The following is a 288,358-nucleotide window of genomic DNA, read 5'->3' as shown; positions in this document are numbered from 1 at the left end:
AAAAGTAGCTGAGAGTCATTTCAAAGACTTGCTTCATAAAAAGGAGTGAGTGCAATAGAAGTTGTAAACTAGTCTGGCACATATGTCTTAAATATACTTGATTAGCTGTTTGATTTGCAGCTCTTCTGTGACGGGGTGGGGACATCCAACAAGTGTACAAAACCAGATCTAGGGTAGCCTGTAGAAGGACTTCAGAGTAGACTCTGGGACCTGTGACAATCCACGAGAGTAACAAAAGGCAATAACTGTAGGAATTCAAAGAGACTTGTTTCAAGAGTGAGCAGATGGCTAGAGGAACAAAAGAAGCTTTCTGAAGTTTCCTCACCCTGCTATCGGGTTCCATTAATTTAAGCCAAAAAAAAGGTTTTTACGGTTGCTAATAGGCAACTCCTGAGTGCTGGTGAGGTAGTTCGATGTTCAGTTGAGCACTAGCAGATCACTTATGTCCTGCATTACTGCCACTTAATTTCTAAGCAGGGATACAATGAAGGAACCATTGTCACCTGTTCCATGTGTGATAAATGGGTTGTTGCGCACATTTTCTAACAGTCTGTGCTGTTGCGGTTATGTTGGGGTCAGGTAACCTGTTTTACCGCATCTCTACTGGCTGGTGTTGGCAACAAGAGCTCTAGATAAGGCTATGCTGACTGTTGGTAGTGGTTGCCCAGCGTGGTGGATGTGAAGCCGCAGTGACTCAATGCCTCTGGCTGAAGCCTGTGGCAAGGCTGAGGGGGTTCCCCACTGATGCATATGCACACGTGTGAATGGCCAGTCGCACTGATCAACATCAGCGAAAAACTGTGCCCTAATTGGCACGGTGTAAACACACACCCCACTCAAAAACAGCATGAATGTCTAATCCTTTTTGATCCTTTTTCTCCCCTCTGACTGGTCAGCATTGAAGTCCACTTGCAGGAGATATGTGTATGCATAGACAACTTGTGCCACTCCAGTAGCTGGCTCCAGTTGCCCAGCTGACCCATCAGCTCCCCAGTATGTGAGCACATGAGCTTGCAGTGTTTGTTGTCACACTCTGGTTGCACTCAGACCTCCTCTACTTCTCTCTGGCTGTTCCAGCTTGCTGTTAACTAGTACTTACCCATGCCCATTGAGAATAGAGAGCACCCACACAGAAAGCAGAAACAGAAATTTCTTGGCTATTTTCCCATGCTTGTTGTCCCCTGCCCATCCATCCCCTAGTACATCTTGATTTCCATTTCCTTGCATTCTCTTCTTCTGGATGTCCCATAACATATTCTACACACTCACAGAACTCCTGATATATCCTACAGCAAATTTTGTACAATCCTCAAAAAGCTCTTCACCCACATCCTGTACTGAACCCGGTTGGCAGTAACCCTTAACACATTTGAGGTGTTTCTTTGGCTGGCTTATCTGGCTGTGTTTGCCAGCAGTGACAAGAGACCAGTCCTTCTCCCCAGGTAGCCCCAGAAGAGTGGATAAAAGCAGTAATCCTAGGGTTCCCCTGCTTGTCCCTGTTCCTCTGATCCTTATTTTATTAATGGAGAATTGTGTAGTTTAAAACAAATGGGGGAACAACGTGGGGAAGGTAGAAGACAAAGAAAGCAACAGGATTAGAGCTGGTGGAATGTTTTTCGTTAGAACCCTACATTTTTTTTTAAGCTTATTTTGCCAAAGTTAGGGAAATAAAAATGAAATTGCTGAGTTGTCTGCTTCTTTCTTGTTTTTCTTTTGAATCTCCAATGTGCTTAAAATGTAGATGAATGTGAGAAACATTTACTCTGTTCACTGCTCAGTAAATTGGTGATAAGTTCTCACTGTTATTAAAACTTCCTGGGAAAAAGGGCTGAAACAGGCAGTCCTTTTTCACCCCTCCCAACCACAGATGCACACCCTCTGGAAGATGGTGTGGATTAAATTTAATAAATAAATAAATAAATAAAAGCTGATAGAACCAAAGAGAGATAATGGTGGTCTTAAAAATATCTAATTTCCCATTTTGCATGTGTTTGGTGGCTGGGGAGGGTTACTGGAATTATATGGCTGGGGGCAGTATTTTATGCAGACGTACTGATATTTCCCTAGTGCAGGAAAACTGTGGTAATGACTCACCATTCTGTGACGGCCTGTTGTCATATGCAGCTTATTTAAAGTTTTTGTGCCTCTGTCATTCATTCTAGTGACCTGATGTCATGGTAGAAGCTTCCATTAGGTCAAAAACATAACTGTGGCATTCTGGGAGGGAGGTGAGACTAGGTCTTTCTGAGCAGTTACTACCACGTCAGCACTTTTAACACTAGAGTATCATGCTATGTTTCACCAATTTCATTTTTCTGATATTCTGCTAGCCCAAAGGCACTTTCACCAGTTTGGCATCTCTAGCTTCCTGGATTAATGTCAAAAAGATCTCTCTCATTGTCAATGCCTATGCATCTCCAGCTCATTGAAGTATGCCCAAGCAGAGGTTCTTAGGATTCCGTTGGCTGGGAAGCAAAATGGTGGAGGAAGCCAGTAGTGGAAAAATCTCAAGTTCTTTTGTCAGTTTTTGAAGGAACATGATACTATGGAATAATTCTATCTGCAAGTGGTCTAGATCAATAGGCATTTGTCCCAAAAGAAAAACAAAACAAAACTTTGTCATATGAAAATCCTTTCATTTTGAAGAAAATATCGAGCTGACTTACACAAGTAAGAGTGGGGCACAAAGCCATTTGGGAAAGGGTAGTTTTAAGAAGAAAGCATTTCAGAAAAAAAAAAAAATATATTTTTCTCAGTTACAGATTTTTGTCAACTTTGATGAATATGGAGTTATAACAGCCACATAGTTTCATGTTCAAACATTGTGATTACAAGAACAAATCATGAGATAGGTCATGGTTCGTAGCCACTGTTTGAGGAATTCATTCACTATTTCTAGAATTCATTCATTCTGGAGAGCTCATAAATATTCAGCATACTACAAACAGTGCCTTTCCCTCATGACTACAGCATATTGATCTTTATATTTATGTTACAGATCATTCTCAGCTTAAAGAGAATTTTTTCCCTATTAGTCTGTAAATAATTGATATGTCTATTGATTTTTTTTTAATGTTTTAGAAGTTTTTTTTCTGAACTTGTATATTTTATTGTTGACTTCAAGTAACAATAGGAACAACACATTGTGACTAGCATAAAAGGTTACTCAAGGGAGAATACTCTTTTCCCAACACCGTTCAGATGTTTCATGACATGCATGCTTATGTAGGCAAGGACGGCTCCCTTTTTGTCATTCTGCTTACAAAGGCAAACGTTGCTTTTATCTCTTCCTTGCCCTTTAACAAAGCTCATACGTGTGAAGAACTCATACTGAAAGCCGACTAACTTTTGTGGTGATCAGTGACATGAAGTCTAGTTGGAAGCCAGTAACTAGCGCTGTACTCCAGGGATCAATACTGGGACTGATCTTGTACAGCACGTGCTGTACCCTCAGCAGGTTTGCAGATGACATAAAACTGGGAGGAGTGGCTGATATGCCAGAAGCTTGTGCTGCCATCCAGAGGGAGCTCAACAGGCTGGAGAAATGGGCTGATAGTTACTTCCTAAGGTTCGACAAGGAGAAATGCAAAGTCCTGAACCTGGGGAGGAACAACCTCAGGCACCAGGACATGCTAGGGGCCACTCCGATGGAATGCAGCTTGGTAGAAAAGGACCTGGGGGTACTGGTGGACACCAGGTTGAGTATAAGCCAGCAATGTGCCTTTGCAGGAAAGACGGTTGATGCCATCCTTGGCTGTGCTAGGAGTGGCATTGCCAGCAGGTCAAGGCAGGGGTTCCTTCTGCTCTACTCAGCACATGTGAGGCCACACCTGGAGTACAGTGCCCAGTTCTGGGCTCCCCAGTACAAGAGAGACATGATCATATGGTGGAGAGTCCAACCAAGGGCCACAACTCTTGACGTATACTCTCTCTGTGTGTAATAGACTTCTTGGTTACTTAGCAGGCTGGATTTGTTCTCCTACTAAGACCAGAAATGCACATCATTTCTGAAGTACTTTTTCCTATTTCTTCATTTCCTTTTCTTATCGAGGTGGCCCCACTGGAAAACTTGAGACACTAGACTTGATTGTTCAGTCTGAACAAGATCCAAAGTATATTTAGACACTTACGCTCAGATTGCCAAGAACAAAAGGGAACAAACATTTGTGAAGTAGCTATTTTCAGATTCTGAAAGTAACAGATGTCAGCAGATGATGACCAAAAATGTATTTTATGTAACAGGCTAAAACTGGAAGATGAAACTGCAAAGATAAAACTTGCAGAAAATAATTACTTGGACTTCTCTATCATCCTTTTTGAAAAAGCAGACATGATCATCTTTTCAGAAACTAACATGGTAGACTACAGGAGGCTTGTTATGCCTGTGCTTGATGTCTACGATCTTACAGCTCTGTAGAAGGCAGAAAGGGTTCTCAAGCATTGGAACAGGCTGCTCAGGGAAGCGTTTGAGTCACCATCCCTGAAGGTATTTAAAAGCCACGTAGATGTGCTGAGGGACATGGTTTAGTGGTGTTAGGTTAGACTTGGTTATCTTAATCTAAATGGTTCTATGATTCTATTCTGTGCTTCTGTAACTATTTAGGTGACATCAGTGAAGTTATGTGATTAAAAACTAATACTCCAGAAGGTATTTCTAAGAGCATATCTACAATTAACTTGGTTTCATCAATACACTAACTGGGAAGGTAATAAACATTTTATTTCTGAGGATACACTCTGAAATGCCTGTTGCACTGATACAGTACTTAAAGTTAGTCTGTCTTTGTCGTGCATGACACAGTAACATTCGAATACAAGAAATTCCCTTTAATTATTTTACTGGTAGGGGTATCCGCTGCTGAATGACATAATTGTCAATCCTCTGTTGCAGAAGTTCGGAATCAGATGGCAACATAAGTGCATCTTTTGTTGTCTGAGTATTTAAAAAAAAAAAAAAAAAAGCTGTTTCTCTGCAGGGGAACCTTATTCAAACAGGATCAATATGATCCTCTTTGATTTCAGAGCTGCTTAAAAAATCCCTACTGTGCTTTAATTAAAATGTGTTTTAAACTCCCAGTTTTTTCATTCTCAACTTACCTGTAACAACAGATCAACAGATCTGACTCTGTATCAGCACAGGACAGGGTGGTTCACATAACGTACTCCAAATAGCCTTCCCCAAACTAAATGTTCCAAGAATAATGACTAATGACACAGCGTCAGATTCATGATTCCATCTCTGTTCAGAGAGCACGTTTTGCAGACAGTGTTCGTTTTGTGCAGCAGAGAGGATCCTAACTCCTCTGCCCGGGTCTGCACCAACTCAGTTCTCAAATTTTAGTAGTGCTGCTAGTTCATAAATAGGTTGGTGTTAACCTCCAAAGACAGATTCTCTCACCTTTTCTACTTTTCCTTTCTACTTCAGGAAGACCAGTGAGTGAGTGCTATGGACTTTTTGTCAGTAGTCTTCATCCAAGGACACGTTTGTCTTAGTAGACTCATTAACAGCAAATTCCATGTGTTAGACGAGTGCCTTGCTATCCAGATATATTAGCTGAAGACTGAACAATTTACATGACACTGGATATATTCCCACATCTTTTTGTGATCAAATTTCTCCTGTTTGTGAAACTTGGCGTTTTTATGCATGCTTCCTACATTTGAGTTTAGATCAGTGAACTCATCTGTTTTCTCAGTTGCTGCTAAAAGTAGGAGTGAAGACTTGTGGAAGTTACTTTTGTCTATACTTTTTAGGACAATAGCTTTGTGATTAGCTGAGATGTCAATGGATTCTACAGATGTTTTGAACAAGTTGCTGTTACCAGCTGTATGACAATAACAGACCAATACGTAAGAGGCAGTAATGAAGGAAGAAGAATCCAACATATCAATCTGGCTTCCATTCCCACAGAATGAAAGAACAAAACAACTTAGAGGCCTTGTAAGAGTTACCTCAAAACACTTAGGGTGAAAACATTGGCAGCATCAAATAATATGAAATTTACTCTTCAATAAAAGTAATTAACTTCAAAAAGTATTGATGATGTTAAAATATCTCTATAATCAACAGACTGCATTATCAGATTTGCTATGTTTATTGACTTTTTTCTTCATTTGAACAAAAAAGTTTCTGAGAACAAGGCAAGGAAATGTTTGCTCTCCATTTTGTTCTGAGCTCTCATTTCCTTTTTGTATTGTTCTGAAATATTGTTTTGTTGTAGACTGACTTTTATCGCTTATTCATTGTTTTATTCTTCTCTGAACTTTCACTGCTCTTGTATTAGTTTCAAATGTAAGGGCATCTGCCTAAAAACTCCTGCTGTATATTGGTTTATCCCTCTGCTTGTAAGAAAGTTTCACAGGTAGCTCATAGCTCTTGGATTTGGAAGTATGGAAGTGTTAATGCTTATATTCCAGGTACCCATTAGCTTGTGGGAAAGAAGTTATAGAAAGAAAAAGGAAAAATTGGGCAATGAAAGTGATCATAGGCAGAAAGGTGCATTTGTTAGTGAAGTAGTATGATGAGTTCAATTAAAGAAAAAATAGAGAAAAAAACTTTTAAAAAGAGTTGAGGAAATAATAAGGCAAAGTTATAGAGAATTAGTTCACAGGTGTTGCTTAGAAGAAAAAAATGTCACCTTGTTATATAGGTTAAGTATAAATTTATGTAACTGAACTTGAATATATGCACCAAAAAAATCCTATAGCAAATGAGGTTATTTTTATAGAAAACAAGTATAAATGTGTTTACAATAAGGTCTACTTTTTTACTTTAAAAAAATTATTCCTCTTCTAACTCAAAATTTTAACCAAAAAAAAAATTTGTGTAGATCTCTATTTCCTGTTATAATATTACAGTTCATTTCTACAGTTCAGATAAAATAAACCATTCAAGTGACTCATGGTATTTTTTAGAACATGGTCACAATGTACTCTAAAATGTGTACTCTAAAATAATGAGAATTGGTTTACAGCCAAGAAAAAGGAAAGTGGAGAATCATTTTAAACACAATTCAGAATGACTATCATGATTGCAGGACAGAGAAAAAAAAATACCCTCTTTGGGCTGTGTCAGCATCAATTTAAATTGACACTGTAACGCTAAGAATCCATCTGCAAAGATGGAAAAATAAGTGTCAGCAGTCCCTTTTGAACTGGACAGAAGTATGAAGTGCATTTCAGAGAAATGGCTGATCGTGATACATCCTTTGTAACACTGTTTTATGAGAGGATGAAAAATCCAGCTTTCATGATGAACTGATTAATCTGGATATCTTCTCTGGGTGGAGGCATAGGTATTCTACTATATCCTTGTACTAAGATGGGAAAGGAAAGTAAAAATACATTTCCCCCCAGCAATGAATAGACCTGGCCACATCTGATTTATAGAGAAAAGCATTAAATAAGAATAATCTCCACCGCAAGAATATTTTGCTGTATGTATATTGGGTGTATAAGTAAGCTCTATTTATAATCAGCGGGTCAGTGATGAATAGAGGTATTTCATTCTACTTACAACTTATAATTAACGTTTTATCATTTCCTATCAGCTTCTTAAGCTCAAAGGTACTGTAATGGTATTTAACTGGTTAGTTTGTCATGGTCCCTGCAGCCATGAACCATTTTAATTGTTGAACTATGTGAAGAGATGATTGATGCGAAAAGGAATTCATAGTGGTAAACTATTGCACCTTAAACAGTTCCTTCTCATATATCACTCTACACACAAAAGCCCTCCAGATTAGCCTTGTTTAAATATTATTTGCATTTAAATTGCAGGATAGGTCATATACTGTGTGTTTTATGAAGGAGGCTAAATGCTAAAACCAGCAGATACATATTCTTTTAAAGAGTGAAATTCACTGGTGCGCTTTGAAGGCAGTGCTCTAAGCAGACTGTAGAGTCAAGGGCATAAGAGGAAAATATCTTCTGATGTTTGTAAGGTTAGGGGCTAAGAGGCAGTGCGGAAACACAATAAATCTGGGTCCTGAATTGTGAATAAAGGAAAGTATTTCCACGTTCTGAATAGTGCCTTTGTAAACACATCTTCATTCAAGTATTGCACAGCCTTAATGTCTTTTCTGTACAGTGAATTGTTTTGTTATTTTGCAGTTAAACTTCAAAATGTTCTGCAAAACGGTAGTATGGTAATAGAGTGCTACAATGTCACTTCTATCCACAGCTTAAGTAATGAAGACTCTAACTGTACACTATTGTTTGGAAGCCAAATTACTTTTTTTTTCCATGCTCAGTTTGAATAAGTGCAGCAGGTCAGTCATTCTGAATAACAAATCAGCTTCTTAGGCTTTCCCAGAAATAATTCATTATTCAAAAAAAAATCCATTGTTGATTTTCATTTTCCAAAAGGTGGTTGAAAGTTTTATAAAAGGACACTTTTCTTCTCCAAGGCCTTTCAAAATCTGACCTATCTATTTAATAGAGTGCCAAAAACCCAAGATGTGCATTTCCCTTACAAAAAAAAAAATTCTCATGCAAAACGTTATAAAATAGAAAATATAATTAAAATTTCACTTTATGGGTTAAAATCTGCAGAGTTTCATTTCATTGTGCAAAAAGCTAACAAAATGCCTATTGAAATTTGTTAGAGAAGGGTATGGCAATGTTCTTGGGACAGTAATAGTATCAAAGACCTCATTCAGTATGAAAGAGGTGTGCCATTCAAAGCGTTATAGATTAGATCCTGGAAAACAGTGGCTGACAAAGAATCTGGTCCTAATCTAGGAAACAATGACAGAATGGAGTATCTGGGCGGGGGGGGGGGGGGGAATTTAGTGACAAAGGTGATTATTGAAAGACTTCATCAAAAGTATGAAGCTGTGTCACCGGTGTGCTTGCTGTGGCTTCCAGAGCACTGGTAATCAGGAACAGAGCTTGGTAAATCATTCACAACAAATGAAGAGCTCTTTCGAGAAATATGAGATCTTTTGTCCGTGAAGTTTGAGAATCACTTATTTGAAATGTTCAGCTACAAAATCTTAATAACTCACTAGCAGCTTAATAGAAGTACTTCTACCATATCAGACACTTTAAAGGCAGAGATGACACGTTGTGATGTGTTTGCATAGGTCATTGGGATGCTGCTCTCGATTACAGCCTGCAAGGCAAACTGCTCAACAAAGAAATGAAGAACAGCATAAATTACATCTCTCTATGCAATATGCACAGCAGCTCCAGTGGACTGTGGCGTGACAAATAGTGAAATATTTTCACGTTCTCATATTTTCCCTTGTCATTTCCCTGTCTGTTAGCATTCAGCTTATTTAGGGCCTGAACCTTTTACTCTTCCCCGATTTGATCTTGGTCAGTTTGCAGTCACTGCCGTAATTAAATCTAATTCATTCTGAACACTTTGAAAACGTGAGGATCAAGCACTGGACATCAAAGAACACGCGGAGAGACCAGAGCTGGATTGGAGACCTGGTGGGAGGCTGAGGGAGCCAGGATTTAATGCACTTAAAGCTCTTCTCCCCAGCTTTTCCCTACAGCAGCTGCCTTCACCCCATATCCCATGCCATTCACAGTGTCTTTTCAGAAGCACAGTCAGAGTATCTGGAACAAGATCTGCTCCCCCAGGCAAGCTGCACATGCCCAAAGCTGGTATTGACCTAGCAAATGCAATTATTTGTGATTTCATGTGCATGTTTACCGTAGGTGGGGGAAATGTTTTGACCAATACATGTGAAATATTTTGATAACTGTTGAGACTCATTTAGCGATTATTAATTGTGGTGGTAATTCCAAAAAGTATCTGCTCTTATTTGTGTCTCAGAATAGCATCCCAAAGTAATAGGTTATACATAAAGTGAAGGGCATTGGGTTCACTGATGCACCAGCTGCTCTCCCAAGTGGAATTCTTTACAAACAGACAATAATCTGGTCTGCAGTAAAAAGTTCCCAGTATTTTTTTCTTAAACTAGAAGTGCCAGAATTGTGTATAAAACATATCTTCTGGTATTTCATTAAGGTTACTGACCTTGATGTCCAGGGAAATAGTAAGATGCCAGCAGGCTGCAAGAAATGCAAATAAATACGATACATTGTTCTGAGACCGTTGTTTGTAATGCTACATTTTTAATTCTATAATGCTGCCGTTGGCTTAAGAATAGTAGGCTGAAGCTGAGAGCTACTGATATGTATCCTCAGTCACAGAGAGTTTTTTTAAGGTACTTACAACAATTTATCTAATGGCACGGAGTAGACATTCATATTGCCAAGACTCCTAAGCATAGATGCCTCGATTAAGAAGATAACATGTTAAAATGCACAAGTTACCTTCCTGCTCTGGTTTACGCTATGGGAAAGCTTGCCTTTCTACTGTTACTACAAAAACAACACAGAGTTTTTGAATATTTAAAATTGGAAATAATTTTCTTCTCTCCTTAATTATTTCAAATCTGCAGAACCTTAGACTTCATCTTTTGTGCTGTGTATTTAAATGGGAACTTGTGTGTACCTTAAGGAGAAGACTATAATGGCTATTTTAAGTTCATTCCAGAACAGCACGTATTTAGGAACTGGCTCATTCTACAGCACTGGTAAGGGAAAACTGATCATTTTAATCCATAGTAATTGTCAAGACCTTTAGTGGACTGTGCTAGTGGGTAAGAACTAGTGAGATTCCAAAGGTACTTACCCTGGTGCTGTCTCTTGCCAAATTGTAATCTTCAAAGGAATCTCTCTTCTATGAATCTTCCAGTGATCACTCAAGACATCTGCAGGACAGCTGTCTGCTGCACAGAGCACCGTGTAGTCCCTGTGCCAGGCTGCAGAACTCGTCTACGAATGTAAGTCAGTCTTCACACTTGGTATTCCTCAAAAAATATTGTCTACCTGATTTTGAGATAGTAAGATGAAGCAACAAAAATGTTTCTAGTATCTTCTGGGGAGACCGTATAAGCTACAGCCTATGCAAGACAAATTTTCCCTTCTTCAGCTGTATTATCATCTTAAGGGAAATGTCATGCTGTTAAAGTGGTCTTAAGAGTTGTGTTTGTTACAGCAGAGTATATGAAAACTGTGTATGTCATCACTTACAAGGAACCACACTGATTATTAGATAATTCCTTTTAAGCTTTTTCAGGTTTTTCAGGTGGGATATTCTACCAAAACTACTTTCACTTTCAAACAGTATTATTATTTGTGACTGGATAAAGGGTCTAGATAACCAGCACAAAGGAAACTTCAAAGGAAACTCCAGAAATCCTCTTCTGTATTTTCACAGCATCCACCACAAATGATTCCTGCCCTAGTATGAGGCCTTTGGACTTCACCATGGTTGAAATATTTAATGATAATAATGACAATAATAAGGCTTGTAGCAATTGATGTAGGCTAGATCAAGAGGCAACATCAAATAATTATGATAACATTTTAGTGAAAAAGATAATTTCATAAACTATTGAGATGTAGTGCAATTAGCAGAAATGAACTGAAATTTTGGTTTTACTTGTGAGCGCTTGAGAATGACAAAGCCTTTGAAGATGAAAAAGGCCATTAGGCTGAGAATGAAGGGCAAACCTGTCAGGGAGGGATGTTTTGTTCTGATGACTACCCTATTCAGAGATTTTTTTTTCTCTTTTCTCCAATTAATGGAAGAAATAGACTGCTGCATCGAAAGGCCGCTTTCAGGGACCTAAGAGCACTAAGAGACCTCAAGAGTCAGATCAGCCCCACTTGTGCCCCTCAAAACCCATCCCTGGGCTCAAGGCCCTATGTCAGCCTCTCTGGGCTGTCCAGTGATGTCCTGCTGAGCCAGGTCCCAAGAGCATGTTGATGTCCTGCCACAGCCCTGGCCAGCTGTCCTGGGGCTATGTCGGACCCTGGTGCTCCTCACCGGCTTGGATCCTGGCCCCCACCCACAGGCTGACATCCCAGCCTGCCCTCAGCTCATCCCCATTCATAAGCACCAATGGGATCCGGACGTAAAGACCCATTTATTTTGAAAGTTGTCAGGCATATTCCCTATTTGAAAATGGTAACCAAATGCTTAATTGGCAGCTATTCCCACGGCCTAGCTGGAAGACAAGTCTGTAGGTCCATCTGTGCACTTCTCTGTGCAACTGTGAGCATGCCACACACAAATCCTTTGAAGGTTACAGATTTCAGTCTCGGCACCTAATTAAAGTGTGTTCAGGAGGTTTGATATCAAAGGCCATCACTATTTGACATAGGCAGCTTTTCCTCCGTCTTGCTCTGATCATTCTCTTTCCAAATGTCTTAGTTGTCTGTTGCATATTTTTTAAACAGAGTTACGACCTTGCAAGTACTTACGGGAATTCTCTCGCTAACGAGACTATAGCACACTTTCTTTGATTATTGCACATTAACTGCAATATGCAGCTCGGTGGCATTTAACTCAGAAATATCTTAGCTTATCTCCTGCTAGGTGTCAGTGAACGCCGTTAAAATTTGTACATCCCTAAATCATTCACTGGAACAGTGTTTTGCACACGTATTCACAGGAAGCACCTGTTCAGAACACAAAAATAGATTCCTTAGGTCTGTATTTACAGAAGTGGTGGCAGGAAGAACTGTCCCATAAATTGTTATGTAAAATGCTATCTTCAGCACGTGTCAGCTAGTTAAAAAAAAAAAGAGATTAATTGAGAATTCTATTAAATATTTATATCAATCATAAACCTTCTAGTTTAGGATAATCCTTTGCATTTCTAATTTACACTGAATTAAATAAGAAAAATTTATGTAGGTATTTCTAATTTACATTTGCAAGAATAGGCATGCCAAAAATTAGCATTACTATATAATATAATGTATTGTATTATATATTATTAAATACTATAAAGGACAAAAATTAAGATAAAAATGTATTTAATAATCCTGTTCCACAGTAAAGAAAAGTTCTGAAGGATTCCCTGTAGAGGAATTCCTCTAGGTTTCATTCTTCCACACATTCCCATGAAACTGATGTGAGTCAAAATGGGGTAAAAAGGATCAAAATTCATTTTAAGAGCCTAAAGAGATAATCAGCTGGAAATTTTGTTCTAGTTCTTCATTCTAGTGTTAGAATTCACAGTTCACAGAGAGACATGGGAGCATGATAGCTTCAGTGATCTTAATGTGTTATTTTTTACATTTCCAGGTTCCTAGTTTGTTGGTCTATCTATGCAGAAGCATCAGATAGGACTCATTTCCCTAGGAAAGAGCTCATCCCTTCCAAATTCAGTCTGTCACTTGCATTTTCAGATGTAGTATGTTTGCTTTTTTTTTTATTTAAAACACATAACATAACATCAAAACCCAATGTCCTAGTGTGCATCACATTCAGAAGTGATAGACATTAGCAGCCCATTAAAACAAGTTGTATAGAATCATAGAACAGTTTGGGTGGAAAGGGCCCTTTAAATGTCGTCCAGTCCAACCCCCCTGCCAGGAGCAGGGACATCTCCAACCAGATCAGGTTGCTCAAAGCCCCGGCCAACCTGGCCTTGAACATTTCCAGAGATGGGGCATCCACCACCTCTCTGGGCAACCTGGGCCAGTGCCACCACCCTCACTGTGCAAAAATTCTTCCTGATGTCTAATCTAAATCTGCCTCCTTCTATTTTAAAACCGTTACCCCTTGTCCTGTCACAACAGGCCCTGCTGAAGTGTTTCTCCCCATCATTCCTGTAGGCCCCCTTAAGTACTGGAAGACCCCTCTAAGGTCCCCCTGGAGCCTCCTCTTCTCCAGGCTGAACAGCCCCAACTCTCTCAGCCTGTCCTTACAGGAGATATATAGACATAAGTGTTTTTAATCTAAGATATGCTTAAAAGTAGTGCCAAGTCACACAAAAATTAATTCTTGTTTTTATGAGGTCTGTGCTTTCTGCTTTATCCTTTCTTTTTAAAGAATCATGTCAAGAAATATCAGAGGACTTTTTTAACGGTCCTTGCCCTGCTTTTTATTATACTTTTCACTGACTGCTCTAATGAGTTCATAATGAACTTTCTTAGACAAGAGGGGACAACAAGGTAAAATAGTAACATTTATTATCATTATGAGCTATTATTTCTGAGATAAGAAAAAAAAAAGAATTATTAGAATAACACTAAAAACTTCTAATTTGTAAGGAGAAAAAAAAAAAAACACAAAACCAAAAAGAAACCAAACTTACAAGCCAAGGAAGAATTAAAATATCAAGAGCTCCCAATACTTCACTTTTCCTTCAGAAACTAAAAAGAGCAAGAGAATGATTGCTAGCACCTCCTCGTTCTGTCTGTATTATAATCATAGAAGCAAGTGCAGGAGCAAAGGCATTGGTAATGGCAATGCTCATTTGAGCAGCGAACATATGGCAGGGGCAGTATGTGCCACATATCAGTTTTTCTTTGCCTCCTTTTGTATTTAAAACAAGAGAATGAAGTAACGAGTTTTTCTCAGTTGCGTTACACCAACATATTGCTATCCTCCCACTCCCCCAAATTTTCAGCAGTCTGTGGTTTTTCAGCTGCTGCTGTACACAAGTATACTGTGAAAATGAGAGGATAAAATGATCAAACCTGCTAAGGTGTTCCAATTTCTGTAGTCTTTTGCATAGTTCATGAGACTGACGCTTCATGAGAAAAGGGATTGTATTGATGACGGGCAGAAAGGCAGCAGCAAAGAAGGAAAAGCCTAAGATCTCCTGTTACTCTTTTCTACTTTTTTTTCATGCATGATGACTTTGCAGGATTCCTCAGCTTCTCTGTGGGCTTGAGGAATTGGTATGATTGCAGCTTAGAAGCCCAACCGCATCCTGGGCTGCATCAAAAGAAGCGTGGCCAGCAGGTTGAGGGAGGTGATTCTCCCCCTCTACTCTGCTCTGGTGAGACCCTACCTGCAGTACTGCGTCCGGTTCTGGAGCCCCCAACACAAGAAGGACATGGACCAGTTGGAGAAGGTCCAGAGGAGGGCCACAAAGATGATCAGAGACCTGGAGCACCTTTCCTATGAGAACAGGCTGAGAGGGTTGGGGCTGTTCAGCCTGGGGAAGAGGAAGCTCCAGGGAGACCTCATTGCAGCCTTTCAGTACCTAAAGGGGGCCTACAGGAAAGGTAAGGAGAGACTCTTTAGCAGGGCATGTTGTGATTGGACAAGGGGTAGTGGTTTTAAAATAGAGGGAGGTAGATTGAGGCTGGATATAAAGAATTTTTTTTTTTTTTTTACAATGAGGGTGGTGAAACACTGTCCCAGGTTGCCCAGAGAGGTGGTGGATGCCCCATCCCTGGAAACATTCAAGGCCAGGTGGGATGAGGCTCTGAGCAACCTCATCTGGTTGGAGATGTCCTTGCTCCTTGCAGGGAGGCTGGACTGGGTGGCATTTAAAGTTCCCTTCCAACCCAAACCATTCTATGATTCTATACAGTTCCCTTGACATAGAATTTATCACCTTGTAGTATCTTTGGTCAGCATAACTGAGTTTTGAGTCACCCTTAAGTGCTTATATGACTCAAACCTATAGGCTGTTCCATCCTCTTGCACAGAACGCGTGATTTAGCAAGATCAAAAAGGACATGCTGCCATTAGTGGTGTTAGAAGTACTGCTTAAAGTCAGGCAGGTTTGTTTGTCTTCCCGAGTCGAGCCTGAAGATGCAGCATTAGCAAGAGAAATCCTAGTCAGGCTTTCTTACAGAAACAACTCCTAGGATCCTTCGATGAATATCACATATCAAAATATTCTGTTCAAATCAATTTTGTGGAATTATTCTAGTTCACAGAAATAACTTTATCAGTGGATTTTGAGTAATAACATATATAAAAAATATATATAAGATTCTTTTAAATCAAATAAGGCTTTTCTACTAAAGTTGGAAAACGGCTAGTAAATTCAGTTTCTCCTCTGTGTATGTCAGTAGAATTGAAATATAAGGAAACAAACTCACTAGAGTAGCACTTGCAGGAGCCCTTACTGTACTGCAAATGAGGATGCTTGGAAGTGTTGGTTGTGAGATTGTTTCTCAAGTTTTAATCTTTTTCTCTCTAGTTTATGTCATGTTTCAATGAACTGAGGATTTCTCTTTTGGAAAAGTTGATATGAGTGAATTCAATTATGCTGACAGTCATCTTCAAGTCAAGTGAGATGTCACAAACATCCTCAGGGGCAGCTTGAGCTCTGACAGAGAAAGAAAGAACAAAATTAATTTAATTGATTTAAGAGAATTTTTCATATATGATATACATTTTAAAATACCTGGAACTGTTTGGATATATGGGTAAATATTTGAAAACCCTATGCTAGCAGAATAGACAGATACAGGACAAATTTCTGTCTTTGTTTGCATGCTTGGTAGTAGAGCTCTATGCTGTAAATTAAGTTGAATTTGTCCTGAGTAGTGATCCTTTTCTATGCTAACTCACAGTCAATGGTCAGGATGTCTTTGGGCTACTGCTGTGAGGTCCATACTACATTGGTAACAAGTAGGTCTAGCAGGTTAACAGCATCAAGGATTGAGTTGTTATGCCGAGAAAGGTCTTCTGGAACTGTTCAATTTTTTTTATACAAATGTAGCTTATATGGGATTAGTATGTACCTATGTCAAAAGTATTTATCTTAAGAACTAAAGCAGAATGTCAATGTTTTGGAAAGCATCTATGAACATAGCGTCACAGAATCATGGAATAATTTAGGTTGGAAAAGACCTTTAAGATCATTGAGTGCAACCATAAAACTAACACTGCCAAATCCACCACTAAACCATGTCCCTAAGCACCACTTCTACGTATTTCTTAAATACTTCCAGCGATGGTGACTGAAATGCTTCCCTGGGCAGCCTGTTCCCATGTTTGATAACCCTTTCGGTGGAGACATTTTTCCTTTCATTTTCCTGACTGAAACAAATCACCAGCAAGGTTTAAGCTATGTATGTTATTTTTTTCCTTACTTTTGCGAGAGGGATAGAATTGAATTTGTCCAAGCTTTAAAAACATTAAAAAAAAATAAATCTTTGTGAGAGGCCTTAGCAGTTCACAAGAGGAAATAGTTTGTTTTATTATCGTTACCATTTATGTAGCTTTTTTGATCTTATGATAATGTTTTTTTTCATGGGTAGAAGAAATACCACCATCCACATAGATGTCTGTTCCTTGTAGAACCTAACAACTTGAAAAATTCCAATATTTTAATATATGGAAAAACTAAAATTAGTTCTTTCTATCTCGCTAGGAAAAATGTATGATTTTTATTCCATAATTTCATTATAAGCTGGTCTCACCTAGAATCTGTGTGGAAGAGGTAATGGCTCATTGGAAATAAGACAGCATAAGATGTTAACTTAAGCAGAATGTAGTTAGCCAACAGTAGAGATTGAATACTTCCACCCTTCCCAACTAATTGAACCTATAAATAAGTACAACAACTAATTAAAATTACACTACATAGATATCCATTCCACAAAACACTTTGAGTCCTGAATCATCATTTGAGTTAGCTGCTAACTAGCTGTATTTCTGTATGGCTGATTAGTTGATTGACTCCTTGCTTTTGCAGTTTATTCCTGTCCCTTGCCTACAATACAGTTGTGGTTTTTTTTTCTCAATGAACTTAACTATTCTCTCTCTTACACTCTTTTTACTGGTTTGTTGTTGTTTTCTTTTTTCATGCTTTGATCAGTACAACTCATTGTCAGGTCTTTAACCCTCGTGAACAGTAGACATGTCTTTCACAGAAAAGGACTGGCGCTGATATTGAAAAAAAGTGTCCTCATCTTAAATGATCAAGATTGTTCTACCTTTTTTAATATGGCCCTGAATTTTTTTCTTTCTCTCATTAGTGCCATCCTGGGTAATGGATTCTATATGAATGACTGTCACAAAACAGCTCCATGAAATGGATATTTTGAATGTGTTTCTTTGATTTTTAAAATTACTGTTCAGTGAGCTGTTGCTTTTGATCTAGAAGCACACACACATGAAGAGAAGGTTATGGACAGATTTGTTTCAAATCAAAGGAAATCATTACCGAAGAAGCCCTTCTAAAGATAATCAATCACTTTATGAACCAAGAGCAAATGAGTAGCATGAACTGGACTACCAACATATAGAAAGAACTGGTTTGAACATCTTTGGCAAGTTTGGAAAATACTGTAAGACTTAAGTAGTTCAGTTACCACTAATACACAAGGCATGAAGCAAAAGGTGGCCCATCTCAAGTTTCCAGCAAAAGCCCTACCCCCTTCCAGCAGCTTCAGGGGCCGATTACTCCGGAAGTCACTCCTCTGTTCCAGTCATGTTGTCAGTTGTGATTGACTAGCAGGACCCGCCACCCCTATCAATTTATCCAGAAGTACATCAGACCTTTCTCCGACACGCACAGGGGACACCATTTTGTTTAGTTCCTAATTTTATGGCAGGGAGCTGCCATTTAGTTGAACATGATGCTGTTCTGTGATTGGCTCATGGCCATTTCTTGACATCATCAAAAATACATGCATTCTCAGGAAGCCCTGTAATTGGCTGCCCACCTCCTTTGGACATCCTTTTTGTTTTTGTTATTTTTTTTTTTCCCTTTTCCTGTCATAGGAAAATCCTATTCTATTTTCATTTGTATCCCCTTCCTTCTTATTATTTTATCTTTATAGTGTAAAGATCTTAGGATATGGACAATTTAAAATTTCAACACTGCATTGCACAGCATGGCTCTGGTCTAGCAGCATCTTCTAGAAGCATGTTTCTAGATAGTATAGAATAAATCACAAATAATTAAAATGCAACAAAAATTCAATAGAGAGCCTAAGTAAAGTAATAAATTGCTGTCCAACAAGCTTCTGTAAAGCTGTAAACATTCTCATTGGGACAAATCTTCAGGATCTTAAAAAAAAATGTTATTGCTTACAGTTGGGGAATCCTTCTGCTGACAATGTGCATTCAGCATTCATTTAAAAAGTAAGCCAACCTACATCGTAATTTTTTTCAAGGAGATGACGGAAACATGGAATTTATGATCACTGGCTCTTACTGAAGGCTGCTCCTCTAGATCCATATTTGTCATTTCTATTGCACAAAGTCATTTTTCAAGTTTTCATGGCTAGCTGAAGGGTTAGAGTGCCAATGGAAACATTGCGTTGAAATAGCATATGTCAGAAATATTGCATAAGGAACTGATAGCTGCTTTAACAGGCCTTGTAAAATATTACCTCTTCTTATTCTGAAGATAGGGGTGAGAGTATTTCTTATTTGCCTTTTAAGTCATTTGGCACTTTGCTGAACTGGAACCATAGGGTTAGGCTGTGAGGGAATTTCCATTTCTGTCAGCGTCTGTGAAGATTTTCTTTAAAGGTAGTAAGCTACTTGTACTAGCTTTTACTGAACAACAAATAAATCCACTATTTTACAGCTCCTTGAATAGTATAAAAGCATTGAATCACTCCTTTATCTGTTCCACTGGAAAATATTTAATTCTTGTTCTTTATTGAGTTTATCTAAAGAAGACGTGTTGGTTATTAATTTTCTTTTCAGTTATGATTAGCTCAGGAAATATTCTCCAGTGCTTTTGTCTCGAGATATGCTTGAAGGTTTTGCCAGCGTAAGTATGTCAAACAAGAGTGTGAAAAATCATTTCCCTGTCAAGTGTATTTTTGCTAGAAAATAACAGCGTGAGTGAAGCACGTGACTGAAAAAAAGAGTAAATTTTTAATTGTTAATCAATTTTATATAGGGAGCCTATTTCACATATGAGCTATACTAACAAATACATCCCTTTGATGTATTCATCAGGTTTGTTGGTATGGTAATTAACAATCACTCTCTAATAAAAGTAAGGTATTTTTTCTACACTTCTTAGGTCTCCTAACCAGTCGCTTGCATGTTATTTTGGATTTTTTCTTGCTTTGTTTGTTGTACTAAGTTCAACTTGGTCTTTGTTTTTCCCTTCAGTTTGAAGTGAGAGGATTGTGTTTATGAGATAAAGTAGGCATTTGTGAAGGATGCTTTTGGATTTCACAGCCATTTTCCTACACTTTTCCTGGTACTAGCTGTAGATTTGTTTTTTTTTTCCCTCCAGCTCCCTGGAAAAATGAGGCATGGATTTCCATCAGTCTCCCCTGGGCCTGAAGCACCTTGCCAAAAACCTGTCGAACGATGCAAATGATGCTCAGACAAAAGTAAGCAGGATGACATGGGAGGCTTTGTTAAATTTCAAATATAAGCACTGGAACTAATGGGAAGCGTGTACATACTCCACAAGACCAGGGTGACTTTCTGACTCGGGGACTGAGATACCTGAAATAGAAAAAAAAATAAGTTCCTTCACAGAAAGTGGTATGAAGCCAAAGTACAAGTGTGTTGGTGTTGAGGTATGGTTGACATGTGGTAAGATGTTGAGGTACTGTGGTAGAGTCCAGACATATTTCCAAAGTCCTGAATGAAGGAGAGACTAAATTAAAGCAGCAGGGTGAGAAAGCAATGATGCTGATGATGAAAGCACAAATATGTGGCATCCAAAAGGAGAAAAGTTCTCTGGTGAAACTTGGAAATGGCTTCTATTGCAGCCATCACTCCTTTTTTCTTAAAAGGAGTCTAATAAGTTCAGAGACTTTCTACAGTTCTAGTATCTTAGTTTATATGTGTTCTGTTCGATTAAAATACCATTTGATTTTGTTTATGGTGAGAGATCAATATTTGCCTGGTACTGCATTAGAAAATGCAGTTGTCCATACGTATTAAGTAAAGTGTTATCACTGTTGAAGAGTGCTCCAGGCAAGCAAATATTCCGTATTTTTTTTTTCCTGTCAGAGAAATGTGACTTCCAGTTTTTTTCAGTGTAGATTTGGTAAAGATCCTCATTTTGAGAAAAAGCAGACTGGTCTACAATGAGAGAAACAGAGAAACAGAAATTAAAGTACTGTAAAGCCAGGTAACTTCAAGTTCTTCCTTTTGCAGAGGCGTGAAATCAGGAATGGAACTAGAATACTTAACTTCAAAAACTTCCTGGCATTTTAAACATCTTTGTGGACTGTTTTGAATAAAGCCTGTATAATCTTTTTATACGAACATTAATTATTGTAAGAGCAACCAAAATCATTATTCCTTAAAAAAAAAAAAACCCACCACCTTTACTCAGCTAAAAAGGGCATTAGCTAGAAGCTGTATGTTAAGTAGAAAATTAGGAGAGTCTAAATCAAGCAAAAATCTCAGTTCCCTAACAGAAGTAGAGCACTCTGCAGAATCTGTAAGTGTCTGGACCCTCAAGATGAATCTAGAACCTCTTATAACTTTTCTAGTGTTTGGATAGTGTTAGAACAAGTGATGTCCACTGATTTTTAACATACACAACGAAAATCAATTGGTAACCTTGAGGACAGGAACAGCTTGTTTCTGAATTCTAACTTGTCTTAACATCAACTGTTTCCTCCTTGCCAGCAAGCTGGAGAGTTTGGGCTGTAGGTCTTCCCACTTTCCTTGCTGTAACCTGGTCACACAGCGACTCGAGTTAAAATGACAGGGCACCTACTCAGTCCACAAGGCAATTAATCCTAACGAATGCCATGGTGGTTCTACGCTCTTCTAGTACAAACCTCTTCCAGGAGGCACAGCTGAATGAGAAAAACAGAAGAATTTGCGCAGTTATAATTTATTAAATACTGCATCTATTGTTCCTCTCATTACCTAAGATCAACTAACGAATATATGAAATTAAAAGGCAGTACACGTCTGCATTATGCCTTTAACCTCTGAGTGCTAGGAAGCCTCAGTTTGTTCATACATATTTTTGCAAAGACCCGGTAGATTCCTAGAGGTCACTGTAATGCTATGGTATAATAATTAGTGAAGGAATTTTTTTTTTTTTTGCTTTTTAACTTAGAATTTTATTTAAACACTTTAATAGTGATTCTGCCAAGTAAAGCTGAAGAAAAAAAAAAGAAAAACAAAGTAAACCCTGCTTCTACTGTGTTTCTTCTCTCAGGAAATGTACCTGTTTCACTACGCTGTCCCTTTGCATGTAGGTGTTTATGGCTTCCCTTGTCCATAGAATATTGTAATCTGTTGGCCAATCTTAAGCAGTTTTTGGCAGAAAGAGTATTAAATTCTTGCTAAAATAGACGGCAAGACAGAAGACAGAAAATGAAGTACTGTCTTACTGAAGAAGACCACTGTGTTAGACACTGAAGAATTAATATAAAATAATTATATCAGGAATTTTTGTCCTAATGAATAAGTTTCGCTCAGAGGTTACGCCTACTCCGGATACTGAGAAATCTAATCGTAAAATACAAAGCCAGAGGAAACAAAAAGTTTCTGCATTGTAATATGAAAGTACCAATGTATTATAGCTGAAATGAGAATATTTGTTTTACTTTTGAAAAAAAAAATCTTTGTAATAAAAAATCTGAAATAAAAACCTATTTTTACGTAGGTTAAAAAGAAATCCTAGTAAACAAATATATGCTAAAGTTAGAACTTCATAATTATAAATTAATAAGAACCTTAACCAAATCACACACGTTTCTTAATTTTACTTTTCTAGACTAATTATTTTCTTTATTTAGTTTGAATAATATTTTTTTCAATAACCTGTGTTCTATATTCTCTGGATTGATTTCTTAAAGAAATCGTGTGCTAAGGAATATAAATAGTCAAAATTACTGAAAAATAACTCTACAAAGATCAGTGGGACTAACCTTAAGAATAGAGAGTAGGACTGTTTCATAGAGGTTTCCACACTGGTTGAAATGAAGACTAAACATCTCAGTAGCTACAACTTTGAGTTTTGATCCTGAGTTGTGCTCCTGAAGTCCTACACGCGTTAAACTCCAGAAATAATTGTTTTCACTCTTTATTCATGTTGCTTTGTTCTCATTTCTCTACCTTATAGAAGTTTATATACCATACTAAAATGTCATTAAGTGGATTTGATATACTTTGAAAAAACATTGAAGTATTCATGAACTTAGCCTGCATTCACATTAAGGGTATTTCACCCTGCAAATCTGATGCTCAAGGAAAAACTTGAGTATATGTTATGTATCTGATCATTTGCATCTTTAAATTCTGAGCCTTTACAGTGAGCTGTGGTTATTACATGTAGATTTCATATTACTTTGAAAAATCACTACCCCAAGTGAGCCATTTATACCAGTGAATGGAATTCTAATTTCTTTGTTTTTCTGAAGAGACTATTTTGGTTTCTTTAGAAAGAGAAAAATGAGACAAAATACTTGAGGCATTAATTAACTGAGGCAGAAAAGTTAACTGGGAGGCAGGAGACTGTCTCAGGTGAAAGCGGAGTATTTAAGATTATTTTTTACTTGTTTCTAAGGAGAGGTTTTTAAGATACAATCAGGAGAAAACATTCCATCTGCTTTTCTTTACTGTTAATTTCAGTTTCTAAATGTAATGAGTCTTCTGCGTACGTGGTTGGGGCTTTTTTATTGTAGCCCTTCAGGAAAATTAAACACACGTTTGTGTTTAAGCATAAAAAAAAAATCTCAAAAAAACAGAAAACAAAACCCTCTGAAAAGAACAACGCATTGAACAGAGTACTACTATCAGAAGTGGTTCGACAAGGAGACTGCACAGATGCATCATGAGGCAGTAGCTTAAATGCACTTGCACCGGCACCAGTACTGTGGGTGTGAGGCACCTCAGCTGGGTCCATCCAGCTCTGCTGCCCAAAGGTGGCCTCTGAGCACACATATTCCAGGATGGCTACAAGACAATACTGAAGCTGTCTCTTATATCATCACTGGGGAGTCCTTCTGTCTCTGGCACTCCTTCTTCCAGCCAGTTTAACCCCTTCTGCAATGGAGCCTTATTGCCTTTCATGCCAGATTGTTCCTGGGTCACAAATTACCACTGTTGAGCGGTTACAATTTGCTGTCCCCTTCAACATGAAGGTCCAAAGACAAATAAAAAGGAAAAAAAAAGTTGAAAACCCTCACATTTTTACTAAAGTAACACAACATTTTCTTCTGCAATTAAACATTTTTTGTTTCCTTTCTCAACAATATAACTTTACATTGAGTCAGTTAATAAATAACTATATATTATAGATAGACTAACTCTGTGATATTAATTTTGTAAACATGTGCACATTTTTCAATTCACAACAAACTTCTGTTGCCTATTATGCAGCAGCTATCATTATTTCTATCCCCTTATCAATGTTCTAAAACAGGAAAGCCAGATTGCGAAGTTTCCATAAAATGCTCTCTTCTTTATAGACTTTCCCTTGAGCTACTCATAAATCATAGGACATTAATTAAAAAGGGAAAGAAAACTTTTTCAAACTATTCACAACCTTTCCATCATAAAATCCTATGACTGAAAAAAAACAAAACAAAAGCAAATAAAAAAAAACGCCAAACCATGCCAGTCATGCATCAGTACAAATCCCAATGAAACCTTGAAGAATGGAAGCCCAACAGAAGAGGCAGGATACAATCATGGAACACAGGAAAAATAATACAAAAATACTGTGACTTTGTGTTATCAGGGCACAGCACTTGAAATATAGTAAGTGAAAAGGTCTAAAACAAAACCACAAGAAAGAATTACAATGTTGAACTCAAGTCCATTGATTATGCCCAGCGTGTGATCCAATCTTGTTAATACCAAAGTACGTATGTTCATAATATTGAAAGGTTCTCTCTTTATCAAGAAATCTAAAAGTTATGAATGCATTTTATATACTTCAGGATAGGTCTAAACAAAAACATATAGCAGCAGCTCTGCAAGGCAATGCCCTAAGGTGTATTGAAAACTACCATACAAAATTCACTAGCTGCTGTTTATCACTTCTGCACGGGAATGACAGACACTTCTCAGAACAGCATTTCACTCAAATTCTCACTGGAAACTAAATTATTTTGGATTCAGTGAAAGATCTTGCTAAAATAGCCTTTTCCAAGATGAAAATACCATGGTTAGGTAGCTATGAATAAGTTGTTGTTTAAAGTACAGTGGTTTTTTTTTTACTATTCTGTAATTTAATGATATTTTACATTATGTGATAAAATAGTAATGGTGCATACTAAGACTTAATGGCATAGTGTGATGTAATGGGTCAAAATATATATTTTTTTAAAAAGTAGCAAAAAGCTGCTGCTGCACTGACAGGAACATCTTTTTCTATCAAGGTTTGTCTGAAATACATAATATATTCAATATACCACAGTCTAACTCATTCGTTCTAATACTGCTATTATATTATTCTGATATGTCTGTTTTAGTATCTTGTTACTTGCTGAACAATCATGCAAGTTCACAGTATTTTTCTAAACATTTTTCTAAAGCCGTTGCTTAAACCAGTTGAAAAACATTTTCCTGCAATGACAACTTTTGGAAATTCAATAACGCATAAAAAACTACATCTTCCTTTCAGCTCTGTGGAAAAGTATTTTAATAGCTCTCATGTATTTTTTTCATCATATTCTTCTTTGAAGAGGAGAGAGAATTTTAGAAAATACACATTCTCTTTCAAGGGTATGGCATTTTTAATATGAATTTTAGGGTGTTTTTTTTTTAACACAGGCATGCTTGAACAGAAATATTTTGCTCAACAATCAGCCTCCTCCCTCAAAAGACAATTATTTCTGATTTCTGTATTAAACGGAGAGTTTCTGTTCACCAGCAACCAGCGAAGATCCTGAATAGAACTGGTAACCAGCGACTTTTAGGGAAGTCACAATCTATTTTAATTTGACATTTATTTCAGCCAAATCTGACAATGTGTTTTAGACGGAAATAATTCAAGAAGGATTTGAACTATCAAACAGAGGTTTATATACTCATAGTTCTGTTTCTAGCCCTGCTACAATAGCTGAATTATTTTTAGTAGTGTAGTATTGGAGACAGAGAACTTGTACTCTGTTTTTTCATCTGAACTATTATTAAACACATTTCACATGCATATTTACACAGAGAATTTGCAGAAAAAAACCCCCATGATTACTGATGCTGTTTTGTTAAATGCTAATGATACTTTCGGATCAAAAAATTTGTGTGAAGAAAATAAATGTTTTCTTTGTGGAGGAGAGAATCTGCTAAGTGGGATAGCAGGAAGAGCTTACCTTTGTGCTGATAACGTTCTGACAAACCCATGTTGATGCACAAAGATTTTCTCCAGTTGATAGGAGTAATAAGCCTAAATTGTGATTTATTTAGTCAGGCTAATGCTTGTGACTATCTAAATTGTAGCTGTACCTCACATCTTTAGAAGACTTGGCAAACACGTTCTTAAGCTACAGCTTCTCCCCAAGGGAGGGTAGAGGGTTTATAATATAAAAGATGGGATTTCTGATGTGAATAGTTTCTCTTGAAGATATGAATAATAAACCAAAAGAATGATTTATACAATATATAGAAGCTATTGCTGCCTGAGGTTTCCATTCATTGTGTATAGAGAGAGACTAGAGTACCACCATGGAAGGATTGCTGCTGATACAGTGCTAGCTGTGCTGCTCAGGAATAAAATCTCTGCAGACTTTTAGAGCCCTCCTTCAGGAGAAAATTACATTTTGAGATCATATCAGTGAAATTCAACATAGAAAATAGACATTAATATTCTAGTGCTTACTAATTTTTTTTTATTTCTGGTTACTTTACTGCCTTCTTACATCCAATGCCGTGTATCCCATCACTAGTATTAGTCTGAAAGGTATCAGTCTCAGACATCCAGCAAAATTATAATTTTCTTGAATATGAAAAAGAAATACAGTTCTTTAACCTAATGGCTTTTTTTTCTCTCTTCTTAGGCACATTTTTGTAGTGTATTAGAATAAAAATTGTGTAGCTAAAATGACAAAAACAGTTTTTTCAATTAGTTGTCAGTGATACAGCATTTACAAACTAAGTAGCCAAACTGATGGTGAACACAGGATAACTAAAAGTGTTCTGCATGTAATTCGTTCCTAAAGAAAATTTTTACATATTCAGGGTATTAAAAAGACGATGTGCTCCTTCAGCCTGAATAAATGTGTCTTTTGTGGCTACTACAAGGCAACTACCAGCCTCCATTCTGTTTAATCTTTATCTGTGTTTTTAATCTTTTCTCCAATGAGTATAAAGTGACAGCAGTCAAATGTGCACATCAGTCCTCCCTAGATAAGAATTGTTAACCACCTTTCTACTCTTTAAATATACAGGTAGTGGCATTCTTTGCAACATTTCATAGCATTTCTTGCCGTTTATATCCAATCACAGCCTTTGAGCTCAAGCTGCCTTCTCTTCATTTCCCAGTGTCAATGTACTACAGCATTAGTCTAGTTGAAGAAAAAAAAAAGAAAAAGAAGTGTCTAAATCTCGGTATTCCCTATGAATTCCTCTGTTGCTGAGGATAGGAACACTACATTGAGTTATTCTCTGTGTTGCTTAATAGTAAAATCAGTTCTCAAAAATTTACAACTCCAAAATTTCTTACTTCTCCAAATCTGTGGAACCAGTATGGTTCTGGCTATACTTGTACCAGTAACAACAAAAAAAAATTACATTTTACTGCTTGCACCATGGTAGCACCTAAGGCAATTGTTGGTTCTGTTTCCAGTGCCACACCACTCTGGCCTTGTTTAAGGCTGAACAATAATTTTGAAAGTGGATTCCTGTTTTTGCTGGGAGCTGAGCCTTCACGTTGCCCATAATTTTGAGAATTCAGCAGCCTGGATAGTAGTTACAAATCCGAAGGGTTGTGCCACACCACCTCTTCTGCAACTTGAAGAAAAGAAAAAAGATCAAGGATTCCTAGAGAAACTGTGCTAGGAACAGCAAAATAGGAAATCGGGCTGAGAGAAAGCAGAGGTGTTAGCTTACAGTAGGTGAAAATCATGTACGGGCCTAGCAGTGGGGAGAAAGAGCACCTTTGTACCGCTAGGCAAGGAAATCTGCCTTGGTATAAATAAATATAAGAAAGCACTGTATTAACTCCACAGAGAAACTTCGTTTTGGCTTTTGTGAGGCCTTTTAAGTGTCCATCTAGCTTCACTTTGGTAATCAAACACCGAAAGTGCAAGCACAGTTTTTCACCAGGCGTGTCAAGCTTCCCCTGTGTTGTTAAGAAGCATTTCTTATGAACCATTTTTAATTAGAGCAAGTTCAATAATTAATTTAGTGAGAGCTACCTAGGTTATTTCAAAGTCCTTAGAGGGACTATGAGATCATTAATTCTCTGTAACTTTCTTCTGCATACTTACTCTGGAAAGAAAACAATGGGCTTTGTAAAAAACTTCAAAGGGGAAGGAAATGATCCACTTTCTCTGTCCATTGTGAAGAAAGTAGAAACATATGGCTTAAACCATAATCTTTTCTTGCTACAATTTGATATTAAAAACATGTTCTGTTAGCTCATGTGAGAGGTGTGAAGTGCCAGAATACATGGGATGGGAGGGTTGTGGAGGTTCAGTTGCTGAAGTTCTGTGAGAGCAGAAGTAGACCACCATCCCCCGGGAGCTGCGTTCGGATGGTCGGTGCTGCCTTGCTGTAGGAAAATGGACTGAACGGTGTGCCAGCCAGCCCCCTTTTCTGTGATTTGTATGTGCTAGTCATTCCTTATGATATAACAAAATGCACCAAAATGTACAAGCAAGAAGATAAATCTTTACAGACAAGATACAAGGAGCCAAAAAATAATTATTTATCCCTTGGTGCATTTCATTAGAATAGCAATATGCCCTGTTTGCAATTGCAGACTCAATGGAAGAGTTAACGCATATTCTCTTGCTGATTTTGGATAAGTCTTACCCATCACAAAAGAAGTCTCAATATTTTTGGGCGAGGCACGTTACACTGGTTTGGGTTTAAGCTAGTATGAGGAACTATGTATATTTAGAACTTTTGAATGACCAGATTGATTTGAAGCTTTTGAACCACCAAATCTTTCTTTCTGACAACGTGATTTTGTGTACTTGGTACTTAACTGTCAATATTTTTGTTCTGTCATGCATTTGCGTATCTATGATGAGATCTGATGGGAGTTTCTGTTCCCATAAAGTGGAGGAAATTTGGAAGCTTATTGGTTCTTGGAGGATTGAAGTAGCCCAAGTTTTTAAGTATGGCATTGTATTTATGCTTTTTAATGTTTCTTTGGTTTTCATCTAGCTCTGTTGAAACAGTTCACTCACTTGGATTTTAGGGCATTATTTTTGCTTTGGTTCTTCTTAAAATTTATTAGACTTCCCTTGTTGAATGGTGATAATGTTGTTATTTGTGAGAGTCAGAATATATAAGCTGTTCTGGAGAAGACATTTATCGACTTAGAGGCTGCAAACTATAGTGGAACGATATCATATCTGAATTTTTTTTTTGAGTGCTTATGGCTAGATCCTGTTTTCAATGGCAGCATCATAAATGTGAAGAAATGCTACTGGTCTTATGCTAATTCTGAGTGTGAAACCGTTTAAGGACTGAGCTGAATTCCAGCCTATGTTGTACGTACAGTTGTCAGTGGGTGTGGAACACCCAGACCACTTTCTCCCTCATCATTGGATGCTGAAACTTAATAATATGAGTTTCAGATGTCAATGGATTGATTTGATTTCCAAATCTTCCATGTGCTACTGGTGCTTTTCAATGAATTATTCATCAGATGCTTCTATCGGTTGCATATACAGAAAGAGATAGAAAGTCTGTGTCCTGTGAAGACACAGAGATCATTACCGAGTGACTATTTACATACTGCTAAGTTCTAAATATGTTTTGAACACACTGTAATAAAGCTGATGCCTGCTTTCTGTTATATTTTTTTTTCTACTGATCTTTTATAGGCTTAGGCTTGCATCCCACGCTGATTAATGAGACTAGCAAAAGGAAACGATCTTCCAGATGTTGTAATGTTGCCACTCCCAAAATTATTTTTCTATTTATAAATAATTTGCCAAATTTTGTTAAGATAAATTAAGAAAAATGTACAAGACAATCTTAGAATTACACATAATGCTCAATCTGGGCCATAACTAATGAATGGCTTTTAAAATGTATTTTAAATACTGTTCTTTATCAATAAACAAACATCTGAGCCTATTCCTAACCCTGCTCAGATTTCTGTTAGAGCTAGAGCACTTAATTTACAGTGTTCCTAAATGTCAGTGCCTTAAACAGAAGTTGTTAGTAATTGCACAGAGCCTTAGAAAAACATCCACTAAAGTTCCACAGATATTTAAAAAAAAAAACAAACCCAACAACAAAAAAAAACCAAAACAAACCATCAAAAACCAGCTTTCATAAACTGTTATTTCTACAAGGCGTTCTCTACTTTACAAGCATGTCACCACTTAGAATACAATTACTTCTGACAGAGACCCTGAAATTGTCAGGTAGAAAACATGATGGCCCAGAGTTGTTCCTCTAGAAGTACCTGGTCTTGAAGGGAAACCTTGGTATAGATTTGGTCCTTAATAAAGGTGTCAGTGTCTATGGAAATGCTGCATGCAAAATGGAGGAGGGAGCTGGGCATCAGGATCCATGGTGAGCTCTTGTACTGTAAGTTATGTGCTTAAGTATTTTCTGTTGTTAGTTTTGTTTGCTTGTTTCCCATCTCTGTTTCCTCTCTTGTTGTCTTAGAGTGTTTTTATCTCAACCCATGAGGTGTGCTTTCTTTTCTTTACCAGTTCTCCTCCCTGCCCCACTGTGGGGGACAGTGGGTGACTCTCTGGTATTTTAGCTGCTGAGCAGGGCTAAACCACAGCAGTTCTCTTGGCACCCAACATGGGGCAACAAAGGGTTGAGATAACCACAGATCTGACTGCAGTGGCTTGAAACAAAATTTGTCGTATACACTTATTGTATTGGTTATTAGTTGCTGGTCATGATGTTGCAGTGGTTGGTCATGTTGTTGCATTATCTACACTCTTATAAGTACTGTGTGTTCCCGGTGGTGCTGTTTATCACCTCAGGGAAAATGATGAGGACTATCATTTTGTTGTACTATGCAATATCAGTTTATGATATAATAACATCCATGGCCTTAAAGATAAGTTGGTATCTGTACGTGGATGATTTCCCCCACTCTTTCACCTCCAGGATAGTTACAGCAGTTTTTGAGAACTTTGAATGTCCTGGGGATAGTCAAGCCAGCGTGATGTTATTGCTATGTTTCTTGATTGCGTCCCAGGTCTTGCTTAGGGTTGCAAAAACACTTTTTAGGAATATCAAAATATCAAATTAATTTTTAGGGAATCATTTTGCACTGTTTGTACTGGTTTTAGGCCCCAAGTAATGAGATGCTGAGAGACTCTAAGGGCTGTCTGTACCACTTAAATTCTTTGTGACTTCTCCAGAAGTACACAGGACCTCAAAGAGCAAAGCTCTATGTATTTTAAGAAATCCACACTTATGTTAATGGATAGTTTTCGTTATGAATCAATAAGAAATTGCAGAGAAATTCTTACATTTCAGACCAGTTTGCCTCTCCTTTGTGGCAACTTTACAATGAGTTGTATTGAATTACTGGGCGCCAGCAGAACTAAATTACACAGTGGTAATCTTAAGATGCTGCTTACAGGCAGCATACCTGTATGTTTTGCTGTGACAAGGTGCAAGAGGTGCAGTGCTGGAACAACATGTCAGTGTTTTGCCTCTCAGCCATTTGTTTGAACTCCAACAGCTGTTTTGTTACTAAACAATGAAAGAAGTAATGACAAACCCTCCTGCTATTTGGCCTAGCAGGAGAGCAGAGAGACTCAAATATGTTTCACAGTACAGAAAAACAGAGTTAATCAGATACTTTCTTGGTTGTTGGCAGTGAGAGCTCCTTATTGACAAAACCACAATCAAGCATCAGGCAAACAATCGTTGCATTCCCCTGTTCACAATGGAAGAAATTACCAAGTAATAACAGCATTATCAGCAGTGCTGTTAGAAAGCTTCGTCACCGTTGTATACAGCCAGATTATAATAGCTTGACTTTATGAAAAAGACTGTAGGAGAGGAAGGCAGCAGGTGCCCTGTGTTTGGAGAAGACAACACAAGTTGCTGTTTCTCCCTGAAGTGAATACAGAGCTCATGGGAACCAGGCTCTTGCAATCGTTGTCGGGAACGTGCACGTCTCCAGCAGTTCTAAGCAACATTCCCTCTCTCCAGTTGAGTTTGGTGCTAGATGGGCACTTCAAATATTCTGGGATCTCAAGAGGAGCTCAGTCAGAGAGGTCTCTCTGCAATGTCACAAATCCACCAGTCACCAAGGCCAGTGGTTATTTTAGGCTGAATTGGCAGCAAATTTGTATGCTGCTCGTGGTAGTACAGTGCTTTTCTCCGTGGTTGCAAAGTAGAATAAAAAGGGACTGTGCTGTTCTCTCTCTCTTTTTTTTTTTTTTTCTTTCTTTTTTTTTTTTCCTGGAATCAAACTGGTTCATGATGGTGTTCCTACTGCCTACTTCCCCCTGCAGATCTGCAATCCAAATTAGAGAAGCAGCATTTTTCTCACAGTATTTTAATAGTGCGAAACGGGTCCATTACGTATCCCTCTGGACTTCCTGGAAATGAAGCAGGCATTAATTCAGAAAGATTAATTGAAACATTACCTCTGGCACCATTACAGGTATTTCAGCTCTGTATTGATCTGAGTTTGGCGTTGACACCTAGCTTTTCTTGTAGCTGATGATGTAGAGCCTGGTGAGAGGATAAGAAAGATCTTGTTACTACAAGAACAAGGAGTTGCTGAGGTGAATATACATATGACACATACACTGTCTTAAATCTTCCCACCTAAGAGAGATCTGTCAGAGTTGTTATCATTCACCTAGGCTGGTCAGAAAGTTTTTCAGTAGAAAATTCCATTTCATTGAAAGCTAAATATCTCACGGAGTTGTCTGTTTTGACAGTCTTTCTCACTGAAAGTTTTATGAAGTCCTGGTTGAGGAGAAGATGAAATGAAAACCAAACCTGTCTGAGAAAAAAAAAACCCTAGATATTTGCAAAATTAAGATTTTTTTTTTTAATTAAAAAAAAAACCTTTAGAGTTTAACATTTTTTTCCAAAGTAGAACGAAAAAAGATTTTCAAACATCACAAAATTGTATTTCTGGTCTATGTTAACCACCTCTGTTATTCACATAGCTGTTGAATAGAATCTTCCCGCAGTCCTTTGTAACTGTTAGAATCATCTGTACTAGTCCTTACTTTCATATCTGAAAACTGTCTCAAACATTCTAGAAAGAAATAAATGTCAGGGAGAAGAAAGGGGGAGAAATAGGGCATTTATCTAAAGGAAGAGAAGTAGAACAGCCGCATAAGACTGAGGCAGATACTGCACTTCAACTGCTAATGCAGTCGAATTCAAGATTGAACAATAAAGGCAGGGAAAGGGAAAAGCTCTAGAGGTGTTTGGAAGTTAATGATGCAGCATTGTAGTAAAGCCCAAATTAAATTCTCAGTTCTCATTGCAAAAACACATTAAAACTAAAGTGCTACAGGATAAGGCTGTCTCATGCTGCTTGGTGCATTACTGCTTCTGAGTTGGTGATGCAGTTTCGTTTTTGGTTTTTTTTGCTGCCTAGATCTGACAAGATATTGAGTTTTTTCCTCCTCATACTGCTACATGAAAATTTTCATAGGACAAAGACAAAGGATAGAGTTCTGAGTGAGTGAAAATACAGAGAGGATGTAGAAACTTTGATGGAAGCAGTGAGGAAACTTGAATATAGAAGAATGTGTCAAATTATTTGCTATAACTCCCTGAAATATGTAGAAACAACCCCACCAAAACAAAACCATGCTACCAAAAACCCAATCAACAGTTTCTCAAGCTCCTATTTTTTTGCAGTATTTTAGCTTTCAAGATTATAATTTCTATAGAGTTCATTTAATTGCTATAGTTCTGCAGAAATACTTTCATTTGACCCATCTAGTTTAAGAGTTCCACTTAAGTAGCTAGAAAAACCAAAGATTCATTTGATTATTCTTTTCTGAAAGCAGCTAGTTTTATAATTTACCCCACAAAATCCAGATCAGAAAGTCTCTTAAGGATAGGATTTGTGGTCTCATCATGAGAAGGCATGCTTACAGCCAAGAACATTAATACTTTTCTATCAAATGTTGCAAATGTTTAAATATTTGAAGGTTTTTCCCTTCATGCAAGAAATACTCATGGAAAAATAGAAATTTCCAAGAAGTATTAAAATAAAGCCATATTACACTTCAACTGACTTCAGTAACTATATATTTATAGCACCAGTCTCTCAAGATATCCTAAAACACAGCAAGTTTACTGTTCTATCTCAGCTATTTCATCACATGTTCTTTAGTAACATAGTGTCTCGAGAGAATAGTACCAACTCAAACAAATCAAGAAGACAGAACAATTACCCTGTCTTGTACCTTCTAAGGAACAAAAAAAAAATGTGAAAAATAGAAATAAGTGTTCTAAGTACAAAATATACTTGTGAAAACTTGAGAAAAAGTCTCTTACAAAGATTAACAAGATTCTTTTCATAAATACAGTATATGATTCTTTATAATAAGCGACTTGTTAAAAGTTATCACATAGTTACCTTGGATATAATAACCTCTTGCTCATTCTATAGATATCTCATACTTTATTTTTGTGTAGAATATGAACATATCACAGATAGGGATGATGCAATTTGTTTAGTACCATACTCATTGCTGCTGTGAAAAATATCCACTGAAACAACTGTGCTCGTACGATCATTGAGCTTGTGCTATACATTAACATTGACAGAAGAATTATTTAAGTGAGTGAGCTGCAGCCACACGGATATATACCCTCAGTATTTCTCCTTCCTCCTCCTGTTCAACAGGAAGTTAATTATGGCTAAACTACCACCACCAAAGATTTCCTATATCATGTTTACGGGGATCCAAATCTCGCTGAGTGCCCCTGTGCCCAGGTTATTCGCTGCTCACTGCAACAGCTTAATAGAATTTGCTGTCTACAACCTCACCTTATACTTCTTGCCACTGAAAGAAAAGCTTTTAAAAATCTTACAACAGCCGTAATATCATATAGAACACATTCTTTCCATGTCCATTAGGACAAAAAAAAATATTAGTTGTCAACCACCAGCTACTTAGTAATTTCAGTACTTGGAAGTCCTATTGACTAACACCTTGTATCGAGTATTAAAAAGAGATAGGAGTGATTACCTTACTTTACATCTTCATTATTTATGTTATGAAGCCTTTGTTTAATATATAATACAAGTTTTGTCTTCAACAGTGTGGCCAGCATTGCCCTGCACTCAGCACTGGTGAGGTTACACCTTGAATGCTGTGTGCAGTGTTGGGCCCCTCAGTACAAAAAGGACATTGAGGTGCTGGAGCATGTCCAAAGAAGAGCAACGAAGCTGGTGAAGGGTCGTAGCACAAGTCCTGTGAGGAGTGGCTGAGGGAAATGGGGTTGTTTAGTCTGGAGAAAAGGAGGCTGAGGGGAGACCTCGTTGCTCTCTACAACTGCCTGAAATGAGGGTGCAGTGAGCTGGGTGTTGGTCTCTTTTCTCAAGAAACAGGGGATAGGACAAGAGGAAGTGACCTGAAGTTGCATCAGAGGAGGTTTAGATTCACTATTAGAGGAAATTTCTTCACCAAAAGGTTTGTCAAACATTGGATCAGGCTGCTTAGGGAGGTGGTTGAGTCACCATCTGCGTGAAGGATCTCAGTGATGGTCTGTGTAGGGCCACTGTGGGGAATGACAAGCTGCACACAGCTGTGAGAATGTGACCTTGGAGAGGGGGAGCTGGGAGGGGGGTTGGCTGGGAGAGGGGGAGCCGGGAGGGGTGTTGAGGAGCAGGATGGTGCTGCTGTCTGGGAACCACTGTTAGCCAGCACGGCACGTACTGGGCAGCCTTGCTGCATGCGCTGGCCACGCGTGCACCAATGCCTGCTCAGTGCTCTGCCCCTGAATCTGCTGAGGGGATAACCAGAGGCGGCTCGGAGCAGAGGGAGGAAGGACACGGAGCCCTCTGCGCACAACAGGGGACGCCCTGAAGGTGCTGCGCCTCCCTCCCTTCTCTGCTCTGACCCCGCTGACCATCACCCTCCTGCTCGGCGGTGTCTCTGGCATAGTCTGGGTGGTGGGACTCTCACAGAGGGAGAACAATGGGCTAGGAGCTGCTTCTGCTGGGAGCTGGAACTGCTTAGGCTGGTAACTGCTTAGGCAAGGCTACAACAGAGCAATAACTCCTGTTGTGCTTTTAAATATCATGTGCTGGGTGAACTTTGTGTGCAGGAATCCTATAAACCGGTTATACCATCCGTGGAGGTATTTACAAGATGTGTGGATGTGGTGCTTATGGGTGTGGTTTAGTGGTGGACTTGGCAGTGCTAAGTTAGCTGTTGGACTCGATGATCTTAAAGGTCTTTTCCAACCTAAACAATTCTGTGGTTGTATGAATCTATGTTCTTGAGGGCCCTTTCACTTACAGTTGGAATACATTTTAATTGGTGGGTTTTCTTTTTAGATGTACTGATATGAGAACTTAATTGGTCTCTTACAAGTATTCTTTGTACAGATTGCTTCTGATGGTATGATTGGCCTATAATTCTGATACTCTGCATCATTACTTAATGACCAATGCAGTTTGAGTCAATGGACGTTCTACCAGCTTCGCCTTAATTGTGCAGCGTGGTCAGGACAGCAGCTTAAGGTTGCAAAATGGAAAAAATAATCATGTTGTTTTGAACCATCTGCCACTGTACCCTGCAAATGAGTGTAGAAATAGAGAATTCATATGCTACTGGTTTACTCTTAAATATCTTTCTCTGTTTGTTTTTTTTTTTTTTCATTCCTTCCTTCCTGCTTCCCTCCCACCCTGCATCCCTCCCTTCCCTCTCTCTCTTGTTTCCTTCTCTCCTCTGGAGCTGGCCAAGAGCTTAAACTGTATACCCTAAGTCTTCTCTCATTTTGTGAATCGTATGGTATCATGTAAGTGAAAAGACTTCTATGAAATTGTGTTTATAGTTGCAGGTTCTGCTGTTTAATCTCTGAAGACTTTTAATTCCCTAATAATCTTTTGTTCTTCTCTTTCAGAGATGTTTCATTCAGGAAGTAGGTTTTTTTCCTAGACAATAATTATCCTATATTATATTTTAGGATGAAGCCTTTTGATGGGTCTCTCACCAGGAAAAAACAGCTACACTAGAAGGAGCAGGTGTCCCAGTGAATCAAGTTGACTCTTTCTTCCTGGGTGAAGTTTGACCAGTTGAAAGCATTACAAGGTGCTGTCATCTGTAATCATATTTTAAGTGCTTAGAGTGGTTCTGTGCAAAGAATAATGCTAAGACATTTCTCATACAAAGACTTGTATATCTTACAGAAATCTAGAAATTTAATTCTACCTTAGGTAATATTTGTAATGTTATTCATAGTTCTTCAGCCGATAGTTTTTTTGGATGTTAATCTTTAAAAATTGGGAGAGTTACATTTTTTTTTTCATGAGGAATATGCAGAAAAGGGTGGGTTTTGTTGTTTGTTTTGTTTTGTTTTGTTTTTTTTAAAAAAGGTTTGTTTTATAGCTTTTTTTTTCTCCATACTTAATTTACTCCACTTTCAGGCACTCTTTTTCCAGACTTAGTTTACCTACAGATCAGGATATTGAGAAAGTAAATTGATCCTAGGAAGACATAATGCAAGAGATCAAAGCAATGGAGAATCAAGCTCTTTTCATTAAGGAGAGCTTAAGACATAGAGGTATTTTTAAAAGACGGTTGAAATCTTTCTGTTCTAGCAAGCACTGAATATATTGGACAGGAATAATTGTAAATCAAAACTGCTATTGATCAGGAAGGCCCAGCTGAGTTTAGCTTCTGTCTGATGTGTCATCAAGCAGTTTTGATTTCAGCAGAAATACTCTTGGTTTTATATTAGCTGAGAAGGGGTACATAGCTCCTCTCCTTTGAGCAGCCTAAAATGATATACATCATTCCAGACTGGCCCCGATCTATAAGGACAGAATTTCGTTGGCAAGGAAACAAGGATGGCGGATTCAGAACTGGAAAGGAGAGGGATAGGAGATTTGTCCTCACAGAGAAAGGTTGTTTTCCTGGGAACCTGAAAAAAAAATCTCACTTTGACAGCAGAGCTGTAAAGGCAGTCACAAAACAAACAGTACTGCTAACAGGAACTGTCACCATATTTAAGGCTGATGAGTGGTAATTAATGTGGGTTCTTTCAAGCAACGCTTGCAGTCTCAAATGGTGCTTAGTGAGTCATAGAGGAGGAGGGATGAGAGAGAGAGAGAGAAAACTCTCACTTTGAATTTACTCCCTGTGAAAGTGATGATGTACAGATGTCAGTCTTCAGCGGCAAGGAAAAAGCAACTCTGTCTATTTGCTCAAATTGCAGGAGCCTTTGTACATGAGCATTCACAATCAGAGGTGAAGCAAATACATTCTTACTCTCTCACACGCCTTCAGATCTGGGGGTAGTTTAGAACCTGATGGAAACTCTGTTCTCTTTCTTGTTCCTCAGTATTCATAGTTCTCATATTAAGATCACTGCAGGGTTTTAGGAGCTAAAAATGTGTTCATCTAAGAGTAAATGTTGACATGGGTGGCAGTGATTGAAAATGCCTTCCATTTATCTCAAGTGACAAATTCCTAGAGAAATCTATCTTAATAAGATATAAGTTGTAAGGTCTAAGATACAGAATATGATAGATATAGATATTTTACCTATAAGAACCATATATCTTAGAATCATAGAATGGTTACAGTTGAAAGGGACCTTCAAAGGTCATCTAGTCCAACCCCCCTGCAAGGAGCAGGGACATCTTCAACCAGATCAGGTTGCTCAGAGCCCCATCCAGCCTGGCCTTGAACGTTTCCAGGGATGGGGCTTCCACCACCTCTCTGGGCAACCTGGGCCAGTGTTCTACAACCCTCAGTGTAAAGCATTTTTTCCTAATATCTAATCTAAATCTACCTCCCTCTATCTTAAAACCATTACCCCTCGTCCTGTCACAACAGGCCCTACTGAACAGCCTCTCCTCATCTTTCCTGTAGCCCCCTTGAGGTATTGGAAGACCGCTATCAGGTCTCCCCGGAGCCTCCTCTTCTCCAGGCTGAACAGCTCCAACTCTCTCAGCCTGTCCTCATAGGAAAGGTGCTCCAGCCCTCTGATTATCTTTGTGGCCCTCCTCTGGACCTTCTCCAACCAGTCCTGGTTACCTTCTGTCTTAGGTAATTTGTGAATTGTATAATTCTCAAATTTTAGATGGAGGAACACTGTGTAAGTCTGTGAATTGTTGTGTTCAAACAATCTGCCATGCTGTAGCAATGTTTATGAGCTTTGTAAGCACAATACAAAAGACAACAAATGTCTTTATGACTAGCTGTAGCATTAATCCTTTCACCATATGGATACTGTGATGTATAACAATCTAGAAACCAAAAGAGAAATGCATTTTGCATTACAGATGGGCTTTACAATCTTGATACAGTAATGTATGTATCAGATAAGCGGTTAAAACATAGTCTTACTGATGTCAGGGGAGGTAACAGCTGAGTTCTGCCCAGATTCTTCTTTAGTTCATGTTGAGCTACAGCTCTTCCAAGTATAACTTCCTACCCCTCCTCATAACAGGTAAAAGAAATGCAAATGCACTGCTTTGCCACACAGTTCAACTAGGCAAAAAAAAGCTCGGGCATGTCGTGCCTCTTAGGTTCTTTGAACTTTTATCAGTCTAGAAGACGAAGAGCGTGTCTTGTGAGGAAGTTCTGAGTGGGCTATGGAGTTATTTTGTGTGATTTGCCTTTCATGTTGCTCAGAGATGCATCTCCCGTCACAAAATGCTTTCACACTGAACTGCAGTACGTGACAGTAACTGGTAGCCGTGTCTGTGCTATCTGGAGGCTGTGTGTGATTCGACAGTAAGATTTAAGGAATGGTGACTGGGGTTAAATTTTCTGGCAAAGTGACCTCCTGGTGAATTATACCTTGATTTAGTAAACACAGATAATCCCAAGTCTTTGTTCTCTGTATTGAAGTCAGATCGTATATTTCCTGATTTTAAAACTCTTCAGGAAAAACTAATTATTTACTGTCAATTGAAAACAGGGTTGGATAGTACAAAACAATGACAAATTAAAACAACACCTTCCACCTCTCCTTGGCTTCCTGCTTCTTCCCAGGCTCGACTTCACTCCTTCACTGCCAGCTTCTGTACCTCCTCCATACCAAGCAGTGAGGAGGGGATGGGGAATGAGGGGTTGCAGTCAGTCCATAACACTTCCCTTCGCAGCTCTTTCCTCCTCCCGCTTTTCCCCTGCCATCAGCATGGGTCCTCTCCAGGGGCTGCGGTCCTTCAGGATGAACCTGTCCTGGTGTGTGGTCCTCTGCCCAGGCTGCAGGGTGGACACCGGCCTCGCTGTGGTCTTCCCATGGGTGACAAGGCGATCTCCGCTCCAGAGCCTTCAGCACCACTGCCCCCTCCTTCTTCTCTCACCTGGGTGTCACAGGGCCGTCTCTCACGCTTGCTTCCTCGCTCTGAGTTTATTTTCAAAATAATAATATGGTGGGGTTTCATCAACAAATGAAATAGTTGTTCTGCATGGCGCAGATTAGCTGATAATATAATTAATATAATTAATAATTATATATAATTAATTAATTCCATTTACAGTCCTGTCCTAGTTAATGCAATATAATATAATATTGCATTATAGTATAATATATATTATTGCAATATATAATATATTGCAATATATAATAATATTGCTATATAATATAATATATAATTATATATTATATTTATAATATATATTATATATATTATATAATAATTAATTCCATTTACAGTCCTGTCCTAGTTAGTGCAAAGTATACATGGGCCAAGACAAAAATGTAGGATGTGTTGAATGAAGAGTTTACTCTTCTCCAAAAACAGTATTATCTTCTCAAGGAGCCAAGAACATTATAGCTTGTAAAAGAACTTGAATATAAAAATTAAAGTTTTATATTTATGGTAATATAAAAAGACATAAATAGTTTTTGATTAGTTGTGAGCTTCCAAGTGAAAAAAAAAAAAAAACCAAAAAAAAAACCCAACCAGTAATCAGAGAGATATATTAGCATAAATTAAATATACTTCACATAATAAGAAAAACAACAAGCATTTGAACTTCAGAATTAGGCTCAAAAAGCATGAGAATACATTGTGAATTTGAGGACTTGGACTTTTTTAGTGTTTTGGTTTTGATTTTTCACACCAGGGAGTCTCAGCCGCAGTTGTACTTAGAGCAGGAAGGACGGTTGTTGCAGAATCGGGAGATGTTACATGTCAGAAACCTTGATGTCTTTGGCAGCTCGGAACACTTCAGATTTTTCTTTTAGCTTGAGCCTAGTACGCAATATGCTGTTTGGAAGGCTATTTGCCAGTATGTTCCCATTATATTATCAATTATTTCTAGTCAGGCTTGAGGACCTCAAACTCCTTGTGTGTGCGTAGTGAAGACTCATTTAATGACAGCTTTCCAAGACCTGGACTGTAAAACATAAATCAGGTATCATCTGACTTACAGTAAAATCCCTGAGTTGGCAAAACAGCAGTACTTCCTAAATAAGTCAGTTCAGCCTCCCTGGAGAATATATATTTGCTACAGGGAAATTTGGGAGGGGAAAAAAAAAAAGAATAAAAGAAAATAGCTAATCAAAAGGGTGATTTATTTTATTTGTATGATCTATTTGGCAAAATGTTAATTCATTCCTTTAAATAAACAGCAAGTAAAAATCACCCTCCCTCAAGCCACAGATTAGCCAAAGCATTCATAGATCACTCCTGATCACTCTTGGTAATGGGCTTTTTCTGCGGAGTCCGTTTCACACAGCGTGCAAAGTGCAGCTCCTTACTCTCAGCTTAATGCGTTTAATGAAACTTAATGAAACATTTGTGAACTTAATGAAGCACTCTGGAAATGAAAACAAAGGCAAGCCAATCTCCCTCTCAATGGAAACTAGGCGATCGTACTAGTACTGCTGGAACATCTGAAAATGTCCTAGGCTTTTAATGTGCCCTTCTGGGTTGATAGGGTAGACCAGAGTATCATAGAAAATCCTATTACAGTAAATAATTTTTTTTTATTAGCATCTCTGAAAGCTTCAGTCAGATATAAGTATTTACATTGCACTGCCTATTCCTGGTGATTTTCTAGCTAAGTAGGAACCGTAACTCTGCAATAAGGTACTGCCAATGGTAGTAACGGGTCACAAACCTTGTATTGAATTTGCAAAGCTTTAGCGCTGAGCTTTATCAGGCTGTCTCTGAACTTTTTTTGACTTCTTCTCATTAACTTTGATTTTACTAAGTTTAGCTGTAACCATTTTTTTCTTTCCTAGCAGCTAGGTAGCTATGGCTAATTTGTTTTTCTTTCACTCATTTTTTTTCCTATGGTAGAAGCAGAGATTTTTATATAAATAGTATTAAGAGGTAGTTATTTTTGTGTAGCAGAACACAAGTTGAACATAGGGTAGGGTGGAGGACTACAGACTCTGTATGACAGCAGAAGAAGCCTGGAGATATGGGGACACAACCTGCAGTGCAGAGAAGGCCAGCACGGGATAATAAGAAATGGGGCACGGGCTTGACACTGGACAACTCATGTACAGTCAATTAAAAAAAAAAATGATGACCTGGAGTTGGGCAAAATTATTTCAGAGGTAACAAAGAGAGCAAACTCCAAATATTTAACCTATGCAAAATGCACCATAGGCAGTGAATTCACATATAGTGTGAAGAGTAAGGTGCAGAAGCTTGGTAGAAAACATGTCAAAACAGTAAGCATGACCCAGGGTGGGGTGAATGTTGAAAATCTCATCCCATTCCTCCCAGTAAAGGAGCTGAAATGCTGATAACTTGCTGTACCTCCTCTGCATAAGTTTGCCTGAAGGCAATAATAAGTTTAGCTATTATTGTTGTTGGTTTGGTTGGGTTTTTGGTTTGTTTTTGTTTTTTTTTGTGTAGTAGTATTCTACTCTTTACTTTGTTTGTGTTCTTGTAATTTTATCTGAACTAATGCTACTTCTTTGTTTATTCTGTTAAGGTTTTAAATATGCTGATAACAAATTCTTGCTTTGCTTTACTTATAATATGTGTTTTATTGTTGTCTATTACAAGATTTTGAATGTTGACAGAAGAAACCAGTAATTGTTACAGGCTGTTTTGCTGTTTTTTCCTTGCCCTTTCCTCTGGAGTTGTCTGAGCAATGAAATATTTCCTTGTCTGGAGAAGTCATGTTTTTTAGCAAGATTTCTTTGCTGGTGGGAGGAGAAAGAGTATACATTTCTGTCTTTGTGCATGCGTTTGTGTCTTGACAACATCAAGGCCTTCCAGATACATGATAAAGACGGAGTGCTGGTGCTTCAGAAGACTGATTCAGATGGATGTAGTTTAGAGCACAAAATAGTAAGGTTTTCTGCCATGTTAGGTTCCTTGGGAAGGCTCCACTGATGCAAATGAGCCTGTATAAAAATTCTCTGATGCAATTTACTGCGCCAGGGAACAGTTTTTATGGAGTTACAGGCTTTGTATCATAAGGTTTTGAAAGTCAATGCAACAGGATGTCTGTTTCTTTTGATTTTCAGCCTGAATATCTGCCCTCTTTCTAGGGACAGGTGGGAGGGAGATCACCCATCAGTGTCATAAAGAGATTTTACCTCCGTGTCCTCATCCAAGCTGTAGATTGGACAGATCTTAAAATATCAGATACTGTCAAATGCATTTGTAGCTTTTTTTAATCCTCTTTTACACATACTTCTGTACACTAGGAAAATGTACTGCAGACCTCTACTTTTTCTTCACATGTATCCTTCATGTTGGCAGTACCTTATACACAGCAGGGCTTTTTTTGTCCTTTCTAGAAAACCTTCCAGATTTTTTTTTTCCACAGAACTTCTGCACGTTCTCACTGTGTTTTACAATTGACTGTGACATGTGTCTTGTAACTGAAGCTGGTCAGTCACAGAATTTGAAGGAGAAGCTCTTGTTCTGGGTTTCTTGCCTTCACAAATGAATGCACTACAGTGATAATTCATAGTGATACACACAGGAGAACTCAATAGTGACAGTACAAGCCAGATAAATTCTTAAGCTCTATTTCCAGTTGAAAATTAATTTTAAACAATGTTTTTGAGCATTTCTAATATGGGACCAATTCATCTTGTAATGTGTTCAGAAATGCAGTAACAGAAGAGGCACGTACAGCTGAGGCCATAGATTGAACTCCTTTAGCCTCACAGAAACACAGAAAAATCCCAGGTTGGGATCTCTGGCAGGGATGTGTAGAAATAATCTAGTACCACCTTCTTTTGGGACCAAGGCCAGCTTATCCAGGACCCTGCCAAGGCAAGGCTTGATTCCATCACGTCTCTGCGCAGTCCACTGCAATGTTTTTTGCTGTCACAATGAATTTTTTTTTTTGGATTGTTACGTGGAGCAAATTGTGCCCATCATCTCTTTTCCATTTACCCTGCATCCTGGTAGATAGAGTTCCTTTATCTTCTCTTATGCAACATTGAAATACTGGGATTAGGTCTTCTCAATCCTTCTCCTCTCTAGGCTGAACTCCAATTCTTCCATCTTCTTATCAAGTTTTCTAACCCTCTAGTCATCTTGGTGACCCTCCACTGGACCATCTTCAATTTGTCAGTTTCTCTTTTGAACTGGGAGGAATTGGACACAGTATTCCAGTCCTAACATGTTAGTAGTCCCTGTTTTTTCTCCCTACTGGCTTTGATCTGTTGATCAGGAGCTGTTGCCCCCATAAGGAACTAATTAATTTCTCTCCACCTTCCATTGCTAGGACCCCATGTCTCTTCTCCTTTTGTTTGGTTGGTTTTTTTTTTCCAAATGAGGGGAAAGCAGCTATCTTGGTACTGTGGATGCCAAGCTCTGAAGGTGCCTTGTCTTAAGAATCACTGTTCTCCCCCTGCCAAAGCCTTGCTTTTGTCTGTCCTATTCTGTAACCTGAGGCCTCAGCTCTTGTCCTTCCAGCATCACTGCTAGCATCCTATCGACTTCCTGCTCAACTTCCCCTATGGAGCATAATCTGCTGATATCTTCCTGCATCCTTTCACCTGACAGCTCAGTGACTGAAGGCACTACTCCCACAGACAAGGTTCCCCTCCATCTCAGCTCCTGGAGGAGCACCAGGCACTTGCTGCAGCCCGTCACCTGAATGACCAACCACATCTCCCCTCAGCAGCTCTGTCTGGGTCGATGCCTCTGCTATACTGGGAACAGGCTGGGGGTGTGCTACAGGAGTAGCATCCTGTGTTGTGTCACCACCCTCTGAAGTGATGACCAGCTGTCCTACCTACCAGAACACCAGCACAGATCTCATTATCTCAAAGCAGCTCAAGCAGCATCCTGGGACATTCTGCCCCAAACTGGCACGGAAACTGCTAAATGTCTGTTGGCAACCACCTCCTACGTGAGGTTCAGCTACCTGGTGAGTGTGGTTGCTGCTCTCCTCACAAGGGGAAGCTGGGCACAGATACCTTGCGCTGTATCTAACTGGTTGTATATCAAGTCCTGCATAGTCATATAGTGTAGTTTTATATTGTGATAATTTTTTGAGAAACACGATCTCATTCTCACCCCAGAGACAAAACTTATTAAGCTGAAGGGGCTTCATTCATAGCATTTTACTTGTTCTCTAGTTGCCTCCTGCCTGCTAGCACAGAGAAGCAGATATCCAGGACCTGATACTTATTGGAGCATTTCCTTATTCAAATTTTGGAGTAACTTCCAAAATTTTTTGAGCAGAGAAGTTTTTCATTGCTGTGAATGTGCAGGAAGAACTTGAATAAAATCAAATGGGGCTGTAGCAACGTAGTTTGCGCATTACGACACCTCATCCCGTATTTCACAAAAACAGGCCTCATTTGTAGTTGTCTAGGCAAGGTATGAAAAGTGCCTGTTCACAGTTTTATCAAGATCTAACAGGCTCATTTCATGTCATCAAATTTATCCTCATGCTTCCTGACTTGGACACGCGTCACTTGAAGCATGCCTAGTTCAGAGTAGTGATTTATGAGGCAGGCTGGGCTCCCTGAGTTTAATTTGATTTAGGGAAATTTCCCAGAACTTACCAGGGCAGGCTCAGTTATAAATCCAAACATCATATTTCATAAGAACGTTTTACATTTTCTCCTAATGTTTTAAAAAATATTTCCTTAAGGCCCAGTTTTGCAGTTGTCTTCATGTTAAAGCTACATCACACCTTGCTGAAACTCAGTGCAATGACTAAGGAAATTTCCTGCATGATTGTGCAGTGGCTAAATGTGGCCCTTAATGCCTTCTTACTGTCTTTTTTTTTTTTAAATGACTGCTTTTTAAATAATTATTGCTTTTTTTTTTTTCTTCCCTCTTTTTTCTTTTTCCCCCTATTTCCTCAAGTCTCTTATTTATATTGCAGATTTTCCTAGGGAATGGCCTAGGACCAAGCCTTAGGACTTCTGCCCATTTTTGTGGGCTTGATTATTCACACTGTCCAACATTATACATCTCATCTAGGTTAGGAGCCTGGGCTCTTTGGATAGGAGACAGACAGGTGTAGGCTATTGAGATGTCTAAATTTCCCTTCAGATCTTTATTGCGAATAGAAGCAGCCTATGCTTCTATCTTAAAAACCTAATTTTAGATGCCTTAGGTTTTACCAGATGGATGCCTCCATGTAAGTATGGATGACTTCAGCAATCCGAAGCATGTGTTACCTGATACCAGTGTGACAAAGAGCTTCCTTACAAAGCAACTTGGTCTTCTCGTTGAATTGCTCATTCCTAGAGTGCTTAGGTGGAAATGACATCGATTAACCATAAAGCCAAATATATGGACTTAAACTGAGCAGTAATCCCCCTGCATCTGAGCTTTTTGTGTAATAGCTTTTCCCAACTTTAGCGAAAACACTAAAAGTTACCTCTTAAAAAAAAAAGTATCTAGGCAAGTTCAATGAATGTGTGTGTGTGTGTGTGTGTAGAATCCAGCTACTTTAATAAATAATCACATAAAAAATTTCAAATGTATCTGGGATGAACTAAAGTGATAGAATTATTCCAATTTATTGTAATAAGAGAATATGACAGGGATTGCATTGCTTTTTCTGGTGAAGGAAAAGGATTTGTCATCAATGTATTCCATTTGGCCTAAGACTTATTAGAAATAACACTGATATTTTTTTTCGTCTAATTCACTTGCATTTGTTAATTTTTCTCTCTTAAACTGTTACAGCTGAGAAATAATAAGTGAAAACAAATGTCTGGTAGTTTTCCACGTTTATAACTAAATTCTGATTGACTAGAGACTTTAATGTTTTCAGAGATGTAGCTAAAACTTTTAACTAAGAATTTACATTTTCTATTTTATGCTGACAAGTTCACATTTTAAAATGCTTAGCAACTCCATCCTCTTCTTAACTTTACAGATCCAAATATATAAAAAAAAAGCTGCGATGCATCTACCCTGCTGTTAAAGAAGAACTTTCATGTCGAATGCTGTCAAATTAGTCCCCTCAAGAAATATGCATTTTGGTAATGAGATCTTAGGCATTGGACAACCATAGAGGAATTGAATGCATTGAATGTGAGTGGAACAAAACCAATTTAAAAATAAAGAATTTTCAGGTAAGTGATCTACTGTAGAAATTCTGTCCAACCTATGGCATGTCTTTTTAAAACACACCTGTATGCACCAAAACAATTTATGTTGTTAGTAAATTATGTGAAAAAAAATTGATTATACTGCTAGAACGGAATATGAACTGCTTTCAACTTCTCCAAACAGAACTGCTTGAATTAATTTTATTCACTGAACAAGACATATATATCATATATCACCTGTTATCTCCTTCTGGAAATTGTCTTAACTAGTTTTTATTAGTTCTGGGTGGTGGGTGTTTTTGTTAGTTTAGTGGTGAGGAAGGACTTACTTGGAAAATTTATAATCATATGCAAGATCAATAGTTCCTTTAAATTACTTGGAAATTTAATTGACATAATAATTTTCTCTCATGTTATGTTGCTTGAATTTTGTAGGCAAAGCAGTTCTGTCCTGATACATAACTGTTACACTGACAACTGGAGTTGGGAGGGCAGTCAACACATAGAAGCAGATCTACAAATTTATGGTATTAATTATCTTTTGTTTGTTCTCTTATGCACATTTAATGCTTAAAGCTTCTTCTCTGCTGAGAGAGAGAGAAAGAGGTAAGACAAAATTTTGCGTCTTCAAAACTGATTATGCTCACTTTTCTTATGTCACATTCATGCTAAGCAGCTGTACCTCATCTTTGTATTTCTGGCCTTCTGTTGTATTTATCCCTTTTGTATCTAAACGCTCTTAGAGCGAGTGATGCACCTGTGATGAGATCCCAAAGGGATTTCAAAGATTCTTTGTTCCTCTCTCTTTTCCTGCAGAAGAGTCACAGTTTGATATGCACACACCTAGCTTTGTTTTAATCCTCCTCTTCTCTTTCCCCTTTCATGCCAGTTGAGAAACGACAAAAAGCATTTTATAAAAAAAGAGAAAGCTCTTGTGATGTGTTCGAAAGGTGGTCACGCTCCAGATTAGGCCCTCTCAGAGGAGTGTTTGCTGTATGTCAAAGAGGAGATCATAGGCAGACATACAATAACTCGTGTCCAGAGAGCAGACAATCCTCCACCAGCTATTGCTACTAGCATTGTCATTTAGCTGTATTTTGCTTTCATATACAGATATATTAGGGTAAAAGGTACCATAAAATAAAGAGGAATATGTAAGTGTTTTGACAAAAGACACTGATAGTTTTAGATGCACATTGCTAACCAAGAAATAATCTGTAGGGCAGGAAAAATTTGTACTATTTCTGGGAGGTAAAACTCTTTCCTTAATTGTACTTCATACTATAATGTTGTTGATTTGCCACATCGCATGTCCCTGCTTGCTGTTGCAGCTCTGTTGCCATGCAGGACTCACAGTCGGGATGTAGCTCAGCGGAGTAGCGATGGAGCTGGTGATCACTTTGCTTCCTTGGTGCTTTGCTATCTTTTGCTTTGTACCCAAAATATGTGCTGTATTTTCAAGCAAATGACCTTTTGACAGTTGTAGTACCCTCCTTCTCTGTCCTCTCTCCTACTCAAGCTGCCTGGTTGCTTCCTCAGCCTGGGAAAAACTGACTTCTCTTGGATTTTGCCTCCTTACAGACTTGCAGTGTCACAGCCAAGGCAGTCAGCATATCTGGACTTTTGGAAACAAAGACTCTTCCTCCAAATATTTGTACGGGTGTAGCTGTTCTGAGGTAAAGAAATAGCCTGAAATGCGACTAAACCTCTCCCTACCTTCAGCCAATAGAATTTAAACATGCTTTCATTCTGCCTGTATCTTTTCAGTAAGAAATAAGAGAAAGAGAAGTTTACTCAGCTTTATGGTATTTTTAATATGATCCAATTCAGCCTCTGAATTCTGGATTGTGTCAGCCAGAGGTGTAGATGACCTTGCCAAACCTAATTCTGGTTTCTGGGCGGTCCTGTCCTTATTACAGTTTGTACCTGCAATAGACCTTCTAGATGTCAGTTGGGCTCCCGGCCCTCAGACATGATTTTAATAATTTTTGCTTGGAAAACAGTGTTATAAGAGTTTTGTATCAGATAACAGTTGCCTTCACTTAAGCAGGAAAGTTGCTGTTTTACAATTAATATCTACCTGGTTGTTAGAGCTCTAGTCACCACCATTCCTTCTGAAGACTGTTTCAGGTTGTTGTGGTACAGTTCGATACAGTACAATTGTTTCCTTGGAGTTTTCGCAGGTAACAACAGTATTGGTGAGTGGTAAAAGAAATGGACAGAAAAAAAACAAAACAAAAAAAAAAAAAAAAACCACAAAACAAACAAACAAAAACAAAAACAAAACAGTTGGGATGTGATAAATAAACTAAGTAAGAGAAATATGGTCTGCAGTGTCCAGCTGGAAATGAGTGCACACAGATGATGTAGTCACAGTTCTTTGTTAATTAATTTGTCTAGTTGAATTAAAATTGTATATTTAAAATTGTATATGAATTGAATATGAAGTTGTTTTCTTCCTTTCTGCGCTTGCACAACAAATGGTAGTTTTATATGTAATTCTTTCCTGTTTTAAAAACCAACTTGGCTTCTCCATCAATGACACAGATTCATATGCAACAGAAGGAGGTGCTGCTAAAAGACTGTGTATAGCTATTTGTATTATTCTCTTGCAAGGGGTAGCAAAACCTTCTCCAGTCCCAAGTTCTGTCACCTTAGATGTATTTTTTTCTGTTGGAACATATACAATACCAAAGAACCTAATTGTGATCCACGTTCAGGAACATTTAATTAATTTCACTAATTGACAAATTACTTTCAGCTTTATAAATTAGAGTTCAATAGCTGTCATGTATCTGTAAAAGAATATATTTTCTAAAATTGAAAATTTTGACACTGAAAGGTTGTTATCTATCTGTACTAATGAAAAAATATCCACATACTTAATGAAGAGTTGCACTGTCAGGGAATTTTTTTTTTTTTTAATTAAGGGGTGGTATTTAGGCAAATAGTTAAAAACAGATAATTCTGGATAAGTCAATATTATAGTGTGTGTGCATGTGTATTTGGGAGGATGTAATGTATACATGTGCTTAATTCTGTCTGTAATTAATGGGTGGTATTTAGAGAAAATAGTTTAAACCATATAATTCTAGATAAATAAATACTACAGGGTATTTATATACATATAAATGTATATATAAATATATATACATATATTTATAAATGTATATATAATTATATATACATATATTTATATATGTATTTGGGAGGCTGTAATGTATACATGTGCTTAGTTCTGTCTAAAATTAATTAATGGCCGGTATTTATGTAAATAGATAAAAACAGTTCTAGATAAATAAATATTACAGGGTGTGTGTATTTGGGAGGCTGTAATGTATACATGTGCTTAATTCTGACTATAAATATGCAAAGCAAAGGATTATGGAGACTTTCAAAAAGTGTTTTGGCTGGAAAAGGATGTTTCTTTTGCAACGTGAATAATATCAGTTGCAAAGACAGCCTCTCACCTGGCTCCTATTGAGCTAATGCACCCTTTCTTTGTCGTGCAGCTCTCCATCCCAAGCCCCTGTCCATCCTAGAGCACTCAGTATTACCCCTCTGGGAGCCCGGATGTCACTTGAGCACCTTGAAAAGGGCATGCCTTAGGAAAGTCTCAAGCGTAGCAAGTAAACCATCATCACAGTTGTCACTTCAGCTCAGCATGAACTTTTAGATCTACATTTTAAGAATAAAATAGTCTATGGCTTCACCTTCTCTCCAGGCTCTGTAAAAATCTTGAGTCATTCTCTTGACCTACTCTTCCTGTGCTCAACACACACAAAAGCGTAGCGAGGTTACTACTTTTGTGTAAGAAAGAAGAATCCCACAGCATTTCTTTTTTAATAACTGTTCAGCTACAAAATTTTATTGGTATCCTTCTATGTTCCCTCTAGAGGATGTAATGCACAAAAGCATTGCCACGGAACATATAAAATTACAAATGAAATTTATTGTAAAAAGTAGAATGTCTTCTAGACTGGTGTCAGTATTTATTTCATTCATAAACCAAAACTGCAGATGTAATATATTCATTGTCAGCAAGTTCATGTGTGTAAATTGCCATCCCACTGTATTGACTGATATAAGACAGATATTGAAAAGACAATTTAAATTTACTTTTCCAAACATAAACTGTTCCACAAAAGCACTGTAAAAACTCCTTCAAGGTTTTGTGTTGTGCTTCACATTTACGGTTAACTACATAATTTGGTTGTGTCATAATCCACTGTGTTTGGCAATTTGGCATTGAAGGCCTGCAAAGCAGATTGAATCCTCACCACTTCACTGGTAGACAGTTTGAGTCTATGACGGAGCAAGCAAGAGAAGAGGTCTAGACGACGTTGACCAGGCGGAGAGAGTTTATTTACACGATCCCGTATCTCCAACAACTGCAAAAGTGCTGAGTCCTGTGATCCCTGAGTGTAGGGGTAGTCCAGCTGCAAAATCAAGTCTCTAATTGCTTCTGGGTCGAAGTGCATGCTGTAGCCAAACACTTGGATGTTATTGATTTTCATGTAACCCAGATTTCTTGAGGGATCAATAAATTCCAGGGGTTCATAGTAGATGCTCTCATTGCCATTTGGGCCGTTTGACTTTATTCGACTCCTCAAATAGATGTGTACAGTTTCAAAAAATGTCTTCCACTTGTTGCCCAGAGTCAGCGTCCAGTTATAACACTGAAGGGGTAAGTCCAGTTTAGTCCGCTCCCAGTCTGGGAAATTATTTTCATTCACAGGCATAAACCAGCTCTCAGAGTGGCTGCCCCCAAAAGGGTTGACGTAAACAGCAAGAACGGGCTCTAAGGTGCTGTTTTTAGTTAGGCAAATTTGTAGAGAGAGGCCCAGTATCATATGGACCAGGCTAGACTTGTACTTGTTACTCTTAAGAGTAAGGAGCATCCGCTTGCGCCAAGAAGGATCAAACCAGCTGTTGAGGCGCATGTCATTGCTGATGAAAATGGCATGGACCTCAATTCTCCGGTCTGTCTTCTGCAATAAATACTTCATCTCCAGGTCCTGAAGGTCAGTCTCAAACCCAATGTAGTGCTCTGTTGAGTCTGCCACTTCAGGCTTGCAGAGCCCTTGGCTGAGCATGTAGCCGGCATTGCAGCTCCCGCAGCGGGTGCGATTGTCAGGAGCGCAGCTCAAGCACGCAGAGCCGTCCCCAACCGTGCAGGGAAGGAACCCATGGCAGGCAACCTGATCATTAGGGCAGGTGCAGGTGTGAGTCTCTTCAGAAAAGCTTCCCAGGAGGCCGTTTTCATTGCAGTAAAGGAAGGACTGGATGCGGTTGAGCCAATAGTTGGAAGATCTGCAATGTTAAAATAAGTTACTTTAACACAGAGAGAGACCTACAACACAATAAATACAACCTTGTTATTTTTTATCGAAAAGAGAAAAATAAAGCTGGTTTTAGTAGCAGATTAAGGCACTAAAGTCAGATGCCAGCATCTGCTGTCAGATAGATAAATATGTGGATAAACTGCTTTTTAACAATGCAAAAAAATCACAACAGAAAAAGTTTCCTTATAAACTCACAGGCACAATAGTTGGTTCATGTACTTGCTCTTTCTGTATCTGTCAAAGAGCCGTTTTTCTGTAGTTGTCTTCAGATTAACGTCTTGAAATCCTACGTGTTTGAGATATTGTTTTTCCTAATACTATTTGATCACGGAGGGTCTTTGTACTCATTTAAGTGTGTATAACTCACTCTGTACCATCTCTCTATTTCATGATGAAGATTACTTTTTTTGTAAGCTTACAAGCTATGTTATTCCTGGCTGGAACTGCTTTGATTTGTAGACAGTGAGCCAAATTCTTCCCTGGAATAGCACATAGGACCCTGCACCCCACTAAAACAGATTCAGTCCTAATTCTTCAGATGACTTCCAACCCAATGCTATCCCTACAGGAAGCCTCACATGAGCACGCTGTGTTTACAGTTCATCTTTGGAGATGAAATTACAAGATCACTTTAATGTTGTTCTCGTCATATGATTTTGGTTTCAGTAGAAGGAACAGTTGATGTCCTACATCACACTGAGAAAACAGATACTGGAACCAACAGCTTAGGTTGATGAGTCACAAGTGCTAGAATACACAAAATGGGAAGAATGGAGTTACAGCAACAGTCAAGAGAAAAAAAAAATATCTTCTGTGTCTGTATTTTTCAGTTCTTATTAATCCTAGTGATGCACAAAGCTTGTTTTGGTTGCTGCAGCGTCAGATCTATTGTTGCCACATGAATGGTGATGGTTGTACAGCTTCTTCCCTTTTCATTGCATTGTTTTAAAGAGAAAATGCAAGAGCCTCATTTACTGCTGATTTACTTGTTGTCACATCTGGATTTGTCTCAAGCATTAAATAGTTCAGAAATCTTTTTTTTTTGTTTATTTTTTTCCTGACTATAAAACAAATGCTAAACCTAAAAAGATCTATGATATCTCCAAGTGTAATTGTTAAGAAACATCAAAATAAAGATCAGTAAAATTACATCACTGTATACTCTGCTGACTTTGTTTAATTTTTTTTTTCTTTCTCTTCTTTTTTTTTTTTTGTTGGGGGCCAGAATTTTTGTTGTTTCAGGTTGTTGGTTTTTTTTAATATACATATAGTCTACTGCTATTTTCTATAAATCATAGAATTGTTAAGGTTGGGGTTAACTAGTCCAACCCTCTTGCCAGGAGCAGGGACATCTCCAACCAGATCAGGTTGCTCAGAGCCTCATCCGACCTGGCCTTGAACATTTCCAGGGATGGGGCTTCCACCACCTCTCTGCGCAACCTGGGCCAGTGCTCTACTACCCTCAGCATAAAATATATCTTCCTTATATCTAGTCTAAATCTATCTCCCTCTATTTTGAAACTAATTTTGAATGCTCATAAAAATATGAGTAAATATAACAACATCCATGCCATAAATGCCTTAACACCATTCTTTTTTGTGCTTATTTAAAAGTCAGTATTAGGCAAAAATATTTTGTCAAGTTTATTCCATAATTTCCTGATTAAAAATTATAATGTCCTTTCCACAAGCAAGATCAATGTCACAGTTGTGACAGTGTGCTCCAGCCCCCGCCCCCAACCTGACCACTTCTCCCATAACCCTGGTCAAGTGATAACCATCAGTGACAGATGTGTCTGGTCCTGATGGTAATAGGTGGCATCTGACTCAGAGTGGATTTGGGGAAACAGATAAAAACAGTAGCCAAGGGATGGTGATGCATTCTCCCCCCGCCCCGTGCTGGTCAACGTCCAACTCAAGCCAAATTTGGCAGAAACTAACATCTACAGGCAATGTGCAAATATGGCTATGAGTCAATGATCTTTTAGTCCATGAATAGTGAGCAGCCCAAGAGCCCTTTGAGCTCTCCTGCATGGCGACAGGCTGCATATCAGGATCTCCCCTTGGGTAGGGAAGTCTCTCAACGTTACTCCTTGAGGCTGAGAGATTCCTTGCCGCAAGAGATTGTTGCTAAGTGACTAATAGTACACTAAACTTACTTAGAAATCTTAGTTAAGTGATAGAAAGCATGTCCCTGCTCCTTGCAGGGGGTTTGGACTAGATGACCTTTGAAGGTCCCTTCCAACTCAAACCATTCCATGATTCTATGATTGTGCACATATAATCCTTTAGACATAAGCCAGTGGTCAAGCTGAGGACTAGGACTGGATCCAGCTGCACCTAGGCTCCTCTGAGCAGGAGTTTAGAATGCAAGGGGGGGCGTCCTTTCCAAATCTCATGACTCAACAAGAGGGTCCCTCTGACAGTTTTGTCTGACCCTGTCCTCTATGCAGTAAGTAATCCAGTATACCTAACCACAGTTACCATTTACTGTCCAACTTTTTGATAAATCACTGTTTATATCAATAAAATACATTGTTGCTTTTCTCTCACCAGTGAACTGCATCACTCTCATCCACAACAATTAAAAAAAAAAAAAAAGTTACTCCAAAACTCAGGAGAACATTAAAACTACTGCTCTCCCAGGTGGAATGGGAAGTTCCTGTGTACTTTGCCTGGGTTGTTTTGACAGTAATTCAATACCTACCTAGCTTGCCCTGGCAGCTCTCAGAAACAGCAGTTCAGGTGTGCGATGACTTTGTTCCCCATTATTAGATGAACTTTGCAGCCAGGCCCTGTCTCACATGGGCCATCTTATTGCTATTAGCCACACGATGCATCACAGCAATCAAAACAGAGAAGATCCTTGTCCAAAGGAATGAAACTAACCTTTCAAAGGCCTCTCATTACAGCTTTTTCCTCACTCCTAACAGCTCTCTGTGCTTATTTAAGAGCTGATACTGAGTTCCCAAAGCTGCTGGATGTAAGACATAAAAGCCGGGGGGGGGGGGGGGGGGAGTACTTTCCTTCAGATCTTCGGGTTATGCCATTTGCTTCACAACAGCCTTCATAAAAAAAAAGTCAGTACCTTATTTTGATTTGTTACCGTGGACAGGTAACCGGGCAGATTTCAAGAATATGCAGTTTGCTTTTAAGTAAGTCTCCAGTTTTTCTGCTTGTACTGTTACTACCAGCTGGTACCACACTACTGTATCAAGGTTAAGCACGTTGTTTGAAAGCTGATGTTGATTTGGTTTGTGAATGTGAATCTTAACATCCTCTTCCACTTCTGCAAACAGAAGGTCATGCCTTTGAAAAGTTTTGTTATATTCTAGGAGTACATTTCCAGAAAAACCTTATTCTGCATAGATCCACTCTGAGCTCACAGCTGCCGTTTTCAATTCATCTCAGTACAGGATAAACATTTGAAGACTTCTTACTGTAAAGATGTTCTGTGTCTCACAGAGCGTCAATCGTAGAGACCAAATCTCCTTGGCTCTACAACCATGCTACAGAGTTCCTAACATCTAAGAGTCTGTGTGCATGATATAGTCTAGTCAGAAGAAAGCTAACTGTGCTTGAGCTCCAAAGTTAAACAAAGCCACAAAGCTAAGTTAGTTAGTATTTCAGCAGCGACGAGTAGCTGGGATTTGGCATTGTGCTAGTATGGACAAGAAATTTCTGTATGCCTTGGAGACCAAGCAGTTTTCCTGGCTGGGAGCTCAGGCACAGTTAGCTTTAAGCTACACACAGCTATGAACTTGACATTATTTCTGACAGGTTTCAATGAGTCAATTTTTCAATGTTGCTTTATTGAGGTGTGCTGGCTATCACTGGCAAGGTTTTGAGCAGGGGAGCGGGTACGGGAGTGCCCTCTGTGAGAAGAGGCCAGGGGCTGCCTCATGTCGGACACAGCTTGTTCCAGACAGTTCCCGCTGGTTCCAGTCACCTGCTCTGATCTTCACCCACAAGTTCTTTTATATTATTTCTTTCTCCCTTCCTGGTGGAGAGGGCAAGCATGAGAACAGCTGGATGGGTGGGCATCTGGTAGCCAGCCTAGGGTAACCCACCACATAAGAAAAAGGAGAGAATTTGCAGCTTTAAGCTGATCCCTGTGATGTTTCACTGACCCTTTCCTCCCCTTAGATCTGATGGATAGGAGTTTTTTATACATAATATATTACTACTTATTATTCTGCTTACTATTTGTCATTGAAATAAGTCAAAAATGTTCTGCACAATGATTTTACCATATAGAGGAGTTTCTGGGAAAAGAAGGTGGTGACTGCTGTGGATACACCTGAGCACAGATCAGACAAGTGTTCGGTACGCAGGGTGCACCGGGCAAAGAAAGAACGGGAGGCGGGGGCATTACTGCTGACTGAGGATGAGAAGGGAGCTGGGAAAGCAGGGAGGGAATTCTCTTGGTCCACTGAGGTGATGGAAAGAGGGAGACTTGGTGAGGAAGATGGCACTGTTGGAAGAGGAGAATTCTCTGTTGTTGGAATAAGCCTATACAAACCAGCAAAATTAATTTACTGACAAGGGTTCATTTGGTTTTGGTTGCTCACTTTTCCAGCCACATGGTCTTTAATTTTTTTTTCCCTTATTCATGATCTAATCTACTGTTTCCATTATTATGAGAAGTCATTTTCTCATTCCTTTTTTATTTTTTAATGAGCCTACCTTCTTTCTTTTTTATGTTAAGGGATAGAAGAAGCAGTCTAGAAGTCTGCATGAAATTACATAGCTGCACAAATGAGTACGTTTCCTTTCTAGAACTTACTTATCAGTTTATAACAGTCTAGCTTATTAAAACAACTATATCTTTGATCATTAGTGGTTGAAAAGAGACCAAAAACTTTAGACAGAAGGAAGTTTTCTCCTATTCCAAATCAAGTTCAAAACAAGAATCTCCTAATACTTTTTACCTCATTTTGATTTTTTTTTAACAGGATTTTAACCAGAGAAACTGGTTCTACTTATACAGTTTATCTTTGATCAGTTAACAAACATATTTAAAATAAAATCAACTGCCTTACTCTACTGGGTTGGTTTTTTTGGTTTGGATTTTTTTCCCCCTGAAGTTATCATTAAGGAATGCTGTTACTCTTTGGTAATTTATGGCTTTAACTCAAGCTAATTAAATAAATTAAGTGAAAGTACATAAAATGTCAGCAATACCTACTTTATTTAAGCCACTTCTCCTTAATTAGTTAAATTCACACTGGAGCGTCATTTTGAAAGCTTTCTTTTTCTCCTAGAAATGAAAGATCATTTACAATTCTGGACTCTGCAGTCAAGGGGAAAGGCTTGGTTCGAAGCAGATGCCTCCCGCAGGTCAGCACCTGGCTGCACAGCTGCTGCAGCCAGACAGAGCTTGGGCTTTTACAGCCACTGTATCCTCTTGGAGGATGGATGGCAGCTGGGGAGAGATAGGGTCTAACAGAAAATAATGGGTGACATCTTAGGCAATAGAACTGCTGACCCAGCGAGAAGGGCTTCAAGCAACGTTAGCCTGGGGCTGGAATCAAAATGAGGAGTAGGGAAAAACACATCTGGGATACACACTCCCACCAGAACGTGGTACAACTAGGGACCTATCTCAAGTGCCTGGACACAGATGCAAACAGTGAGAGGAACAGGCAGAAAATACAGACACAGTATACTATGACATCCCTGGGATCAGAGATGCAGCAAGATTCGCCTGGGGTGCTTGTGATGGATGAGTAGAGACCCTTTAGTAAGAACAGGTGGGCAGGGGGAACAGCTGCACTCCATGCAAAGCAGTACTTAGAACTAAAACTTTGCAATGAACTGGTCAGGATCAGAGGAGAGTCCAGCAAGAGAGAGACTGTGGCCAGAATCTGCCACAGACCTAAAGATCAAGACAAGGAAGTAGATGAAGCCTTCCTTAACCAACCAGAGGAAGCAACATGAGCACAAGTCCTAACCATCCCAGCAGTGATGGTGGTGGTGGACTAACATAACAGGACACAAACAATCTAGGAGAGTAATGAAATGCATTGGGGATAAATCCCAATGGAAGTGAGGGAGGCAAGCAACAGAGTAGTTATCTTGTTCTTCAGGAGAGCAGCCTTTATCTTCTTCAGGGAATGAGTAGCCTGGGTACCAGGTAAGGCTGCTGTAAAAGGTCAAACAGCTTAGGTGATGCAGTTGGTCCTTACAGCGCAGTGGTCCCTTTGGGTGTGCAGGAAGTTGAGCAGCCACAGGAAGAAGCTGACTTAAATGCACAGGGAACTCGTGGCTGGGCTCAAATACCAAGAAATCTACCTAAGCTGAAAGCTGGGAGAGGCTGCTTAGGAGGAGCACAGAAATGTGGCCTGGATATACAGTGATTAAATTACGTGACATTGCAAAACTCAGCCTGCTTGAAATGAGTAAGCAATGCGAGTGATAACAAGAAGGACTTCTAAATGTACATTTTCAGCAAGAGTCAAACCACGGAAAATTAAATACAGTTTAGAATTAAGATTTAAAGTATTTTACTTTTTTTTTTTTGCTACAAAATAACTTAACTCTCAAAAAAAAAAATTAATGTCTTTGAACAACAGCAGTTACAAGTTTCATCCAAAGCATGTGCTTACTCTTATTCAATACACTGTACATTAACTGCAAGAACAATGCAGTATGGTCACCCTATATAATAGCAGGAGCAAGTATTTAATCATGATATGACACTTTTACCTCCTTCTCTGCCTCACTAAGTGCTTAACATCTGTTGTACATCAGATGGCTCAGTAGCAGATGATGAGTACTCAGTGAGGCAGATGCTAAGTAAAAAAATGAAGACAATTTAACAAGAAATGTACAGGCAGTAAAACATCCATTACCTATTTTTCCCCTCCTTTGGAGACTGAGACCAGTATAAATCTGTAAGATAGCAGCATCAACACCAAAGGCACTTACAGGCTTCTCTAAAATGTCCTGCTCTCGATCTTGTGGGATCACCCCTTGGGAAGGGCAAATAAGACTCCAAGTACTTTATTTCTGCGCTGTGATTCATAACAAGAACATTCATTACTACTAAATTTAATAATGGGGTTTATGTGAACACACTTTTCTTCTGGGAATCGGGGTAAAACCATCGACTGTACGGTCACTAGAAGGCCTGTGAGTGGTTAGAAGAATTAATGGCTTTAGTTTATTCAGCAAAATTAAAGCGGTGCTATAACCATCGCTCAAATAAACATGTCTGAAATTACCGTACTGTGGCTCATGTTACAGGTATGTGGTGAGGCTCTCAATGACAGCTCTAAATCCTACTCAGAAAGGTGATAAACAGGAGCAGCGTAGCTCTTCTGAGTTCACACCTCACGATTTCACAGCTGGCCCCACCCAAGCCAGGTACTTCAAAGCCAATCTAAAGGTTTGAGCTACGTGGCCCATGGTGAAAGCAAGGTGAGCACACTGAGGAGTAGGGAAGGAATGTGATCCTTTCTGTACGTTTAGAGAAGTAAGAATAAAAGTCTATGCCTAGAGGGATGCCTTTGCTAAAAATCACCTGTTAGCAGAGACCTATAGGATATTAATTAGCTATGAAATTTTTGTGGAAATGTTGTTTCCATATGCTAAAATTCCTTCCAGCATAGAAGTGGATGAGGGAGCTAAAGAAACCCAGCTTGGTATGAGACTCCTCCATGGTGGCTACACTACAGGAAAGGCACTGGATGAACCAGGAGGCTGGTTCTGGGATTAATAACACTCTAAACTGAATCTACATTGATTTATGGAAGTGAAGTACCTTGTTCTCCTCTTTTAATCACATTTAAGGAGAATCTTTGCAGATCCTCCAGCCCTTGTGCTGCCATTCTGCAGCTGTTTCCCACCCCTACTACCCATCTTAAGGTTGGTACTCTGTGTTTTCAAACTGATAATGCACATCACTTTAAAATTCCATATAGTCTTTGTATTATAAGTAGAGGATTTAAGCTCCTATATTAAATGATACAAACCTATGACACCTCATAGAACAGAACTGCCTTGAGTCACATGATATTGTGGACTACACAATATTTTGAAATTAAAATATTTAATATTTCAGAGTAGTTAGCTTGTTATGAATTTATTTACAAAGATTTGTAGCTTTAATTACACTAATGTTGCACCCTTTTGATTCTTATAGCAAAGTTTTTCTAGCATGAAACATTTCCACCACACGCACCAAAGAATGGTTATAGAAAAAGTATTTTAGGAAAATATACCCACAGTTTTTTTGACACAGCTATAATCGTAATATATAATCATTGTGGTATGCTGAAATAGGAATCAAACTGCTTTGTAGCACTACCTATTTAAATAAGTTCAAGTCAGAGGCAAGCTTGTACTAAAACATGATCCACAGCACAGCAGGGACAAAAGAAATATCAGTCAAATTAATGAATGTTGTCAAAACCAGAATAAAAGGAATCAGAGGTATTAGAAAAAATAAGAATTTTCATGTACAGGAGGCAGAAGGATGCCACAAACACAAAAAACACCCAACCAAAACCAAACCAAACACCCCCCAACAAGACACAACCAAGCAAAAAACCCCAAATAAACAAACTTAGGCGTATTTCTTGAAGCCACTCATGTATTCTGTATCTATGTGTTCATGTACTTGTCTTTAGTATTAGACATGTGCAAAACTCATCTTGGGCCACATGTTATCCATTAACTCAGTAGAATTTTAGGTGAACTTTTCCAGATGTATATTAAAGTGTGATTATAAAAGTTACAAAAAGATTATGTAGATGCTTCAGTGATAGTCAGCTTAATATGCCCATTTAAGACACGAGAAAAATAACAAAGCTTACTGTAATACAATCAGCTTTTTTGTGTGAAGATAAACTGAGGAAATATCACAAAAAATCACACAAACTGGAAGTGGACCCCTCCCTTAACTTTTGAAGAGATAGGTAAAAGAAGGGCCTGATAATGCCACATACACAATCATAGAGCGATTCAGGTTGGAAGGGACCTAGAAAGATCATCCAGTCCAAGGTTCTGTGATGGACACGGATATCTTCCAATAGATCAGGTCGCTCAAAGCCTGTCCAACCTGATCTTGAACACTTCTAATGATGGGGCATCCATAACTTCTCTGGGAAACCTGTTCCAGCATCTCACCACCCTCAGTCTAAAAAAGATTCTTTCTTATGTCCAGCCTAAATCTACCCTCTTCCAATGTAAAACTGTTGCCCTTTGTTCCATCACTACAGGCCTTAGTAAAAAGTCTCTCTCATTCTTGCTTATAAGTCCTATTTATACATTGAAAGGGCACAATAAGGTGTTCCCGGAGCCTCCTCTTCTCCAGGCTGAACAGCCCCAACTCTCTCAGCCTGTCCTCACTGGAGAGATGCTCCAGCCCTCTTATCGTCTTTGTGGCCCTCCTCTGGACCTTCTCCAACTGGTCCATGTCCTTCTTGTGTTGGGGGCTCCAGAACTGGACACAGTACTCCAGGTGGGGTCTCACGAGGGCAGAGTAGAGTGGAGAATCCCCTCCCTTGACCTGCTGGCCACGTTCCTCTTGATGCAGCCCAGGATGTGGTTGGCCTTCTGGGCTGCAGATGCACACTGCCAGCTCAGGTTCAGTTTTTCATCCGCCAGTACCTGTAAGTCCCTCTCCTCAGGGCTGCTCCCAATCCATCATTCTCCCAGTCTGTACTGATATTCAGTATTGCCCTACACTATTCAGTTTCCCTAAACTATTGCTAGCCAAGCTGGATTTCTTAGCTTTGAAAGAGATTCACATTTGAAAGAGATTCACAGACCAAGTGCAAGTTCCTGCACGTGGGTTGCGGCAATCCCAGGCACAAAAACAGGCTAGGCGGAGAATGGGTGCTCAGCTCTGGGGTTGCCAGGACAAGAAAGACATGGACCTGTTGGAGAGGGTCCAGAGGAGGGCCACGAAGATGATCAGAGGGCTGGAGCACCTCTCTTATGAGGACAGGCTGAGAGAGCTGGGGCTGTTCAGCCTGGAGAAGAGGAGGCTCCAGGGAGACCTGATAGCGGTCTTCCAGTACCTCAAGGGGGCCTGCAAGAAAGGTGGGGAGAGACTGCTCAGTAGGGCCTGTTGTGATAGGATGAGGGGTACCAGTTTTAAAATAGAGGGAGGTGGATTCAGACTAGATATTATGAAAAAATTTTTTACACCGAGGGTTGTAGAACACTGGCCCAGGTCGCCCAGAGAGATGGTGGATACCCCATCCCTGGAAACATTCCAGGCCAGGTTGGATGAGGCTCTAAGCAACCTGATCTGCTCGGAGATGTCCCTGCTCCTTGCCAGGGGGTTGGACTAGATGACCTTTGAGGGTCCCTTCCAACTCTAACCATTCTATGATTCTATGATTAACATAGCTTGAGCAATGGTCGCTTGAAGCTCTTTGCTCTGTGTTCAACTGCCCATAAGGTAGATGTAACAGTGAATGAACTGAAGGGAAGGAACAGTCTGGCTTAGAAAGATGAGGAAAAATTAGATGAAGTTTTGAAATGAAAATATCTGCCACTGAATAATGTAAAAGGGAAGTGTAAAAGTAGCTAATTTAGGTGTCTCTTTGGATCTTAAAATACATATATTTATGAGGCAATCGTAGTATAATTATGAGGACAGGGTTTCATCAGATTGCTTCTATATGCTGGCATAAACCTAATTTGAATATTAAATCTGCAGAAGGAAGCGAGCCAGTAGGGCCTACCAAGACCAACTGGATTGCCTTGTCAACAGACATCCTGAGGCCAAATGCACACGTTCGGAGATAGGCCCAGATATAGATAGGAGCTGCATTCGCAACAATAACAAAATGTTCTAGAAGTTCTAGTTTGCAGTGGAAATTTCAGAATTAATATAAACAGTAGGCTTGACTGGAAGGTCTTCATATATAATGCAGCAGATCACAACAACCACTGAAAAATGCACACAGATTACTGTATGTTTTAACGTTGTACTTAGGAGGAAGGAGCATTCCTGTTCTTGGAGCCTTTTATTCAAAACATTTTATTCAAGGCCAGGTTGGATGAAGCTCTGAGCAACCTGATCTAGTCAGGGATGTCCCTGCTCCTTGCAGGGGGGTTGGACTGGATGACCTTTGAAGGTCCCTTCCAACTCTAACCATTCTATGATTCTAGGAGTAAAATAGGAAGTTCAGAGACTGGAGGTAATTTCTGAGCTGGAAGCTTTCAAATATTTTGTAGGATAATTAAAAGTCACATGAAAGGCTAATTGGTAGGGTGATAAAAGAAAAAAAAAAAAAAACACCAAAAAACCCACAAACCATCCTATCCAGACAAAAGCATCTGAAGTTTTAATCATGGTGAGGGGTAAATCCAGACACAGAAATAGATTTAGTGCCAGAAAAATCAGCCATCAGCTGTATAATTTTATGGAATTAAACCTCGTTACTACAAGTAAAATCACAGCCTCAGTAACCTACTACAAAAATCCGCTGAAAAAACCCAGTCTCAGGGGCTGCAATTGAACCAAGGGAATAGGGGGTTTTAGAGGAATGATGATGGTTCTAATTAATGGAGATGAATGGTAAAGTGAGGTAAATTCGAATTTTTTACTGAGAAATGATGATAGATTTCCCACGTACAAGAAGCATGGCAAAAAAAAACCAAAACAAAACAAACCCCACCAAACAGAGCTACACTGTATCATTGTAGTGTAACTTCCTGGTCACAACCCAAAACATGGGAGAAACCATGTGTACTGTACGCTTATGTCAAGCTGTTAGAATGTAATTCTCTTAAATGAGGATTCTGATACGAAATCTGTATTGAAAGACAAGCAGCTTGCTTATTTCTGGAGAGTTACCTGGAGGGAGACTGATGCACAAGCTGCAGAAATGTGCGCTGCTGTCCTCAGTGACTACAGAATGAAATGCCAGGGACAGCAACTTGCTGCCTTTTGCTTGATGTATGTGGATGTCACATATATATTCATCTTGGAACCTACCTACAGAGTAAATAGCCCATTTCTTTACCTCGTACAAAATTGTACAACTCCTGTACTTCAGTATCTTTGCCCTTTTAACTAGTTAAGCTCAGAAAGGTTAAACTTTAAAATTGTCAATCAAGTCACAAAACATGAAGAATTTCATAGTGATAGTTTTAAAATAGTTAATTACCAGGGTAACAGGAGTACCAAGACATCCCAAAAAGGATTCCATCCATTCTTCTCAACTCTCTACAAATGCTATTGTACTTCCAGTTGTATTTATAATAAAAGCAATAGCACAAAAAGCCTGAAGACATCATCCATATGGAAAATGCCTCCAGAGTCTTTGCCTTGAAGAGTTTCCAATCTAAGTGCTAAACAAAGGTAAGGACTAGGAATAGAATGTAGGATGTGCTCACAAAGGTTTTAGAGATGTAGCGAGGAGATGAAGAGGATTGGAGGAGGAGAACTGCAGAGCCACTAGCTAAAGCACACGTCTGGATCCTTAATATTCCCTCTGTCCTGCAGAGGATTTCCTGCTGCACACAGCGAATACCACTGAATAACAAGGAACAGCCACAAAAATAGCCCTCATGTCCTCAGGCAAACATACCATCCATTATTTTACCCGTTTATCCAATACACAATCCCTCTACGTGCATTTTGGAGGTATCTTTTACATGGATTTTGGTGGATGCGGTGACTTAGCATTTCTATTCAAAGAGCATTTCCAGAGGCAGAGAGATTTTTGGCGGGATCTTTTTCAGCCCGCTCGCTGTGGCACTTTGGTTCGACGCATTAATGCCTTTTCCCTCGTCTGTCGCTGCTACCGTTTCGTGGTGCTTTTGACTGACAGCAAAGGTAAGCGGGCTTGTCACGGGGAAAGCAAGCAGGGCTCCCACACAAACTCTCTCACCTTGATGAGTAATTACATCGCCTCTGCAACACAATCGGTCTCCGCTGGCAAACGGACTGAGAAGCCCAAATCCACACATAATCCAGTGTTTTTCACGAGGCTGCTTACAGCTAGAATTGACATCACCAAAAAGTTAAAGAAAAATTGACCCTGCTCAGACCTTGCTTGTTTGTTTGATTTTGAAGTTAACTCTTAACAGCCAAACGCTTGTTCACAGCAAGCCAAACTGGATGTGATATAATGTTAGCTTTAGATCTGGCAGGAGTTACACAATCCGTGCTGCTTATTGCAGTGTATTTCTGTCAAACATTACTGTTACTTTAATGCTTATTTCTCTCTTAATCTATTTAATTTACCTTATTATGGACTTCCTCTGAAAAAAATACGGCTTGGGTTAAAAAGACCCCTTTAACTTCAGAGCATCCATGATCAATTACATAGTCCTAGTATTTTTAATATCAACCTGTAGCCCTGTGAGAAACTACATGCCCAATTAGAAGCTGCAGCTCAATCACGTAATTTTAAAAACATTTAAGAATACCATCCGTCCTTGCAAGCAGTAGCACGTTGCAAATGATTCCTATTTACTCAGATGTAACATGACTGAATTATTTTAATACTATCTAGCAGTTTCCACTGGCTGTTTTTAGTTTCTATGGAAACCATTTCAATTATTATTTTTCACATGGGACTGAACTGCTGCATAGGCTACCTGTCCACATATGGATGCTTCAACTCTTAAAGGAAATATCTATACCCTTATCTCCAGAAATAAAGGATTTGTTGAGTACTATAAGACCATTTAATTTCCCAGGATCAAATGACTGAGATGGGTGAGAAAACTTCAAGTGCCACGGCAAAATCTCTAATGCATCCTACTACATCCTGCAGGTCGAGGATCGCAACAATTTCCCAACTTCTACATGAAGACGGCAGGTAAAGTCATTCTAAAGAGAGGAGGAAAGGGTTATTCATCTCAGCTGCTGTGGGAGAAAGCCTTGTTTGTTTGCCAAGGGGGTTATTGCTTTTGGTACATACTGCTCTGCAATTTGATTGATTCTTTCTACTGACGTTACTTAAAATTTCCTACTGCAGCTGAGCATGGTTGTCAAGGAGGTTGTTTTATAGACCCTTTAAATTTTGACCTGTTTAACAGAGTTTATATTTTGGTCTTTCACAATGTGCACCATGAAAAAAAAAAAAGAAAAAAAAAAAAAGAAAAAACTTGTATTCAGCTAATGCTGTTAAGCATGTAAATCATAAACCCATTAGAATGAGTTTAAAAACAAAGTCTATAACGCCAAGACATAATCTCCCACCCCCAAATCAAGGTAATCCTAAGTCAAGTACAGTTCTCAAGTACGTGAACAGAAGGCAGAAAGCAGTAAGACTCACTAAATTCTGACAGGATGCCTTGGGTAGCTAATTCCCATGCCCTTTGCTAAAGCACGAATCACGACTTAGAGTCAGTTTAGGAGCAGAGCCACTGGGCCACAGATAAAATGAAATCAAGGTGAAGAACAGATAAACAAAAAAAGTAAAAGCCGCCTGCAGAAGCCTAGCTTTAGCAGGGTTGTATCAGAAAGCAAAATCATCCTTTCTCAACTCTCATCCTGTTCTGCAGAAAATGATGATCTTTGTAATGTCAGAAAGCACTTTTTTATATTTTCTTCTTGACCACTTTTAAATTTCTGTTTGTTTTTCATTTATGTATGATTGCTTTGGAGTACAGAGTTACAATATCTTATATAAACAGTGCTAAAGATGAACACCTTACACATAACAGTGATCAGGTTTGCCTCTAAATGTCACTGGGACATTCATTACTAATAAAATAAGACGGTCCACAAACATTTTTTCTAGGGAAACTTGGTGAATATCAAGGAAAATATATCACACTGTCCTGAGAAATACCTTATTCTAGTGCTAGACCCAGAGCAAATATAGAATAGCTTCTTTATTTGTAGGGAGAGCAAAAGTAGCTTGTTGTCCTCACATAGGATAGAAGCAGGTAGATAAAAGATTACTTTTTCTTCTTTTGCCAGTGACTAGTTCAGATGTTGGATGTAGCTGCAATTCTTTTTCTCCTTGAGCAGAGATCTTTCTCAGAAATAATTGATGGATAAGACTTCCTGCCCCCAAAGTATACTCTACCAAGGACAAAAAGACCCAAAGCTACTTCGAAGGGTCATATGAGGTCACACCACAGTGAACTCAGATCTGTCACTGCATTATGTCTTTCATGCTCTTTCCTTTTCTTGTCACATATGAGCTTTAAACCAAACCAAAACAAAAACAACAAACAAACACAGAAATAAAGCATCCAAAGGTTAGAAGAGCAAACATTTGTGGTTGTCCCTAAGCCTAAGGTTTCTCTGTATTGTACGTATCCACTGGGAGTCATCTTTTATTTATTTTTCTTCTCCTGCGACCAGCTCTTCATTCACTGTCACTGAACATGGCTCAGGATTTTCCCATGCCCCGCTCTGTTTTAGAGAGAATTTCCGACTGCTCTAGCCTGCGTCGAGCCATACTGAATGTATTAGACATCTGCACAACAAGTTTTCACATCCTACGATACAACAGTGATTGAGCTCATCTGCAGAAACGCACAGCTTCTCTACTCAGAATCCACTCCAGCGTGAGTGATTTGTGAAGACGGTGTTTCAGACACTACTCACGATTCTCCTGTTCTGCTAGAGTCACGTAGGCTCTGAGCAGTGAATCTAATTCAGAGCATGAGCAGCACCTGGTGTGTTCAGCACCACAAGAACTTGCGAAGGCTTTTTAGGATGAGCACGCATACCTCATTTACAGGCTCAGGAAGTCCGTTCCAATTAAAAACAGATTGCCCTTAATAGAATCCATAAATGTGAACTACAGTATCTGTTCTATTTTCTTTTGTAAGTGTTTTTTTTCCCTTTGTAACAAGTTTACCCCAACTGTTTTCTGCTTTATTGTCCTGATAAGACAGCAAATTCTGTTTCCTGCCATCTGTTGCTAAATTTGCGATTTTCCACAAGCTCACTGTGTATATATAGGGTTTTTTTCTGTTTGTTACTTTAGACAACTTACTACAGATAGGCAAAATGATTGTTCCAATTTTAGCCAACCTTACCCTGATGATTTGATTAAAAAAACCCCAAAACAAAACAAAAAGGCTAAGAATATGCTCTTACATTACCTACATTGAGAGGAGATCTGTTGGTTAGAAAAAAAAAATAATATTCCTCATTTCTTCTGTCTCTTCAAACTCCCAGTCTACTTCTTTTCAGATGTTAAAATTTCTAAAGCTTGTTTTTTTATTCAACTTAAAAGTGATCTACTGCATTCCCTATTAACTGCTTATGTGTCTGGTTTTGATTGGCCGTTCTTTTAAATATCCAAGAATCTGCAGAGCCAAAAGTCATTTTGCTGCAGCATTGTTACAGTTACTATGTACCCAACATGCTTGCTGTTTGTGTTTTCTTTTTTCCCCCAATCTCCACATAAATGCTTGTCAAACTTAAACCTCCTTTGTGCTCTTTGGATGCTGAAAAACATCGTATGAAAATAGGTCCATGAGGATGGTACTGATAATTAACGGAGATCTCAAAGGAAGAGGAAGTGGTGCATAGATCTTCTGCTTCATAAATAACTTAAAATGGAGTTTTAGGGAAAAAATTACGGTCATATATGAATATAGAGAAGTTCTCAAATACATATGCACAAATCTAATTAGGAGATTATATACTCATTAAGGATAAATCCTCATAATTTTGTTTCTAGTGCTGGGACTTCCGACAACCTCATTGCCATTTAAGTGTTCTCATTTGGGACTGTAAAGGAACCACTCTTGTTTTGTTTTCATGTTGCATGTTTTCCCGTTCGGATTCTGAAGAAAACAAAGCTTATTTAGCAACAATGTCTATCAGTCCTGCCTACCACTCCTTCATGATTTCTGCTAACAAGCTTTGGAAGTGTTCAGCTAATAACTACAAAATTTGGCAGAGGGTCAGAAATATCAAAAACATTGAGTTCCTCCATGTTTTACAAAAACAAGAAGATAGTCCATAGGATGGAGATGCTATTAAGTTTCAGTGTGAGCCCAAATGTTCCATAAATTCACACAGGAAATAAAAAATGGGATGCTAATTTACAGGGAAATGGGACTTAGTAGTTTCAGCACTCACAGAACTATTTTCTTTTTGAATTTTTTTTTTTTTTTTAGGCAACAACTGCTTAAAAAATACAAAGATTCGGGGAGGGGGGAGAAAAAAAGAAAACAGTCTGGTAGATGCCTGATGTATTTTAAATTGCTTTTTTTTTAATAAAAGTCACATTTTTAACAGATCTTTTATGAACACTGAAGTCAGTCAAAAGCCAAAACTAGTTTCTCTGAAGTAATTAAGGTATATCACCTTTCTCCCTCGTTAATGTGCTTATGACAAACGATAAATGACCACAGGAAAACACCGCTCATTGCCCGTGTTAATAGCTTGCTTGTTCTTCAATATCGCGTAACCACCATCTGGTATATCCAGAAACCCACCAGCACTGTGCAAACCCATTTATCCCAGAGTGCCAAAGAAGAGTGACGGTCCAGCTCCCAACAGCCAATATGCAAAGCTGAACCATTTCAAGGGGTCGTGCTCTTTAAGGATACCCTTGTTTTCCCAGTCAAAGGTGGTTCTCTAAAGCAGTGTGTCAGGGTTTAAGCAACTGGAGTGAAAACTATTATTCACCTTTTTTAAAACATAAAGAATAAGAGTAGTTTTTTAACCACAGAACACAATTGGTTGATATGTGTTTCCATTATTTGTCAGGAAGATGGTTTTGCTAAGGTCATTATATTTCCATTACTCCTACTTGTCGGGAGAAGCGATACGTCACCTGTCATCATTCATTTCTTTCTGACCTGCTAAAGTATTGCTTACTAAACTTAAGTTTCTCCTAGCAGGATCTATCCTTGTAAGAACTTAAGGAACACAGAAGTGGCACTGCAGTAATATATAAACCAACAGTCTTCAGTGTTTAGCTTTAAAGTATACAGTTATTGCCTCACAAAGACACACAATATCATGTGCTGACAAATAAATAGCTGAATAGAGTTAATTTTCCTTGGAAAATCACAGGTTTTAAAACGCATTTAACATTTTCTCTTATTTGTTCACTGAAAGCTTAACATATCCATGATAAATTAAAAATAATTACAGGAAAGTAGTATCTGAGCTCATGTCAATGGCTTGTTTGGTCCTTAATGTACATACCCAAGAACATAGCATTCAGAAATGCGTATTTGATTAGTATTATTCTTCTATTAAAAAGGGGGAAAAAAAAAGACCTAAAATTCTACTCAGGAAATCCTATTTGTGTGAAGGAGCTCCATAACATGTTTGTGTCTTTATTGTTAATTTTATTTGCACCTGTATCTTTTTGATACCTGCCAGACTGAGAGCAAGTTGTTCCGTGGATCAATACAATTGCTGCTGCAGAAATCTAAGCGAATCCTTTTCACTATGGGTAGTTAAAATTAATGAAAATAAAGTGTTAATAATGGTAAATTTACACTGCCTTACAAAGAACACAAGAAAGGAATGGGAAAGAACCTAAGCAATAAGAAATTTATTTTCTTATGACTCAACTGGTCATAAATAATAACATCTTTGAAAAAAAAGCCCATTAATCAAGGAAAATTTCACTTGTTATAAAAAGTATCTTCATTTGGATAGTTATTATAAAGAAGAACTCTTATTCTTATGTTGTGAGATCAGTGGGTATCTTCCAGCTGATGTCAGCAGCCCATTAAATGAACTTCCCTTGTGAGTGAGATTTCACTCGACACATAGCAGCAACTCTAATTTCAGCTGAGTTTCAGCAGAATTTAGATGGTTTCAAATTTTTGTCTTGTAATTAGTGGGCAGTAAGAACTGTACGTAAAATATCCTTTTTATTCAGAGTTGTTAATACACTATCACCTCTCTGTTGCTCTTCAGGTGCTTGTGTACCAGTCCCACTATGGATGCTGCTGCTGGTACCACAGACACCCTGGGGCATCTCTTCAAGGCTCAGACATGGCACCAAAAAAATACTTTTAAGGATCAACCTTAAAAGTACATAGACACTTTCTTCACATTATAGTCACGGCTTTGTGCCTAACCCCTTCACCACGAAGTACAGTAACAACCATGATGCTGGGACCCGGAGCAGCAGCACCCAGCAGTCAGCTGCTCCCAGCCCCAAGCACGCCCTTAACACCTCCTCAGTCCACCTGGCCCACGGAAGTTAAGCAAATGTTCTGTCCATGTACTGCCATGCTCAACCAAATTTTTACATCTCTTCCATTATCTGCATAATGACCCCAATGTCCCCTAAACACCCTTATGGTGTTTTATATTCCTCATCCTCCTTGAAGAGTGAATTCCACAGAGGAAAACCAAATTTCTATGCAGTATATTTTCTTTCGTAAGAACACGGGAGCTGTTAAGACTCCAATCATCGTGTAACTATTCAGAAGTGCTATGCTACAATAATCTACTTTTATGGGAGTTTGGAAGGTGAATATAAAATAACATAATCCCCAGCTGTGCTGTTATGTGTAAAGCCATCCCATTAATCATACTCAGTTTTACTTTACAGGCTAAAAGTATGCAAAGTGTTACTGCCATTCAGGTGCCTTAATATTGGCAGTTGCACACCTTAACTGCATTTTAAAAGCTATCTTCTCAAGAAATTAAGCACTCAATCTTTTCCTTTCCTCCACTGGAAATGTCAATTCAGCACCTCCTGATGTCAACAACATATGCAGAACAGCCTAGAAATCTAGGCAAGCAAATAAAACCTCAGAAGTATACCAGCTTCCATACCTGAATATAAAGTGTCGACCATATTAAAAAAAAAAAAAAAAAAGTTCAATGATTCTGTTTCTTTACAGATTACCTGAACTGATTTAGCACCAGTGTTTTTCCCTTGGGCACAAATAACCATGGCTAACCTACAGTATTGAGGGGAGACAGGCTTAGATTATTTGGGATTCAAAAGAATTAACCTATGTTAAACTGATGCTGCTAGCAAAGAAATGAAAATCTTATTGAGGTTTAGGGGAGCTCACAGACATAAGAGTGCAAACAAGTAAATATGCGGAGCTGCTCACTTCTTTCCTGGAGCTGGTAGCATGGATGCGAGGTTGCATTTGAATTGTGATCAAGCAACTGAGTTCAGATCTAAAAAGGGATCTGTAATAAGGTCAGGAAGAGATGAAACTACCGTAACTAGTTACTGCTTTCTATCTGATAGCTGGAAACTCCACTCTTCTACTTAATCACCAAAGCAACACCTTGGATCAGAACAGAGGAAATGTTGTAATAGAGCCTTTTCCTCCAAAGCATGGAGAGTGCTGTGACTCAGAGGGATTAATCTGTGATGTACCCTCCTTAAAACAAACCTTCTCAGACTGTGAAAGCAGAATCCAGAAGTCAGGACAGTTTTATAAAATTCCTGGGGTGGATTTGAGAAACCAATTTTTTTTTTTTTTTTTAAGAGTAGTGGGAATTTTAACTTACTTGCGCAAGAAATTTCTATTTGATAATTTTGAAATAAAGTTGTACAGTTTTGTTGAAAAGCAAGTTTTGCAAATCTTCTCCTTTAATTTTATTCATTAAATTTCTATAAATGTGTGAATATGATTTGATGTGTGCAGAGCTGTATATTTTACGTCAACTATTAGGGATTATGATCTGCAAACATTGCAAGGTATTTCTACTTACATTTACTATCAAGGCTAGACATTTAAACTAGGAATTACATAAAAATTACATTAATTTCACACACACAGAACATTGGTTCCATTTCACTATTGCCTTCACAAAAAGGGTGGAAAGGCTATAGCGAATGCTCTTGCAAACTTCAAAGATGAAATAGATCAAAAGGGGTTTTTTTTGTAAAATATATTTGCAAGTTTGGGTGAGAGGTGTGATCCCACAGACTGTGAGACTTGCAATGTCATCGATTTCACAACTGCATGGCACCATTCATCTGAGTTTCTCTATAGAGCTCTATAACCAGATGACTGACTGCTATTCAGCAAAAAGAAGAAACAGGCTTTGGAATCATTATTTGCCAAGATTCACAGGTGCCTCCTGTAGAAAACCTCTTTATAAAGCTTCGCTCCCCTCTGTCAGGACACTAATCTCTATTCAGTACACAGAAATGTTGCCTTTCGTAGACAAAGGGTCTATTTTTATCTTTGAACTGAATCCAACCCCCAGTTCCAGCAACACTCAGAAACACAAATGCAGACATTCTGTATAGACTTCCTTTTACACATTCATGGATGGAAACCTGTTTCTCTGCTTCTATCAAAGCGGAGGATTCTGGCTTTTATGAACTTTTGCTCATCTCCTAATCCACAAGTGAAATGTTTCCTCTCCAACACAGCTGACATCATATCCAAATGCGGAGATACGTGGAGAAGGAGTCTACAGATGCAGCAGATGGTCAGCAGAAGAAATAAAAAATCACTTAATGTTTAACAACCTCATACCAGTGGCAAGATTCATTAAACTGAGGACTGGACCCAGCAAGACAGAAAATGCTACTCAAGTGTTTTGCAATGTATTGAGGGCTAAATTGATGAAACAGAAAGTCTGCAGCCTGTCTTGGGATTTGCTACCTTGGTCTCTACTCAGAGCTTATTTAACTGAAGTTTTGTAGAGAAACATGAGGGACAACACAGTCAGCAGCCTAGCTATCCATTCCACAGTGCCTTGCTCACATCTTGGACATATTTGCCAACTATCTCATTTATATTTGCACTGTACCTTAGCCATCACTCCAGGAATTATCTGAACCAGTAGTGCCTTCTGCAGATAATACACTGAAGAAGCAATCTACACAGATGGTAAGCTTTCAACTTACATTAAAAAAATCATCAGTTATTGTTTTCTTTTTTTTTTTCCAAAATTAAGGCAACTTTGTCCAAAGAATGTGTGGAATAATATATGCACAGTTTCAAGGGCATGATGCCTTTGGGTTCTTCTAAGGTCAATTAAAGAAATTTTTTTAAGCTTTCTTTTTAACTATCAACCAGAATTTTCTTAAATTTGTAAGATTAAAGAAAAAATAAAAACTAAGAGAATTTTAAGATAATGATGCTAATTTCAGATTCTATTTGAAATGTCACTGTTTAAAATAAGGAAGGAGAGCCTTAGTAAATATAATGAACATAGTCTAAGTGATGTAGAGAGATTTCTGCTGTTTTTTATGATGGTATGCATTTTGAAAAGTTAATTTCTTTCAAAATTTTTTTAATGAGAAGACTTATACATTAATTTTACTTGAGGCAGCAAATCCTGACATTTGCTGCACATTTACGTCATGAGGAGAGGCCTGAATACATACTGAAGATATGACAGCAACTTCACGACGGGGAAAAACTTGACTCTATAAAGATTACATTTAGTTTTATAATTTCTTGAGTTTTGAATGAATACATTCATTTATTATTGAAAAGTAAGCAAAGAAAAGGTGATTCTGGTAGAATTCAGAGAAGATTTTTATTTGGTTTGGGTCTTCTTTAATATCTTGACAATTGAGCAAAGTCAGTCATTAAAGGTAATAAAATAAAACTATTTAGGAAATCAGCAAGTGTCACTTTCTGTCTGGAGTGCAAACCATTTTAATTACTTCTGCTCCTCGCAATACACAAGTCCTTTATTTGGTATGTATCATCTGTGGTTCCATATATGCATTTCTAGACCACTGATAATACTATGACTGGGATAATTTCCTGACAAATTAATTGGAATTAATGACTTCTGCAGCTGTGCTGTATCATCTGCTACTTGAGGGATTTTTTTTTTAATGATCTGTGGCCATCAATTTTAAACCATACTACTGATTGTATCTGTTTAATATGCCTCAGAGTCCAAAAAAGCATGCACTAGATGGGTAAAGAGATGACATGTTCTGAATCAGCACTTGCCTTCCAGCCACATGGGATAGATCACTTGGGATGCTAGGATGTGATTTCTGTGTTATTTCTGCTTATGAATTCTGACACCTTCCTGTGGGGAAAAAAAAATATCTTTTCTGCCATGTCCTTCAGTGAGGTGTGGGCCGAAGCCATGAGCCACAGACGTCTTAGACATTTCACTTCCTCTTTCTCGTTGGTTGTTACACAGTTGTAGGACATGGAGACAACTCCAAAATAGTGGCTGAACTGTGAACATGGAGGAAGGAGACTTGATTGAAAGGCAATCCTGTTTTCATTTCAGATGTTGCTTTAAGGCCCTGATCTCCTTCACTTGTTGATGAAAAAAACCTTCATTTGCATTCTCTCAGCCTGAAGCTTTTCTGTTTCCTGCCTAAAAAACAGGACTTTAAAATTGATTTTTTTAAAGAATGTTACTGATAACACAGTGTTTTGTATTCATTCTCTGTGGTATATTTATGTCACTTTTCAATAAGAATATAGATTTCCAGAAGTATCTGTAGAAAAAATTGCACAAAGATAGTTCTGTTCCTTTTGTAGACTAACATCTTACAGAAAGTTTCAATAATAAAGAATTTTTTTTTCTTTTCAGAAGTGTACAAAACATATGACCTAAGTTTACATGTCAATGAATAATGAGTTCTTTGCAGATTACAAATACCCATAGCAGTTAAAAATTGAATTGAAAATCAACATTTCTAATGGGCAACTTCTGTCACTTATATTTTCCACTCTCTTGTTTGGTAAGTAGTCTGAAAGCAAATGATCCCATTCCAGGTACAAGCAACTGGATCAATCAGACTGGGGATAGCAGAATCCACTCTTGAAATTTGCCTAACTCTGCTGTTATCCAGAGTAAGAGATTATAATCTCTTACAAATACTTGGAATATCTTTCAAGAGACAAAAAATATCCAAGTTGTATATAGTCATACCTCACTATATATATATATATATATATATATATATATATATATATATATATACACCTCACTATATATATCTCAAGGTTATACCTCACTAGACACTGCCACATACCAGACATAGGCTGAACTGAAAACTCTGCAGTTAGTTTGTGTTAGCTAGGGTCTCCAAATGCAGCCCCTGAGCTACATTAAGTTCAGAAGAAATCTGTCAGGAATGTAAATGTTCTGCCAACACAAAATATGAGATGAATACCTCAACAATAAAGCTTTTCCCTGGGTGACATCTGCTCACACTGCACACGTCACCACCACAAGTGGTGCCCTTGCCGATGCTCTCAGCCGAGAAGCCAAGGAATAAAAAACTATGGAGTTTATTATTTATCACAAACTTGCTTTTGCACCCTCAAGCTACGATCCCTCCTGCTGGAAGCTAAGACATGCTGGCAAGATGGTGCAAGCCTGGGCCCGCCACCGATCCTGTCGCTCTGGGAGCACATCAGAGGGCTGGGTGCTTCCGAGCTGTCGCCTGGCATCTTTCCGGAGTGCTAAATTCATTCCAAAACTGGGGAAGGCAGAAGGGAGAAAGACAAAGGCAGGGGACAAAGACAGTTTCTAGCTTGTGTCACAGCATTGCTGTCAGCAGAGATGTTGAGTTTGCTACCTGGCATTCTGTGGGGTAAATGAACTGTACCGTGTCTTTACCAATCCGTATCCAGCTGCATGTTTGAGATATCAGTATTGAATTAATAGTTTGAAATTTTTAATACTTTGGAGGTTTTTTATGTTTCCACAAATTACCTACTGTTGTATACATTTTTTTCCTACTGTGTCTGTCCATAAATTATTCTACCCTTGACAGTATCCATAGCAATTACACACAAACTGAATTCTTATCTAGCAGTTCAAGTTCAGAAAAATTAAATGTCTCCCTACCCTTTACCCTTCAATATGCACCTTATTCTTTCTCTTCATTTATTTTGCTCTCATCAAGAGCACATAGGGAAAATATTACACAAAAAACAAATGCATTTTTTGTTTGTTTATAAAAGACATCCCAGACTGTAAATAAGAAAGAATTACTAACTTTGAATGACCTGGGAGCTGATACATTAGAGTTATTTCTTTGTGTTGCAAATGGAACAACACAGTATGAAATAGCCATAGCAGACTTTGAATATGTCTTTTAATGATCATATCTGTATATACTGGCCAAATAGGAAACTTGTTCCCGGAGCTATGTCATCTGGAAGCACTTAAGACACAATGAGATTGGTGCATTCTGCATGTTGGAAGCAAAGGATTTATCTTTTTTTTTTTAGAAAGGAAGAGAAGAGTAGATATGAGACAATATGAACAATGCAGACGCAGGCTTACAGTACTTTTCAAAGCATTTTTAAAAATCAAAAGCTTGAAAACTCACCATCTGAAACTATCCAATCTTCATACTTATCTAAAGACAAAGCTATTGTATGTCTTTAGCTAAGATGACCTGAGACACAGCCCTGAAGGTTAAAGTTTGGTGTTTGATGTCCCCTTGGAGAGCCAGTACCTCGCCTTCTGAGTGAGCTAACAGAGCAAATTGCACGACTTAACACAGGTGAGAAGTCTAAGACGCTTGCTTGTATGTGTCCATTTCTATGTCAATGCATATCTAATGGCTCTTTGACTTGTTTAATTGAGAAGGTTTTTTGATTCAGAGCCTGAAAAGCTTGTTTTCAGAGTGCTGACAGACGTGACCTGACAAGCAGAGACCTCTTTGTCAGTGAGGCACTAGAGAGATGAAAGATTTTGCCTGAAATATGGATATGCATGGCAATATGCCCCCACCCCCTACAAGTCCAACCTTCATCTTCCCTTTTATTCTGCACTCACGCCAAAGCTTTCTTGTTCTTTGCATTAATACCACCTTCCCACAGAGGAGACACATTTTCACTTTAAACAGCACAGAGCAGAAAAGCATTCATGTTACAGCCCTTCATCCCAGCCCAAGCCGAGACTGGGGCCCCACTGCGACACGTGCTGTACAAACACATACCAAGAGACAGTCTGTGTATCACTCCAAAGAAACACAAGAGACAAAAGAGGGCCAGGGAGATGTGATATCGTCAGCCTATTGTCAGCCCTGTTGTACTCCAGTGGGCACAGACACAGGGACTTTGATGACTGGACGGAGGAAGCCTGATGCTGGTGACTATCAAAGATCATTTGTTCTTATTTTTCTCCTGCCTTACTTAATAACTCATAGATGATAGAAAATGTGTCCTTATGGTACATTTTATACTTTTCTGGATTAGATAAAGCAATGTTCACATATGCTTTTATTATACAGGTGAAATCTGGAAGATGCTGCAACTTTCTGGACTTGGGGATAGCCTGAAGCCCAGGGTGCTCCAAGATCCAGTGTCTCATGCTGGTGTCCTTGCCTGACCTTTGGCTGCATTTGTGGAGCACATAATCGTGATGCTTGAAGGTCGGGTGTGGGGGGGTGCTATCTAGAGAGGATCGTGGCCATCAAGTCACATGTTATGACTACAAAGACAGATGGTCATCAGGCTAGGAGCAAACAGAAGCTGCCAAGCCCAGAAATGTGTGCCAGGATCTATCCACATGTCAAGTAATTATTTTAAAGTGTAGGCATGCAAGCCTTGTGAGTCACCACAGTGTTGGCTCTGATGTTGTTCCTACAAGAGATTCATGTGGATAGGTGATTAAGATATCTTTAAATTTGGCCTGAGGGAAGGTCCTTTACAGCAGTTTGGTCACAATAAAAACCAAAAGACTAAAAGCAAGCCCCTCACTATTGCAGATCTACACTGGGGATTAAACTTGCTGAATACTGTACCTTTAAAGCCAAAATTTGCAGCAGCTTTTTCTTAACCTGCGGCTTTTTTTTTTAATGTCTATAACACATGTCTATAAAATAAAATGCTATCTTAAGCTCCTTGTGTTTTACTGTGTTCAGATTTTCAGGCTACAGTGCTGACAGCACCAATTGCATTACAAAATTTGCTTGGGAAAAAAAAAAGGAAGCTGGGACATTTGGGTTGGGAACAACAAGGAGTTTTGGTAAGTGGAAGGGATAGAGGCAACCTGTAGTGGAATGAGTGTTCATAGATCTGAAAGAAAATGGATACTCTAGATACTGTTTCATAAGGGAGAAGGGGAAATTGAGCCCAACTCTCCACTTCTCAGAACAGGACTGTATAGACGAAATTGGTCTTCCAAAGGAATAGGGATCTCCATTCCTATCACCTTGTTACTCTTAGATGAGAGCCCACAGGAAAGAGATGGACACCAAAGCAGTCATTCTTCTTGAGCGGAATAATTTCCTGAGTCATCTTCTGCTGTTGCACTTATGAATCCTGTCTCCTTGGGCAACACACGGAACGAAGTCACATCTCTCATACCAGTGTTGTATCCTTTTACAGTACAGACTGTTTGCCAGTGCAGCAGTACTCTAGCAGTGGTTAGTGATTCTGTAATTGTATTGTGGCACTGCAAGTCTCAGAACAAGGTGTTGCAAGTCTCAGAACAACATCCTGCATTACTAAATTAATATCACATCATATCACACTATATTGGTATGACTCCTTTAATGTCAGATGATTCCTGTTACATTATTTTCTTTTTTTTTTAACGGTTTGCCTTGTGTGACAAAATGTAAAATATGAGTGCTAAAGCACTGCTATTAGGGTACAGTGGCACCAGTAAGTAGTTCGTACTTTAAAAGGACAAAACGTTGGCATGAGAGATGTGACTTCATTCCACATATTGCACATCTGGTTACTTCCAGAGTGCTGAAGAAAGCCTTCTCCTGCTCTGTGACATTAACAGAACCTGTCTACCAGTTTCACAGCACTTTATGATACAGTGAAATTATTTCATTCTAATGTTGCTATTCATCAAAAAATCAAAAGTGGAGCTGTGGGAGGCTGGAAAAATGTTCATGCAGAGTATGTGATCGAGAACAACCGCTATGAGTATGTAATAAACTGCTGCAACGTTAGAAAACCAAATCTCCTTGAGAGAAAACATATTACAAGGACAGATGCTAAGAGCAGTCTGCCTCTATGCATACACAGCTACTAAAATATGTGTGAAAACATATACACACAAGAGTTTATGTTAGCTTGTCGTTGTAATCAGACCTCTTATTTGCAGGCCTGTATATCATATTTTTAGGTCTGTCAAGTTAGTTTTAAATAGCTCTAATCCCCAGTCCAATTAAAGGTATCACCTCAAAGCAGATCATTTTATTTCCTTTGAGAAAAGACGCAGACTTATTATTTGGTTTAGTAAAGCAATCACTGCCAAACTGACCTTCATTTTATCTCACATACTTTCATCTTATCGCCTTCCATTTTTATGGCACGCACCTGGTGTGTTAGATCAAATCCAAGTTTCCACCGGAGAGGCACTGCTTTACATCGAAACGTGCAAATCAATTTTTCACTCCCATCTGAAATATCTTAATTGAAGCAGATAAAAAAAACTTTTCTGGTATTTTTAATAATCCAAACTGATGTGCAACCTAAATATATTTTTTTGTTCTTTCTTGGAATAACTTTTGTTTGGAAACATCTCAATAACACATTGTACTCTATTAAAAGATGTTGCTTGTTTAGCACCTCTTGTTCAGAATTATCATATCCATGAGAACCAGTCCATTCAGCTGAGCTTTTGCTGTCTCACACTGTCTTTCCATTACACAATTTTCATCTAGACACACTCTCCACCTTTATTCTAGCAGTCTGCTAAGTAATACATAATTAGATTTTTTTTCCTTACACCCAATGCCACAAACGTGCTTTGAAAATAAAGATCTGTGTGTGATGTACTGTGAAACTTCCACATATGAACTTTGTGGCTTCCTTGGTAGAAGACTTTATTCCTTAGCAATTTTGTGCCCATGAATCAATTATACTTATAGCAAAGCAATCTAAAGTAGCTGATAACCAACTCTGGGATGTAAGGAACTAATCCTGTGTAACATCCCGAGGGCATGGGATTAATCTATCTTTTTTTTTGAGTATTTCATTACGAAGCAGTCTGAAGAAAAAAAAGTTTCAAGGCCCCAGTATTCTGGTGGACTGTGTTGCAGACACAGATATTTTAATTTTTTTTTTTCTGCATATGGACTGAAGAGAAGACTAAGACACAAGTCCCTTCTCCGAAGTGTTTTTACAGTGTTCACGCCCTGTTGTGCTCCTAGGGCATGTGAATTTTTCGCTCTGTGAAACTCAAAAAGAAGATAAAAATGAGAAAACCTAAATGTAGGGCCCTTCTTCCTTTTATATTGCCTGTGGGGCATTCTGTAGGAAATTTCAGAATAAATAGAATTTTGCAGAATTATTTCTGCAACTCTTCTGTTTGATGCTGCCATTCACTGCCTCTGATTATGAACTCCTCCTAAGTCGACATTAGCTTCAGAGTACGTTTCTTAAAAAAAAGTCCTTTATGAAGACAAGGACATGCTTCAAACATAAGGCTGCTGAGAATGGCTTTCCTTTCAGAAATAAGGATTTTTATATGTTAATTAAAATATTATTTAAAAGGAATTAAGTAGTTTTGTCTGTATTTGCCTTCAGATTGCATTACTAGAATAAGATACTAAAAAAAAAAACTGGCTAGACTATTGGTATAACCAACATCTTCACTGTAAATTATCTGGCAATATTAAGTAGCTAGTCTTTCAAAAATTAAAATATTGACAATTTATGCAAGATTACATGCTTTTGTGTGCAAGTTTTGTACCTTGGTCTTTTAAAATTCTTATTTACTTGAAATGCTCATAATCTGCAGTTGCAGTTTGGTGCAGCAGATTTCCATTTTGTTATAATGCCAAGGAAGATGTAATTTTTTTCTGCTGGCTTACTGTTGCATTTACATTTAGTTTCTCCTCTTAATATTTTTGTTTATATCTTTATTAAATCACAAATTGTGCTGGTTAAATGTGGCCTCAAGTTTTGCTTTTTCTTTACGAAGTGATTTAAACTGCATATAAACAAGGTTTGTATATATAGCAATATACTGTACCGAGTGCATTCGCTCAAATGGATAACATTAGCCAAGGAACCCATTTGAATGACACAGAAAAGAACAAAATCAAGTGCTAAACTGGCACTTCTGAAGGAAGAAATGAAAGCTTTCCCCTGTCTTTAATGTCTTTCAGTAGTGTTTAGTTATTCAATCCTATCACAGGAAATCATTGCCAGTCTTACTGAAAAATATTTGGGAAAGTGAAGATTATCTTTCTCCGCCAACACAGTTTATATTTCTTTCATGCTCTTAAGCATAGATATTCCAGGTTTCTCATTTTGGTTCCATAATTTGGGTGGATGTATGCACCTGCTTACCCTCAGCTCTGGTTCACATCAGATGTTTCACTGACAGCAATTCACGGGTAGCAGCAGCTCTTCTGTTCCTGTGGATTTTCAGCTTCTCAGCATATAGTCATTACATTTGGAAAGAAATCTTACTTTTGTGTTAGCCAAAACAGAAACAAAATCAATTTTCCTTCCCTTTAACACAATGACAAATGTATAACCACAACTTTGCTTGCTGCTTTACCTCTTCCCATTGCCGCGTTTGAGCTACAGTGTCCTATACGGACACCCCTTATTGAGTAAAACTGATATTTCTTTATTCCCTCCACTTATTTTGTCTTTGAACAAAGTGAAGATTCGGTCCACAGGAGATGTTAACATGAGATTACGCCTGCACAGATCTCACCTTTCAGTGCAGCTGTGAGCCAGACAGCTCAGTCTAAGCTGTGAAGGAGTCTGCCCTTTGCTGCCTGTAACAGGGCACCACTTTCTCACCTCATTTGAGAAATATGTGGCAGAAATAGAGAGCTTGGACTAATTTAATGACTATGCCAGGCCTTTTTTTCAGAGTAGATATACTAGACCATAGATATCATATGCAAACTACTTCCAAAGATTAACAATTGTTCCTTACACCTCATGCTCCTAATACAGAAATTTCCATGACGAGCTTAGGGCAAACTTAAGGGGTTTACATCTTGACTCTGACAAAGCAAAATGCATTGTGCCACTAGCAGTGCTTCAGCAACCTTCCTGTGGAAAAGCTGCAGCAAGAGCTGGCCATCTAGTGGAATAACAATTGCTGCGTGCGGTGGACTCTGGCCGAGCAAACACAAGGAATAAGCATATGATACTGCAAGTTTTTACGGCTGACGTGCCAATGCAATGAGAACGTATTAGTAATAATCACTTTGAGCCTCAAATGCATAGCGGCAGTAGTTCGTCTCGTAGCATTACTCCACAGAACATCAAGTTTCTTTTTCAGAGTGCATTTTTTTAAATTTTGATTTTCTCTTGAAAATGATTGTTTTATCATTCCATCCCTATATACAACATGGGAACAGATTAGCTGCATAGCAATTTCTGTGCTCCTTGTTGGCTCTGAATTTTCAGTTGGTATTTTCCTTTAAACTCAGACGACCAGTAAATACTTCACTGATTACAGAAAGTATATTGATTAATTCAGGTGAATTTTAAAAGCTACATTCAGCAGTACCATAACAGTTTATAATGGAAATCTACAGACTTTTGATGTATCTTAGCATGATTTGACTTTCAGGAAAAGAAACAATGGTCTCGTTCATGTAAATGAAAGAAAGCTTAAAGTCTGGGAAGAACACGTGGAACTTGAAAAGATTTGCAATGAAAAGAATAAAATAAAAATAGTAATCCTGTTCCCATCCCCTGTGTATCCAAAAGTGCTACAGTAAATAAGACATTGTTCTGATTGCTACTGTAGACTGAAAGAAAACTATTTATACGTTATTCTAGCTAAAGAATATAAACTGTGCTTAAAAAGGAGACCTGGGAATGTAGTTTCTTTAGCTTACAAGTTAATTGAGTCTTTTCTACTATGAAGAAAGACGTTAGAAGAGGATTGAATAGTATTCTGCTTCAAAGATCAGAAAATTAAAATATAAACGTAAATGAGTCTTATGATTATTAAAGCAACTTGGTTCTTCAGGAAATATGGGAAAAGTTCAAGCAATTCTGTCTAACTGATTAATTGAATGCCATTCAGAAACAATCAAGCAACAATTTGTTTCACGTTCAGTAACAAAATTTTGAGGCCAGAGAAAAGAGACAGGTATTTTCAGTAATTAATTATAACCTTGACCGTATGTAGGAGCTCCTTCGAGTGTGACGGAACGATTTCTGGCAGATGACATAGATAAATCCCTATAAAACTCAGTCTCACAGAAAGTTTTCATTAATTATATTAAACTTCCAGGACATACCTCCCTGCTTCATGAAAGAGAAAACTAGTTCTCACTTTCAACATATTCCTTTAAAAATCCTTTGTGTGTACCTTCTATTGACTTGTGAAATAAAGTGTAAAATTAAACATGAGCACAGTTACTTTGTTTTCACTCACTGCCAGCATCATGACCTTTATTAAAAATTGAAACATCGGCTCTTTAACCTGTAACTGAAAAGACAAGTGCCTATAAAATACAACTTAAAACATTATTTATATCTCCATTAAGTCTGTCTAATTTCTCTTTCCCTAATAAAATCCACCCTTAGCTATCAATAGCAGAGCCAAAACACTAATCTGAAGGAGTTGTTTGGAAAGGATTACATTTTGTTCCAATTCCCCCTTCTTGTTTCTTTGGAGCCTAGAATATCATTGGCACGTGAAGCTGTGATTTTTGCTTTTATTTCTTTCTTCTCTTAAATATAAGAAATTTTAGGACTTGGGTTTGTTTCTGTTATTCCACTCACTTTCTGCTGAAATGTCTGTTTTTACAGCCTGAGCAATAATTCATGTTTCTCCACTGCATTACTCAGGTATTCATTCTCCGTTGCCTTACCCACTATTCATTTGCATGCTTAGCTGTTAGCAGTTCTGTATTGAAATAATCAGAACCTTGTTTGGGTTAGGTATAGTCTCATCACAAGAAGAGCCTGAATACTATTCTGTCAATACCTGTGTTTTCTTTCTCCTCACTATCCATGCTTTCATCATCGATATTCCTTTATCCATTCCTGTATCTTGTTCTATCAGATTTTTTTAACTAGGTTTGGAAATTAAACCAGTTTCTTTTGACCTTTTCCCCTCACTTCTCAGTTTAAAGCTCTTCTTATCAGCCATAAAAGCCTTGATGTCAGAAGGCAATTTTCCCAGATAGGTGGAATCCAGCCTTTGAAAACGTTCTCTTTTAGCAAGTGCTTCCTGCGGGCTAAGTATTCCCAAACCTGCCTTCAGCACTGATCTTTGAGCCATCTATTGACCGTTATTATGTCATCATATAGAATCATAGAATCATAGAATGGTTAAGGTTGGAAGGGTCCAATCTCCCTCTGTACTGACTAGAAAAAAAAATATAGGGCAGTCACTAAAATAGGACATAATTATCTTAAAAGTCGGTTAGAATATTCCTTAGTTAGAGGTGCATTACGAAATCAAACTGTTATGAAAGTAAAGTACAACTCCCTGTAAAACAGGAAAATTCATTGCTAGTAAAATGTATTATCATAGAATACAAGTTGGGAGGGACCTCAAGGATCATCTGGTCCCACCTTTGTTGGCAAAAGCATGGTCTGAACAAGATGGCCCAGCACCCTGTCCAGTCAGTTCTTAGAAGTGTCCAGCCTTGGGGAATCTACCACTTACCTGGGGAGATTATTCCAATGGCTAATTGTTCTCATTGTGAAAAATTATCTTCTTGTGTCCAATCAGAATGTCCTCAGGAGTAACTTGTACCCATTACTCCTCATCTTTTATGTGTTATTCCCTGTAAAAAGGGAGTCTCCATCTTCTTTGTAGCCACCCTTTAAGTACTGGAACATGGTGAAAAAGTCTCCCCTAAGCTTTCTTTTCTCAAGGCTGAACAAACCCAACTCTCTCAGCCTTTCCTCATAAGGCAGGCTTCCCAGTCCTTTGATCACCTTTGTGGCCCTTCTCTGGACCTTCTCCAGCCTGTCCACATCTTTCTTGTATAGCACCACACCTTTGTATTAACAAAGAAACTGTAAACTCACAAGTTCTGAATTTGAAAAACAAATATCCTTCAGGTAACAAGACAGGTTAGTTTTGATCAACCATTTCAACTAATGCTTTGCTTTTTGTATCTCCATTCATCTGTACTCTACCATTGCCATTTCTGATGGCAACCAAAGATTTGCCACAAAACACTATAGAGGTTATTTCAGAAGACTTAATTATTTAAAATTTTGGTAGGAGGGGAAAAAAAAAGTGTGATTGGATTCTGCTTCTTGCATTTTAAAAAGCTCTGAGTTCCTCTTGAAGTTTTTCATGTTGAATCATCTCTTTGGCAGAATGCTCATTCAGGTCATGCCCAAGAAACACAGGAGATGATGTCAAAGCACTGCAGTCACTATATAAACTTTCTTAATGGAATGTTTTCTAATTGTGAAATGACACCACAAGTGAAAAATACGTTTTTGTTTCAACTAGCAGATCACAAAGCAAAGCACAGTATGTAGAAAAAGAAGAGCATCAGTGCCATAACAGCTGTCTCCTTCTGAAAGAAAACGGGGAAGGGTTAGCTAAGCAGCACCAAAAGGCAAAGAGGAATTGATGAAGCCTTAGCTTGCAATAGGCGAGTCGAAAGTAGGGGAGAGTAAAGTACTCCTGGCAGTTCTGGAACACTGAACCTAAACTAGATTTCTTTAAAATAAATGGAGATACATGCTAACTGCAGGAGTCAGTGGACTAGGACCACGATGCTTGCACGCAGAAGAATAACACCCTTAAAAGCTCATTCATTTCCAATTTACTTTAGTGTCATTCCATTAATTTCAATAAAGCAATTCTTGATCAGTGATCAACTATAATCACTTTATGTTAATACAGATTTGACTAGCTAGCTTTCAGGATCTCTCTGTTTCTAGGAAGGACTAAAGCACTTCTATTTTCTTTCCTCAGGCATCCTTTCAAATCTAATTCCTATCTGACAAACGAGACAAGAAATCAATAGTATGTAGTATATACTGTATAATGACCTGGAAAGTTCTTAAAATAGCTGTGCTTGCTTCAGAATAGGTATTCATTATTCGGTATACAATTATTTGGCACTGTTACACTTGGCCACGTTCCACTGAAAATGCGGTTCTGTAAAACAAAGGCAGCCCAAACGGGATCAATCCGTACGCTCACGTTGTTTGTAAGCTGCCTCACATAACACAGTCATAGACAAATCAGGTTTGACGTTGACCTTTCCCATCATATTTAGGAAACCATGAACGGGGAAGGGAAAGCTGGGACTGCTCAACTCCTACAACGATAAAGATTGCATCCTGTGCACGTACCATACGCTGCACACATTCCCACGTCTACGCCCTTAAGGAGACTGTAGTGTCAAGACAGCAGTTGGAGTTTCTCAGGTTTTCATAGGCTTTCTTACCTCTGCCTTGGCATGCGGATGAGTGGCTGTTTATGGCATCTCTTACTAAGGCCAAAGAGCTTGTGAACAGTTTTCTGTGCCTTAAGGAAGAGTTGCTTCATGCTGTTTTCTAGTTGCTCGTAGCGACGTTGAAAATTAGAATCCATTGTCCACAAATGCATTACAGTAGATGTGTTCAGGAAATAATTCATGGGCAGTCTTTTCATAAATAATTTGAATTCATCTGAAAAAAAAAAAATTAATAGTCTCTAATTATGCAGTTATGGCTACTGTTGTAGCAAAATTAACTTTTAATTGGGTTTTTCTTGAACTTCTGATTTTTTTATAATTGAGCTTTTGCAATTTTAAAATTGAACATTTTAACTCTTTCAAAGTAGAAAAGTAACTACATTTTTAGTGGTAATATTACAATAAAACCAGCAACAGTCAATGTTTATATAATTTTCAAACTGATGGTGAAACAAACACAAGCACTGTCATTATTTCTCAGCCTGGATAATATGAAGATTAAATAAGAATCAGTTTCTTACCTTCAAATATAGGATCTGAAAATAAATATACATTTAAAGATCAATGTCCAAATTCTCATTTGGAGAAGATAGAAAACTGTCTTAAAAGCAGTATATTTCAGTACTTAGGAAATGCAAGGAAATGTGATTTTACAGGCCAGCTCCCTTTCAGATATGTTATTTCACCTCAGACAAGCTATTAAGGATCAGACTTTCAACAGTATTTGGAATTGCAAAGGAGCCTTTCAAAGCATTTTCTGGTTCTTTGACACTTCAAAAAAATGTCCCTCATAACTTGTTTTTTTTTTTCACTCATGTCCCCATCTGTAAACTGGTAAAAAGGAGTTGTTCAATCACAGGATCACTGTTACTGTGAACATCCTGTGCTTTGTGATCTGTTCTGCTAGCTCAGTCCACATAAGGTACATAGACTGTATCTTATTAACAGAATTTTATTAATCAGTGAGTTTATTTGCATAAGTAGGATAATTTACAAGTTGATTTACGAGTTTTGAACCTACACAGGCTTCCATTTAAAAGGGCTCTAATTACTGGGGAAAAAAATGAGAAAATGAGTAGCACCCTTGAATGCACATGTTTATCCTTTTTCTTTCTTGTTTCCATATATCAGTACATTCTCCTGTCTGCCCTCCTGCCTGCTGCTATCCTCCCACCCTTCACGATCCATTTTTTTCTTTCAGCTTGTTCCTGCAGTGAAGTCACTTAGCCCACAGTTTGGCTTTCACCCCGCCAGATGCTCCTTTTGGGTAGTCTACAGTTCAGCAGACTACGTGAACGCAATGATCCAACTGACTGAAGTATCCTCCCTCTTAAAACTGAAGTTAATCATAACATTTAACACTGCTATAATTTTAGGTTGCTCGTGGGAGAGGGTTGACTGGGGAAAATGTCTGCTCACATGAAAAAATACTCCATTACCATCACTGTTTCTAAGTCTTCTGGTTTTGATACTAGCTTTAGCTTAGTTTTTTAACAACATTTTTAGACAAAGAAGGCAAAAATATTTCTTTTGGATGGGCAGAGAAGAAAGATCTTTTCTAAATGAGCTAGAGTGACCCTCGTCCACATCCTGAGGGACACGGGGCCATGATGAAATAGAACAGCCCTATTTTGGCACGGTATTTTCTGCAATCAATGAAGATTCATCAGGAGACAAAAGGCACTGAAAGGTCTTCTGGAAAGTAAAAAATGAAAGGCAAGGGACAAAGGTTATGATTTTATATTTAATAAAGTGGTTTTAATAATTCACCTAGGAGCTCCTTGGCAATGTTATTCGTTTTTTTCCTCATGCCTTCCTCTTTGAATATTAGTTTTCCACTACTCTACCCTTGAGGACGGCACCACTGCCCCTCTGCTGTCCCTACATACAAATTAAGGGTCTGAGACAAGGAATTGTTTATTTTTTTTTAATCACGTATTCCAAGCCTCTTGCTATTTCCCTTCCCTAATTTTATCTAAGAACCTGATTCTTATCCTCTCTCCAAAAAAAAGTAAGCATCTGTTCCTGGATTTGTAGCTTAATAATTTGAATTATCAGGAGTATATAATAAATTCTACATTACCGGATGAAATCTCTGTGAGTCTTAGAACTGGTTTTGGGAAAACCAGTTCCAAGTGACAGTTACACCTTTGTCTCCTCACATTGCACTTCCCAGCCCTCACTTCCCTTCAAGGCTTGCACAAATGCTGAGAGAGGGTTATGTCTGGCTTGTCTAAAGGAGGCACAGTCCTACTGGCTTGGGAAAGCCTTCCAAGCCTAAAGAGTGTGTATTTTCAAATTTTTAGCAAACTGCTAGAAAAAAAAAAAAACAAACAAACAAAACAAAAAAAAAATAAACAAAAACCTGATCTAGTTGGGGATGTCCCTGCTCCTGGCAGGGGGGTTGGACTAGATGACCTTTGAAGGTCCCTTCCAACCCAAACCATTCTATGATTCTATGAAAAACAATAGAAAAGAAATGAATAGGAAATAAGCTTAACTGAAGCGCTACAAAGCATATTCTTTGGCAAAGCACAGATCTGCAGTTTGTATAAATTGGCCAAGCTCTGCTGACTTTCAAGGTGATCAGGTCCAAAAGCTACATTCCTGACTCCCTGTTTTAGGCGCTAGCTTCTCATTTCCCTTCTGTTCTTCTGAGACACTGGTATATCTACTTAAACTCAGTTTCGTGAAGCCAAAACCAAACCCCGATCCCTGAGGAGAGAATATACTCAGAAAACGCCTTTTCCGTTTCCATATTGCTGTAATAACTTATTTAAGGAGCATTGTCAATTTGCTGTCCTTTGCACAATGGCAATAAGCTCCACAGCTAACTACTAATCGGATGCGGTGTTACGAGGTGATAAGGAGGGTTTACACTCCTCAGCTTGCAATGCAAAAGCATTTCCAATAAGAAAATGCTTCTTTTTCTCCCTGTAATAAACATCATATTTGATTAGCCCTGTGCCCTGGATGATCTCTCTAATGAGCATCATAATGCAGGTAAAAGAGAGATAGAGATAAAATGAGCGTGGTAACACAGTGCCTTCTGAAAAAAAAAAAAAAAAAAAGGAGAAAGATAATGCGCTCATATCTTAAACAGACACATTTCATGATCTGTGAAACTCCAACAGGAACTCCTAGCACTGAGAGATGATTAAACTATTACCCTCTAATCAACACATTGCGCCAGCCATCCCTGAGGATTAACAGCCAGCATTACAGAGCTGGGGGCCCTAGAAATCAACACTTTTACAACATTATACTTGATACCACAGGTGATATGATTTCAGCATCTCCTCATTTATTTTCACATGGGTAGTACATGCAGGGCCATTTTTTCATATTCCTAACTAATTGCAAGTAACGGGGAAAAATGTGAAACATCACATGCAGTGCCTGAACAAATCAGTTTGTTTAACTTTCATTTTATGGCTGGCCATATCTGTTTTTCACTTCCTCCTTTTCGCAAGGCAAATCCTCCTCGTATTAACAGCGCCTAGAGACAGAAATGGCATACTGCATTTCAGTGGCAAAGAATAAATGAAAAATATCACAATGGCAGCAAACACTATTGCTGAAATCAGATGAATATCAGACATATTTAGTCTGCCAGAAATATCTAGAGCTACCTAGCTTGTGACTTGGATTCTCAGTGTTATTCGGTATCAGAGCAGGGCTCAGCGCTGAATGTGATGATTAACATTCCGCACACAGAGCTAGCAAAGACCAGAAAAATGCAATAAGCCTCATCAAAGGATTGGACAACGCTCTACTACAAGGAAAAAAGGTGCCTGCTCTGTGTTGGAAGAGAACAGGACCCCTGATTTCTCTGCTATGAATGTTTTGCACATCCCTGGTATTTTGGATTACAAGAACAGTATAAGACCATCACACCTATGAGGCCACAGCACACTTCTGGTTTGGTTTCAGCTGAGGCTGAATGGTTTCGGAACTTTTCCAGGCTACCAAAATGTCTTGTGTTAGCTTGTTTCCTAAGATCCCTTTTGGAGGATCTTTGGAAGTGTCTTGGATGTCAACAGATTTATACCAGCTCGGGAATTCAGAACACCAGATTAATAACAGCACCACAGGCCCACACCTGGCTGTGCAATGTAACGCTGGCAATATTGACGTGCCACAAAATATCACTGCACTTTCTTCTCCTATTTTCTTCAGACTAAACTAGAGTAAGTCCATGGCTCAGCTTTCATACTGTCGTTCCTAAAATTTTCTTTTAAATTGCATAGTCGCTGTATCCTCGATCAATGTAACGAGATTTTTTCCTAGGTACGCGCATTAGAGTCAGAGCGATTTCCCTCTCACAGCCCAACACACACCGCTCAAAGGCAGAGAACGAGCTCAACTGCTGCAGTCAGGATGAGCAGGAGGATAAAACAACAGCTCCTTAAAGCCATAACGTGGGTCTAGGGAGGTCTCAGCAACGTACTTTGTGGATGATCAAAATTGCTGAGTCTCCTGGTAAATACAAAAATTCAAATTTGACATGGATTTCTAACAAAGAAAAAAATACACAGTTTGTTTGGTTTTTTTTTCTGTTGGCTCTGTATTATGGCTGAAACTAATGACAGCATATGTGTACACACAAAGAAATTAAATGAGGGAGCAATCTACATGCATTTAGGAGAATGCAAAGCAAAAAAAAAAACAGTTTGAAAATAACCTGTATTTGGTGAAATGTTAAGAAATAAATTGTTTCACAATAAAGCAAACAAAAAGAAATTTCAGCCATCTTCTCTCAGTCTCTAAAAATGACTGTTTCCAGGGAGCTGACATTCCATCAAGTTTTATCCTGTCATTTGATGTCACATTCTGATGAGCCCTTTTACCCAAAGTGAAAGAATTTTATCTTATGGCATCAAAACTTTTAGTACTGGAAATTACAACATAACATTTCAGTAAATGTTATCACCCTGTCTAATTGTGGATTACATAGTCAAACCTAAACTTAATTATACATTTTTTACCAATATTCAAATATGGGAAAAGCAATTATATTTTCTGAGCAAAAGCAACCTGACAATAACTGAAAAAATATTTTGCCTGGCCAGTTTAAGAATCCTTTACTGACTGAAGCATACTATTGACAACAGGTTTATAGATATAGTCTATGTATTTTCTAAAACAAATGAGAATTTGGACTGTAGCAGGTTTTTCATTTAACAAAGCTCAGTAAAAGTATGCCTGCAGGAGAAAAGTCCCTTTTTACATCATATTATCATGTCAAAATCTACCATTAGACAGCAATTGAAGGAGGCTGTTTTGTCATTTCTCTAAACAATTCTTTAATGAAACATTTTTCTGCCTTATTTATCTAAGAATAACAATAAAATACCTTTGACAACCTTTGCAGTGAATAAAATGGTGTATATTTATTAGTTTGATTGACAGCCCTTGTGACACTTCAGCAGTGTCTGTAAAATCTACACATCTGTCATTTGTATGTAGGGTCTCTTTTTTTTTTTTTAATCAAACTCCTTAACTTGCTCTAAAGGTAATAAAATTCTGCCATCACGGTCTACAAGTGTATAACACCTCATGTGAAAACTGTTCTGCTTTGGTTCAAACAAAACGTTGCAGTAGGTCTAAGGCAAATTGACAAAAATCAGCTAGTTTTTAACAAGGGTGTGATACTAGGACCTGGGATATTTGCTGGTGGAGACTGAGGGCAAAGCAGGCATTGAGTACCTCTGCGTTATTTGTTTATGCTGAAACAAATAAAGCACTAAATCACTCCACCTATTCAGCAGTAGCAGGCCCACTTTTCCACGTTCAGTCTTTTACCACTAAGGCAGCTATAGAAGCTTTTCTTGTTGCTCTTGGCATCCCTTCCATGCACGTATTGGTTCTAGGTTTTCCTACCACCATCTCTAAATGCCGGGGCAACGTTTCTGAATTCTTCCTTGGTAGCCTGTCCCTGTTTGCACCTCCTGTATGCTGCCTTTTTGATTTGGAGCTCTGACATGAGTTCCCCATTTAGCAAAGCTTGTTCCTCAATATATCTAGGTATTTTTCTGAGTGTCAGGACAGACAGTTCTTACTCTTGGAGGATGCTGTTCTTAAAACCTGGCCAGCTTTCCAGAGCTCTTTTGTCTTGAAAGTTGCCTCAAAAAGAACAGCACCTACTAGCTCCCAAAATTAGGTGAAGATTGCTTTTGTGAAGCCCCGGTCTACATTCTGCTGCTCTCCTTACCCACTCTTTTCCAGATCCTGAACATCATTTTTTCATGTCCTCTGCAGGCAAGGCTGCCGTTGATTATCCCATCCCCAAACAGCACTTCCTCATTAGGGAATAGCCAGTCCAGCTCTGTGTCACTCCTGTTGATCCATCCAGTATCTTTATCAAGAAGTTATCCCTGATACCCTCCAAAAACCTCCTTGACTGCTTATGTCTCAGCTTTGGCTTTTCAGTAGATGTTAGGGAGGTTAACATTCCCTGCAAGAAGCAGTTTGCAATCCAGACATACCCTTAAGTTGCCTAAGGAAAGCTTCATCCACTTCCTCATATTGACTGGGTGGTCTGTAGCACGCGCCCACCACGATGTCACCCTTGCTGGCCTCTCCTCTGACTCTGATCTGCAAGGTCTCATTCCTGTTGTCCATCCCATAGCGCTGTTCCATACATCCAAGCTACTCCTTAACACAGAGGGCAACTATCCTCCTCATCGTCCCTGCCTGGCTTTCCGATGAACTTGTGTCCATACTTCAGTATTGCAGTTAGGCAAGCTGTTCCACTCTGTCTCTGCTGTCCTAAGAATGCTGTACCTCCATGACCTCGTGCAGAGTTCTGGTTCATTTTACTAATTTCACAGGTTGAGTGCATTTGAGCAAGCACACTTGAGGTGGATTTCCATTTGCCCTGTTTTATCATTACTCTTGTTACTGTCATCATGCACTATGTATTCCTAAGAAAGATTTTCCCTTTACTTAGTAGGACCAAGAAGACACCACACGGGCCTGAGCCATGCAGTCACTCCCGATACACTCCAGCACTCCTCTGGTAGTATTGTTATTGCTCACATGGATGAGCAACAAGGGATAATAGACTAAGACAAGCCAAACGATCCTCAGCAGTTTCTCTTTAACTTCCCAGGTCAAAGTCCTCAGAAAACCTCCCCAGAGAGGAGATCAGATTGGCAGAGGGGGACCTCCATCTTCAAATGCTGTTATCCGCTGCTTTTTAGTGCCTGCATGTGGGCCAGGCGTGGCTAGCTCCGACAGCTCACCAGGACACTGAACCCATTCTGCAGTCACAGATCTACACGTGGAAAAGGAGCCACCTTCCTGCTGCCAGAAGTCACAAGCGTCTCGTTCCCCTGTCTTCATCAAGTGGCAAATGCAAACTATCGAGTACAGACTCTAGCTGTCCATCCTGTGCAGCTGAAGGTTCAGATACTTGGCTCTGTAGCATCTTCACGAAGACCCTATCTCTTTTTTTAATCTTCCTTAGTGCTTTGCAGAGGGAATACTATTCCCTCTCTGAGGAATGATCCATGAGATGATACTCCAAAGGCAGGTGCCTGTAATAATGCCTTTCCCAATTCCTGCTTGTCTGAGGAAAAAACTACTTCAGAAACTTGAAACTTTATATTAAATGAGAAATTTCAGTTGCAATTTTAGTCCCGTTGGGGTGTTGGTTTTTTCAAAATAACCTGTCTCCTTGTCTATGCTACTAATTTGTCTAAACCTCGTTTTAATATGACTCCAGCCTTCCTATGACACAATTTGTTCTAATAGTAAGCTCAAAAAAAGAGATAGTGTTGTGTAAGGAAAATGAGCAACAGTCAGAGCCAATAAATATTCAGATCAAAATCTTTCATTGAAAAACACTAAGAAAATATCTCTAGTAACTCCAGCAACCCATTTACCTACAGAACAGATGACATACCACAGCAAAGCAAGCCATCCAACTCTGCTCTGCCAATCTGCTTAACCCCTGTGCCCATTTCATCTGCTGATGTTGTAAATAAGCCATTTGATAGAAATATTGCTTTATTTTTGTTATAGATTAAAGCCAGAAAGATGACTACCAATTAACATCACACAAAAGCTAAGGGAAGCTGTTAAAGCTATTCATTTCACAACAGAGGTGGCTCTTAAGTAGAACTGTGTAGAGTATAGAAAATCCATTTTGTCACAGGACTTTTAGTATTCTAAAATCAGAATGTAACCTAAATCTTTTGAAATTCTCTAAAACTCTCCAAATGCTTCCAATTTCTCCGAAATCCTCTAAAAGGAACCTTGCAAGGTTTCTTGTTTTACTTTGCTTTGAATCAGTCAAAATACTTGACTTTGACAGAGCATTTTACATTTTTGTATCAACCTTTAATTTTGTATTATAACATAAAAGTTACAAAGTAATAAATGACAAAATGACAAACATTTCAAAATGGGGGTCAAATCACTTTGCTGTATTCTGTCAAAAAAAGCATTGTTTTGCAATTATTTAAAGATTACTCCTGTTTTGTTTTTTTTTTCAAAACAATTACCTCAATATTTTGTAATATTGCGTAGACAAATATTTATCTCTGCTACACTTCAGCTATCTTTTCTGTTTAGACTGCAAGTTCTTCAGAAAGGAGCATGTCTCATTATATCTTTATAGGGTAGTTAGCACAACAGACTCCAAATTCAATTGTTGCAATGTATTACAAATAATAATAATAAATTTGCTTATTTAAAAATTTGCTCCAGGCAACGGCATCCTCCTTGGAGCCCTCCATGGTAGCTGCAGTTACTGTGAGGAGCAAGAGTTCTGGTAGGCAAGATCTTGTAATCCCCAACAGTTTGCCACACTTTTCACATAATTGTACTGTATGTGAAAAACCTACTACTCTAACAACGTCACCATGGTATTATCATTCCTTTCCCATAACAATGTTTTTAATTGTAATTGGGGCAATAAATAGCAAGTCAAATGTCAGTGTCAGCTGCAAATTGAAACCTCAAACCACAAAGCTGGTCGTGAGAGAATAAAAAGCAGATTTCAAAGGGTTGCACATGGCTGCTGTTCCACGAAGCGCTGCCTCAATATTGTGGAGATATTATTAAAGAGATTTATAAAAGATAGATGTTTTTTAAAATGTCCCACTATGATTCAAAAGCCTGGAGAAAACAAAGTACTAAAATGAGCATATATTTGTTTTTATGTTGTGGTGGATTTTAGTTGTTCATGATGTATTACTTAATTTGTCAAAGAAGTAGCAGCGGTGTTCCAAGAAATACATGTTTGAAAAGAATCCAATTCAAGGAAGTATTAGACTGCAGCTTGAAACAACCTTATTTCTTCACAGAAAAGATAGTAAAGCGGAATTTTCCTTCCCCTCCTCCCCCATCTAGGCTAAATCATTCATCTCTCCCTATAATTAAAACATTTTCTTCTCTAAAGTAAACGAAATCTCCTTTAAACTTTCTGAAGGACAAAGAGAAGAAACGTGTTCTGGAAGATATGGACGGCATACGAAGGAGCAGAGAAGCTCAACACTTCATACTGGACAGGCTGTTGGAACTGCTACAATCTAGCTGCCTCGTAAACCCCAGGGGAAGCAAATTTTAATGATTCTTGAAGTAGGTTTTTTTCTGTGGACTTTTTTTTTTTTTCCCAAAGAGAGGAACCTTGCAGCGATAGCTCCTCTAAACCCCAGGCTTTGCAAGGAGGAGAGAACAGGGGTAAGTATCAGCATGGGTGAAGGTGGAATTGATGGGGAACAGAGATCCTCTGATCGTTCATTAATACATAGTTTCTGAGGAACTTTATCAAATGTTACAATACAACTGACTTTACATATGTTTATATATATATGTATGTATATACACGTATGCTTTTTTATATATATACTGCAAGTAATGTCAACCTGTCACAGGAACAGGAAACCACAGATACTCCCTTCACAAGCCTTGGGACTCTCTCAGTGCCCAGATAAAGAGGAAAAAAAATTGCGGAGTAAACATTGGTAGTAAAGACAGAATTTTATCCTGCAAATCATGGATTAATTCTCAAGTTTTACTAGGCAGGAGATAATAACCTTCCCTAGACTGCTGCGAGCTGAAAGGGCTCACATTTCCTATAATCAAGAAGCGACCTGTTTCTTATTCTCAATCTAAATACGCCCTTGAAACCAAGTCCACTTTTTAGCAACCAAAAAGCCAGATTCCAACAGCTCTGTGTGTCCCCCTTCTTCATCCTCTCGGTTTTTTTTCAGGTGATTTTGGTTCATTATTCTTTTAAAAATGTTCACGTCACACTCTTCAAACAGATGTCCCTTGGAATTCATTGTAAGCTTTCAAGAAAAATTTCTCAAAAATTTATCTATGGGTGTTTCGGATTTTTTTTTTTTTTTTTGTAAAGGTTTTGATCATTTCAGCATGGTTTAAAAGTATTTCTGCAGCATGGGTGTTCCAATTGCTATCTAGTGCTAGTTATTATTGCCTGTCTATAGCACTACAAATGCACATAATGCATAGATTTAGACATAACCTCTGTCACTCCAAAAGTTACCCTACTTGTATCTGACTGACTGGGTCATGCTGGTAGCTCCTGTAGCTTAAAAACTGGCTAAGGTAAATAAACTTGTAATGTATCACGGAAGGATGGCTCAGGGAAGAGAATGAATGAAACTGAAAAGTGTTCTTGGAAAACACATTGAAGTAAATAACCAGTGTTAAGCCATTGCAAGAGAAGATTTAAGAAGCTATGAATCAGAACAGACAACACTGCCCTAGAAGAAAAAAAGAGGCCACAGTAACATCCCTCTTAATAAAGAAAGTCCAAAGCTGCCAAGGCAGATTGGAATTCCACCAAGAATAAGGTTGGTTTTTTTTTGTCACTAGCTTTGAAAGGAATTACATTATGTCCTGTACACGGTGGACATAAGTAGAATTATATTAGATCAAGCCTTCTGCTCCTCCTCTTATTACAATGTCATCACAACGTTTAAAGTGTCTGAGACTGCAATGCCGGCTAAAACTTTATTAAGTTGATTTGCCAGGTGCTGCTTTAGCAGGAGTCACGTAACGCTTTTAGTTTTGGAACAGGGGCAATTATATTCATGGGACCTGATTGGCTGTGCCTTCATTTTGGAGTAGGAGACGAACAGTTTAGACATTGCTTCTCTGAAGAAGTTACGCGCATCCCACCTGTTCATTTTATTACAACACTGACACCTCCGCAGGGGTGGGAGAGGCAGGGAGGGGAGCACCGGTCGCAGAAGGAACGACAGCATAGTGTATCTGTTCATGCTATTGATTAAACTTCCTGACAACCACACAGGGAAGTTAATTACGGGGAGGCAAATTAACACCCTTGCAAGATAATACAGAAAACAATAATTATGTTAAGAACTCAGGGGGCTAAGTTTTCTTGGCCTTGAGCCTGAAGCTGTAAGTAGTGTTTTAAAGAAAACCACCGCTCACTGCTCAGGGGCAAATAGTTTGAACCATATTGATTGAAGTCTTTATTCTCAGTGATTAAAAAGCACCTTCAACTGCCAGTGAGTCCAGTCAGACTTTTCACAAGAAGTCTTTCAATTAAGATTTCAAATGAGACTCACTTTGCATCGCAATCCACCTATTCTGGTCAACAGAGAGACAGACTGTGCCACCTGAACGACCTGCACAATCGCGCCTTGTGTGTGTACTGTGCACAGCTTGCAGGGGCCCTCTGACAGGTACGTTCTCTCATCCTTCTGCATCAATGAAATCAAAGCTTATTAGGCAGCAAGGTTGAATTTGTTGATTTGATAAATTGAACAAATTCCAATATTCAGTTTCAGTTCCAGATTTCATTTTTAAGCTTACGCTACACGCGTTTCAACTGAAACACGGTAACCGGAAAAGCGGCAAGAGGTTCACTGGACTGCATCATGAGAGAACTTCAAGTGGAAACTGTCTTCACTGCAAATGACAACTGTGCGACTCTAAATTTACAGTTTGTCCATGATGCCAAACCAAACCTAGCCATCTGCAATGTTATTTAACACCACGAATCTCAACATGGAGTCTGGAAGTCAATCTGGGCACTTTCCTTCCATTATGATTGGAAGAAGTTTCTTCTGATGACAGCGTACATACAGCAATGTCTGTGTTTAAACTGACATTTCCAAATTAAGCCTACAATTACCTTCTGCCCTTTAGTAACTTGGAAAAGGTGTAAATGAGACATTTGGTATATTGACTATGTTTTAAAATGCCTATCTTAGAACGCAGTGTCTCCTTTTTTTATTTCTATTTTTTCTTATTTTTCCCTGGTACTAGAAGGCTCATAAGGAACCCTACAACCACCAAGATAATTTTTCCCTAGTGATTAAAAGGCAGTCTGAAAATTTTTAAAACAACATCACTCTAGCTTACATAAGAGGCGTTGTTTCGATCTTAGGGTTGTCTTTACTGCTGGTAATAAGGGAGAAGGCTAGAACCCAGGCTGATGTTTACACAATGTAAACAGGCTTGGCAGCTGGGAAAAAATACCTTTTTACTTGTCAGCTAGGTAACTTTGACTTGAAGATAGTGAGAGGCAATAAAAAGGAATCTCATGGTGCTCACTTTTGATGAAACAGCTTTTAGAAAGAATTCATGCTAAAGGAATAGCAAAAATCTGTGATTTATTTGGATGGCAAAGCAAGTTATATTAGATTTTTCTGACTAAACAGAGGGATTGTTAAGGTTAAACATCACAGACTGAATGCAGGCTTGCTGTAGTTTTGGAGTCATCCATCAGAAACAATCTAACATACTATAATCACAGCAATATTTTCAAATGCTTGTCTGATGGAGAGGAGGGGAAAGAACGAACCACATGAGGGACACTAGTTGCATTCTTTAATGCACTACTGGGAAATAATTAAGATTATTCATAATTAAGACAATTCCAGCACTTCAGCTGACAACAGTGTATGAAATTATGAAAAAGCTAGTACTTATCTGATGACGCAACCTTCTTTCCCCCAGGGTTCCTTAGTCTTTATGCTGTGATTCACAATTGATCTTGAAGATTTGGATTGGTCACTGGCTCTCATCATAATGCATTCTGTCAACCAGACGTTTAAGATTTCTGTCTTCAGCACGGGACAATCTATTTTGAATTTATTTACTTTTTTTTTTTAATTTTAACTTCAAATGTAAACTATTTAAATCTAAGTTAAACAAAATATAAAGTTAAATCTTTAACTGAATGATTTTGTGTCTGCTTTACTAAACATTTTTTTCTTTTATCAAATTAAATAAGTCTGATTACTCCAGCTATATCTGCTAATTTTTAATTGTTACTCAAACTGACTGAAAGAAAAACTCAACATATGTATTACTATGTGGTCAGCATAGACCAGAGTCTCTACATAGAATCATAGAATCTTAAGGTGGGAAGAGACATCCAAGATCATTAAGTCCAACCATCAACCCAACACCACAACGACCACTAAATCATGTCTTGGAGTGCCACATCTACATGTTCTTTGAACATCTCCAGGGATAGTGACTCCACCACTTCCTTGGGCAGCCTGTTCCAGTGCCTGACCACTCTTTCAGTAAAGTAGTGTTTCCTAATAGCCAACCTAAACCTCCCCTGCTGCAACTTGAGGTCATTTCCTCTTGTCCTGTCACAAGTTGTTTGGGAGAAAAGACCAACACCCACCATGCAAGTATGTATGTCTTGCAACATACATGCAGGAATAATGACTGTAAAATTATCTTTCCTGAGAAATACTAGAAGATTTGTGTACATTCTCAGATCAAATATGATCACTTGCTATGGATGTATGTATTGACAGACTGTGTGACTGTCATAACCCAGTGTCTGACTTTGGAACAATCTTAGAGTTCCTCCTTTACAGCCTCAATAATCATAAAGGCAATACTGTCCATCTGTAGCAAATTCATATGGCTAGCAGTGAATGTAAGGAATTTTGCCCTGAGCATCTGCACTTCCACATCAGCGCTAACTGTAATTTCCAGTCTTGATTTTACTGCATTTTACCATAATTTGCAGCCTGGTTAATGGAAACCACCTTCACTGTGAGAACAGGGATCTAGATCCTTCACAAAAGACAGCAAGATAGTTTCGAAGCCTGGGGTCAGCACACAAAGCTATTTTAAAGACATGTAGTGTGACCACAAATAGTTGGTCAATCTTTTGAGAAGTCATGCCTCAGACATATTAGATGTCTATACAGCAAGACCACCACCAATTCCAAGATGCACAGTGTGAACTGAAACATTTTTCTGTCTTTTAGTAGCATTCATTAGTAAAAATATTGGCCAAGTTTGCATATGAGTTTCAATTTATTAATGTCTAGATTAACTTCAAGAGCAAGAGAACATTAATTCTTCATATTTTCCAAAACCAGCTTTGGGCTTCCATTGTACTTGGTTTTAATAAAACAGATTTACAGATCTGGGAAGTAGATGTGCTTAGTGGAAAGTGTCTGTCTTGTTTCAGAGTTGGCATTTTACAGTATGCTTATGTGTCATACAGGAAAATATGAGCTGAAGGAGAAGGGAGACTGTTCTGAAAGTGTATCATCAAAATACGGTGGCTTTCCATATTTTTCCATTTTGAAGATCGAGATACAAATTCAGGATACTTAAATAGATAATTCTCTAAATATCACTGAAGATGATGGAATGATGGAGATAATACCTCCCATTACTTTCTGTAGATTTTACATAAAATAAATAGAAGACGCAAATGCTACACCCCAAAAAAAAGAATGGGATGCCTGAACTTTCTCATCTTCAGTATTACTGATATTTAATTCAGTAATAAGCTTATCTGCTCTACAAGAATCTGTTTTCTTCAGTCCTTTAAATCCAATTCTTTTGTACAATGGATTTGGAGAACATCATGAATTCAATCATTATAAAGAAATGGAATAATAATAACTGAACTGAGGAAGCAGGACTCTGAAGTCTTAAAAATAATCTATGCTGATGCAAGCAAGAAAAAAATTGGTACCTTTCTATGTAGTGCTATACAGTAACTGGAGATTCAGATCTCATTTTTAGATGAACCTTTCAAAACTGGATTTTTTTTTCAGATTATTTTAAGCCAGTAACTAATGCTTAATAGTAGAATACCCTGGATTTATTAGGGAATTATGAATTGCACCAGACATGAAGTCAAAATACAGTGAATCCAAGGATTTAAGAAGAAATAGCTTGCAACAGCAATTCACTTCAGCTAGTACTTTGCAAACAAAGCAATGAAGGAGGATGGATGCACAATGAAAAATAGTTCCAGCAAATATTAATGTGAAAATACTTTGGCTGTACTTTTAGCACTTATTCTTTCTGTGATACTGACATTTCCCTTTGTAAATATGTCTATAAAGCAGATATAGGAGTGATTAAAAACTCAAACTCCACATCTGCAGAAGAGAAGTTTATCTTTTAAAGCTGTAGAAGGACACATTGCAAAATATTTACAGGATGACTTTTGATGTTTAATTATGCCTGTGAAGCCACACAGCTGGTGGCATAAACTGTGTTCAGTGGGCCAAGTTCTTCAAGGTCCTAGATGGCTCTGATCTATTTAAGCTGATGCTTAACACTTAAGCACATAAGTCAAATCATGAAGTTAATAGACTACAAATGATTAAAATAATCACATATTCCAGCACATCACTGAATCACCTTTAAGCCCAGCTGTGACAGTAAAATTTCTGTCCAATTTGTTTGAAGGGTGATATTTCCTTCCATAGTATTTTGTATTTAAACTGTTTGAAATATTAAGTTTTGAACTTCAAAGCTACTTTGAAAATACACCTCAATATTTGTTGTACATCTCCTCATCCAATGCTTTTCAAGAAAATATTCCAAAAGAGCTTCCGTTGCCTTCACGGGGAAAGAAAAAAAAAAAAAAAATCAGCTGCTCAGCACTTGGGAGATGTGCAGAGACAAGGCAGCAAGATACCGTTGTCTGTAAGCTGTATGAAAATAAATGCTTGGATGAAAAAATTTACTTTCATGTTTCCAGGAGGTCTCATAAATGCTATGATAAAGAAATTATGAAAATGCACTTTTGCCATCTTCTGTTGTTTGAGCAACCCTATCATCCACGTCCTTATTTATTTTAACAGCCTTTTTAATTTAGAAAAATAAAACTAAGTTGCAACATGCACTGCTACAAATTTATTTTAGATGTCACTAAGTAGAACACCTTAAAAGAAAACTCCTGTCATTCAAATTGTTTAAGTGAAGCAGATTTCCAAAGGGACTCAGTAGTCAACCACAACAGGATTATGGTACAGACAATGCACAATTATATTCTTATCCTTGCTGTCAGATTCCAGAGCCTGTGGTTGTTTTTATGGGTCTTCACGCCTTTCATGTGTTTTAGAGCAATGGGTCATAATCTCCGTAAAATGCTAAATTACCAGTCAGTTATTGAGAGAGTTGCATGTTAGATTTTGCTTCTTTATCCCAAAAACTTCCAAAATTGGTGATGTGTAACAAGATAACATATTCACTAACACCACCTTCAACACTGCTGTAACCATAAGCTGTCAAAGTCCTACATACTTCAAAAATTTGATATTTTTTTCTAAGGAATCTTTTGATGCTCTTCACTGTGTGAAACAAATTAGCACTTGCGCGTTTAGGTTAAAGCTTTTCCCTTAAATAGAAAAGAGAAAGTTTCCTGAGAAGATGAGGTAGGACAAGCTCAGGGACGAAGAGCTGGACAAGTGTATGCTCCTAGTATTAGGGGCAGAAGTGGTAGAGGAAAACTGTCAATATTTAAAGAATAACACACTGCCAAGGTGGAGTGCACTGCAGCCATACTAGTGAAGATTGCAGTGTTTTAGTCTAATGCTTTTATCTAACCTAAGCGGACTCAATTTTCTAGAATCTCAGTGAAACTTAGTGACTTGTGACGACAGCAATTCAACTAGATTATCTAGTTGTCCTTTTAGGCTACAAATTCCTGTGAAAGGCTAGTTTCACACTGCTTGATTCCATCAGAGGTGTTATTTTTAGGCCACATGTTAGGCGATAAGAACAGAGCTTCTTGGAACGATGTTCTCAGAGAACTTTGCTTACCCATTCATCCTGCCAAAGGCCTCAATAAACTAATGAAATTTGTTAATAAACATTGAAAAGCTTCAGGATGGATTTTTTATAACAAAATATCTGCTCATTTGCAATGGTAGCAGCGGAGTCTGGAGGCCACAAGATATGATGAAGAATAAGCAGATGATTCAGAATAAACAATTTCAAGTAGCTATTGTAGTTTATTTGAGAACTTACAACATACCCTGATACTAAGATGTTATATGAAGCTCATTGAGCTGATAGTGATCAAGTATGTATTGCTGGAGGGTAGCTAGAGAGACAAAAAAAGCAGGCAAATTGACTGAGAAATAATCAACATACTGTTCCATGTCCTCCAAAATGAGATTTGAGTAGTTAAAAGGTGCCAGAAGACCCTGAGTGAAATTTAATCTGCACATAATAACAGATGACAAATCCTGAACTGATATCTGTTTAGTCATCTCATCTATAATAATCATAGTTGCTCAAAAGAGAATTGTTATTACCAGCAAACCCAAATTTTAGCTACCCATTGATTTCAAATGGGATTTAGGCACTGAAAAACTGCCATATTTTTTTTCTTTAAAGAGATCTATTCTTCAGTTGTTTTCTCTTTAACAGGCAAAAAGAGAGATAACACTGAGAGTAAATAAATTATCTTAAATAGAATATTTATTTCTTCCTCTTCAGGCTAAATTCTGTCCACAGATAACATGCATGTGCTCAAGTGAACCCATTAAGTTTAATAAGTTTGTATTAGGGGACAAAATGTGCTTCTGGATACAGAGGACTACTTTGTTACATGTAAGGTAAGGAAGGGCAGAAGGGCAGACAAGTTAGAAAACAAATACACTTGTATTTAACTTTATTTGAATCTGGAGTTCATATTGTCAAAGAACGGAATTCATTTACTCATTCCGCTGCAGTCCATAGCAGACTATATCAGCCAGTACTTAGTGCTCTGGCTTACCTTGATCTTCGTCTCCTTAAGACTCAAAATAACTAAACAATTTGGCCTTCCTTCACTCTGCTAATTTATTTTTCTAGCTAATTTATTTTTGTTACACATTGATTAGAATAAAACAACATAGTCCTATCTCAAAAGCTGACTTCCACCTATTTAGACCAAGACTGAAGGGTATATATCCCACAAAGTTATGAAATATCTATTTAAAACATTCATTTTGTTTAATAAAGGACACTTTTGTTCTCTGAACACGCTATTAACTTTAATCAGATCATGCTGATATTGGTTAATAATGTTTTTCATTGTTTAAATGCTGCACAAGCTCTAAATTTTGCAGAAAATGTCTCAGTAATCACTGTGGCTAGAAATGCTTACAGATGGCGTGTGGCAGTACTGGAATAGCTGTTCAAATAGGAATGTATGATTTACACAGGGAGGTTGAATGGGCAATGACTAACCTATCTATCAGAAGCTCACATGCTAACTTTTTTTTTCCAATTATGTACAGACCCATACACATACAAGGTTACCTATCCCATCCTCCCATAAACATCTTTATGCAAAACAGTTTATAAGTTAAAAGCACAGATTTTCTAAGCTACCTATGAGATGTGGAAGTCATGCTTTGTATATTTATTAGATTAGAAATAATTCAAGGGTTAAAGAGTGGGTGTGGCATATGTTTTAATGATGTTAATAATATACGTTTCACACTTTTCAGGAATCATATCTACTAGCAGTTACCCAACAGATATATATGAAATTGCCATTTTAGTGATTCACACAGCGTAGCTAAAGAGCCTTTTTTAAAAGCACAGAGTTTAACTTCTACCCATTCTTCCCCTGACATTCATGTCTCGGTCCTGAACGTCAGACTATGCGCAGCTTACAATTATTCAGGCTCATAAGTAATTTGATGCCCCTATACAGCTTGCTACAAGAATCCTCCACAGATTCAGACACGTGTTCTTTCAGTTTAACTAAAATTGCTGTTAAGTAGGTGACATTCTTCAGGCACTGAACAGTACCACATCCCATCCAAATAGGATGAAATACAGTAAACAAAACTGTGCCCTTCTGTAGAGTCAATACGTTTGCCCTAGTTTGCTAAGTAGTAATCGATAGCTTGACTCCATAAATGCTTAAAGGTGCCAAAATAGTAATTGGGGAAAATGCATTTTTACATACACAAAACAAAAAAAAAACCAAACAATTAATGCTTTTATAATCAGAAAAGTCTGTGATCCTCTGGTGTACTCACGCTGAAAGTGAGACTGGGGCTGGGAAAAGGGCCTGTGATTTTCCAAATGGACTCAGATTTAGGTATCAGGTCTCACTAAACATTGCAACAATTGAAATTTTAACTGATACAGAGTCTTATGAAATTCTCAACCTTGAATTGAGAAATCAGTCTTTAACAATAAACCAATAAATATAAGAAATGAGTGTATACAATATACTGTTCACAGTTAAGTATGTTACTGATATTTCTTCCTCTCCTATGTTCTTCCCACGACCACAGAATAGTCTTGTTCACTCTCTCATCTACTAACTCATTCTCTTTCTCGAACACAACCCATTAAAAATTGTGATTTTTGCTTTTTTTCTGCTTTTTCCTAATATCTCATTTCTGTTTGCTTTTCCTCCTCAGTGATTTTTCCTAGGTCTGCTGAGCTCTCCTTACTTTTCCCACCATCTGGCTAGACAGCTGTTCCTGACATCACTGAGTGAGTGAGTTGTGAAAACAGTTGTTCAGAAGCCGATTTTACCTGTGGTTCCCATTCTCTATGGGACCAGAAGTTCTGATGATCAGGACAGGTGAAATGATGTATGAAACAAACCTCTATGCTTTCAAGAAGACTAATGTGGCACAAACATCTTGTAAAGACAACATGGATAGATCTAGTTTAAAAAGAAATCATAGGAAGAAACAAGTTGCCAGCTATGATGGAATGAACTATTAACTACTTGGTCAATCAAGGGCCAGCTATGCTCTGTGTCATCTTCATGGTACTGCTGGAGGGATCGGACAAAGGGGAAGTACAGGAGGAACTTTGGCCCAACACTGAAAAAAGGAAATGAGCTGTTTCAGCCACATTACAGAATGGAAGCGCAGAATACCAACATAAAGTGTATAACCTGACTTTGTTCTTCATTTGTTCTTCCTTCTGCCTCTTCCACTATACTTCCTGCTCCTACAGGTCACAGCCCTGGACCCACAGAGCATAGCAGGTGATACTGAAACAGAGCTGCCTAAATCTTAGTGTAATTACACAGACTGCTAATCATCATGAGGTAAGGACAACACTTCCTATCAGACAGTTATAACAATTAAGCCTCAGATCCAGGATGCGTTTTAAGTGCTTTAGATGTATGAACCATTCTGGAGATTTGAGATAGAGCCTGTTGTATAAAAACTTTTTGTGAGATTCAGCCAAACAGACAAAAATTTTACAAAATGGCTCACCAGATTCTTCAAATTCACTGTTGTATGCGTTCCAAGTCTCACTTATGCGGACCAGATTTTCTTCCATAGCTTGAATGTCCATGTAGGGACAGTTGCACTCTGGGAATTTAGGACCACACTGACACCAGCAATCATTGTCCTTGCAGATGAACTCCCCTTCTGAATTGCAGGCTATGTAACTTAAAGCTGCCTGGACAAAATGTTCTTGCAGATACTCAGGCAGGATGACCTGAAGACCTGAAGGAAATAGAGTATTACATTATTAAGAGCCAAGCAGCTTCTACAACCTATGTAACAAACTAACAAAAAAAAATGTAAAAGGAAACTATATGGCCTTTTTAGGACACTTTACACATCTGTACTATGTCTTATTTTCCTTATATAATAATTAAAGTTCTATTCTTCACATTTCCCTCTCTGTGTGCAACATCCATCCCACTAAGTAGTAATTTATGTTACTGGTGTGATTTCTTTCTGTCAAAAACAGAAAGAAAGGATTACATCAACTTCTTATTGTAAAGAATTGCTGAATGAACAGAGTCAGCACTAAGAACTTTGCAGTAGGGAAGCATGAAGCTGAATTCCAATCTTGGTACTAGCACCTAATGCAAATTTTGAGAGTGCTCATTAAGGCAAAGCAGCCCTGAACAACAGAGTAAAGAGATCAGAAAAAGAATTGTGAAGGTAAACATTTCATTCTGCATTGGACTTACTTTCTGTGCTGCCTTTGACACAACAAGATATAGCTTGTCTGAATAACTCTAGTTATCTCTTTGTGATTCTGTAGAGATAAACCAGGAAAAATGGGGAAAATTGGGTTGGAGGAAGTATTAGAAAAAAAAATTGACTGGTATTTCATTTCTTGTAACATTGGTATTCAATTGCTAAGGGACAGTAAATTGTATATGAGTAGGGCTATAAAAACTTGAGAAAGAAAATACATTCTTTAATCTAGTTAAAGCTTAGCATGGAGAGGGCATGTTTCAAAACACTCCTGCTATGTCACACAGCCCTTCCCAAAATGTTTTGACACTTTGCCATGACATGCAGAGGCCTTGCAAAAGCATGTCACATTGATGTATCAGAACCACAGTGCAGGTAAAAAAAAAAAATCAGGATACTTGTGACCAGACTTCCTCATGTAAAAATTCTGATAATTTTTTACATGGTCTCAATGATGGGAATCAGTGTTAACAGCATTTTAACTAACTAGCTATCAGTCACTCTAGCTACAGTAGCAATCAACAAGCCACTACAACATACCTTAGACATTTTTATTTATTATTTGTTGTTATTTTCTGGGGTAAAAATAAACTCTCTGGAACCACTGAAACTTATTTGTGAGCCAAGTAGTTTCTCATCATACGGACTGGTTATTTCTTCTACATAGGCACATGGACAGTTTCATAGCAATTTATCCCTTATTTTTAGGTACATAAAAATGATCACTAATTTCATAACCCTTTCGAAAGCCATATCACAATTACTAAAACCAGCTCTAACTGTGCTTTCTTCTACCTCATGTCAAAATTTGTAACTCTGTTGTTACCTAAGTCAACTTTGAGAAGTACTTGTGAAAAGCCTTGAAGTTTCAAAAGGAAAAGAAAGCCCAGATAAGCAAAGTTGAGTCTTGTTCAGTTCTTCCATGATAAGTATAAAATAGTTTACACAGTTCTGATAATGTATTTCTCATAATAACAATGCAATACCATGTGTCAAAACACTGTCTGAGTCACACAAAGATTATTTTCCAAATTTTAACTGACAAACACCGCAAATATACTGGAGACCATTAAAAATGGCAAATGAGTTCTGGAAACATTTCATTGCATCCCAGTGGAAATGATAAGTTCTTTTTTAAAAAGATATACTGTCTCTGAAATCACTGTATGATTTTTATGGCTTTTTGTCTATTCTATAAAAAGGGAAAGGGAAAAAAGCACACAGATGTTTTAAACACAAAGATAATCTTTCCCTGACAGCCATTCTTAATAGTCAGCAACAAAATCACAATATATGTATAACTGATCTATGAACCAATAGGAAAATTTTTTTGAAATGGGAAATAATTATACAGCTACCTGTAGCTGCAAATTAAGAACTGTATTCTTTCTCTTATTGTGTGTACACAGAGGTATAGAGAAGTACATAAATTAAAGAGCATTTAGTTTATTTTCATAATAATCATAAGAAGTTGTTCATGCTACACTTACGTAACTGAAAAAAAAAAAACAATTATTAATGGTCTAATGCCCTAGAGGGTGACTTTTCAAAAACATTTATATACCTAATATGCAGGTTGGGAAATGCATCTACTGGAAGTAACAGAAAACTAATTAGAAATTATGCCTCTTTTCTTCCTTTTCCTCTCTTAATTAAAAAAATATATTATTACTATTATTTTTTCTAGTAAGTGAGATGCCTAACCCTCCAAGCTTTCTTAAAAGTCTCAAGAGGAGCCTTTGGACTCTTCATTCTTTAGAGCCCTTGAAAATACATATCCTGCTCCTCTGGGGACTCCATTCATTTCACTGGGACAACTGGATGAGGTATAAGCTGCTACTCAGTATGTGGAAAGCAGGCTGAGCACACTAAGTGTCACTCCCTGTTTGGTGGACTCCATGGGAATTCAGGCTGTTTAAAAGGTCTGCAAGTGGTTGCTAAATAGGGCTGTAAAATGTTAACAGCATTATTCATAAAATTTTCTGATATATACAGAAATTGTTTCCATTTCAAAGGCAACATGAGTTACTGACATTTCCTTCACTGTCTAGAATGTACTTACTGCACACAGAAAAAAAAATTAGGAAAATGACCTTTTATGACATGGAAGAAAGAAAAACAAATAGTGTGATAAATGTCATCCTGTTCCAAAACAAATTAATGAAATTGCACCTACATACCTTGCAACTGAATCTTATTTTCAGGACTCTGAACCAGAACAGAGCTGACAGAATCTAGGTTGTCATAGTTACTGCAGCCAAGAGGACCAGTCCGTGTTTCTGTTACCTGATGGTAAGGGAATGGAAAAGCATTTGTTGTATTATTCAAAACAGATTGAAGAGTTCAGAAGCTCGTTTCATAAAGTTTTCCTTTAATTCACTCGACAGTACATTTCAGACTTAATTAAGGTGAAATAGCTCAATTTAACTATAAAAAGTAGGACTGAAAATGTTTTACCAGTACCACAAACTTCAGGGAGTGTTATTTCTATTGCAAAGCATCCTTATAAATACTTCAGCTGACCAACAGTCTAAAGACTATTTATTTCTTCATAGCTATGGAAATTAGAACGCGTTTAATAAATGTGTTTCATGAAAATTAGGACTGATTTTCAGTGATGAAACTCGTGTACATGCTAACTCCTTGTTGAAATAATAGAAAAAAAAACTTTCACTTTCGCTGTGTAGCACAGCAGCATTCAGAAGTAAAGATCTTTTATGAACAGTATTTATAAGGGTGATAACAGCAGAATTTTTTTTCACTAGGGAAAGGCCTAAGATAAGCTTCGACAGAAAACTCTAGACCACTTGCCTATTGTAATCACTGAACCCACGACCACAGAACCAAAACACAGCTGAATTTATCAAAAGAGAATCACCACAAGTGCAGCTCTGGCTTAACAGCTGAGGATTGTGCTTGGCAAAGAGCAGTTAAATAAATGAGTAAATGCATTTAAAAAAAAAAAAAATGAGTCATTTATAACCTTCATGGAATATTATAAATAATTCTTAATTGTCAACAAAATAATTATAAACGCTAATTTATTTTTTAAATGTTATCTAATAAAAAAAAAGTCTAATGCAGTTTCTTAGCAATGAAAAACTGCAGGTTTTGAAGCAATGCTGTGATGCCCAGAGGACAGCCCCACAGCAGAGGCAGTGCCTCAATTTTTTTTTTTTTTTTGTCTGTACAGGGAGTCAAGGAAAAAACCCAAACCCTCAGGACAGACAGGCATACTGTGATCTCACATTTTTTAAACTGGATTGGGTGCTGTAGAAAATTCATGAGTTTGTAGTTCCTTCTCCTTTACACCAAGATGAGGCAGAAAGAAGAAAGCAAGAGTGGAATAAAAGTAATACAAAGAGAGCTATAGCAGGAAACGCTGGTATGACCAGTATAACCAACTCTTCTACCATACCCCTTCCTAACTGCTCCTAGCCACTATCTTGGAACTTTGTAACTCGCTTTCTTTTACTGTCTCAGAGATGGTGGTCAGAGGTACCCATGTTTGGTGATCTGCCTCAGTTTTGAATATGATCACTTCTATTTTCTGTTACTTCAGGTATTGTATTCCACTCTGGATCTCCTGGAGAATAAGCTTAACTTACAGAGTCAAGAAGGTCAATTCCAAAATACACACCTCCACAGAGCAGCTGACTGACATGCAAACAGATAACAAACACAAATTCTTACAAACAGAGGGAAGCTTGCTATTTTAACAATGTGTTTAGAAAAGAAGATGAAGGTTTGCTAAAATAATCCATGAATGTTGCTTCAGGTTACCCGGCTCTTTTACAGTCTGTGCTACCACCAGCACGCATGGGTGGCTGCAGCTGGATCACACCATTCTCCAGACTGCCAGGATTTCACATTTTCCAGGATCTCTCATACTTTTGCATAGTAAATGTAAAAGCTTAGGTTATTCCAAGCTCTTGGCACCTTTCCGTCACTTCGAACTAATGTTCCTGAGAGTGGAGAAGGAGACCCTTTGCAATGCCAGCAGCCCGTGGGGAGGAGAGACAGACCTGGCTTCAGCCAAACCTATTAGCAGACTGCCAGCTGCGCAAGGAAATGAGACGGAGTCAGGATGTCTCCTCTCTGCACATATCTGGTAGTCTTCAATATTTATACCAGGGCCAGATTTATTGTGGGGTTTTTTTTTTGCTTCATCATCCTGAGTCAGCGTACTCTTGCATGGGCATCAAATTTGGCTTGGACATGGCTGGAATAACAATTTTGATTTACCTGTGATCCTCCAGTCCTCTCCCTCTCCCAACTAGTGGTCTAAAATTCCATTCTAAAATCTCAGTTTGGGGTAGTACCCCCAGCCCATATACAGCATCCTAACCTCTTTATGCAAAGAGAGCCACCTACATTAAATAAGATACATAGCCAGAAGACAATACAAGACAAGTGAATCTTAGGAGTTTTATCCCAGATCCAAAACATTATGCTCATTATTTATCTATGTAATTCTTTATTTAAAGATCCATTTCTTTTAGTGTTGGTTTGGTTTGTCTATTATTATTTTCAACCATTTCTCTATGAGGCAATGCAGCTTCATCAAGCTACATGAAATGTATAAAGCCAATTTTACAATTCCTATCCATTCTTACTATTCTCATGCCTCCTGAAATCACAAAATAAGGAAGATTAGTAAGTAGATTCACAATTACTGTGTGCCTTTCTGTTCATGCATCTTCATTTGGATTCTGCAAGACATAGGTAGATACTACTACTGTTTTGATTATGGGAGTGACAGCACTTGATGTATTCAGGTGTGCCAAGAGGTAGAATGGGGAAAAATAATTATTAAATGGATTTTTTTTACTTTTAGAGACTAGTTCAGCGATTAAAAAACCCTACATATATATATAGATATATATATGAAAAAACTTAGTGCAGCTAGATTTTAAGATGACAGATATTCATGATTGTTATAGGTAAGCAATAAAATATTTTCTTACTACTATTAATAAATAATGCTCTATAAATAGAGCAATAAATAAGGGCCTTTTCCAAACATTATCACTCAAATCTATATATTTGCATTATCCATTCTTTTACATTTCCAAGTACCCTCACCTTCCTCTGTGAGCTCCCTTCCTCTCTTAGCTTCTGCACAAAAACCACACTGCCAGAACACTAAAATATATAGTCCCAATATACAACAACAGAAGATAAAAATAATCCAAACTCCACCTTTACATTGATGACACTTCTAGTCAGAGGTCAAAGTGATGTAGTTACACATGGTTTTTTATACTCTGTACAAATCCTAGTCAACAAATGTAAATCAGAAGAAAAAAAAAGTAAATGAAAGCCTCAGATTGCTGTTAAATTTTCAGATCAAACGCAAGAATTTAATTTTGGGGTAACTCATTTTGATAACAAAGCAGTCTACAGAAGGACTACAGAAGGTCCTACAGAAGGATTAAAAGAGATCTAAATGTATTAATTCTGGTTTGATTCAAGTGTTACTGAAATCATTGATTATTCTACATTTTGTTGTTTCAGGAACAATAGAAACAGAATTGAAAGAGCAATGGCACTTCTTTAATTATCTTACAAGCAGAGCTGTGTGACTGTGCGCAGTTTCAAGATCACAGCTGAGAAGTGTTTTGTCCAAAAGTGTACGATAAAAGATAAACAAAAAAGAGAAGAAGGAAAGGTAAAATGTGAATACAGAGTATGTTAAGATGCTAGCACAGTCCAGAAGTGACGGCGTGTGAGCAAAGAGCATCATAACCACAATACTTGTTTTATAAGAGCTAGACCTGCAGTTCATAAAGAATGCTCACTCACAAAGAAAAATACCACAGAACAAAGTTATTTAATAACCAAAACCCCCTAAGAACCAGTAACAAAATGTGTGAAGCCATCCGACATGAACCAGGCAGGCTATTCTTGAGTGCCTTGTTTTCAAAGATTATCACAGAACAGGTTTCCCTGGGCAGCAGGGTTTTCAGTTCCCAGAAATAAACTATAACATTTGGTATTAATGAGACAAATGCCTACAGTTTTCAGTCAGTTAAATCTCATAACCATGGTGATAACGACCTGATTATAAGTGCACTGAGAACATACCTCCCAGCACTTAAGCAGGGCTGAATTCTTGTGATATCAGTGGGTAGTATTTCCCTGGGAAACCGCGTGCTTTTTTTGTCCATGATAATTAAGCCTATAGAAGGCTCTCCCAAGAAAAGGGAAATATATTTCTGCAGAGATTTTGTTCCTGGTGCATCCTTTTAAATGCACATAGCTAATATTCCTAAGTATGTGCCCGTGCAGAGGTGGTGTGCTATCTTGCATAAAGGACTATCCCCGTCAGTAAGACTCTTTAAAAATGTATTTGGCTTCTAAGGAATATAACTAAGCCAACACAACGGAGAACAAGACAATGCTGTCACTTCAAAATAGACAGCTCCATTTATATTCATATAAGCCTCTTTAATATTTTAAACATTAAAATAATGATTTAGCACAAACTCATCATATATACATGACTATTCCTGGAAGAAGGTCTCTTCTGAATGACTGGTGAAGGGAGGAGAAAGTGCAAAAGTATGGCGTGGGGATAAACCTGAGTCTAGGATTCTCCTGTACGACCCTGGAAGCGTTCAAGGCCAGGCTGGATGAGGCTCTGAGCAACCTGATCTGGTTGGAGATGTCCCTGCTCCTTTCAGGGGGGTTGGACTAGAAGACCCTTGAAGGTCCCTTCCCACCCTACCCATTCTATGATTCTATGACTCTCCTATCAACCTCACCTTCAGGACTTGTCTTCCAGCCCATGTTCCCACACACTGTCATCCCTGCACATTCTTCAGTCAGTGCTCATTTCACCTAAAAAAAGTTGATCAAATGAATAGGAACTAAATGTACTTGCTATTTAGAAGCCGTTCTCCTGCCAACTTACTTTTTTTTTTCCCCCAGGCTCGACAGCTTTTCACAAAAGCACCTTTCTCTCAGCACTTTCCTTTACCACACAATAGTTGCTGTTCTGCTGTCCTATTTGTGTCATTGAGCATATTAAAAGACTCCTACTAATTAGTGTGTAATTAAAATAAATCAAATCTTCTGACTGTTCCAAGCACTCACACTTGTCATGCTACCAGCTACACAAACATTTCTGAAGGAGGTATAGACAAACCAACAGCACCCACAATGTCAGGGGTTGGATTAATGGGATTTTTTTGTTGGTTTTTTTTTTTTTTTTTAACTGCCAGCATTCTACAGCAATACCCTGTAGCCATGTAACATTTTCAACACATTTTCTAGCAGCAGCATTGATAACATAGGACTGACTTTTTAATTTGAAGAGCGCACTGACTCAGAAAACTTGGAATCGCTCCCATGCTATTTTTCTATCATCTGCTGTTGTAAGATGGAACTGAAACATCAAATTTGATCTTTCTACAAATGAAATAATTTGCAAAATTTCCACTAACTTCATTAGAAGTGGAATAAATAATTCTTTCACGTTTTTTGGGCAAGGAGATGACTTTCAATTTCACTGAATGCACTAATAAAGCTTCCCAAGAGATCAGTGTAACTCCTCCATTTCCTCTCCCTTTTTCCTACACTCTCAGAAATTTACTGTGAACTAAACTACTACATTACAACAACAACGAACTTGAAATGTATTACCCCCACCCAAAGCATAAAATGTCAGATATCAGAATAGTCTAGGAATGGGAAATTAACTCAGATTATCTGAGTTCTGCTCAGTTGTTACATTCTTTAAAAATATTTTCTTTTTTTGGAGTTTGTTTACATTCATCCGATAGGGAGCAATCACCTGCCCGTTCAAGTCTATTCCACACCATCTCAGAGAGCGATTTATTACCTGTAGATTCCAGGAGAACCCACAAGAATATCTGCATTGATTTTGTGCAGTGGGGGGGCTACAGCAGTAGCTTCTGCAAGAAGCCACTAGAAGTTTCCCTACGTCTGGTGGACTAGACAAAAACAGTTTAAGAGAATAACAGAGAAAAAGAAAACAGAAATGAAAAAGAAAACATAAAAAAAAAAAACTTCAGCACATAATTTCCAGTACAATACCTCACAGTGGATCCTGATGCCCAGCTCCCTCCTGAGTAGCAAACACCTGCCCCTCAGCCCCATCCCCACTTTGTACACTGAGCAGGGGTCCCATTGGGTGGAAGGGCCCTGGGGCCAATTTGGGTAACCTGTCCCAGCTGCTGGCTAATGAGTGACCTATCCCAGCTGCGTCCCCAGCCACAGGTGCCATTCAGATTACATGGTCAAAAAGCACCATTTCCTCCAACAGGCTGTTTTCAGGTCGTTTTTGTGTAATCCCAGTGTAAAGCGAATGTCCTGGTTTTGCATAGTGGAGGGGGGGGCTACAATGGCAGCTTCCATGAGAAGCTGCTGGAAGTTTCCCCTTTGGTGGACTCAGCCAGGCCTAGGGCAGACCTGCCACTGCCCAAGGCCAAGCCAATGAGTTACAGTGATAACGCCTCTGTGATAAGGTATTTAAGAAGGGGAAAATAATAATTAAAAAAAAAAAAAAAGAAGTGCAGAAGCAGGGGCAGAGAGGGGGAGGCGTGAGCCTTGTGGGCCCTGAGGCCCTCACCCTCTGGCCGCCCCCTGGACAGCCGACTGGGCCCGACTCCACTTGGGCAGAGATCCCCCTGCAGCCCGTGGAGGCCCACGGAGGAGCAGAGATCCCCCTGCAGCCCGTGGAGGACCCCACGCCGGGGCAGGTGGGTGCCTGAAGGAGGCTGTGGCCCGTGGAGGCCCCGCTGGGGCAGCCGTTCTGGGGAGACTGCACCCCGTGGAAGAGATGGCCCACGCCGGAGCAGTTTCACGAAGGACTGTGGCCCGTGGGAGGGACCCCACGATGGAGCAGGGGAGGAACGTGAGGAGTTCTTCCCCCGAGGAGGAAGGAGTGGCAGAAAACAACGTGTGATGAACTGACTGTAACCCCCATTTCCTATTTCCCCCTCTGTGCTGTGTGGGGGGAAGGAGGGGGAGATCATTTAAATGAAGTTAAGCCTGAGAAGAGGGAGAGTTGGGGGGGATTTGTTTTGTTCTCTCTCATTATCCCATTTTGCTTTTATTAATAATAAATTGAAGTAGTTTTCCCCCAGTCAAGTCTGTTTTGCCTGTGACAGTAACTTCAATGATCTCTCCCTGTCCTTATCTCACACTTCGAGCTTTTTGTTATGTTATCTCTCCTCCACGTCCCACTGGAGGGTGGGGGGAGTAAGTGAGAGACTGCGTAGCTCGGTCCCGAGCGCGGCTGAACTATGACAACATCAAAATAGGACTTCGAATCTGTGCTGTGCCAGAGGAAAATTAGACAAGAAACCAAGATTGTCATGAATGTCTCAGTTCTCAGCAGGAAGCATATATAGGTTGAACTGACTTCTAAAGATACTTGAGTGAGGGGTCAGGATGGGAGGAGAAAATAATTAGTCCTTACGCTGTCCTGTAACGCCGACTCTGCAGACTATGCAGCACTCCTGAGGCTATTGAAATTAAAAGTGAGGATTTACTTCAGCTGAAATCACTGGTAGCATTGACAGTTCTGGCATCGGAGCCACAATTTTCCCTTTTCAAGGGCATTTTAAATCCACTGCATGTCAGATGCCATGTTCCCATGCATCCTTATGTAAAGCAACAGGGAAGTTTGCAGGAAATGAGGCTCTTGGCAAACCAGTCAGGGCAGTGGTACCAGAGCCTTTATTTCCTGCACATTGAGAAACCAAGGGTGCATCAGCCTTATATAGAGAATAAGGACAGGCATTCTCTCAGAAAGAACAACTTATCTCTGTTAATTAATCTTGAACAATATATGAGAGTGAAGTTTTCTTATGGAGAAGGAATAGACTTAGCAAAAACATAATAAAAACTGATTATTTTGTTTCAGTTCACATTTAGGTACTTCTGCTTGCCCATATCTTACTTAAATGAATGCTAGTATTATTTTTAACAACTTTTATTGCCTAAAGAAACATCTGAGCAACAAACAATAAATGAAATCTATATATTTTGTTTAAAAGATAAAATTAGAAACAAAGAGGACAGTACAGATACAAATTAAAATAATATTTCATGTTCATAATTCCATCAAGGTATCTGCGGAAAGGAAAAGCAGAGAAGCTTACTGAAGTAAAGTGCAATTCCTAGCCCTCCATCCTTTTCCAAAGGTAACTATTACTATAGAAAGGAACAAAAAGCTCCGAAGAAATCTTGGGGCACATACTGGGAGACAATCTACCTACATTTAACCCAACTGCAAAATCCCATGCAAGGACTTCCTAAAAGTGTTAGGAATAGGATTTATAGCTTCATGGCTCAGTTTCAATATGCAATACTGAGGCTACCGGGATTTTCACCATGTCCCTGGTAGGTTCAAGAAGACAGCATGATTTGGCTATAGATATTATTAGTTGTAATAATACTGTAGTTGAATAGAAAAAATATTTCTTAGGTTGAGAAAGTGTGAATAAGAAAACATAGTCCTTCCTGAATCTGAATAAAAAATTAAAATGTTATTTTTCTTTGTGAAGCAACAGGAAAAATAAAGTCTAGATCAATCTAAAAATTATCTTTGGATAATTTGGAAACCTTTTACCTTTAATGCAGTCAGTTAAAAAAAATTATATTTATATTATACTTTAAGAGAAAAAATAAGAATAACTTGTGCTAAAGAAAAAAATAAGGGTTAGAAATTAACATTAGAACCTAAAAATAACATAAAAAGGATTTAAAGTATTTAAGCTCAAAAATCAAAGTGATAAGGGCCGACTAATTAAGAATGAGATTTTCCATGCAGAAATATATTTCTGTGCAATTCTAAAACTTATCTGCAATATTCTCTTTGCTAATATCTCTAAAAATTTAATAATTTAAGCTGTTTCCAGGTCTTATATTTCCTCACCTGGAACACACATAAACTCATCATTTATTTTTACTGTCCATAGCACTACAATTCCTAACAGTCTGCGCCTCGCTTACTGTGACATCTGCAGCAGGACCTTTTGCGTGTCCACTTTATTCTACCACACTCCAGTCAAACTACCCCTTATGGGGCTGTCATTCTAGCCTCTCAAAAGAAATCACATTACTGTCCATAACGTTCATGTCTGCTGGCTTGCTCTCTGCCTGGGTCACATATATGTTTTTAGGGGTTTATTTTTAGGTTGTCTCCTCATTACTTCCTGCCCGTTTATTCCCTCTGGTAAGTGGTTGTAACACATTTGCCCTTTCTGTCTCATTGGTACTGTCAACTCTCAACTCACAGTTTTGCAAAACTCTTTTTTTTTTAATTTGTTTTCTCATGTTTTCTTGAATATTTGAAGGCCTGCTTACAGAGTTAACAGTTACAATTGATGTATAATTATTCATTAAATCCCTATCAGATGTTCAAACTAAAGGGAAACACTTGGCTAAAGGAAAGCAACTCTATGCTGAAGCTCTAAACTTCATTTCATACGAATGCCTCTTCAGTGTTAGATGACTCGTTTAGGTCTGTTGCTCTATAACTTTGGCTGATTGTGCTGTTCCATTACTATTGTGTAGTTTCACCTCTGGTGAAAGCAAATCTCCAGCCTTTAAATCCCACGAACTTATGAAAAGAACATCTGAGACTGGAATCTGATTCCAAATTTTGCTGCGGTAAATATGTATATCATGCATAGCGCATGGCTACAGATTATAGGATTCTTACTTAAAGTAGGCTAATGGGATTGGCAAACTTGTTCACTGTATAAATTATAGCAGACTTAGGATCCAGAAGTCAAATCTCTGGCACTTACCTTTTAAACAAAATGTATGTGTTGCTTGTTAAATATTATGTGGTAGGAAATAGCATCTTCAAATATTTATCTGCAATTGCACTTGAAACTCCAGTCAAGGACCAGTACCAAATTAGCTAAAGAATAGTAAATAGTAAACCACAAAGTATTTGAATCTATTCTGAAGCATTTGCTGATATTTCTAAATCTAAGTGAGCTAAAGGAGCAATGCTTATAATCAAAGCTAATGTAGGCACTCAGGAACTCATTGCAAGACTCAAGAGTGCTGGGTGCTTACTTTGATAAATGAACCATGGCATTTATGTCATCCAACCAATTTTGAGGACTTGAGTTGTCAGATTCTCGCAAGATGTGGGAAATCTTAGTAGAGTTTTGGCTCACTGTCACCCAGACTACGTCTGAATTCATTCTAGAGCTGAACATTAAGGAAACATTTCAGGGCTTGTCTACAACAGTTTAAACGCCAGTGATTAGAAAAGAATAAAACTGATCCTCATTTACCATGCTTCATCATCATATGGAAATTATGCATAGCGAAAAAAAAAAAAAGTCTCCCAGAGTCTCTCTATTTCTATTCCAGCTGCTAGTTTGGAATACGGAACCACCAACGTTTAGAGGCTGGTTTTAGACAGAAGTAGTTGCAGAAACAGTTTATTTGGGTTATTAGCTTTCTGTTAGGTCAACTTGCTGCAAGCCCAAGGAGTGGATAAGTACACCAAACCTAAAAGTATATTTGATTAAGATGCAAATATTCACACAGTTCTCCTAGAACTCTCTGCTATGAACCAAGCAATTGACTTTTCAGGTAGCGATTTTTATAGAAAATTTGCTGCTGTGATAATGAGCACTATTCTAGATTTAAAAAAAAATTACTGGGAAAGGCAAAGCAAGAAAAAAGTGAAGAACCATGTAAAAGAAAAATGCTTGGTTAAAAATAAACCGTAAACGCCTAAGACTTTATCAAAACAGAATAAATTCCCCTTTTTTTTTTTCCCCTCTGAGACAGTTGTATTCCTCTCAGTTCCTCTCAGTTGTATTCCAGATGATTCTACTGCCTTTCTGCTATAGATCAGAAAGGAGGACTGATCCTGGATTCTCATTTCAGTCAAAATTTATTGGAAATGAGAGTTGCTAGTTGTGTTCTGTATACAGTCTGATCTTTCACATTTGGTCTGTCAAAATAAATGGAAAAAAAAAGACCATTTCTTTTACACTTAAGTCCTGTCAAATATGCACAAGTCAAGTGAAGAAGCTTCTAGTATAAGGACTGAGATGGTTTTGGTTATATCCACCCTTAAATATAGAAACTTTTAATGCTGAACACTGAAAAGTCTGAATATTGTAGAGACTGCCTTTAGTGAATGAGAACTGGGAAGGTGTAGATACCAAACTATATTTTCTTTATATTCCTTAAAGTTTGATTGAACACACAAAAAATGATAGAGAAGAAAAAAATTACTCTGTCCAAAATTACACATCATATCAGGATGTGTAATTTCCAGGAGCTGGTAACTTCAAATGAGAGTTCAATATTTTACTTAGAAGAACAAAAGTAAAATTGGTTTCATAACTTTGCTGAGTTTGATTAAATAATAAAAATACTCATAACTGCAAACATATCAAATGGTACTCAGTATTTCTCTAAATTTACAGTAATAAAGACCATTGCAAAGTTGAAACACAAAGGATTCAAACAAAAAATGCCATCTTGAGAGGTAAGAATTAGAGCTGGATGGAAAATTCCTATAAATATGCCAAGATCCTCTGTTTTCATCAAGAAAGACCAGATCCTTCCCAGTGTAAATCAACACTGAATTTAGTGGAGCATTGTGGTTTTGCACCATGAGAGTTTCCACGCTTTTGACAGGTGAAAATACCTCTGGCACATGGCATTGAGCACGTTTCATCAAACCCTACTCTTAGACCTTAACTCATTCACCATCTATAAAGATTCATGAATGAACTGACTGCTCTTTGGAAACTTTTGGTTAATGGCTGAGTGATTCTTGATATTCTTGTTTCGTGAACAGAGGAAAGAGAATTTCTAACATGCAGAAGACTGCTCTTACAATTAGGGTCCAGGGGCAATGTTATCCAGACAAACTGCTGTGCCTGGCTGGAAAATCATTCAAATCATCCTGATTCATGGGAATAAAAAGACCTACCAAATATCAATGCCTGTTCATTAGGCTGTACATCAATGTGTCCTGTTGTGGGTCTTGCATTGATATAATTTTTGAAGAAAAGAAAAAAAAAAAGTTTAGAATACAGAATCTTGTTACAAGGGCTTGTTTTATTAATTTCTTTCTGGATCTGACACAGATGAAACAACACCTAGGGCAAAGAATGATGTATCATAAAGGCAAGTGCATTTCTTCAACCAAAAAATAGGAAAAGAGAGAGCTAGAGTTCCTATGAGCATGAGAATCTAGGGAAAGAGGGAAGTTCAGAGGAAAAAGGAGGAAACAAACGGAAAGAGAGTAGCGCTTATTATCCGTCCTATGGGGTCCCGTGGAAGTAGAAGGGCTTTGTTCTGCTCAGGATTGAAAGGAACTCCACTGCCTGCAGGTTTTGATTTGTTTCCATGTAGACTGCCATGTAATTTTGAAAATTTCTAGAAATATCTAAGTATCCAGCTCCTTTCATGGCATGGTAGGTGAAAAACCCTTTGACACGAGTTGTTTTTTGAGTTTCAGGTCTTACACAGCTAAACATTTGCAAGAAATTAATATACGTCACTGTATGGTTTTTTCATGCTATTTTACTGTTAAATTGTTCAGCTTGTACGTAGAGTACAATTCTTTCTAAGCTATTACACTGTGATAGTAGTATATAACTCTTTATATCACACACTATAGACTTGCCAGCTTTCTATATTTTCACCAAGGAAAGGACAGACCCTGCCCAGTGTAAACCAGCACCAAAGTTGTTGATAAACTTGATTTAATTATCTTAAGTAACTTTCCTTATTGTCTTTTTAGCATTGTAACCTCCTGATGCTGTGGAGTTTAACAAGTGAAATGCCTTTGTCTTTTACCTCAAGAAAAAAATAGTACGATACTTTACCCTTCCATTAGTACAATACACCAACTCCTCTCTACAGGATTATTTTAAATAGATTGATCTTTATGACCAAACTAAAATTTTCAGACATAGATTAAAATAATAACGCTTCGTTATTTTTGCATATCCTGAAAAAAAAAAAAAAAAGAAAAGCAGACCCACACATTTTATCATTATACTTTAACTAAGTAGATAAATTGCTATGCTTGAAGGAACACAGGGTATTTATTTCTTAGAATGATATGCATGGCTCAGTATTGCTGTGAATGTCGTATTTCAAACAGAGAACCAGAGTAACAATAAAGTCTACTTAAATAGACTAAAATGTGACAGAAAAAATATTGTAATGTTCCTCTTCAAACCATTTTCTCTATTATCTGCAACACTTTATATCACTTATTTTTACACATTAAGAATTTCATGAAAAGTTTAAGGAAAAAACATGGAATGTTTTTTTCATTTTCAAGGCTCTACGTACTCCTGGGGAAGATACAGTTATATTTCCTTACAAATCTACATACTAAGTAGAAGAATGTACACCGGTATCCTCTATTTAGTGGAATTATTACAATTGTTGGAACACTATGAACTAGTATAACTGCAACACGCTAATTCTTTGTTGGATTTTTTTAACTTTTTTTTTTTTTAAAAAATATTTACTTTTAACAAAAATCACAGGAAGAATACTGCAGATGCCCTAAAGACTGTGAAATGTATTAACTACTCCTTGGGAATGAGAGGATTAATTTGGATAATCTAGAGAGAGATAATGAATACTAGTTTGATAAATTAGGAAGATTATGGTTGAGGTTGAATGGAGAAAACCCTGATCTCAACGATATCAATAGGCATGCAAAGAAACTTCTTTGACTTCAGTGGAGCTTATTCATTGTATAAGGTCAGAATCTCACCACGAAAAATTAGAAACACTTTTTATTTTTGATACTTGATTCAGCAATAAAGTCTGTAGAACAGTGATGAAACTACCAACCTTTCAGACGTTAAAGATCTGAAAACACTATAGTAATCACTCAGTGTCATCGAAAGTCTCAGGGATGAATAATGAAACCTTTCTAAAGCCCAGCTTCTGCCACAGCATATATAGGCGTTATAAGCATTATCGTGTTTGATGTTACATTATAGGTTTGGTGCCAGATCTGCAAGTCCTGCTGAAGCACTGTGTGAAGCCCTGCAGGTAGAAGTAATGGCGAGCTGCAGAAGACAGCAATGACATAACTCTCAGAATCAGTTGCCTCTAAAGGATTCTCACACAAAGGGTATTTTCTACCACTAAATCGACAGATTGAAGAAGATGATTGCACTTCAAATTATAACAGTAAAATATGTGCAAATGTATTATGGGTATGAATTCTATAAGAAAAATAATATGAACACTGAAACCTCTTGACAGCCTTTTATTATTCTCTAGGCTTATTTCTTCTGACTCTTAGTCTGTATTACCCTGAGATATTCTTCCTAATCTGGCCTTTGTGTTTACACGTGTTGTCGATACATGCTATCTCCTATTTCTTCGGGTTCAGAGGTAGGGAAATGTTCTGTGAGATTTATAGTCCTTGCTTGGCATTTTCTGACCTGCTGACAGGCAATAGCTGTCAATTACAGAGTGGAGGACATTGAGAGTGCAGAAATAAGTTTCTCAACCCATACCCAAACGACTGCACAGCCAGAATAAAGACCAAATTAAAATCTACACAAATCTGAGTGCCTCCAAATTAGTGCTGGAATGCTTTGCTCTAAGTGCATTGTTCAATATGTTCATTGTGGATCTGTCAATATTAAAAACTTTCTCCATTTTCTGGGTTTATTTACTTTAGTTTCACTTTTTAATGAAAAAAAAAAAAGAAAAGAAACTGTAGCATGAATTGTTTATAGGTTTTGGACAACTGTGATGGCAAGCGTCCCGTGAGTGCTGAGAAGGTCTCTTGTTTACGTATGTATATCTATAACCTGCTTAGGGTTTGGCAGGCTTTATTTTCTTGGGAGTTTGTTTTACCCTTCTCTGTCGACTAAACTACGTAACTGATATAACAAAGTCCTTCAATGGTCTATCATGTCCTCTGGTCTATCCTTTTTCGTTGTTGCTCTGTGCTGTTTTGGTTTTGCGCTGGTTTTTTTTTTTTTTTTTTAAGGGAAGAATTGTTATCTAAAGTCTTTCCAAAATGCATATCCTAGCATCTCTATTATGTGCTATTTTGTTGCTTTGAAAGCGTTTCATGCTGTGTTACGAACTAGTTGGCGATGTTATAACTTCTTGCACTCATTACTCCTCTGTTCACATCCCTGAAAATATAATGAGACAGCGTAGTCTGCTAAAGCACATCCTTCTATGAGTGTGATGCTGCTGCTCTGTGATATATTACATCAATTATGTTGCTGAGTATGCATTCTGAGAGTGTTTAGTAAAACATGTTGCTGCATTAACTTGCTGGTCCTTTTTTTCCCCTTTTCTCTCACTTTCTGAACTAGTGAGGGCCATATTCTCAAAGGAATTGTGCTGCTTTACACCAGAGCTGACCTCTACATTGCCTTTTAGGGAGAGCAGCCCAATTTAATTAAACCTTGACAGTCTGAATGAATTAAGGTTATTTTAAATATTATCACCTGAAATTCTTGAATAAGATAGGGTAATAAATCGTTAACCTTTACACTTGGTGTATTCTTAGAATTAGTTAATGGTCCACACGTAGCAGTCACAAGATTTCTTTATACCTATGATGAATTTGATCCAAAGATCTCCAACAGCTCCCAGACATAAATGGATAAATCCTCATGTATTTCAATTTTATAAAAAGACAAAAACACAAAACGGTATAGCTGGGCTCAAAGATTAGAACATCAGCATTTTGATTCCGGCTGTTTAAACATGCCTATCCAAATCCACAGTTAAATTCAGCTTACTGAAAGACCCTTAGGAGCTAAGCGATGCCCAAAACGCAATGGAAACTAGATGGCTAACTGCAGGGCCCAGTTCCTCTGGTAAATTTAGATAATGACATAAATTTAATTTTTTAAAAAAAAAAAAAACATACCTAGACATACAAATAGCAAGGTGATTTTGTGAAGCTTTTAACAATGAGTGAGATTTTCAAAGCAACCTCCAAAAGTATTTAATTCTCACAAAAGTTTTACAGGAGCTTACCACATCAAGACAAAGATTTGGGAGCACAATTTCTATGTATTTCCTGAAAATCTTAATTTTTACCTCCTCCTTTGAAAACCTTCAAGTTTTGGTCTCCTATGAAGGCATCTGATCTCCCAAGGTAGTGGAGAAATGGGAATTTCATAATGGACATGATCAATATCTGTCATTGAAAATACGTACTCCAGCTTTTCCTTGACATGCTGAAGTAATGTCACCATACCTACACAATGGAGAAGCCACACATTTTTGAAAGGGGACAACAATTTCTGCCTTTTGGTTCCCTAGATTTGTCCAATTAAAATTACATTTACTATTTAACTCCTTCAATGGAGTCAACAAACAAACACCTGATATGACAGGTCTTTCCGGCCCAATGTTTCTAACTGTGATTTTACAACGTAAAGCTCTTGCTGAGCACAATCTTTGGAGTTTCTTTTTACAAGGCTTCTCAGCTTTACAGTCTTAAATCCCGTCCACAAACTAAATGTGGAAACTGAAGCCAGAAAGGTGCAAGATCTGGATTTCAAAAGCATCAAAAATTTGTCTGTTTACACAAACCTGTAAAAACTGTCTACATTTAGAATTTGCCAGAAGTCTGGCAGAAGCACAGGGTTTTATGGTATTTCAGCATTTCTACGTTTGATTACAGCAATTACTTGAATCCACAGAAAAACACATTCAAGTATGAGGTATGAAAAAAAAAAATGAAGCAGGGAAGCTTTTTCAGACAAAACAAAGAAAAAAAAAACCTTGTCTGGATTTCAGTCTGAGTTTTGAGTGAGAAGCTAATTTCATTATGCTTCGGTTTCCTCTCTAACAGCCTCCCATGAGCCATTCATGGGTTAATTGTAGATAACCAGATATATTTACCATCACAATAGAGCCCTGTTCTTTTAAACTACTTGTAATCTAAAGTTTTCAGAGACAACAAAAGTGCTTAAATCTCGCATAGCAAAAAAAAAAAAAAAAAGTGTTTTGGGGGAAGAGAAGAGCAAACTGCACAATAAAATTTAATTGAAATTAGAGGGCACATTCTCAAGGATGTTTATTCTTTCTCACTCAGATGGAAATGGGCTGTAATCTGGCCGTAAATAGCTGGTAGAAAATCCAATTTATGCATCTGTTCTGTTGCCTCCTGTTCTTCTGTCGCACTGTGGCTGTGCCACAGCTGTCTGGACCCTACACTGTATTCACCTGCCCCGGCTCCCCTGAAAGGAAATGCATTCTGGAATGGAAGAAGGTATCCTCAAAAGCAGCCTGATCTTATTAACCGGCAGCGTCACACTTGCTGAACACAGCTATGTTTATCCTCTTGCAGAATGCAGTGAGAGTATTCAATAATAGTTAATTTACTGTGTGACCAATGCATTTCTTATGTGTTCTGCACAATCGTTTGGACTTCTTGTAGAAGTTCGTCAGCAACAGTAGTGGAATTATGGCTTCTAGTGAACAGGAATCGGGGTCATTTGAGCAGGAGTATAGTGCTGTCTCCCAGCTGCATTAGGCTCAGAAAGCAGAATGACATCTAGAAGTGCTATGCACAGCTCTCTGCCACCCACCCACCATTGAAAAAGTCTCCTAATTAGTTGTCGGGAGTTCAGATGCATGATCTCAGCGCCCTACACCGAGATCATTCTGCCAGCGGGCAACGGCAGGACATGTTGCCAGGATCACAGTAGATGCCACAGGAACTCCTGACTTTCATGGCTTGTTTACGCCATCCATCAATCAGCAAAGGAAAGAGGTCAGTTATACGGGTTAGGGTCATTGCAGAGTCCTAGGTCTCAGGTCGTTTCACCTTCCCCTGGGCCTCCAGCTGTGGTTAGATCTTCAGTAGGTGCAAATTAGCATGGCTGCACAGAATCAAAAGCAACGTCGAATTGGAAGAGCTGAGAGTACTGCTCATTAAAGATACCACACGGGAAAAGAAATACATTTACTGACTTTCTTTGTATTCTACTCCCACGGCTGTACAGGATTTTATTAAACAAGAGGAGAGCGTACCCCATCATCCTAATAGGGATGTTAATAGGGAGAGCTAGCAGCCATCAGTGCATCTGAAGAGAAACTTTCATCGGAAAAAGCTTCTAAATTGAGCATGCAAAGGAAGTAATGGTGGATCTGTAATATTTCAAACCCAACAGGATGTACAGCCGTGTAAATGGCTATGCAGAGTAGATGCAGCCCTCAGGCACTTGGTGAGTTTCCAGGGAGGCCCTTGAGGCTGCAAACTGTTGATTTAGCGTATGAGCCTGACTACTGACACTGGAGTGCACGCGTTAGAACAATATTGAAAGAATGTATGGATCAGGGACTTATTTAAATAAGTTAAATATTGATACAGGCTCTGGGTAGCTCCCATTTGGTTTTCAGTCGGAAAATGCTGTGACCTGGTTACCTTTTTTAATATGGAATAAACAATTTAATGTCTATGTGATTAATGTGACGCCTCAATCAGTTGTGCTCACGTTATTTTTAAGGATAATTATGTCGCAGCTAACAAACTTGATTACCAACAAATTTGGTTAACAAACTTGATTCGTCAAATACGTCTCTTCCACTCCCTTCAGCACGCTGCACGTTAAGAGATTTTGCTCTGAATGGTATTGTTTTTCACTAGACAAACAGGAATTAAACATGAAGACTTTAATGTTAATTCTCACTTCCCTCTTCTCAATGCTTTCCTTTCTCTGTGACACAACTTAGTTTCTGGATAGAAAAGCTTAATTATAAAACTTATCAAAATATTTTCTTCTTGCATCAGTCCCACACAATAATGTATCAAGACCTGTAAGAGAAAAAAATCTGCTATCCCATATCTCAATGAATTTGAATGAAGAACATAAGAATTACTCAAGTATTCATTGTTTTCATTACATAAGGGGGGAAAAATGTTCCATTAGGTCTCACTTTCTAAAGATAAATTGTTAGAACTGGGGAAAACAGATATTTATTACAAGGTTCAGGGGTTTTGTTTTCTGTTTTTGTTTTTTTGTTGTTTTTTTTTTTTTTTCCAGAAGAGTAATTGAGCTTGCTCATTCTCCCCTAATATTTGTCTGTTGTCGATTTGGCTTTGTCGATTTGGCTTTGTCGATTTTGGCTTTTGTCGATTCAGTCAAGACACTGAATGAACCCTCTCCGTCTCCCATCTGTAAAGACCTCAGACCTTAGTCTGTGAGGGAAGCGCTAGAGGAAGAAGCTGGAAACATTAGGAACTGAATGGCTAAAGCTAGACACAGCCCTAGTTTGTGAATGGGTGAGTTACTCATTGCTATCCTTGCATATGACTGAGCACTGCTCCAGCTCTGTTAAATGCTCATCCTCTTCCTTGTCCTGGATGAATCCATTCTCAGTGGTGCTTTTAAGGCAGCTTCAAGACCCCCTCTACAACTGCATATTTAGATTTTTTTTCTTACAGTTTCATGCTCCTGTAGATGAGATAATATTTCTTCCCATAACATTATTATTACATTTCTGTTGCTAAACGATCAGTAAGCCTTATTGATGTGTTACCAGTTTACAATGCATCCAAAAAGAAAAATTCTCCCTCCCCAAACTAGATAGCCTCAAAGACAGATAAGTCATGAGAAAAGAAAAATCATGAGAAGGGGCATAGAGTTAATATAGTAAACTGTTTAGCAGACACATCTTGTGTTTATAAGTATTATCCTTTTGCTTTTTAAGATCAAATACACATTTTTTCTTTTTGCAGGTACAACTATAGAAAAATAGAGGTGTGAAGAGTGATCTGGTCTAACGTGAAAACTGAGGCTTGTACTGATTTTGGAACCAAAAGGAATGAAAACTGTTGGCTTTGTTTGTGTTTCTGAAGGAAGAAAAGTATATTTTAAATCTCTCTTCTAAAAAAAAAAGAGTTATACGAAATATTCTTAATACTCTAAGTTTTCCTTTCTAGAACATTAACGACTCGTCTAGTATAGTTGAGTCTAGTATACTGCATATTAAAAATCCACCCCAAATGTAAATAAAATTGACTGACAAAAAAGGAAGGAAAAACAAACTATTCAAAAGATAACTATCCTTTTTGGTTTTTTCTTTTCAAATAAGTTAATTTATATGTACATGCAAATTGTGTTTTAAGACAGAATTGCTATCTAAGAGCAAATAAAAAAATGATAGTATCAAATACTAAACAGCTTCTGAACACAATTTTTTGTTGTTAAGTATTCACCAATCAAAAAAGTGATTGTGTATCACTTGGAAAACTTCTAACACAAATTCAGAATTTTAGGGATTTCTAAACCTGTTCCAATACTTCTGTATTGGATTTCTTTTACGCTGGTCAGAAAGGAGTTACGGTAAGCTGAGAGAGATTTTCTTGGACTCCCTTTGCTAATTCCCAGTTCGATCTCTCGTGCAGAGGAAGGTTTTGGCAGAGCTGTGGTGAGCAAGCCAGCGCAGAAGGGGCTGTGACTTCAAAAGCCGCCCAGGAGTTTGCTGGTCTAAAAGGCACTGGGTTCACCCTCCTCCTTGGAGCAGCCCAGGAGAGGAAGGCACAGAGCTGGCTGGTGGCCACCCTCGTCCTCAGGTTCCCCATGGTGTCACTTCTCCTGAATCAGCCCTCAGGTTGGTCTGCTGGAACACAGAGGTCTGGCTCTGCAGCTTTGCGGAAAGCCTGTACTCTAACGCAGATGTCAGTATAGATGTTTTAATAAATAATCCTGAAATATGCTATTCACATCATGAATCTGGAACTTTATTTGATTGTTTTCCAGTTTAAAAATAGCAATGTTTCAAAAATCTGTATGGAGAGAGAACAAAAAAAAATGCCCTCCTTGGCTGCTTTTGTGTTCCTAGTTTTCAACAGAAACATGTTTTTTTGTCCAGTTAAGTGTCCTGACACTAGAAATTTGTGATGCAAATGCCCCCAGTCTCTCAATGAAAGCAAGCTAAAAAGTAAGGGTATCAGTACTGTTGCATCTGATGTGAGAACCATGTTCTAGAGACAGTCAATTAACCAGACCAGATTTGTTGATGCACTACAGCTTGCATTTGTATCCATCTCAGTGAGGTGACAGAGAGAAAACTTAGTCTTTTTGTAGTGCTTGTAAAAAAAACTTCGGACGTACAGAAGATTCGTTATGTAAATTGTTAGCAAGCAGGGTTGAATTTTGCATTATGACATGAATTTGCTTTAAAAAAATTTCAGTGACTAGAAAGGAGAAATTTTTTTCAGAGACCATTTTGTCTCTACATTTCTATGTTCTGTCACTTCGATTACTGCTAGTTTCAGCCTTATCTTAACATAGAAGGAAAGTTTTGCATGTGATTTGACGGAAGGAGCCCAGTTTTAAAGGCTGCTTTACATCTACATAATAAACATTGAGATTATGAAGGTCAGAGGGATGGGTAGTATGATGGTCTGCAGCAAGACTGTGCGATGTGATGGATAATCCTCAGATGAGATCAGATTCTGGGTTGGTTCTGCTGCATTTTCAGCTGTGCTGCCTCAACAGCCAAAGGCCATCCTGCACCTGCAGGTGACCACCTCTGAGCTGGGGTTAGCTGCCATGCCACCAGCCCACGATGGATGGGACAGGAGGAATATCCTCCATGTACCAGCAGCCAAGCTGAACAGGTGCCGAGTATTTATATTTACTTGAGTAACAGCGAAGGTACTTGGCTTCAGATGGTCTTTAATGAAGACCTTAGTTAGCACTGGAAAGATCCAGCGAGTAGAATGGATTCTAAATCACATTTTGCATTAAAAGCTTCATAATTAATGCATATTCAACTGCAAGTTAAAATGTTATTTGCTTTTCAATGCTTTAAATGGACTGAGAGACATTATTTCCAATAAGCAACACTGGGCTAGAGAGCTGCTCAAAAAAACAGTTGTTGGTTTATAGAATACCTACTGAGGCACTGATGTCAGCCAAGCATCCTCCCGTGCGATGAGAGACCTACCACAGTCAATAGGCAGGAAGCTTTGACTGACAAACTGTACTAAAATAAATTCCTAACAGAAAATAAGATATGCCTCCACAAAACTGCAGAACCAAGAGCTCCAAATTGTCCCAAACGTCAGTTAAAAAAATTTAAAAAGTGTCAGTCACAGAAATACAATAACTACGTCTGAAAAAGAAGAAGAAAAAGAAAGAAGAAAAGGAGTACGAGGGACCTGTACGCACTCGTACACAGTTATAAGTCTGCCTGTAAATGCAGTTGCTGAGCATACACGTCTCAACAACCAAAGACTTCTGTAAGGGCCACTTGTATCATCCAAATTATGTATCATTCATCAAGAGTAACATCTTTAGTGAGTTAGACCTTCTTCTACACTAGAATCTTATTATCAATTGAATGCTTGGATTCAGGTAAAAAGTTTAGAACAGTAATTATTGTTTTGCTAACAAATCTTTCTTTTCTAATCAAAACACATTTCTCCTGAGAAGCTGCTAGCGAATCTGGAAACACATCTGCAGGTCACTCCTTGAGGACCTCCCCTACCTTTATGGCCGTGGAGGCAATCTGGATGTGGTGCAGTCTGCGCAGCGTGCTGTCCCTGTCAATGAAGTAGGAGGCTGCGAGCTGGTGCAGGGTCTCCAGAGTCACCGCAGAGCTGTTTGTGCTGGAATCACTTCCTTCTGACCTCTTGCTCAGCTTCCGTTTGTCCACAAAAATTGTGAGTGACTCCTCTCCTGAGCACGGAAACAGAAACCACAGCTTTCATCAGTGACATCTTCTGCAAGTCTCATTCTGCCAGAAATAAGGTGGCAGGTCGAAGTTTTCCCTAGCTGTTGTCTAATGTTTGATATCCCTCCCTGGCAGCAGATGCAGATACGTCAGTGCCTAAGCACACAGACAACAGACACCACTCTAGGTTTGTTTTGTTTTTTTTTTTTTGGGTCCCTTGTATGAAGAACAGCTATACAATAGGACACATTTATGCCTACAATGCAATGACACTGGGGATACATCTGCTATACTAACTCTTGTTTACCAACAATATATTCTGTAGGCATTTAATTTAATTTGTCCATAAAATGTGTATATTTCCAAGGTTGCTTAATACTTTCATTTTTTTTAGTATGTAATATTAGCATAAAAGAAAATTAAACCAGCATAATGCATGAGACTTTTTCGTTGTTGTTGATTCCTTCTTTTAAAACATGTATCATACTGTTTTCAGGAGAAAGATACCTCGTTATAACTTGTTATAAGCGTTCTTGTTATAAACAATCCTGTGCTTTCTGATAAATCCAGCAAGGCTGAGATGCCTGAAACCTGAGATAACAGTTGTCTTAAACCAAATTTATAAAACTGAAAAGTTTAAAAAATGTTAATCAGTTTCATTAAAAAAGGGAAGCACAAGTAACACTTTCCTAACTCCCAAAGCAGAGAAGCTCCACCATCTTACATTGTGGATTTCTCACTTCCTTCGTCTTTAAAGAGACACAGAGAAATACTACTGAATTCAGAAATTTTAATTCCTGTAGGGTTATGGAAAACAAAACCAAAGCCAAATCTCACTTGTTAAACTGAGTGAGCTATTAAGAACCATTCCAGATCAGACCTACTGATACTGCTAAATTTGTAAGGAATTTTCCATGTTTATTGTTTATTTAATGGAAATTTTTTTTTCCCTGCATTTTTGGCTAAGCACAAATTCATCCATTTAGTAATGTACTTAGGCAAAACTCTTTACTTCAGAAAATTAATTAGAAAAGTAACTTATTGACTCAGTACTTCGGTGCAACCTATGTCCGAAATACTTTTCTCACTTGCTCAGCCTGTGTTTGATAACTTACATTCTTCAACATGAATCTCAAGAATCAATAAATAATATAATTATACCTGTATTTTAGGTGCTGAACAACTCAACTGAATGCCATTTCCTTGTTCCTGGAAAGAAAGCTACCCTGATAGGGTCGGACTTGCCATTTGTGCTAGTTTCATTGCTCGCCCATCTGCTGCAGTCACGTTTTGCCCATACAGAGGATGAGATGCCAGCTTTGGATGGGTTTACGTGCCAAAAAATATAGCAGGAGAGGTATAATATGTAGGATGAAAACATGACATCATCTTTAAAGGGAGATAATCCTGATGGTGAGCAAGGCTGAATAAAGAATACACGCCTCCATGCAGGAGACCACATCGGTTGACAACTTTCACACACAGCTACCTAGGCTTGCTAAATTCATTTGTGTCTGGAGAAAGATGAGTGCGTTCATGTTAATCAATGTACCTTACGGTGTTTCCTATTCTCTCATAAATTCAGAGAACAGTCAAGCCTTTTAGATCCTATATAGGCAAAACTGCCATTATCCAGGAGCCTCTTACCTAATCAGACCTTCCAGGCTTGTCCAGTATGGTCATTTTGTCCTGGAAAGGACAGCTGCTGCCTAGGACAGCTGGCTATTCCAGATGGACACTACCTCCCTTTTCACCACTATATTTACGCTTCTCATCTTACAGCTTCGTAAAGGAATTTTTTTTTTTTTGTGCGTGCAGTCATCAAAGCAGGGATTAATTACCTGAACCCCAGAGAACCAGGAATTAAAACAGCCTCCGTAAGTAACAGGAGTTATGGTACCTAACCTTTCTGCCGGAATACGTAGCCGTAGGTTTGCACTTTATTTCACTACTGCCAAAACCTCCTGCAAAGCAGACTAGGGTTGCTTGGCACGGCGGGCGCGAGCACATCGCATTAGCGCAGACTTGTGCACGGCGTTTCGCTACGCTACGCCGACCCGAGGTGGTGCCGGTCCCGTGGCCAGGTGGGCCGTTATTCACCACTGTGCTGCATCCACACCAACTGCCACCAGTAGAGAACGGGAAGAGCACCACAAAGTGTAATGACTTGTACTTTGAGAGAAATTTGCCGTGAAAACCTGGGGTAGGTTCCAGCATTGTTCAGCTATGCCTGTGCAGTAAAACTCGCCTTTCAAATCCAGCCCAGTGTGAAAGATGTTTGGGAAGAGAAAAGCAATGGAGTGGGCTGAGATTTGAGCCAGAGGACGTGGGCTTTGTGCAGCTGGTTGCGGAGCTATAAAGACACAGTCAGCATCAGAACTCACAGGGGTAAACACTGCAGCAGCGACCAGCTCAGGCTGCCCAAACAAGGTGCAACACTTCACTAGGAGACTTCTCTCCCCTTTTTCCCCTTTTCCAGAAGTCTATCTAGTGTATTTAGATTAAAGTGACTTTTGCAAGCTCGGCCGGCTTTCCACTGAAAATATCATAATGAATTGTAAGGTAAAAGAAAATAGGCCCTTAATGTTGCAGAAAACCTCTGGAAAGTAGAAAAAAAAATATATTTCAGGATCTTTGTGTTTCATGAGCCAGTATGCCACCCCATCTTGCTCTCATGTAAACTCTTTTGATTGATCTGTTTTAGTAGAGATGGTGGGACTGCTTCTATTTCGACAGAATTCTGGTAAGTTTTATTATTAAAATAGAGTTTGTTTATTTTTCTCCCATCAAAAACGTTTGTTCTCCAGGGAATGGAGAGCAGAACTGTAATAAAAACTCCCATTTAAAAAAAAAATAACTTGAAAAAAAGACGGTGTTATCCGTTGTTTTGTTTTGAGTAGAAAATGTCAGGAAAATAACCTCTGAAGTCACTCACAGTTATTCCTATTATTCTTGTCTTGCTTGGTCCCGTGCTTGCTGGGGCAGTTGCTGGTGGGTGCGTTTTGGCAGGCGGGATCCCCGAGCATCCCCAGCCCTGCAGGCTCTGTCCCCACTCCCTGACAGATACGTTTTGCTTTTCGTGCTCTGTAACCGGCTTGAAATGATTTGGAATGTTTACTTTGACTCAGATCACATCAGATTACATCTCCCAAGGTTGAGTGAAGGCACGCAGCCGAAGTGAATTTGGTGTAAATGTGAAGGAAGCTCTTTCTTCTCAACAATCTCTGCATTGCATTTGTATGGCATCTCAAACAAGCAGGTCCTAGTTCATCACTGGCATTCTCAGGGACTATGCTAATACTAGATGCAATCAGGTAGGTTTCAAAAACATTTGCTGTTCAAAAGGCATCTTACAGATTCTGAACGTTTTTCATCTGTCAGGGCTGATCTAGCAATTGCTGGGAAAAAAAAAACAGATTAAAAACCAGAGAATTCCCTCACACATTGGTAGTCAGGCATCCATGTCACTGCAGACTTGAAACAGGGCTCCCTTTCGCACCCCGAACTTGGGGGTTTGCAAGGTCACATCACTGACTCATGTTTAATTTGTGGAAGGCAATTTGAGTTTTGAGTTAATTTAGAGAAAATTAAACCCATGCCAAAACAAACTCTTCTGTCACATGTGAAACATGGATGAATCTTGGTTTTCACTGGTTACAGTCTGCCACCGTGAAACAAGCTAAGAAGACATCCAAGCGTTAACTAAAAAACAGATGTCATTTAGAAAACTATTCAGGGTTATGAATTTTAAGAACTGAAAAGGATTAATGTCAGTGATACTAAGAAACATGGTTATTCAGTGTCAGATCCGCACAGCTGTGCTTTCCTCAAGCTCTGAAAGCAGGTTTTTTCTCTAATTCACCGAAAATCTCTCTAGTTCACCAAAACCAAATGTCAGTTAACTTCACTTTCGCAGGTTTAGCAGTCGCTACGCTGATGCTGTTTCACCAAGCAGCAGCTGCCACTGACAGCAGTGAGGAGCAGGAGACTGCCGTTCACGCTATAGGCTGACCTTGGCACAATGTACACCGATGGCCCCGGGAGCCCTGGAATTCGTAACTTAGCCTGTATATTTAATTCTTTCTAGGTTTATATGAACGTATGTTCCAGGATTTGTATTTCTAAGTTAAACTACTGACTTGAGACAAATATTCTACATGCTGTTTTTCCAAAAAAAAAAACCCCAGAAGAATGAAATAAAATAGATATACAGGAATTTAGCTAGACTCATAACCCATCAGTGGCCATTTACATATAAGACTCCTGAACAGCAGTTTATAAATGTCATTCAGAAATCAGAAATTAATTTTGTGTGCATCTTAAGAATATCTTCAGGAATTAATTAAATAAAAAATGCAAATCACCATCATTGGCATCATGGAATTGGAATAATGCTGTAACAACTGTAACTAAATATAATGTCTATTGAAAGAGTAAATATATTTTGCTATACATAATAATACATATTCATATGATTTAAATACTTAGCGCTATTTTCTGCCTCAGTTATTGAGAGATTGTTTTCCTGTGCCCATATCTTTGTAATGATGAAAGGATCATATGCCTTGATGTTTCACATTTTCATCCTTAGACTGGGTAGTGTTAGGAAAAAGCAGTGATCCAAGCAGTTCCCATCACTTCATGTGAGAAAGTGAGGAAACAGTAATAAAATGATAATGCTCAAAGGCAGATATATCTGAGCATCATCCACAGGTGAGCTCTGTCTTCATGCACACGCATGTGTCTTACAAAGTCATAAAGGTCTTTGGCCTTCGAAAGTTAATTATTATTCTAGTTAAATAGAATACCTCAGCTACAATGGCAGCAATGCATTACAATAAAAAGTTTACAAAAAAAAAAAAGAAGTCTTTGTTATAAAAAATAGCGTAGCACTAGTGGAAAATCTATTCATGTATAGGTCACAGACTGTACCATTAGGGTTTTATTAGGTCATTTTCCCAAACCTAAGCAGATGCTGATGAAAGCACACAGGTTCAAAAAGCATATCAATTAGTGCTAGGCCAGATGTGGTATCATTTCTGTGGTTCAAGTGAGTAACAGTGCACATGAATTCCACACTATCTGGTTTAGAATTTAAATTTTTTCTTCATTGAGTGGATGGGGACAGACAAGAACGAGAATCTATTTTTGCAATTTTTTTTCCTTCCCTTAGCATCGATAATCATAAACGCTGGAACATTTACATACTGGTGGGGCGGAGGGGGGAATCAGTCATTTGGGACTGGACTCTCCCTCCCAATAATCTGTATCTTACCTTGAAAGAAATGTTATAGAAAACAAAGGTCATATCAGCAGGTAATGTAAGCAATCACAAATCCTTCGGAGTTCATTGAGATTCACTGGTGTACACCACCTGGCAATTTCTCCCATCTCTGTAGGCGGAATAATATACTGCTCAAGAGGAATATTAATCAGGGGCAGAAAATCTGACCCTCTCTCTTCGGTACATAGAATAGTAAAGGTGTAACTATCAAACTCGCTTGCAGAACTGTAATCGGTGGAGAGGAGAGTGACAGGAGGTTGGGGTTAAGCTGATCTTCTGTCGCTCGTTAAGACTGCCTGTTGTAAAGACAAAACTACCTTTTTTTCTTTTAATTCTCAAAGCCTTCAACACGATCAAGGGATATTTCCCGACCTAGACTGGTGAACATATTGATGGTCTGGTAATGAACATTTTTAGTGATTACAAGTGCCAATAACAGCAAAAATAAATCAATCTCAAACATTTAAGAGTACCGTTCAGCCAATTGCCTAAAAATGTTCTGGTTTCATAAGAAGGTCTGAAGCTCACTGTTGCACGCTATTTTCTGTAAACCATTGAAGTGTACAACAGCTCTTGTATATTACTCAGCAAGCTGGACCTTCATCGCATCATGCTGTATGCAAGCAAAAGAGAAAAGTATAAACGTGGAAGAAAAGGAGAAAATGTGGTGCTGAGTATTGTCTCTCATTCAAAGGATAATCTTTGCTTTTTAGAACTGCTAGTTGAAAGCTGATAAAGAATTTAGAAATACATTTCATACAGTCAGAAAATAATTTAGACTGGAAAGGAATTCTGGCAGTCATCCAGTCCAATTCTCTGCTCAAAGCAACTCTAATTGAATGAGATGCTCAGGGACTTTTCCAGTAGAGCCTTCTCTCACCTTCAAGGATGGAGTTCCCTTGTATGAGTCCTCTCTTGCCTTTCCCCTAAAGCTGTTCTGGTCAGTGTTGGCTGGTCTGCCTAAATTTTCAGTTTTGCTGACACAAAGAGGATATGTGTTGTCCTAAAGGAGTGAAGGAAACTTCCCCACCACCCAGTGATGGCCCAACACAGCATCCCCCTTTGTGCACAAAAAATTAACAAAAAATGAGGAGCCACAGCCCTCCTTTCTCTTCAGATTTGGCACTGCAGACAGTTGATGCCGAGGCAGAAGTTCCCCCTGTGCAGCGGGACATGAGTTCACCTGTGGACCCACTGCTCAATCCCGTGTTTGCTGTGCATAGGGTCCTTCTCCCATGCAGCTTGAAGCTCCTCATTATGGACATTTGGCTTATGTCACAAGAAGATTAAATTTCCGTGAGAAATAGAAGCAGTGAGAAATGTCATTTTCCACTTTATCTTGTGGCAGCAAGAAAAACAGACCTTCGCTAAATTCTCATTTCGGAATGCCCTTGAGGAATGTATTTCCGTGTTTGTGAATAAAGACTTGGGAACGTATCACAAACAACCGCGTACAAGAGTTCCCTTTATGGTCAAAAAGGGACATTCATGAAAGCCAAATGGTCACAGAGGCACACGAATCTTATCACAGGATCATTTCTTTGCCAAGCTTTCCTTTGTGTCTGTGAATGCAGATGATTTGGGGATTCATTAAATAAAAATACTATGCACACTCAGTTCGGTCTTCTGCTTTTAAGGAGCTACATAAGTGACAAAGCTTCCAGAATAAAAGAACTTGTAATTAAAGGGAAAGTACGAATACATTATTGAAAGGAAAAAAAAATCTAATTACATGTTAATAAAGTGTGGACAAGCATCTCTGGGAATCCCCATTCAATCTAGGCCGAAAATGAGAACTAACACATACAGGAAAGTACAGGGTTATTAGCTACATCATGAAAGCATTCTTAGAAATTATCAATTCCCTGTAATTATTTTCATTGAACCAATTTTTCAAAGTATTCAGTGCCCATCCAATGATAATGGAAGGCAGCAGGTGTGCCTGAAATCATGCCTAAAAATTGAGGCTAGGGATCTAAATCCAAACCCATCAAAGTTAATACAGAAACTCCCTTTGACTTCATTAAGCATTGACAGTGCCCAGAAGTCAACACCATCTCCCTGTGAGCGGAAAATTTTTGCAAGCATGTGGAAGCTCCTGCCTTTTAGGGCCTTTGAGAGGCGACCTGAAGAGGGGTGAGAAAAGGGTACTCTACCACAGTTTCTCTGCAGCAAATCCTGAGGCTTTGCAGAGAATTTTGAATGTTTAAGCTACAATTTTCAAATGTCTTCAAAAGAACTACCCTTAAGTTTTAGTTTTTACTTAGGGCCATACTTCCTAAAAGGTGCCAAGTCTCTCTCTGTGATCAGTGTGATACTGTGGTTTTGTACTTTTAACGAGCACCTATTCTTGTGTTAGACAGTTTTCCTCAAGCTGTTAGGTCTAATTTCAACTTGAAAATTAATTTCATCATAAGGCTGTTAGTACTGACAGTTATATTAGGTAATAATTAGCAAACGTTAATAATACTAAAAAAATTTTTATGATTGAATAATCCTTGCATTAGGATATATACTGCAGCCAAATCTTTAATTATTATGCTTTATATTTTAAGAAATGTTTTCTTTCTCTTCTGCAGTTAGTGTTTCTGTTCAGATGTGCTATGTGCTGTATACACAAGAAAGTACATGGTCATTTATAAAAAGTGTACTTTTTACATGGAAGAAATACACTGAGTAATGAAAAGATGTTCTGTGAATGTTATTCCAAATTGCTAGTCAACACATGTAATTTGTCCTTAAAATCCTAATGCTAATGGATTTGCTGTAGAAGCACTTGTTCCCAAAATAGTGATAGGAAGACAGCAAGATAGAAATTCACCTTATTTCTAGAACAGTCTTTTCCAAAAGGGAGCTACTGCAAGCCATTTTAGTTGTTATAGATCTCAGATATCAGCCAAAAGAGAATAGGAAGGCTGTCATTTTGTTAATATATGGTCAGAATTCAGTTATGAAATGTATTAAAGAGAACAATTCCTCAGGTGAATAAAGGATTTTGACAAGACTGTCCTGCTGGAAGGATACTCAGTCACCAGAATTATCTTTAATATAATCACCCACCAAGGGATAAAACTGCATTTCTAAAATGTCAGTTCATTTTGTAATGCCTAGATGGATAATCACAGGTACTAATTGTCTTTCATTCAGAACAATTTATGCTCTCTCTTGAACATTAGGACTCTTCACTGGATTTCTTCAATCCATTTGGTGACTGGATCCCAATTGTACATCAGGCTACCCTTTCCAAATTAGTCTCAGGGGATCTAGAGATGCAGATTCCATTAAGTTAATAGGAATCACATAGCAAAGCCTCATCATCCCTTTCGGAAAATTTAGTCCCACTGGTTAAGTGGAGAGTAGTTCTAAAAAGGGCAGAGTGACAATATAGGCACTATAGTCCCCTAGCTGAAAAGATCTGTTGGAAATAATTGTTACTGATTTTCTTGCTTCATCTCTGCAGTATTGTAATGGACCCAGATACTTGTGTCATCTGTCAGTATGTAAATTGTTACACCAGCCTCTTACAGAAAAAAAAAATCACTCTTCTTAGTGACCTCTTAGCACAGAGAAACGTCCCCAAAAGACCAGGAGCACGCACACCAGGAGCTCAGGAAAAGTACCTCAGTCTCAACAATGAGATTCCTTATCTTTTTTTCTTTCCATAAAACTATTTACACAGCATCAATAAAGCAAAATTTCTCATCAGCAGAAGAAGGAGCCATGAGGCTTGGAGACAAAATCTTCTCTCATGCTTTCAAGTCCAGCCCAGGGAACGCTGTTCAGCCCAGCTGTTCAGAGGAGAAGGACCACTACGGTTTTCCAGAGAAATCAGTTGTGACCAGCTCTCTCCACTCATTCATACCAAACCCACACACAATATTTCCAGGCATTAACCTTACCTCCCAAGGTAGCTGATAGCAGGAAATGTGTCCCATATTTCTTGATAAGGTTTTCTGTGATCTGTTGAAGGGTCGGGCGGCGTCCGAGTAGCCTTATGTTACGAAAGAATTCAGGGGCAAGTGGCAGTGGGGAGCCAAGGAAATTTCTTCTTTCAACAGCAAGATTGTTTACTTTCCAGCGGCCAAACTCTCTGCAAAACAAAGCAATTCTCATTCAGAAACATGTCATTCAGACAAATGTTCTTCATTTGCAAACTACTCTGCTCTGTTGACTAGCTGGGAGCGACTAGCTGGGCTTGATAGTGACACTCTGTCATGTCTTACAGGCGTGGGACAAGCAACGAGCATTATTTATTAGAAGTGGAGGCAGCACTCAATAACAAAATCATTATTTGGAAAAAAAATACAAAATAAGCCACTTAGGATGATTCTATTCCTATATTTATGTTTAGCTTCCAATGTGAATACAGCCCTAGAAAAAAACAGATTTGCTACAGACCGAACTAAATTAATAATTTCCCCAAATTTGGACTGAATGAAACAAGTGTTTTCATTAGCACAAGGCAAATTTTAAAAACATTTCAAGACACAGGCTATTTTGCTTTTTGATGATGTCACTTAGGTACATAGCTGGCTAATTTGAACAATTTAGAGAAACACTATCACACCACGTTTGACCTTCTCAGATATTTCCAGTTTTCTGTGCTTTTGACATCCATTTTGAGGAAATACGCAGGCAGTGGGTCTGATTCCTAAAAATAGATGACTTTTCAATTGTAGGAGAGATATAAATGAATTCAAAGACTTGTCCCCTTCTCCTCTCCAAAATAAATCAATGATAGCAGGGAAAACAAGCAAGTCAATTACATAGCAATAAGCACAACTTTTATTCATTTACTTACCAATTAAGATACCAGATAGAGTTATTAGTGGAAGGACTCATTGTCCTCAAAATCTAGCCAAGATACACAGCGTTTGCTTTGGCAAGGTACACCAACAGCTCTTTTGATGACAGACTCGAGGACTGTGAGAATTAAGTCCAAGGCAACTTGTGGACTTGTCAACCACTTGTGGACTTGTCAACCACTTTGTTGAGTCCCTCGTATAGCTATGTCAATTAACATTTCCCTTAAATAAGACTGTAGAAAAGCAAAAATATCAGCTTGAAAGATTCCCCTGAAGGTCCTAGCTAGATGTAGTGCAGCAAACAATCGAGGGATATCTGAAACAAAGCAGTTGCTGACAGCTCAGTGACTAGGATGAGCTAGTAATACTTAATCGATACTAATATTTTGCAGTACTTTTAAGTCCATAGTTGTTAGCAGAACCCAGATAAATACGTTCTTGTACAGCCCTTCTACCTTCCAGCAGCCTCCTGTTTCTCTTGCAGATCCGAACTCTCTTATCCCAGTCAAGATTAAATTTAACCGCATAATCGGTGACAATTCGGCGCAGCTCCTGCCTTTCCTCCCAGACACATTCTTTCAGATGCCATTTTTTTTAATCAAAAACAAATTGGAAGAATTATAGTAGAAAGGGCTTTATGTAACTTACCTGAAATGTAATGCAATTTAACAGTCAGAAGCATGAGACTAAACAGATCCCCACAGTTTCTCAAAGACTCTGCACATCACCAGTGTGCCTACATCGGTATTTGGAAATCGCTGTTTGAGAGCTGTGGTGCTTTTTCATTTGAGTCATCAGGTTTTATGTTTTCTCTCACAAATTTACTTTCCTTTTAAGAAGCTATAAAGCCAATAACTTTTTTTTTTTTTCAACTTTTATGGAATGACTGCATGTAGGAAGAGATGAGAAAAATTACACACAAATATTTTCTGTCTTTAAAATTAAAAAATATTAATTAGGCATATTGACCATATTCATACAGGCACTAAAACCAGTGAATTACCCTGCACTGTAAATATACTTTTCAAGTGAAAGAAAAAAAGAAATAAGAAAAACTGTGGGTTTTTTACTTATATTATGTGCTTTCTGGCCATATTTGAGTGGGTTTTTTTTTAATTTCAGAAAATATAGGACAATCGGAGTTTCTGAACAGACCATCAAGAGAGAATTGCTTTGACAGCAAGAAAAGAATACAAGTTTTGTAATGTAAAATATTCATTTTATACGTTGATGAAACCTTTTCTTCTAAACTTGATGTCTGACTAATTGTTTGCATCAAAGCTGAGGTTCAAACACAAGAATAATAGAAAAGTTGCAATCTGTGTAAAAGCTAGTTTGCTGCTAGCCTTCATTCAATTTTTAAGTTTTTAAGGACACAGAAGGCCTCCGTTATCCTCCCGTCTGCCCCTTTTTAATGCAGTCAAAGGAATGTTACCAATTGGCTCTTGCTGCCTCTGTCAGCAAATTTGTGACTGGAGAAGAAATCATCTCCCAGAGAAACATCTCATCCTGACTTACAACCGGATGCTAAAGATTTCTCAGAATTTGTCAACAATCTGTTGTAGTATTTAACTACAGAGAGTACATTTTATTTTCAGCTTGAACATTGCCAATTTCAGTTTCCAATTTCTGGAGCTTTTAATGCATGTCAGGCAGATTAAAAGTTTTTCTAAATACTAGGTACATTCTGTGAAACTAATTACAGCTCTTGTCTGAATCTCCTCTTGATCTTAGGCTAAGGTGATTGCCTTCTTTTGTGTTTCTTTGTGAACTGGGGTTTTAGATGATACATCTTACAGCTGTTCTCCAAAAGTGGCAAATGATTTCTTGGTAAGAGTAAAACACAAAATAATGGCCTCATCCATAGCAAATTCAGAAGTATTTCCAAATTGAGGTCCTCTTATTCTGCTGCAAGTCCTTTATTTACTGAATCCAGGGACCGAGTGATTCTAACACTTGGAGAAATTTGTTTGGCGCAGTTAAGCAAACTTGAGTTCCTTCCACAATTTTTGCTATAGAAAGATTGTTTTGATCTATCATGCTGTTTCAGAGAGAGGAAGTAGGCTAATGCTTTTCTAGAATTTTTCCATTCTTTTTTGATTCAGAGCATATAAATGGAAACAATTCTTAGTGCAGCAAGTCATCATCCTGTGAAGTTCACTGCTGAGGAAATGGAGAGAGTAGAATATGGAAACAGTTGTTTTTTTTTTTTAAAAAAAAAAGATGATAGTTTTATAAACCTGCCACAGACTGAGCTGGAGCTTTTAGAGAACTTATAAACCAGCTTTCGTATTTTCCTGAAGTCTTTCTTAAATGAAGTGTTTTGGAATATGAAGAGATGAAAATCTAACCCCTATGAGAGAAACAAGGGGAAGCTTCACCTCTGAAGATAAAAGGGGGACGCGGGACACCAAAAGTGAGCTGCCTGGCTGCAGGAGCAGTGATACCTAGCTGTGGACAAGAAAGAAGTTATTAGCAGCTTCTCCAACAGGAAACCTGTGAAAATTATTCAGAAATAACTGCATTTATGAAAGCAAAGTGTAGGAACAGGGAAACCTGGGCTGGAGTTCAGGGTGGGTGGTTCGTGTTATTTTATTTTTAGCAGATTGAGTGAGGAAGCTTTCACAGACACTTTCTGGGTATGTGAGAGTCACTAGTAACTGCCATCCTAAAATCAAAGCTACTTTCTCTTTTCAGAAGTTTCACTGTAAGTAAAACCACATCCTTATCTTCCTTTTACACAACTTATATAAATATGTATATTTATATACCTGTAGATATAAGTTCTCTTTCTTCTCTTGATTTCACCTTGCAAGCAGCAATATATGCTCTCCTATTTCCCTTCCCCTGTCTTATCACACAATAAAGCTCAACCTTTATTTACCTGTTTGTCTTGCAGTCATTCTTTCTAATACAAACTCACCAGCCCTCCAACGATTTTTGTACCAAATGTGCATTATTCTCCTTTGGAAATCACGCCCTGTCCACTGCCAAAGGCAGGTTAGCAGGCCTGACAGAGTTAATGATCTTCTTAATAGAGAAAATACTGCCTTCCAAAGTCACTGGAGTACCATTCATCAGAAGGACACCTCCCACAGAACAGCATGGCATCAGTGCCGATTGCTGGTCAGGAAAACAAATTATGTGCTGAACACAGACACCAGAGGTATTAGAAGCTTATTCTTTTCTCCTCTTCCTCTTCTCCTGTGGAAGAGCCAAGATTAGCAGCTGTCATGGCGCTATCAAGAAGCGAAGATTTAATAGCAGGTTCCCTGTGCTGCCCATCTATTTCCAGCCCAAACAATATGTTAACCATTGAATAGAGTTCTCTAACGCTCAGGGCAAAGCCTGTTGTTGAGATGGATGATGGCTTTGAGTTCCTGGGCTTGCACAAGAGAGAGGAAATAAGTCACTCTGGCTCCTAGGATGAAGCCTATAATGGAACTGCGTTATTATCATAAGTCCTGCCAGAGGCCATGGGCAGCATTCTCTCCATCTTCCTGCATACCAGAACCAAATGAATGTCCTACCAAAAATCTGTTTCCTGGCTGGTTGGCTAACACATACACAAGAGCCCTGAAGCCCAGTAGTGCCAACTCTGCCCAGCTGTACCGCACGAATGGCACAGCCTCTGCCTGGTGAATAGAGTCTCCTGCCATTTGTTTCACTCAAAGTTAGATTGAAGAACGATCAGTCAAGGAGTCAGTGTTGGGTAGAAACAAGCACAATTTAAAATACAGTTTTTATGTCAACACTATTTCTTTTATTATTTCCCACTATTTCTTATATGTGTTGCTATGCTATAACATTCAGAGTGATGTTTAATCTAAGAATAATTTTCTGACATGAAACACCCCTTAGTAGAGTATTGTAGAAGTTGTGGACATGTTTTCATCTTGAAAGAAGCTTAAATTGCATGTGGATCTGAAAGTAATTCTAGGGCAGCAAGCCAAAAAGGGCTGTCCGTGTCTCCCTTGAATGTCAAGCCATAACTTTTTTTTTTCCAAATGTGTATATAAATTATACATTTTCTTCTACCACTGCATTCATTTCAATACATTTTAAATCATATGGTATGGGGAGATATAGGGAAAGCTCTATATAAAACTTCCAGTTGAAGGAAATAAAAAAAAAAATGCTATTGTACTCTAAAATTGTAGCGTGTAGAAGATTTGAAATGGGAATATAATCTCTCCTATTGCAGATGATTAAGTCAGAGCCTACAAAGAGATTTACAGCGAGTCTGATGGATTCTTAACCACAACAGTCTCTCCTAAGGTCAACCATAAGCAAAACGGAGCCCAGGCAAAATTAGCAATGTTAGGCTTTATTTTAAGTAACTTATGTGTTTTATAAAACAATATTAATGCCAGTAAGCACAAATGTTAACGGATAGTGTTGTGGCATAGTTTGGAAAGCACTCTTGAAAAACAGACTTCATATGATTTTTAATATTAAAGAATTCTTCTGTGTTCCTTTCTCTTAATGTCTGCCAAATGAGCCCGCCCCACTCTTGGATGGTGAGAAGGTGACTGCTTCAAATGGGCTGGAATGACAGCGGGATTCTGAAGCCAATGTCTTCCATGCAGCTGCAAGTTGATCTGTTGGCAGAACAGCTCAATGGGAGAATATATGGTGGTTTTCTCCACCGACCTGCTTTCAAAAGCTGACAATTTTTTAATGCCTGAGGCCATAGCTTTCATAAGGCCAAGATGATACAAATGAAACTACTACCGTATTAAACTTCAGAAGAAAAAGGTCAACGAAACATTACAATGCTCCTGGTTTGCATCATGCAATGATCTGCCACAGGGGCTCGTGTAAACTTCCAGCTGCGCAGACACAAAGCAAAGACAAGCTCAACTGCCTGGCTCTGATAGGGGTCATAACACTGTCAGCCACATTTCCTCCATCCTGTTCAATGTAAAAGCTATGGATAGCTATCGCTGTTGGGAGAAACTGTACGCAGGCTCATTTCTCTATAAGAGACAGGCTCAGAGTGGAGCGTACGTGCACCACTTGGTGCCAACCACACCACGTTCCTACAGATTTCATAAAAGACGATCCCGCAGCAGTAATATCCCGTTACCTTGCAGTAACCTACTAGCAGTTCTACAACAGTAACACACACGTACGGAAAATATTTGCTATCAGAAAAAAAAAAAAAAAAGAAAAAAAAATCTGCCTTTAAAGACAAGATTCACCCAGATACAGACAGAACCAGAATCAGGTAATAACTGAGGCTGTGTTATTCAGATTGTCAGGTAAAAAAATTCTCCTTACCAGCACAGCTCATAGAACTTTCAATGTCTGTTAAAATCAGTTAAGCGATGGAGAATCTGCCACAACCTTTGCTAAATGTTTCTACAGTTGATTTTTACTGTTCAAGGTGAAGAAGAAGGGAATTAGTTATATCTTGACTGAGCAGCCTTCTGAAAAAAATCACAACAAATCTGAAAAAAACACAACAGCTTCCTTTGATGGGAAGAAGAAGAAGCAGGGCCTCATAGTATAGAATACATCTTATCTATGTCTCTTAAAATTGTCAATTACCCAGACATGGTGATTAAAGAGAAGAAAATTCAAGGTATAATTCAAGCTCCTTTTAAACATATTCCCTATTGCTGAAAGGGAAAATATTTCTTCATTAATTGTATCCTCATCATTGCCTGGCATTTTCCCAAAGTCAAAACAGAAATGTTTGCTGAACACATACATATTTTCCATATTATTTCTTACATCTATACTGTTTTTTAACTTATAATGAATAAGCACTATCATTAGGATTTCTTTTTATCTTAAGATACCATTCCTTTGAAACGTCCTAGTAGTATTTTTGCCTTTCTATGCCTTTTTCATCTTACCAGTTTCCTAGAACTTGAAATTCTACTTCCAGAACTAGAATTCATTAGTATCAGCTTCACTATCTTCTTGCATTATGCATATGAAATATGTAGAAATTTATGAACAAATTTTAATTAAAAGTATATACATTATCTATCTAGAATGTACTCAGATTTATTTCTTTTTTTTATGACTACTTATAGCCAGATGAAATATATTTGTTTGAACTGAAACATATTTGTATGAACTGTCCATCTAATACTGAGGAACTGATGAATTAGCTTGTAAAATTCTGCCAGTTTGCACAGATTCTTAAAACAAGGATTAAATTCCAAGGAAATAATTAATTAGCTCTACATATCACAATAATTAGTCACGGGGAGCAGAGGGCAAAGGGAGAATCCCTAGTAAAACCTACCCTTACCCTACATCTGAAATGGAGAATGACTGGGATACTTGAGACGTGTTTCTTACAGCCTGAGTAAGCAGAACATAGATTTGGCAGCTTTTTTTATATTTCTGGGGTTTGATTATTTAGATGTGCTCTGGCCTGTAGGTATTCCTTGCTGTGTTAATGAGAATAACAATATGGATTTACAGCCTGCTAGGTAAGATGCTGGCATTTTTAGAGTTAATTGTCCATCCAATTAATGACGAGAAGTCCAGTTGACTATTCATTATCACTGGCTTATATATTTATTCTGCCCTGCAAGAAGTACAGGTGTCACGGTTTGTCACGTCTCCTAGAGGGATAAGAATACTGTTCATTCTCCCCTTGACAGTGTCAAGAGAGTTTCTAACACCTCGTACCTGCAACGCTCAGACTAATCTGCAGACTTGGCAAGCTCAAAACGTCCTTTTTTCCCTGTTCACATCCTCCCATAGGAGTAATTTATTATCTAGGCAATAGGTTTTATAAAATGATGCATTTACTTAGACTTGCAGAAGACTAATGAAATGAAAAAAAAATCCTCTGACCTGAAGATTCTTGCATTTCCTTCTGTTTATTTTCAACCCTCATGAAAGCCGATGTTGTCTAAAATTCAATGTGATGAAAAGGTATGGATTTACGTTTTGTAAATGTGGTATACAAACTGTTTCCTGTGTTTTCCACAATGCACTCCTTACCTTCACTCTGTTTCTCAGAAGATTTTTTGAGAAGTAGGTATCTTGCATATACTAAAACTGTAGTTAACCTTTAAAACTGAGAGGTCTGCCTTGGAGAAAATTTTTTTGACAAAATACAACTTGAAAAAGTTATGAGAAAGAGAAACAGAAAAGTATATTTACAGTCTTTTTATCTAAACTTATGAGCCAATAGATATCATGGTCCTGCTCCTGTGGTTGATTGTACATTAACAAAATCTAATGACTCTGGAATTTTATAAGAAAATGAAGAAGTGTCTGGAGCTCTCACTGAGAAGGGGCTTTATGGCTGTTACTGCTTCAAAATCAACATGAAAATCAGATTCTTCTGCCTTCTCTTCTTGTCCTGACTAACATTAAAAAGTAGGATCATGTTTCTTGTAGAGACAGGAAGAAAGTTGAATCTTGGAAGTGTTTTAGTGCATGAATCAACATAGGAAAATACAGTTTGTGAAGAATGAATCAGTCTAAAGATCTGTTGGAGAAAATAGAACATAATAGATGATTTATTGATTCAGTGTTGGTGGATAATACCAGATGAATCACAGGGAAAACACAAACTGCTAAAATTCTTCATCATTACGTGCTACAGCTCATCGTCTCACAGTCTTTGAAAAGTCTTTTATCACTATTTTCATAATTTCTACTTCAAAACTACAAATATGATCTGTTGTACCAGGCAATAGAGAGTCATATAGACAAAATCAAACTGTGATAAATAATTTAAAATTTAAAGGCACTGCTTTTTATTCACTCAGTTTCTTATTTGGAAAACTGAGGCACAGTAAGGCTAAGGGTACAGAGTACTTTGAGCAGGCATGACCTCCTTCTGTCCTGCACTGAGAACAGACCAAAAAGCTTTATGACTTGGCTAGTGTGGCAAAAATTGTGAACTCTTAAACCCTTTGAAAACTGGGATGCTCGGTATTGCCTTAGGCTCGGTGCCATGGAGACACCAAACTCCCATCTACTCAAACCAAAGGCTGATATTGCTCCTGTCTCCTCAAACTGGGAAAAGGTACCTTAAATTACTGGCTTAAAACAAAATACGTATTCTCAATATATTCTCAAACAAATACTGATCCAAAGCCTTATGTACAAAGCTATACATAATGTCTGGAAATGCTTCTTTTCCAGTAAAAATGTTGCATAAACTTAAAGAATCTTCTATAGTGTAGATTATTTGGCTCATTTTCTGTACAATTTATAAGTTTATCCTTGCAGAGTGCATGCCAGAAGTCCTGTTTACAGCACCGATGGATGACGGTTACTTCACTTGCACTTCAATTTATAAAGGCAGTTTTTTTTCCCAGCACTCTGGGATGAGTCTGGCTTTACACGAGTGTAAATCTCACAGACATATACCTAAATGCTGTTTTGATATTGTAAAATATAACAACTATTGCTCTTTGTAGCAATTCCAGTTGAAAGCAGTAGAACGTAAGCCAAAATATCTTCTGAAAATATTTTTGTGTGTTATTTGTCTGCTTATTGCTTTGCTCTTGGGGGAATGTGCTGCTGATCTGCTTTGCATCTAAATGTTATCCTCCTCTCTAAATGTTCTTTCACTGGTAGCAGGAAATGCTCAGATCTCACAAAAAAATAAAGCCAAGGATTCTTATTCAGCATATAAAAATGTTTTAATTTTATTTTCTGCCACAACAAAGGATGCTTCTATTTTAGCACAACTATTTGTATGAGTTCCAAATTAAATTTGGAGCTCTGGTTTATTAAAAATGGTCCTGATTTTATTTTTTTTTTCCAGTGGTGTAAATTGCAAATATCTCTAAACAACCAGTGGAATTACAACAGTGAGCTAAACAGAGAATCAGGGCAATAGACTTGTAAATATAGTTCCAGATTAAAACCGCAGGGCTTTCTAATGCTCTTAACTAAAAAAAAGTGGTGAATGGGAGCTCAGTTACTCATGTCTGCAGCAGAAACAGGTAAGTGTTAAACATATTCTCTGAAAGAACCAAACTTGTACATCTGTTACATTTCATTTTACTTTCTGTCCTTGAATGACATGGATGTTGAGATTATGCAAGGAAACAAGACTTTCAGGATTCTAGGGCTTGTATAAAACTGGGTAGGTCAGCTTATAATACTTACATTGGAGGCTTTGTACGCAACTAGATCTATTCCAAAGCTCAGAATACATTAAAAAAATGCTGAATAAAAGACACAATCCCTTTACAGAGTCCAAATACGAGCTTTTTTAAGAAGCTTCAGATAGAATGAAGCTCTGCTTTGAATTTTACTACTGTAAAATATATGTATTGAGAATGCATCATTATGAAATTTCTATGTGTCTGCATCCATTTTATTATCCCTCACAGCACCTTTGTAGAGTAGGTCTGAGGGAAAAAAAAAAAAAATTATTGTGAAAAGTTTCAAATGAGATATTAGCACTAGTGGGAGATAAAAGATTATTTATAATGTTACATAATTATCACATAAACAACAAATTTTATGTATCATACCATAAATACTGACACATACTGGGAAGGAATGAGGCTTTATGCACCCAACAGAGGTTGGAGCAAGAACTGGAGAAGAGGGGCATATTTTGCAAAGAACCAAGGGAAGCAATACACGGCATGTCCTCACAAACATTTAGCTGTGCTCGGTTACTCTGTCTTTATACTAACACAGCTGAGCAAAAGCCCGTTCTGTACCACCAGTATCTGTATTAACAATGTCATTACTGTGCTTGGGCTAACAGCAGCATCGTCAGAAATGGTGGCTTGTTAGTGTGAGTGAAGTGCCATCCAAGTGCAGATGTACTACTGGTTCAGCTTGCCGGGGTCAGAAGCCTTCCTTTCTCTTCTCTTCCATTTTATTCATGAAACAGGAGTTGTAACTTGGGAGGCAGCGTAAGGTATGCGGGCTAGTTGCAATAAAGAGGAGGCATAATTATTTAATTAAAATTTGCAAAAATATTATTATTTATCTTCTAGGTGTATTTCTGTTTGAGGATGATTAGCCAATGATCTCAGATTATTAGCCACAGTATAGCAACTGTGCTTAGGACCCCGTTGTTCCGGCTGCTATCCTGCACTAAGCTTTAGATGATGAGGGCCTACATGAACGTTACAGTATTTTCCTGGAAATGTTGCTTAGGAAGAAACAGAATGCAACACGGCTGTACGACTCTAGAAATAGAGCCAAGATTAAATGGCTTCCCAAGCCATATGCCCAGCAGACGTGATGGTATTTTTGTCCAACTTCTTTGTGTAAGGAGCAACGCTGGGCAATTACTGGGCATTCTGTCTTGGCCACAGTAAACTTTACCTTAGCTATTAATGTCTTCGCCAGAATGATTTCCATCCTATTGTAGAATACACCAGCTTTGCAACGGTGCCGGGAAAAAATACCAGTGCCCCTCCACAGTGCGTACTGTTTCTCATAAATCAAGATTACACGTTAAATATAGTCCAGTGTTTTATATATAATAAGAATACGTCACATAAAAGCAAAGAGGTGTGAGGCTAAATGAAGTAATCTATACGGTAGTTATGAACAACGGCAGGGCATTACTACAACTCTGTTCAGGTAGGGGCCTGTGATGAGTTACAAAATCATGCATTAGCATGGAACCCACACAATCAACATCTGTAGATACGTTCATCCTCTCTCAGTTAGACCTTCTGTGGGGCAGACAGCAGCGATTCTTGATGTGTCTCGGACGAGGTCAGAGTGAGCTACTGCACCATACGTGTGGAACAGTTTACGTCACCCTTGAACATGAGACCAGGTGAAAGGATGTCAAAGATGATAATAAATTAGGGGTACAAAATGAGCAAACAGCTGAACAGCACAGAACCAGAAATCTCCCTTCCATTAGACTTTTCCCCTTACTCTTCTTGTAAGAAGTTGACACACAAACAAAGGTGCAAAGCCACATCCTCCCTACCTCCCCTACATGTCAGTTACTTCTCTACCAGGAAGAAAGAGATATTTCTTTTTTGATTTTCTGGCAAGAGTTCAAGCACTGTGTCACGAGATTTAAACAAATGCTCAGACAGATAGAATAGAATTACCCTCTTGATTGCTCCTGCTTTTTGCTTGTCTTAAACCTGACAGTTCTGCGGGGTTGAAATTTATTTCCCCCTACCACAGAGTCACCTTCAAGTGGTGAATAACTCTTTCTCTTCTGCGGGGGTCAGAGATGTCCACATCCAGGGGTGGCCTTTAGCAAAAGGTCTTCATCCCACTGAAACCAAGGCAGAAAAAGTAGAAAAGCAGGTCTCAAAAAGAAATGTATAGCTGCCACAAGAGCATTGGGTTTCCTCAGATGTACTCCTGTAAGGCAGAAGATAAATGGAGTCCATATACTGCTGCCTCTTTGGGGGCAATCTTGTCTTCATGAAGGTTCCTCACTGGCATGTCATCTCCCTTGCTATGACTAAGCTGCAGGGAAGTACACACTGATACAGAAACCTGACCAGAATTCCAGCCTGTGTTCATGGGTTAGTTGTTTTGGTTTTTTTTTTTTTTCCAACCAAATTAAGGCACAGGGAGAATTCATGGATATCCCAGTCTGAATGTGGATGAGACTAAAAAATGCCCTCAACATGAAGAATTAGGAAGCACTCTGACATAGTCATGAATCCTTGCATCCTTTCAGGAGAAACTTGACCCAGCAGCAGTTGCACAGAAAGGAATAAACACTTTCTTCACCTCTTTAACTTAAATAAGTTCATAAGGTTCACTGCCAAATGGAAACTATTTAAATGTTAATTGGGACAGCAGGTGATTTCATTTGGTCTCTGATTTTTCCTTGAAACAGAAATAAAAAGAAAATAAAAAGAATTGTAGCAATCCAAGCCTTTTTTTTTCCCTAATAAATGCTTGATTTTGTGTAACTGTTGTTCCTATGCAGTATTGCTGCATCATGTGAAAATTAAACCGATTACTGTAATTGAAGGAAATTACAGGAAAAAAATACCCTCCACATCTTTACATCCATGTCATGCTAAAGTTAATTTTCTGAACCAATGAAAAGTTAAAAGAATAAAAGGCAAAAGTATTTAAAATTGTTATAAATCAAACACTTTTCAGATACATTGTAATTTAAATCTGTTTGTTCTCATTCTAGTTAATAGTTTAGTCTATTTTGTCTTCTGTGAGAAAAATATATATCATAAAACTTAGGAAACATGCAAATTTTGGTTTTGTAGTGGAATTTTTGTAGCATTCTGCATACATAAATGGCACTTTTACAACATAAGTAAAGAGCAAAGATTTTTGCATAGAATAATTTAAGACCTAACTGCAGGCTCCCACAATCTTCTCCTTTGCACAGAAACTCTGTAACCCCAATAATCATCATGAAATTAAAAAACTATGTGCTTTGCATCAGCTAGGAGTCTTTCATGCTGCAATTTGATCTATCAGTATCCATCTAAAGTCCCAACAATTTATGAAGTTTTTGTGTATCTTTCTACAGGAAGAGTGATTACAGTTGTAGGAGCATGACCTAGAGCCCTTCCAAAGGGAGGGTTGTTAGTGGTACATTATCAAGTTAGAAGACTTTTATATGTGGGATCACATGAAAATTATCCTAAACTTGGTCCTATTAAATATTTTTATTAATTAGTAGGATGATAGAAAGTATATTCATAAAATACGCAGATGATATCAAACTGAGGGGCTATGGTAAGTGCTTTTGAAGATTTAGAAAAATCAGAGAAACGGTTGAAAACTGAAAAGATGGATTGTGACAAAAACCAATGGTTTAAAAAAAAAAGAAAATAAATACAAAATAAATAATTAAGTAGAAATATGGTAAAATAGAATAGATTAAAAATAGACCTAAATCTGCTTGGAATTTCACTGCAAAGATGGCAAATTCTTACATAAAACAAGAACATTTTAGGTATGACAACAAAAAAAAAAGCTATGTTAATTTCCACAGTTATGTTAAGATCTCAATGAGAACAGTGCCCCCAAAGAAAGATTTTTAAAAATAATAAATATCTGTTTAAATCCTTTTGAAAACAACAAGGAGATTAAAAAAAAAAAAGTAAAAGAAACTCCTTATTAGGAAAAGTTGGATACTTTGGTTTTTTCAGGAGAAGACAAGCTTCTGGAGAACATGACAACAGGCTTCCAGTATGAAATGTTATTTGGAAACAGGAGGTGAACAATCGCTCAACTGGGGAAAACAAGGTTTATTTGGGGCAAAGAAGCCTGAACAAGAGATCTGTCTCAGCCCTACATTTCTGTGAATCCAGCACTGTCAATCTGAGTAAAACGATTGTGCTGATTGTGATAGGACGAGGGGCAATGGTTTTAAAATAGAAGGAGGCGGATTTAGATTAGATACTAGGAAAAAATTTTTATCATGAGGGTTGTAGAACACTGGAACAGGTTGCCCAGAGAGGTGGTGGATGCCCCATCCCTGAAAACGTTCAAGGCCAGGCTGGATGAGGCTCTGAGCAACCTGATCTGGTTGGAGATGTCCCTGCTCCTTGCAGGGGGGTTGGACTGGATGACCTTTGAAGGTCCCTTCCAGCCCTAACCATTCTATGATTCTATGACTAATGCTGTCATACACCTCGCTGTCTTCCCATTCTGCTGAGATCCATCTACTATATCTTGCTTCCTACTGGGATTGCAAACATTCACCAGAATTACAAGTATTCGCCAGCATTGCAAGCATTTTGTGGGCACCTAGCATAGGAAAGTCTTGGTCTGTTGGCGATTCCCAGTCCATGAATTAATAATAGTAGCTATCCTGACACAACAGCTCCTGAAAAGAGTACAGAAACATTGTCACTGAAAAGAAAATAAGAAATTGTCAGCAAAAGAATCAAGTTTAACTACATTTTATGCAGGGTAAGGATTTGCTACAAGTTGATATGAGAATCTGAAAGAAAATAAATTTTAAAGTGCAAATGACTCAGAGACACCAATAAGATGTCATTTTAATTACACAGAATTTGCGTAATTAAAAGTAATATAATTAATTTTTGTCCTCATGGGGTTAAAAATAAGAAAAGTCATGTTATACATACAATTTTTTTATTGTTAAGATTCTAGGCCTACTTTTAGATAACTGAGTTATCATTTCATCTCACACCCAGGAAGAGGAGAGAAAAAAATAAATATACAGTAATAGTCAGAAAGAAAAATTGCCACTCGTCTCTGAAACCATGAAATTGTTTCTTCTTTGAAGTAGTGGAAAAAGTCAGTCCTGTCTATGACAGCAGGTATACATGTTGTCCTTCACACATGGCCTTGCCCTTACAAAGTTATCAGTTATTCCTGTGTGATCTGAGGGAAACCTCATGACACAAAACTTAATTTGCACGAGGTGTGTTTCTCCTTTGGCTCTTACTTGGGTAATGATGCATTTTTCCAGTACATTTTTCAGTAATTGCTTGAAGCATGACCGTGAAAGTACTGATTTTGTTTACATCGCTGCTACAAACTCCAGTGCTGTCTTGACAACTAATAGTGATTATACAAGTCATTAAAATTCCTACAAAAGTTAAATTATTACAAGACCCTGTAAGGATTATTTCAGGTGAACGCTCTAAGAACAGGTGATTCTTTAGAAGCTGATGTCCTCAGCGGGAAGGAAAACAGAAGGATGTCACTTTCAAACCAGAGGAGAATTATTTATTAGGAAACTGTATTTCCAGGCTTTCTGCAGAACAGCTGTGGCTCTTTAATAAACTCCAGTTGCAGCGATATCCTGCCCTTTCAGTCCCACAGTCAGTCATTCAGATGTGCCCGTAACTCGGGCACATGATAGCTACCCTGGCAGCTGGAGATAGGGTGACAAATAGCTCTTCCAGTTGAGACATTGACATAATTGAAACGCGCTGCCAGGGGAGAACAAGAGAGAGAGCACGGATACACAGCAGCAAAACCCACGTGAAGGGTACAATCCTTCCACGGCTCTGCTCTTAGTAGCACAGCAGTTTTAGCCTGTTCAAGTCGACTGTGATAATTGTGATCCCCTAACGGGATCGCCGTCACACTGGAAACAGAGTGGATTGACCTTTCCTTAAACATTTACAAAGCTTACAAGCTAGCTGTAGGAGACAAAATGTGAAAACATCGTAGATGGGCTTCAGTTTACAGAAACATCCTGCTTTAGATCTTCTATGACTCTATCTTGAGAAAGCATAACTAAAATGCTATTTTAAGATTCTATTTCTCTTGAGTAATCTTGAGATTTTTTTAAATCAAAATATTTTTCTACCACATTTGTTCAGTCGACAACTGGGATGCAAATGGTTTTGTACAGCGGACAAGACTTGGCATTGAAAACCAGATCTGTAAGAGCTCTCATCTCATTTTCATGGGTGACTAAGTGTACTCTTTATAGGTTTTTATATCCTTATTCAGTTATGCAGTAGCAGAATAAGTATTTTCATTTTTCCAGCAAGTATTCTGGGATACAAAATACCTGGCTAATCAGGATGTACCTGACCTTATGATGTTTGGGAAGGGGCTATAGAGATTTTAAGAGCAAAATGTATTTTAATGCAGTCGTATAGCCATTGCAAATGGCACTTCTTTAAACATAGAGAATAACCTCTTTGAGCTCCAGTTTTCCCATCTGGAAAATGATAGATATCGAAACATTTATACCTTACACATGGAAGTCATAATAGTTCTATTTGTAAAATATTATTCAAAGCATGGTTCTGTGCCACTCTGCAATCAGAAATGTCTACACTGGCAATATAATTAATGCCTTTCTTCAATACAAGAATATGATTTTATAAGAACCTGCTCATGAAGAATATAACCTAATAATTGAAAACTAGGAATATTTGCAGAGGAACCTATTAGCTCCCTCTTTTTTTCCTCTCTTTATTCTCTAGAATTCAAGATCCTGTGGTTGTACATCTCACCACCTTGAAGGCAAACTTGGGGTTGCCAATATTTTTCTTCTCTTTGCTGCCAGTCATAGCCATTCTTTTTTAGTTTGATAAATAGTGCACAGGTAGAAATTCTGTACTCTTCACCTCAATCATACTGCAAAATGCACATTCATGTTATGGGGACGACAGAGTACTGAGTGAGCCAAAGTGTCTGTCTAGGGACCAGCAAGAATAGAGCTAATACTTTTGCGCAGAGTAGAAGACAACCACAGATGCATATATAGCTAAGCTGTTGAGGGAAGTCTGACTGGAACCCGGTGGGAGGAATCAGGAATTTTCCCAGGGCCCTTAAAGAGGATTATGCTCGAGGAAGAGCTGATTTTAAATGACCATGTGTTTTGGGGTGAGTGAAATGCCAAACAGGCTGAAGAAAGACAAAGGATGCTTAGGAAGGGATTTTAAATGCCTCTTCCAACATCATATTCTTTCTGAAAAAAAATATTCTTAAATGAGGATAAGGATACTCTTTGAACTTTACAGAACAGTTAGTGGGAAGGTTCCGCGTTTACCTCTGGATTTTTAAGGAGCCTCATTGCACTTCCATGTGGCAGCAGCGTTTCACCAGCTCTAGGCAATCATTGCTGCTTGGAACAGCCGTAGCTTCTTTGTTCTCCCTGAGATGCTCAAGTTGCAATTATCTGCAGTTCGGTTCAGATATACACAGACCTCTGAGCTGCACTCAGGCAGATAATGAGATAGGAATATAGACCTGCTAGTATAATTTTTTTTTCAGCAAGGTAGCAAACATGACACCATAGGATGATCTAAGTTGTGTATTGATAACTATTCAAAAATGTGCCAATAGTCAAAATTGACAAGATTCAAGTATATTTGGTTTCATAGGCAAATATGCTATTTCACCTATACAAGCCTTGAACACCATTGGGAAGGTGAAAGTGAGTAGTGGATGGATCAGCTGGTTTTAACATCTTTGCATCAAGCTGCCAGTCAAATTGCTGACAGCACCAAAGGTATATTATTCACAGCATCAGAGTTAAGATTAGAGGGTGTGCTTGATGTTGTTATATTTTTACAATTGTCTACACCATCATTTTAAACTGCAGCTGTGTCTGTCACGCTAAATCGTCCCAAACAAAAGTGAATCCTTCAAATAGGCTACGCAAGACAGACAGAATAAGGAGACAGCAGTATAACTCTTTGCTGATGAAGCCCTTTTGGTTTCTACCTCCCCTTTACTGCAGGAGGTCTTTCACCTGAATACATGTCAAAGCAAACATAATTGCTTGGCACCTTGTGCTTGTTGGCCAAACACTAAAACACTTCTGTGACAAGATTATTGACAGGAGAGGAAAAAAAAGTTGGATATTTTAGGGGCTTCTGTCTTAACTTCAGCTTCTCTTTCTATATAACACACACACAAACACAAGTAGTGGTAAAAAATGAGAAATGCTGCAGAGCTGCATGAAAGATCATAAACCAACAAATTTGCTTTTACCTGAGGAGGGTCAATTTCCCGTATCTTCCCTTAATTAAGATAAATCAAAGAATAGAGATACTCTATGGAAATAACTCCCTCTGGAAATCCTAAGTATTTAAAATGTGCCCAAAACCACCAAAATAAAAGAAACAGTAGATTTTGCAAAAATATGGAATAATTTTGCTAGTGTGAAAGAGGATAAATTAATGATCAAATTTAAAGATAGAATAATTTTAATTTAAGGCAGAATCTAGCATTCTAAATTCAGCATCTGCTTCAGCAAGGAGTAAATATGCTAAGTGTCTGTAATCCTCTTTCTCCTTTCCATCTCCCACCTGGCCTTTGACTTAAGTGATTAAAGACAATAAAAAAATAGGTATTTAAAAATTGCAAATGCTCATCTTTCTTTTGATCTATACCTAGACATTTGAATATATAACTTCTCCCTGAGGAGTCTTTACAAGGATGAGCCATCAAAATACTTTCAGTAGCTCAAATAAACCAGTAATCTTTTAAAGGCAAGTTTGGAAGCACAGCTAATGAAGTAAATGGAAATTAGTGCAAAGCAGTTCAGAAATGGCTAGGGAACGAGAAGCGAATGACGTCTGTTCTGCACCTGCTGTAAGTATGCAAATTCGCCATGAGCCACTGGAGGCCTCCTAGCACTGGGAGATGTCCTCAATAATGAGACAGAAGTTGGTCTTTATCCCAACATCAAAAACAGACAACTTTCTGGGCTTATCCAGTGTCTAATAAACATACTTCAGGACATCAATTTTGTGCAAGATTATTTTGAGCATTCGGATTCAAGACCCTCTGATACTGCTAAGATGTGGTTGTGTCACTACATAACGATATGCAAAGACAAAGTTATCCAACAGTGATGAAATGTCAGCAGCTGAAACATTTCGGTACTGAATGGACATCAGTCACTAAAGAAAAGTGAATCTACAAGCATCTATTAATTTGCAGTAGATATAAATAGGTGTATATCTAAGTCTAGGATTTGTATCAGATATGTAAGAAACATACACTAACCATATACTAAAATTCCTACATTAAGCATAAATAATACCATTACTGATCTCTGTGGATAATCCTACTGTCTATAAATAAACTTAAAACTAAAATCTGTCACAAAAGCTGTCAGTTCCATGGACTTAGAGCATCTAACCCCATGTCCCTGCTCCTTGCAGGAGGGTTGGACTAGATGACCCTTAAGGGTCCCTTCCAACCCTAACCATTCTATGATTCTATGATCTGATTTACTTTAGATATCTTAACAGAGGAAAGAAGTTAGTAGATGCAAATTATTTTTCATACCAAGACCTAAAATTCTAGAAACATACGGTAAAATGGATCCTAAGTTCAATGATGTCTATTATAAGTCTACTCTGTAAGAGCTCAATACAAAGCTCACTGAAGTAAATGAAGAGACAGTCAGAAAATAAATCCACAAGCCACAAAGATTTTTAAATAGTATTTCTGTTTTTCTGGTCTTAAAACTGACTTAAAATTATGTTTGAGTAAATTACTCACAATCAATATCTGATCAATTTGAATTCTTTTGGTTCACAGCATGTCCATTAGCAGATTATTTTTCATAACTTATTCAATCTTTGAATGTAGCGATAATATTTTCCTTGTATTTTGTAGTGGGGATAATTCATTGTATCTACTTGACACCATATCCAGAATGCCAGTTAACTGTGATCGCTGCATGAATCTTCTTTGATTGGATTAACATAACTGATAAACAAGCAGATGAATAGCTGAGCTAAATCAATGAGAACATGCTGATCCGTCCATTCCAAATTGTTTCTGTGGCTTTGGGGAGAGAACAACTTAAATTTAAATATTTCTTTCCCAAAATTGTGCAAAGAAATGGATACTAATGTTTCCCTGTTATACACACAGAAATGAGATTATTCATTCCAATTAAAAAAAAAAAGAGTTAAAGAAAGCACCTGAAACACTCAAAGGAGAGGATGTCTGAACGGGCAATCCCGCTGCAAATTATGAATCTGAAAAACCAGCTACGTATTTGGTATCAAATTGTTCTAAAAGAATTGGATCAATATAAAGTTCCCAAGGCCAGAAATCCAGATGGTGTTGATTTCAGCCAACTAAAACTAGCTCCATTGCTTTTGGCTCACTTATCTATTCCTGTTGATCTATGCAAACTTATAGAGAACTGGACAACAGCCAAAGTCGTACCCCATTCATTACAGATTCATTTTTTCCAGTTAAAGGACATTATAGTAGACGATCTATTTTATCCAAAGTATATAAGAAATTCAGTTTTAGCCAATAGGTTGCTTTTCTGTCATGAAAATAGTATATCTGCTTGTTATTCTGCTCAATAGAATAGAATAGAATAGAAATACTCAATTCTTACTTTATCAGTCAAAATCTCAGAGGACTTTAACGGGGTAACTAATGACCTTTTAATTCCCATCTGAATATATCAGCCTTGAAAGTTTCAGATATGATTAATTCTCCTTTGTTACTTATATTTTAGCAGTGTCCCAGTACCCTAAGCTCCAGTATCAACAAGGCTTGTTACAGAAATTACGTGCCACAGTAAGTTGCAAATAAAATGTGTGTAGTCTTCTATTAATAGACTAACAAGTAAAAGTAAAATATTTTGCTGTCTTATTTTACAGATAGAGTGCCACTACCATGTGATAATACAGTATGCATCTACACTATATGTGGATGATAGGAAATTGTCTCAAAAAATAAAAAAGCAGCTTACTGATGTTAGATATAATACATGCCCAAATGAAAGTGTTCGTATCCTAAATTAATCTGAGATGTGACTGTTAATATTGCCCGGACTTCTAGTGTACAATGCAGTTTTTAAGGCTTCTAGGAAGCAAGTCGAAAGGTACTTTTGAAGTACAGTGATCATGGGTTTTAACGTACAGATCTATATTTATTTCCAGCTGTACTAGGTCAGAATCAAAGGCAAAAAGGCAGAACTAAAAATACTTGAAGTTCAAAGTGCAGGTATGTTGACTCAGAAAGGCCATTGTCAGTTAATCTATATGTTTCTGCACTGCAATCTGAGCTGCACTTCGTTAGAAGTATTTCTCGATACGACCCACGCCTCTTCTTGAGCGGTATCATAAGTAGATACAAGAGTTTTGACAGAATGTCCTCTGGAAGCTCCCTGACAATGAGCAAGCCTGCGAGCAAAGAAAAGCAAGAACGTGTAGTCTTTGCCTAATTTCACATTGAATGAATGTTTACATACTCTTAACACACGGCATTTGCAACAGTTTTGTTTTAAGAAGAGGACTTACTGTAATTTCTGAGTTAAAGTTGTCCAACAACAGTAAAGGAGAGGCAGTTCAAAAGTTGCTGTAAATGGACAAACCGCTACCAGTTTTATTTTGGCATTAAAAAAGAGAAAAAGAAAATCCTTAAAATTTTCATTATAAGTATAGACCGATTAATGCATTAGTCACAGCTGTATACATTGGGCTTAAATCGCAAAGTTGATGTAGCTTCTAGGCAGTAGTGAAGTCCACCCAATTGTGTTCACCTCATACCACATTTATATTACCTGCATGTTCTGTGCATGCATCTACTTTATTATTCTGTAAATTCCACTTAGAAAGTGAATACAAAATTCAGGATGAGCTTAATGTAGCAAAAATCCATTTGGGAAGGCAATTCTTTCAACGGGTATTACAATCTGATATGACCAATTACCTTCATGTCTATTCTTTAAGTTAGAAATTCAAACCATACACTACATGTATCATAGGAGATTACGCTGTAATCTAAATGCTGATGCTGAAGCCATTCCCAGGTCAGGACTGTAAATGAGATGTGGTATGTCAGGAGATCTGTCCATAAAAACCATTTTAAATTAACACAATATTTCAGACCCAGCACAGAGACTACAGAGGAGAGTGAGGAAGCAAAACTACACGTACCTAGGGTTGTCTGAAGCTCAAATGAGAGGGGTGTCATCCTTTACCTTCATTATTTTCTATTTATAAGATTTTTGTCTGCATTAGAAAGTGATTACAGATGAATTTCTAAAACTAGTGTCTCTTGCAGTTCATTCCTCTGCATTCCCTGAGTGCACAGTTGACACATGGCGGCAAATATTACCCTCTGTTACACTTCAGTGGAACTTCTGTCTTTTTTCCCCAGTGCCCAATTTGCAGTGGAGGAGTAGCTAATAGCAATCGCCTTCCTCCAAATGCTCTGTTTATCATTTCCCTGTTTCTATGCCTGCTAGCTTCCCTGTGAGCAGGCGCAAGATATTTCTGTCTTCTCTCATTTGTATTTTCCTGCTATTTCATTATCATCTGCTAAATAACATTGCAGCAAATACATAAATGTATTGTCTGGGATAACTACGACTACGCAACCGAGAATGTGCTGAGACTGCTGCATGTGCAGCAACTGTGTCATTGCTTCAATGTTAGCTTGTCCTCCCCCGGGTTTGTTTTGCTCTCTTCATGTGTCTTGTCACCATGGTTCTAGTTTGGCAAAGAACTTCTCCTTTAATTATTGCATTTCTGAAATATTTGTACCTTGATGAAGGCACTGAAGAGACTCTTGTTCTCTTTCGCCATCAGGACTCGCGTGTTGTTTCTTCAGTCCCCACCTGCTGTCTGCATTGAGGCAATTACACGCACACCTCTGACAAAATTAACCGTTCTCCTGAGATAAAAAGGCTTGGATTTACCCAGCAAGGAAATTCACTTTAAATCCTCGTACCTTTTATCACCACACAAGCACGAGCACAAAGAGTACTCACAATAGCCAGTTCTCAGTCCTTCCCAGGAGCCGCTCCCAGGGGGCAGGAGGAAGGTCTCATCTCCAAAGCAATTCAACCTTTTTCATGTAGGGTGATAATCTTACCCTGGTTTTCTTTAGCGGACAGTCTTACTTTTCTCCATTTGTTCTCATTCAGCTTTCGTGGCGAGGAATTACTTTTCTCATTATAATCACTAGCTTTTCTTCATAAGATATTGCACAGCTCAGAAATGACTTTGAGTGTGCCCTTCCCTCGTTTTACCCATCAGTTGGCATGGTGACACAACAGCTGCTACAAATCACAGGAAAGATGCTTAACGGGTACATTTTAGAGAAAAGTTCATCCTGAAGAAGCCACTAAATTTGCAATCATAGCACTTGTTCTTTGGGTGGTTGTGCTCTTACAGTTGCAGCTAGGGGGAAAAATATTTTGGAAGTGTGGTAACTAATGTATGAACAAGCTTGTGTTGAGAAACAAGCTATGGTGTGACCTGAAGCATTTACATTCTATGCACGAGGTGATTCTTGGCTTCGTGATCAGAAATTGAGCCCACACAGGTCGGCATCACACAGACCCAGTGACTCCAAGGTGCCACTGAAGATGCTGCCTCAGCTTTGAACTCCTTTGGCCTTCCGTACTGTCATGACATCTTCCATGATGAAAGTTTAGAGCTAAGCCCATCATTTAAAACTGTGATATTCACTCTTCCTAGAGCGATCGCAGCTCTGGAAGTCACTAGACAACAGTACAATAAATTAAACTGTAATGCCTATGACAATCCTGTATGCCAGCATCAGAGCTGGCCCCCTTTCTTTCTCCCATCCTGCTCAGGATTAACTGGAGGTGGACCAAAACACACTCTCAATGCTTTCTACTACAGCGGTTTTTTGTATTGCTTTGGATTTAAGGATGGTATATTTGCCAGAAAATTGCCTTATCAGACCTTGTAACTTGCCTTATCAGACCTTATATAATTTGTAACAGTCTTTTGTGCACTTCCTTTGAGGATCACTTTTCATACATCCCCTGGGTCCCATTTGGAAATTCCCAGTGGTATCTTAGGATCAGAGCCAATTGTATTCATTCTTTTTACTAGATTTTTTTTTTTGTCTCGATATCGTGGTTTTTTCAGACTGTCACTTATTTCCTGATTTGTATTAACAACATCAAACAGTTTGAATAGATCTTTTTCCCAGGCCCCTCCCTCCCCTTGGTAATAGATATTTCTCTAAAAAAATCGTTTATGGGCTGTTTTGATTTGCAGCTAAGACTTAACAAATCCTCAAAAATAAAACTGAAAATCTTTATGCTTGTGTTTTCAAAAAAAAGGCAAATTACTCTTTTCAAAATTACTAATACTCCTTTAACTGGTGATGTGCTTGAATTTGATCCTGAGTGTTCCAGTTTTCTGCTTAGAGCACACTTTTTTGCAGATGAACAGCATTCCCATTAAAATGAGGTTTTGAATGGAAATGCTGACATAGTGAAGCAGAAAAGCTTGTGCTGTTGAAATTATGCAGGATTTAATAACCAGAGAAAGTAAGCAAGAAGTGAAAAACTCAAGTTTTTCAGGTGGGATATTTTCTTTTCTATAAATTATATTTTTCTTATAATTATGACACTCTCCTCTTGCAGTGGTGAGATACTGATGGTTTTAGCTTATGTTTTTGGGAAATGTTATACTGGATACCAGGAAGTGTGTTTCCAAGTTCAGTTACTCAGCAAATCAGTGAGTATTAAATTAGACAGCCATACTATTCTTCAGCATAGCTGGGATTTTCTATCCTGACCCTCCTCTCACATCCTCAACTTCTTTTTTTTTTTTTTTTAATTGGTGAATCAATTTAGTATTTATAACAGCAATATCCCATGTTTTTCAGGAGTGGAATAAAATATTTTTAAAGAAAGAAGTGCCTTTATAAAAGGGGAGATACGAATAAGCAAAGTGACCCAAGCTATTCAGAAGACAACTGGCAAACACAGAAAAGGACCGAGGTCTCCCATACCTGCTTGTAATGCCCTCCTACCTAGGACTTAGTTTTTCTTTTAACTGGTAAAAGTTAAGATGGTGAAAGTGCTAATATCAATAGGCTTTAATCTGACATTCGCTGCTGGTATGTATACATTTATGTGTAAATACACATATTCTTGGCATATTTTATATATATTCATACATATTCTTGGAGGACAAAGCCAACTAAATAAATCTGAAAAGGGATTTTTCTCTCCTTCTCCTTTGCTTCTTCCTAAAAGCACTGTGGCTGGGAAGAGCACCTGATAGTTCCACCATTGCTAATGCTGGTTCAAAAACTACCAATGAAAACAGAATATATGTTAAAGGTGTTCCAACTTCAAAGAACACAAATAGGTACTGCATGTTTGGAGAGCTGTTGTGCGGTTATTTTGCCTTTAACTGTGAGGTTTCCACAGTGTCTACCGGGGAAAAGCTGCCCTGGTGTTTTCCTGACATTGAACATAAGCAGCGTAGCATGGCTTCACTGTGGAAACCCTGATCAAACTAGACAGCCAAATCCATCAGATCCCAGTCCCACATGTATCCATGAGAGACAGAAGGTGGTTTCTAACCTCATAAAATTCAATAGTAATTCTAACAAGGTCAGCAGTAAGTTTAAAAGTACTCCAAGTAATAAAAGTGTTCGAAACAAGACATTAAAGAAATTATATTCAGAGATGAAGTGTATCTGAATCTGAAGTGTATCTGCCTCCTGACTCTTCCTTGTCAGCTCATCTTAGAGCAGTTTACACAGCAGCTGAGAAGCCCTATCCCCATTTAAAAGGCATCGCCCATAGTTAAAACGTTCAGCGTCATCCAGGTGGCTAGCAAGACTCCTCTTTCCCTGACTGGCCCTATAATCATTGATTTCCAAGAAGGGATAATGCAAGTTAGCCCAGCTGCTGATCTATCTATAATGAATGACGGGGAAGCAAAACTAGCGATGAGAAGGCACGAAAAGAGCTGTAACAGTTGCTTTTGGCTTTATTTTTTTTTTTCCACTGCTTAAATACCTGCACTACATCTGACAAAGGGTAGGTAAATGGTAAAATGTGACGGCTGTTTACCTCGGCATAATATTCTGCCTCCTTGGGCTGCGTCAGTAGTGCAGTGCAGGCTGCCATCCTCTGGGCTTGAGAGCCTCTGTAACACAGATGCGTGTGTGCACATGTACGCACGGGTTACGTTCGGCCACAGCAACTGAAAAGCTGTCAGAAAGGGAAAAGATCATCCCAGGATAATTTCCATGGAAGTTTTTATTTTGTAGAAGAATGTCTACTTTCAGAGTCCTTCAAAATTTTGAAATGTTTGGAATAAAAGCTGGGGTCTCTGTAACTCCCCAGAGAAACAGAAAGCCTTTAGATACATGATTCTTTAAATTAGTATTTTTAGTATCATCATTGTCGTTACGTGAAGCGTATGCTTCAGAGATGTTCTAGGCTGTGACCTGTTTTTATGTTTGTGGTGGGTCAATCAGAGCTTGAATAGCTTCTGGCACTCCAAAAAAGCTTAAACTCTGTACTGGTGGGAGGCAGAAGGGAGAGGATGCAAACTGAGAAGGGAAGCTTCATTAATGAAGACTCAGTGATGACAGAAACTCCATGCTTGGACTGCAATGCATATTTTTCCCCATCTAATTGGTCTTTCCCTTTTCTGTGCTGGCAGTTTGCACTTTCAGACGAGGTTATGGGAGAAATAGAAATAATCTTCTTAAATAAAAATACTCACAAATACAGAGGTAAATACTTTCTAGAAAAACTATTAATGTAATGATATTCATTAATAACTAAACATATTTTCCTCTTCAAAAGCTTCTGAAGACTGCATACTAATCCTCACATGTTTCAATGACTAGAAAGCAGAATATAATTGGTACTTCTCAGATGTTATACGCATTTCCTGCTTCATGTACTGAAGAAGTGAGAAGTTCACCAAAAGCAGAGTTACTTCACAGGGTAACTCATCCCACAGCACTCTGGAGACTATGGCAGGAGCCTCTTGTAACTTCAGCCAGCTGGCGTAGTAGGGTCCATTTGCTGGGTGAAGCACCAGTAGAATTTATTTAGTCCCACTTTGCCGTCCTAAGCACCAACTAGATAAGAGAAATCAAAATGAGCGCTCGCTTTGTACTTCCAAGCATATTTTGATTCTGATTTTCTTGAAGGAAAGGAGGATGCTCCTTGTACATGCATAAAAGCCACCGGACTTGTAACAGCATCACTGATTGTGAAATGATCTTGCAAAACATTTAGTTACAGTAATGACATTAATTCTCCAGGAATGGTCATAAAGATCTACAAGATTTAGTCAAAGGCCCAAATCCATCAGTCTTCCGTCTCTATTCCTCTAAGCTTCGGCACAGGCTCTGCTGCCATTTTTAGATTTCTGTGTTACAGAGGGCACACCGGCAGAGAGATCTCCTGACAGAGTGTCTCAACTTCAGACTGGTATGTCTCCTTAGTAAGAATTAAATGTTTTATGTTATGACTTCACAGCAAAAACCAAGGGGGGAGGAAGTGAGTAATTTCTACTATTTGGCAATAATAAACCATTTTCATTGTAATCACCCAAATCAGTTATTTAGCTTAGTTTCTTCAGCACTCTTTTTCCCAGCTGTGCTGTGGCTGAATGACAGTGTGACACTCTGGAGAATGTATGTGCCCAATTATGAATTCTGTTCAGTTTTGTGAACGCTATTTGTAATTGCAATAACCACAATGGATTAAATCACCCTTTTTTTTTTTTTTGTGCTAAAGTGCAATGCATTGTGGGGATGCAGTCTAAAAGACTATGACAGAGAAATAAAATCTTATCAACATGGAATGACTCTTCGCAGCTTGAGTAACGGTGCTACTGTCAGCAAGGCTTTAATTTAAAGGAATTTTGGGACAGAAAACTAAACCAAGCCTGACTTGTCCTGAGGTATCTGGACATACCATCTCAAACTGCAAACATGCTACCCTACCAGAAGACCTTTCGCCTCACATTCAATCATGTTTAGGCACAACAACCCAAGACAATAGGTGGCAAAAAATAATGCATAGAGCAATGCAGTTCTATGCACGTCTTTCCTTTCAGCACTACAGTACATTTATTAAAGAGTATGACGTCAGTTATAGGATAGTTCCCCGTACTAATTACCAGTTCGAAGATACAGTCAGGCTGTGGTATTTTCTGTTGAGTTCAGTGAGCTTTGGAATCCATCCCACATCAGCAATTTGGGTCTCTTAGTACAAAAATTAAATGCTTTCCAAAACCAGTGTTAGAACTAAGAGAATTTAATATCTGTCAAAGCTGTATACAAAGATACTAATTGGCCAAAGCGCAGGTAGGAGGATGATAACCATCTGGACAGCTTTCATGTGTTAACTACATGTTCTTCAAGTTAGGGATTTGGCATTTCATTTTTTCTGAATTTACAGCCAGACACAAGGCACGTGAGCAGAACTCACATTTGGAATTTTTCACACATCTGGAGCTCTTTTATGTGGCCTGCAGTTCAACACCTTTTGCTTGTTGAAATATTGCCAAAACCAGGCTATGTAAGACTTGGCTCACTATTTCTGCACCAAGATACAGGACTCCACAAAGGGATCAGCATTGCTTTAATGTTTTAGCTAAAGATAAAGTCTTGTTAGTTCAATTGCTCAAGAGTTCATGCCTGTTGATCTGCTAGCCTAAGGAAACAGGCAGCCAGGAGACCAGTACTACACATTTATGAAGTTACTGGTTATAAGATCCAGCTCGCTGCAAAACCTTCTGTCATCAGTATCTATGGCATGTCAGGTATATTTTAATACCAAGGGAGACTAATCTGTATCTCTGGCAGTCTGCACTAATGTCAAGGTGAAGGTGTCTGGGACGTCTTCAGCTCAGGTTCCTTGCATGCCGGACTGAGGTGACAGCACAGGACTAGCGTCACCTCTTCTTGACCAGATGGTAAGTATACACAGGTTCCTATGAGATCAAAGGGGCGGTATCTATAGATGGCTGGGATGACAGAGAATTTTTTGAAAGCTAATGGCCCAGCAACTGCAGCTGAAACGTAACAAACCAGGAGCCCTAGTAAGCTGATTAACCCAAAGCTGTCTTTGGGGGATGTCAGTGTCAAGAAGCTCAACGCCTTTGCATTTCCGGGCTGATTTTGAAGGCCAGATTTTCAAACGGTTGATTGTACAATCTGGTTACTAATTGCACATTTGATTATTTTTTTTATCAGATGTTTGGGCATTTTGAGGTCATTAACTCTTCAGCATTGATATGACAGAACAAGTTTCAGGGAGCCAGTGTATCCAGCTTTTTCTGCTCTTCCCGAAGTATGTCATTTTTGTAGGATCACTGGGATATCACATTTAGCTGCATGGTCTAATAATGTGCTTCGGTATTATTGTCATGTAAATCAGGATATATAGGACAAGTGGAGGGTTTTTCTTCCAGTTGCAAATCAATTTGTCATATGCTTATTGTATATGACTAGTGATGGAAATTAGATATAATATGATCAGTATTTTACTGGCTTGATGGATTTTTCTTAAGCAAAAGACAGAGACACATTTTTATCATCCTCCTGACCTAGCAGTCTGTACTGAAGTTTGGTACAGTGCAAGGCTGAGCATGGAGTGAGGGGAAATGAATCTCGTGGGTTGTCATGCACAGTCAGAGCTATGAAGAGCTAATTTAGCCGTGGATTACAGAAAAAAACATGCCAAACATGTAAAACCAGAGAGACTTTGGAAATATTTTCAAACAGAAAAAAAAGAAATACATTTGCAATCTGAGTAAAGAGCTACCCTTTGCTTTCAGTATATCGTTCCTGTAAAACAACTCACAATGTCTTGCCAGTAGGTAAAAAGTAGCATTAAAATTTCTCGTGTGCAGTCAGGAAAATTTAAACATACTGCAGCAAAGATGAAAATAAAACTAGACTTATGAAAATATTTTCTGGTAAGTCTAGCAGTATGCAATAAAGGAAAAAAGATATCAGAATTTAATAATTATATTAATTCTCAATTTTTCTTCTAGTTTTATGTGTCTTTTAGCTTAAGATATTCAAAAAGTCCAGAGAATTCGGCATGTAGTTTGTTAAGATACGCAGGGAGATGATTAAAGCCTGACCTGAGATTCAGGTAACTGAACAGACCCTGGGAAACTGCCAGGTGTGACATGAGAAATCTCTGGGTAATAACACAAATAACACAGTGAGGACAAAAGTTACAGGTAGTGCTGTTAGGAATGGCCAGATTTTACAGACTCTTAACGAGGCTTATGTGAGAGAAAGACACATTTTACAAATATTTGGAGGGGAACACTGGGGACCTTCTGGGGAGACAGTCTGAAAGGCCAGCAGCACCTAGGGACTGTATCAGTAACATCAAGACTGCCTAGGAAATGCTATTAGAAATACCAAATCTGTATACTAATGTAGAAAAAAATATATATATAGGAACAAGTAACTAGGGGCAAGTCATTTATTTAGAAGGAGCCCAAGGCAATGTTAATTGCAATTTTAATAACAATGTTAGGAAACAGTACCTTCTGATATTTTTCTGGTGATTTTTCATAAAGAAACTGAACTTAAAACATATGTTTTATCCTATTTAGAAAAGATCATAATTTAGACTCTCTCTGCTTTTTCAAGTAAAACACTGAAATCCCTTTATAACCCGAGCAGATTGCACAGAAGGTCAATTTTTCTCTGCTTGCTACTCTGTTTCCCTAGGTGGATAAATGATTATTCTTCAATCCTTTTACAAGTTTATAGAAGCTTAGTTGTACAAATAATTACTCAGTCACCTGTGCGAAAGGTGCTACAGGTTTTACAAACTGAAAAAAAAAAAAATCCAGGGAGATTAAAGCATCAAACCGAAATAGATAGAAAGAGCTTTTTATTTTGACTTTTTTTTTCAGTTTGAGTAGTAGGAGCAATTTTTTTCTTCTGTATGTGTAATGAACAGGGTAGGTGAGCTTTGATTAATCTGTTTACTGTAGCGACAATGCCAAATGTCGCTACAAATGCATTATTTTAACTTTGTTTTTAAAGAGAAACAACTCCCTGCACCTGATTTAATCTGATATTAAATAGTAATTTAAATAATGTTATTTCTCTGACCCTTCATACATATAATCACACCAGGTTCTCCCACTAATTTGCTCAATTTTTCCTGAAGTTTTCAATAGTTTCTATTATAAGATTATTTTTATATAAGAATTAAGGATAATCTGCTAAGATATCTCTGTTTTCTGTTTTGCTCTCTTGATTATGTTTTTTTTTTTTATTGCATGGACTTGTTTTTATTCTCCAGATCCAGCAATAGGCGGATCAGTTCTTCCTGTCTATCTCTCCACTGCCATGAACCTTCCCATTCCCAGGGTGAGGATAAAACTACTCCAGGCAAAATGGACAAAGAAAAAATGCATGTGTAAATAGTGTAAATGGACCATATGAGAGGACGTTTGCCCCGAAACCAGTCGTGCTCCAGACGATGACAGCTGTCAGTCAAGTTAAGCAATAACCAGCTGTTGCCCTACCAGCATCATATCCACCACCTCGGCTGGCTCTCGGCCAGCACCCAGCTTGTGGTGTGACACTACGGGGACAGCACCCAGGGACACTCCTTGGGTGTCTGGCTGTGAGTCCTGGGGAGCTTGGGGGACAAGGGCATATTGGCTTGGTTCATGTCGGATTAGAGCTCTTGGGATCTTTTGTAGAAGTCTACCTGGAAATTAAAGGTGTATATTTACTGCTTGTAGGCATCTAACGCTGTGGTTTATCCATTGTATTACCAAAATTGATCCTGAATATATCCTGACAGTTAATTGTTTAGCATCAATAAAATGTTTCAATTCAATTTGATTTAAATCTCACAAAATGACTTTTTCTTTGCAACAGGTATCTAGGCCACTGATACGCAGGAGCAAGTGCTCTGAAGCCCACGGGACTGGTTACACAGGGTAAAGCTGGATGTGTGACAGGTATCTTCTATAATAAAAGAATTATTTGAAAACAATGAGTATTACAGCTAGTGGAGAATTTTTTCTCCCATGACCTTCTCTTCCTTTTCCCATCCAAGTAATTTTATAATTCTGAAAGCTATAGATTTATTTTTTTTTCTTAATGGAAGGCTACTACTTCTTGTGGTGGAATAGACATGGGTTTGTGTCAAAGGTTTTTCTTACAGATTTTCTACATCAGAGTTGAAGCCAATCTTCCCCAACTTCTGGCTTTTCTTTGTGTTCTGTAAAATATCTTGGCCCTTTTGGATGTGCCTCAGCGTTCTCTTAACACTGGAGGAAGTGTACTGTACTATCAAATTTAGCTCAGATGTTAACGACATCTTCCTAAAACACTTCAAACCAATCATGTTTCAGGAACTGATTTATAATTTCTATGTTTTTCAGTGGTTTTCCACCCTCACAAGCCTTTTCTCTGCGTTACTCTGGAACCTCATACTGTAGAAAAAGGATTAATTAGCTTCTTTGTTCGAGCAGTGCATAAAACAGCAGCCACAACTCCATTCCACTCACTACATTCATTTTTACTACTGTCATTTGAAAATGTCAGGAGCCAGAAATCTACACAGTCGGAGGACTAAATGAACAATTTGTTTGTGATACCAATAAATGTTTCCAGACAACTTCCAGCACCTGCCTTAGATACTTTCCAATCTGTGACCTTGACAGATCAGGCATCAGCTTCTTCTCAAAGGGAGAAAAAAAAAAACAAGAGGAGGAGAAAGGGGATGGAATGTGATAGTGCATCTTTATTTATCTGAAAGCATATTTCCCTTTTTTTTTGGCCAACTGAGTGGAGGATGGCAGAATGAACTGTACATGACAGTAAGAAAATTAAAAGCAATCTATAGGTCATAGTGTGTGAGTTTTAGGATGACTTTGCAGGGATGCATATGACATACCTCAAAGGCAGTCCAAACAATTTTTTCAATTTGTTAGGTGGCAGTTGAAAATACAATGGTCACATGGGTGCCCAAAATGCAACATGAACCCTGGTTGCTGTCTGTCAGATACATTGCTACAGACATGCCATGCACCGAGCAGCCCACAGAGAAGAGAGAATCGTGCACGGTTGTGGGAAGGCACACTTTGCGTGTAGCTCAGGCTGCAGATAGTGTGAGCTCCGGTTGAAGGCTTCCCAGTGGAAGACAACTTTGTGGTTTGCATTAAGACTGATGATTTAAGAGACTCTGGTATCATAACTCCTGTCACTGAGATTACACTAGGAAGGAGAATTAGCACGACAAGAAAGAAAGGAACATCAAGCAGATGCATAATTACACGCCTATGGAAATTGCTTTAGCTACAATTTTTGAGTACATGAAAAGGAGGAGAGAATCTTATAGCAGGATCAAATCAAAGCCTGCATGAATAAAATTGCACAGTAAGAGAATTTATCCTACAAGCAAGAAATAAGATCAGAAATTTATAACTCCACATACAAATAAATAGGAAGAAGAACAACATAACTCCTTCAGGAGCAGGAGAACCTATTCCAAGCTACAAGATTATCACCAAGCCAGGCAGCTGGACCAAAATTTATTCACAACATTTTCCTGTGAGCTAAGCCTCTTGTCTATATTATCTCCTTATCTAAATTGTCTGTCTTGTGCATCTGAAATGCTTACTCAAGACTGGAGTTGGCCATGTGGGGCATCTACTGCTGGGAATCCAAGACTGAATCCAAGTAAAGCTACTAAGGGCAGTACAGCTTTTTTTCTAGACTTCCAGATTTGTCTTACCTAAAGCTGAAGAATGATATCTGTTGTGTCCCATTTCTGTTTCCCCAAAGGGAAAGGCCAGCTGAATCCCTGTACTGTTGTCAGCTCAAGAATTTTTGAGGGCTGGAAGGAAAGGGACTATTTGCTGGGCTTTTCAGGAGAGAGGTGTTTGATAGTGAGAGAGAGGACAAAAAAAGGGAAGGGAACAGTCCACACACAAGGATGGATTACAATTTTTTTGAACAAAACCATACAATGTTCTCAGATACCTGTCTCAGGGTTTTTGTCTTTGTTTTTCACTTCCCTACTCTAATTTAGCTGGCAACAAATTAAACTAACTTTCCCTATTTTGCCCATGATGGTAGTTGGTAAGTAGTCTCCCTGTCTTTATCTCAACCCAGGAGCTTTTTTCATCATATTCTCACCTCCTGCCCTCTTGAGTGCAAGAGTGACTGGGTAGATAGCTGGCAGCTGGCTAAGGTCAACCTACCACAACACAAAAAAATCAAAAAATTTTACACTGAGAGTATAATGTTGAGTGTTTAAGAGTACCACAAATTTCCTGGCTTTCCTAATCCTTCCTGCTTTTTTTTCATACACCTCTTTCTTATGTGGAACAGTTTTTCTTGGCCCTGATGCATGTTTTCTTGCATTTCAGTGACCTTTATTGAGTTGCCCCGTTCTCAGACACTGTAACCACACAAAATCCTTGCTGCACTCACTCATCCAGCTTTTTAATTGGTACTTCCTGTTGTCATTTAACCTTTGCATCCTTTTTCTTGTACAGATTGCTATAGAGATTGGAGGGGGGGAGGAGGGGAGGAAAAAAAAAAAAAGAAAAAAAAACCCAAAAAAACCCCAAGCTCACTAAATTCTGAGTGTTGGCAATTTCCATCACTGCAATACAGCGTGGAGAAAGCTTAGCTTCAAAGCAAGGGTTCTTCACTAACATGACAAGTAATGTTTTTCCTACCAAAATCTACAACAGGGAATGAAAAATATTAAAATAAAATAAGTGGGCTTTTTCATCTTCGACAAATATTTTATTTTCAACCCCCTTTTTTTTTTCTTACAGCACTCATTACAATGCAAAAAATAGTATAGATCTGTCTCTTCCCAGCTGCAGTGCCAAATGAAAAAGGTTCTAGAAGTCAAGCAAAAGAGGCACAAGAAGGACATAATATATATATATTTTTTAAATCATTACACTAATTACATAGGCCTGGGAGATGGAAGCACAGTGGGAGATTACATGCTTCCTTTAGTTCCAGCAATAAAGAGAACAAAATTTTAACACCAGAAATCTCAGAGGAGTTTCGTATAACTTCTAAGAAAACACCTAATGCATTTAATTTTCTAAATTCCTAGTTTACTCATCTTTGGTACTTACTGTGGCATTATGGATTTAAATAATCCATAATAAGAATGGATTTGTGGTATAGAAAAAGTTTTAAGTTCAAATTGTATAAAGAATGTATTACTGAAGTGCAACATCATTTCTAATGTGTGATTTCCTAATTGTGAAATGACAACACAGCAGGCCTTATAGAAAAAAAAACCCCTATGGTATCTTCTAAAAAGACTTACTGTTTAAAAGAATAAGAAGCTTGCATTATACTACATCACTCCTTCTGATAAATGCAAAGGAGTGCTCTATTCCCATGAATTGCTACTTGAAATAAGATTCTTTTACTTACCACTTTACAAGCTGGTTTTGTGGGGAGGTTTGTAAAAAGGACAATACCTACAGGTGATTTAGTAACCATGAGGAACTCTTAGGAAATAAGGGCAGTATTTTCAGCTGAAAGTTATTTAAAAGCTGCATTAGAGGGTAAAAAAAAAAAAAAAAGTATTATAGTGGTGGAAGTGTTTCTATGTAACCACTTTTTATTGTGTTCTGTGAGATATTTGCCTTCAGAAAGTTCAGCATAATAATGTCTACAGAGAATATAGTATAGAAAATAGAGCAGTAAAGAAATCCTTTTGTGTGTACGTCACCTATACAAATACCATCCAAGAAGCCACAAGGTCTAAAGACAAACTTTGTAATTTCTCACTGCTTAGGCTGTAAATAATTAGCCTTCTGTATGCTGAAATGTTTACTACTAGCATTAAATGTCGGCATCTCCATTAACCTTCTATCTTTTCCGTTAGTGTTGCATAAAGTTTTGCTGCAGGGGGAACAAGGCCACTAACAGAAAATCCGGTATGTACCATTCTTTTAAAGCTGTTTGTTTTCCGTGAGGTCAAAATTATCGATTTGTTAGTCAATCACATATGTGGACATGTAATTAAAATATAGTAATTACAGTATAGTTAAGTGGCCCTAATGCTTGTTCATGGCACGCAAAAAAAAAATTGAGACAAGCTACAGCAGGTTGAACTTCTCATTAAATTGATAGTTCCTATCATTTTCAAGGTATAAACTGCACAAAATTTACCTCAGTCACTAAAGATATACAGAAGCTAGAAGGCATCAAACTTGCCTGCCCCAAGAAAAGGCAAATTCATGCTCAGTCTTCTTTCTGGGGAGCTTCAAGTTCAGAATTCCCCAGCTTATGTTAGCAGTAGATGTGCTATGAGGGATTTTGGGAATGTGAGATTCCTGGAATAGGGAATTCTTGGAAGTCAGAAACTCCTGAAAATGGTCAAACTAATGGGTATGAATGCCTTTCTATCCAGCTCTATGTTTGCCTGTAAATTAAAAGCAAACAACTAGATATAAATTAAGTAAATGCAACCATTCTGAGCGGTCATCATTTCACCTTTTTTTTCTAGAGAGTTGGAACAAATCTAGAATCTTAAGTTTATTCTTGTTTCGTTCTGCACTAATGACAAAGATGAACCATTTAATTTCTGATACCATTTCCTGGTTTGCAACAATTCCCTTAATCAGTGGGAGACTGGTTCTGAAAGTGTTACCAGTTTCCAGCCGTAAACCAAAGACCACAGCACATGTCAGCAGGCAGGATCTTACTGTGTGACACACAATAACATTTCCCAGATGACCTCCCTGAATCAAATGACCTGTAGCTCTTCTTCCACATCACCTCAGGAGAAGACAGAAGCTTCTTTCCCAGAACTGGTTATAACAAATCTCCTCCCTTTTACAGTTCCACAGTATTTGTATGTCATTTAAGGACTTCCTCACTGCCCAGTACTATGGCATCTACTCGTCTGTCCTTCTCTGAAATGACAATGAAGGAACAAAATTTTAGAAAAAGATGTGGGAGGATTTGCTTTTATTCATGGCACCTTGGCAGCTTTCATTTTATTCTTGCTTTGAGTGCGTGTTGCCACAGTATTGTTAATGGTTTATAAAATATTCTTTTAATTGATTAAATGCACCCAGAGGCCTCCTAGGGAAAATAAGCAAGGTTGTATTTATATGTAAGTAAGTCTAAAAAGTGTTACTATTAAAACCCAGAATGTCAGACAAAATATCCTCGTCACTTACAGCAAAGCACTTTTCAAATACTATACTGACCCTAAACTTACGTGCTTCATCCCTTGAGTAGGATAAGGGACTATGTAAGTGACATTAATTTTATTTTCATTCCAAGATCTGAGGTTGACATGATTGCTCCCTAGATCAACTACATCCTCATAGACATTTACATTTAAGTATTTTTAAGTATAAATCCCTCCAAAGGGTCATAACCAAGCCGAGATAGATTATTTTCATGAATAATTCTCGTGAGCTATGGTATCAAACGCTTTACTAGGTTCAGATATGAATCTAATGCATTCTACTGTTCTCCTCAGAATATGGAAATTAGAGTCAGTGGTTTAGAAAATTCCTCTGTGAGACTGGAGGTCCTTGTGGCTGAAGCTATGAAATATATTATGTCTTTTGCTTCAAGGATGGATGGATCAATGAATAAAAACAGGAGAAGCAGTCTATCTCTTTTCAAAGATCCTGGAGGGGCAAGAAGCCTTATTACTGTGTGCGCGTGTGTGTGAATTTGCTTGCACACACTCTGGTTAGACAAATCTGCATCAAAGCATAAGACATAAGATGAATGGGGTACATGTTAGATTCAATCATATTGCAAATTATTCGGGATGGTTGCTGAGACCATCTCCTTTGGACAGTATCTTCTAGAACTTAACTGTAGGGATGAACTCAGTGGAAGGCCCCTGGAATCAGAGGAAAATCAATCGTGAAAAATCCCCGTTCTTATACCAAGCAAGGACAGATTGTGGCTGACATTTGCATTTAAGAGTACAAAAGCGGAAGGGCTTTTTTCTTGAATTGTCAAAAGAAAGCTCTAGAGTGACTGAGTAGTGAAGTCAGATTCTCTCTTTGCATACTTGCAAGCAGTAGTTTCCCAAATGTACAAAGAATGGATATGGATGAAGGTAAGGCTTCTGCTCCCTTACTTACGTAGGGATCAAGGTTTGCTATTAGCTTAGTGCTACTAAATTCCGCAGTGCCTTTATTGGAACAACGTCTGCAAACTTCATTTGTAGGACAAGACTCCAGTCTACTTAATGTTCTGTAAAACCAGAACTAAACCCATATTTTAATCCCCAAGGATAGTACAGGGAACACAACTAGCTCCAAGACGAACTTTAATTGGATTAATTGGAAAACTGACTGCAGGGTTATATCTCTTAATCTCTTGTGCCCTCCTCTCCCGTTCAACAGCTTCCCACACGACACCACAACAATATAGCTCTCAATGGCAAACTACTACAGCTCTTAAGTTCTCTCATCTGGGGTTTATTTTGCGTGTCTAATTGAGCAGAAAAGCAACCACTCTATCGCTCAAAACTATTCACCTGTTCTAAGATTCTGATTTTACTTCCAAGCTGTCATCTTTTACTGCCCTCGAAACAGGACAGTATTTGTGAGAAGATCTGCTTTTCTGAAAGGGATCTTAGGAAAATGCTTATTCCTGAAATGCCACATTAGTATCATATATGGCTTGCTTGAATCCACATGTGTTTGCATTCCTGAAAACGAATTCACATACAGTACTAAAGGGGAATTATATATCTTAAACACGTCCAAAGAAATATTCCTTATGAATAATGTTCCGAGACTTTTGCAGCGAAGTATCTTGTTCAGAATACTAAAGTTTCAAGGAAACAAATAAGTTGTTGTTTTTTTTTTTTAATCTGCTAGAATTTAATTAAAATTGCATCCCTGAAAATTGTTTTAAATATGAAACTCTCTTGCATCAGTTGCAGGAGTTCTTTTCTCCCTTTTCAGTTTCAATTTAGATATTACTCTTCACAACAAATGGGATCTAATTTTCCTTTTTTTCAAACAAGGATTACACAGAACTGTATGAAACATATCTCTGTGTGTTACAAAATTGGGATTCCAGTTTCTCTTCATAATGAAGATCAGAAACTTCATCAATTTCCACCCCACATTCACAGGAACATTTTCATAAATATAATGCCAAATGTTCTGTTATTAGAAACAAAGGCAAAAGCAAAGTACAAAGAAAGTCACAATCTATGAAGAGTCACTGGAGATGAAGGCTCTGGTGAAAAGACCCAAAGCAGATGAAAATGTAAAAGAGAGGCACTAGAAGTAGAGGTAGCAAATTTTTGTACTGAGAAATAAAATAAGCTTAGATGTGAGCAGTGAGGAAGGAAGGCGGTGGAATCCACCCTGTCTTATTTGTATGCATCTAGGAATTTTCTAGGAAGTAAGCAGAACTTACCCTTGCTAGGAAACCCACCAAAGCTCATATGGGTTGCTTCAGCAGCTTAAAAACGAAAGTACTAATTTTCTCATGCATGTGTACTTTTTGATGGTGCTTCTAGAGTGTTTGCATTCCATAAGCACTTCTAGCACTGATGTAATACCTTCTGTTTCACAGATTAACAAAACCAGCTCCGGCCAGTAATTCAAGATCAAGCTGAAAGTAAATTATCTCAGACAATAAGGGAATACTGTGAAAGTTCTGTGCAAGTGTGACTTGAATAAAACATGGTACACAGTGATGAGGAAAAGAAAGCTGTTCTTGGCTAAGCCAGCTGGACAAGTCTTTGAACTTAAGAAATTCTCCCTTTAGAGAAACATTTTCTGCTTGTATCCTAAACGACGGATTTGTATCTCTGCACTCATGTACACACACACTTAGCGATTTTAAACGGGCTGAAACGCTTTTATCCTGTCAAAAGCATTAGCTCAGTCTGTATTCATGACATTCAGATTTTGAAAGTGCATACTCAGTAATGCTGCATTGTGCAAGAGAGAAGAAATATTTTATGATGACAGTAAAAATACGCTTTTAATTTTTTATTCTAAGAAATTAATACTTAATTACCATATTTCATTTCAACATGGTTTTTAGTCCTGTCTGAAAAAGTGCTCACACAGATTTGCTACCTTGAAAGAGTAAAGGGCCTTTGTTATTTTTTGGAACCCCAAAGTTTCCATTTGTGGGTTTCTTGTAGCAAAATGTTTACAGTGGTAACACTTCTATGCACCAGATTGTTCTGTACATATTACAGGTTAGTTCTGCTCCTATCTGTGTAAGTGAAAACCGCTTTTCAGCTCAACTAGATCAACTCTGTTATGAATAAATTGATAATTAAAGTGTGTGTTCCAGCACACATGTAAATAATGAAAAAAATATTTTGAATTTTAGAGAGGTTATGTATATGTTGACAGAAACACATACTAGGGAGAATTAGACTAAACTGAAGTTTTCTATCTCTTTCAATGAACCATAACATAAAAATAAAGCAGAATATTTGGGATCAGTTTCTTTTACATTTTGTTTCACTTCCCTTACACCGTACCATTTCAGCTGGAAGCAGAAGACAGTCTGCTGGAAAAATGTGTTTCCTTAAACAGCATAACCTGGCAAGAAAGCCCGATTGCAGCCCCTCAGCTGCCTGCAGCCCCTGGGACTAGGGGTATTGAAAAAGGAACTGGGAAGATATCCTGCTCCAAACCCACATCTTGGGATCAGCCGCAGCTTGAGCTCCCATATTCCATGCCATATTTCTGCAGTATGCACAAAAGTGAGCACAGACCTTTCCCTATTACAGTCTTACAGATTCTTCTTTGGACTGCAAGACAATACTCAGTCATATAATTTCTCAGGAATGTGGAGCATACTTCAGCCACCTTGGGTATTAAACTCAGATTCTTCCTTTTCTTGCGACCAGCCTTTACCATGGACTCAAGATCTCAATATATAAATGGATTTTCTTACAAAAGTTGTCTTCAATTTCAAGAAGTGAGTTGTGTGTTTTTGGAAATGGACCAAATACTGGAATGCAGGTGCCCAGGTCAAGAAAAAGATATGACAAGTGCTGGTGACTCACTATAGGAATTCAAGGATGACAAAATGCAGGGAATAAAAGGCTGTTGTTGCTGTGTGTGTGTGTCATCCCCTGTACATATTACAGGGCAATAAAACTCATAATCCTTCCTTTCCAATTCAAAGTTATACAAACATTTGCCTTAGCTGCAGCAGTCAATATTCTCATCAGTTTGCCAGATGCCTATTTGAAAGAGGTCCAAAATCGAAGGACATGTATTTATCCACCAGGAGACACAACAGCACTTCTGAAACCTTTTGATACTCTATCAAAACGCTACGCTGCTCCTATTCAGTCGTAGTTCAACATCAACAGCAAACTTCTGCACTGAAGTCCCCTTTGAAAGAGAGTTTATTCTAAACTTGTGCCTTCACTATCCTTGAGTATGTCTTTTGTGAATGGTGGTGCTTAAATTAAGTCATTAATTGTATGTCCCCTTTTTTATGTAGGCAGAATTTTTTTTAGCTGACAATTTATACAAATGTATTACATATTTTTTTCTTTATTTCTTTGGCTGTGGATCAGCTTTCAAAATCTATGATGTTTCAGAAAAAAAGTAATGAAGTAAATATTAAAAGTAATGGATGAATTTTTAAATTATTTGCCTATGTACAGCCTTCCATACACATGGTTCCTGCCACGAATCTTGTCTCTCCTGCCAGAGTTCATCTACTGTTTTTCTCTCCTCTGAGTAAGCACGTAATAACATATAGCCCCATATTTGAAATAGACTAATAATACAGCTTTAGCATAACATTTGTTTGGCCCAGTTTTCTGGACTTGGTGACCCAAAAGGATAATCACATTTAGCTGGAAATGCCAAGATGAAAAATGCTTCGAATTTGCTCAGCTCCTGTTTCCCAGACAATTATTATTTCAGTCTTGAACTCTATAATCTCACGAAAAAGTTACCCACCATTTTGGGCAACTGCAGACATTTTTCAGGGCATGGCTCTGAAATTAGATTCATGACACATAAAACACAATACCTGTATTCAGGAAGAACAAATGGTACGCTAACTTCAAGGTACTGTTCATGCTATTGCAAACCTAGGCAACACTAGAAAATGCACTAACAGATTAAATCCTGTAATCTCTTACCTACGTCTAAGAAATAAAAACCCATGAGGGAGTAAAGGATGGAAGTACTGCCAATGAGCTGCTAAACCAGCGTGGACTGATCTCAGAGAGGCATGTCAGCAATGTCAGCTGTTCATATGCTCCCAAATACTAACATAATGCTGAAGTTTCACATATTGGTTCATGTAATTGTATAGTGACAGAGCCTCTTGATTTCACAAGAATGTGCATCATAACACTGCATTATTGCACAAGACATTAAGACTAATACCATTAATAGGATTAGTAGCACAAGATTAATAGCATATGCCATGGTACTGAAAAATTACACCATCATAGGCAGCAACTTCTGTGTTTACAGCACATGGTGATGGCAAAATGCATGGCAAGTGCTACAAAGAATGCTTCAGTTTAACCGATGTCAAGTGGTGGGAGTGAGAGTCCCGTCCCCTTGGGTCCAAGGTGACCATCTGAACTGAACTGGAGGATCTGTGGCCTTGGTAGGCATGAGTGTGAAATGTGTGAGCGTCAAAGGACAGAAATGTGAGAGCAGAAATCACTATCCACATGCTGTTCCAATCCCGCTAAGCAAATACATTTTAGATTGAGTGACACTGAGTGACGAGGTTCTGTTCTTGTGGTTACCCCATGCTAAATTCCCCCATGACAGCTCATGTCAAAGTTCCTATTACAGGATGGAAGCGAAATAGGAATGAAAAAGTGACACAAGACCAAACTTGTCAGTTCTGGCAAAGAGTTCCTGGCAATCCAAACTTCAAATAGAAATAAAAAACAAAGAAAGCAACTGATCTACGTCTTCTCAAACTGTCTTGACAACTAAGCCCTCTATATTCCTTTGGGTGTAGCCTGTTAGCCAGTTCCCCACTCCCTGCACAGACCACTTGTCTGGACCACAACACATTAGTTTCTCTAGGAGGAAGTTGTGGGAAACTGTATTGAAAGCATTGGAGAAATCCAGGTAGAAAACGTCCACAGCTCGCTCCATATCAACTGAGCAGGTTACTTTATCATAGAAGGCCATCAAATTTGTCAAGTACAATTTGCCTGCAGTGTATCCATGCTGGCTTTTCCCAATCACATGCTTCATTTGACTTGTGATAGCCCCCAGGTGGATTAATTCCATAACTTTCCCAGAGACTAAAGTAAGACTGATGGGTCTATAATTTCCTGGATCCTCCTTTAAGCTCTTCTTATAGATGGGGGTGACATTAGCCTTCTTCCAGTCTTCTGGGATGCTCCTCTATCTCCACAACTTCTCAAAGATTACGGAGTGCGGCCTCGCAACAATGTCAGCCAACTCTCAACACTCTTGGGTGGATATTGTCAGGGTCTGTCGATTTGTAGGGGTCAAGCTCCTGCAATAGTTCGCATACCAACTCTTCCTTCACTGACAGTGCGTCTGTGTTTGAATCAACCTGGATTTTTGTTCCTGAGGCCTGGAGCTTAACCGTGCTGGTAAAGACAGAGGTGAAGAAAGTGTTGAGAACCTCTGCATTTTCAGTGGTTTTTTGTGACTAATTCACCTCTCTTGTTTAACAGTGAACCCATATTTTCCTTCTGTTTCTGCTTGTTGTTTATATACCCAAAGAAACCTTTTTTGTAGTTTTTGACATCTCTGGCCAATTTCAATTTGAGCTGAGCTTTTGCTTTTTCAACAGCATCTCTGCACACCCTGGCAATGCCCTTGTAGTTCTGAATGGGTATTTGTCTCTCTAGTATGCTTCTCTTCTGATTTTGAAGAGACTCAGAAGCTTGCAGTTAAGCCAAGGGAGTCTCTTGCTCCACCTACTTCCCTTACCTTTAAAGGGAATGAACTGGTTTTGTGCTTCCAGGAGAGCATTCTTGAAAAACTCTCAGCACTCACTAGCTCCTCTGTTCTCTATAGAAGCTTCCCACGGGATCCCTCCCAACTGAACTCTGAGTGAGCTGAAGCTCGCTCTTCTAGAATCTAAAACCTTTGTCTTAGTACTAACATTCAGCATGCTCAGCAGGATCCCAAACTCCACAATACTGTGATCACTGCAGCCAAGGCTATCACTAACTGAGATATTACAACACAAGTTTTCTTGATTTGTGAGTAGCAAGTCCAGTAGTTCCTCATTCCTGGTTGGCACATCTAACATTTGTATGAGGAAGTAGTCCTCTATGCATTCCAGGAACTTGATGAATGACATTGTTCTTTCAACAAACGTCTGGGTAGTTGAAGTCACCCATAAGAACCAGGTTCTGTTGACCCAAAGCTTGCTTAAATGACCCAGATATTGCTTTGTTGACCTTATAATCTTGGTTTGGAGGTCGGTAGCAGATGCCTACTCTAAGATCCCCCTTGGAGATGACCCCTCTGATCTTCACCCAGAGGCAATTGATAGGGCTTCCACAATCGCCATAGTTTACTTCTGTACACTCAAGGTTCTCCTTAACACAAAACACAACTCCTCCTCTTCTACCCTAGCCATCCATCATGATGTTTTGCTATGATATCATAACTTTCTGACTGGACGTGGAGCTCCAGTTCCTCCTGTCTGTTCCCCAGCTTGCATGCATCAGTATACATACACTTGAGGTGGTTGGTCTTCTGGTTCTCATCTTGGGAGGTAGCTAAGGAACATTTGTCAGTGCTCTGGTTGGCCTGGCTTATTCCCAAGTTGATTGCAATGGTGCGTGCATTGCCACTTTGGAATTTGCCCTGAAGTCTTTTGGCTTAAATCCCACCTCACCATGTTGGCCAGCCTACTGCCGAAGGTTCCCAAATATTTGTATTTATAATGGATGAATATATATATTTATGCTATAGCACAGGTAACTTACAAGTCATCATATCCTCCGTAAGCTCATTATTTACTCCGGACTTTCTCCCTGATCACAATCTCTAACAGAAAGCTAAACCAAACCCTGTCTTTTCTAAAACGGTTTTATTTTGCAGTTTTTTTAATGGTCTAATATTAAAACAAAAGAGCTGCTGAAATGAAAATAATTAGATATATTAATTTTAGGAAGCTTTCTGTGAAAATTACAGCCTTTCCATGTCGATTCTGAGGGTATCATTAGTGTTCTGGAAATTCAATTGCATCAATGATTTTCTTTTAAAGAAAAATTTTGTCCTGAAGGGCTGTTTATAAATATTTTTCTCAGATTATTTTATGACCTTGTGGATTCATGGTTTAAGCTCCAGCTATCTGACAAATCTTCACGATTCATTTTCTCCTTGCCTTTTCACGTGTATCACCCAGGACTATTGGGAGAGCACATCTATCCCTCATTATCCTTGGAAACTGACAAATCTAATGAAACAGAAATGACACACAAAAAAAAATTATTTCTCTCTTTTATCTTTACTTTAATTGCAGATTTGTGTGAAATCATGCCCCTTTCCTGTAAGTTACCTGAAGGCTTGAATTGCTGATTTTGTTCTTATTTTGGCTCAGATTTTTCAAATTCTTATTGTGGCAAAAAAAAAAAATATTTTCATAATATCTGTATTGGTAGTGAACCAGTTGTCTGCAACTGGCAGTATCTGAATTTTATTTATCTATTCTTACTGAGCTAAAGCTTGGTCACCATTCTTACATATACAAATTTACATCTGTTTGCTGTTATCCGATTGCTCCAAATTAACCATATTCCCCAAACATTTGATGACACAAAAAAGTGCCCAAATATTCAAGTAAGAATTATCCTTAGTAAGCAACAATGCAAACTTCTCCTTCAAATAAAACCACTTTTATTGCTTGCAAAAGTCTGGAGCATTTTGTAAATATATCAGCTGTCTGCGTACTCTTCAAATAAACTTATTTAAAACAGATGTTTGCATGCAAGCCAGAGTGCAGCGTTTCTAACAGAAATATACATTATGCTTGGAGATGTTCATTCAGTTCTTTCTCCAACGTATATTTATTTCACTGGTGTAAGGGTTATAATTTTCCTTATTTAATTGAGGAAAAGGTATCTTGTTGTTAAAGCACTAAATTCAGCATATGGCTTAGAGTAGTTCAGTTTTTTAGTCCCCGAGGGAGCTTTTATGACCGTTGATCTATAGCTCTGTGCTTCATTGCAGCCATCTAAGGAACAGGGGGGACAAATGTGTCTTTTTTCCAATTCCCTTTTTTCTGTTAGCCTTTCAAGTACTAACCACTCTCAGACTGTTTTCTGCTGTATGAAGTATTAGGCATGCACAGAGAGGGGATATTAGGTTCTACAGCAATGCAGATGCTGGTAGCTATGTCATGCAAAAATTGCTTCAGAAGAAAATATGACTCAAGTAATGCAACACGGCTGCAAAACTGTGGCTATGAGTTCAGTTTTATTATTAATTTCTCGCTTTAGGACAAATTGTTTCTCACTAAGATGTGGGAGCTTTGTCTTAAGAAATGAGGAATTTCACAATTTAGAAATGGCAACAGGTATGACTGGTAAAAATCTGTTGTCTTGCACTGAAAACTAGAATAACGTGCCAACTAACTTGTTTGACTGGCACATTCTAGAAGATCTTTTTTTAGAGCAAGAGATTGTTATTCTCACTACTGGACACTGATAATGTATGGAAAAAACATCATGTCTAATAAAGTGCATACAATACAAAATCAAACACTGAGGAAATGCCAGGTTCAACTTCAGCTGAAGGCTAGTTCGGGAAATGATCTTTTAATAATCTGTCTGGAACTTGCATTTTAAGAATCCTTTGCAACAAAGCAGTCTTCATATGTTTGCTGCTTACTGGTGGTCACAATACTCAGCATGCTTTTAAGTTCCACAGATTTCCATTTCTGGTGTTAAATCTTCGGTGTGTCCTTAAATGCTTATAAAGCCTTTGGAATGGCCTTGAATACAGGCTTATACTAAGCCCTCATATAAGTGTGTTACAGGAAATGCTGGTGTTTGCATAAAAGTATGGGCAGCCTTTAGCATCTATCTTTTGTGGATACTAGGACACTCCAGTAATTACTTAAACATATAGATTTTAATATCTAAATAAATAAATAATCATTTTTTAATATATCTGGGTAAATGTTTCTTCTCAAAATACGTGAAGGTTTTATGCAGCTCTCAGAGTTGTGCCCTCTGTACTCTGGTCAAAAACTTAACTTTATTAGGTAAGAAATGCTACGAATCAATCAAGCTAATTTCTCTGGTTTTGCATTTATTCTGCTGTTGTCAAGTCACACCATTTTCTGCCCCTTTTTCTTCTTGCCTATCTATACGAACTAGTTCTCATCTCTCTCTGAAGAATATTTTTTCTCTGAATGTAGAAGATGCCTTAACAGCCTTATAACTAGCATTTTTTTTTTGTGTAGAACAAAAGGCTTTTTAGACGGTTAAACTATATAGGAAACATCTAACAGCAAATAAGAAGAAAAAAAAATTGATTCAAAGGAAATTACCTGCCGGATTCAAATTCTCGTCTTCTGCTATGCTAAAATGGTATCACCCTCACCTCCCATTACCTGTAAAGGGACAGACACCACGGGAACATTCATTTCCAGGAAATATAGCATATTGGTTTTTAGGTATAAGCTAACATGCTCTTTTGATCACTTGTTAGAATCTTGCTTCATCGGTTAAGCTCACTCATCTTCCCTGGATTTATCAAACTTTTCTTTATTTTTCTTCTGTGCCATCTGTCCAGCAGAGTTGCATTTCCTCAAGTAACTCTGCCAGTGCAGTTTGTCTAACTATTTGGTAGTACTAAAAGCAAATAAATCTTTCCAGGAGGACAGGCAGCCCCGAGAACATCTGAATTTAAAGTCTGATTTATGTCCTTGGCTCAGTGGAAAGATTCCCTCTGTAAGAACAAGACCTCCAATACCTAAGTAGAGCTGAAAATTCTTGAAGTGGCAAAATATTACCTAAGCCTGAGCTGAAGTTTAACTCTGGATAATAAATAACAGCTGGGCACTTTCTGAGAACCTAAACTTTAACTGCCCTGTCTTCTACTTTAGGCTTTGAAACCTGATCTAACTGTCAATTAGATTTCTCTTCCCTGAGTAAAATAAAATTGCTATTTGGAATGAGGTTTCATCTTGGTCCATTGCAAAAATAATTCAAATTACTGGAAGGCTAGAAATCAATAAAATAAAGTGTCAGTGAATAAAAACCCATTAAGGAAGGAGAAACCAATTTCTAAACCCTTTTTTTTTTCTAAAATCTTTTTGGATAGTCTGATAGAAAAGTGATTGTAGTAGGTTTAGAAATATTTTGTTCCATATGTCTTTCCTTCTCCAGATCTGGATCATGTTTGAGCATCAAAGAAAGGATCTTTATAATACCATCTCTGTTTTTTCAAAAGAAGAGTCTCAAGTGCCTGCGTTATTTCCTAGACTCACAGAGTAATTTAGATTGAGAGGGACCTCTGGGGTCCTTTAGTGCAGCCCCCTGGTGAAAGCAGGTCCCATTAGCTCAGGCTACTCAGGATTTTTTCAGTTGACTTTCAAACACTGTCCAGTCAAATTCTGAATATCCCCACAAAGGGAGATATTAACATTTTCCCTTTGTGGGCAACATGTTCTGTTGCTTAACCACTCTCACCGTGATTTTTTTCTTCTATGCCCAATTGAAATTTCTCTTGATGCACCGCCTGATCATTTCCTTGTAGTATTTTGGCATGCCTCTGCCTGGCTTTGTCTTCTCCATAACTACAGGTAATGTATTCAGTTGTCAGTGTCAAGACCTGGCAACTTCAGGTGGCTGTGTCACCTCATCCTGTGGCTTTTCCACTTCCATTTGAAAGTGTCCTACTCATGCCACAGCTACTGCAGTTGTATATATACCTTGTGAAAGGAAATAACAGAACAGTGGATCAGGACCCAGCTCTACTCAGGAAAAGAGGTTTCAGTCCCCCAGTGGTTTTTAAACACTCAGGAGGGAATATCTCAAGCCTTCCCAATTTTCTAATGATGTTCACCCTTCTAAGCTGCAGATCACCGGTTTCTAACTTCTGGCTACTGAACGATATGTTTCCATAACCAAAAAAAAAGCTGTCGATAGCAGGACAATAAGGATAAAAGTAAATTTTTTTTTTCCTGACATCGTGTTCCCTCTCAGAGGTGGTTACTTATGGGACTGACCAGCAGCCGACGCTGCTGGTTTTCTTGCTTTTTGGGGGAGTTTAGAGCACAGCAGACAGAGGTTCTGAAATTTCCACAAGGAGACTTCTCCAATGTGCTGAAGACGCATGACTCAAACAGGAAATAAAATCGTTATGCCAATATTATGTGTATTATTTTAACATCTAAATGGATTTAGTCTGTTTTGTCTGTACGAGGATTTCAGATATTTATGAAAGATGATTTATTTCCATGGTAGGCTTTCTAAAGCTCAGACTTTTTGTGCTCTCTGACACACAGTATCCTTTCTGCTGATTAAATATGAGATTTAAAATAAGCAATATGTTACACTTGATGAATGTTATGCCCATTCTTAAATTTATGAGAAAATGAAAAACTTTTGTAGTTACAGAATAGAAAACAGAAAATAGTTTTCTCATTTTAATAACTTGAATTAAATTCTTCTATGTACTATAATTTAAAAAATAATGAACAGGAATAGATACACCAGCAAGTAATAAATCAGCCTTGCCATTCTTCTGTTATTACTAACCATGAGTGAATGCTATAGATTTATGTTCTGGTAATTCATCACTTTCCATTCATTATCCTGTGGATAATTTGTTGTGTTTATAATAACAGATTCTCAAACTCATTATATTAAATCCTCAGATACTAGGAAGTATATAAAATTGAAGGTTAAAAAAAAATCCTGAATATGCAATCTGCTGCTTTGGTAAAATATGGATACAAAGTTACAACTGTTTAATTTCAGAGGGAATAAAGTAGCATTTACCTGCTGCATCGGAATGAGAGATTGTGGTTAAAGCATCCATCATGACAGCTAGAAGCATATTAAGAAGCAGAGAGCAGATAAAAAGTACAAGCCCAGTCTCCTAACGGAGACTGCTTCAGCTTTTGTTCACTTAAACACATTAGCTCTGTTTTGCATCTTTTTGTTATGTGGAAATTTAGTGAGCTTTACTATCCAACAGCAATTGGCATATATTACACATTACTGTTTTGTTTCCTGTTTTGAAAAGGTTGTTCTTGCAAGCCTAGCTGGCAAGTATTCAGCTAGCCTTGATTGCTTAAACCATACAGTCACTTTTTTGGCCAACATCGCCAAAGTAAATGATAGACAAGACAGATTTGTCAGCTCATCATCAAAAGCAAATAGAGCAATAATAATTGTACAGACATTCAAGTCTCAGGGACTATTAATTGACAGAATTGTTTCCACTTTGATATGTGGGAAACAGAAAAAACTATTTTTCGGTCTTTCATAGTGGCACGAACTTCTTCAGACATCTACACTGAAGGCAGTGATCCAGGTCCTACTGCGCCATTGCCTTGGATTTATCTGTCTTTTATTTGTCTCTTATTTAATTTACCTCATAGCTTGATTTATGTTATGTATCACATTACAAAGTCTGGATTTTTTGTAAGCTTATTATTATAACATTGGTTACATAATCCCATTAAGGATTTTATTTATTTATTTTAAATAAAAATATTGTGATTAATAAATCCTGAAATCATTCGAATGGGAAATGTATACTAGAATGAATGCCTTAACGATACTCTTTAAAACTGTGCACAGGAGTTTTTAAACAGTTCTAAGAGATTACTTCAGACTTGGAGTCTTTCTAGTTCTTTCTAGAAGCCTGATCTTGAACAAAGTGTTGGATGGTATATTTGCCCATTTGGAAGTGAAGCAGCAAGATACGTTCAAAATGTGTATACACACTAGACCATAGTGCATTTTTAGGATATTTAGGACATGATCGGTGCAGGTTCACCCATTAGCAAGAGGTCTTTGATACTTTTTATAGTATTACACTTAGCTACAAGTGTTTTAAATATTATCCCATCCATGAAAATGTAATCAGAATATTCGTTCTTTCATGTAAGCTTGATGGTATTGTAAGACTGAGCTATTTGATGAAGTCTTTCTTCCATAACAAAAGGCAAACAGTAGAAACTTGACAACATAAGTGTAATTCTGCTTGATCCACATTGCAAATTGAGGCACTTATATGTGACTTTTCCCAAGTTCAGGCCTTTCACACCTTAAATCTGAGTTTCACGTTTTTTCCTGGGTGTAAATAAGTTGTAGTTTTCCTCCATGTAATTGTTGTGAAAATCAGTCATGTTCAAACATGAAACTGAAGCAGTCTAATAAAACTAGGCTCTGGGAAGCAAATAATCATCTGGTAGAACTTGCTGTCTGACTAACTTACACACTGGCCATGCTCTAAGCATCGAAGACGGTAGAGGCAATTGAGAAAAAAAACAATTTTTGCCAGAGACATTTCTCCTCCTGATGAAAATTCTGAAATGGCAGTGTCACAGTTACAAGTAGAGATAAGAATGTGTTTCTCAAAAGGCAGATTTCTTTAAAATACCATGCAGATAAATGGCATGTGTGCTTAGCAATACTGAAAGGTACACATTTCAAACCAGCACACGAAAGCAATTCCAACAGCAGGATGCCACATGGCTGCCAGGTGCTCAGACCCTTAACATCCACTCATAAGATGGGAATTGAGAGAGCCTGAGAAACCAAATGCTCAGAACCGCAGATGGAAAAGTATATGTCCAAGTATAAAATACGGGAAGTAAATGTATTCATGAAAAAAAAAAAAAAAAAAAAAAAAAAGAGTACTTCATAACCACAGTACAACACTTCTGAATCTTGTAAAGCAAAAGCTGTTTTACATTTTAATTCTGAATTCTACCTTCAAATGATCAGCTGTGGGTGGACAGGCTATGAAAGAAGAAATCCTGACCAGCTTACCCAGGCTTCAGAGACTACCCAGGACTACCCTGTCCAAGAGGCTGGGACACTTCAAAGCATCTTCTGATGACAAAATTTCTAGACAAATACAAGTTCAGTAAATGGTAACACTGTCTTTACAGTGATATTTGCAATCATTTTTTAATTTTTGCAATCAAGTCAGTTTTCATTTCTCTGTGTAATGTAAATATCTTCAAGAGAGGATTTTACAAGACTTGGGCACAATTTTGAGTATGAAGACCTAAAGGGAAGTCAACAACAAACCCTGCACCTGATACCACATTTGTCATGAAAGCTTAATGCAAAATTTGTTACAGATAGGTGAATTAGAACAATTTCCCTCCTTCTGTACAGGTGAAACTAGCACTCTGGATATCCATGAATTAAAGACTGAAGAAAAGACCTGAGAAAAATTAAGTGCAGTCTACAAAAACTGGAAAAAAATAAGTATATTGCTACAAAAATATAAAAAATTAGTAATAGTGGATACATCTGAAAATATTCAGAGACTTCACTACTGAACATGAACATAAAGTTTTGATATCTTGCTAAGCATTTATGATTTGATTTTTTTTCCTGATAAGATAATGTATTAAAAAAACTCCAACATTTTTTTGTATGAACAGATATTGATTATGTCAGCAGGATCATAGGATCACAGGGTGGAAAGAACCTCAGGACATCTCTAGTCCAAACTCCTGCACAAAGCAAGGGCAGCTCTAAGGTCAGACCAGACTCCTCAAAGGTTTGTCCAGCTGAGTGGTGAAAACCATCAAGGACAGAGATAACAGTTTTACCTGCTTTGATCTCCTGAATTATTGCAAGGCTATGAAGAAAAGCATTTTTTTTTTCCAGATACGTTTCCAGATTTCCAGTCACAGGATGAACTGAAAGAATTCAGTGGGCCATGACTGAAGCAAGGTCCTACTCATTGCGTTTCAGAGTATCAAATCCGGCTCTAAGGGAGAGCCACAGACGTTACCTTAACAATTGAATTTATATCCAGTGGAAAATTTATAGAACATAAGAAATTCTTTCCAAATGAGACCATGAAAAAGAATAATTATTTGCAATGAAGAGTGGTCAGCAAAACCCTTGGAAGTGTTTGATACTTATGAGCTGAAGATATAAAATAGATAGCTCATAGATACCTATGAGCTGAAGATATAAAAAAATGAAAAGTATGTTGTAAAAATAGAGCAACTGCTGTAAAAATACACTTAGGGGAAACAAGGGATCTAGAGAACTTCAACTCCACTAAAGATACTTACAGTTCATGCAGGCAGAGAGCAAAAGGGTAGGAATGTCCTCTAAAAATTATGTAACAGCAATAAATGTCCACAGATCTTGTATCGCTTGAAATAATTAAAACTTTTCATGATAGACTGGAAAGTACCACTGTGCAATTACAGATGCAGAAAAGGGGAGAGACTCTGTGAACCTGTCTTCTAAGTGGCAGTCATCTGCAATATCTCCCTCAAACAGATGAAAGTCAGCTACGAGGGGGCTAGTGTTTATTAATTTATCAAAATAAAAATGAGCTTAAGAAGTGGTAAGGAGCTAGTATAGGGCTTGATATTGAAATAAAATCTTGCTGCCATCAATGCTTCCTGTGAAAAATTAGTTTGTTGTCTGAGGCCCAGGAGAAGTATATGCAGAAAAAGATAATTAACTTTAATAACATGAGATGACATGTCAGCTCACTGAAAATCCTCCTTTTTATTGCACTACGACACAAGTAGCCACTTTAAAACCTTGGATGTAGTTAAATTGTGCTTATCTATCTTCTGATTGCATTTCCTACAGGACGACTTTGCATTGCTTATTATTTTAACATTAATACCATGTCAGTCCAGCCTACACAAGTACAGACTGTGATACTGTTCAAATTCAAAAGAGATGTTAGCTACACTTGTTAACAAAACAGAGTCCCTGCAGTGTTCAAATTAATCCTGGAACATGATGATACCTTTCAGCAGGAGATTAAGCAGTTGCTTGAGCCCAAACCTGACCTTAGAGACAAGTCATCCCTCAAGAGTGGGCATTAACTGAGTGTGATGAGACCCCAGCTGAACAGAGCTTTGAGGTTGACCTACATTGACCTCTCCTTTATGTGAACTATCCCAAAAGACCAAAAGTCCTGCTCCTAATAACCAAATAAAGATTTAATAAATGAATAAATAAAACTAAGCCCTCCAACTTTTAAAATACGCAAAACTCAAAGCAACTGAAAAAGGTAAGATAGAAGCTAAAAATAAATGTATGCATTGCTTTCTGTCTGTCTCCTCCTGGCTTCAATTTTACCAATTCAACAGATATGCATTGAAGCACTGAGCCCCATCCCTTCAGAAATTTTCCAGGACCTTTAAGGGATCTCCCTCACCTCCACAGTCTGCCTGCCTCCTTCATACTTCCAGCTTCCCACTACAACTCATTTCTTTACTCCCTCTGAAAGCAACCCTGCCCCAGCTTTCTCAGGCTCTTCCTCATCTCTAAGGGTTCAGCTCATCCTTTTCTTCTATAAAAGCATAACACAAAGAGGAGGGAAGTGGGGAATAAAACAAAAGAAAATTCACCATCAGCAGTAGCATCCATTAAGCAGAGCTTGGTCTTGCCTATCTTTAATAAGAAGACTAAATGTCTCTCTATTTGCAGATGCAGTAGGATGAAACAGTATTCACACACAGAAAAGAATTTCCTAATTAAAACAAACAAACAAACCACTAAACAACTAGGTAGGGAATTTACTTAATATTCTTGCTAGAAATAACACTAGTTCTACTGTTTCGTAACTAGAATCACCAAAGTGACTTCAAGGGCTCTGGCCTTTACAAATAAAATATGGTGGACTCTAGTAAAAGCAAACATTGAAAGCTATCTCAAAAATAATTTAAAAAAAATCTTTAGAATTAATCTTCAAAATAAAACATCCAGAATGTTTTTAACATAGCATTGGAAACCTAAAGGCAGACCAAACAAATTTGTAATCAACAATTAAAGCAGAGAAGTATACTAAGAATTCCCCTGTTTCCAAACATAAAAGTATTAATAAAGAAACATTGGAGCTTAATCGGTTCAACCACAATGTATAGAAGTAAATCCTTGTCAATTTAGATGGGATGGTAAGTACTGTGTTTGGCCCATGGAAAATAAAATATGCATTCAAAACGAACTTCTGTATTAATGAAAACCTCACTAAAGTTTGTGTTGTCACTTGAGTGCATGAAAATGGAACTGGTGGTCATGAGGTAAACAGGAAGAACTACCAGTGCCAGCATTGGTCTCTGATTACCGTGCCAGAGGGTTCAGACAGCAGTCCAAAAGCAGAAGGAAATAAAACCCTTCAAATTTAATCAATTAATTCTTCCTAGCCAAAGCCTAGTATTTCAGATGAAGAGAATATTTGTTACCAAAGGTTTTACTGATGAAAGCATTTCTGACTTTATTCTATTCCCTGCAAAATTCTATATAATTCACTCAAGCAAAATGGTCATACTCTGAGCCATTCAGCTGCTTCTATGGTGCAAATTCTAGAAGCTGAATACAGTCCTAACGAGCTCATCAAATATCACTTTAACGCACAGCGTTATAACACTACATAATAGCATGTGACAGGGAAGGTTTGCTGCTACAGAGAACTACCATGTGCTCTTCATACCTTTCTACCACAGAGAATGATTCAGCCATTTATTAGCAAAGACAAAGCAGAACTCAGACTTCTGGGACCAGAGGACTCGATGTGACACCACTTCCAACCCTTCTCTCCCTGAAGCCCCAATGTATTTGCAAATCTATTTCCATTTTTCCTGTACTCTAGTATACCTTAACTCCCATGAACAGAAATATGTTGCTATAATTAGTCTAAAATTGCCAGCACAGGCTCTTCACTTCTGACAATGTAATCCAGCTAACTTTCAAAGACCTTCGGTACCAAAACAAGGAGTTATCTTTCATACTGTGCAAAGGACGGGCCGCACTACAGGGTGTATAGAAAGATATCCGCTATGATTTCAGAATTTCTTTAAGCTCCATGAGTTTATCATTATGGCCACACAAACTGTGGAAAGATATTTGCATCCAAAGATATAGCCCCAAAGACTATCACGGCACGTCAAAATCTTGTTTTGCACTATTACCAATTTTGGATATTAATGATTATTCTTCAAAAAAACATAATTTTGTTTATGAAAATAAAAAACTATTTGATTAAGGAGAGTACAATTAAAATATAATTATTTTCAATAATACTGACTTCTGCTGATAATGATATTTTTTTGCATAGTTTTTCTAACTGCTAATTCTCTTTCCAAGTGAGAATATCTGTATAACCATAAACACCAAAACCAGAAGCCTTTGAATTTGTATCGTCACAAAACACATTGTTTTATCTTATCGGCACATTTAAAATAATAAATCTAACAGATCTGTTGTTAAATACTCTAGTTCTATGACATTACTCGTTAGTTACTAAAGGGAGAGAGATTAAACCATAAAAATAACTGAAGTCTAAGAGAAGATGAAGAAATTAAAAACAGAATGCAATTAAATGAAAAAGGTGAAACAATCCTTCCAGTTTCTGTATTTTACATCCCTGTTGCCCACTCTTCACTAATTTCTACTCTTTGTTTTATGCTCCCAGGAATACATTTTTTATGGTATATTCTAGCTGTATATTATACCTTTTCTTTAACATTCTTTTATCTAAAAAGATTTCGATTCTTACAGCTGTCTCTGCAATCATATGGTTTTGTCACAGCTATAACTCGTCCTACAGCAGAGTACAATGTCGTATACAATGTACGGTGATTTTACGGGAACCATACAATGGAAACAGATGTAGTTTCTACTTTTTTAAATGTATCTGAATCAAAACCAGTTTCTGAAGTAAAACCATTTCCTAAATCAAAACCAGGAAGGAAAATATATCTGCTGGTCAATAACAGTAGGTTTAATACTTTGCCATTGAAATTAATTTTTCTCTGAATTGAACAAACAGGTAGGTGACTGAAAACAAGATATTCCAAAATATTATTTTAAATTCCCTGATCCCAGGCATTGAAACTGGTATCCACAGCTGGCTGAACATATACTGTCATGTGGCCTTGACGAAAATATCTGAAGTAGCTAAGGGCTCAGTTCAGAATTTATTGAATGACTGTATTACCCAGGAAGCCAGACCAAACGTTCATAGACTCTCCTTCCTACTTGATAAAAAGAAACATTTTTTTTTCTTTTCATTGCAGAAACATCTAGAAATCTTCACTAAGACTGAGTGAGATGTTGCAGTGGCTTAGGCTGGTTAAGCTTGTGCTGCTACCAGAAAGGGAGGAAGGGATACCCTGTCTTCTCCTGCCTGGTCAGGCTGACGGTGACATTGCAGAAGTGCTCAAATTGTGCAAGGCACAGTTTCAGGCAGCAGAAATGTAACTGCAGAGCAGAAAGGCAGGGCAAACCCATTTCTTTCAGCAGGTCAGGCAGCATCCTTCATCAACATTTTTGGCACAGCCACAGTGGAGCCCAGTGTCTCACTTTTTTAGCTCAGCATGCCATTTACCAAGGCACCAAGAGTCAGAGCACTCACCTATTTCCCTTCTTTTTAACTATTGTTCCCCTGGGAATAATTTTCTTCTATTAGCTTGGCTAAGTGATAAATACAGTTTATTTTCTGATAGAACAATGCATGTTTGAACAGTAACAATAGAACGTGTTTTATTCTTTGCTGTTAATGAATGATGCTTTGATATCTAAGGTGGGCTTAGCCTGAGGAGTGAAACGGTCAGGAAGAGCCTCATTAACCTAATTTGCTGCTGAGGTATGGAGACCACGTTAGAGACAGCTTGTGTCCTCCATCTTCTGTCACATCCATTTGATATGAACTGATACAATTCAGGTTTCAGAGCAGATCACTGGTTGCTATACATTCATTTCTTGCTCTACCTGATCTTTAACCTGAATAATGAAATATTCTCCAGATACTACAAGATGTACTGAAAAAACTGTAATAACATCCAAGATACTACATTTTCTCCTTCATCAACATCAAAAGGAAAAGGAAAAAATGTCTCTAGTTTAGTGCCTTAGGAAAAGGAAAATACATCCTTCTCTGCTTTGTTAATTTGAAATATCAAGAGATTCTTTTTTCCCTTTCTATACTAGGGACAATTTAAGCTTATAACCCTCTTACATGTTACTATTTTAGTTAATCCATACTATAAACTAAAATTATCTTCATTTTTATTTTTTAACACAAGCAGCAATTTTTTTTTTCTAATGTTCTAGTTACCAAGAAGAGAGGTGGCAACCATCCTTTACTGATTGCCTGGTTTTGACTCAAGCTAATTTAATGATACAAGCAGTGACGGTGCTATTAAGGGATGGTACACTGAAACGTGACGAGAGAAAAGTAAAAAAGAAAACACCTTGAGACATACCATTTTTTTTGGCTCAGAAAGGAAACTGTTAACATGTTTAACATTATGTTTTCCTCCACTGAGAATAAAGCAACTAAAGTAAGTAAACATTTTGAATTTGATTAATATAGAATAACAATTTCCATCTATGTAGTGCCTTTTTAACTCCAAAGCAGCATTAAGCTCTTAGACAAATTTTAATGTATATACGAGCTCCACAGATTAATCACTTCATCCACTACTGAAGCGGAACTACTGTTGATGTGAAATATGAGAGGTGTTTAACAGTTCATGGCAGCACAGTCAGGCACAGGCAAGGAACTGAAGAATTGCTTCTCCATCTGAAGCTGAAGGGAAAATAAACTTCACAACTGGAAAGTGATCCAGGCTTTGGAACTCACATCTTTTAACTTTAACACTTCTTAGCCTTTTGGCCGAGACATTTAGTCAGATTATGGGTAATATGTCTTCCGGTCACGTGTTATTGTTGCTATAGATAGCTTATTTTGAACTATATAAATACTTTTCTCTCTATCTATAATAAGAAACAATGGAAGTGACCGCACGTATTACAGTAATAGTTCAATACTATTGATTTGTATCAAATGTACTGCTGTAATTTGGCTTATTGGTAACTTTATTCACCAGCACACATTGAGTGAGGTGCTGAATTTTACTCCTTTGTTAAAAATTTCTGGTGTCTCAGATACCAGTTCTCTTCAGAGCATCTAGCCCACTAGAGAACTACGTTTTCTCACCAAGAAAAACAATAACTCTTCCCTCTGCCTTTCAGGGAGTCAGTCCTCCCTGTTGGCATGGGGAAGAAGTGGAAGAAGCGAGCGACACAGGCTGTACACTCTTCCCAGGAGCGGCGGCTGTGACTGCCTTTAGCCCAGGCGCTCAGGTGAGTCCTTCCTCTCTTCCATTTCAGATGCTTCCATCTCAACAGGTACACAGGGGCCTTTTGCACTTGAGTCCAATGTGTCAGCTTATATTCTTTGGTTGAACACAGAGGGAAATTATTAAAACACACTTTGTTTAACTTCTTAAGTGTGCTTGAGTGGCAGTAGTTTAAAGAAATGGCAGCTGCATGGCCCCAGGACTTTTTTTCACATGTCCTGCCACTGTAATGCAAATAGCATAAGTGCCTAAAAAGAGATGGCCCAGCTGGGCATGATAAGAGGCATGACACTCAGTGGTTTAATAAAGATCCAGTTCTATTACTGGCACCAAAGACAAGGTCAATTCAGGAAACACTCTGTCTCTGATTCACAACCTACTTCTTGCTCCTTGTTTTAATGAGAAAACACAGGATGGCTTAAACTGAAAGGGACACCTTGCACTACATCTCATTATATTTTTCAACAGTAGATATATTTATATGGTTCCTGGATACAGTTGCAGAAAACAGGCTTTGATTTCTTTTTATGTCCACTGTTCATTACCTATTTCATAAACAAACACCTAATTTTACATTTGGAAACTAAACAAACATTTTTAAAAGTCTAATGCTACATATTTATACCCTGCAGCCTACTCCAGCTAGCCTTTCTAGCCTCACAAAGGTACAGAGAAATACATAAACATTTCTGAAAGACACAAAATCCAAGCGGCTTGGAATATACTTCCAAAGCAGAGAGTATTTAATAAAGAACACCCTGCTTTGAACTGTCAGTGTCCTGAAGTATACGAGGTTTTATACAGAATAGCAGCAACTAAGGCTATATCTGCTTAGAAAGTGTAACGTGGCGTTATGTCATAGTTAACACTTTTCAGCAGTTCATGTAGAAAAGGGCTGGTAGAAATCCTTTTCCAGGGAACAGGAGAGTGATTTAGATGCAGAAGAGTCACAGTCAGCTGAATCTCATAAAAAAAAAAAAAAAAAAAAAAAAAAAAGCTGTTACTGTGGTTACACATCTATCTAGTTACATATTTGCTGCATTTCATTTCCCTGACTTACCTACTGGTGATAAACATGCCTTCAAATGGACGGTACTAGGGTCGTTCGAAATAGCCATACCACCTTTGTTACTATCTGTCACATCACTGATTTACAGCCTGCCACTGCCACATGTAAGAAGAAGACTGAAAAGGAGGGTCACAAAAATAGCCTTTGCATAAGAGGCTTGAAATCTGTAAGTATTCCAGCTAAAGCAATTTGAGTAACAAAGAGCAAAACTAACAAATTTTATTTGCAGTGTAATAACTTCAGGATGAAGGGAAGGGGCATGCTTCACTAGGCAAAGCTCTTGAACGTTGTAGACTGCCATCATCTCCCATAGAACTGCAAAGCAAGTGACTTCACATGAGCCCACTAAGTTTTTCATGTTGGACATGCCTAGCTAACCTCTGAGATTTTCACAGTGTTATGGAAAAGGCAGCATGGTGCAGAAGATTCACAGAATCTGAGATTCAGAGAACTGCTGCTGCTTGCAAATGAAGCAAAAACTTCTGCCGTGATACCAAGCTTCATTATTCCTTGCACAATATAAAAGACTTGAAAATAAAGTGAAAATAAAAAACAAGCTAATGAAAACTTACTGTAGCAAGAGTCATTAACTGCTTAAATAAACGCAGTTTCTAAGATTATTACGTTAGAATAAGTGCTGGTTTTAGTGACTTGAAAATGTGTGGAGCTGCTCCTAACTACTGGTGCATCACCATAAAAGATAAAGGGAAAGGGATTTTATAGGCTCGCAATTGTTTACCAGAGGCTAGACAAAGGAAAACATGCTGGTCAGATAAAAAATTATGTATCCATGTTTGAGGTAAAGAATAGGAATAATCTGATATGAAGATAAGAAATAGAATGCTTGTTCAAATTCCTCTATTGCAAACGTCCTTATTAATCCATTTATTTATTTCCATTCTTTATGGGAGGATACTGATAATTACCTGAAGGCTCTCCAGCCTCTCAACAAGAAAAAGATGATTGTTTTCACTTATTACATTTTTTTTTTTTTTGGGCGGAATTATGTGATAGATCACCTCTTTTTTTTTTCCTTTCACACTATGGGGCCAAGATGAGAGATCTTTGCTCTAGCCTAACAATTTAAGTTTACCATCTGAATAGTTACGGCTATGCTCAGTGTCTTGTCAGACTGCTATGGACCTGTCCTCTTTTAATCTCTCTCTACTGTGTCCTACCTGTATAACTTCTAGGTATGTTTTCCTCCTACCGTCTTCCAAAAGGCCCAGATCAGATCTCTCTGACGAAAAGTGCAGAGCAGCAACTTTACTCAACATAAAACACTCCTAGAGGGACATGTTTACTGTGTAATTCCCAGAAGGTGCAATAAATGGAATGGAAAAATAATGGAAAAACAATGAAATTATTTAGGGTGGTGATGAGCTGCAAGTCTTAGAGAGATTAAAGAACGTAACCTATTATACCATTTCTCAGTTTCTACTGAAAAAAAATGAAAACATCATATGAATTTCTTTGCTTGACTGGGGAGAATTATTACTGAGCTGTGACAGCACTCTGTAAAAGCCAATTTGAATATGCTTTTAATCATGACCTCATTGCCAGGTGAAAAACAACTTTAAATGGAGGTGAGATGTCCAGGGCACATGGTGTTTTATATTTTCAGTAAGCTTCATTGCTTTCTGCAGCATAGCTTGGAAACCAAAGGAAGTCTAAAACCTGTAAACAGCTTTTCTTCTCATTTAAAATCTGTATATTTTCCTCTTACCACCCAAATAAAACATTAAAGTGGGCTAGAGGAGGACAGATATAAAATTCTAAAGCATCAGAGGAAAAGAGAGGGTGAAAGAAGAGATTACCGCATGGAAAAAAAATTAAAAGCTGTTTTCTGCAGAAAGTATAAAAAGTCTACCAGTCAAACAGTGGCAGTCATATGCTCTAATCATATATTAATTTCTCCAAGGTCAAGTGGCTCTTTTAACATACCTGCGGCTGTGTCATAAGGGAGTCTAAATGAAATTCAATACTCTTAAGAGAATGGCAGCTGATGATGGTTCAAAATAAAAATATTTTATCTGAAATATGCTCCTGAAAATTGGTGGCTGACAGTGACATTATTTGCTTTTTTTTTTTTTTCTGTTGGAGCTAAAAATGTAAGGTGAGCCTCACATAGATTGCAATTTTAAAACCAGTGTCAGCTGAATAAAAAATAATTTATGTTTTCTAACTCTTCAGTTCTCTGTTCTCCAGATTCCAGTTTTTCAGTAAGAGTCCTGAATTATCTTCCTGAGATTCCTACAGGGATAGAAAGCCTTTTCTGAATTAAGGATGACTTTCTACTCTTCCCTTGTGCTTTCTCCTCTTGTGCCCCAAAGTGTCTCTCTCATCAGTGCCACTGAAGCACAGCAACAGGACACAGAGGAGCAAGCCTACGTGGATGTGCCTAAGCTTATTTTATTTTATAAATAGAAGGATTTTTAAAGTACAGTCTGTCACTTTTGAAAGTCCCAAATGAGCTAAGTAAAATAAATAAATGGACAGTAAATTAATGACATTAATATTAGGAGAAAAACAATAACAGAAACAAATTACTGGTGTTAGAAATACCTTAAGCATCTATCCCTGTTCAGAAGTTTCCTTTGGAGAAATGGGATTGCAACTTAGATATGCATGATTTTGAAGATGCCTCTAAGATGAATTTATAATTCTCCTCCCACTTTATTTACACTTTGCTCCTTAGATCCTCTTTGTCTCCCACCACACATTTCAGTGTAAGTATACAGCATGACCGAGGTTCAACAGGGCATTGTTCCAGTCTTTCCTCCAGCTGTGGGAGAGTGGATGGCTCACAGATGAGTGGATTAACATCCACAAAGCATTTGGCAGGGGATGCAAGCCTATGAGGTACTGAGCTTCACTGGAAGCGGAAGACATTCAGCACGCCACCAGTAAGACCAAATTGTGCAATACTTTACCATTGAAGCAAATTTCTTAATTGCCCAGTTGGTTACCAGTTTAAAAACAAAAATACCAACACTAGCAACCTTGTCAATTTTTATGTTAGAAAATCTACAGCTGTTAATACTATTGACAGAAATATACACATCTGTTTGCAATCTAGATAAAATATTTCTTCTTCTACTCTCCTGCGACAGCGTATTCCACAGATTTAGTTGTGTGTTATCGCCCGCACTTTAAAAAGATCCTGCCTTCTTTGTTTCCTTGAAGGGCTCACACTTCCACTCTATAAACACAAGGAGCAGTCAGGTGAATATAGCAAAATATCCCCATTGAAGCAAGAGGGGCAGAAAGGCTGACTGACTGATGGAGCTGAACCTTTATGAGCAGGGGAAGTACATGCAGCATTTTCCATCATCAGCCAGCACTGCTCCTACCTTCCTTCTGATTTTTGTCTTCAATCCTATGGCTCAGAGCGATGCAGCCATGTTATTGTACAGAATGGTTTCATCAGTTTTGGCAAGCAGAGAAAATAGGAACTAGAGACTATCACAACGCCACTCCCTGGTGGAGACATTACATTCTTCCATTTGGGGGCACACTGCTGTTTTTCAGATGAAGTATTAACTTCCCAAGAAACTGCTGGGTCATATTTTCTTTACACTTCCCTTGTCTTGTCTCCTGACTCTATGAAATCTTACACACGTGACTAACTTGATGGTACAAGAATCCCCTTGGATACAGCAGAGGGCATGAGGTCTCAGCTTGTGCAAAACTACAGCTTTCATTTATAAATTCAGGAGGTGGAATATGTTTATATTCGGCGAGATCATTGCGTACCATATGAATAATAATCTGACTGATAGCAACATGCAAAGCAGTAACCGACATTTTCATAACAACACAAACAAGTGCTTTGCGTTGGAGAAAATGTATGATTTCCCAAAGACAAATTTGGCATCAAAATTGAGGCTTCGTTGACTCATTTTTAAAAGAGAGTTTCAAAATCTATGGCACAGAAATATGGGAATAATTCAGTCATTATAAACACCTATAATTGTGAAAATGCATTTTTTTTTCCACAATATTGTGTAAATTCCATATACTAGCTTTTAACCACAATCAAAGGACACATGAAAATATATTAGTGTTTTAAACTATACCTTCTTGTAGTTGTTCAGTGTAGTTTCTTCATATTTGTATTGATTTTGTCTGGGGGGGGGCTGCGGCGGCAGCTTCTGTGAGAAGCTGCTGGAAGTTTCCCCTTTGTCCGGTGGGCTGGGCCAGGCCTACGCTGGACCCTTCACTCGCCAGGGCCATGCCAATTGGTGACAGTGATAATGCCTGTGTGATAACGTATTTAAAAAGGGGAAAAAAAAAATATATATATATATTTTTTTTTTTAAATTAAGAAGGAGAAGCTGGGGCAGAGAAGGGGAAGCGTGGCCCTTGCAGCCCTTGCCCTCTGGCCTCCTGCCGGGCACCCATCTGGGACCAACTCGGCCCAGCCCAGCTGCAAGGAGTGGAGAGGAGATGAGATGTAAAGAGAACCTGAGAGGCGTCTGCCTGAGCCGCTTGTGAAGAATTTTTTTGTGAGAGGAACGGCTGCAGATGCCAAGGGCAGTGAAGAAGGAGGGACAGGAGTAAAGTCGTTCCAGGCAGAGATTCCCCTGCAGCCCGTGGTGCAGCCCATGGTGAGGCCGGCTGTGTCCCTGCAGCCCGGGGGAGCCCACGGAGGAGCAGAGATCCCCCTGCAGCCCGGGGAGCCCACGGAGGAGCAGAGATCCCCCTGCAGCCCGGGGAGGACCCCACTCTGGAGCAGGGGAGGAATGCGAGGAGTTTCTCCCCCGTGGCGGAAGGGGCGGCAGAAAACAACGTGTCATTCACTGACCGCAACCACCATTCCCACCCACCCTGCCCCGCGCCGCTCGAGGCGGGAAGGAGGAGATCGTTGAAATGTTAAATTAAGCCCGGGAAGAGGGAGGGCTGGGGGGAAGTTGGTTTTGTTCTCTTCTTCGTTATCCTGCATTGGTTTTAATAATAATAATAAATAAATATTTTCCCCCAGTCAAGTTTGCTTTGCCCGTGACAGTAACTTGAATGATCTCTCCCTGCCCTTATCTCCAACCTCGAGCTTTTTGTTACATTATCTCTCCCCAGTTCCCTCGGAGGGTGGGGACAGTGAGTGAGAGACTGCGTAGCTCGGGCCGGAGCGGGGCTGAACTACGACAGTGTTATACAAGACTATTCGCAGGAAGTTTCCCGGAGAAGAAAGAGCTGCCTTCTATGTATACCTTCTTTGATTTCTTTCTCTATCCACTGCTTGTAGCAGTGTTGTCTTATGGTATTGTAAGGGTCGGGTGGATTTCTCTGCACCATAAATGAGAGTGGAAAGATATTGAAATCTGTTTTACTATACATCTGCTACTAAACCTACGGGCAATCTGGCTTGTCTACTAAGTAAAACTAGAAATTCAATTTTCACTCTTCATTTACAACTTAAATCTTAAACAGCTACAAATTACATGAGAAGGATGTGATCACAGGGGGGGTTGCGAAGATACATGTTTACCTAGCACTGACCCCTCAGTTTGGTTCAGGATCTAAACCCAGGAATTTGAATTGTGCCGATTCGGCTGATAAAACTTAATTACTGCTTAGGATGTGAGCCGTGATGAAAGGTGCTGGGAAAGCAGGAACAGGGCCTGATGAACAGCAGCGGGGAGTATTATGTGGATACAAGGTAGAAGGTCTCTGATGAGGCACAAATATTTGCTGTGCCTGTGGCAGGATTTGTCCCAGGGTGCCACTGCAGTATGGAAAGAAAAATGCGTAGGCTTTGATGATTTTGCAGTAGTAATGACACTAGCTGTGCGTGGTCCCATTACAGCTCTTCTGGAGGGGATTACCAGAGGGAGAGTGTTCTTTCCCCCATCCAAACAGAAACAGCTTCACTTTAATCTTACAGCATTCCGCTTTCCAAAGGCCAAAATCTCATAAAGAAATCATGGTGCAGTGGGAGAAGAGAGAAGATCCTCTAGTGGAATAGTAACTTGCTACAAAACAGGAAACAAAAATAGGGGAAAAAATGCTGGGCTGTGCACATGGGAGAAGATTATCACTGTGTCCCACATAGATCTCTCTTGTTCAGCATATTTCTAAGCCATCTGGAAAATGGAGTGAGTAATGAGGTGAAAAAGTCAACATTCAACATTTTTGAAATGTAATAAAAATCTTCATCTGAACTGAATAATTCCTCTTTGGGTTGTTGGTTCACAAGCACTTTTTTATATTTAAACTGTTCAGTCCAGTGTTTGAAAGCTATTTTTAATGTAGGAGAATATTTTCTTACCCAGCTCCATTTCTGCACATCTACCAGGTTTGCTGAAGAAATAGTCAAATTACAATAGCAATTAAAAAACTTATTTGCCAGTCCTTTCCACCTTCCTTACTATCTCATGCACATTCTAAGTCAGAGGCATAGTAACTCTTCATGCTTGCAACTCTTTTTTTTCAAAAAAAAAAGCAACACCTTTTCTCAAATCTATATTGCAAGTAATTTGATACTTGTAAATGCAAGGAAACAGATAAACAAAGGATTTTTTCCTTTTCACTGCCTGTCTCAAAGGTCATTAAGTCCCTGTGTTGCGAAATCTTGATCCTTGCTGCCCAGGTAAATCAATGAGAGAAAATAGTGCAGCAGATGCTTTCATTGTGTGGACTGTCTCCGCATTTCTAGGTCACTAGAAATGGTCATGGTGATCAGCTATGGGTAAGACGCATCCTTATTTCAGAGATTCGTATATTCAAGGGGCTGTTGAGTTCATCTGATCTGACCTACTACAGTGTAGGGCAGTGAATTGTGCCTCGTAATTTGTCCATTAGAGAGAAAGATTCCTCCTTCCTGTGTAAGTCAATGATATTATCCCGGGAACTGTGGCTGAGTAGGAGTCTCTCTCTCTAGTACATCCAATCATGAGTTAAGCACTCTGGGTCCATTTCTTACTTGCAGTGCTAAAAGCTATCGAAAATGGTGCCAAAGTCCCATAAATGCCTACAAATTCTTAAATGTATTATGTGACCAGGTTACATCAGAAACTAATGCTTATTGGATAATCCACAGTAATCCTTTTTTCCTTTCACCTTCCAACTTCTGGGATAAATATTCCTTTTTCCCCCTGTTATTCCAGGAAAAGCTCTAATCAGACTTTTCTGAAATGTGTATTTCCTCTGTGACCCTCATCTTCAGGTGCAAGAAATTCATCAAGGGGTTTGTGTGGAGCTATGGTTGAACTGCAAGTCACCTGCAGCTAATGTCTCACCGTCACTCCTTCACAAAGCCATCACATGGAAGTCAGATCCTACTTCTTCATGGGTGAAAGGACTGAAAAATTTATCCTGAAATCTTCCATCCATCACTTTGTTTTTCCTTCTACAAAGAGCAAACAGTACCTTGAAGTAGAAGTGAGACCTACAATACACGTTATAACATACCTACAGCACACTGAAAATCGAAAGAGAGCTCTAATACCAATAACTAAACCGCGCAACACGTTGTAATTGAAAAAGTTGAGTTCCTCCCTCTGTGCTAACAGATGTGAAACCTGTTAATCATAAACTCAATTTATAATCACTATTACTGCCTCCTTCTGTTTTCCATTTCTAGAGGATTCAGCTGAGGAGATACATGTAAACATATACAGGGAACAATCCCCCCTACACCTATATAAAGATTAAATAAGAAGATGTGCCCCTTGTTAGCTTAATGATCGTGTGCTCAATATTTGAGAAAATGTTAGGGACATTACAATTATACAGATAACTAATAATAAGAAAAATTCTTTTGATAACGATTATATATTATTACCCAGAGACCTCAGCTTAAAAAAAAAAAAACACGTTGTGGTCTAAATGGGAAAGGTCAAGGAAGTTCAGATTCAGCAAAAGTAGTATTCAGCTGCTCCCTACACTTGCGTAGTACCTGGACACATTTTCACATGTATCCATTCTGACGGATTCCTGTGAGCCAGGAAATTGGTTTTATCTGTGGAAAAAGCAGACTAAGGGACATGTGCATGGCCACACAGTGAACAGAGTTCTAGAAAATTGCTGGGTAGACAAGTACTATTTTGCACCCTTTGTTAAGTGATGGGAATATAAGCAAAGATGCTCTGGCCAGAAGTATTCCTCAACCATAATTCGGAACATTTGCAACATCTCTGTGCACTTGATTTCCTCTAAACAGCAAAAATCCCAAAGACCTCCCTAACACAGAGATTAATATATTCCTGTTCCAGGTTGTTTATCATACTACATGGGTTTCAGCAGGAGACAAAATAATCTGAAATATGTATGTTTCTGCCAAGCCTTTGATTGCATGTGTTAGCCAAAGTGAGAGCATGGAATCTCATTTTAGGGAGTGCCACAGTTTCCTTAGGATTTATTTGACTGCAGACACATCTAAAATGTAGTGCTATAATAAAGTAAAAATGCATATTATAACAGCTATTGTTCAGGATAAGTTAACAGTAGTGCGTGCAAAACTGCTGCCCTGAGGTCATGCACGAAATAAAAGGAGAATCATTTGGCAACATCATTTACCGAAGCTGAAGAAACCTTTCTATGACCTTAAGAAGTTGCTCTAATTAAGAATAATTTCCCAAACAGTGACTTCTGGGCACAAATGTTGTTAATTTGTGGCTTTATTTACTGTGACTTTACCTTTCTTTAAGGTTGACATAAAAACAGCTGCAATAAAATGTTCATCTGTAAGGGTGTCCATTTTAGTGAATGACCTCTATATTTTGCATTCTTGAAGAGACAGGAAACTCCAAAAACAGTGAGATTTTATTTGGAATCTGCAAGAACTTTGCTTTTCTTTTATATATTTATATATACTGCTTCATATCTTTGGGGGTTTTTTGTTTGGGTTTTTTTTTGTTTAGGAGGTTTTGCAGGTTTTTTTAAATGGGTTTTGTTTGTTTTATTTTTAACAAAAATGTGACAAAAGACCTTTGTTCTACAGCTAACTACTACTGTTTCCCTTCCTCCACACCATGCCCCCCCCCAACACCTTCTTTCTCTGCTTCTGACCAGGCTGGGAGGGAAAGAGAACGTAAGAGGAAAAGGGTATGATGAAACAGCAATTTTGCAAAGTTATACTACGGGTTTGATCAACACATGAAAAGCTCATCATGGTTCTGGAATATATAAACTTATTTGTACAAGAAAGAAAAAAGCTTATTTTAGAATTGTAGAATCATAGAATGGTTTGGGTTGGAAGGAATCTTTAAAGATCATCAAATCTACCACCCTGACAGGGACATTCTACTTTGAAATAGAGACAACACAATGAAATTGAAATGCAGTTTTTCATTATGAAAAAGATGGACTGCAGAAATTTTTCACATTTTAGTGTATGAAATAATTTGCCAGATACAATTCTGATTTGAATATAGCCTGCTTCCCCAAAGTAACATTGAAAATGTGTATTTAGAGGGAAGGAGGGAGGAAGGGAGGGAGGAAGGGCGGAAGGAAGGGAAGTCTAGCCCTATCTAGCAACTTAGGTAGACTAGACTAGACAAGAGTAGTTCAATTAGAAGGGACCTACAACGATTACCTAGTCCAACTGCCTGACCAGATCACGGCTGACCAAAAATTAAAGCGTGGTGTTAAGGGCATTGTCCAAAGGCCTCTTAAACACTGACAGGCATGGGGCATTGACCACATCCCTAGGAAAGGCCTATTCCAGTGTTTGACCACCCTCTCGGTAAAGAAATGTTTCCCAATGTCAAGTCTGAACCTTTCCTGGTGCAGTTTTGAACCATTCTAATGTGTCCTGTTGCTGGAGTCCAGGGAGAAGAGATCAGCACCTCCCTCTCCACATCCCTTCCTCCAGAAGCTGTAGAGAGCAATGAGGTCACCCCACAGGTAAACCATTCTTCTGGATTATGGGTATATTCAGAGGATGATTTATTTTATTTAGCCATAACTATACCAATGTGAAAATGAGATCTTCAGCAGCATGACAGTTATCACTTTTCCCAGAACTGAGAGCTTGCTTGAGTGACTGTCTCAAACGAAAGACTTGATAAGAAACTCAGATGAGAAGCAATCAGAAAACACTAACTCTAACATGTCATACTGATGTCATACTGATGATGAGGCAATAATTGAAAAAATGAGTGTGTAGGTCATATAAAATAATCATTTTCACAGTATTTGTCTTTTTTTTCTTCCCAAATATTACATAATTACCTCATTCTCAGTAACAACAGGGAAGATTATAGCCCGGAGTAGTGCTAACACTGGCTTGTGCAATAACAGTCAGAGAAAGTGTGTTAACATTTCAACATCACAAAGAATGAATTGCAAAATGCTTTCTTAAAATGAAGGAAACTTTCATCATTTAAGACCAGATCACTTTCATGTTTCATTGACATGGAAATTTAGAAAGAAGAGGGAAGAGCTTGGATGTTGTTTTTTTCCTTCTCTATTGAGCTATTAATATAAAGGTTTATTTGGTTGATGTGATTTTAAAATTATTAAATAAATAAAAAGTAGAAGTTTTACAAAATGAAAATCTGAACTAAAACAAACAGGTGGATTATTGTTCCCTCTGCAGGGTAGCTGAAATTAGGATTTTAATTACTTTTTAATCAGAATTGTGATGGCTTCCCACAATCTAAATCTCTACAGAATTACAAAATTTCTTTTATATACACGTTCACTTTTGCAAGTCGTTACACCATATTAAGTTCACATATTCTGATATTTTTATAATGAAGTAGATAATTCCAGGCTATACCATGAAGAGCTATGAAAAAAATATTTAGGAGAGAATTATGTTTAGATCATGCAGAAGTATTTAGTTCTTGACAACTCACTGATTTAAATGGGTGCCTAAATGAAATTCGAATGCCAATAAGTGCTTTCAAAATTAAATCTTGTGAATATTAAATGATACTGAGCTTCTGTGTTTCAGATGGTGAACTGTTATTTAGCTGCGCAATGTAGATCATTAATAAAAGTACTTAAGAGCTGCAGTATATCATCTTTGTTTGTGGTTACTGCTGAATCAGAAATGCTGCTTTTTGACATGGCATGAGACCAGTAAAAATTGCGTTGCTGTTGCCAGAGCTATAACTGTTTCTGAGAATATACAGACAATTAAAAATAAAACCCAGCATTTCTACAGGCTGTTCGTCTGACACCTTCTACAAGCACTAATCTAACTTTCGGGAGAGATAAACATACTGAAATTAAAAACAGAAGTAAATAAAAAGCCACAGGCTGTGGACAGGAGAAGTTGTGGGTGTTAGGACGCAGTATGTTTTGTCCGATCAGATCCTAAGAGGCACGCTGTAGGAGATGTTTAAATCTCATCTATCAGTGCAGCTTTTCCCACTGAAAGCCAGTTTAAGGCTGGAAGAGGCTTTCAGTGAACTTTATCATGCGTGACAGGAAGGTGAGTGGCTGCATCTGAATGCGGGGCTTTTTGTCCCCCCAGCAAAACAGGTGATGATTTAGTAATTCTAGGCAAGGCCCTTCCAAGAGCAGCTTCCATTCTGAAAAAGATTGTTGGATTAGCTCTCTCTGCTAAAAGCCGGATTTTGTAAGGAAGCTGAAGTAATAAGGAGCAGACAGGAAAAAAAGATTCTTCTAGCAGAGAAGGTGGATGGAGAACCAAAGGCTGTCTAGGGTCTAACCCGGCCTTTCATCTGTTGCTGCTAAGAGGTTTGTGAGACCTGTAGCACTTATGACTGGGAAAGGCCAGATGGGCGAACAAATCTGTGAGCCGTGCTCAAAGGGGTCCCTCTGCTCAATGTACTCTATTTTCATCCAAGGTTTGCACTTTGAAAGAGACACTCACTAATTGGAGTAATAGTCTGGACAGCTTTTTAATTACATATGCCAACACACCAGGATTTTTGAAGAATTTTTTTTCTTTCCGCTCTAAGAATACCCTGTGACCACTCCAAAACTGTGAAATATAAATACCAGAATATTAGTAGGTGAGAAAGGAGCCCCAAAGCACTGAAGACATTCTGCACAGTTTATCTTACAGACGTGCTGGTAGCTTCCTGACAACCTGGCTTCAGCTTCAATTTTCTTTCTCCCAGCACCAAGTACCATATGCTAACCGTTACCGTGAAATGACACTTATCCCACAAGTCTGCAACAGAGATGCTATATTTAAATTCAACTGTTAGGTGAAAGTATGTTTTATAAAAACTCTAGGAAGTTCTGTCCAGATGGTTACAGAAAATAATCTGTATCTAGGGATTTTGGGGAGGATAAAAGGTTACAGCAGTATCATTTCTGGATTTGGGGTTATCTAGTGGCTACTCCCTTTCATTTTAGGTAGGATGAAAAATATTGCATAATGCAGTGTTTGGGATACAGAATCTTGACTATTTTGGTGGAAATATGTTTTTAATAAACTTGGTTTCTTTTCTGTAACTGTTCGTATCTGTGTATTGTCAGTCTCAACCTCTTACTTGAAATTAACCCAATGAACTAAAGAGAAATGTTAATACATTTATTTCAGAATTTTGTCATTATAACTTTACTTTTAAATGGGGAAAGATCTTTAACTGTTGGAATTATCAGCGTTGAATATTTGACATTCTGTATTAGATCATTTCTAACATTAGAGTCTGTTCCGTAAAGGGAGAGATGGCAGCCAGGGAGCTGATTATGTTTTTCAGATTTCCAAAGCAAATGTCAGTCCTGACAGTACCTAAAGCAGTTCAACAAAGCTGTGACTTTAGCACGTAGGAGATGTCTTCAGTTTTTGGAGGAAATGCTTTAGAGTAGCGGAGAGTATTTCTGAATTATTGTTGAGGAGTTCCTTTGTCTGGCTAATGGCTGACTATGCCTTGCAAAACAGTTTCAGAACTTGAGAACAGTCCACCACTGGAAAATCTGCAGTTTGACAGTTCACTCTTTAGATAAGCGCAACATCTGAACTCCAGCCTTATGCTACTGATAGGACACCACGTATTGTCCTTCTACAAGTCTGTTTTAAAACAAACATAAAACAGATGTGAATCAATACTTCCAGAGCAGTAACTTCCCAAAGTAAGCTCATCTTTCTGCTGGTTTTCTTTAACAGTGCCGTTGATGTTGTCATAATGATTGCATGAAGCTATTAGTCTAAGCTCACGTAAAGTACCCTGCAAAATTGCCTCTCTTTATACACATCTGTGCACACGAATATGTGATGTGAACATATGCATACATGCTTACTACAAAGGGCATTTCGTGAATATCAGCTAATTTCAGAGAAGTCTAGAGCTTTTTTACATTTACATAACGACACTGTAACGGTTCATATGAAGGCAGGATGTTCTCAAAGCCCACATAAAACATCCTGCAAAGGCAGGGTGATGAAAAACTGCATTATGCAGGTACGCGCTCATGTATACACTTAAATGAAAGCAGCAAACGAATTTCAGAACAAGTACATCATAAAATACTCTTATTGGGAAAATGTCAGCGTTCTTTACAAGGAAAAATCATGAAAGGCTGTCAATGAACTGTGAAATAACACTATCTTTAAAAAAATGTAGATGAACTTCTAAAGCTTGAGAGAATTGACCAACATTTCTATTTGATATGGTTACTCCCCAGCACAGCACCAACCTAACACCAATCAAACAACAAAGCTACTCTTTTTCCTGACATTTTTTTTTTTAGCATAAGTCTGGCAAGCCTCAGTTCTTCTCTCCCTAAAAGGATCTAATTTGCAAAATTCGGTTTAAGAAAGCTCAAGATAAGCCTTTTAAGATTTGATCAACAGACTTGTTCATTCAGGCTCCTGGGTTTCTGCCCTGAACCCCAGTAAGCGTGCAGGTTTGTGTAGGTTTGTAGTCTCACAATACTGGGACTTGTATTGGTGCCTGGGTTCATGTCTTGTTGCAGAGCTGAAGTTATCTGCACGCACCCGTCCCTTGTCACAGGCTGTTTTGCTGATCCACACCAGTTCAGGATGCCCGCTGTTATGTTCTTGGATAGAGCAGGGTAAGAGCGGGTTGGGGTGTACCAACAGCACGGGGTCAGTGTCACTCCCTGCCAGCTATGGCTTCTCCATTGATTTGGCTCAGCTAATGGGGCGTAGCATGTTGGCAGAGCAGGTTTCTATTACCCACGTTGGACTTACGAGACACATTGTGTGCAGAGAAGTACAAATTTCCTTGTATATGCTTGTGCTCCACAAGTTTGCCATTAGTGTTTCTAGTTAGTTAGCTGTGCCATGGATTCAGCTCTAACGTACAAATGAGTATCCATGCAAGGAATAGCCCAATTCACTTTCACTCAGTAGAGGAACGGAGATTTACTTTTTAATGACAATTACACCCAATCAGTGGTTTCAGCAGAAGAAAAATGTACCATAAAGGGAAATTTTACTGTAGGATCTCCAATCAGGCTTCAGGGAAGAGAGACATTATCATCCATAGTCCCATCTATTAATAACTCAGCTGAATCCAGCTCTAGATATCATTTACCAGAAACTAAAAGCTTAAACAATCTCCGTCTGAATGCATATTTGCTAACGTATAAAGACAAAGTTGTCACACTGTCTTTTAGCTGTCATTAAAAATTCTTTGTTTTTTAATCCCTCTTTCCCATGTGGCAATTTCTTCTAGAGAGTGGAGCAAGATGTGCATGAGTGTTCAGCCTGAAGAGTTGGGGCTGTTCAGCCTGGAGAAGAGGAGGATCCAGGGAGACCTTAGAGCGGACTGCCAGTACCTCAAGGGGGCCTACAAGAAAGATGGGGAGAGGCTGTTCAGTAGGGCCTGTTGCGATAGGACAAGGAGTAATGGTTTTAAAATAGAGGGGGGTAGATTTAGATTGGATATTAGGATAAAATTTTTTACAATGCAAGTTGTAGAACACTGGAACAGGTTGCCCAGAGAGGTGGTGGAAGCCCCATCCCTGGAAACATTCAAGGCCACACTGAATGGGGCTCTGAGCAACCTGATCTAGTCGGGGGTGTCCCTGCTCCTTGCAGGGGGGTTGGACTTGATGACCTTTGAAGGTGCCTTCCAACTCTAACCATTCTATGATTCTATGATTCTATGACTCACTCCTGCCTCTGTGCTCCTGCGCTCTTCAAGCAGAATGCTCCCTATCACCTTGATACAAGATGCATTGTGAGACCTCTGCCCCTAATATATATAGCAGGGAGGTAAAGGATGCACAGGCTTGCTAAGTAGATAACACTAAAATTTCAGCCAAAATGTTTCTCTCCTCTTAGAAATACTTCTTGACCTGTTCAGAACATTTGAGAAATAAACTAGTCCCCAAAAGAAAGCAAGCCACCACACACACCATCACACAGCCTTTTTGTTTTGTTTCATTTTGTTTTTAAATAAAATAAGGGTAAACCATAATAATCAGGACAAATAAGCTAAGTGAACTGTTCGCAAGCATTCAGTATTTTTTCCTTTATCCTGGAGAAAATTTTTCGACAGATTGCTCAGTGTTCTACTGACAGAGACCTGCTTCACTCATGGACTCGCAATAGCATTAACTTCACCAAAAAGAACAGTAATCAGGCATAGAACATACCATCCACACAGCCACGTAATGTTGTCTTGGCTAATGCAGTGCTATCAGCTGACATGTATGGATACTGTACAGTGCCAAGATTGCTTCTTTTGTTTCTTTGGTTTTTTTCTTTCCTAATTACTCAGGTAGACCATCATAAACTATGAGTTCATATCCATCAAGAACAATTAATTTACAATTCTAGCTGTTCAAGTGTGGGATATGCCATGAGGAACCAGAATGAATAGGAATCCTCCTGCGCTCTTCCACATCTGACACTGGGTCAGGACACCTTTTTTGCAAGTAAACCAAGTAGGTCACTGTCAGTGCCATTGTCTGAAACCAACATCAATCGTTCAGAGGCCCAGGAAAGGTGGAGGGAAGTGTCATCTCCTAATTCCATCACAAAAAGTAGTTAATGGCAACACAGAAAGTAACATGTTAGAAATTTATAATTATTATTTTTTGTTTTAACGGAGTGATATGGTGTCAATCACTGCCACAACAGGTTGCAAAAATTACTCAAGGCAGGATGATGAAAGTTATATAAAATGATGACACATCAATGCACTTCGTATTATGCAAAAATATATAGTAAATACAATTTTCAGTTCAATGATAGATTTCTTTTGACTTTGAAGTCTTTGAAGACTTCTTAATTTCATGATTCTATATAAATGCTATTGTTCTGCTAACACCTTTCGTGCTCCCTGACCTTCAAATCCATGGTACTAGGTAACCTCCTGTAAGTAATTAATACCTGTGTATAAAACACCTGTATCTCACAAAACCAACAAGATCTCCTCCTGACAGAATGAATTTTTTTCTTTTATTTTTGCAGCTTCTCTATAATTTTCTGTCCCAAAATTTTTACAATCAGGATCTGAACCTACTAATCAAAACTATTAGGCATAATCTTGTTAAACATATCAAATGTTTACACAAATGTAATCTAAGTGTTAGACAGTAATGACTATTAATTTGGAAACTGGTGAGCCATCTTCTTCAGCACAGCTCTTACCCTTCTAAATAAAAAAATGTCACTCCAAGGACTACCGTCTTGAAAATATGAGGCTGTTTTCAGGATCTGGTTCTTAATGCTGATGCTAAGCTGTATAGAAATTTCAACAATGATTGACTAATGAGAAAAAAAATAGTACTTAAACAGCATATTTAATTGATATGGCATTAGCTTCAATGATATTTAGAGAATATCAAAACCAGAACATATCTGTATCATGAGGCATGAAGCAAAATTGGAACTTCAGCAGAATGATCAAATTCAATTTAATGAGCAACAATAGTTAGGATAACAAAATATTCTATGCAGCAAGTTTACTCATCCTCTTAACTTTATTTGTGTAGCCTGAAATTGAATTCCATAGAAATGCAAAGTTTTTCAGATTGCTGAGATCTGAATCTTTATCTTTCCCTGCAGGCTATTTGTATTAATCTACTTTTCTTTGAAGCACGGAGCTGTTAAACTGTTAAAGCTCATTTAAAATGTAGCTATATTTCTATCAATGGACCCAGATAGTTGAATTATAGATTTTAATTATGCTTTTTATACTTTGGAGATGCTTACTTAGAAATATGTGTAACAAAAATATGCAATTAAAGAGCCTTTATTGCTGCTGATCAGTGAATTGTGTCTATATTGACAGCAAGAGATGGCTTAGAATTTAGAAGAATTTACATCGGCTACTTTTTATTAGTGATTAATATGAAACTCAGAGTCAGCTTTGCACCCCTGCGTTTATTAGTATTTGTCATTAAATCAAAGCGGAGCAAAAGATTTGAAAATATGAAACACCTTATGCTTTAAGAGTGAGATACAGGAATATTTCATACTTGAGTAGCAGCCGTCCTACGAAATCAGTTAAATACATAACTGGAAAATTAGAATTTATGCTTATAGTTTTATTTGCTATACATCTGACATGTCTGGTTGACTTTTCCAGTTTAGTAAAACCAGAGTTGGACGGTTGCCATCATGCAATATTCAAGCATTTTTCCCAATAAAACAATGTATGAGGAAAAGCCCCCTCACCAACAGAAAGTGTTGCTTCTCTATTTAGCATGGCATCAAGACTGTGAATCTTTAAACAGAAAAGGCAACGCCAGGTATAGGTGGTGGAGGAAACCTCCTTCTGCAGTCCATTGCAAGCTGCAGCTATGGGATGTCTACGTCTCCAGGGGTGGGGGAAGAAAAGAAAAGAATAAAAAAAAAAGAAAAGAAAAAATGTAGGAAAAAGCATTGTAGTAAAACGGTAAAGATGCTTTTGAGATCCATTAAAGATCCATTTGCTTTTCAGGGTATTATTGAATAGCAAGGATGAGTGTGTTACTCTATGCTTTACCAGATTTTGAATAAAATATCATCTTCTACCGTCGAACAGCCCTGGCAATGGAGTGGAAACATACAGAATAAAGCTAATCCTTTCACAAATACCACTAACTTGACAAGATTTAGCCAGCAGAAATGACATGAGCACATTAAATAAGACCAGGAAATAGGAGGTATTTATAACAGACAGTTGTGTTCTTTCCTAAAATTGTTAATTTTATCTTATCAACATTAAAAAAAAATGGTCAAAACCAGAAATTCCTACAAACTACTTCAGAGGAAACACAGTGTGTGTGTCTAACATCTTATCTGCCTCAAAATGCATTCCAAAATCTTCACACACATACTCACACTTATTCTCAAAGTTCTATTTCTTTTGAGTAAAAAGTTGTTTATAACATTTACTTCAATTGAACTGGTGGGTTAGAGTATTATTTGGTGTGAGAAAGATGTTCAGGCAACTTGAAAAGGCCTTAGAGAAATGTAACAAACCAGGAGGATTTAACTGCTTCGTGGTAGGTATTAAAGAGCGCTGCATTGTGCAGCATTTGTACCTGCTCCGTCCTATGGCATTATGATTCCACACTATGTTTGGGCCAACATCACTGAGACTAAACTTCCCCTCTAATACACAAATCACCTTCCAATGTTTTAGTTTCCTATGTAGAGTATTTCAGTTTCCTGCACACTATGGACAACTCATAGAACAACGGGGTAACAGTAACCAAAATTGAAAAGCATTGGGCAGCTTTTTCCTCTATATTCACGTTTAATTTTGAAGTTGCATCAGGACTGTTAGTCACTGATGTTCAGAATTGTTCCTAGGAAAAAGTTTAATCTAAGAAAATCATGTGTTGGAGGCATTTAGGGTGGTGATTGGGGGTGAGAAGCAAATTCTTGACTGTCTAATATCTTGGATTTACAAATAAAATCTTGCTTCCTTTCAAGTTTGAATTCAAGTTTTCAAAAGATCCTTAAAAAGATAAAGTTTTAATTTAATTAGCCATTGGGTTGCCATTAAGCAGGTATTTTGGTGGAAAATTATTGACAACTCAGTAACTAGTGGGGTAGCTGTCACGTTTATGTACTGCATTCATTAGTATATGAAGATCTCATAAAAAGTAAACATGAAGTCCTTGAACACATGAGTTGTGAGGGCCACCTTCTGCATCTGCCTGTGAGGAGTGTGACTGTTCCTTATTTCACAGCATGAGAATTAAATCTCCATAATACTGTTCCAAATTTCACCATTTGTTATCAGTGATAAAAACATCTTTCTTTATGTCAGAAAGGAGTTAAATAAATCCAAAATCCTAATCCTTTTGCTGGATTAGTTTCAGTATCAATGCCACAGTGGACACATTTATACTTTTATGTGTTTTCCTCTGTGTGTGGCTGTCTATTCACAATGAAGCTCAACATACCATTTCATGCTAGTCTAAACCCAGAAATTTCTGTAGTCAGTCCGTTCAGACCTTTTGCTTTAACTACAAATGGATTACTTCATCTGAGATAGTGAATTTACTATCCCAGAAGACTAATTTACAGCTAACTCCATGTCATTTTTGCTTAACATTGTTGTTACAGAGATAATGTGGTCCCTGATTTTCAGGACCTAGTGACAGTCAAAGGGTAAATAACTAGAGCAGCTTTGCCCAGGGCATCTGTAATGTGAAGTCTTTAATTTTGCTCCGGTATTGCATTTCAGCATTGATTAGAAGTATTACCTATCCTTATGGCAGGAGAATAATTTAACAATTTTTTTTTTTCAGTGAAACATTTGATTCTGTGAGCCTCCTTCCACTCAACATTTAGCTAAGACCCAACAGGTGAGACACCCAGTGACATATCTCATGATATTATAAACTGATAACCGAATTGATTAATAGTGTTAAGGTGTAAAGGAAAACCGTTTCTGTTGTCTGATTGCCTGAGTGGTGAAAGCCACACAGCTTCTCACTTTCATTCTTAGAATCACAGAATCATTAAATGGTTTGGGTTGGAAGAGTCCTTTAAAGATCATCTAGTCCCAACTCACCTGGTTGGGCACGAACATCTTCCACCAGATCAGGTTGCTCAAAGCCCCGTCCAACCTGGCCTTGAACGCTTCTAGGGAGGGGGCATCCACAGCTTCTCTGGGCAACCTGTTCCACTGCCTCCCCACTCTCATTGTAAAAAAATTCTTCCTTATATCTAGTATATGTCAACCCTCTTTTACTTTAAAACCATTGTTCCTTGTCCTGTCACTACAGGCTTTGGTAAAAAGTCTCTTGCCATCTTTCTTATAAGCCTCTTTTATATATTGAAAGGCCACAATAGGATCTCCCTGGAGCCGTCTCCAGCCTGAACAATCCCAACTCTCTCAGCCTGTTTCCATAGGAGAGGTGCTCCAGCCCACTGATCATTCTCATTGCTCTCCTCTGGACCAGCTCTAATAGGTCCATGTCTGTCTTGTGGTGAGGGCTCCAGAGTTGGATGTACTCCAGGTGGGATCTCACGAGAGCAGAGTAGAGTGGGAGAATCACCTTGTTGCTTTGATCCAGTAACAACAAATAATTCAATGAATGTAATATGTCCCAGCAGCAGCAGTGGGTGTAATAGCATCATCCTTCCATAAGAAAATAGTAAAATATAATATGGATTTTGGATGCAATATCCAATGCCCAAAACTTAAAGGAAAACTTTCACCAAATATAAACCTGTTCTTGCTATATTGTCTCAGTCACCTACATCTTATGTACTTTGCGGTCTACTTCTATGAACTATTTATAATGCTGTTAGAAATCTCCATGCACAGTAGGTCGTTGAACAATCTCTAAAGTAAAAACGATGACCAAGCATTAAATCCATGCTCCATTAGAAACAATTGTATCTGCAGGGGTTGGGGGAGTGGAAATTGAGAACTGTGTATTTTAAAAAATTAAGTTCAGACTACGTTGCTAAGGCATTACTTGTAAAGAATACAAATGTCCCAGCTCCTGAAAAAATTAAATGTTTACCACCTGCCAAGGAGTTAATCCTTCCCTGCTACAAAACAAGGCCACATATAACCTGTGGAGGAAATGTGCAATGTGCCCTGCTGTTCTTGGCCCTCAGTTGTCTAGATGTCCTTCACAAGAACAGGGACTACAATGGGACTCTGGAGATGGGACTTGGTCCTGAGTTTCCTGTTACAAATCTGGCCATGAAGAACCAGCCTGCATCCCCTTCCAGGTGTCAGTTCAGGCCTAAGCTCCTGTCCTACTAGCTCCAAATCTCACCTCAGTAAGCTGGTATATTTTCAAGTCAGTGGCGTTAGTGATCCTTATCGGTCAAGAATGCAACCTTTCCCATCTAGGTTGAGTCTAGATTTGATTTAGTCTGCTTTCTTAAAAACTGGAGGCTATGTGACTGCATTGTGGTAGTAGATATAGATGGGTGCTGCAGGCACATGGTTACATCTCTTCCAAGTAATTTTTGAACTCACTGTCCAACTTCAAAAAAATTTTACCAATTTCTAGACAAGTTAAAACATGAGTCACTTTAAAACTATTTTCACATTGTGTGACCAGAACTGGGCAAAATAATGTGATCACAACGGCACCCCTGAAAATGACCGCACAGAGCTAAATGTGAGCGCAAAAGAGTGACCTTCTTATAAATGCCTTGGCTGCAAGATAAGCTCCAGTCAGACCCAGCCGTCAACCAGAAGACACAAAGCTGTAGGAAAACAATCTGTATTCATTATGACACTCAAAGAGCAGCTGGTTCCACACAATTACCCTGTGGGTATGAAGCTCCAGCTCCTTTCCTCTTGCCCTGCACTCAGCAGATAGTGTTAGCAGGCTGTCGCTCCAGTGGCCTTTCCACACCTGGGACTGGTACCATCATTTTCCTTTGTTTCCTGACTTTAAGGGATGTTACTTGGCAGACTTAGACCTTCTGAAATTATTGTTTTGTTAAGGCATTTCAGGATGATCTCACATCAAAACAGAGACAACAAGCACAAAGCCATTTTTCACCACAAGTCGGAAACACAGGTTTCATGAGGATAAAAACCACTTCATATCGGGGACACACTGTCTTCAGACACAACTTTCAGCCATAAATCCATTTGATAATGTGCAACTGGACCTCTCTCTGTTGTCCTCCACACTCTCTCTCAAAATTTCTGTTCCCTGGCTGAATACTGAGATATAGCTACCAAGTTTACTTAACTAAAATTGACCTTTTCCTCCTGTTTTATTCAAAATACTGTGACAGAACCAGCACTTCTCAGGGAGAGATGAATATTGACTCATGTCTGTCAGCCACACGTGGGAATTTCCAGAGATTCAAACTGAATTAGAAATGGAGTCATGTGACCTCAGCTTTTGTTGTGTAAAAACCTGCCGAATTTCACTTTGTATTAGCATAAATACCAAATGAATATTGTTTTATTGCTGTCAACAATTATATAAAGTCTTGCAAACCTACTCGTTGTTTGGAATGCTCGTGTTTTAACTGTGAAGACAAAAGAAATACAGCAAAATAAGTGTAACAGTTATATATTAATTTTTTTTTCTCCCAATAAGTATAGAATAGGTACGCAGAGGCATTTTTTTAAAAGCAGAAGCATATGTTTTTATTTCATTTTGATGTCTTAGTTCACAAACTTTTAAACTTTAAATATTAATGTTAATTGTCTTTAAATTCCAATAAATTACTATGGTTAAAATTCCTTTTTAATTGGTTCATATTTTATCAATCTCATTATCTGGGAAAACTACTATCACACTAAAAAAAAAATTAACTCTTTGTTTAGTTAGTTAGTTTGTTTGTTTTTTCTCTCTTAACTGAAAGGGTGAGTGTCATAGGACTTAATACATGGTACTGATATCTAACACTTCTCGATGCTTTTGGTACCAAGGCCATGCATACTCGTCACACAGAACTTCAGTGTCAGAACCAGGAAACAAGCACACGTTTGCTTCTGCTCATCCAGACCAGGGAGACAGCAGTAAAAATAGACATAACCATTACTTCTTCAGGCCAAATTCTAAATAAGCAGATGAGCCTTCAAAGTTCATGTTAATGTGTTTCAGTTACACATTGTCATATGTCTGTTATTCTAGCTAAAGTTTAATGGGAGTGACATAATCTAGAGGTGACCAAATGCATGGGAAAATGCAGCAAGAGCTGACAGAATGCTTCTGACAGAGGAATTTTAATACAAGGATGTAATGAAGAAAGATCTTTTGGCATTGCCAATGTTGTGGAAAATTTCTAGACCTCTGATTCGTGAAGTGTCCGTAGTAAACTTTGTTAATGTATTGGTCAGAGGCTCTTATTCAAACACCTGACTGTGGAAGATACAAAGTTTTTTTTTTTTTCTAATAAACAGTATTCTTCTCACTGCAAAAAAAAAGTGAAGAAATAAACTCATTTATTTTCACTCATCCATATCTACATGCATGTATATATACATACAGACACACAAGCACACGCATACATTTGTACATGTGAACATGTACATACATATAAATGTATATAAACACGCATGAATTCATATTCACACTGAGTCACTCTGGCATAAATCACAAATATTTGGGTTCTAGAAATCAGCAAATGAACAAGCACCACAGACTACATTTTCCACTTACTCTAATTTATTTAGTCTTGTGGTTTGCTACCAAAACATCATTAGTTATTTTATAAAAGAAAAATGGCAATGAACTGTTCTTTGTAAAAAAGAGACCTCACTACAGGTTATTAATTTTTGATCAGTTGAAATTATGATTTTTTAACATTTATTTTGCACAGTTAAATATGTGAAATATAGACAAAAGACTACTCTGTTAATGTGGGTTATCAGATCCATTATGCTGTGTAATGTTTAGAATTTAGTTTTATTATTACGACCTATAGCCAGTATTTTATATAAATGACTAAAGATGTGGCTTAAATAAATTGTAATTAGATGTAACTGAATAATAATGTGTTTCCTCTCTTTACTTTCTACTAATAGAGCATATTTATCAGTAGGCAAAGCTGATATTGTATTTGAGTTCCTAGTACTACTACTTCTACTACTAGCAGTGAAGATATATTAGAAATCCCTGTTTTTTCAATTTCAAGAACTGTAAGAATATAGTTCAGAATTAGTTAAAATACAAATATTTATTTTAAAGTAATAAATTATGTTTCCTCAGGTCTCAGATTCTGATGAATTTTCAGACTATTTGATTGAATATGTCTTGTGCTTTTGATTTTAAATTATCTTGCTCATCTAAGTTGAAAGCTGTATATATGTTTTTCCCTTGAGAAATTAATATTCATTATTTAAAGCCAGATGCTATCTCTTTCATGCATGTAAGACCTGCATACACAACTTCTAAATTGCTAGTGGGCTTTGTGTGTGCAATTTTCAGAGCTCCCTATATATCAAAATGTCTGGTCAGTAAAAATCTCTTCTCTTCTCAAGCTGCATAAATAAAGTAGAAATTGAGAGTATCAGAAGATGAATTGAGATATGGAGCCATTAATGACCTTAAGAACACTATTATCCATAACAATCATATTGGGATTCTAGGGAGAAATGAGCAACAAGACATTTATTTTGAAGAATTGCTTTTCTACACAAGAGTCTCTGTTGGAATGAATCCGTAGCTACGCAATAAAAATTCACAACCAGCATAATGACTGGTAAAACCTGTAGAATCAATCAATCAGAGCTAGAAGACAACTGAGATATGAATTCTGAGATGTCGACCATGACCTTAAGTCAATGATAGTAGAAGAAAATGATAAAAATTCTTGAGTGAACACATTTGGTGTCAGTTGTTCTTTTTCTATATGAAAAAGGCACAAATACCTTTCTGTACAAAGAGTCACACATTCCAATCAATACCACTATCTTTCTACACAGAAAATGTTTCTGTGCTCTTCAGTTCTTTTCTCTATGTAGGATATAACATGCCACCCATATAGACTTAACATATGGACAAGAAGAAAAACCTGAAAGCCATTCTGTTTGGAGATGACTGTTGACCTAGCAGCAGTAAGGAAAAAGAAAAATATACGGTTTTAAATGAAAGCACAGAGAACTTGGTTCGAGTAATAATTTTTTTTTTCCTGTAACCAAAGGAAATCTTGGTAATTGTTTTTCCCCTTACGAAAGTCATCAGCATTTGAAATCCCCTGCGTCTTGAACACCAGTGATCGTACTAACAGTGATATTTAAACAAAAATGAAAAGGGCAAATGAAAGAACAGAGACCCAACTAACAAAAAATTTTCAAAGAATTAATGAAAATGACCTGATTTCATGCCCAAGATCCTGACAGACTATCCTGCTGACTGAAGAATGAATCTATTATCAGCATTAAACAGCTTTTATACTACTTCAGTGATTGCATGAAGCCATTAAGTTACAGCCTCTATTATACTATTTTTTTTAGCACAACTTAAATGATTTATGAACTTACTAACTGATGTGATGACACATCATATTCTCTAAATAGATGTTCTTTGTTCTAAGGAAACACATCAGTAGGAGGTTTGATCTAATAATTATTCTTAAAATACTACATTTTCAAAGTGGGTATATTCTGGAAATGGATTACGGTAATGTTTACAAAAAAAAAAAGAAGATTTACTCTTCTCCTTACCATTTGAGTTTCCTTGGGATCTTTTATTAAATACACCAAGCAAATAAGAAGAAATACAAAGAGAGATTGTCAAAACACAGACTCCTACAGTGCATTATAAAAAAAAAAAATACAGAAGGCAATCTTGGCATCAATATTCTCTTTTGTTGCCAAGCTGAAACACGCTTGTGTTCTTGTCAAACACATTGACTCCTGAGAACACTCCTAATCCTCCTGGCCTAGCCAGCATCATTCCTCAGCATCCTTCCCAGCTCTAGCACTTGTTTATCTCACTGAGAGAAACTCTACTCTTATTTTGAAACCTACTAGTTTAATATTGAGCCAACAAAATGCAGTGAGGGGATACGGGGTAGGTCTGACCCTGTTCTGTGGCAAAACAGCTTAGAGGCTTTTGAATGGTGTGGGATTAGGCTCACTGATATATTTCTGGTTGTTCTCAGAGATTTCTGCAAGATTCTGTAGGAAGCCAGCATTTCTTAAAAATATACTCTTTCGTCAGGGTCTGGTCATGTTTTTCCTAAGGATGGACTGAGGGCTGATGTTGTGGATCACTGTCAGAAGTTAGCTTGATTTCTCCTATGCTTTTAAGTAATCAGTGCTACACCTTTACCTAGAACAGATGACTTCTCTATTGTGCTGCCTCACATATGTAACAGAGATGGAAAGAGAGGGATATTTTGAGAATCAGAACTCCCTACCTCTCCTTGGTCCTTCCTGCCCACCTCTGAGTCCCTCATGTCTCTCTGCCTTGTTCCTGGGCCACAAGTGTCTACAAGACCTCAGACTCTTTTGTCATCACCCTTGGAGATGTCATTTGTCACTGCTTGTGGAGATATTCCTACTTGGGACACACCTTTTGCATAATTGAGATTGTGGGTACAGACCTAAATATGTGTCCAGTCCTTATCTCCTGCACCTTTGGTATCTCTGGCACCTATCTGAGGTTCTCCTTAGGAGGGGAGAGGTAGCCCACACGTGGTAGCCATAGGAACGTCAGTGAAAGACTCCTTCGCCTTTGTGAACATCTGTGCTATCTACTTGCCAGCCCCTTGAGATTACTGGTAAACTAAACCACGCTCCAGTTCTAGCTAATCTGAAAACATTTTTTAAAGTTTTCTGTTATGTATACATAGCTTCTCCATTTAAATGATCTGTTCCTTTTTTCCTACCTTTTCACAAGCATGTGCCTTCCAGAGAATGCCCTGGATAAACAGATCAATAAATTAATATATTTATTTATTTTATAACTAATATATTATTGATAATAGGAATTGCTGATTGTAAAGCATCACTACCTGATATGTGTTTAGGCCCAAAAGGGAAAGCAAAAATGCTTTCTGATTAAGGAGATTTACATTTGAAAAGCAGGGCCTGTAATATATATATAAATATATATATATATATACTGCCTGTAATAATGAGGCCAGTACAAGTACTGTTTTTTTCAGTGGGAATCTATCCACTCACAATCCCAGAAACTGTCTCTGAGCTGTTCTTCTCCATTCCCAGCCTATGGGCCACTGGATTTAGAAAGAGGACTTCGTGCATTCAGCAGTCTAGCCTTTTGTAAACATTCTGAGAATGATGATCCATCCCATTACTGTACCTTTTATCCAGCGGGTTGAATGGAAAATTCCCTAAAGCAAACTGGCCAATTATAACGCAGGCCAGAAGCAATTTACTTGATACAGTGAATTTCTGGAAAAGGCAGACAGAACTGTTCCTGCTACCTATTCCCTATTGATACGGCATTTGTGGAAGATAAACTTGTTTGCTCTTTGGTATATTTATAATCCCTGTTCTCAGTTGCCCAGCAGTGATGCTGTGCATACAATTAAATGCCCAAGGAAGCAAAGGCTCTGGAGAGTTGAAGGCAATGGTTGACCAGTTTGCTAAGCTACCTGTTGAAAGCTGCCTCATCGTCACCTGTTACAGTTGCAGTTTGCTGACTACAGCCCATTTCTTACCTCGACTTCTACAGCAGTAATCTGCCTCATTTCTTCCTTTGATATATCCTGTTCCACTCCTCTGTCCCTACCTCCCTCGCCTTCCATGGGTTTTGTATCTGATATTTTGTGTTAAGGAGACTGGAGTCCCTGGCTGAGAAATGAGCTCCTGGCTCAGTTTCCAAAGAAACGGTCTTATTTAAAAAAGACAACAGCTTTGATGCCTCCAGCACCAAATGGGCCCTTCCAAAAAATTGTCAGTGATGTTGACATCTGGAGTGTGGTCAAATGTATAGGAAACAACAGCTCCAAGAAATGTCATTCCATTGTTTCCTTCGACTTCTGAAAGGTGTGATGGCAGACATCTCTTTTCAGCTGTCCATTTTACTAAACATTTATATCAGAAGAAATCGTTGAAGATGTTTTATTAGTTCTTCTCAATGCTTTAAAATTCCTAAATTATCAGTTCAAAGCAAGTTCGGCAAAAGCAGAAGGAAATGTCATTCCAGACTGTGTGCTGGGGTGAAAACTGCGGATTGGGGCGTGTTGATGTGTACATCCACAACTGAAGCCCCAGGTTTTTTATTAACACTGTCTGTTAGGAGTATACGTGTGTGAAGAAGTCTAGTGACAGCTGTGGGCTAAAATACGTTGATAGGGAATAAAAAGCAAAACCAACGTTAATGCTGTCTCTACTTAGCTTCACACACAAGTGTTATGGCATATTAGTAGGTCTTCTAGCACAGTCTTTGGTCACTTTACCCTATATGTTCAGAGTTATCAGAGGATGCAAAACATATGAGAGGAACTCAATCTATCCTAATACAAAATAATCTTTAATTTGATAGCATTATTTTCTAGTCCTTTTTTTTTAATTGTTCGTGAACAAACTCAATCCCTTTTAAACCAACCTCTGAAGGAACACTGCTCAAGCTGCACAAATACCGTGCTGCACAAAGCTACTCAGTTCTTTAGGAGATTCTGGTTTTTCCCTTTGGCAGACTAGCAGCTACACTTGTTAGGGATACTTATCTCAAAGGGATTGCAACGGTTACTAAAACCTGTATCTATTAAGTCTTTCCTGACTTGATAGGATTGGTAAGGTTTTGTAACTTCATATGTCCCAGAACTATTTTACTCTAGTGATTAAAAACCTTTTTTTAAATTGCTAGACTAAATTTATTCATAGACAGTTTATACCAATTTGGTTTTATGACAGTGGTGGCTTTCAGTTTAAATAGCTCACCTCACTTTATGATATAAATATTGACAGGAATTTTGTACTCTTTCAGCTCTTCTTTCTTTTTTTTTTTTTTCCCTCTAAATGTGACAAACATTTCCACCTTAAAAGAAAAAGCTAGGCTCTTCCTTCCCCTGATTTTTCACATCTGTTTCAAATTCTAAATAATTTTGCTTGAACAAAACTACACAGTATCCCTGAGGAGATTTCCTCAGGCCCTGATTTGATAGTATGAATACTTCCCTATCTCTGTAGAAATTACCTCTTCTGATACAATGTAGGTTCTTTGCATAATTGCGTAATCACTCCTTCCATCCTGGTAACCTCTCTTCTCATTCTGTTTGGATTTAAATTCCTTTGTCTGGGTAGCTGATTTCCATAAGAGGCACAGCACTCCCATTGTGTATAAAACAACAAATTATAAACTCGGCTTTCCTTGCCAAAATATTTGCTGATATTAACTACAGGAGCCACCTTCCATAAAATATTGACACAGCATTCCCAGTAATATAGAGGCATTCAGCAGCTATCCAGGTGCTTTCCTGGCATTTCTCTTCAGAGATCAGTGGCAACAAATGCCACCAAAAAGTGTGACAGTTATTAAATTTCCTGCAGGAGGATATTTCCCTCAAAGAATGATAGGGAATACCGCGTTGCCATATAATCAACACCACCAGCCCACCTTATAACAAAGTCGGTAACATCAGTTGCAATTATTTAGTGTTCTGCAATACCTGATTAAAACATTATAACTTATATATTGGTCTCTTTCAGCTCTCTCCTGTAGTGTTGAAAGCTCCTCTCCTTGGGGAGCTCGGCACGCTGCAGAATCAGCTTGGTTGCCCATGGACATAACTGATCCTTAATGTACAGAGAAAAATATAGGTGACAGTAGATTTTCTACTTCTACCTTCCCATAATTTGTGCATTAATTGGTTTTATCACATGGTTGTTTTATGCTCTGAAGGGTAGATAGGGAGATGAGGTAAAGTGTAACTTGTCTTTAAAAAACATATGACGTTTAAGTTAAGACCTCTCCTAAGAAATTTGGCTCGGTTAATAAGTGTGCTCCTCAGTGCCAACTTTTGGCTTCCTTTCTGCGATTTATAGCAGACTCAGAGTCAGATGAATGCCTGCTTATAGTGGATACAAACCAGTTGCTTTTTGCCTCATTGGCATACAAAGAGTTAGGCAGAAAATATAAATGCTAGCATTGAGTCCATGTAGTGATACATTTTTCTTAAACGTTTTAGTCTAAAAGTTGGACTCCATCTATTTTAGATGCAAACAGATTATATAATTTAATAACTGAAAAAAAAAAAAGGCTGCTGGATATTATGGAAAGCAATTGCCATATACGTTTAGGTGAAACTAAACTTAAAAAATTAGTCTGTCTCCTGTCATCCAAGTGACAGAAATAAAACAAGTAGCACAGCATTGTTTTACTCAATAGCTGGAAATAATGCCAGTGTTTCCATCAAGTTTCAAGCAATCTTCATGTTAACATTCTTTGTTGTTCTCTTTAATACATGCTTTTCCAGTTGTCTGTCCTATTATCTTGATTTTGATCATTCTATATCTTTCCTGGGCCTGTAGTACCTTCATCCTGCTCAAATCAGTGTCAAACAGTGGTGCAGATTAAAGGCCTTCATCTACGACACTTTGGTATTTACAAAAAATATGCATTACTCCATTTAGCCAAAAGCAGAATAAGATGTATTTTCTGCTTGTTAATATAATCTTGATTACAATGTTGAATGATATTTCGAAATTTAATTTTTTTTGTTAAGTTTATGATTTAATTGAAATTTTATTTTTTCCACGTCATTACTGCCTCTCCTGAGACTGCTGAAGGAGGGAAAAAATAATGGGAATGAAAATATAATTCTAGTCACTGCATAATTGTTCCATTGTTGGAAAAAGTCATACAGCAGCCTCCTGCTGAAATCTCCTCCACTGTATTTGAAAGTACAACACGCAGTATGTGCAACCCACGGCTGGTTTTGTGTCATTTTTATTGAGGCTGTTTAACTCCAGTTAATTTTAAACAGCTAGTCCCAGTGTTAGGTCGGTCATCCTGAGCTAGTTCCTTGCGAGCAGCAGTACTTGTTAGGTTTTGGCAGGGAGATACAACGGGTCGTCTTCTGCGTATGGCTTGGATGCCATTGCTCTGAAAATGTGGAAGGAGCAAAGGGACAGGAGGCCCTCCTCTTAGCACTCTGTGGAATGGTACTTTTCTGTCTTGGTCCTGTGATTCAGCTAAGCCAGTGCAAGCTTGCGTTTTCCCCTTCCTTACCTCTCCATCCAAATCAGAATGGTGTCCCTGAGGAATCGTTTTCATTAGGTAAAAGATAGGTGAGGGAACGAGCAGGCCAATTAGACTCCAGATCCTTTAGCCTGGAAAAGCTCGTAGAAAAGTAACAGGGATTAAATTTACAGTGTGTGGTTCGTAACAAGGTCACCATGTTCTGCACTACTTGCTAATGGGACCATATTTTACAAGGAAACTTTACAGTAAGGCTTGTGTTTGGAGGACTAAATCAAAAACTACAGCTTTTCTTTTGATTCAGGTGGCTTGTGCCTCTTTTGACTTCTCAGCTCATTTCTTGAAGGGAGTAGGCAAAGGATAGGAATAGACACAAGAAACACTTTCTGTGGGATTGTGTAAATTAATGTCAATTGAAACCTGTCCACAAACCCAAATAAATACTAGAGGTATAATTACAGATCTATAAAACCTAACAACATTTCGGTAATGATGGCTGAGAAGAGAAAAATTCCCAAAGACCTGACTGAAAGAGCTGAAATGAAATGCAATTCCATCTTTCATGTTTTTAGCAAGATAATTTTGGTTCAGTGTTGACTAATACAGAATAATAGGAATAAAATATGCTGCCTCAGCCTCTGCATTATTGGCTTTACATTATTGGTCCTGACAGCTGGCTTTTAAAATGCAGTAAATATTGGGCAATACTGTTCTGTTAAGACAAGCCACTTCATCAAGCATATTTCCAAATCACCCTTTATTTTCAAAATGTGCTTAATTTCTCTATATAAGGCAAAGCAGCCCTCTGCAAAATTGACCTGCAACAGAGTGCCCTCTACTGCATGTATTTAGGAAAGGAAAATAAAGCAAGTTCCTTAAAACTAAAATGTTTACAGACTGAGACCAGTTTTGTCACAGGCCACTGGACATGGAACTCAAGGATGACGTATACCTGTAGGCATGTGCCTCACCTTCTTCTAAAGAGCTGGGTACCACTAGGAAATAATGGGTTAGAATAGCTATTAAATTTGCAGACTGTTTCATGGTTTTAAATGAAGTCAGCAAGTGTGTTTCTGTACCAAAACGGTCTGTGTTTGTAGGTTGGTGAGTTATGAGGGAAGTCAACAACCTGTCCTGTATTGCCCTGCTGCCACCCTTTTCTCTTTACTGCCGGGAGGGTTCTATAACAATATGAAGTGAAAAAATCTCTCTGCTAATATATTTGTTTTCTCGGTTCTTAATCTCTCATGGTCCCTCATTTCTCCCCTTCTTTCTGTTTGCCGTTAGGTTGCTACTTTAAACTGAACTCTCTTTTTCATTCCCATGTCCTTGATAAATCTATCGGGTGTTACTGAGTTGTACCTCTTGCAAATGATTAGGAAGATATTTCACCAGTGCTGTCTGAAAAGAGTGGAAAACGACAGGTTACAAATGTATCATGAAAGCAATTCTACAGCAAGGCACAAATCCTCAAGCAGACCTATATTTTTAAAGTCTTCACTTTTTTCTTTTTCTTCCCCCCCGCCCGATCCAGTCTGAATTGGGCCAGCCTAATGCTGCGTTTGGTGATGGACCAAACACCTGCAACTTCTGTAGAAACTCGCAGTGGCTTTTATTGCTCAGTCCCTCGGGGATGAGAAAACTGCTTCTCAAAACTGATACAATATGAAACTTTTTGAGTCACTTTTGAAATGCCCTGATTTGTACAATGAAGTCCATGCTTTGCCATCAGTACCCGTGGAGCCATGATTTCATTCTTAGGCTCAGCTTATGTCTTAGGCCACACTGAAAGCAATTAAACTGGATCTTGTTGCATGATCAGGGTGTTCCACCTTATTCCTCTGCAATCAAAAATGATGTTTGAATATCTTAGGACATTTTTTAGTATGTCACTAGGGCAAAGTAGAGGTAGGTAGTAAACAACAACGTTTTCCAATGCAACATAATCAATTACCAAAAGTTCTTTAAACAAAATAGAAACAACACAAGCAGGCATTTCCGTAGTACACAGTGCATATACGGTCGTGCATATATTTCAGCAATGAGGTTTGTGTCTATGGATTTGTTCCCACATCTGAAACTTTCCCTTAAGGAAACCCTTGTTGATAGTTTACAACTTCTAAGGATGATATCTCTGCAATTGCTTTCCCTTTGCTTCATACCTGTAAATCTTGTATCTTGTGCTAAATCCCTGTCGACTTCTGTCCACAAAATCTGTGTATTCCTGTGAGCGATGGAAGGGTCCCTTATCAGAGAGGAGCCAGTCGAAGGGGCTTGTGGCATGCTGATCCGAAACAGCAGCAACTGCTAAAACCCAGCAATGAAGACTCAGTGCTATCCACTCCCATAGAGCCATCAGAGAGAACAATTCAGCACCGGCACTGCATCGCCATATCATGCTTCCACTGGGGACTTAGAGCCTTCATTCTCTTAGCTTTCCCTCAACACCTAGACAAAATACACAGTCAATTAGATAAGCACACACTAGGCATCCCTTGGAAGTAGAAACAAGTTTCCTTTCTTTCAGCTTAAAGAGATAGTGGCCTCTACTTTATTACATTTCACATTAGCATAAACCCCACTAGGCTAGTTAACCGTGGAGTGTTTCAGTACTTCAAATGCGGTGAAACTAATGTCTTCATTAACATCATCAGAGATAATATTTACTGTTGAAGGGAAGCCTTCACAGATTGTCAAGGGAGGGATTGTTGTTTTTTTTTTTTTTTCCCATAATGCAAGTCATTAAAGAAAAATGTGCAACACAAGACTTATTGCCTCTTCGCATCAGTACAAAATCATTCAGCAATGGCTATGCATAAGGTGGCAGTTCAGATATTGGGTAGAAAACAGATGAGATTCAGAAGATGTAGATTGCTTTCTTTCTTTATGTCCTTGGAAAGGTCACTTAATGGCTTGTCTTCACTACAAACGTAGTTAACAGATGTTATTCTGTTCAAACTAGCGTAGCCAAAGAGCGACTGCATTTATCAGTAGCACTGGAGCTACCCACAGTAATGAGTTCAACGAGTTATTCAACCTCCAGGTGCTACAATTTTGAGTATCCCTAACAGCAGCACTTCATTTGCAGTCCGCTTCACTCCAGCCCAACAAATCAGCCCAGAAACACTATTTAAATTGAGCCTAAATAATTGTTTGAGTGCCCAATCAAAAATCAAATATTAACCATAGCCTTCTGTAGGGACCCAGTGAAGACAAGCCACAGTTTCTCTCTGTATCTCAGTCCCATGCCTGTGAAATGAGATAATGATTCTATATCCTGCTCAGATTTTGGGAAAACATCTATGCAAAAACATGGAAGTTCTCAGAAACACAGAAATGACAAAAGTCATGTAAATTCCTGTAGAAGCAATCAGTTCTAGTTTCCAGTGTAAGGTAAAACAGCACAGAATTAATTAAAATGTGTTAGTGTGAGAGCTTTCCTTTTTCCACCTGATGAATTTTCAGGGAAAAAAAAAAACATTTTTTTAATTCACATTCACTCAAAACCACACTCATTAGGACATTTTTACAGTACCCTTTGCTATGATTTTTTTTACTTGGCAGAAGGTTTTTCTTTACTATTAGTAAGCTCATTTGTAAGTACACCCTAAATGAACAATGCTTCCAGCAGCTCTGCAAGTACCTACTCAGTACCGTCCATCCACTATAATGGGAATGGTGTAGCTGAATAAATATGCCCTGTGCATATATTCTATACATTAGTATTCCAAAGAGTTTTTGTACAGATTATAAACATATCGGCTGCAGGAAGTTAACTGCCTCCAGAAGAGCATGGAACTTCATATGAACCAACACAAATTTACAGTCTGAGAATAGAATAGTCTGTCTATACAACCAGAGAAATAGTTACGGTTTATTGTCTTCTTAGGCACAAATGTAATCATAACATGATTTGGACCTGATTCTGCAAACACTAAGTATGTAAGTAATCTCACTAAAAAACCAAACAAACAAACCCTATTCATATATTTCATGCTGAGAATACGCCAAAGCACTGAGTTGTAACCATAAATTATTACAACCATGCTGTGGTTTATGGTCATAAAACACAGATTGCATTAATTTTATAAATCCTTTCAAAATGAAATTGCAGGAGGCTACAGCAAAGAACTCCGTAAGTTTTATTGATATTCTCAGGCAATCCCTTACATGCAAAAAGCCTGCGGATCTGTGTACGCTGTATGGAGTTTCAATACCTTCTTCCTACGTATTAATACCTTCTCTCTTTTTTTCTTTTGCAGGTTGAAGTTCATGCATGTGAGGTTACACTATTGTGTAACCTTCACGACATCATGTGGAAAAGCATACACAGACCTGAAGCAAAACTGAAAAGGAATAGACTGCTCTCCTGGCCCGTAAAAGCCATGATGATCGTTTGGTTGCCATTTCCTGTTAGAAGTTAGCTCAGTGTGAATGAAGAAGACATGCTAATGGCTTCCAGGCAGGCCAACCCTGCTTTTGCATCACTACGGAGTGAAAATCCACAAATGCTTCTGTCCCTCTTCTTCCCGTCAATCAGGGAAAAATGTATCGCACAGTGTACTTGTTCCCCTCCATCATCCTTTTCATAGACCAGGAAGACCCTGGATATCATTTCTTTACATTATTTGAAGCTACAAAGGGCATAATGAGAATTTACATGTTCATACCTACTGCTATTATAAAATTGCTAGCTAAGACATAAGGTTCTGTGGTTCCTAAATTATTTTTTTTCTATTGAAAAAAAAATCATGTAATGGTTTAAATTACAAGAGGTAGGAGTTTACTTTTTCGGGTACTCATTAACACTCAGTGTTTCTGGCCATTAAACCGTAATGATGACTAATTGAGTCCCTTTTGAATTTAAAGTGATAATATTAGGATTGGAAAGTGAATTACTTTGTATACATATCATCTTTCTAAAACTAGAACAAATGAGCACTTCAAAAGGAATAGTGAAGAGCCCTGCTCTGTGCTTGCCTTAGTGGTACAACCTCATGGCATGGCATAAATTAACCAATGGCAAAACACTTTTAGAGAACCTGTGTAGTTACAGAAGAAAATAATCACCTTGTTTTAAAGATATATGAAGGTATTTTCCAAAAGAGTATAAATATGAAGCTAGTCCTCAGGGAGAGTAAAATAATGTGTGCATTTCTAACTGATACTCATCCACTTGTCTTTATTGTCCAGTCATTGTAGAATCAGTCTCCATAACATTAATGCTCAACACTCTTGAGAAGTAAACTTTTACATCAATTTAACAAGGAACTGAAGCACCAAAAGATGAAACCTAAGATTTTTTAAGCTGTTAGAGGGATTTAAATATGTATTCCCTATTAAAAGATAATTTAGAAAAATTCCAGGCTAAGTGTGAAAAACATCTCAAAATTTAAAATACTCAAGTTCTCAAATGAATGCAAATGCCTTGAAAACATTTTTAAAAGCCTGTTGTAGGCATGTGGAACATACAAAGGTTGTGTTTACAACAGCAGTCACAGAACTCCAGGGAGGAACAATCTGCATTACATTTGTGGTAGGGCACCTGCTGTTTTCAGGGTGCGATGTGAGTGCTGAAAAATCAATGAACACCTGTTAAGTAACAAAGGGTGGATTTTAAAGTGGAGAAGACAACCTGTAGAGAAGACCCTTCGAACAAAACTGTTGTGTCAATATGCTCCCTCTTTTAAGTGCTAGCTTAGAGGACAATTACCAGGTATAGGTGCTCAGCACAATTACTTTCTGTTGTCTTCAGAGTTTCACCCAGCTATCACTTGCAAATGCTAATAAGTTTTCAGTCCTTCTTCTAAAATCTGAGGTTAGACTGAGTTCAAGAAGCATAATGGGCTACATTCTTCTTTTTAGAAATATATTGTCTCCTCACTGGCGTTAATGCAGAATGAATTTGACTCAGCATCTTCTGGAAATACTATAGCTAAGTCCTAGCTTCCATGAACATCCAAAGGGTGCTGAAGACTGGTAAAATCCATGCATTCCCTGCTCCTTGCAGGGGGGTTGGACTAGATGACCTTTGAAGGTCCCTTCCAACCCAAACCATTCTGTGATTCTATGATTTACATCATCTGAGAAGATAGAACTGGCAAGTGTAAAACAAATATTGTGGCCACTGGGACAAATTTCATCAAGCTTCAGCCGTGACCAAGAACACAGGAAGTCTGTAGTCTTTTCGTTGTCATCCTATTGTAGGGCAAACCCCATCAAATTCAGTCTTTCTTTTTCTTTTTTTAATATTAGAAATTGTATATAATTAGAATCATAGGTGTTACATGTAGGTAGTTTATGAACTTACTAAGCTACTGTACCTAAAATAGTAGAAACTGAAGTGTCTGTTTGATTTCTGGGTTAAGCTCTCTTGCTGATAGAACACGAATTGATAAATTGTCTGTACTAAGATATACAGAATAATACAGGGCCAACCCAGATGCGTAGACAGCAATGTTTAAGAAAAAGTAAATCAATAAGTTTAATTCCTTCCTAAAACAGTATAAAATTTTCTCAAGGACAAAAATTAGAAAACTGTGGTAACCTCACTGCGTGCAATCTTTTTTTTTTTTTTCCCTAAGAGGTGAGAGTTGTGCATAGAACAGATGTGCTAGCATGCAGTAGAGATACAGCTGCTAAGTAGATCGCTGCCTCCTGGTTCACCAGTGGAGTAACCTCTTATATGAGTCAATAAAGTTGATGTTAGGCATCATTAGTACCTTTTTTTGGGCCACAGCTACACCTGCAGTTCTCAAAAAGCAAAACAAAATAACTGTACGCTAAATGTACAGACCCTTTTACTAAGGTCAGGGGTTTTCTTTCAACATTTTGCTCTATTGTCCAAGTCTGGGAGGTGCTGCAGCGTTGGTCTGAGATGCCCTCTCCTCTGTTACACATGGAACAATGCCCTTGCAATTTCTGTCAACATCACAGAAATGAGCACAGCCTTGCCTCTGTCATTCCCTCTTTCGCTTTGCTTCTCAGAGGTTTCCTTCAGAGAGTGGAAATGCAGACGACCAGGACCTTTCTGAAGCCCTTTGGGTTTTATGCTCGCTAGAATTCTGTGAAAATGCTAACTATCCCAGCTCTCCATGCAAAGATGAGAATCCTCCGTGCTGAAGTGGGATTCTCCTGGCTGTAACTTCCCATAATGATGAAATAAAAAATTAAGATTGTTATTCTCAGATATGTCCTTTCAAAGGAAAGTAATGAGTAACTTACCAGAAAACACTATGATAATCTCTTCACAAGTGTTAGAAACCTTATAATGTCTCTAAGATGGTGGATTTTTATGCAAAACGCAAAGCCTAGTTTTCTTTGAACTAATGAAAAGAATAGTTAATAAGTATATAGCCCTTTAGAAAGAAACAAAAAAAAATCTGAGAACAGATGGAGAGAATACAACTGAGTCTGTTTGTAGGTAGTTAGATTTCAGTAATATCATAATTTTACCATTTATGAGGTTTTTGATACTCCATCCTTCCATTCACTTGTAAACCTTAGGGATTTTAAAGTTACTACTTAGGGTGAAGTACAATACTAGGTGTAACAGGGTACACTTGATATTTCTTTTAGTTTGCACATCACGGAAAGCAAGAATTAAGTAAATTCTTTATCTTCTATTAAACTAAATTCTCAGGAATTCTCCCAGTGGCTTTGACTTTGAATCGATGACAAGAAACACCATTTTGTTCACTGCAGCTGGATGGAAAGCGGTGAAGCTCACAGAAGGCAAGATTACTTGGCACCATTTTTTTCAAAGTTATTTTGACACTGAAAAATGGCAAGAAATTTTACATGAAGAATAAAGCAATAGTCTGAGTCTCGGAGATTACTTTTATCTGCTCTAAGACCCTGGCTTTATCACTTTGTGTCTCTTTGCTTTCACTTCCCCATCTGAAGTGTGATGATCGTGTTGTCCACCTTTGTAAAGCACCGCAGGACCTACTTGTAAGAACTCTGTGTTATAATCAGTGATTTTTTTTTTTTTTGCCAAAAAGCAATTTTTTACGTGTTAACAACTTTAAATGAATGAGATCTGGGAGATACCTGTCCTTGAAATTCTCACACACTCCAGTGTAAATGAAACAGCCATGAAGCTGATGACATGCTGTGGAAGGAAAGAGCAGAAAGTGCTGCAATCAGTATCAGCTACAGAGGAAGAAGGTACAGCAGAGAGCAAAAGAGCATCTCACTTGTGCTCTGCTCTGCTCTCAGCCACTGCATGGATTCTGTTCTTCAAAGGAAGATACTCAGATCCACAGAATAAACTCTCCCAAGCTGAACTTCCTGAAGGATAGCTAAAGGACTCGTGATCTGAGGTGGACTAGTTTGTCCTGCGCTCACAGGCAGCTGTTTGACAGTGGTTGGCATTCACGCATTTTGAGAACCACCAGAAGGCTGGTGCAGTAACAGGAGAGCCACCATGTACATTTAGCAGAACAAAGAAGCAGGACAGAGGGTTGGGGAGTTAAAGAATGGAGAGCTGTCCCTGCCACCAGACCCGGTACACACGAGCTGCAGGGTACAGCTTGTGCCGTTATGCAAGCAGGAGGCATCTGGATAGACAAAATGTATTTGTCAACAGGTGATTTTCAGTGAGGGGGGGTGAATCAGCTTGTTCTCTGCTATTCACTGTGAGCTACAATAAGTCCTGACCTAGGAACTGTCCTCAGCAGAGACTCAAAAGCAGATATGTCGGTGAATCTGAAAGGAGAAAATTCTATGTCTAACATCCTTGAGGGAGTTTTACATTCCAGGCTGAAAACAAATGGGATCCTCATATCAGCTCCCGATACCTGCTTCAACGATGTGCACCCTAAAGCAAAACCTTTTGTTTCTTCCAATAGAGCTTCATCCACTGACAGCTTTCACCTTTCTTCTCTCTTCTCCATGTGAGACAAGGACAAGACCCCCATAACTCTGTCCTTGAAAGCTGAGTCAAAGAACAAACAGGATGTCTGATTTATTTTTTTTTTTTTTGAATAAGCAATCCTGCTATTTTTCCCTCATCCCAGCCTTTAGCCAAGAGGAGCAAAGATCAAATGCACCCACAGAAAGAGAGACCATATGTCAGCCCAGTCTCTGCAGCCGTCATTGGGTCTGTCTGGACCGTGAGAGCTGATTGCTGCAGGTTACAGCTATTCCCCACAAAACATGCCTAGGTGTTCGCTCCGTCCCTGCAGAATTTCACTCCTGCAAGTGCCTGTGAGCCTTTAATTGGATGTACCCACGTGTTTTCTATTGCATCCCGGTACAGCTAGTGCTGCTCTCCTTAGCTCTTGAAATACACACTATCTGTCAGGTGTACCGAGATAATTGTTTTAATGCCTGATATTTGTAAAAGACCTAATTTTTTCGTTTGCTGCCTGGATCATGATATATAAATTCCTTCAGGTGCTTTTTCGAGCTGTTAATCTAAGTTCATCCTCCTGTGCAAACGGATCCTTATGTGTTTTAGTTGATGACACATGGCAGCGTCCCCAGATTGCAATTTCAGTCTTCTTACCTTAAAGAGCGATTCTGTTCCTGCAAGGAATACATGGAGGGGAAGAAATTAACTGTTGAGAGCCCTGCGTGCACAAATGGGTCTCGGTGGCCTTGACTGGCCTCATCTGGGGGCTGCAACCACCCCTGGGAGCTGACCACGAGCTCCTGGACCTTCAGTCCCTGAATGGTGTTGGTGTAACTGCCCCTGCCCTAGCATCGGCCCTGGATTCCCTGGGTGGACCCTGGGCCTGGTCACATGTATCTTCGCCTGGAGGTAACCGTGCCAGAGCTGGGCTCCTGGCTTGGCTGCAGATGCTGGGTGCTTGAGCCCTCTTTCTGTGCTCATAAGCCAGGAGGAGCCACGCTCCTCAACCGTGGAAAGGCAGAGCATGTGGTTTATGAAAGCACCTGAATGCCTCAAACATAAATTGTGCAGGTACATACCAGAGAGGGAGAAATACACCCAGTCCTCATGGTGTTTCAGTTCCTCATCTTTAAATGGAGGCTAGTACCTAAGCCCTTGGCAGGTAACATCCGTCAATCACGCTAGGAGATAAAATCAAGTTAATTTCTGGAATGGCTAAGTAAGGACCCTGACCAAGTCCTGGGTTTCAGTTGACTGACGTCCAGCATGCCACAAGCTCTCTTTGAATAAGTTTGAGATCTGTGCTACAGCAAAAGAAAAGAATAGGGAGAGCTTCTGGTCCAGTACTTCCTCAGGCACAGGCTGATATGTATCACTGTGACATAAAATTTTGCATACTGGAGCACTCGAGTTTGTAGAAAATCCTATCAGAATATTTAGAAACTCGTATTCCAGCTTACTGGAATTTTTTAAAGCTCAACACTTAACTAAACAACAAAAAACAACAACTAAACAACACTTAACTAAAAATGTTCAGTACTCTCTGCTACGTGTGTTTCAATGGCAGTTAAGTAGATCCTCAGGATTTGCAAAGAGTATACCCTAAAATTAAATATTAAACTATCACTGGAAAGTCATGAAGTACGAGTTCTAGTAGTATGTCTCCTTTTCACTCATAACTACTAGTCCCCAGACAGTTTTCTGGCCCAATTTATCAGCTAAGTATCAGTTGGCTATGAAAATATTGTGCATACTAGATAACTCATCCCTGGAAACATTCAAGGCCAGGTTGGCCGGGGCTCTGAGCAACCTGATCTGGTTGGAGATGTCCCTGCTTCTGGCAGGGGGGTTGGACTAGATGACCTTTAAAGGTCCCTTCCAATCCAAACCATTCTATGATTCTGTAATATAAGTTATCTATATCCAGTAAACCACATCAGAGCAGCAAACAGCTCTTACATGTTTAATTTCATCGTTCTGCTGGTTATAAAACCCAGGGCTGTTTCAGTTGCTGCCATCTAGAATGCGAGGAAGCAGCTATTTACAAGTTGTACACCGAGGCTTTAGTCCCAGGTGTTCAAGTCTGAGGATCAGTCCAAATATAACCAACTCTTCGCTAATGCAGAAGGATTCATATCAGGCTAAACTGAGATGGGATGAGAGGAAATCTTCCTCACCAACAGATTGTTGAGCTGAAGAAGATTCAGTTTATAGAGGAAGGAAAGTACCTGGAGCAGAGTTACCTAGAAGTATAGCTCTGATTTTACTGTATAAGCGTTGACAAGTCCCTTAGCCTTCTTTAATCATAATCACTGTTCGTAAGATCAGGAAAGAAGGGTACTGTGAAGCTTAAGCAATTTATGTCTATAGAGTACTTTCAAATCACTGGATGACAAAAATATCACCAAATAAAAAGGGTGATGTTCATTCTATTAAAGAAATGGCTGACTATTTTTGTTGCTACTTAAAATTTCTGTTGCTGGAGATCCTGCAACAAGTGTTCAGGAGAGGATGGAGAGGAAAGAAATTGTCAGTCTCAGACAAAAATAGAAGTTTCTGTAAAGCTGTTGAGGTAATGATATTGTTTGTACAATAATGAAAAGAAAAAAAGAATGGTGTGTAGCTCTTCTCTGATTTTAAGAGGGCCAAAGAAACAATGACTCTGTTGACTGTAATGAGAATGTATTTACAAAATCCAGTTTACAGCCTAGTTTCATGTACTTCCATGCCCTCAGATATTACCTAATCTAATCCATAATCCTGTTAATCTTTCAAAATATTATCACAAAAATAATGAGGGGGTTTTTTTTATTTCTAAGAATGAATTTCTCTGGGCTCTGGCTCAGGCTTGGGATATAGCCCTGTAATTTTAGCTAAGTGATACCTGATCAAGGATTTACACTCTTCCTGATTTTATTTTCTGTCTGAAAGTGTGTGGTTACAGTTTAGACCAGTAGTTAGAAATAATCTCCATAGACATCTAATGGCATGGCATTTTTCTTTCAGTGCACTTTTCTGGATACATTGTAATAATAATGGATTATTTTCTATATTTTATTCCTTAACATTTATATCCAAAAGAATGGTAATGGTTTTTGTTTGCTCTTCTGTTACGTCTTTCAGAAAAAAGTCTTCCAGAGCTCATAGCATATTTTACAGCTGATTTCACAGATGGTGTAGCTGGTTTTCAGCTGGTGTAAATGAATGGTTAAAACTACTTTCAGGTTCCTAAGCCTTAACTTATTTATGCTAGCAGAAAAAAAAAAAACAACCAACCAAACTTGCACCACTGCTGTCCTCGCGTCAGAAATAACTTGTTACCTGTTGTGCAAGCTCCCTAGGCAGGACTCATAGAAGATTCAAGAGACCATGGTTCTACATCTGATCCTACTGTAAACTGTTGCATGACTTTTTATAAGTCCCTTTGCTGCAACATTCTCAGCCTGTAGCTAGATGTGGGCAGTAGCCAGATCCTCTTAAATGTTCATGTTATAGCTATAATTTTTTTATAGTGAGAGTAGGGACTTTATGGCTGACTGCTCAAAGATTCAAGCTTCAGCAAGACAGTCTGGACCTAATTGCATCTCAAGATGGATAATACACAAAGCTTGATTGTACAAGTAATAATTATGTCATGTGTACTGAGCAGCCTGCTGCCTCATATGAATATAACACCAAAGCTTCCTTGTAAGTCTTGATTTTTGACAAGCTGAGAAGAAATTACAAAATTAGGGAGAAAAAAAATATTTTCTGTCTGTCAAAAGATGTCTTTCTTGTGAACATTGTACTACGAGGAGAGAAAGTCTGGGCTTTAGAGTCTCATCACAAATTACAATCTCCCTATTGTTTTAATTTAGCTACATGATAGTCTAAAACCACATCAGTACAAAATTATTACTGTTTCTTCTTGTAGCTCATAGGAAAAAAAAAAGCATTCTGATTTCGTAGAAGGGTGCTAAGCTAATGCTGAAAAGCTTTAAAATTTCAGCTGGTATCTTTTCAGCACAGAATGAGAGACACATCGTCTATTAGAGATTACAGAACACTGCCGTCTCTCTAAGTATGAGGAATGTAGGTTTTCTTTTGTTATAGCCCCTTTTATATTTTTTTTAATCCAGAAAGACTGAGAAAAAAAAAAGAAAATGTTCTAGGCTTTGCCTAGTGAAGACTAGTATGAGGAAATTAAACTGTTTTCTAAATAAGAGTACCTTTCAGAAAAGTCACTGCTGTATCTTCAACTAATGTGAATCAATCTAATAAACATATGCTAACAGATAGTTTAAAGGGTACTTAGTAAGTTACTAAAGCTTTTATTTTTTAAGCCAATGAGTCAGATGCGTATCCCACAGGAGCAGTGATTAAAAAAGAGAACATCACCGACTAATGGCCATCCCCAGCTAACGGCTCTGTGTGAAAGAAATTCATAGTCTCCAGAGGCTGGCAGCAAGATGAGTCTCTACTTGCATAAACATTGCTGCTTTACATAAACAAGCATCTTCATTAGAAACGTTGGTACAAAACTAAGGAATAAGGCAATTAATGCGAGAAATGCCAAGCGTCTACACATTCTCGAGGAAAAGAGGTTGGGTTGGTATCAACTCTGCCCAGTAGATGAGCCAGCATTTCAAGATGGAAGAATGAAAGGTTGAATGCTGACATTCTGCTTGCACTGTTTTTTAAATCTTTCCTATAAGCAAATGTAAGTGCTGGTGTGATCACTGTCAAGATGCTGAAGTACACATCTATCTCTAAACTTCATGTTCGAACTTCAGCAGTTCTAACCTTCAGGGCTACACATGAGGTACAAAGCAAACAAACAAAATTATTCAAGATAGAATTTGTTGTAATAAATATTTGATCTATCTATCCTTCAAACTGCAAATGAATGGGATCAATAACCTTTTAGGTGAAAAATAGCTAATTAAAAATATACTCTTGGACTGCCACCTCAATCCACAATACCATTTTTCAGCATGTAGTGGTATTTTTCACCAGTGTTGTTAAGTCTCCTTAGGAATAGATTTTAAATACAGAAAGGATAAAAAAAAGATTAAGAAGAAATGTATTTATAATGGATTTTGATAATCCGATTTGACTTCGGAGTGGTCATCCATGCTCAGTTAACCTGGTGTTTTTGTTATTTCCAATAGTACAATAAGTTCTGAAAGCTAAATTAGCTCTACAGAGTTCTCAGTAGTCATGAATAATATGGGATTAAAGCTACAGAGTAGTGCTCTGATTCCCCAGATTTAAGTCCTTTACTTGGCAATGTATAATAAATACCTTAGAAACCGTTTTTCTCATTAATCAAGTGCTGGTAGATGTGGCAGTGAAGGTGTTACTGCAAATTAGCAGAATTTTCTAATCACTATTAATGTGACTGCTACAGTAAAGGTGACTGACGGGCCTTAGGATCTCACCTCATTATAAGAGAAACCACTACAGTTTAATAGTCTTAATTTAGCTAACAGTATATACTGCCTGGTCAATCTTCTTTTGAAGGTGGAACAAAATCTGTGGCCTTTGTGAGAGTCTCATTAGTTAAACATGAAAAGCTTTGGCATGGCAGAGTGTCCTTTCCTCTTGTCAGCGCGTTGTTTTGTGGCAAGTGGAGACTTTCAATGGGAGACGGGAAAAAGACGGTGCTAAATAACCAACCCCATGGTGTGGGCCAGGGCAAGAAAGTGATTACAGGTATCATGTGTGTGGAGGGATGAATGGGTGGGTATGTGTGGTGTACATCATACATGTCTATATATATGTATGCGTATGTATATACAAAGTGTGTTTAGGTACGCACACTTACTGTGGTACATGGAAATGAGGTAGGAGACCCAATTATTCATGTTAGTTTTCAGCAGTACGATGACTTGTGTCGCAAGGTACTGAACGCCTGCAGCTCAGTGGGGCACTTCAGAAAATGGAGCCCTGTTAGTGTTTGTCAACTTCATACAGAAAAATGTTGATGTATCAATGGTGATAGAGTGCTGAGACCTAAACCAACATAAGCTCAGGCTAAAAATCCTTCAGTTCTTGAGTATTGTAGTGCTAGTTGACTCCAGACATGCAAAGCCTTACACTGCTCAGCATGCAGCATATAACTTCATGATGCTCGAGGGTTTTTTTCCTTTCTAAATCTGAAGTTCATTTTGATTCCAAATTATCGTCTTGGAAATTGATCTTACTTTCAGTGAAGTTAATAGCAATGCTCTGATCTTCTTTAATTGCACAAGATCAGGCCCTCACTGAACAGCAGACATTGAACAATAAGAAAGCAATGCTACCAAGAGAATGTAGATGCAATTTTATTTTTTAAAAAAATGCTCTCTCTTATGAGGGTGTAGGATAAAATCAAGAAGAGTAAGATAACTTCCCCATAAAATGCCTAGCTTTAAGTTACTACCTGCAGCAGTCTGACAGGACAGTTTTCTTTAATGTGACCTTTCTGAAAGAGTATTTTAGCTCTATTTGTCAAAATGTATTTCTAGTGATTCTGCTTCCATATGAGATTACTAGTGTTCCAGGAGAGAAAAAAAAAAAAAATCAATATCTATTTCGGATTTTGAGAAGAGACGAAGCTTTGGGAGGAATAAGAAAGGGCTGCAGTAGACATACATGATAGCTAGAAAACACTTAACATTTCCAGAAACTATCATCTAGTACTTCCCACCACTCCCTTTTTCTTCTAAGCAAAAACTTAAGTAAATTGATTGATCTTCCAATTTTGTATTTAGATTTTCAAAAACTGCTGAAGAGGCAGCTTGCTCATAAAAAGAGCTTCCTTTTGTTTTCAATAGGTGTTGCATCTCAAGCAGGATATTTCTTAGACTGATCATAGTCAGATATGACTATTGAATTTCAAATTAATCCAAGTAATATATTTTAGTCCCATAAATCATTGTCTCTACCTGAGATTGAGAGGAGTGAAAAGTCACTGTAATCTATGTGACTAAAGAAATAACTCTTCAAACACACATTGGTGTAAACAATGAGTAGACTTTTGTAATTAATTCTTCACAATAGCTTTCAGACAGTAGAAGAAAAAATGGGAAAGGATGAGATGGGGTGATTACATCACTCGAAGATCCTCAAGTTGTTTTGTTGGCTTGTTGTACAAATGCTGCCTTCTGCAGTGAGATCTGTAAAACATTCAGCTGCTTGTTTTCATGTTTCCTAGTTAACGTTTTCACTCACAGTGTTTCAGCATTTCACGAACAAGCACCCTGAACACAGCAACTCCCATGAACTTGGCATCTGTTGGGGAGGTTAGCTCTCACTGGGGGTGGATCAGCTTACTGAAAATATAGCAGATCTTTTTTTAATTTTCCTCCCTCACTTAGATTATGTACATAATTTAGAGACAAAAAAATGGTTGAAGGCAAGAATTTGTAGGTAGTTTCTTTATGAAACTCCGATAATTAGACAGCACTGCAACAGCATCTAAGACTACGGCTCTGTTGCTACGTCTAGATACAGAGAGGAAGAGATACAACTCAAATGTTTCTACTCTCAAAGCTAGGTCTTATGATAAAGCTGATAGAGCACCTATTCAAAATGAGTAACTCCTTCTACGGTTGGAGTTGAGCACTGACAGCAGTCTGTAAAGTCGGATATCTAAATGGATTGCTCCTGCGACGTTATTTCTTACAGCTTGTAAATGTAAGTAGGGCCACTCTAGCTTTATCTCTGTATACTTAATGTGACACAGTGTCATCTTTGAAAATACAGACTCTATAAGGTTTTGACTTCACCACTTCTTTTTATAGCATTCTTTTGTGATGCCGTATTTAAATAAAGTTAGACGTGGGCTTTTCTAGGAAAGAAGTTATTTTTGTTTCTTCTGTCAGACTTGCTTGTCAGATACATGTCTCTGAATTAGTCTCTATTTTATTTTTTTTTTCAAAATCAGGTCTGTCTCAATTTGGCCTTCATTTGATAGGCGTCCACGACTGATTTTGACGCTGCAACAGAACATCCTTCACTTCTCGCATACAATACATTATCCTACCAGTCATGGATTTACTTTACTTCACATGCACACACTTGCTTAGTCTCGAAAAGAAATCATTACAACTGGAAACTGATGTAGTCTTTGGAAAAAATTCCAGAACAGTAAATCATACCATACCCCACTTTCTGCCCATTCCCTGCGCTACGCCACCTGACACTTAATGAGAGGTACACGGAGAACGCACTTAAATTGGGAGGTGAACCACGACACGGACGGCTGGTAACAAAGCCCTTACCTTTTAAAATGCATGACGGTCTCTAAGTAGCACAGAAATCGTAGCCCAAAAAAAAAAAAAAAAAAGGAAAACCAAAAAACAAAACAACCCACAAAACGCCGATCTCCTGCGTTCCGATGTACCGTGACAGTTTACACCCTATTTTCTTCACCTCGCTTTTTACACCGTGCTACGCACAGTCCTTGCTCCCGCTGCCCGGGATTGGCTCCTACGCCTGCCAGGCGCCCGCAGGACTCCCGCTCCGGGCACCCCGCATCCCTGCATTAACCCTTGGCGGCCCAGCCTCCCTCCCTCCTTCCCTCCCCGCTGCGGGCAGCCTGGGCCAGCCCGCACTGAGGGGTGGGCGGCTCCTGGGCCGGAGCGGACCCCCGCTCCCTGAGAGGATGGGTTTCTCCTTTCCCCTGCGAGCCCCCCCCCACCTCCGCTCTCCTCCTGCTGAGAGCCCGGGGGTCCCGGCTGCCCGCGCCCGGGACCGGCGCTACCGCTCCGCCCAGAGCTGCGGCGCGGCCGCCCCCCGCCCCCTCCCCTCCCCTTCCCCGCCCTACCTCCCCCCGGGGACACGCACAACTTGAAGGAATCCAACTCGATGGCCAGGCGGGCTGGACCTTGGCACGCACCTCTGAAGGGGTTTCCTCTGCCAGAGCCCCCTCCCCGGGGTGGGGGGCCGCCCGCCGGTGTAGGAAATTGGGAAATGAGCTCCCGGCCACAAGGGAGTCCCGAGGCTGCAGAGCTCCAGGGGAGAGGGGGGCAGCAGGGGAGGTGGAGGCAATCCTTGCCAGTGAAGGCAGAGACAGGCAGGCAGGGTGGCTGGAGACCCAAAGGAAGGGAAGAAGAGGGCTGTTTGGGACCATTCCCTCAGGAATGGGCAGCGGGGCTTGGGAGGTGTTTGCGCGCCGCCAGTCTTTCGTATAAAAAGCCAAAGGACCAACCAAAGGAAAGCAAAAACCAGGCTGCTGCCTGGCATTCCTGTTTTTTTTTTCCGAGTCATCCCGCCCAGTGTGAGCAGAGGGTGTCCTCTGGTCTGGGAGGGGAGCTGGGCGCTGGGGATGAACCCTCACGGCTAACAGCAGCCTTCTCTGGTCAGCATACCTCACGCTGGCTTGTAGCAATCGCCCGTTAAGCCTGCGTTAATTGCATTGATTTATTCAGTGTCTGTATGCAAAGGGCTTGGTGCGTGTCCCCCTCCTCACCCTTCTGCTGGGCACCCGGTCCAACACGTCTCCGTCTGACCGCCCAGGCTCCGTTCCACTGCCCCCCCCCAATCGCAGGGACTGTGGTCCAGACAACTCCGCTGCCCTCATCCCGTGTCCTCCCACCCCCACGGGCACGGGGGGAGTGGCAGAGTGCTGTCAGACCCGGGGGATGTTCTGCTGATGGGCACATCAATCTCTTCTGCAGAGCGCTGTCGCTTAACTAGCACAGCGAGGTGATGCTCACCGGGTGAGCTATTTCCACAGGGAGTTAATCCCTTGGGACTTCCTGGGGCTTTTTTTTTTTTTTTTTTCCCCCAAGGTTTAGGGAAAAGAGAAAAAAAAAAGGTTTAAGAATCAGGTAGAGCTTTTGAAACGCACTTACCTAGGTAATCTTCTATACCTAGGAAGGGAAGGGGGTATAACAGCAGGGAAACTTTCCTGAGCAGCCTGGTGTAGGAGGATCCCAGCAGCAGCAATGTCAGAGGCGGGTAATTCCGGAGAAACGGCTGGGATTTGGTTAATTACCCCAGTCCCGTGCGAAGGGGGCCGGGGCAGGAGGAGGTGTGTGCGGTGGAGGGGCGGGCGGGGGGAACAGAGAAGGTAAATGACAGTGAGGATAACGGGGAATCTGGAGGAGAGGCTCCGGGAGAAGGAGGCTCCGGTGGAAGGAGAGAAGTAGACATGGGGGATTCGAGAGGTTGGAAGAAGAGAGCAGCTGGAGGAAGGATGGATTTTGGATCCCACGCTTGAAGGGCTTTTTCACTCCCCCTTTCCCGACATCAGCCGGCAATTTGGAGGCGGGGGAGGGAAGAGACGGAGCAGGGGGAGCACGGTATTGAAGGGAGCATTGATCTTTTCTGTCCTTTGCTCACCACCAAGCAGTAAATTCAGATGTCGTGCATTTCTCACCGGCATCTCTACCTGCTTGCAAGCCTTTAGCACCTTCCTTGTGATCTCTGCCTGTACTGCTTGGGAGACATGACTGCACACACACACTCTTCCCCGGCACACCAAATGACAGAGTCAAATGGAGCCCAGTCAATACCTCCCCGTGAGAAGTAACATGTTCCCTCCCTTCCTTCTGCTATTGAACGTGGGTGGATCTCTGCCGCTAATTAGAGACACAGAAACACTGGAAGTATTAGCCACAAATAGCACTCTGAAGGCACTTGTCCTTTTTTTAACAGAAAGTGTTTATTTCCCTTGGTCCTTTTCTCTATCTCTCTTTCAAAGTAAAGAAGCCCTTGATTCAAGAGACATTCTACGCTTCAAAGCGCGGCAGGTAGATATATACGTGAATGTACGTTTTGTGAAGACGACGTCTCGCTTCTACCCTGCACTCCTCAGGCCAGCAAAAATAGAGCTATTCCCCAAAATAGCGATAAATAAAATCAGGAGGTGCGACAGGATTCAGAAATGCGGGAAGGGCATGCGGGGAGAGCAGGCGGCAGGTGAGCCGGAGCTGGCCACAGGCCCTCCAGCCTCCCCTGCCCTCGCACCCCTCACACTGTCACCTTCGAGCACAAGCGACAGGGATGGGTTTACCTGGAAAACCTTTCCTGTCCCTTCTGGAGAATACTTCCCCACCCCCCCGTCCAATCCAGGCTTCTTCCAGGGATCAGAAAGAGTCATGAACTTTTCCACCTTATGTCCCCACGCAGACTTCCAGACACTCCAATAGCCATGCTCACAGCTCCCTAAACCACCAGCGATTTCTGTCCATCTTCCTACACCGAGAGAAACACTGAGCCCTTCCAGCACCCGTGCGAGAGAGCAGCTGTACCTGCAAGGGTTAAACTAGAGATTGCAGCAGGTACAGCACCAGATGAAAACATTAATAAAATGTGATGAATAAGCAATGGAATGGTAAGGACTCTGCAAGTGAGGCTGAGGTGCGGATTGCAACTTAGTGCCGAGAGCGGTGGCTGAGGTACGGAATGGAGGGGGGCAAGCAGGGCTGGTGCTTCGCAATTTCTTCGAGTTCAGAAAGTGGAGCCAGCCAGGCTACTGAAAGGTTCAGAAGCAAGGCTTGGTGACTGAGACGTTGCTTTTCTTTTTCTTTTTTTTTTTTCTTTCTGCTTTTCCTTTTTGCTTTTTCTTTCCTTTTTTTTTTTTTTTTTTTAGATGTCCTTTTTGTTGCAAACAAGCAGGTTGAACGCGAAATAAAACCTACTCACCGGGTGAAATTGCAGGAAGCGAAGCGGCTGCGAGCGAAATGCATCCCGAATCCAAGCGTACAGTCCATGATCTTCTCCTTCAAGCTAGAGAAGGGCTTTGCGCCGGTGGTGGGACTTTGGAAACCATCAGCAGCTCTGTGTGGCACAGCAGTAAGTACGGCAAACCCTTCACACCACGCGTGTGTGTGTTTGTGTGTGTGTGTGTAGGGGAGAGAGAAGCTGGAGACCCAGAGAAACGGGGCGGGTGGAGAGAGGAGGGAGGAGGAGGAGGAGGGAGGAAAGGAAATCCGAATAGCAAGAGGAGTTTGCGGGGAGGGACGGGATTTGCTGGGGCTGGGGTGGATATTTTGGTGGTGATGACAGTGATCCTCAAGGGAAGGATAACAAATTGTGGGATCTAGCTGAACGGCGGGCAGGAGGAGAGGGGCTTTGCCTAGGCAGGTGGAGCAGAGACAAGCCTGCACCGAGAGAGGGGGGCGAGGGGGTCCGGAGAGGGGGCAGAGGGGTTCCCACCCGCCGGCTGGGCGGAGGGGCGGCCCGGGGCGGTGGGGAGGGGGCGGTGGCCGCGTCCCCGGGCTGCGCTCTCCGCGGAGCTCCCCGCGCCGGGCTCGGGATTTGCGGGACTTCGCCCATCTCCCGCGGGGAGGGGGTGGGGGGAAAGAGAGGGGGGAGCCGTCGGTGCGGCGGGGCGCGGGGAGCCGCGGGGCTGGGGGCGGCAGCTTCGCCGAGGCGGGGGTGGGGGGCACCCGCTCCTCCTCTTCCTCCTCCTCCTCCTCCAGCGAGCCACAGCGGAGGTACCGACCCGGTAAGAGGACCCCTGCTCCCAGTCTCTCCCCCTATCCTCGGCCAAGCCTTTGTTCCAGATCCTTTTTTTTTTTTTTTTTTTCCCCGCTCTCCGTTCCCCGCAAAGGCGGCGGCGGGGCCCTTGCGTGAGGAACCGGCTGTTGCGAGCGACGCGGGGAGGCGGACACAGCAGCCATAAACATTCGCGGGGTGGGGGGGAGAGGGATGGGCGGAAATGTTCCTGCTAATCATCCGTGCCCCCCATCTCTGCCCCGGCTAAGCGAAGCATCCCCCCTTCATTCCCTCCCTCCCCTTCCCGGCGCTTCTGGGCTCTCTGTATGGAAATCACGAGCTGGCTGGGTGGAAAAAAAAAAAAAATCTCCCTTTTCCTCGCATAGTGGCTCCGGAGTGTGTGCTGAATTTCAAGGTGTGTGTGTAGGGGGGAAGGCAGCGCCAGCATTTATGGAGCTTGGTCCACTCCACCCCTTCCCCCGTTCACTCTCCTACACATGTGCGGTAAGCAGGCAGGCGGGTTCATGGCTAATAAAAACCTATTTCCCTACGCATGGTAGGGCTGAGAGCCGGGGTACGGGTGAAGTGAAAGCCAGCCCGTGTCTGGGAACAGCTCCGGCATCCCTGCGTGCGAGTAACGCAACCCGGCTGCGCGCACACCGCGCTGCCCGGGACCCGTGGGCACGGCGACCCACGGGCTACGTGATGTGTATGTACCTCGCGCGGAGGTACCACGCGGAGCGACCACCAGCGTGACACCTGCGCTCGTCCCTCGTGTTACCTGCGGTCTCCAAAAGAAGATTTTGTGCAGTTTCTGCTGAGCTTTTTGCTCGAGGAGGATTTTGTCTTCTCTCAGTTCTCTCTAGTGCGAAGTGTTTGGGTACGTGTGCCGGTTTTATGTTTCCAGAATCTTTTGTGAAAGGTTCGGCAGCTGCAGCAAGGCGAGATTCCTCTGGCATCGCATTGGTTTGTTCCTGTCAGCGTGTTTTATCATTTTTATACTGAAGAACTGTGGAGTGGTCTGATCTTAGCAATGATTTATCCTGCTTTGATTTTTATTATCTTTTTCTTTAGGGAGGGGGGGGAAAAGGAGTGAAGGAAGGATATTATTGTTAGTAAAGAAAAAAATACAGTATCCATTTCAAGTGTTGTAGCTGTTAAATGTGTAGACATGTATGATTCATTACACAGTAATAAAAACAAAAGGTTTGCCTCTTTGCCTCAGAGTATACTTTCTCTTACAGCAACAAGTAGCACAGGCTCTTCCCCCCTCCTTTTCTCTCCCCCTCCTGCCTTCAGCCCATCTTGACAAAATGCCAGTTACAAAGGTCAGCCTGTTTATGTAAAGATCACTGTGTTTCTTAACAAAGACTGCTGCACATCAAGCCTGCAATGACTATCAAATAGACTTTTGGATTCAAGACACTCAATAAGAGCACTGTCCATTTTCCAGAACTGATAAAATCCCTGAGAAAACAAAAGACAAAGAGCCGTAGTGTGTGAATGGGAGAGAGGAACAGCGCCAGGCTGCGCATGGGCAGCAGTATCTTCATAACAGTGTTTGTTACTGCCAATGCTAGCGAGATCCAATGGACATTTTTATATATATACATATGTGTGTGTGTGAATATATAAGAAGAGACTTCCTAATGCTTTTTTTTTTTGCTCTTCTCTTTAGGTTTCTTGCTAGCCCTGATGGTGTCCTAGGCTGAATTTGTTCTGCAGCAACTTTGCACCAAAGGTAGCTTCAATCAACCAAGGGGAATTTTGAGTCTGACCAGCCCCGCCCTTCCAATAGAAGAGAAGAGGTTGACTTCACTATGCTTTTGGTCAGATCTTTCACAATTAGGTTCAGTCTGCATTTGGTAGCACCCAGAGGTGCAGTGGACGTAGCCTGACCTTTATTTCACTGTGCTCCCTTTCCCTCCCTTCTTCTTTGAAGAGCAACAACACAACTTTGTTTCCTCAACAAGTGTCACCTCTTCCGCTCCTTTCCTACTTTAAATTTAGTAAGCATACTCAGATATTATTCACTTGTTTATACATGTCCAACATCTAAAGATTAAAAACAGTTGCCTTGAAGTAACAACATAGATCTTCCACTGTGGTTAATTCCAAGACCTAAATGCTAACACAGGTCTGTTTTAGTCCTTAAAATAGCCCTGAAGCAGAGTTAAAGTGTTGTAGAAGACTACGATGCCTTTTGTTCAATGGTTTTGGTAATCTATGGCTTTGTAATATAATTACAAACATTTTATCATAGGGCAGAATACTGAAATTGCAAACAATGGAAAAAATTGTACTTGAATGGGGCAGGAACTTAAACCACTCACTGAAAAATGCTAAATCCAAACTTGGGACCCCAGTTAACTGAGGCGCTTGCACAGCATCCTGTGAGAAGGGAGAGGTACACCACATCCTCCAATCCTGAAAGCCTTGTAGCCCTGAATTACAGGTCATTAGATTCTTTTGTCCCATAAATATGCATTAAGTACAGATGTCTATCTGTGCTGGTAAACACACATTTTAACAGAGTATCCCATATTTAAATTTTTTTTTTACTTTATATAATCAGCCTTTTGGCCCCCTTACTTCTGGAACCTGCTGCATACTTCTCTGTAGCTACTGAAAAACATTTGTAATTTATTAAGCCAGTTCGGCAGTTACACTTAGTTTGCACCAGGCAGACCTATTATGCAAACAATACTGTCACCTTCTTCAAGTGCCTTCCTTCCCCTAGCTATAATGAATTCTCTGCATGCTACTCTGCTGTAAATTCTCCATCTAAAAATTCCATCCACTGTGTGTTTTGTCAGGGGAAACTGTACTTGACTTTTGAAACAGTTGGGAGGAGCAAAATGATAACCTACTAAAGTGCCTTGCCCTTAAATGAAATTATGGAGAAGTAATTAGAGTTAGAGCAAAAAGGCTTAAACTTTGGACTGCTTATGTTCTTAGCATTTTTGCTTGTGTGAGTTTTTTTTTAGAAGTCTGATTTGAATGTCAAATTTGCATATTCATCTAGAAAACGTAGGGAATGCCTAATTGCCTGTGTCCAGTGTTCATATTTTGCTTTGAAAAATATGTGTAACATATTCCTGGGTTTAATTTCTAGTTACTATTTGCATCCAGAAATTGAACTGTGTACCTAAATGAGTCCTGTACTTGCTCATTATAGAAACAAATATGCTGTATTTATAATTTTGCTTTATACATGTATCAGAAAAACATGGAATCATAGAACAGCCCATGTTGGAAAGGTACTCAAAAGATCATCTGGTCTAGCGTTTCGTGGGAAAGGGAGGGTAGATGAGATTATGTAGCACCCTGCAGCTTGAAAACCTCCACCAGTGGGGACTGTACCACCTCCCTGGGGAGCTTGTTCCAGTGAATGACTGTTCTTGCTGTAAAAAAAGAACAAGAGAGAAGAGAAAAGACCTAACTCTTTCAGTATTTCATCACAGGGCAAGTTCTTCAGCCCTTTGGTCATCTTCATGGCTCTCCTTTGGACCCTCTCCAGTCTGTCCACTTCTTTCTTGAATTCTGGGGGCCAGAACTGGGCACACTACTCCAGGTGCAGCCTGATAAGCTCTGAGTGGGATGATCACAACTCTATCTCTGCTAGCAATGTCCCTGCAGATGCAGCCCAGGGTTCAGTTTGCCTTTGTTGCAGCAGCAGCACACTGCTGACTTGTGTCCAGTTTGTTGTTCACCAGCAACGTATTTCCACCTATATATTTGTGCTTTAATGGAGGTACAATTCTATCACACACCTTGATAGGTAAAATCAGATGACTTCTTTAAAGTGTTCCCAACCTTGACATTAGAAATGAAGGGGATAACAGAAATGACAATAAGAATGTGCTACAATACTGTTACTGACTTTTTTTCCTGTTTTTTTTTTTTTTTTTTTAAGTTAAGGCATATTTTGACCATGTTTCCATGACCAGTGGCCATGTAGGCAAAAGTATTGGCCTGGCATTTTTAAAATAACCTTCAAATATTCACTTTTTCTTGCTAGTTGGGCTTTAGAAAAATCACAAAAGACTGTTACTTTCAAGAAAATGAAAGATAAAGATAGTTGTAGAGAAAAAGGTGAAAGAGGAGATGCATTTTAAATCACGTTGAAGCGTTGTGGTGGAGAGTCCAAAGCATCAAATGCCTGGTTTTCTTAGGGAAAATTTCTTCTCTGTGGCTGTAGTAGTCCAGTACCAGAATGAATGTCCTATGAAAGTAATGCACTGTGGACTTCCAGGAGTTGATATGACTGGAATGGAATGGGGGCCTCCACCCCACAAGCACTGACTTTACAACCAGTGTGAGAAGCACTGCCTAACACTTCAGCGGAGTTGTAGAGGAATGGACATGCATTTTTAGTGTGTTTGTGTTTAAATACAGAAGCCATAGCAAAAGCAATTCTGTATTCAAGGTGTAAGAGATCACGATTAGAATCTGTGTACTTTACCTTTATGAATGTTTGTAGAAGTAAAACATATGTTTGCCAGAACGCATAAAACAAATTTGTCATAGACTGAAAAGGGAACAACAGACAGGCACCAGTGAAATTCTCAGTTGATGATTTGCAGTGTCTAGGAATGACACACTAGAAAGGCAGAGGTTTACAGGGTGGTTATGCTGGGAAGAAAAGGGCATGCAGAAAAAGCAATTTGCATTTGGAAAATAGATTATTTTACAGATATTGGTTCAAATTGATAGTCATTCCCTGAATAACATCTGGTGCATTATCTCAATAGATGTGGTTATCTCCCATAGAAATGAGCTGAGCAAAAGATCTGTAGTAAGATTTGAAAATAACCTTTGTTATTATATGTCATTACCTCATAAGAATCAAAATACATGGGCCACTAATGACAATGAACAAGAACAATACCCTTTCTTGAACAGTCTGTTCAATGCATTTCCAGTCTCTAGCATGCACTTAAAATACAGCAATATTACAAGCATTTATCATTTGTCTGGGCCATGGAGCTAATGAGATAGAAAAAGTACGAGGAATTTGGATGGATGAACTCCATTTACCTAATTTCCAACTCAAACATAATGATATAAAAAATAAGTAATATATGTATAAATGTATAAAGTGTTGTATTTTTGTTTTTGTTTTTGTTTTTACAGTTCTTGTCTTGCAACAGCTTGGGTTGGGTCATTACGGCACACAACAGGTATGCATTCTTGTCAGCAGCAGCCGTCACCCTTGTAACATTTCCACTTCTTCCCGACCGGTGGGGAACTGACACTAGGAAGATATCAGGTTCTCTTCTCAGTCACCAGGGAAAGGAGGCATTAAAAAAGATGTCTCTTACATCATTTATTTTATTACTTTCTCCATTTGTCAAAGCAGTGGAGCAAAAAGCCCAGATGTGTTTTGTGAAGCACTCTGGAATCTGCCTAAAGCACGTGCTTAAGAACTCCAGCAAACAAGGATGGCTTTATATTTTTGATTACTCTCTAGCATGTGTTTTGCTGAATTACATGGCAGCAGAAGTTTAAATGTTTAAGGTGGTGCAAATGTCTTCACCAGAAAGCTATATTTTCAGTTGCATTTCTTTAAATGTCATTGGAGGGAAATCTTAGGACCAGATTCAAAAAACATGTGCATCCAGTTTTGAGTTAGTTGTCCTGATTTTTCTCAACCTTAGAAATAACATTCATTTTTGGCAGCAATCTCTGACGCAGCAGAGCACTGTCGTGTTCCTGTTTTGAACATTAGGAGATCAGACATCTGCTTCCTTTTTTTCTTCAGATAGACATGAAAAGCAGCACTGACAAAATGTATTAACATAGGATACTCTCAATGTCTTCATTAGTTGTGCACTTTACGTGGCTAGGTATAAAAAACTCCACAACATAACAACAGAGCAACCCTGAGGTGGCGTTCTCGTTGAGCACTGTTTGGACCGTCTAGAGGCAATAGAAGGTCTTCTCGGCCAGCTACTGGAATTTATTGGGCAATTCACTGTCAGCATATAAAGTAACTGGCCATTGCTTTTGTTTGAAACAAGTAAACACTGTTAGAGACTGAATAAATTCTGTGGCTAAAAGCTGGTGTGTGTATTAATCCAACCATGGTTGGTATGGAGTTAACCAACCTATACCTTACAGCCGTACCTCACAGTTAATGCTTCAATCGTTGTCTGCTCTTAAGAAGAAACTGTAGAATCATTTTTTTTTCCAATTCAATAGTCAGCACTATCGTCTTGTTAGTGCAAAGAATTGCATAAATAACAAAAAAAAAAAAAAAAACCCAAACAATGCAGTTACAAGTACATAAGAAAACATTACAATTTCTCTGATTTCTGAGTGAGCAAAACAGCTTTCTCTCTATAATTAAAAACTGAAAAAGCAAGGACAAGGATGTTTAACTTGTTCTACTCACAATAAGAAAAGAATTATCAAACATGAATTTTCCTTTCACAACAGAAGAAAAAACAAGTTACTCACTGAAAAAGTGGACCTCGCCACCAAGTATTGTGATTGGAAAAATGTAATGACTCAGTCTGTACTTTGGTTATAGAACAGTCAAATCTTTTACTTGAGAATATTTAGTTTCCTGCAGGCCTCTGTACTGAGTCCGGCTGTGGTGGAGTTAATATTCTTCACAGCAGCTTGTATGGTGCTGGGTTTGAGAGTGCTTGCACAGCTTGCACAGCACTAAGGGTCTCTTTCCACACACACCCCCCCGAAAGGCCAATGGGCTGGAAGCAGCCAAGAGTTTGGGAGGGCACACACCCAAGCCAGCTGACCTGGATAGACCAAAGGGATATTCCATAAGGTGACATCACGGTCAGCAATAAAACCATGGGCTGAGTTTCTCCAAAGGAGCCATTGCTCAGAGACTGGCATCATATTGGTGGGAGGTGGTGAGTGATTGCCTTGGCATCATTTGGGTTTTTTGATTTTGGTTTCTGTTGCTGTTGTTTGGGTTTGTTTTGTTTTTGTTTTTTTTTTTTTTTTTTTTTTTTTTACACTTATTAAACTGGTTTTGTCTCAACTCATGTGTTTTTCTCCCTTTTGTACTTCCTATTCTCTTCCCCCGTCCAGCTGCGGAGGAGGAGTGAGCGAGTGAACAAGCAGCTGGCTGGGGGCTTAGCTGCCTACCCAGTTAGTTAACCCTCCACAGCCTCCGAGGCCAGTTTGGGAAATGGAGAAGTCATTCTGCTGCAACGCTGGGGAGTTTTTGAAACAGAATGTTTTTGTCTGCCAAGTACTACAGCTCCATCCAGCTTTCCTAGTTTACTAACTTCAAATTCTGTTAAATAAATACTTATCTAACATCCTAAGAAATGTAGGAAAGCACAGAAAATTAGAATAAAAACTTAAGAAGGTGGGATTACCTTCTCGTGCAAATAGTACTAAAGTGATTAAGTTGGCTTTTGCTGCAATGTTTCATTCTCTAAGTAGCTCTCAATCAGTGTCATGTTTCTCTGTCTTTTCATTTGTTCATTTATTTCCTTGAGAACTGAATACAGCTTGTATTTTTGCTGCTACTCTACATGTGTCTGAACGCACACAAACATAAGCTCTTCACAGAAACACGGAGGCTCTGGTGGCCTCATTTTTCTCTGTGATTTAGCCGTAAGTATACATACGGGCTCAGTGAACCCACTAAGGGTTAGGTAGAACCCCTCCTGGAGATGGAGAATGATATTTACTAGTATTTGACATCTTAAGTGAAGCTAAAGTCTTACATAATGCAGGTGAAGATTTACTTGGACACCTAAAAGGCTTCAGCAGCTGTTAGTAAGAGCCTGTGGGACCCTGTGCATATGCCATATGATGTGGGTGTGATTGTGCAGCATCCAGCTTGCTTTGGTTGTAGAAAGACTGTGGTGGCTTCATCATCCACTTAGGCACCCAACTGATAACGGAAGGATCTTACCTCTACCGTAATCCTCCATCCACACTGCTTGCTATTGTATCTTATGCTTACTTGTTATGCTTTGATCCCAGCAAAGCTGGAACTTTTTTTTTGGTTAAGGGATTCTGGATTGCTGTAAGTTTGCACACGTGGTCCCTGCAGGGCTCCAGTGCTGCCTTGTAGTATTGTGACCGCGTGGGAGAAGGAGAGGAGATGCTGCTGATCCGTGGAATGCTATCACATAGAGATGGTTATACCTGTAAGGTCAATTGTTTATGGCTTGGAAATTATTTTATGTGTTTTGTATTTAATGAATTATTAAACCATGTTAAAAACCAAGCTGGTATGGAAATATTTTTTATTCATAACCTCAGCAAAATCAGATTGCAAAATTGTTCCAGATTTTCTTGCAAATTAGAAGTAATCCAAAACATACAAGGTTTTAATTAGAACAATGTCTGTGACAAAAGTAGCTAATAGATCAGACACTAGATCATTCCAGGTGTCAATGGATATTTGGGTTACTGAATACTTCTTTTTCTGAACCACATGGGGCAGATGCTTGTTGCATCCTCTGTAACCTGCCTTGCAGATTGCTGGCTAACTGAAGTAAGCCTGCTACCTAAAAATTTTATTCTAGATCGGAGCAAATTTGCTCTGTTTCATCTTCACTTTCTATAGGTCAATTTCTGACAACATTTACCAGGCATTTCACTGACAACTTGCAATCAGCTTCAGTTATAAATATATTTTAAGGACTGCATTTTAACTGCATATAATATAAACCTACTATTAAACTAAAAAAAAAAACCCCAAACATATGTAGACTCAAATCTTCCAGTTCTTCCAAAACTCCTATAATAACAAGCTCCTTTCATTTTTAGAAGCCTGTGAAGAAATGAATTTAGCAATAGGTACTGATGATCACTAGATCTTAGTTTTTTTTTTTTTTAATTTAAATGTTTCCATAGAAATGTAAGACAAATGTCTTTCAAACATTTTTTTAACATCTAATTCTTTCAGCCCTATGTTGTGTTCAACTCATATGTTTGCATGTAGACAATCTTATTCTGCACGGTACCCTGTGCAACAGTTGGTAAAAAGGTACCAATAAATAAAGTAGTATTTTATGCTTGTCACAGGTAATTGTGGTGCACTTTACAGTAGCTTACTTAAACAATTTCTCTTCCTGCAGAGCCATAAATTTGGCAAGCAGCAAAGAAGAAGAACTCTGCAAAGTTTGCCGGTGTTTATAATAGTACTGGGAGTATTTTCCATTCTCAGATCAGCAGTTGGAACAATGAAGTCATTTTAAGTTCTATTGTTTCTTAATGTGCTCGTTGCACAGTAATTACTGCATCATCACCTGTGACATCTTGCAGTGCTGGAAAATTCAAACCGTTATCCTAACACAGTTTTTTACAGAATTTTTCATTCAAGTTAGCTAAAGGACATGCAGAGTGATCCTATTAGCTTCTTCGTGAAAATCTACTTCTACACTTGAAGATGTTCTCATCCTACTCAGTCACTTTCCCATATTATTTAAAGCATCCTTTCCCAAAACATGTCACTACGACAACTTATGCCTCTGGTCAGTCTTAAATACAGTCTTAAATACAGTCTTATTTCGGTCACAAAAAACCTTTACTGGACATAAGTATATAAGGTCTCCTTCTCCTCACAGTCACAAATAATTAAACTTCCATCTCTAAGTAGCTTGAGAAGAGTTTCTTTAAAACTTCTTTTGATAAGGTATCATCATTAAGGTAAGATTTCTAAGTACCTTCACAATGACCTAAGTTTTAACCATTGAAGCTGGTAGAAATTATATGTGAACCTTGCTGAAAGTACACCATACACCTCCTGTGATAGAAATAATTTATACTTGAGGCAGGTTGACCTTGGTTGGCTGCCAGATGCCCACTCAGGCACTCTCACACTTGCCCCCCTCATCAGGAGAGGCAGACAAAATAGATGAAAAAGCATGTAGGTTGAGATAAGGATAGGGAGATCACTTACCAGTTACCTTCAGGGGCCAAGCATACTCCACTTGGGCAAAATTAACTAAATTTATTGCCAGTTAAAACAGAGTTGGAAAATCAAAAACAAAGACAGAAAATGAAACCAGCACCTTCTGCCCCTGCTTTTCCCCAGATTTAACTTCACTTCCCAACTCCCCTGCCTCCTCTCCTACCCCTGAGCAGCACAGCAGGATGGGCAATGGGGGCTGTGGTCAGTCCGCAACAGCTCCTCTCTGCTGCTCCTTCATCCTCATGCTTTTCCGCTGCTCCACCGTGGTCTTCTTCATGGGCTGCAGGGGAATCTGTGCTTGGGCTTCCCCAGCACCTCCTCCCCCTCCTTCTTCACCGACCTTGCAGTCTGCAGGGCTGTCTCTCACACTTTTTTCCCTCACTCCTTTGCCTATCCAGAATTTTTGCCCTTTCTTAAATACATTTTCACAGAGATACCACCAGCATTGCTGACAGGCAGCTTTGTCTATGCCTTTACTTTGAGGGAAGAGGAAATGGAAGGGGAATTGACTTTCCACATGAACTTACAGCTAGATGAAGACACCTTTGTTCAGTTCAGATTTCGAGTTTATCTAATACTTCTCATAACACTTACCTGTGTGTTTATCTCTACTCAGGTGCTTATGTGCTGTCTTGAAGAGAAATGGATCAAAAAATATGCCTGAGTGCTTTCCTGAGCTGTGGCCAAAACCTATACATAAATGAGAGTCTGTTCTAGTTTATTTTAAAGATATTATTGAGAAAAAAAAAAATTGGCAAGCACATTCCATAAGTTGTCAAGGTAGGCAATGAACTAAGTAGAAAGTCAGGAGAGAAGAGGTCCTCTTCTTTCTATGCCAGCTTTTTCAGCTCTCACTATGGGAGGCACAATCCAATTTCCCCATGGACTTTATCAGTTTTGTTAATTTGCCTCTCTTCTGAAATTCTTACGAAGGAAAGATCAGCAGAAGAGTAAAAGATAATTTCTGTCTGGTGCCAAAGTAGAGTGAGACTACAAGGAAATAACAAGGCAATTGCAAGGATAAAGGTCCAAATACTCAGAGGGCGGTTACAGTAAAAATGTACAAATGTATTGCGACATGGTATACTGAAAAAGACACAAAGCAGTCTTCAGTTTCTTTCCCAGTCTTTTGAGAGAGGGTGGTGCACCAGAGAGCACATGACATCAAAAAGCTAGTATTTTCCCCTTGTATGAAAATCACAGCAGTTTGGGTAGTTTAATGGTTTGGGTGAGGTGGCAGTTAAGATTGTTTTAATTTCAGACTGGAAAGTAACTTCCACTCCCTGTTTAAACAAAACCAAACACTGCTAACAAATAAAGACCTCAAAAGAGAGGAGAAAAATACAGAACCTTGTGCTCATACAGCACTGTTTTGGTATACACCGGCAGTACAAAGTGGAAAATTATGCCTTGACCTCAGCAAACTTCCTCTACAGTCTGTCTTTCAGGGGTTTAGAACCATCTTAATAGTGCCTATATCAATTCACATTTTTTTTTCACATTTAATGTAAACAGGATATCCAATGGTATTTAAAACAGTAGTTCTCAAATAATCTTTATGGCTGGATTTATTTGCAGTCTTACATCCAGAAGCATAATTTCTGGTTTTAGAACTATTGATCCAAGGGAAAGACCAGGTGATCTCTGTCTTGACAGAGTTTAGACTCAGAAAAGCACAAGCTTGGTTTGGTACAACGGTTCTCAAATGGGACGTGGTGCTGCTTCACTCCATTTGAGGGGCTGGGGTCGTAATTCACCGTGGCAACCTGGGTCTGAAAAGAATCACAAAATGGCAAATACTTCCGAGCTTCAGGTGCAGACTCAAGATTTAGAGATGCAGTACATACTGCTTTCAGTCATATAGAGCAACATCATGCTGGCGACTGATGGATGGTAGCCAGCAAAAGCATTAAACAGATCTTCCAGCTTCCCTTGAGTAGTCATTGTTGGACTCATGGTTTGGAGACATCCCAATCCCAAAGTGATGCCTCATTCAGGGTTGGAACATCCTATATGTGTGTTATCAAAAGGTGGACTGACTGTCTGCTAACACTTGCAATCTTGGTTTAACATTATTAATAAGGATTCCAGTTTGGGAAGTCCAAGGTTGCCCCATAGTGAAAACTAAAGTGCAGTAAGTGACGATAATGATCAGATTCACTTTAAGATCATACTCTTGTTTTGAATTCAAATGCTAAGATCTTATTCTATTTAGTTAGAGCATAAAAACATTAGGGCACCAACAAAAATAGTGTGAACTGAGAGCATTTGACCATCAGAAATTCCAGTCATAGAATCATAGAATGGTTAGAGTTGGAAGGTACCTTCAAAGGTCATCTAGTCCAACCCCCCTGCCAGGAGCAGGGACATCTCCAACCAGATCAGGTTGCTCAGAGCCTCATCCAGCCTGGTTGGTTTCCAGGGATGGGGCATCCACCACCTCTCTGGGCAACCTGGGACAGTGTTCTACAACTCGCATTGTAAAAAATTTTTTCCTAAAAAAATCCTGGGAGGCACAGTAAGCACAAGCTGATCAGAGAAGCCTAACCTTTGAAACTCTGACAAGTTCATGAAATAAGTGCCACCAACCAGCCACAAATCTCTTTCATTATTTTCTCCCAAATCTTTGGTTTTCTACTCTTGTGCTTTTTTTTTTTTTCTTTTCTTTTTCTTTTTTTTTTTTTTCTTCTCTAGGGATACTCATGCATGTTAATCAGAATAGCTTTATGTGTGTATTATTCTTCACAAAATGTTTTCCTCAGCCATTCATAATTTCCTTATCACTTTTCCATGTTGTATAGGAGCTGACATTCAGTCTTCCCAACTTCTGTATTTGGATTATGTGGAACAATTATCTTAGGACTAGCAGTGTGCCATCTAGAAACTGTAATGGAGGGGTGCAGACCTTTGAGGCCTTTAGAGGGGCTATTCAGAGATGTGCTGAGCTGGTTTCTATAAAGAAGCTTAAAACAAGTTCTGTTTCATTAAGAGGTCTGGTAATACTGATGGGCATTGAATGACTGGAAGCCATCTGATGCTCTGAGAGAACACTGCTGTTCACAGAAAAGGTTCCTACATATTCATTTACTTTGTGGTTTCCAGTGTTATACTCAGTGTACACAATGTACATGAAAATCTTTGGAGAGAAAAACCTGTGAGTCAGATGGTTGTCATTTTTGTTCTTTACTCTTCTTTTTGTTAGGTTTTTTTTTTTTTATTTTGCACAGGATTGGATTAAAAATTATCCAGAAAGCAGCTCCTCTCTGGAACAAGTTTTGGTCTTTTAGAATCTCTCAATGATGTTCCAGATAATGATATGACTGGAGATTAATAGCACGTTTTGTCTACCTGTCTTTGTGGATCCACTAAGTTTCTCATTTGCACTGCCAAAAATGTAACCTCTCATGACTGCGTAGTCCCTAGCTTTTACCTAGAATTTCCTTGAAGCCTCAGCTTTGGTTATAAAGTGCTTTAACGTGTTCTAACATTTTGAAATTTCCCAATCCAGAGTACCTGATGCTATAAGAGGCCAACATCACAGTTCCTGAGACACGAACTTGAATAGCATGACACTCAGGCGGTGTGTGAGCTAATGGAATATGGCACAAAGACATCTACGTAGTCATCGTGACAGTGTTTGTGGTGGCTTTGGGGATTGTGGACAACAAGACTGGTACAGTTTGCACTCACCTGGCTTAGACCTGGGTCAATTATATCCAAGCTCCTTCTGGTAGGATTTAGCAAAAGAATTCTCTCTGCAAGGCAGCAGGCAGTGAACAGCAGGCAGTGAACAGCAGGCAAGCAGTGTTGACAGTCAGGAGACTGGGACTCTGGGAAAAAAACAAGGAACAAACCCAAATGACAGCAGTTACCATGACACTCATAATTTCAATTTCACTTTCTGTATTTTTAAAATAAATATGTTCTCCAAAACATTTTTTTTTTTTTTAACAGCAACGTCATCTTTCTAGTCACAGAGACAATTTCTGGAAGTTAGGGAATGTTTTAACCACCTCACTTCTCATCTCCATCCAGAAAGGATTTGATCCTTAAGTAAAAGCATATAAACATGCTGTTGACATTTTCTTCCATCTTTTGGTTTTACTGTAGAAACTTTCATGGCCCAGAGTTTAAAACGTGTAGTGGAGCCTGTACATTACGTTACACTGAACTTCAAAAAGGTTAAAACCACAGTGTTGTTTGTAACATAAATATATTTTTCAAACTAATTGGTTGGACCAATTTCAACATTATGATTATTTTTTTTCTCCTCTTTATTAGTATAACTTGACAAATAATACCCTCCTGTAATCTTGTTGTGTTCCAAGTACTACACTACAAAAACCATCTGCCCATCTTGAATAAGCTTAGGATAATTTTTCCCAAGTTTTTCGTCCAAAAATTTATGCTATGAGTAAGTTGTTCAGCAGGATTAGTTTCTTACGGGTAAATAGAACAGCAGAGTAGAAAATGAGGCTTCTTGTGGGGAGCCAGCTATACAGGAAATACGGTAAAATAAAAGAAGTAAAAAGCTTCACAAAGCATAATAGTTTATTTGCAATGGGTGTTTTGTCTCCATCTTCAGCAAGAGTGTAACTACTCAGACTTCCCTTCTGATCTGAAATATCTGAGCTGCTTTTCTAAACCAAGTAGACCTGTACAGACCTGTATAGACTTGTTACCATCTGTTGTTGTAGAATAAGAAAGTAATAATTTCATTTATGTTATAGTTTCTCGAAGGAAATATCAGAAGCATAAGGTAGACAGGTTCTTTATTCCAGAAACTACAGTTATATCTTTGATTCACCCCAATATGTGTGTACTTGACTTTCCATTCATGGTAGTTGCTTTATAATAACTGGGGCCTCTTCACAGTATCAAGGTTAAACCACGGGTTTGTGTTGCAACCTCCTACTGCCAAAAAAAGAGTTCAGCTACTGCCAGGAAGACATTTTTGCTGGAGTACAATGGACAAAGTCACCTAAGCTCTTATCTTTGCTATCAGCGGTTTGTTGATTTAAACAATCCAATTTGTTTGTAAACTGATAAAGAGTGCAAATTGTCAATTAAAATGAAGAGTTTTGTAAGGAACCTAGGTAAACAGATTCTCTATTAGATGTCAACATCAAGGTCATGCAATAATTGTTAAAGGGTGTGAAAATTAATATACAGGACATACATGCTACAGGAATGGTAGAAAAATGGATTAGAATGGGAAAAGCATAGCAATAAAACTCACTAAATCTGTAATTTGTGTACTTACATGCATTATTTTATACATTCAGCTATCTCAATAAATTAACAGAGATTTGAGTAAGAAATTAGTCATTTCAGCTGACAGATCCAGCAGCTCATAAAGTTCAGCCATGAAGCAGGAAAAAAATAAGAGAGCCACAGTTAAAAATAGAAAGTCTTTGAAAAGAGTGTCTTATCTCCATCCTCAGCAAAAATAGTTGAAGTTTTTTTTCCTGATCACAGATTGATAAAAGTGTAGTGGAGATAATCCTGCACCGGTATTATATCCGATTAATTTGCTTTACTGAAATTAAAAAATAACCTCACATCTATTTAAATACACTAAAACATTTAGATTAGCACGGGATCAGTGTGCTGAACAGTGTTGCGAAAGCTCAGCTTTTTGTAAAAGTGTTAAGAGTTGAAACTAGACAGTTAAACTTATTCACCAGTTTGTAACCCAGCAGATACAACTTTTACCATTAGCAGTGAAAAAAAAAAAAAGACCATTACCATTAAAAGCCTCAGACAGATCCCAAGACAGAGAGGAACGACACTTTCACCATTGGCATCGTAACTTCCCATAAAATGTCTCAGGGTGATAACTGCATATGGTGAACCTCCTCTTCCCAAACCCTCGAGGAAGACCAGAGCTGTCAACCTTCAGAAACAAAGGAATGTTTGGAGGCTAGGCATAGCGCGAAAGCAAAGCAGTAGGTATTGGGAACATCTTTTCCTGTATATTAATTGTCTTTGCATTATTAATGAGGTTTTTCTGTAGCAAGTAGAAAATTTGGGCTATTAGGTAGTTAAAAGATGAATGTGAGTAAAACCAGAAGTTAGTGTCATCCATGCAGTTTTTATTGGACGCCTACAACAGTATTTTAATTGTTAAGGTTTCATCGGTGGTCTGAGCTCCAAGTGAGGAACACGCTTCCTAGGATTGCTCTTGTGGTGGAATCTTAGAGTGCCTAAGGCCTTCGAAAAGCAGTAAAGACCACTGCCCAGCCAATATGCCTTTTTCCTTGCCCGTCAGGTAACTCATCCCAGCTAAGCAACAGGAACTGCTGTGATTAAGCTCACCGTGCAAGAGTGACACGATGCTAGAAGGGACAATAGACATCCTGATTCCAGGGTAACAGGGTCTAGATTAGACTTTTATTCTCCACGACTACATTATTGCAGAGAGCAATCTGTAACCACGGATTCTTCTTGTTGTTAAACATATTTCCAGAACCTTTCAGAGGGTGAGTTGAGTACGTGGTGCTCTCATTTCGCACTTTGTATAGCCATTAAACAATTGAGCTGCTGTTCCGAAGCTAATGAGCTTGGCACCTTGGCAGGTTGTATCTTTTATTATTACAATGCCTTAAATCAGTGACACAATGCTGAATGCCACAGCAACAGCCTCTTGCTTTTAGGTGAAGTACCTTCTAATTATGTTTTTAGCCATCTTCCCAGACTTATGACAATGCTTCATATTCTTCTGTGCAACGGCTTTTCACGTGTGGCACGTGATGGCTACAGGATTGTATGGTAAAATAAATAAGAACTAGCTTCTCAGCATTTATATTAAACCAGTATTTTTGCAGCAGTGGCTCAGAACACTACATCTTGCAGCAGTGCTTCTTTAATGCTTTAGGCCACTACTGCAGAACAGTCTTATTTTTATAAGCTTGATGGAAAGATTAGGTGTCAAATTTAATAAACCCTTTGGCTCTTTTTCTATTATTCTATGCCACGGGTCACCTCTGCTTTGCAGAAGAATATTTTTTCATTTGGTGGTGGCAATAATCCAAATATATAAACCACCATATATCATTTGATATAATTTGCATTGATTGGCAGTTTAAAGCTAACCTGTATTAATGAATTTCTGTATATGTATTATAAGTGGCTCTGCCCTAGACAGACTGGGGTAAAAATCTTATTAGCAACGTATAGGAAAAGCTGTATTTGGATGAACAAAAATTCATTTCTTCTGCACTGACAGATTCTAAAAACTGAGTATGGCTTCAGCTTTGTTTAAGGAAAACAATTCAAATATTTTTTGCTAATAATCAAAAGTACTCAGTAAACTGACTAGCCAATGCCTGAACAACTCCTCTGAGAGCAGTCTCTTTCCCTCACTTACAGGAGCCTTTTGCAAGTGATTATGTTGAGTTGAGCTGCACGGGAATCCTTTGTTAGTGTGGTTTATTTAACCAAGACTGAAATGCCTCCGTGGGAATGTATTGGCTCTGACTAAACTTGCACAATGAAAGATTCTGGAGGGGGTCCCTGTATACCTTTGTGATCAGAGAATAGTTAATAGCTTGGCAGCCAGATAGCCATCAGGGCTATATGAATTTACACTTAAGCCTGTAGTCGTAATTAAGTAGAACAAAGACATGAGTCTCATTTGCAATCTATGTGACCAGATTACTAGCCTGTTAACTATTTACTTTTCCATTTACACCCAAGGAGGTATTGGTTTCATCTAAGTGCTGAAAAAAATCAAGAAATCTCAATTTATTTTTTTTTAAAGTACAGTGCTTCATGCATAGCTTGGAGCATTATATGGAATAATTGTTCAAAAGGAATGAATGACCTTGACATAGGATGTGAAATTGAAATTGATTCGGATGGTTTCATAGAATAGAATAGAATAGAATAGAATAGTTTGGGTTGGAAGGGACCTTCAAAGCCCATCCAGTCCAAACCCCTGCAAGGAGCAGGGACATCTCCAACCAGATCAAGTTGCTCAAAGCCCCGTCCAACCTGGCCTTGAATGTTTCCAGGGATGGGGCATCCACCGCCTCTCTGGGCAACCTCTGCCAGTGTACTGTAGACACTTAGACAGCAAACGTGCCTCTGACCCTGTTACCTATAATGATGCGGTATTTTATGTACAACTTTTTTTTACTCTCAATTACATGTTTCATCCACCAAGCTAAACCTTAATTTAAACTTGCCCATCTAACACTGTTGCCTACAGTTTCACAGACTTGATTCTAGATAAGGTTAAATTTTCCTACACTTAAAAAAAAAAAAAAAAAGAAAGAAAGAAAAGAAAAAGAAGCTGTGGTAATGGAGTGCAGGTGGAGCTCATTTGGAGTAATGAGGTTCTGAATGCATGTTTTGCAAACAGAACACTTTTTGTGACCTAACAGCTCAGCCAAATCACATGCTGTTCCTAAATGATTTGTTTTGTTCCTTCTGAACTCAAGTGGAAACGAAGATTTCTTCTGGTGATGTTGGTGCTTCAGAAAGGGAGGTACGAATCAGCAGGTTGCCATTTAAACTGGAAGATTCACTCATTCTCCCTTTCTGTGCTTGAGCTGCTCTTGCTTCCTGCCTACCCCCTCAGTCAGAGGGACTGAAACCGCACTGACAGGCGAATAAGTTTGGGAACTGGAATTTTGGAGTTGTTTTAGGCACACAAATAACAAACAGTCACTCAGTTCTGTCACAGCCACAGTGGCTACAGGGTTACTCAGGGCTCTTTAACTGTTCAGGGAGCCCAGGTTCAGAGCTCAGCTTGTACAGAGTATTACTTAAATCTGTGGTTGACATCCTTCTATGTAAGAAAACATGTTGTGAGGAGGGGAACAAAGATGTTGTGATAGCTCCTGTGTATAGAAATTTAATGTTAAATCATACAGGACGCAGAACGCTATATAGGGCACAAACACAGGCATCCCAGTGGGGCTTCTCTACTCAGCATACCCTGCCAACTAGGTTTCGTGCTTGTAAATATACTGTGGAGTTCTGGCTTCTGGCACTACTTGGCCTGATAAGGCCCGTTATCAGCTATAAAATATCTATATTCTATATTACTGGATATAGAATACATTCCCAAACATCCCTAACCACTTGATTTCTGAGTCATCAGCTAGAGTGACTCATCGTATTTCCCTGAAAGAAAAAAAAAAAAGGAGAAAAAAAGGAAGAGGGAGAGAGTATCAAATACAGAAACAGCATTTGCAATTTTTTTCTTGCAGTTCTAAGGAAGCAACCATCCTGCAAAGCACCCCTGTGCCATGGTCCTAAATTCCAGTCTGATTCAATAAGATAGGATTATCCCTTGTGTAAGGAAAAGTGGAGATGGAGACCAGGACCACATGATGCAAGTTGTGCAGCACAAATAAGAATTCTCATCTACAAAACAGAGCCGTACCAAGACCTGAGAGCGATTAAGGGTAATGCATTAGCCATCTGCACAGTGTCTGGTAGCAGCAAGAGAGTAAACAAAGCCTTGGCATGTCTTGGCATGTATTATGTCTCCAGGAGTGCGATGTATAAATCAGAAGTCAAATATTCACATATAAAGAAATAGACAAGCCTTGTTTGGAATACTCTGAGCTTTTCTTTTGGGGGTATTAGATGAAGACTACATGAAGCTGGAAAAGATCAAAAAGCTGTGACAGAAGGTGCTTAGACTAACATTGGAAACAAAGGAAATACTTCATAAGGAATGAGAAACCAGACTCTGTTGGTATGCACGAAGGAAACTGAGACCTTGGAGAAAAATCTAGGACCTAAAATACCCTAAAAGGGAAAGACAGATGCCAGTGCAAGACATTAAAATACAGTAACAGCTAATTGAAAAACAAACATGTAGGAGTTTAAATGAAGGTAGAGATTAGTAGCCTGAAGTAATTTGGACAGAATTAGGACATACACAAATAGCTGTTGCATGCTGTAAAATAAAACTTGAAGGAGCACTTAGCTAACTAATCACTAATCACAGCCAGGTTGTGCCCGTGGAAGAACTTTAGGAAGGCAACCAAATTTATCTTGCAGATAACCTATCCGTGCTAACGGGTTCAAAAAGTGATTGGTCTTTTCTGGAATGGATTTGATTTCACTTTGGTGATGTAGAGCATGCACGTGACGTAATCTGCAGTTCGACAGTAAAAACCATCCCTAACAAAAATTTAGGACCTGTTTTAAAACATGAAAAACTTAATGAAATGCAGTAAAACTTAATGAAAGGGATAATGATGATGGGGAAGAACAGTTGAACTTTACAAGAGGGAATACAAAAGAAAACTTCTCCTGGAACCTGTATGCAAAGATTTATCACACACACATAGTCCCAAAGCAAAGCGTCTTAATTCTATATAGACTACTTTTCTCTAGATGCTGCTGCACATAACAAGACTATCTTGACAGAAAATTCCACTTTCTTTTAGGAGAGCTGGGAGCCATTAGAGCTTTTGAGAGGGAAACAGGTGGAGATACGCCCTCCTTTTTTTTTTTAGGAGGAATTAATTGCCAAATGGAGTACTTGCTTAGTTTTCTTCTCAGGTCTTACAATTTCTAATCCAAGATCAGTAACTAGCGGAACAAGGGTGAAGTAAAGGGGATGGAATAAAAAGCTTCCCATTCTCAGTAATAAAGAGCACTTTAAGAAAAAGCAATGGTAGATTGGTGTGTTCTTCTGGCAGAGTTTATCTGGGCAGCGCTGGCTCTCAGCTTTGCAGTGCTGTTGGCAAACTTTGCAGAGATAGGTGAGAGGGTTCTGGAGAGGATGAGACAAGCAGAAGGGTAGCACTTTCCCTTTTCTTTACATAAAGACTGTCCCTGACTGCGATTTACAGGGTAGGACTGTCCCTTGAAGCACTATTCTTGCAAAACACAGCCCTCCAGCGAGCAGCCAGGAGATGCTGAAGCTACAAGAGCTGATCCCTGGCACCAGGAAGTACTTAACATTTTTTACAGGTAAATGAATACTCTCTGGACTTGTCTTACCATCTAGCATGTAAATTGTTCTCTTCTGGCTTTTGTGAAGCTCTGATTTGTACCTTTTTTTCTTGATGTAAGTTTGAAACACCTGAATGTAGGCGTAGCCCACAAAAGACAGCTTTATGGTGAAGGCAGTGGGAAGCACCATGTCCAGTTGAAATCCTGCTGAAGTAAATGGAAAAATAAAAGCCTGATCTGCTGTCAGATTTATAGAATAAACACATCGTTTAAGGGGGGAGGGAGTCGAGATTAGAAAAAAAGTGGAAATCCCAAAGTTACAATCTCTGATGATCTCTGATAGTTTGCCTTTGCAAATATAATGTGAAGGAAAGAAAAGTTGAGATTTTTAAGGTGAAAACCATGATTAAATATTTTGGGCAATATAACTGTAGAAAACCTGTATCTAAGATTGCACCTTGTCAGACAAAGCCACATCTCCTGGGACTTTAACATCCCTATGCAGAATGCAGGGGCTCATTTTATTTTCACGTATTAAATATGTTGTTATGTCAATAGTGTTACATTTTCTACTAGAAAACAAATGTGATCGGCATCAGTAACAAGAAGTACCATGTGCTACAAAAATGGGATGTATGCCATAAGATCATAAAGCTGTCTTTTAATAAGTGAGATCTATTTATGTATCAACGGATGTTAATGGATGCTAACAGGGCGAGGAAGAGACACACTATGAAGACTAAAGCCTCAAGATTTGCACCACTCACTGGTCAAAATTAGGCGCCTCAGTTATTTGACCACGCATACAAATTTTCACTTCACTTTAAAGATGAAATTGTGTTTCTACTTAAATCAATAGCAAATAACCTTTCCCTGCCAAAGCTGTAGTAGCCACTGCCAAATAAATATTCAGCGGCTACTGAGGAACTCTTCCGCTAACTGTATCATCTGTATTCCAACTCAGCAGTCAGAAGCAGGGTTATAGCTTACGACTGTAGAACTGGAAGGCTGCAGAGGTTTGGAAAGGCTGTCACTGGAAGTGTTTACTGCAAATGTCTCCTGCCTCTGTGATCCTGAGGACTGCAACGTGTAGAAAACCAGGAGACGAAGCAGTGCTTCTTTCATTGGCAGCATATGCTGTATGAGATGTACAGCTTGGCAGTAGGAAAGCTGGAACAGGGAAAAAGAAAGCATTACTTTTCTTCTTTAAGCTGACAGAAGTTGTATTTGGGTAAAATATTAGAGTGTGAGTCTGAGTTATTCAAAAGCTGGTGCTTGCTTTTATTCATTCCATAACAGAATTTGGACTTCTGTAGCTGGCCAATTAAACGCTATATTTCAAGAGTTATGAAACTGTCTATCTTCTCTATAAATTTAATGAACTTCTTCCTGGTGTAACTTTAGTGAAGCCACAAGAGTTTGAGACTGAGTTTTGCTTGCTATGTCTGAAGTTAACTCTCTTCAGTACTGATAATTCTGACGTAAGGCAACCTGACTCCCAAATGGTGCTATGTGTTGCTGTGGTTTATAATGTGATGTTTGTTGTTTTTTTCTTTAATTTAAATAACAATAAATCGACAATTTTATTCAGAAAATTTAATAGTTTGAGCTTGCCACTCAATGTAGTAACAGGCTCTAATGCCTTATGAGCAGGACTTGTGGGGAAATCAAGTTCAAGATTTTGATTTCTGTGTCTGGTTTTGCTTACCTTCCTGATTTCAAAAACACAGTTTACAATTAAAAAGGAAAAGAAAAAAATGTATACAACTCTAAGCTTTATGAAAACTATCCAGAAGATTTTGCTTTTACTGCCTTGTAAGACTTTTTCAAACCTAGAAATGGAAACACAGTTCTCTCATCAATGAAATTAATTTGAGACATGACCAGATAGTTAGATTCCCAGATGACTGACAGTATTTAAAGTTCTTTCTGATTTTTAAGCAATTAAAAGTCTCATAGCAAAATGTGCTAAAGAGTATAAAATATGAGAAAGTGGAAAGTAATTACGCAATTTTTAAACTTCATTATTGTCCAGAAGGTTGGCAGAGAAATACGGTTGCAACTACAGATCTATTTCTACGCCCTTTAAAAATTCATTTATGGATACCCAAACAGCCCTATGACTGTTCAACTCAAAGTAAATAAAATGGTTTTATTATAGAGGTAGAAAAGCTCACTTATCTGTTTGTTATATAAAGAAGATGCAGAAAGTGTGATCGTTACTGGGCTTGGGTCTGCTCTTAAAGCAAAAAATCATTGGCAGTCTTTTCAACAACTTCCGTGGGCTTTGTATCAAACAATTCAAAACAGATTGTCAGGCCTGTTATTCTTGGATAGCACTGACTACTGTGACCCTGTAAACCTCCCAGTCATCGACATGGAGGAAGCAGATTACTCGTACTGTCCTTATATACGAAGAGTATGGAACACAAAACATCTGGACAGCAAGAGGAAAGAAGGCAGCTGAGAAATTATGGTTATTTTGACTTCTTTGACAGTCTTGGCCTTGACTGGGCAGTGAGGAATCAGGATTAAAAAACCAAGGAACTGCTGAAGCACTTACTGACATGCCCAGAAGATGTGAGACAATGCTGGAAGCCAAATAATACGCACACAACAAAATTCATAAGCAAAGAAGTTGTACAATTTAATCTTTAGCTGGGCATGGTCTTGAGTCACTTGTTGTGACACAAAACTCTTGTTGTGTTTTAAAATTTACCGTCCTAGCAAAGTTATGAGGGAAGAAAAACATGGCTTTGCTGATCTGAATGTATACGCTGGAGTTTGGTCAGGGAAAATGTTCTGTAAGACATTGCCTTCTGGATTGATTCTTCTTTTTGGGGACTGGTATTGTGAGCTAAAGAAAGACAGCACACAACAAGCATTTTTGTACAAGATAGTTTAAAATTTTAGTGGAAGATATAGCTTTGGTAGAAGACCAGGAGATAGCTAGTTTTAATTCAGAAATCTTTACATTTTCAGTTGCTCTCAGTATTTCAGATAGAGAAGATATGTAGCATCCGGATAAAAATGCAGCTGCTACTTTCTTTGTTCTTTCAGATGTATCATTATATCATCATTTTTGCAGAGCAACAGAACATGGCAGAGTACTGAAGCAGAGGATGAAATAGATTTTGAAAAGCAGCATTTAATTCAATTCTACCCTTATTTCTGTGTGGACCAGTGTCCTAACCCAAATGTAGTAATTACTGGAAACCTTGGGATTCTTAGCAGAACCTCTGGCACCACAGCCACCAACTAATGTTGAGAATATGGAGCCATTTTTTTGACAATTTACAATGGAGGTAAAAAAAGTGCTGGTATTTCCATACACTTGCATATAGCTTTTGCAAAAATGCTAAACCAATTTCCATCCTCAGGTTTTGTTACGAATCTTGTATTTAATGAAAGGAAAAGAGGTAGCTTTCTAAAAACACGGATACTCAAGGTGATCATTTACACATACTGTAGTGAAAAAAAAAAAAAAAGAAAAAAATAGCTAAAAGGGCAGTATTTAGCCCTGTCGGTGATACTAGTAACCTAACTAACCATGAACTGTATTAAAATGCAGCAACGTCAAACTATGTTTAGCTCCTTACATACTGACAGGCCTGGCAATGCTGGCAATAAATATCAGCTTTAAGGCTAGATTCCATTACCTTCTATTTGCTCTGCAGACTGTTAGACTCTATTAGTTATCTTTGACCAAAAAAGGATATAGAATGACAGATGTACCAATTTTGTGCTTCGTTTACACATCAAAAAAAGAATAAGATCCTTTTTTTTCACTCCCCCGAGAAGATTTAAACAGTCAGTGATGATAGTAAACAAACACAAGAGAGCCATAAGGATGCTTCACGGTTTTCTGAAATAGAATTGGTGTAGAAGGAATTTAATTTTTTAAAGAAAATAGTTAATATTGAAATTTGTTTGCCAAATTATTTGAGCTCTGTTTTATTTCAGTTACAGATAAAAGCGGTCATGAGGAAATAGATATTATGTTTTTTTTAAGTTCTTTTTAAAGCTTCTACTCTTTCAATTTGTGAGAACTTGTTGTACTTGGGTTCTCTATTTCATTTATTAGGTTATATATTAGGTTCTCTTTTCTCTTAGCCTCTCTGCTGAAGGTTTATATGAACTCTCAGACTTACATGATCCTCAGATTTCTGTGTGAAGCAAAGGCCCTTTTTCATGTGAACATTTCAAATGAAAAATTTTTAGTCTTCTGTGACACTCAGTTAATTTCCTGATTTTCTTCTTCAGAAGATTTAGAAGTCTTAAAGTAACCACTACAACTATCAACATACCTTACTACATTTTTTTTTTTTCACTACTGTAAAAAACAAATCTGCCTCACTCAATGGGATGAAAAAGCGGGCGTGTCAGCCTCAGCTCAACGACAAGGTGGTTAACGGTAAGTTAAAATATCACGTGGCCCTTCATGGGCACCCTTGGCTTTCAGATGGACAGCTCTAGGGTGTGTACACCTACTGCGTTGCATGGTTCTACTGTTTCTGTGCAGCCCATGGTACGGAGCCCTGGCACACGGCTTGAAGGTCTGTGTGCCTGTACTATGGCACCAAAGACCTCAACCTTTCCTCTAACTTTCAGACCACGCACCTTAAATTTCCCATGCGCTGTTGCCTTCAGTAGACTTGTCAATTAATGAATCCTGCAGGGAAGATAACGCTGAGGAAAGCATCCCAGAGCCGAGTGGTTGGAGGGATGGGAGAATGCCTGCAAATTTATTTTTCAGGTTTCCCTCTGCAATGGGCTATAAGTCAATGCAGGTATAGTATTAAAGTCTGTTTCTCTTGGAGAAAGTGAGAAAAAAAAAATCAAGGAGAGTAACGAGATGTAAAATGCTTGCGTATCTTCCTGAGAGCGCTCGCTATCTCTGTGTTGCTTTCCCTCTCTCAAGCACATGCAGACATGCGTTGCATGATCTGACCTGTGCTTTCTGGGGCGCGGCATTTGTTATCCCGTGCAAGTGAGTAAGCCAGAAGAAAAGAGCATGCTCTTAGTCATGTATTAACAAGCTGTCAGTTCTTCTTTGCACACCTAATTAAGCAAGACAGGAAGCAAGAGCTACATCTTAAAGCCTCGCTACATTCCCTGGGCTAATCTTAGGGCAGTGTAGCTTTGTACTTGAACAAAGCACATTGCAGGTGACTGATTAAAATAATAACAACAATAATAATAATAATGTGAGCTGAATTTTGGATTGAAAATTCTTTATCTCAGCTGAAATTAAAATTTTGTGTTTTTTTTTTTTCAGAGGAGAAAATTCATGATGTTTCATTAACACTTTCTTTTTTCAGCCTTTTATGGGTGTCTTCCTAGCTAAGACACTTGAACCATTTTGCACTAACGTTTTCATGAACTGTGGAGTGTATTCCTAAATTCATCTCTGGAAAAAGTAATTTTCTGAAACACTTGTAGTCACAGTTCAGCCTGAGATGGAAAGAGATGTTGGACTAACATATTTTGACCCAGTATTTACTGGTGAAAACCTGAAGAAATTATAAATTTGGACTTTCAGAGGGAGGAGTAAAGGAAGAAATTCAAATTTATGTGTCTTGCTCTAATCACCTTGACACAGCACAGCAACTTAAGACATTCCTTAAAGAAGTTCAGAATTGCTTGTCTTTCCTTCGTAGCTCTTTTCATAGTATCAGAATTGAGTAAAGACACCACCTTATAGGTAGAAATAATCAACAATCATTATTATTGTTTCTCATAGTATGACAAAATCAGCTGAGAAAGCTTTCCAAAATTACACATCGCCAAAATCCAGTGAAGTCCGTGCCGTTTTTCTCGATTGCATCTGTTAATATGACAGCTTTCAAATAGTCAGAAGTGCCATCTGCTGCCACTTCCAAGAATCCCACTCTCTGTCATTCCTGGGTAAAAGCGACTCGTGATGAAGCACTGGCATCTGTGTTTCTAGCAAAACAGTAAACCCAGTCTTCAGCTCATACCAAAGTTAAGTGTAGTCCACTTGTTGGATTTGCCTTTGTTAGGAATTTGGCCATATGCGTGCAGATTTTCCTTTGCTTCTGTTAGCATCCACTTTGCTGACAAGAGTTTACAATGTACATATTAAGAGATAGTAAAAGACCTACATGTTACGGCCAGAATGACCTTCAGAGAGGTTATTTTTATATAGTAGTAGATGGGACAGACTGAGAAACAGAAATAACCCCACAAAGGTTCTTTGCAGTCTTCTATGAAGGCATCTGAGAACAAGAGGGAGTAGTAAGTACAGGAGAAAATGAAAAATGCAGTGTACAGACACACAGCAATTTTGGAAAGATTAGCTTCTACTACAATACTTCCAGCACCTCCAAAGGAAGGAGAATAGAACTATTTCTTTTTTCTCTTGAGCAACTGTTACTGATTTTTGTTAAGCCTGTACTAAGCCATTATCCTAAATTTACAGTAAACTTGAAATACATCTCTAGGAAGGAAAATCACTTGTTAGACAAGACTAGGGGAAAATCCAGCCAGCCAGCTAAAATAATTTCAATGAGATGCCCATGGAATTAATTTTGCACTGAGAGAATAACGGTATCGAGTACCTAAGCACAGCTGCTCAGCGTCCCTGTCGCTGCTGGTTCTGTTTCATTCGTGGTAATTCCTCCACCTGCTGCCATCTCAGCCGTGATCTTGCTGGAATCTCATCTAAGAGCACAGCCACAAAATCTTCGCTTTAGTGGCAGATAAAAAAACAGTGAGAGGAGTTCCTTTTGTTTACTGCCTTCTCATTTTGAAAAGACAGACTACTTAGTATTGTTGGCTGAACTCACATATAATAGTTGTATTCCCTTTTCCTCAGTGAAAATTTCCCTACTGAAAAATAAATTTTTCAGAACTACAAACAGTGAAAATGTGTCAGTTTTGCTTAGCCTCTGTCAGAAGATAGGCTTGATTTTAAGGTTTCTGTAGAGGTATGAGTGTCTACCTGTAATACCTTGCTGCTTCGCTAGCAAATGAATTTTGATTTTCTAACTGAAAAGCAGAACATATGTTTTGCTGAACATATGAGAACTTCATATGTGTCAACTCTATACCATAAGAAAAAACAAATTTGTCGATAGAGGACTACATTCTGTACAACCCAGTTAGCTGTTTTTAAGATGCGATGGTATTACTGGTAGGATTAAGTTCAGAAAGGATTCTGAGAAGGCAGTTTTCAGCTCAGTGAAGATGAAGATGCCACCTGCAGCTGTTATCTGCTGCATCTCTCTATTGAGTGAACACCATCGGTTTTTTTGGTCACTTACATGGAAAACAAAACTAAGGGTAAGGAAAAGAAGTGCAAAAGGACCCAGCAATGTTGAGAGCCAGGAAAGAGCAATACAAAGAGAATGAACTTTGAAAATGTCAGGTTAATAGACCTAAGGAAGAATTATTTCAAAACTTCAGAGATTCAGTGTTGATGTGGGAGACATGAAAGAAAAGTAGAACTCATAAAAGGCAACAAATCAAATCTGCATCAGTAAGGCAGTACGCCAGATGAAAGAAAAAGTGCCAATATGGTTTTTGTGTTTCATACGTTAGTCATATCACGATGGAAGGCAGAAATTATGCCACTGTTCTGCAACCCACCTGGAACATCATATTTGACTTTAAGGATGTAAGAAGGTGTCAGAATTAACCAGATGCACCACAGGGGTAAAGTGAAATTGATGGAGCTCTGCCAGAACAAGAAATCCAAACTCTCTTCATTCAGGTGAATAATATTTTGAAAATATCCTGTTATCTATTTGTGTAAAGTTGAAAAAATAATCAATAATATCTCTACTGTTTCCATATGCCTCTCCATCTTCTATTTTTGGCAGTCTACATGGCCTCCTGCCATGGGTTGACCTTGACTGGGCGTCAGGTGCTCACCAAACTGCTTTATCATTTCCCAGGGGAGAAAAAATACAACAAAAGGCTTGTGGGTCAAGATAAACACAGGGAGATCACACACCACTTGCCGTCACGGGGAAAACAGACTCAACTTGGGGAAATTAATTTATTATCAATTTACAAAGGAGTAAGATAATGAGAAATAAGAACAAGCCTAAAAATACCTTCCCCTAATCCATCCCTTCTTCCTAGGCTGAACTTCACTCCCAATTTCTCTGCCTCCTCCTCCCAGGTGGCACAGGGGGACGAGGAATGGCAGTTGTGATCAGTTCATAAGGTGTTATCTCTGCCACTCCTTCCTACTCACGCCCTTCCCCTGATCCAGGGTGAACTTCCCCCCCCAACAAGGACACTCCTACATGAACTTATCTAGCATGGGTCCTTTTCACAGGGTGCAGTCCTTCAGGAATGGACTGCTCCAGCATGGGTTCCTCAAAGGTCACAAGTCCTGCCAGGTGTCTGCTCCAGTATGGGCTTTTCAGAGGGTGACAGCATCCTTCTGGCACATTCATCTGCTCCACTGTGCGGTCCTCCATGGGCTGCAGGGTGAATATCTGCTCCACTACGGTCTTCACCCTAGACTGCAGAGGAATGTCTCCTCCAGCACCTGGAGCACCTCCTCCCTCTCCTTTTTCACTGACTTTGGTGTCTACATGGCTGTTTCTCTCACATATTCTTACTCCTCTCTCCCAGTTCCTGTTATGCAGCAGTTTTTAGCCTCCCTTAAAGACGTTATCACAAAGTCACTACCACCGTTGCTGATTAAGTCAGTCTTGGCCAGCAACAGGTTCATCTTGGAGCTGGAAGTGGCTCTGTTGGACATGGGGGAAGCTTCTGATATCTTCTCACCTTTGTCACTGCCAAAACCTTGCCCCCCGATACACCTCTTCTTGGTTACATGACCTGGATAACTCAGTAGGAATGTGAGTGCCAACAGTGTGTGTGACCAGAATACTCAGAACTCTCTCCTCTGGGAGGACGCTTGCCCAGACACTGATGATGATCAAGAGCAAATTAGCAATAATGAAGTTTGCTCAAGATGGTGATCAGCCAAAATAAGCAGTATCCAGAGCATGACCAAGAGACTTTGGATGAAAGAAGGGGTCAGCTTGGAAAGGCATAAAATTAAGGATTGAAAATACACAGCTGCAGGAGATACCTAGGATTGAGAAGAGGGTAACAAAGCAGTAGTAAGCCCAGGTTGGACACCACCAGAAGTAACCCTTCCAGCAGTTGTCCCAGGCCTATGCTTAATGCCTCACAAACAAACCTCCCCGTCAGACACTGTGAGATACCAGCACCCTGCTTGCGGGGTGGAGCTGTGTGAGTGTGAGAATGGCTGTGTGTGCCTGTGCATACTTACGACTTTTTGGAGCCTGTTATAAAATGGTCTTTAGAAATTTGTGTGTTTTTAACAGCTATTGAGTGTCTAGTAGTGTCATCTATGTGTCATATTGCTGATATTGATCCCGAATGTATAGCTCTATGATTGCCATTTAATTATGGGTTGTTTAAAACAATCAATAAAAAATTTTGATCCTGATTTAAGTTAAAATGCATAAGCAGAGCAGCTTTTCCTTGTGCCATTCTGTAGCTGCCATATCGTGTGTGCCTACAAGGCTGACATGGGCATCAATCACATTCTGGTAGCATTCTGGAAAGCTCAGTGAGGGATCATTTACTTTATTTCTTGGCACTTCTGTTTTCGTAATATGATCGTAACTTCTGTCTCCGATTTAATTTCTTTAGTGTGAAGCAGTAATGACAAGCAGATCCTCAAGTTCCCTGCAGTTAGTCTGCAGAACTTACTACAGAACTTACTACAGAACTACTGTCTGTTGGAGAAAAGTATTCAAGAAATCCACATTTTGTTTAAGTAAGAGGTATTTCTAGCTGCAAAAAAAACCCAAAACCTCATTAAAGCACTAGAAGTGAACAGGGGGATGCAATAATATTTGGAGACAGACTGTGGAGTTCTCTTTTTAGGCCAACCAGGATGAAGCATTTTATAAAAGTTTTTTTGACCCCCTCCTTGGGGGGGTGCGGATCTGCTTGGTGCAGATCTGAGTGGCTTTCTGGGTGGTGGCAGGAAGGGGAAGGATTGGGGCTGTTGAGGAAATACTTACTGCTCTAAAGACATTTTCATTTCTCCAGGCACAGGAGTTGCACCGGATAGGACGCTTCCACTATTCCAGAAGCAGCCCCATTCTTTCTGTTAGGATGTGTACTTTAACTTAGTTATTTAATAACTTGTGATATTTTTTATTACCTCAAATTGTTGTACCAGCAAAACCACTCCTGCCATGGCATCAAAACCTCCGGCTTCAGCCTGGATCACCTCAAGGGCAGCTCCTCAACTAACCAGTGAGTTAATGATAAGTGCCTTGAGTATGGATACAGGCACAACCCTCATATCCAGCTGCACCATCATGGCACAAACGTGAAGCGTTAACACACTTACGCATTCCCTAGCTCTTGTCATACAACTCTTGTCCCAGGTGTTAGGTACCTCCGTGCCTCTGACTGCCTTGCTTCACAGGCTTGGCCGAGCTTGTGGCCGTGACAGGTCCTGCTGTTCAGGAACAGGAGAAAGCATACCAGTAAAAAGAGGAGTAACTTAATTATCTGAGGATTCTACTGAATCATCATGTGTCTGAAGACACAAGCTACAGTGTCCCCAAATACTTTTGCCTCTGGAAGCTTGCAGAGATTTCTGTGTAAGCAATGACCTACATGGGTGCTCCCAGGATTTTCTTCTTCATCCAGAGGAGAATAAAGGAACTAAACTTAAATCCACAGGCTGTTTAATTTATATTGACTTTGTCTAAATTGTTTGTTACGTTTGTGTTCATCATTCAGTAATATGATCCATTACATCAAAAAAAACCCCAAAACTTCCAGAAGTCTCATTAAAAATACATCATGTAAACTGACTTTCTCTTGCCTAGATACAGCTCCACTTGTTTTGTAATCATTTGTGTCTCAGTTTTCAGTGCAGAGGACAGTCTATTGGACCTTTTAACCCTTGTGTTTTAAAGATGTTTGAAAGACAAGTGACACTAATGTATGACAAATCTGCAAAATGTTCTGCGCTGCTCTACCAAAATTGCAACCTCTTACCTGACCCACCGACCCGCTGCAGCTACATTAATCAAGGCACTTCTGCTGAAAGACACAAGGGACACGATAAATACCAACACAGCACGCCTTAAAAGGTTTAAGCATCTTATGGCAAACATAAACTTGCACCTGGCTGGTAAAAACGCTCTGTGTTCTGTGTTGGCCTGCTACTTCTTGCCTCAGCCCACTGCACTGCTTTTGTGACTTTGGCTTTGGTACTTAAGCGTGAAAAGAAAAAAAAAAAAAAAGCCTCAAAACCTGACAGAAAGTATTAATTTAATTTTCGATAATTTGAGTCCTTGGATCAACACAAGGAGATGTAACCTTAGAACTCCTTGGAGTCTTGGGTGGATCTCCCAAAACAGGACTAACCATTTCATGCCAACTGCCTTCAGCCCCAGTTTTTCAGAACAGGGAGCATAGGAGGATACGTTGAAGGGCAAGAAGAGACATTTTTGGGTCATTCAGAAGGAGTCCTCTAGAGTGGTGTACTTCTTCTTGGAACAGCTCTGCCTTCTCTAAACTACTACAGGGTGGTGATTGCTGTAATTTACCTGCAGAATCAAGGGAGTAGTAAAGAAGACACAAAATTAGGCTGAGCTCCCTTTAACGCAGTGAGCAGTCAGCAGATTTGCCTTTTGTTGCCTTATTTTCCCATGAAATCCGTGATTACCAGGAGCATAAGTGTCTCCTCTGTTAATTTAAAATGAATAAATAAAAGAGGTTATATATTCTGCATTGAGTGTCTCTTTCTTTTTGCTGCAGAAGTGGGTAAATAGAGACCAGTTAATTGCTGCAGTTGTTTTTATGAAAATAGACTGTTTTTCAAATGAAGCACTTCAGTGAAGTGTAAGAAATGGTGTTAGAAGATTGTTGAGGTTTATTTTTAATTAA

The 288,358-nt window shown here is 38.7% G+C and overlaps 1 protein-coding gene and 1 long non-coding RNA gene across 3 annotated transcripts; one reads left to right on the top strand and one right to left on the bottom strand.

Moving 5' to 3' along the window:
* Positions 1–51,402: 51,402 nt before the first annotated feature.
* BRINP3 (BMP/retinoic acid inducible neural specific 3) lies at positions 51,403–254,949 on the bottom strand. Of its 2 annotated transcripts, none has more exons than XM_086753209.1 (8): positions 254,800–254,949; positions 236,489–236,774; positions 143,045–143,235; positions 133,676–133,866; positions 111,373–111,478; positions 108,470–108,706; positions 87,984–88,206; positions 51,403–52,783 (listed from the first exon to the last, which is right to left on the bottom strand). In XM_086753209.1, the coding sequence occupies exons 2-8, from the start codon at positions 236,722–236,724 to the stop codon at positions 51,667–51,669; spliced, it is 2,301 nt and encodes a 766-aa protein (XP_086609335.1). In that variant the 5' UTR covers positions 236,725–236,774; positions 254,800–254,949; the 3' UTR covers positions 51,403–51,666. The 2 variants fall into 2 exon arrangements, with proteins under 2 accessions (XP_086609335.1, XP_086609336.1); XM_086753210.1 differs by lacking the exon at positions 254,800–254,949 and adding an exon at positions 251,430–251,555.
* Positions 254,950–256,210: 1,261 nt separating this feature from the next.
* Positions 256,211–257,687, top strand: LOC147599913 (uncharacterized). The gene is made up of 2 exons (XR_015259173.1): positions 256,211–256,474; positions 257,273–257,687. It is a non-coding gene; the product is annotated as an uncharacterized LOC147599913 (long non-coding RNA).
* Positions 257,688–288,358: the final 30,671 nt, after the last annotated feature.

Source organism: Chlamydotis macqueenii, chromosome 8 (assembly GCF_036417535.1).
Source record: "Chlamydotis macqueenii isolate bChlMac1 chromosome 8, bChlMac1.mat, whole genome shotgun sequence".
Classification (NCBI taxonomy): domain Eukaryota; kingdom Metazoa; phylum Chordata; class Aves; order Otidiformes; family Otididae; genus Chlamydotis; species Chlamydotis macqueenii.
This window is presented reverse-complemented; position numbering and strand designations above follow the sequence as displayed.

What these genes read in the sequence shown, in the direction of transcription:
- BRINP3 (XM_086753209.1), bottom strand. Translation starts at nt 236,724, where the DNA reads ATGATATGGCGATGCAGTGCCGGTGCTGAATTGTTCTCTCTGATGGCT. An exon ending in ACAAGATACAAGATTTACAG is followed by an intron (nt 143,236 to 236,488) that starts GTATGAAGCAAA and finishes TTTGTTTTGCAG; the next exon opens with AGAGTTTGGCCGCTGGAAAG. An exon ending in AAATAAGATTCAGTTGCAAG is followed by an intron (nt 108,707 to 111,372) that starts GTATGTAGGTGC and finishes TATTTCCTTCAG; the next exon opens with GTCTTCAGGTCATCCTGCCT.